At 45.4% G+C, this 288,358-nt stretch overlaps 1 protein-coding gene across 1 annotated transcript; it reads right to left on the reverse strand.

The window, feature by feature from the left end:
• Positions 1 to 32,570: 32,570 nt before the first annotated feature.
• Positions 32,571 to 174,822, reverse strand: GPR83 (G protein-coupled receptor 83). Its single transcript, XM_078655964.1, has 4 exons — positions 174,379 to 174,822; positions 99,237 to 99,362; positions 42,338 to 42,471; positions 32,571 to 33,390 (listed from the first exon to the last, which is right to left on the reverse strand). The coding sequence occupies exons 1-4, from the start codon at positions 174,766 to 174,768 to the stop codon at positions 32,766 to 32,768; spliced, it is 1,275 nt and encodes a 424-aa protein (XP_078512090.1). The 5' UTR covers positions 174,769 to 174,822; the 3' UTR covers positions 32,571 to 32,765.
• Between the last annotated feature and the right edge of the window lie 113,536 nt (positions 174,823 to 288,358).

Consider the following 288,358-nt stretch of genomic DNA (forward strand, 5'->3'; position numbering starts at 1 on the left):
GCTTTAAAGCCTCTCCAGTTTCATACAATGGCCATTTAATCAAAATGCATAGATGTGCTCAGCGACATTTCATGGGAATAACAAATGCTTTCTGTGTATCGCCTTGATCTGCGCGTTTTGAGAGGCGAGCTGGACCTTGGCAGAAATGTCAGCCATCAGTATGAATGGCAAGTGAATCATTCCCTGTCTGCACGCTGTTGGGAACATATCTGCCCTACAAAGAGAGCGCTGAACGCAGTGTAATGCAAATTAAACTGCTCTTTAAAATTGCTTTTCATGCCCGTGGTTCTGCTTCGTTGCATTACAAGGTGTGAAAGGCCTGGAACGGATCTGCACATACCAGCCAAAAGAAAAGAACGTTTTTATGTCCAAGCCCTCCCTTCTGATATTCTGAAGGATGTGGGAGATATCTGAGGCCCAGTTGGGTACTCTTTCCTCGCTGCAGGATGTTATTCATGGGTTCTCATAAAGTTTAACATAATTACTCTCAATACCATTAGTCTGAGTCTTTATTGTATAGTTGGTAAAAACCGTTACAATATAAAATGCAATATTACAATGAAATATTAAAAAGAAAAAATACTTTCTTATACAGTTTTTAAAACAGCCATTAATTAAAATGATAAAAACACGGGTGTTCATAGTGTCCTAATGGTTCAGGAGGTTGATTCTAAATTGGCAAATGCGAATTCAGAGTGCAATTGATTCAGGCTTGTGTTAGCTCTTTTGAGAGTTTTTTTTTTTCAAAATTAATAACATGTTTAATTATTCGACAGATGAATTGTGGATCCACTGAGTCCAACGCTTGTAGAATCGCTGAGCGGCATGTACAAATACCTTTTTCGTTAAATTGTGCGTTTAGTAAGCTCCGGCGATCACTATCCAATGCTGGGCAGATGCAGATCAAGTGGGTGATGCCTTGTAAGGCAGCGCCACATAGGTTACAATCCTTTGGGCCTGGTATCCTCCAGCCTGGTTGGTCAGCATTTGTTGGCAGTTTGCCCATACGTAGATTTAGGTATTTTAGTTTGAGATGTGGTGGAAAAGCAAGCCCTAAGTAGGCTGCAGGTACAGGCTTTTTGTAGGGTTGTGTTATCATCCAAGCATGTGCTCGATGTCTCAGAGTTGTTTTATCATCGAGCAACGAGTGCATGTTAACTGCCTTTTTTACGGTCTGCTTGAATAATGGTACGGGTAGCTTTCTTTTCCACATTGACGCCATCTCAGTGGTTTCAAGGGAGGAGTTTAGGTACTTCGCATACTGGGAATTAGGATTGCTTTGCATAGCTTCCCAAATGGCAGAGTTAATTTCTATTTTGCGGTTCAACCAGATGCTATACCAAAATTTGACAGTCTCATATTTTTTATGCAATATTTGGGACTGCAAGCCAAATTCGAGGCGAACCTGTGCGGGTGATGCGTCACATGGTAAGCTAAATACACGTTTATACACTCTTATTTGGCTTTTGTCTAAGAGCGGTGCACTCCTCCCACTATGTACCCCACTGCCGTATGCTATCGTTGGAAGTAGCTTGGCTTTGATTACTGTTAGGAGGGGAGTGAACAGAGGACCTTTTAGCTGCTTAGCTAAACTGCTATATGTGTGATAAGGCTGTTCCTTTCGTCTCGATAGCGTCAAAGTGCATGGAAAAGGTGAACCGTCTGTCCAGATGTATCCCCAGGTACTTGTAGCTTTCAACTACTTCCAGGTTCTTATTGTCGATTGTAAATACAGTTGTTTGTTACGACGATGTGTTATGATCATGACTTTGGTTCTTTTGCTATTTATTTCCAATAGATTCAGTTTGGTGTATTCAGGCAGTTCTTGCATGAGGCGCTGCAATCCTATTTTCGTCTGACTTAGGAGAACAACGTCATCGGCATAGGATAGATGCGTAAGAGGCAATGTTCCAAGCCGTGGAGGATGGTGCATTGGTCCCATCTAGCCTTGGTGTCAGATCGGCCATGAATAAATTAAACAAATGGGGGGCCAAGACGTAGCCTTGCTTTAATCCTTTACAAGTTCTGATCTTCCGCGTTAGCCGTTGGCCATTATCAATCTTTACCTGCATCCAGGTGTTGGTGTATAGGTTCATTATTGGGTTTAAGATTGTATCCGGGAGGCCCTGCTGCTTTAATTTGGCCCATAGTAATTCTCAGCTAACACGGTCGAAGGCCGCCTTGAAGTCCATGAAACATAAATATAATGCTTGATGCTTTTGCAGGCTTTTTTATTCATCAAGCTTATTGCTATGGCGTTTGCCATGGTATCTATGCCACGGCGAAACCCTGACTGATTTACTGGGATTTTGTTGTTGTCAACGGACCATTTTGTAAGGTCGGTTAACACCAGAGAGGCATAATACTTAGCCTCGGCGTCGATCAGCGCAATCAGGCGGTAGTTTGCTGGTTTTTTTTTATCACCGCCTTTGTATATTGGATTGATGATTGCCCCTCTCCAGGTTTCCGGAATCCGACTGGTGATATTTATCATCCAGAATAGGTTGTTAAAGTTACTGGCCCAATAATGGGGATCTTGCCTGGGGGATGCCATTTGGTCCTGGTGTACTGTCTTGCCTGCTTTTCTTTATTATTTGTAGTATTTCTACTTCCTCATATGGTCGTGGTATGTGGTCTGAGCCTGTCTGTATGTTATGCGAGGTGTTTATCAAATCGATAACAGTTGTCGACTGAATCTCTGCATTTGAAGTTTTATATGCAGAGATTACTGTTGATGACTGTGGTATAATGGGTTTTATTGAGAAGGTATCAATTAGATGCTGTACCCAAACCATTTCTGAAATGCAATTATAGTGTTTGCAGGTCTGTTCAATGAGTTTACTTGCGACCAGAATGCTCTGGAGTCGGATTTGTTTGCATTATATAATATTTTTGTCCAGAAGTTGCTGACCTCATTTTTTTTTTCATTCCAAATTTGTTTCTTGTATAGTTTCTTTATGAAACGTACGTCCTGCCATACCTTGGATTGTGAGCTGTGACCTTGTGCTCTCCTCAAGGACTATCTCAGACGCCTTCTCAAAGAGCGTGTTATCTGGCTAAGATGGATGTTATTCTTTTCATTGTGCCTCGCTTTGACGTTGACTCCTGCCTTCGGTAATTTGTTCACGAAGGTATTTCATGTTTCAACGGTCAGTTCATTTTCCGAGGTGAGCTTTTGCATTAGGTTCTTTGCATCCAAAGCTATTTGCGGTAGTGTAACACTCGTCTACCTTAAGCGTTTCAAATTTATTGTTGTCGTTTCCCCTGCTGGTATTGGGGCTTTTAGATGTTTGGAAGGAGATAATTTGATTTCAATGTGCTGAGCCGAGTGGTCACTATCTGGGGAGCATAGGATTTGAAACTTTTTGATTAGTCCTAGGAGTGGGAGGGAGACTATGGTGTAATCCAGAGTTGTGCTTGAACTAGGACCAATGTAGGTACTATTGGCAGGTCTGTCCTGTTTTATTCTCCCATTTAACACTCGCATACCTTGCTGTTCGAGCTCCCACATCAGCTGCCGACCCACTTTGTCCATTCTCTTTACAGACGGGATCTCCTGTGCTTCTACGGCCCATATTTCATTAGCAGTCATGATGTTATCATCGTCTTCATGGGAGTGTACTAAGTTGGCGTTAAAATCTCCTGTGAGGATTATCTCCCAGGTTGGTTGTTCAAGGCGGAGTCCTGATACAACACCGCTAACTTTTTTGAAAAGCTCGTGTTTTACTTTAGTTTTTGGATGAGCATATATATTAATGAGAATGATAGTCCCTATACCAGCGTGTGGGCCCATTTCCAATTTGATTATTTGCATGTCAGTGGTGGATGCGGATAGTTGGGAGGACTTAATGTTTAATGCTGTAGGAATATAAGCCGACAGACCCCCCTTGGCTCGCCCGTAATGCTGGGTTCGAATAGCACTAACATGATGACCTATTCTGCCTGGGACATCGACTGGGGTGGTTAGCCATGTTTCCTGTAATGCAATTATTTCATAGGTGTCCCAGGACTCCGTTTTTCTTTTGTCACTTAGAATGTCTTTTGCTCCAGCGATATTCCAGGATAGAACTTTTACGGAGCTTTGATCCATTTTGCCAACCTGGGTATTATTTCAATCTTCTCTTGTTCCACGATTTGATCTGAACTGATGTTCAGATTTTGAGTTTTCTGCACCACTGGCGCCTTGCAGTATGGAGTATGTGGATCGTTTTACCAGTGAACTGCTTTCTCTTGCGGCGTGTTTCATTAAGAGAGGGGATGGGTAACCTGTTGTAACTTCTGCTTTCAGAGTGATTCCCCACTCATTGAGTTTTGTGGTTTCATGAAGTATCTCATTGGCAATTTCTGCGTTCCTCCAGGTTGCTAGGGTGCCTTCCTTTGCTGGGTTGTTACCAAGGTTTAGTAGATCATTAGATGTTATGTGATTAAGACTTGGAATTGCGGACATCAAACGTAGGATGTTTCCTCTATTCAGGTAATCTTGTGGGCCTTGCGTTTTATAATTTGGAATGAAAAGTATCATTCCTTTTGTATTAAATTTTTTTTCTTGCATTTGCTCGGAAATGGACGATGCCTGCTCATTTGACCAATATCTCATTGTTTTATTAGGTCGAGCCTGTCCCATTCCGCAGGAATGGATAGGATCGAATTCAAGTGCTCGATCGGCTAGTGAAACCACTGGCGTTTCTTCACAGTGCATGTGAGGTCACGTGGCCACAAAGCGGGTCACGTGACCACACAAGCACGCGCATCTCCCTAATCTGCCTGCCTCCCCTCGCTCGCATTCACGCCCCAGGCTCTCCCACCCCCATCCGGCTTCCCGGCTTCCCTCCTCGCTCGCTCGCATTCACTCCCCAGGCTCTCCCACCCCCATCCGGCTTCCCGGCTTCCCTCCTCGCTCGCTCGCATTCACTCCCCAGGCTCTCCCACCCCCATCCGGCTTCCCGGCTTCCCTCCTCGCTCGCTCGCATTCACTCCCCAGGCTCTGCCACCCCCATCCGGCTTCCCGGCTTCCCTCCTCGCTCGCTCGCATTCACGCCCCAGGCCCGAGGACCTTCGTTTTTTTTTCCGGAGAAATGAAACAAGGCGCTTTTGTCATTTAAGCTTACAACTAAGAGCTGCTCTAAGGATCGAGGCTCGATACCAGCTGCAAAATCTTGCCATCACTCTTATGTCGGACTAACTAAACGATGACACGGTTTACACGGCCACATCCCCAGGCTCTCCCACCCCCATCCGGCTTCCCTCCTCGCTCGCTCGCATTCACTCCCCAGGCTCTGCCACCCCCATCCGGCTTCCCGGCTTCCCTCCTCGCTCGCTTGCATTCACGCCCGAGGACCTTCGTTTTTTTTCCGGAGAAATGAAACAAGGCGCTTTTGTCATTTAAGCTTACAACTAAGAGCTGCTCTAAGGATCGAGGCTCGACACCAGCTGCAAAATCTTGCCATCACTCTTATGTCGGACTAACAAAAGCGATGACACGGTTTACACGGCCACATGGCAGTGTCGCATTGAGATCCATGCACAGCCCATGGGCCTCCCACCAGAGCATGAGAAACCGGCACGTGTCCCTTCGCTCTGACTATACCCGCACCTGCTCCCCATGTAGCGCGCTCTGCCCTGGTAACCCCTGAAACAATGCCACGCTCGGGTGGCTCCCTCGCCATCTTGATTTATTCTATCCTCTCGCAGCTTCCTGTCCAGGCTGCTTTATCTGGGTGGGTAAGGGAAGGGGCTGGTCGGAGCATGTGTCGCCTCAACGCCAGGCAAGCTCCAACAAGGCACAGCCTCAGATGCGAAACAGCACAGAACGTGAATAAATATACATGTCCAGCAGAAGGTATGCACACCGTAATGTAGCCCAGCAAATAATTTATTTTTACAAATATCACTTACTTTAAATCTCGAAGTTTTTCAACCGTAGTTATTTTAATAACACTGTGATGATGAAAAGTTTACCCAACAACGCTTTAAAAACACAAAAATAAATAAATGCTTTTATTTGAAGATGCAATTTACAGATTGACCAAAGTTCTGTAAAACGGATGCACAGCCGACCACACTATCTTACTGGCGCAAATTTAAATCTCTCATCCAACTGTAGCCCTCTCAAAGTACGTGAATGCAAACCACCATAATCTCTATATTTCAAAACAAGCGTATATTGTACGACCCGTACAAATGTGCTTTATACATCAAATAAATCACGTTAGTGCCACTCGGTTGCAGGAAACTGACATTTCAAATAAGTACAGTAAAAAAAAAAAAAATAAATAAATAATTCTCAACTGCAGTACTTAGTAGAAAATAAATATTTCCTGTTTTGAATGAATCCTACAATTTCATATTCACTCTCATTCAGTCAGGTACCGTGAAAGGAAACAATTTCCTTTTATCACTGCTCAACAAAGGATTGCAACTAATTCTATATGAACATAGATCTGAGCAAACACAATCATTGCCCGTTGCAAAGTATTACATGCAGATCTACCCAAGATATCCACTGACAAGATATACAGACCTGCTGCAAAACATAACAAGCATTGGCATAGCCAATAGGTCTCGCTTGTGGGACCTTATAAGTATTTAGTTACAAGGATATTGTGCTGCAAAACAAAATACTTATAAGGTCCCACAAGCGAGACCTATTGGCTATGCCAATGCTTGTTTATTTCTTTGTCATTTGTGTCGTTACGTGAGTTTCTCGCGTTGTACTTGTCGTTTTCCCTCCTGGTGTACTTAAGGGGCTCATTTACTTTTGCAAGTACTTTCGGGTTTTCTCTTTTCAGACCACACAACCCGAGGTTTGTGCGTGTTCGTCAGTAGTTGTCGAATGGATTAGACCTGTCCTTGTTTCTATTTCCAGGCCACCAATAGGTTGTGGGCCATCATGTTCCGTGATTATCTTAACTAATAGTTGATCTTGCTGACTCTTGTCAACTTTTGCTGTAACTTGCCTATGGTTTTTTGTGTCCCTTTTACTGAAAATTGTTGTAGGACTAAACGTTGTATGCAGCACAAGGGATACTTTTTGTTTATTGTTGTCAAATTTGACGGTTGCCTCCCTTGGGTGTCCCTGTTCCCCTGTCACATTCGAACTGTACTTCTGGTCCATTATGGTCCGACCATTATCCTGCTGAGAAGTCCGAGTTATTTGTATTAATTTGTTCCAATTATTTTTGGATTGGCCCGTTGGACTCCCTACTAATCTGTTTGATTGAGTTAGATCGTAGTGAGCACTCTCGAAGCTCAAGTTTGCGCTACTCCTTTCTATGGAGTGGGTCGTGAGTTCGTCGTCATTGCATTCCTCTATGCGTGTTGGTGTGTTTGATCTTGGCATGTGTACTATCCCAATGAAATCTGCTTCCGTAGAGGTGGGCTGATGCTCTTCTTCATTGGTGCTTTGAGGCTGGAGATTTCTTGAATTGTTGGCCGCAGTGGTGAACTGGTGATCACCCTTTTCTGTTTGGATTTCAAGTTTTATTAAGTTTTTGGGAGGGTTGAAAATTGGGTAATTGGCCAGGGACTGCTTATTGGCAGATCTACTGTTTAATTGTTGATTTCTGATGTTTCTTGCACATTTTTTTTGTCGTTTGGTTAATACTGGTGGTTGGGTGTTTGTAATTTTTATCTGCTCCTGTCTTGGTTGGTCTTTTACAGTCAACCGATAAATGTGATCGATCTGATCCGCGGGTTTATCCCCTGGTGATATTCGATCATCAATTGATTCTCCAGTTTTTATTTTTGTTGACTTTTGTTGTGAAAGATTTGAATCTATTATTTGTTGTGAAGTTTCTATAAGGATTTTTTCACTCCTCATTTCTAGTTTGACTATATCGTTATTTCACGTGACTTCATGATGGTCAAGGGTGATGGTGTCTCTATCATCAAGTGTACTGATAGTGCCATGATTTGCACGTTTGCATTCCTGTAAAATGTTTTTGAGTATTGTTGGTAGGTCCCTTAATTTTTCAAGTATGGGGCTACATGTGCAATTTAAGGGCGGGCCGAAGATTGTTCTGGTCCTGAAAGTTTGCGAATGTGTTTGCCATGGTATCAAGTTTTTTGTTTATTTCTGAGATGTGCACGGCGATTAAACTCATGAGATTTATTTGGATATCAAGTTTATCGGACTGCATATTCAGCGTTTTAATTGATGTTTCTAATGTTTTCCCCAGAGCACCGTGCAGTTTTATTATAGATTCCAAGTTTTGATAAGGATCATGCTTTTCTGCTTGTTGGCACTAGTTGGCCTTGTTATTTAGTGTGTTAGCTGTGCATTTTGAGCTTTCCTCGAAGTTTTCCCTTGTCATGTCAACTAGATGTTCCGCATTTAATTCGTTCGAGTGACATGTTTTTCCAGTTGCTTTTGGGAGTGCTGAGTCAGACGATTCCGACACACTCGATATTTCTATTATTGTTGTTTCCTGTCGAGATTCTTGACTTGTTTTTTTTAATGGATCCGTGGGTGCATATTCTTCCTGTTCCGACCCACTTGATATTTCGATTAGCATTTCCTTTACTGGTTCCAGAATCATTTGTTTACTTATATGACTGCCAACTAAGATTTTTTCTTGCACATTATTAGATGAAATTACAAACATATTGAAGGGTCTCGTTTGCTTGAGGTCGATTTCTCTTATATTCTTAATGTGTTTGTCATTGGCTGAAATTGTGCTTTGGGCTTGTAAAATTTCCTTATTATCGAAGGGGGTTTGGGGTTCCAGCCAGGAGTTGCACATCTCGTCCTTTTTATTGAAATCGACCATTACTTGATTTAGACGTGACTCTTGTCTGGGTGTCGAATGATTATTTGGTTTTTCTTTGTACGCTGCATCTATATTACTGATGTTATGCGCCTGGAGTGCTCCCCGCCCCCAGTTGGTCCAAATTTGTGTCGCATATTGACAGTCCTGGAGGTGTGGTTGTCCTTATTGCTCTAATTTGAATTATGCAATTTTCTAGTGGATTTTCGGTAGTACTGTCCATATTCCTATCAGTCGGGCCTTGAAATGTTTTATACTTTGCATGATCTTGCGCCTGGTCATGGCCTCCACTTTCCATGTGCACTTGGGCTTGTGTTTGAATCGTGTGCTTATTGGTCCCCTGGCTTGTTGGCCTGTAAGCCGCTTGGGCTGTTGGCGTACACCTGCCTAGTTCTTCTACTCCAATGCCGTGAGCTGTGCTAATATTAAGATGGGGCGGGGGAGTTGATGCAGCTACCATCTGTGTGATTACTTCACTTGGTGTCAGGGGTTTTTGGAGTCCATTTGGTGTTGCTGGCACTGTGTAGATTGCTGCGGCAGGGTCTTTCAGAAATGAAAATTTGCCAGTATGATTCATTGAGCCAAATATCGAGTAAATTGGTGGTATTAATGAAGTTGTGGGAGAATTAATTGCATTATTCTGGGAGTTATTGATGGCTAGTTTAAGTTTAGATTTCCGTTTCATAGGTTGCGGTGGATTCCTTCGTGTCCTACTCCTCCCCGACCTCATTGTTACAAGGATGATAGACGTGGGCCGCCTCTGCTACCTTTGAAGCTGATTGGACTGAGGTGAGTTTGTACGAATGCTAAATTCTTTATTCTACAGGGCCACTCTGCCACTGCCCTGGGAAGAGCGTCTCCTGAGTACTTCGCTATTGGATAGACCAGTCATCCAATTTAAAACCGTTTGATTTGATTGTTTGGCTTGAGTAGATCTAATGCCACTGTTGCTGCTGGCTGAAGGGCTGGGAGGAGATCATGCTAGCTGTGCTAACTTTTTTTTTTTGGGAGCGGCGGTCAAGTGATCTGGTGATCAGCCGGTCTAGCGGATGAACGATAGTATGATGGGCAAATGGCAAAGGCAGAGGTCGATATGGGTGGATAGGCAAGATGCTAGTAGGCAGTGTTATAGACCAGTTCTCTATCAGCCCATACACATTATCAGGGTCCAGTTCCTAGTGCAGCCCAACCTCTGTAAAATGCCTGACAAATGAGTGGGAGATGCGGGAAACCAACCAAGAGCCGCCACTCAGGGCAATACTATCCTCCAGGCCTCCCAGCGTCTCTGCAGTCTCTTCAGCAGGGGAGCAGGCTCTTCACATCCCCTCTCTGCTGCCTTCCCTGCTCATTCCAGCAACATGCACTGTGTTTGTGGCCTTTTCTCAGGGGTAGAGCGTGTCCTCCAGCGGTGGGGGCAGGGCAGTTTCGCGTGGCTTTCTGCCGCCTCGCCGCACCTCAGGCCCACCTCCTAGCTCCCCAGGGCATCTCACTTAGCCGGCTCCCTGATATGCGGGGCCCTCGCACACTCGTCAGGCCCACAGGTGATATTGCAGCGCGGCGGTACCCCTCCCTCTCCGTCACCGCACCGCCGCCGATCTAGCCGGTCCGGGGGCTCGCAGTCTCTTACCGCCTGAAGCTCCACCGCAGCAGCAAGGTCCCCGGTCCGGCCCCGCAGTCTCTCGCCGTCTCAAGGCCGCCGCAGCGTACCAGCGTACCAGCCGTCACTCCGCCAGCAAGCTCCTCAGCTGGTAGACGTATCCCGTGCCGCTTCCACAGATAGTCGAGCGGTCCCCGCTCTGCACAGGATCAGCAGGCCCCGCAAACAAGGGGCAATCCTCTCTGATCAATGGTCCCCACCGCTCGTACCTTCGCAGCTCAGCGCAGTCTCTCCGTCATTTTGCGCAGGACCAATCAGTCAACACATTAGTCTGAGTCCTTGCTTCCTCATTATAGTCATTACATCATGAGGTGAGTCTGCCTCCAAGATAGGCGCTCTGTTGCCCTTTTTCCTTTTCTAAAATAATAATCCCTGCCTCCACTCTTCAGTTGGTGCATATAAGGACCACCTACCCAGAAGACATACTGCAATGTTGCCAACCCTAGAACGGCCAGGGTCAAAGGTCAAACAGGAGGCAGGGTGGGCATAATGACTGTGACATGGAAGACTGGACTTGCAGTAGTGTAGGTACAGGTAAGTAACAAAGGGGCACATGCATCAAGCATTTTTGCGAATCGGCCCGTTTGCAAATGCAAAAAATGCTTTTCAGATGCAGCAAACCCTATTTTGCAATTTGGTAATCTGTTACCGAATCGCAAAATGGGCTTGCAATTCGCTAACAGGAAGGAGCGTGTTTAGGGCATCCCTTCCTAATACCGAATCGCATCGGTAAGTAGGAATGTTTTGTGACCGAAATGCAGTCGCAAAAATTCGCATTTTATCACCTACTTTAGGCGTTTTTCAAGAGTAGGCAGTGGTCCCACAGGCAGTGGTCCCGGGGGCCACTGCCTACTCTTAAAAAATGAAAAGAAAACTTTTCATTTTTGTTTTTGAAACGCATCCCGTTTTCTTTAAGGAAAACGGGCTCCATTTAAAAAAAAAAAAGATTGCTTTATTTAAAAGCAATCACAGACATGGTGGTCTGCTCAGCCCAGCAGGCCACCATCCATGTGATTTTTGCGATTCCTAGGGGTCGCAAATTGCGACCTACCTAATTAGTATTCATGAGATAGGTAATTTGCGATCCCCTAGGAATCTCAAAAAGTGTTCAACACACTTTCATGCATGCCGTTTTGCAATTGCCTAATTGCGAATCGCAAGGATTTTCAATTAGGATATCGCCAAACGGTTTCTTAATGCATCTGGCCCAAAATAACATATCCTTGTGGCCGAAGGTGTTGTGGAAATCTCACGAGGTGAGAAGTTACATGATTCCAAAAGTTGTGGTCTGAAAACTCCATGAGGTAAATAAGCTTTAGATAATGCTCTTAGCAAATACCCGTATGGCTTTCATGCAGACTGTTACCAACTTTTTATAACATACTTGGGGCAGGAGTTTGAAGTAGCATTGTAAGCCCTGCAAATATACATCCGATTGTTCAGAAACGCCTAATGCAGCAAAGAAATGCTTGGTGCTTGTGAGTGGTGAAACCATTCGCTTGTCCTACCTTTGAAACCTTATGTCAAAACTTTACTATCCAACGGCGTGAGCAGGATTAATTAAGTTCCGGTTACGCATGGGTGAATAATGAGTCAAATTGTACTGTAAATGATTTTTTTAAGAACACTGGCAACACAATGCAAAAGTACTTTTGATTGGTAGATGGAAATATTCTTCTATACCTTTGTTGATTTATGATGCTGGGTTCTATTCTGCGGAGTTTTCCAACTCGTCCCCTAAATTTCATGTTACCTCCTACATTGAAGAAGTCCGAATGCAGATTCATCTAGGAATATGTTTATGGAACACAACTGCCCAAAGCTGCCATCCATCAACAGCGTCCCATCCACCTAACTCCCCTAAGGCATCATTCCATAGCATAGATAGCTCCACATTCTAATAATGAAATCAGATACAAATTGTTGCAGAATTCTAGAAGACAGAATATATCAATATCTAGTCTAAATACATTTAATATAAAGAGCTTTTGTGATGGCAAAGGGGGCACAATTGTGAGGGCTTTGCTTCGTGCTTGCACGACGCAATGTGGTACATTCACGACACAAACCTCCTAATCATATTTATGAAGCCACACAAAGCCACTTTGTGTGGCTTCGAATGGCTTCAGAAATATGGCGTAATGCAGTGCAGCGCAAATCACTGCATTTCATTAGTTTGCACAAGGGAGGCACTCCATCAGGCTCAGCGGTGGGTGTTCAACGCAAATCCCATGGTTTTTTACACATTCCCAGATTACTAAACCTGGGAATGCGCCAAAAATATATGCCTCCCCTGGTGAGATGTAACAAGGAAAAATATCTTTATTTCTGCTCATTTTTTCCTCTTTCCATGTATGCTGCATTTTGCAACACGCAGAGAAAGAGGAAAACACCTCCATGGATTGATTTTGTGTAGGAAGGTGCCCCTGAATCCTGCACAAAAACAAGCCTGCCTACAAAACAGGCACCCTTACACCATGGTGCAAGGGTACCTGCGTTGGCGCTAGGCTGCCGAAACGGTGCCAGTGCAGGGGGAAAGGACAAGAATGCACCACTGCAAGGTGACTTGCTGCGCTGCCCTGCGCCACAAGGGCCTTAAAAATGGCCCTAAGTTCTTTCTTCTCTGCACCCTCTGATTGATCACCTCCAGGTTTGAGTCAGACCAGTAGATGAAACAAAAATAAAACATGTTGAGGGACATGCTCTTCTTTAAACTAACCTACAAAAAGGAACAAGCATTGGAAATGCAATAGGTCTCGCATTTTCTTGAGTTAATGTTATTGGCATTGTAAATGGTGATGTGTTTTTCCGACTGAGGAGGGAGGGAGCAGTAGAGAGACACTGATGTGAGGGGTTTCAGTCTGGAATGCAAACGAGAGGAGTAGAGAAGCTAGAGAGGAGTAGGGAGAAAGACAGGGGTAGAGGTTCAGAAAGAAGTGGGTGAGGCGCTACGGGACAGTTCCTCGTAGGTGCTGGCAAAATGGAGTTCGTATCCTAACAGATTAAAGTTTTTTGATGGGTGGTAGGGCTGGGATAAAGTCGGCTCGCCAGTCCTTGAAAAGCTTTGGGTGTGCAACATGTTTAAATATACAACCAGTTGCGGCTTCTGCAGGTAAGCGCGGTGGGACGGGGCATGGGGAGGGGGTTAGTCGACAGACAACAGAATAGGATTTATTTATTTATTTTATTTTCCCTATTCTGTTGTCTGTCGACTTCTCCCCCATCCCGAGCCCCACCGCGCTTACCTGCAGGATCCGCGACTGTATACAACTGTTCTGATCTACCCACAGATTGTCTTGGTGATGGTCGTGCACATTTTCTGCATCATGCAAACACAAGCCCTGCACGGAGTTGTCGCATACACCAGTTGCAACACATAGTAAAACATGTTTGCATGTAATAAATCACGATTATTCGTAACAACGTTGCGCATGTTGTCAGCCGACTAATACCTAAAGCAGTCTGTAGATGGCTAATACATTAAAATATGATGTTCCCTTACCTGAAGGTGTACTACTACAACTGCTGATACTCTAGTAATGTGTGTATGTGGATTAGTAGCAGATACCTATCAGATCCCTGGTTATTCATGAACAGATAAGTGTACTATGTTGTAAGGATGCACACATGTAATTTGCAATCAGATCATTGGTTATTCAGGTACATGGAAGTGCATCAGTTTGTGAGGATGCAGGTATGCTTGTTCTTGTTTGGCTGTCTGTCTGCACAATCCGGGCTAATTGCGCAACACCACTGTGCACTCTGGGACTTGCAGTTTCAGAGGCACCCTCAGAAGTACCGACTTAAATTAACAAGAACTCATCATACTAAAAAGTCAGACTTGCATAAAAGTGTCATGCAACGCTCGGTTCTACCTGGCAGCTGCAATGGGGAGGGGAGGGAGGAATGACAATGAATCGAGCACATGAAACCAGCTCTCATAAATAGCATTTTTTCCAAAGCAAACGTCAACGTATACCATAGCTTAACTACCGAGGTAGTTCAAAACTGGTCATTAAAATAATTATTTAATACAAACATTGTAATGATCGGTGCTCCTCTACTTTTGTGTCACGCAGCACTCGGATCCATTTGGCAGCTGCTGGATGACAACGAATCGCGCAATGCATTTGCGAACATGAAATTAGCTCCCATAAATAACATTTTGCCTCAAAGCAACACCAACTTACACTGTAGCTCAACTGCCAAGGTCTTCAAAAATTGGTCATCAAAATAACATTGCTTGTAGCAAGCACAAATAAATGAATGCCGTCTCTTATACCTTGCAAAACACCTATACATATGCCTTTAGAATGTTAATAAAAGGAAGTACGCAACTCCATGGAAGCTGAGAGACGCGTGGGTGGAGAGGAGCCAGTGAGAACGTGCGGCGGAGATCAAAGAAAACTCTAGCGACCATATGGAGAGGGAGGGGGTGTTGTGCTTCGTGAGTTTAATGTTTGTGGTAAGAGAGTGAGAGCTGGGCGCGTCGGCGCCACCACATTTGTAGACTGCAACGTCCACGTGCACTTATTGTAAAATGTAGTAATACAAAAAAGAAGCATAAAACACATAGCATCAACAGGCATTTACAACCCCCTACAATTAAAATTCAAATGAAATGACGCCTTTTGGAAACGCTTTCATCCTGTAACGTAACGTGTGTTTTAATGTATATTTTAAGGGCAGAGTAGGAAAGAGACATGCATTAGACAGGCAATGTGGATGAGAAAAACGAAGATCAACGCACGCGAGGAAGAGAGCAATAAAGACACTAAGTGAGGACAATGAGAAATGATAGAGAAATGTAAGTGCACCCACGGGAGAGACTAGGTGGGGCACGACAGACAAAGTGCGATACAGAAAAGAGACATGCATCATACAGAAGGGAAGGGGCAAAAAAGAGATAGAGACAGTAGAAAGAGATGGGCAAAAGGCAGTACAGTGAGAAAACAAAGATAAAATAAGGAAGAGGGAAAGAAAGGATGGAGGCTGACGGGCCAAAAGAAGGAAAGGAAAGAACGAAGGAAGAAAGGGAGCAGGGTGAACAACAGACGGAAGGACATTGAGGAGAAACGTAGCCGCAGACTCTTTGGACATTAGGAAAAGGCACGCTGAAGGGCGAGGGAGGCGAGGGAGGGAGGAGAAATGTGAGAAACGTGTGAAGCAGGGGGCGGGGGTAGCGGATACCTTTGAAGTGAAGCTAAGCTTCACTTCAAAGGCTTGTTGGCACAGTGCACGCTGGGGGATGCCTGTGGGAGAAAGGCTGGTGTCTGTGCACGCGCTTTTTATGGCAATGCACATGCGCATTGAGCGAGCTTTTCACGGGCACTGCATGGAATCGCCCGATCTCGGTAAGCTCTGTTTAAGCCCCTTTATATCTCGCTCCGCTCAATGCGCATGCGCATTGATAGGTCTCGAGACCTACAAATTAATAATGCTAAAACGACTAAACCAGTCTTAACTATACCCATGACCAGGTTTGCCTGCCTATGAGGCAGACAAAAAACACTCTGTGGCATGTTTATGAGGGCTTTGTGTCATGCTTGCAGCATGCAGCGTGGTATGTGCACAATGCAAACATCTAAGTCATATTTTTGAAGCCACTTGGCTTTGAATGGCTTCAAAAATATGGAGTAACAGCTTGGCCCACTGAGCTAAGGAGGAAGCCTAGACAAGAAGCCAACACAAGAGAAGGCTCCTCTTAGAAGTTTTAGTTGGAAGGGCCCTGACAGTGATGTCAGTGAGGTGCGTAGGTGAGGCCCCCAGAAGAGATGTGACCATCTTAAACTGTCCCTGCATGCTGTCCCGGAGGATTGGGATAGGGGTGGAGGGGTGATGTGGCACCCTAGGATTGGCTGGCCAGAGGTTCCTGGCTTCTAGAACTATCCGTCCCATTTAAAAATTCTAGGGAGAGAGAGTGCTTGTTACTGGAACTGGATGGCAGCAACACCCATGGACAACTGGAAGAACAAGTCCCTTGATGTCCTAAGGGACTTACGACTCTACCCACAGTTGACCCAAGGACCAGCGGATATCTCCAAGGTCCAGTGAGGCTGGCCCCCTTATGCCCACTTAGGACGAGCTGGGGGGAAATCTGTACTTCTGCGGCAGAGAGGAGCACCAGAGACAAAGACCAGGAGAAACGCTAGTGTAGGGATGCAGTGGAACCGCTCCCTGCAAACTACACACTGCTATTGAGGCCAGGAGGCCTACTGGAACTGCACCTGGTAGCTTGAGCCTGTGACCAGGAGTAAAATGAGCTCAGGATCATCCAAATAATCCTAATAGGGCCTGGGTTGTGGCCTTTAAAAGGTCGACAACCTTTGGCCTTTTGGAAGATGCTTGCTTGCTTCAAAACCAGGCAAAGTTCAGTTATGTGGTTCCCATGTGTTTGAAGAGTTAATCCACTTAAGTTTATAATTCCTTCTTTCAAGGCATTAGGCATTGCTTTCTGCAAAAACATGTGGACATAATGGTTGTCATCTGGAATATTGAGTACAGGAATATTGTGACACCATACTATCGAAAGGTAAATGCATATAGGGAAGTCTAGATTTACACAGACACACATACACACATATATTTATGTATATATATCATCAAGGTAGATAGATGTGAAATTAGGAATAGAAAAACTCAAGTGTCTTTTTGTGCAACTGCATCTATAAAAGCATGCAGATGCCTGGGCAGGGAAACATACATGTTCTGTATAATGTATGTTTCTTTACATGTACGTGTTTGAAGTCTAGTGTATAAGTGCATTGTTTCTTGGGTTCACTACATGTTTGTTTGTTTTTATGGGTACATGTACAGCTTATAGATAGTTCATCATGTTCATGGGGCTCTTTCTCATTTTAATGTACTATTTTTATGTATCTGTTCTCTATAATGTTTGAATATGTACATTTGATACTGAATGAAAAAACATTTTCTGGAATATATAATTTTTGATAAAAAATATAAAAAGATTAACACTGAGTCTGTGCGGCATGTTATTCAGGATGCATACCGCAATTTTATATATCTAGTGGGGGAAGTGTTTTCATTGTGTATTACTGTGTTTTCCTGGTTTTCTTGTCTCTTAAAGTATTATGTTCAGGGACCCTCTCATGTGTTTCTCTGTTAATCTGGGATGATGAGCCGGACATTCCTGTTTGTTTTGGAACACCTCTGTTATTTATGGGCCTCACTGAGGGTCACTATCGTGAATAGCAGATTCAAAATATAGTCATGTAGTGCAATGATGTACAACCAGTGGGAAACAAGATATTTCCACTGATCTTACATCATAATGGCATGACAAGTGTCTCAGAGAGCCTACCAGTGCAGTTCGGGCTCTGTCCTCTAATGGGCAGCAGAAAGCACAGCATCATGAGGTAAGGTGGTGGAAGTGGATAGCAAGCGGTCTAGTATTTTAAACACAAATTGGGACAGAGAGAAGAGACCATGGGCTAGATGTAGGTAATTTTGATTTATCGATTCGAAAATACAGAATTTTACCGATTCGGTATTTTCGAATCAGTAAATGCTATGTGGGTAATTATTCAGTAAAAAATACCGAATCGTTAAGATTCGGTATTTACCGAATCGGTAATTACCGATTCGGTATTTGCCATTCATTCCTATGGGCCTGGAGGCCAATAGGAATGAATGTCAATTACCGAATCGGTAAATACCGATTCGGTAAAATTGGGAAAAAGTCAAGGGTGGCAGGGTGTCACTTTGACACCCTGTTGCACCCTTGATTAGTGCTTGTGTGCACATATGGCACACATACATGCCCTAAGGGCATGTATGTCTGTCACATGGCACAGGTGTAAATGCACATATTAGCATTTACATAGGAATTTGTTATTTACCACCAACTAACAGTTCGTTGCAAATAAGGAATCCTTTACGCCCAGAAGCACTGTTTGAAGTGCTTCCTACATTTCATGTACTGATTCGGTAAATACCGAATCGGTAAATGATGATACCGAATCGGTAAATACCGATTCGTTATTTACCGAATCGGTAAATGTGCCCCCTACATAGGAGAAGTCTATTACCGGTCGGTAGCGGCAGATTTTGGCCGTTACCGACCGGTAATAGCCTTCCTACATCTGGCCCTTAGGGCTAGATGTAGGTAATTGTAAATTACCGATTCGAAAACACAGAATTTTACCAATTCGGTATTTTCGAATCGGTAATTGCAATGTAGATAATAATTCGGTAAAAAATACCGAATCAGTAAGATTCAGTATTTACCTAATCGGTAAATACCGATGCGATAAAATTGGGAAAAAGTCAAGGGTGGCAGGGTGTCACTTTGACACCCTGCTGCACCCTTGATTAGTGCTTGTGTGCACATGTGGCACACATACATGGCCTAAGGGCATGTATGTCTGTCACATGGCACAGGTGTAAATGCACATATTTGCATTTACACAGGAATTCCTTATTTACCACCAACCAATAGTTGGTGGTAAATAACGAATCCTTAAAGCACAAAAGCACTCTTTAAAGTGCTTCCTACATCTCATTTACAGATTCGGTAAATACCGAATCGGTAAATGATGATTCGGTAAATACTGAATCGGTAAATGATGATTCAGTAAATACCGAATCGGTAAATGATGATTCGATAAATACCGAATCGGTAAATGATGATTCGGTAAATACCGAATGGGTAAATGATGATTCAGTAAATACCGAATCGGTAAATACCGATTCGTTAATTACCAAATCGGTAAATATACCACCTACATAGCAACCGACCGACCGGTAAAAGCCTACCTACATCTGGCCCCATGTTATCTATGGATCTCCAATTACTTATCTGCCCAAGCGTAGCAGCTGAAAGCAGAGGGGGTGATTTTCGGGGCATCATAACATAAAATTAAAGTTGGGTCAAAATTGAATAAAATATGTTTTTCGCCTCAGGGTTCTAAGTTACATCACAGACAACTTTTGATTGGCTCCCATTGTCTATTTGATGTCACCCTGAACCCTTTGTTGAAAAAGATCTCTGTTGTTCACTGTTACCCATCTATAATTGTATATAATTTTATACTTTATGTTCATTTCATTCTAAGGCATTATTCAGGCTTCAATTTGTTTCTTTGCCCATGTTCTATGTGCCAATGCCTCTTTACTTTGCACTGTTCTTGAAAAGACCATGGGCCATATGTGTGAAGCGTTAGTGAATGCATAATCAGTCGCAAACTGGTTACCGTCCACAAAAATTGCGTTTTTGAATGTACAAAAGCCATTTGCCGATGATTTTGTAGCAATGTGAATGAAAAGCGAATGGTTATTTTTGCAACACTAAATAGCGATTCGCAAATAACAAATCGTTAATTGCGAATTACTATCCATATGTTAAACTCAGTCGCAAATAGTGGAAAAACTTAATTTTGCACATGCACATTACCACCAAATCAATCTAGTGGGTAAGTTACTGGTAACTGTGCGCAAACTATAACAAATAGCCCCAGAATGCATCTGCAGCTTCAACAATGCCGGCTCTATATATGATGGCAAGGAGAATGTGCATCTTTTCTGGTTTTCAGAGAAGGAGGAGAAGACAGGAGAGGATTTTCAGCATCAGAATTACTCTATTTGAGAAAACAGAGGAAGAAATATATATATATATATATATATATATATATATATATATATATATATATATATATATATATATATATACAGGTTAAGTAGCGCTGTAATCTTGGAACTCATAGCAGATTTAAAGCCACTGCTTGAGAGTAACCCCTTGCACAGTAATTACATCCCCACCAACGTGCAGGTTTCATGTAGTTTGCACCTCTACACTTCTAGTAGCTACTAAGGTGTTATGTTAATGTGCATTCAGACATATATTTTCCTAGAAATGCACAAGAATTACACAATACCAAAATTGAATTTTATTCCCAATTTTACTCATGTAATTGGATGTATTGATGGAACTTGTGCCTTTCTGCCCTCCATCTGACATTGGGTATTTATTCATAAATTGCGAAAATAGTTATTCCTTAAACATCCAAGTGGTGTGCAATGAAAAACATCTAATCACAGATACTGTGGCACAATATCCAGGGAGCGCCCACTCTTTCATTTTTCGCCATAGTGGCATTTTTACAAGGCTACAAAGAGGAGATTTCAATGATGAATATTTGTTGGGTAGCTATAGATTGAGTAATTTGAAATATACCTTACATGTGACTTAATTCCTCTGTCTCAATCAGTTATGTTTGTTTGTAGGTAGGTGATAGTGAATATGGTTTACATTAATGGAATACAACACCTTATCCATCCCCTACAACACCAAATGAACATCATACAATGTGGGACGCCGAAGAACAAGAGGTGATATAGAACACACTTTTGGACTACGAAAAAGCTCTAAAAGCTGTTTCAGATGTTTTGCATAGGAGTAGTGGTGCCATACAATATCACATTAACCCTTTGCATGCGTCAGATGGCCCACGGCCGTCCGACGCCGCAGTGGGCGTGTGCGTCAGACGGCCGGGAGCCGTCCGATCTGTACACGGGTGGAATTTCACTGCACCGTGGTGAAATCCCAGCCGCGCCCAAGGGGTTAAACATGTTGCAATATTGTAGCAACATGTGCATTTCTGCACAATATAGCCACACAAAAAAAGGTTGGAAGTTACAATGTCAGATTCAGAGTCTAATGACGAGGATGAACAGACCCACCACCTCATTCACATGGTGAATCAAGGCCTTCAGGAGAGTAAGTCAATCAATCAGGATTTATAAAGCACAGCAAATCATCTATGATGGTCTCAAGGTGCTGGAGTTGCTAGCTGATTCACAATGCTCTGTTTATATGAACAGCCAGGCTTGAGTTATTTCCTGAATTGCCGGAGCGAAGTGGCACACTTCAGGTGCAGGGGAAGGTTGTTCCAGGCTTTGGCTGCCAAGTGAGGGAAGGAGCATCATCCGCTGTTGGCTCGTCGGATCTTGGGGGTGTCTGCGAGGAAGAGAAAGGCGGATCACAGGGTTCTGGTCGATTGGTGGAAGGTCATTTGTTTGTTGATATATGCTGGTCCATTGTTGTGCTGCCTTTGTGTGCGTGGGTCACCATCTTGAAATGGCATCTCTTCTGGATTGGGAGCCAGTGTAGCTTCCTGAGGTGCGGGGTGATGTAAGTCTGTCTGGAAAGGTCGAGGTTATGTCTTGTGAGAAAGACGTGCCAACATTACTAATGATTATTTCTCACACATTACTAACCATTATTTCTCACAGAAAGGGCCACGTTTATCATAGGGTTGCGTCACTTTTGCACCATACAATGGGGTGCAAAAGTGATGCAACCCTAAAGATGCAATTTATTAAGCCACACAAGGCCACCTTGGTGCTGGGCTAATCTGCCGCCGGTGCCTGAACCGTGATCCCCAGATTCCGGAGTCAGTCGCCCTAGCCGCTGCGCCACACCTCTTCCGGCATGATTGACTGGGATGTTAGCCCTGGTCAAGCAACAACCACAATCCATGTCAGGATAAGGTACAAGCAGAACACATATTAACCTGTTCTCAGCCCCCTGGTAGCTTGGCTCAGAGCAGTCAGATTTAACTTAGAGGCAATGTGTAAAGTATTTGTGCAACACTTTAAACAGTAACACAGTGAAAACATACCACAAAAAGAGACCGTAGCAGCATTAGAAAAACAGAGTGATTTTTAATAAATTAAACTAGACCAAAACCACATCACTCCAATTACTAGAAATGTGAGACAATCAGTTTGTAAGGTTTCAGGCAAAATAGTGCTGAAAAGCAAAAAACGTCAACTGTGGAGATCTGGTCGAACCAGACAGGGACAAAGTCACAAGTTCAGGCTGTGATGATGGGGGTTGGGCTGGCTACAGGGATCAAGTTAGGCCCTCTGAACAAAGAACCCTAAATACTGGTTGCAGAGCATCGTATGGATCCATGTTGAGGATGAGCTCTCAGCCTAAGCGATGAGTCCGTTCTGAGATGTGGCTAGGCTGCGGTGCGATTACCTGTTGCATCTTCATCGAAGATCCTGTTGAAGGGGTTTTTGATGCAAAGTCCAATGCCGGGGATGCAGTGCGCAGTTGGGGTGGTGTATCAGTTCCAAAGAGATGCGAGGCTGAGATGAGGAGCCCGGTGTCATTGTCGAGGCTGACGTCAACGAGAGATGTGAGGGCCTGCACCGATGATGCAGCAACAGTTCTGACGGTGATGCGGGTTGTCTGGTGATGCAAGTCTTCTCGACTGGTCCCATCCCTGCAACAGTGGAGATGCGTTGGTTCTGTTCGGGGTTGTGCCGAGCAGCAGAGGAGATGTATCGGGTCCGCTGGATCCACAGAAGCTGGTAAGCCCACTTTCAAGGGTCCAGGTCTTGGGTGGCACTACTTGGCAAGTGTTAGAAACTGGGTTAATGGTTGACTGGGGTATGAGCCTCGGTCAAGCAACAACCACAATCCTAGACAAGCAAACTCTAAATTAACCCATACTCACCCTCTGGTAGCGTGGCACAGAGCACTCAGTCTCAACTTGCAAAGTATTTGTGCAACACTTCAAACAGTAAATCGGTGAAAACACCACAGAAAAAGTCACACACCAGGTTAGAATAATAGAACTGCCTTTAATAAATAAGACCAAATGAGAAAAATACAATTAGTAGAACCAGAGATATTGAATTTTAAAGTTTAGGGAGAACTATAACCCCACAAAGTACAAAGCTCCATTGGGGGATATCTGGTCCTTCCAGACTAGTACAAATTCACAAGTTCGGCCAACTGTGATGGAGTGCAGGCCTGCTACAGGGAGCCAGTTATGCTAACTGAACAAAGTACCTTAAATCCTGATTGTGGAGCATTGTGTGTAGTTGCATTAAAGAAATGTTGCACAGGTGAGGCGATGCATCAGTTCCAAGATGCTGTGAGGCTGTGTTGTGAGGACCTGATGCATCAACGTCGAGGATCCGGTCAACGGGGCTTCTAATGTGAAGTCCAGTGTCGAGGATGTGAGGTATAGCTGAGGCGATGTGTCAGTTCTGATGAACGGTGAAGCTGCGATGCAGAGTTTCAGTGTCTTCCTCAAGGCTGCCGTCAACGAGGGATGCGTGGAGCTAGCGCTGGGAAAAGTGTTGCACAGCGGCGGTTCCAAAGGCAATGCGTTGATCCCAAGATGCAGAAGGCAGCAGCAATGCGTATCTTTTGCGATGGGTCCAATCCATACAGCAGAGGCGATTCATCAGTTCTGCTGGTGGATGTGCCGCTCAGCCGAGGAGATGCATCAGTGCTGCAGGGGATGCATTACTCAGCAGAGAATATACATTGGTTCCACTGGAAAGACACCTTAGGCCCTTTTCCAAGAGGCCAGGGTTGGGGTGGCGCCACTGTGCAGAGTAGACTCACAGATGGCAGTGTCCAGGTACGTCCAGCAGAGTGGCATTCCATCAGCAGCACAGCAGTCCTTCTCCCCTAGCAGAGTATCCACAGGTCCATATGCGTACTGTCTTGGTGGTGTCTGAGGTCCAGTATTTATACCTGGTGGTGCCTATGAAGTGGGGGGAACTTCAAAGGCATGCTTTTGAAGTGCAGAGAAGTCCTCCGTTCCTGCCCTGGCTCCAGACTCACTACAGGGGGTATGCAGCCCTTTGTGTGGCGACAGGACACAGCCTATTCAGGTGTAAGTGAGGCTAGGCCCAGCTCCTCCGTCCCATCCTGCCAGTGATGGCCCATCCAGTCACACCTAAGCTCCAATGGTGTGAAGCTGTCTAGGAGGAATACACAAAACCAAACTGCCAACTACACCCAGTCACATGACCAGGGACATGCTTTAGGCACCAAATGGTTAAGGCAAGAAAATGTCAACTTTCAAAAAGTGTTTTTTTCAGAATTGTAAAATAAAATCCAACATTCCATAAGTTAGGATTTTAAATTAGGATTCTAGGGACACAAAACATGAACCAGTCATATCTTCCCATTTGGAAATGACACGTATAAAATGTATTAGGCATCTCCAATGTTATCCTATTGGAGAGATAGGCCTTACCTTGCCCTCTGGGCTGTCCAGGGCCCATGTTAGGGGTGACCTATATGTAATAAAAAAGGAAGGTTTGTGGTTAGAAGAATGTTTATTTTGTCAGGTCGAAATGGCAGTTTGAAACTGCAAACACAGGCTCTGTAAGGGCAGGCCTGAGACATGTTTAAAGAGCTACTTAAGTTGGTGGCACAATCAGTGCTGCAGGGGCGCTAGTAGCATTTAATTTATACGCCCTGGGTACATATAGTACCACTTTACTAGGGATTTATAAGTAAATTAAATATGCCAATGGGTTATAAGCCAATATTACCATGTCTAGAGAAGATAACACATGCACTTTAGTACTAGTAAGCAGTAGTAAAGTGTGCAGAGTTCTAAGGCCAGCAAAAGAAAAGTCAGAAAAAATGGAAGAAGAAGGCAAAAAGTTGGGGGGAAGACCACGCTAAGGCTGACAGGTCTAAGAATAACAAAACTTTATCTCACACTGACATGTAACTGGTGCCTGTGTCTGGTTCAGTTTGTGGTATACATTGATGAGAGACATTGTTTTAGGAGTAGATTCCCGATACACATAAGTGACCTACACTCTTAAGGGGGATAGGACTATATCTAATTCAGTCACTGAGTAGCCTATTAGAGAAATTCTAGGCTTAAATTTTGCTCTTCCTTGGGTTAGGTTTGACATGCTTTGTGGAAGCTTTGATGAGTCACACATGAGAAGATTTCAGGAAAAGACTACTCTGAAGTGTTGCAGAGTATGATGAGACTGATTGGTCCACTTTCCAAGAGTTTCTGATTTTCTAGTCTCGCACCCTTGTTAACTTTTTATTGGGCCATGTTCATTTTATCCAGCAACAGCATTTATGGATCTAGCAAAGAGTCTTTATTCAGCTCAACATAGTTGTATTTAGTTCCAATTGTGTTCATTTTTGGGAAATATTCATTCATTTGTTTAGAATGATTTTTCTCATAGGGTTTGTCCCAATTTGAACTCCACTGATGGTAAGGATTCAATGTCTTATTTGCTTTATTTGAAGATCAGCTGCCATAATATTGTAAGATGCACCAGCATCTTGTGTGTGTGTATTTTGTGCATGTCTCCAAGCCTGTGAGCATATTTACAAGCTCCTATCGTCACCACAACGTCACATTCAGTGACGTTGTGAAGGCGATAGGGGCTTCACCTTATTTACAAAGCAGCGTTAAGCCATTTAACGTGGCTTAACGCTGCCGTGTAAATAATGCACCCTATCAAGCTGTACTCAGCATGAAAGGGGAGGGCAATGGGTATTGCGGTGGGCGTTCCATCGCAACACCCATTGATTTTGACACTGTCCCTAATTTACAAGGGTGGCATAAACAGGAGGCAACGCCAAAATTAAGATCAGAGAAAACCTCCTCTTAAGATGGTGAAACGAGGAGAAATGCTTTATTTCTCCTCGTTTTTGCTGTTTCTATGTGTGCTGCATTGTGCAGTACACATAGAAACAGCAAATTGCCATTGATTGTGTATGTACAGGAAGGTGACTCATCCTGCACATAAACAACCCAGAAAAGAATTACGTTTTAAAACTTCTATGTGTGCTGCATTAAGCAGCACACATAGAAGTTTCGAAATACCATGAATTATTTTTTATATGCAGGAAGGGAGACCTACCTGCTCATGAACAATCATTTCCCCTACCGCAGGCACCCTTGCACTATGGTGCCAGGGTGCCAGTGCTGGTGCTAGGCAGCTGAACTCGGCGCAAGCGCTAGGGGAAATGCAGGGGTGCCCACTACTCTCACCTGAATGAAAGGCATGCCCTACATTCCCAAACCCAAAGGTATTGTGGGCAGCTCTGTCAAGGAGACCTAAAGTCCAACAACAGCCTCTGATGGGCTGAAAGCCTGTCTGGTAAGGATTCAAGAATGCCCAGGCACCGTTATGGGATGAAGGCTATCACCATGGAATCAAAGACACTAAGAACATATTGGGATCGTAAATGCACTATGAGTGGCTGGCTTGCCTGGCATCAGTTGCCACTGACCAGGCATTTAAAGTGGACCTTTAAACTAAGTGGCAACTTCAGCTTTTGACTTCAGTGAAGTTCTGTGCACCAGCTTAGAGAAAGGATTAGCACAGGGGTAGGTATGTTGCTGTACTAGAGTTGAAGCACCTTCTTAGCTACCACTACACATACCTGAATCACTGCAGCCATAGGTAAGTCGGGTTTTCCTCACATTATCTGGCAAGAAATGTAATTTACTACACAGCTGTGAGTTTACTGTGCTATAGCTCCTTCATGTGCATTCAACTCATAAACATTCCATACAGTCATAATACTGAACCCTATCAACGCACCATTCATGTTTAGCTGTATTTGAGTTTCTAAACCTAGATCACCCTCCAGGAGCAGGACTGATTATCCACTCCAGCCCCAGACAGTCAAAGCCAGGTTCCTGAGCTTACAATAGTACCTAGTTCCCTAGGTTTAGGAGACAAATCACAGAACTTGTTACAAGAATTTCTTAGTTGCCACTAGGTTCCCTTGAGAAGTGACCTGATATTACCTCTCTCAATATCCACCTTCCTATGTAAGTCCTAACGTTTGTAAATATTTTTCTGTAGACCTATAAAAATAAAGTAGAAATGTTCCTTTTTGTTCTGCAGTCCTGTGCTGCTTCTTACTCACCTTTACGACAATGTATATGACTTTCCCCTTTTTTCCGTTTTAGAGCACATTGTTTATGAAAAATATATCTATTGTGCCTAAAGAACCATTAGTGGAATTTAATACAAGTGATCCTGAATCACTTTTGAACCCTTCTGTGACTCACAAACTTTGAAAAGGTAGCATAATGAACAATATATTGGGCAAAATATGTTCTTTTGTTTTAAAGTGTTCAAGCAGGTAAAAACTAAACCATGCCGAGTCAAAGTGAAAATCTTTATTGTTCAAATCAAAAACCATCACTGAGTTTCAGCACAATTTCGAAACATATTTTTGTTTGCTTACATCAATATTTACATACAATTTTGTATTTCTTTATAAAAACATAAAAACATTCAGTTGATAAAAAAAACTTTTTTTTAATAAAACAATCATTGACCAGTTCCTAGATAGGTAACATTTCTACTATCAGAAATGTTACGATGCCATAAACTAGATCGTTGAACGTAGATTAATTTGGTAAGTTAACCAAAATTAATCATTTGTTAAACGTTTTTAGAAATTATTGTTGAGAAGACATCTGTTGTGTGGTGGGATGGTGCATGGGCTCATGGAAACACCTAACCATCGGCCTTTGGGAATGCCTCTTGATCGTCAGATGGTACTGACGTTGGCTCCAGTTTTCCTTAAGATCTTCTTTCTTGCTTCCAAGCCATGGCTTTCCCCAATATAACTCTGAATTGCTCTAATCCAACAACTAAGTGAGAAATTAAGCACTGCCACTTGCGTCCCAAACTTTCCTGGGTCCACAAAATGTAGCTAAACTATGGTAGTTTGCATTCATTCATGTATAATGCAAGAGTCTAATTGCCCTTTCACAACATCAGAGGAGGGATGGAAACCATGCTCCAATCAAACAGTAGTTTTGACTAAAGGGCAACCCTGGGGATTTTCAACAACATATTGCTTGGCATGTGTCAAGTGCTAAGTATCTATCATTTCTATACCAGGGGACAATTCAGTCCAAATACGTATCTAAATTTAGAAAGTATTTGCGGCACACATAAATGTGATGACGAATGGTTCTTCAAGCTTTTCCTGTGAACATGGTTCTCTGCATCATTTGTACCGGTGAATGCAAAGGGTGGGCACTGCTACTCATCTGTGTGTACTGGGACCAAATGTTCTTCTCAGTGTTTCACCCAGAGGGACAGAGAACGCGGCAGAAAAAGGAGAAGGAAGGAGGAGAAAGATAGGGAAACAGTGACAAAGAGAGAGAGCAATGATAAAACAGGACCTGCAAAAGTGAGATAAAGAAATGGAGTATAGCCTGCTGAAAAGAGAGTTATCAACTAGGCAGGCGTGGTATTTGGAAAAGTTACATTCAGTAGCAAAGGCCGTGAGCTTTTTGGATCTATGCACTTATTTATTTAGGGCCTCATTTATGAGGTTTTGCCGTAGGGCAGCGAAGCAGGCCTTACTGCTGCGCTGGCATACCACAAAAAAAGGACAGGAATGCGCTGCCCTACGACAAAAGAAAAGAGCAGGAATGCGTGGTATGTACAAGATACGGCGCATTCCTGTCCTTTTCCCCTGCACAGGCGCACAATGGGCTGCTGTGCGCCAACACAGGCACCTTTGCACCATGGTACAAGGGTGCCTACCTTGCGGGGATGATTATTTTTGTACAGGAAGGGAAACCTTTCTGTACAAAAAAAATAATCACTAGAGGCTTTTTCCTCTATCTATGTGTGCTGCAGAATGCACCACACATAGAAAAAGGAAAAACGATTAGAAATAAAGATATTTCTCCTCGTTGTGCCTCCCTTACGCCTCCCCTGGGGAGGCGTAAGCTCTTTGTGCTGCCTCAGTTTACGAATTCTCATAAATCTGGGGCAGCGTCAAAAAGCCATGGATGTTGCTGGGAACGCCCCCAGCAACACCCATTGCACGCCCCTTCAACGCAAAACACTGTGTTAAAGGGACTGATATTTATCAGGCAGCACTAAGCCAAAAAAAGTGGCTTTGTGCTGCCTGATATATATATCACGCAGGCTTCTGCGCCAAAGAACATCCCAAAAAGTGATGTTCTGGAGCTGCAAAGAGTCTCATAAATGAGGCCCTAATTATTTAGTTAGTTATTTATACAACTAAAGCACTGTTAAGACCACTTCCAGATTCCAACTCAGTTTGAGGACGACGTATTCATAGATTTGTACATTAGCCAATTTCCTACTTCCAACTTGTCATATGTGGAGAGGTCTTCAAAGGAGCTAGGCATTGTTTCATACTGATGACTTCAGTGGTGGCTGGTGACTTTTGAAAGTGGCGGGGGCGTAAAAGTTGGGGATGAGTTTTAAGTAGCGGCCAACTACTGTATTTCCATTTACTTTGGCCTTCATAATTTTAAAAACTCTGTACCCCCGTGATGGGGGCCTCAATAGAATCACAATTACAACTGAAATACCTAACCACTGTCCTGTGCGCTCTGTGGAGAGGCCAATGATTGGATGAACATGTATTTTGAACTCCTTTTTGATCCCCTGACAAACCCTGTGAGAAACTCACAGAGACTTCAACCCTCACAGCTTTCAAATGCCCCCAGCCACCTTTGCTCACTGCAGCCTCCTCTCTACAAAGAGGTCCCTGATGGTCATCTGAGCTACGAGCATCCAGGAGCCTGCCTCGCCCAGCTCCTTCTGTGGGGCTGCGGCAGCATCGGAGGCAGCTGAGAAAGTTCTCCACCTTCTCCCTAAGCAAACTCGCACCCCACTGGTGCAGGCCCTTGTTCTACCTCGACTGACAGAATGAGTGCATTTTCCTTAGGGCTACCCCAAGACACTGTCCAGACTATAACAGGCCCAGAGCTGGGCAGCAAATCTGTTAATGAGTAGAAAGAAATTCAATTCAGCATCCTCAGCTCTAATCTGTCCCGCAGCTCCTGACGTAGCAGCATGACACCCAGCTGGGCATTTGATGCCCTTTCTATAAAGCATTTAATCAGCATCATCAGTGAGAGTCTGAGAGAGAATATATTGGAACAAAGATTTCCTGTTTCCACTGCCGGCAGGCCTTCCTCTTCTACCAGGCTACCATAGTCCGATTGGTGAAACAACACCCAGGCTCTGGAAAAGCATCTACCAGGCGCTGGGCCATGAGCAGAAAAGTCTCAAAATTAGAATTAATTGCTTTCACACTCGATTTAAAAATATCTCCATATCTCCGACAGAAACAGTGGAAGAGGTGTGGCGCCGCGGCCAGTGCGACTGACGCTGGAATCTGGGGACCACGGGTTCGATCCCCGGCTCCGGCGGCAGGTTAGCCCAGCACCATGTGACTCTGGGCAATAGCTCGCTTAATCTTCCCGACGGCCCCCAGCGCCTAGAGACCCTTACGGGTGATTGTGCGCTTTACAAATGTGGACTTTACTTTACTTTACAGCCTCAAATCCTAACTTGAAAGCGCCTCAGTATTCCTTTTGTTCACTTCACAGTCCCACCCCCTCGGTGATTGATGTCAAGCAGCCCTGCGTGGATGTCCCGCAATCCAATCAGTCTGAGTCTGATAATTTCCCTGCTGCTTCCCAGTGCTTGGTGAGGTCTTGTAGTGCCAGTACATGCAGAACAAAATAGTGATGACTGGTGAGGATTTAAAGCCCCACCTTAAGTATGGTGACACACGGAGTTGCCCTTGTAACCACTAGAGTATACACGGATTTCAACACATTAACTTGCTAAGCTATTTTATTAGAATTTCATTCCGAACGGAGTGTACAAAGACCTCTGCAGATGACATATACCACTCTCTTACCAGAACCTTAGAAACAGCATCTCCAAGGCGGGTACAATAAAGGGCCGGAAGGGGAAGACAAAAGGAAAGGCTTCTTCCGCTATTTAAAACGGCCCTGTGCAGCCATTGCGGTCTGTGTCCAGCAAGCTCTGTTCCTTCTCCACTTGGAATTAGAGCTAAAGGCCCGTTGTACTGTGGCCACCAGGTTTCTAGGCGCTTGAGAGATTATACCCACTTCAGCTCTCACTCGGCTCGGGGTTCTTAGCTCCCATTTTATCTCTTAATTTCTGTGGCGGCTCTGTATTACTGTAAACTACTGTGCACTTCATTAGTGGCCCCTCCCCAATCCTTTCCATATAAACACACTATTCCACTCTTCAGTAGCCATTAGCTGGACCCATGTTTTTTTTTACTGTAAACCCCGTGTCTTGTACAGCGTCTGTAACTAGAGATACACCAAGTAAAGAGTGCCATGGGTGCCAATCACCATTTCACATCAATTATATACATATAGGCCCATACGTTATGACACCCTTGCTTTACACATCAATCACAAAAAACGTATGCAAAAATCCTCCTCTAAATCCCTTTTTTTTCATGATGAATCACGTATGCCAATTGTATTTTATTTCTCATCTTATGTACATATATATTTCTCTCCTTAAAAGCCAATGGCCCAAAGCGTAAGTACGGTTTTAAAAGGTAAATCCATACCTTTGCGAATTAGTTTGCCGTGGTGCAATGTTGCTAGTGATTTTCGGTCAAGTCCCCAAAATAAAAGAAATGGCATAGTCCCAGATCCTGAACGCTGCAAGCTTTCCACTCACATCATGGCGAGCTTCTGAATCCGTTGCCATCCAATATTAAATAGTTTCTAAGCGGGAAAATAAAGGCTGCAAAATGTATTTATCCTCCTTACAATTTGTCCATTTCCCATGTCTTGATCTTTGAATTATTACCTTTCAAACCTCGGCATAGAATTTTCTTTTTTTACGTCTAATAGAGCAGGGCCGTTGCTGTGAAGAGCACATCAAGGGAACATATACTGTTAGGCTAAATATGAATGGATGACTATGATTTCTAGCAGTCGCGGCGCGCGGGGGGGAGCAAGGGAGAAGGGGAGCGGGGAGTTAAATATAAAAAGGAAAACTTACTTACCTCACAGCGGTCTGCGCCACTTCTGCTCTCCTTGGCGCCTTCAAGTCGGCACTGGAATTTACTGGCAGCCCCTCTCGGCCAATCCTGGCGCAGCCACCAGCGCCAGGATTGGCTTAGGGCACGGTTATTCTTCGCCCGCCGCCTGCCCATTAGGAGACTGAAGGGATCCTAATGGGCATGCGCAAACAAGTGAAAACACAAGTGCGCATGACTGGGCACGGGAAAAAATTCGCCCTCCGTCCCCAATCATGCGCACTTGTGTTGTGCTGCTACCTGTTGCCCCCCACTGGTCTGACAATCATCTCAGTCAACATGACGACAGACTGCCCACCCCCTTCAGACTCTGAAGGGGTGGGCGGTCCGACGTCATGCTGACTGACATGATTGTCAGTTCTCCCTCGGCGTCTTTGAACTTAAGTAAACTGATTCAGTTTACTTGAGTTCAAAGACGCCGAGGGAGCTGCGGGCGGGGGGGCTATGCCCCCACACCCCAATGGACCCACCGCGCCTGGATGACTTAGATATCGAACCAAGTGACCTGGCGTAGTACTTATTGAGCATGGGTGATAATTTACTGAGCACACCAATCAAGAACGGTACAAAAAAAATCACAATGCTGCATTTAAGAGATGGTCTTGCTTCACTTCACCTCTTGTCTTCTTGGCAACAAGTTCAATTGTGAGCCTTTGGTACTATTTGATAGTTCACTGTTACACGTCACTTAGCTCACAGCCACAATTGGTTCCACTGAAGAGAGATCAGTCTTCCCTGATTGAATGTTTGAGGTTGAAGGAAGCGTATTGGAGACTTGAGACCGCTTAAAATGGCCGCTTTCTGGCCAGGCTACTCTGTACGAGGGAACTGTCGAGGGCAGCATATGCTCCGTGGGTCCAGACTGTCTTTTACACATACTGATCAACGATTTCAGTTCAGATCGGAAATTATCATTCAGCCAGCAATAGATGAAGGGATTATAACAGGTGCTGCTCATTGCAAGCCAATGGAAGGCAAAATAAAGAGCATTGTTGGTGCGAATGGTTTGGCTCGACAGAAGGACAACGTAGCAGTTCAGCGGAAACCAGCATACTGCGAAGAGCACGACCACAAGCATCAACATTTTGATGGTTTTTTTCTTCTTCCTTCTCAACACAACATACTGCTCAGTTGTCACATCTCCGATGGCATTGCGCAACCACAGCTTCTTGGCCACTGTTGTGTAGGCAACTGAGATGATTAAAAGAGGCAAAACGTACAGCAAAAAGAATGTTGCCAAGTCGAGGTATTTCCAAAAGAGGTAGGCTGGTTCAGGGAAGTCTGGTAGGCAGAGACTTCGGATATTTTCCTCACTGAAAAGAAAATATGTAATAGTTTAGCAAATATGAGGCCTGTTTAGTATGGAGTAAGTGGTGCTTTTCATGCTACTGTTTGGTTCAGTCTACAAATTATTAATTTAAATGGTACAGAATAACAAAATTGTGGAACAACTCAAAATATATGTCCAACAAAGTCATTCCATAGCAGAGTTCAGGAATATTCTAGAACCTGAGGATCTTTCCTAATTAAATAACTCTGGACCTGTTGTAGAGACGGGTGCCAATTCAGAGTGGATGCAGAACCCATGGCGGTCAGACATTTTGTCGATGGTGTGCTTACGGAAGCTGAGAATCTAGATTTTGTATTACAGCGAAACCCTGAATTATGGCCAAAGAAACATTCTAGAGATCACTGACAGACATCTTGTCGATGGTGTTTTTACAGAAGCTGAAAAGCTGAGAATCTAGATTTTGTATCACAGCGAAACCCTGAATCATGCCCAAAGTCTCATTCTGATGGAATGGAGACTCACTTCTGGCATATCGGCTGCTGCACAAACACAGCAACAATTAACACTGATAAATAAGTGGATTTTATACTTGTGCTGTTCTCTTGCAAGATGTATGAAATTCAAAGGCTTAGAAATTACAAGTCCACACCCTACCCAAATTGTTATTAAAAAATGAAACAACAAATTTAAATACTTTGAAAGTCTAACACTTTCTAAGAGAGTGAAACTTAGCCTGTGCTGATTTTACCCATGAGAACTGATGTCGTCATAATTATAATCAGTAGAATTTCATCAGAATCAACTGATGGATCAAGGATCAGGATCCGCTTTGTTGTAACTGCTGCCACTATTCAGGTGGCATTTAGCTGCTATCTATTAAATGCCGCCTTAGGTGATTCTGTTGTGTGTGAGTTGGGTGCGAGTAGCAGCCCTAACTGGGAATCCATTTTAATCACTTATTTTTCATCTTCGCTGACACTTAGGGGGCCATTAGGATGACGGGCGGACTTTGTCCCCCCACCATCCTGTCGGAAACGGGACCGCCCGCCATGAGGGCGAGGGTCCCGTGGCCAGCATTAGAATGTGCCCGCCACAGTGGCAGGCGCATCCTGCATTCCTACCATGCACTCAGCACCGCCCGCCACAATGGCAGGAAGGCATGCTGTGCACTTCCATGCACAGCATGGCGGGCACCGCGCGGTACCTGACATGCTGTGCATGAAACTGCTGGGGGGTACCATAGGTACCACCCACGTGCACCCCTACCCCCCTGGAGCCAATGGGGGCCCGCATCGGGCCCCCAAAGCAGACTACGCATGCCTTTCCGTGGCGGTATTGCCGCCACGGAAAGGCATCTGAAAAAGCCCATACTAATATGGCTGGCGGTGTCTAATAGACACCGCCACCATATAAACCCTTTTCCGCCCCAGTCGCAAGGCGACCGGGGTGGAAAAGCGGCGGACGGCCATACTAATATAGCGGGGGGTCATTCCGGCATGGATGGCGGGCGGATCGCCCCCGCTAGGCCGGCGGTGTCTATCCTGGCGGGAGCGATCCGCCCGTCATCCTAATGGGCCCCTTACTGTTTTAAATGTGTACAAGTTACTCCTTCTTCCCACGCTGAACTCTTGGTGCCATTGCTTTCCGGTCCACCGCAGCCTCAGTAGCTGTTTGTGCGGAGAAAGCTTTCAGACCCACTTCCGGCGGGGCGGCGGTTAGCTCTCTAGTACACTCGGCCATAAAAGCTGATGCCGGACGCGCAGCGGGCGTGCCGAAGGGTCACCAAAGGCAAGCCCGTCTGCGCCCGTCCGTGCCTGGATGTCGCCAGGACCCCTGGTTCACCATGGGTAAGAGGTAACAGATCCCACCGTTACCATTACTCATCGGCTACCCTTCATCAATTGAGGGTGCTGAATAGCGTAAGAGCCCCACAACAACTCTTATGCTCTAATAGTTTCCCCTCTATTCTAGAGGGCCCAGTAGCTTGTTTCAAATGACATCTTCGAAAAAACAACAAACTAGGGAACCTTACAGGGACTGACCCCTGCCCCATACTTATTAGGAATGGCCTAAAAAGCCTCCTCTGGTATGTAAAGTCACTAGCCAAACATGTGACTGAGATATGGGATCTAATCACCTAGCAGTCTCTGGATATTTGTTTCCAGACGGAAAAGTGGCTGAATCTGTCCAACCTTCCAGGCATCGCGCTAGCTATTCCGGATAACTACAAACTGATTAAACTTGACAGAGGATCACAATTAGGTGGAGGCATTGCCATAGCTTTCAAAAATACAATCAATGTAACATGGATCACAACCAGATCTCTGACTCAATAGAGTTAGGTGTCTTTAAAATAAATCTCTCCGCTACCGACATCTGCAATGGAGCCCTAATCTATCGCCCCCCAGGATCCAAGGCTAATTTCAGCCAACAGCTGATGGAAGAAATAGCCAACCATGTCTTAGGCTCAAATACATTTCTCCTCCTAGGTGCCTTTAACTACCATGGGGAAGACCACACTAATTATGAAGTCACTAAACTATTAGCAGACCTGGAAACACTAGGACTTTTCCAACGAGTCAGAGGCCCCATGCATTTAGCGGGCCATTAACTTGACCTGCTGTTCTCCATTCTAGAATGTAAGGTACCAATTCCCCTCACATGGACAGATCATTTCTTAATCATTTTTCACATTCAGTCCCTTCAACCTTCCATCACAAAGAGTAATAGCAGACCGACACTAAACGCCTACAGACCATGGCATAGACTTACTCCAGAGGCTTTTAGGGAAGCCTTTCAACTCAGACTGCCACAAAGTAATACTGAGGTCACTGATCTGCTGGAGTCCCTCAACACTGCCTTAACCAAAGCCCTAGACGCAACAGTCACCTATAAAAACCATTGCTCCACTAATCAGTGACCATCAGCCCACTGGTTCTCCTCCGAGCTAAAATGAGAAAAATCAAGATATAAGAACCTAGAGAGGTGCTGGGGCAGAAGCAAAAAGCCTCAAGATAAGGATCTTTATAAACAAGCCTTATCTTGTTACCACCACAATATCAAAATTGCAAGGCGTAATTCTATTATCAATCAAATTGAACAGGCTGGCAACTCGCCTAAAGTTCTTTTTATTATAATTCACAACTTTAACACCCCTCGGGCATGTACTCAGCCTTCCTCTGAATCCCAGAACCTCTGTGACTTACTGGCCTATTTGTTTCAGGAGAAAATATTGCACATCATTTCAAAATGTTACCGCCCCCTTTCTCCTGGGGTAGGGATCATAACTTCTGATGTTGATCAGTTAAAGGATATACCTTACATCTTTGGCAGTTTTACGCCTTTCACCCTGGAGGAAATCTGTAGTTCTCTGGCCACAGCCAAGTCAGACTTCACTTTGGACATCTCCCCCCCAAAATAATGTCTCTGCTGTCCAACTCCCTAGCCCCGGAGATCCTAGAGATTTTCAACTGCTCAGTGAAAACAGGCACTATCTCGCCTGAGAGGAAGAAGGCATGTGTACGTCCTACCTTAAAAAAAACACCTTGGACCAAAAATCCCATGCCTATTACCAGGCTATTTCTTTGCTACCTCTTCTAGGCAAACAGCTCGAAAGTCTAATCAATAATCAACTAGTTGCCTACCTAGAAACCAACCAAATCCTAGATTCCTCCCAATCTGGTTTTCGACCAGGCCATAGCACGGAATTGGCGCTCCTGGCCGTGACTGACTCCCTGCGCCTGGAGCTGGAGGCAGGTAACCCAGTAATGCTCATGCTATTACATCTCTCAGCAGCCTTTGATACAGTCTCTCACTAGACGTTGCTGGAAAGGCTGCGAGAGATCGGCACACAAGGCCTTGCACTCAAATGGCTCCACCATTTTCTGAAAGATAGACATCAAACTGTCATCCTGGGCCCATATTCCTCTTGCAAGACAATCCTTGACAAGGGTGTTCCTCAGGGTTCCTGCCTGAGCCCTACTTTGTTCAATGTCTACATGGTTCTCCTTGCCAGGATCGCAGAGTGCTTTGGCTTCAAAATAATCTCATATGCGGATGAAATCCAGCTGATGTTTACATATGACCCTGATCTCACAGCGACAAAAAAGTTTTCACCCTGGGCATGCTAGTCATCTCCGATTGGATGAACAAGAACTATCTCCAATTAACCCCTTCACCGCAGGGGTAATTCCCCGATGGTGCGGGGAGGAGGGGCGCAGCGCCGCGGTGCTCGTGACAAGCCCAGCTCGTCATGAGGCACAGTGGAGCTGTGCTCATGACGAGCTGGGCTGGTCACGACTCCGCCCACTGATTGATTCTCCCGCACAGGCGGGGAATCAAATGCGCGTGGGCGGACCGCGACCGTTATGAAGAGCCCAGCTCGTCATGAGCACAGCTCCACTGTGCCTCATGATGAGCTGGCCTCGTCATAAGTATGGAAGGGGTTAAATGCAGACAAGATGGAGATCATGCTGTTTGGGAAAGCTTCCTCTATTTGGACAGGCGATTGGTGGCCTCAGCAACTGGGCTCCACTCCTGTGCCCAAACAAGCAGTAAAGAATCTTGGTATGAAAATAGACCAAGCTCTAACAATGAAAGAGGACATCTTGTCCACCTCCGGAGTATGCTATCATAACATTCACCATCTGCGCAGAATATTCCCCTACTTTCCAACCTCTGCCTGAAAGACTCTAGTCCAAGCTTTAGTAATAAGCAGGCTAGACTACAGCAATGCCCTTTTAGCGGATGACCTTGGTTGCCAAACTACAGGTAGTTCAAAACACTGCAGCCAGGCTCGTTCTCAATTGCCCTCCGCCATGGCTTCGGCTCCATTGCTGAAGGAAGAAAAGATCCTGTTTTAAGAACTGCTGCCTTAACTATAATTCCCTAAAAGGGAAAGGCCCATTATATCTGCAACAAAAAATTAAAGCATACAAACCTGGCCGTTGCCTAAGATCTTGTGATAAAGTCTTATTGTGTGTTCCTCGCATTTTTTTGACTCACAGCGGGGGAAAGGCTTTTTCCTATCTCTCTCCCTACTACTGGAACGAGCTTCCACTCCATGTTCGCGCATGTCCGAACTACTGTAAATTTAGGAAACTACTCAAATCCCACCTATTCTAAACTCCTTTTTGCCTCAACTGATTCCTGTTTCCGCAACAGAGCCAAGAGGCCCTCGGGTGAATTGTGCGCTATATATCAAATATAAATAACATACCATAAAATAACATGTAATCTGAACATCCTTGATATGCCCAACTCTGGAAACCATGCAGTCATTTGGTGTGCCGAGTGCACGTGGCCCTAAATACAATTAATTGTGTGTAAAGAGAAACAAAATGTACTTTTCATGCATTCGAATTATGAATGGAAATCTAACACTTCTTAACCATTATTTACTACAGAACTTAAAAAAAATTATATGACTAAAGCTTGATGAGTTCGAATGCACTTGCACAAAGTAGGCATACTGTAGTAATACATTGAGTTGCCTAAAGCAGTATCTTCTAAAACGAACTTGAAACTTCCCCCAATTACATACCAAATTTGCAGCTTTAATTATAACGGTAAATCCTGCAGCCTAGGCCAAACTCTCTTTAACAAACCCCCCATAAGAATCCAGGATACTCTATCAAATGCTTCTTTATTAAAAAAAAAATCACAGCTTGATTTCCTTGTCAATGGTTGCTTGACCTAAAAGTGATGTCACTGATTTAGTGCTGCTGCTCTTCTGCCTGTCACAAATGCAAGTTGGTACCCATTCCCAAAGTCAGAGACAAAAGAGGGCACGTAATGTTCTAGTAACTTTCCGTAGATTTCTGCAGCAGTGAAATGGACACATGTAATATGCCTTAATAAGTTATTTATTCATTAATTTTTTAAACAGGAATAAAGGCATCATTCTATGAAGAATGTATTTACTGCCATTTGCATAATGAAGTACAGTACTTAAAGCTGATTTGGTGCTAATTGAGTGATCACGTTGTATAAAACCCATGTCTGTTCAAGCCCAGGGGGTTGTTATTTTTGATATATTTAATAAAACTAAGCAACACAACTTTGTTGTTTGATAAATTACTAATGTGAGAAAGGCAGTCAATAAAGGTGGGCTTATCTTCCGGTTTAGCAGTGGCACAAGTGAGTTTTTGTGACTGACGTCTATATATTAACAGAGATGAGATCTATTGTCTTTATCTTTGCAGAGCTTAACTGGGCATATAATAGACAAAGCGACTCTGCAAATTTACAAATTGCAGTTATGATGTGCCTGAGCAAGTCCTGGACATTTTAACTCCTACTTACAGACGGAGAGCTTCCTTCCCTTACAGATGAAGAGCTAGAATCGTTTCTATTATTTTGTTAATTTCAGTGCAGAGTGCACAGTTTATCATAAATTGTCATGTGGTGTTTTGATAGTTAATAAGCTCTATATTCTGCCCTTCTGCCTTCTATCTCGGATACAATATAAAAAGATTTAGAAGTGTTGTCATTTAGCCCTTGACCTGGTTTGTACCCATTGATCAACTGACCTAGGACTGGCTTCCAAATTGTTGACCGCTCCATATATTGGGCCATCGTATGCCTGTGACACAATACATACATTCCAACACACTGCTTGTGTGTTCTGGTGTTACCTTCCCATCCTAAAGAACTTTTCGAAGAATGTCCAAAGAGTAGTCCAAAGAAGCTGAAACATACCCTCTTCTGTGGCTCCTCTCTGTAGATTCACAATAGACATGGCACAAAGGAATTTCCCTTCTGCCAGAAAGGCTCAAAGCAGACGCTTTTTATTTTTGGAATAATGTGGATCCCAAAACACCCAAAAATCCAAATTGTATTAGAAAGCTCAGATCTTTTCAAAATTTGGTTTTATTTCTGAAAGAAGTGATATGATTGACTCAAGCATATCACTTGATCTTCTTTGGTCCATAAGAATACTCTCTTTTTGTCAGCACATACTACTGCTTTAATTGATGTCACCAATCACTACTAGATTCTGTTTGCTGTACTTGTGCTGCTCCTATTCATTAAGTTAAGGACATCAACTTAATTTTTGGCCTCCACTTTATAGAATTTTCACATTTCAATTTTACTTTTGTGTGTGTACATACTTTATTAATCAACTAATGTTATTTAATTTTCTAAACAGTCATGGATCCTGTGAGTTGACGTTGAGGACCCTTGGTGGTCTCCAGTTCCTAGATTAAGAAGTGCTGCTGTAAAAGACCACTGAAATTGCATTTTAGGGTTTAATATTCACATTGGGTGTCTACTGGTGATGTCATATGAAAATATCAATAACCATGGTACTGCCAGTTCAGGACATTACATTGACATTTTCTGTATGTATTCAAACTGAATGTCAGAAAGCAGGAATCGTGGAAAAAAAGGGAGGCCATATGCTTAAATGTATTAACTACACATACAGTACAGTCAGTCAGTCAAAATACTTTATTGCGATAACTTAATATCATATAAAGACAATGGCAAAAATACAAATTTAAAATGCATATGCAATTAATACATTATTTTAAAAAACAGTTAAAAATACATAAAAATCATACAAGAGATCAACCATATAGTGCAATGTACAAAGTACCTAGATCCCTAGAATACAGCATATCTAAAATGCCACAAATCTAAAACCAAATATACCACCGTTACTAGTCCTATTACAGTCAAAACATTACCTTTTATAAAATTCTATTTATACATTTTATACTATACTGTTGATGTAGGATTTATTCTATTTTTTAACCTAATGTTCCTGCTCCTAATGGCACTCACCAGGAAACTAGCCACATAGAACATAATCCTTGGAGTCCCTAAAAGCTGTAAATAAATAAGAGCAGGTTTTACTTGAATAAATCCTGCCTCCTGTAAAATGGGCACAAGAAACTTTCTCCTCTCCTTAGTGTAATGCCCACAGAACATCACTAAGTGCATAGTGTTTTGTACGGAGAAATGATCACAAGAACATGGTAACACCTTTTCTGGGGTATTCCATACAGGATAAAAACCAAGATTAAAATGTATCAAGTTAAAACAGAACCGTGTTAAAATAAACCTGTGGTAAGGATGAGTCACCGTGTTCAGGTAGCTTTCTGGTCCGACATGTATAGATAATATTATGCTGGCCCTAACACTTGTTTTTTTTTAGCTCCATCTCTTCTCTTTCCAGGGATAAAAGCTCACTCATTGCACGCTTTGTTAATGCAATGTCTATGGGTGTAATAGATTCTATTTCTGAATATAGCTCCGGCCTCCCTATCTTGATGAAGTTTTCCTTAATATACGTCAACCACTTGATGTTATTAGCTCCATCCAAGCACAAACAATCTTTCATTATGATGTGGTTTAGGGGAATTTCCTTATTAAGCCACATCCTCAACCAAGCTACAAGAGGTGCTGTTTTGACCAAATCTGAGATATAGCCTTCCCCAAGTTCCAAATGTGCAGTGTAGGACGGGGTTGACTGTGGAACACCAAGAACGGATCTGAAAAATTTATTTTCCACGATCTGTAGGGGGGCTAAGGCCCTGTAACCCCAAATTGAGCTACCATAAGAAGCAACAGAGATACATTTAGCCTTATAAATTTTCATGATGGCTGCAATAGGCCTACCACACAATTTTTGGAGAATCCCTGGAGAGCTGAAGATGTTCTTGCTAACGAGATAACTCTATTCTTTAACTGAGGGCCCCAGTTACCCTTTTCATCAAAAGTTATCCCCAAGTAAGGGAAAGAAGCTACTCGAACCAGCTTCTCCCGTCCGCAGGAGAAGGTTTTGTGGCAGTTTTTCCTTGCTGCACTGCCCATAAACATAATTTGGGATTTCTTCGCGTTTATTTTTAGATCAAGGGAGCTCATAAAGATTTCAAATGCATCCAAGAGACGTTGGAGCCCCACCCCGGTGCGTGCAAGAAGAACAGTACATACAGTACGTTTTGATCTACTTCAAATTTTACCTGTACTCAAAGGTGAACAATTTTTGGTACATGGCATGGGGGAGAGAAAATCCGGTGGCCATTATCCAGATGACAGCGATATATACCGCTCCTTTTGCTGTGGATATTCGAGGTTTCAAGGGATGCATTATCACCTATAAAAAGGAAGAATGTGCATTGTGTTTGAGTATTTACAGGCATTGAAAAGTGCATTATTATTTGTCTAATATCTAATGTAAAATTAAGAGGCAAAGCACTTCTCATCCGTTCTCATGAACTTCCTACCAAGAGCATATACAATATTTGTGTCCCAATATATATGCTACAATCTTGGATAAATGGTGCAGGGGTCATTAAGTCTAACCTCAAAAGAATTAGAAGGCCATTGCTGCCTAATACAGCGCTGAAGTAACTGCTTCTGTTTCAGATAGCTTGTAGGAAGGGATGGACATCATGGGGCAGATTTACAAAAAACTAACACATATGTACAAATATGTGTTTCCCTGCGCCTCCATACGAAACCCTTGCTCCACCATAAATGCACCGTATTTACAATATGGTGCACCATGGCGCAAGGATTTACAGATGTGTCAGAAATTCTGACGCATCTGTTGACCCAAAAGTGACGCATTGCTGGAGTTGCTCATGAAAGTGACGCAACTCCAGCAATGCGCCACAACAGATTGGTGAGTCCCATTTAAAAAGCATTGCGTCATTCCTAACGCCTGGTCTGAGAACGCGTAGGGATTTTGACGCAGTGAAGGCGTAGAGTGATGCAGTGAAATGTTATCAATTTCACTGTGTCAGTTCTACATGCCTTTTTGCATGGGAACGCCCGCCCTGCATACATCATACATGACGCAGGTATAATGTTATGCAGGACTTTACAACGTGACGCATTTCCCTAGATGCCAATGCTGGCCTTTTAGTCAATAGCACTTTACATTCTGGGATTTATGAGCTCCTACTTACAATGCTAAGAGCAAAGCCACAAGTCCTGGAATGCAACCTCCTGTCAGCTAAAAAGCAAAGATTGGTTGAGGGAGTCACATATGATGCAGTATCACTTGACAATCATGAGTCTGAAGAGATTGCTGCACTGAGATGAATAATACACACTTTCCATATATATCCTAAAAACAAACATTTCCAAATTCTAGAGGTTTAATGGACCCGAGGAAAAAAAATCCCCTCCTTTATTGATAGATCAACTAAACAGCCATACTAATGCAGCGTGCAGAGATAACTAGAGGTAGCAGCATTACACAAAATTATACAATGCACTTCTGTCTCTCACATTTCAGCATACCAACAAGCACTGCATCTTCTAAGATGATTAGTGCATTTGGTGCTCATCAAGCACAATATAAAAACACTTCATACCAAGGCACAAAAGAAAGACCACACTCTTCCTACCCTACACCGTCCAGGATGTTGCTTGCTATCCATGCAGTGAGCATTTCAGTACCTTATACAGGCTAGTGTTATACAAACGCCACAATAAAATGCACATAGTTCTGCATTGCCAATTTCAGAGCAGTGATCACAAGCAGATACATAATTTCTCACTGAAAGCCAGCATTTCCACTAGTCCTATAGAAAAGGGAAACCTTAAGTTCTGTGTCGTTAGAAATCCTCTTTCTAAGAAAACAGACATATTTTTATATTTTTTCCATTCAAGAATCCTTTTACTACTGATTCTTTTTGGCAGTAGTAACTTACACTACTAAATTCGGCTTCACTCCTTATTCAGGGGGTGAAGACAAGGAAGTCTACCCTTTAAAGTACTTTATACCCAGAGTTTGGGAATAGCTAAAAATAGAAAAGTTGCTCAAAAAGTATAAGAGTAAACTACTCCTGTAAATTATTCACAACTGCAAGTTTCCTTTGTGAATAGCCCCATATATTTCCAAATGCTCAGCCTGTAACACTTTGAAAATGAGATGCATAGAAGACTATTTAGTGGCTAGCAGCTCTCTAAAGGAGCAGCCTCTAGCATGAAGGGGTCAAGCAATATGGCAAGACGTTTAGCTTTACACATGCTAAGAAGGAAAAACGTTATAACAAATGGAGGGCCAAAACCGTCAGTCTTGAATACTTTCATAATTCATGATACCGTGAACTTGACAATGTAATGACCTCTTATGAATGTGATAATCGCTGTCTTTATTTTAATGGTTCTGTACGAAAGCTCTCATCCACTCTGGTACCAAGGAGACAAAGGCTAGTTTGGAGCACAGGTTAGAGGGGACACCTTTTCTATGCAAAATTAATATTAGCATTCAAGACTTGAGGCCAGATTAATAATTGTTCATGCAATGCAGCAGAAAAAACAAACTCACTATGCTGCTTTGCACCACACAGTGTGTAGATACATACCTGCTAGGATTGGTCTCCAGCTGCCTTCCCCTCTGCTGGGGCACAAACAGGCTGCCTTATGCAACACACAACCTCTCACCATGCTGTGAGGTGAGTTTGGGCTGTCTATCTCAGTATCTGTACTGAAAGCATACCTTTGCAGTAGATATGCCTATCCCTAGACAAACACAGAAGCAGGGCTTGCTTTAGAGTTCGTGGCGCCATGTACGACAATCTTTGCTGGCGACAAAAATTATTTTTATGTTGAATTGCATGGTTTCTCAGCCACATATTAAATATATACAGAATAAATTAAGAGTATATGAAATAAATGCTCAAACATCATATAAATGGAATAAGAAATTTATGGGGAACAATATTATGACACCATCAATAAAATACAACTTTTATTTTATAGCCTAAAGTAATATACATATTTTGTTTATGTAATTATTTAAAAAAATTAACAGTGGTAATATTTTAAAATATGATCTACAAAATGAAAGAACATTTAACTTTACAGGCTTTCATTATTGCAAATGTCAAGATTAATGTGAATAAGTCCAGCTGTTGTGCAATATCCTGTTCAATGGATAGGATTGCCAGAGATAATAGCCTTTCATCTATTATTGTGGAGCGTAAATAGGTTTTAATTAACTTTTAGTCAGAAAAACCTCACTCTCCACTAGCCACTGTCACTGGCAAAGTTAAAAGTATATGCAAAGCCACCAAAATATTAGGAAAGATATCTTGCATACTCATGTCTTGAAAAAAGTGCAATGCTTCACGCTGAGTATTTTTACCATTAGGGGGAATGTATTAATTCTTCAATTAGGTCTGATGCATTAATATCAGAAGACCTGCCATCTGTAAGGGTTGCTTGTACATCCCTGCAATGACCAGGAAAACCTTTAGGTAGAGATTTCAAATTCAAAAATCCCCAGAACTTTGTATGATCACATAGCTGCTGAAAATGTTCCTTTAAAGATGTTAAAGTTGCATCCACTGTGGGGAGAAACAATTCTTACTTTAATGCCTCCTCTTGGTTTTTACACGTTTCATTTAAACTTTCATAATCAAACATCCTCTTTTTTTTTTACATCTGAGTGTATATTTGAAAGTAGTGTCTGCTTCAAGAGACGTGGCTATTTTTTTTGCTTTTGTCTTTGCTTCTTCATATCCATTCTCTCTATATAAGGACAAAAAGTTTAGAGTGCCCTCTATCGTAGCCATTGTAACATCTACTTTTTCGCTTTGCAATTGTTTGCGAACAATATTCGTTTGTTATAAAATGTCATACCATATATAAAGGGCTATCAGAAATGAGTGGTCCATAAGTTGCTCAGGTAGGCAATGTGCTTTGTGTCGGATACCTGCATCTACTGCATTTGCCTCATGTATTTCTGTTAAAGCCTCATAATTTGTACAGTTTGGGTGCACAACACTTTTACGCTTTTGATGCAGTTTTCCAAACAAGTTACACTTAATGGCTTTAGAGTTAGGAAAGGTACATGATTTAGGAAAATCTTCCATTGTTGTGTTGAAGCAGAAAACAGAGTGTAAGTTCTTTGCAGTGCTCAAAAAATTTAAACAGCTTCTATAGATGCTGCGGCTGCATCCGATATCACTTCAGGGAAGGACAACCACATGGAAGAACAAATACTCCTAAATTCAATCTGAGTATTCTTGCCTGGACACCTATAATGTGACGTTTGATGTTGGCACTGTTATCATAGCTTGACCTCGTAGATCTTGTCAATTTAAACTATGCTCTTTTAGCACTCATAACAACAGTTCTGTTAGTCCTTCACCTGTGGAGACATTCACCTCTTTAAATGCAAAAAAAATGCTCCTTTACAGGTAAGTTCTTTTTTTGTGATATCAGTAAACTGTAGTCAGGGGCAGCTTTTCAGAATGGCTTATGACATGTGTGTAGTCTGATATGACAGAAAAATATCCTGCTGTCTTTGCTCGAAATAGAATTTCATTAAGCACTTGGTTTGCTATAAGATTATTTAAATATATTTGTTTTTCCAAGATAAGGATCAGTATTCTCCTTTGCACAAACACGTCTCGAATGTTCTTAGGTCACAACACTAAACTTGCCAAGAAGTTGTACTAATCCCAAGAAGCTTCCATTATTTGGTGTAAACTGCTTATCAGAGGATGCACTGAAGGCCAAGTTGTAGTTCGATCAAAAAAGAATTACTGACATAAGCCTTTCTAGAACACCGCTCCATTGAATAATTTCTTGGTTTATCATTTGTTGATGTGACACATCCACACCTTTATTTAATCGAAGTCTTACCTCGAACACTAATGTGTCTCTAATCATGAAAACCTACTTTCTAGTGAAGTGTGTGAATTTTCGGATGGAAAGAGATTGCAGCAAAAAAAATGCATAGTCTGACATTTGTGACTAAACCCGCCATTTGCGCTTTATCATTTCGCCCTTGTCCAGTTTCCTCATCTGAAAGATTTTAGAAAAATGAAGTTTATTTTTATTTAACGGAAAATGTTATATCCTACATTTCAGGGGGGTCAAGAAGTTACAATATTATCCACAAATGTATAATTTAATTTGTCTGACCACGGTGCTGGATCAGATGTGTCAGATATGGAGGATGACGAAGTATTGTGCTCAGCTGCCAGTGTAATATTTTGACTATTTAGCATAGCAGCTGACATGTCTTCAATTGCTTTTTCAAATGAAGCAAAAGATTACTTTAATTCAGAATGTGTACAATCCTGATGCTCTGAGGAGGATGATGAGGTATTTTGCTCAGCAGACGGGATACTAACATTATGGATAATTAGCACACTCAAACGATGGCCCATTTCACCCCGCTCCTTCATCACATCTTTTTTAGATGGTCCACCAAACAAATGCCTCCAACTAAAAGGGAAATGTGGAGGGTCTCCTGTGAAGCTGAAGGAGCCGCACTGTGCTTAAGAAAAAGCAAGCCTTTTCGCAAGGCCTCCCGCTACCTGAAGCAATTAAATATGTGGAACTGGTAATCAGCAAATCTAAAGGCTGATTGGGAGCCAGTATAGGCTTTAATTTATGGAGTCGCTTGAAGCTTCATGGTGACAAAATTCTTCTTTTTCAGAAGTAATATAAGGGCGTTACGAGCTGCGTTGTGGAGTGTGTGCTTTTAATGGGCACATAAAAAATATTTGCATTAGGTACCGTCTAATTGTGTATTACTAAAATATCCATTTTGAAAGTACTTGTCTAATGCAGCTTGGTAAATCCAGAGTAATACAAGGCAGTGCTTAATCACTGCCTTGTGTTACTCTGTATTGGGAGGTGTTCCATGGGGAGAGTGTGGGCATTGCCACGCATCCACCCATGGATTTTGAAGCATTCCCAGATTTTTCTAAGAGTACTAAACCTGGAAATGCATCAAAATGCTGCGCCATCCCAACCGAGGTGTAACAAGGAGAAATATGTTTATTTCACCTCGTTATTTCCTCTTAATATGTGTGCTGCATTATGCAGCACATGTAGAAAGGTTAAATGCCTTGGAGGATTGTTTGCTCAACAACAGTCCTGTCTGCAACAGAGGCACCCTTACACCATGGTGCAAGAGTACCTGCATTGGTGCCAGGCAGCACACAGTGCACCAGTGCAGAGAGACAGCAGGAATGTGCCATATATTAGTAAATTCATATTGCTCCTCTCTCCATTTCGCGCGGCTAACAGGGTGTCTTGCTGCATTGCATCAAAAGTTTGCAAAACTTGGCCCTCAATATTTTTAAACATTTTACAGCAGCTTAACTTATGCTGTGTGAATAACAATTTTGAAATAACATTTTCACAGTGCTTTCTGTCGCAGACTAGGCTCCCAAAGCACTATAAATACATCAATCACTATTCCTCACAGCACCAACCAGTCTTCAGTCTTGTGAGACACTTCAGTTACACAAACAGTCTTTGCAGTAATCACATTAACCAACTGTGTATTTGTAAAGCGCACAATCATGCATCTTGGCGCTGAATAACAGATGTTCATTGTTTCCCAACTCAATGGTGCTCATTTTATTGACCTCTGATGGATGAAAGGCCGAGTGGACCTGGTGGGAATTGAGCCTGAGTCCATGAGGTTGAACACAGCTCTCTACAGTAGACGCCTTAGTCCACTGAGACACCAGACCCGGCTGAAGAGTGCATTTCCCATCGATTTGTTTAACTTCAGGGTTTTTTTTTCTTTCAGCTCTGTGCATTATTCTATATGCAGTTACTTGAAGGTGAAGGACCAATCAAACAGTTACAGAATTTTTTACTTTAAGTTATGCCTTTGACTGCTCCCCCAACCTCACCGTCTGCATACCTATTACATTCTCATACTTCTTTTTATGCACCTTTACCCCTGCTTTATCGCTTGGCTAAGTTAGGCAACATATTACTTTACTTCTTTGCTTTATCCCTTTCCAGCAGACCAGTTCTCTAATGCTGTTTCCTATTTCTTGGGTGGTAGGTCACAAAAGGCCCCTTATAGAACTAACAAAAAGAAGGTAAGTGGAGATTTATTGGCACTAGGGTTTATTTCTTTCTTTCTTTCTTTCTTTCTTTCTTTATTTATTCAATAGTTTTATATAGCGCTGGCTAGACCCAGAGGTATCAGAGCGCTTTACATAAGGTTCCACAAAAATTACAATTACAAGATTACATCAGTTCCAATTCACATCAGTTGCTAGACAAACAATTGCAAGAGACATAGAAGACGAGATAATTGAAGTGTAGAGGGAAAGGGGGGAAGGGTAAAGGGATAGGAGGAAGATACGGCAGAGAGACGAAAGGAAAGTCTGTCCAAAGTTCGACATTCATCTACATTATGTTCGCCCTAAAGGCATACATCATGTGCTCACCAGATTCATTGGATACGGCCACAGTTTGTGCATTTTTTTCTACTTGAAGGAACTCTCTTCTTATTGCACTCTTGTGGAAAATATCCCAAAATATACTTATTCAAATCCACATTCCATTAGTAGTGTAGCCAGTGAGCCATAGGCCCCAGTGCAAAGAAAGAAATGGGCCACCTGGTTGCCCTTTGAATGATATACTACAGCAAATATTAAGGGTTCAGTGGGCCCCTGGAGCCTTGCATCACTGCACCTGCTGCACCACTGGAATGTACGCCCTCGCATTCGATTTCTTTAATGAAATCCTAAAGCAGGTGTTGCAGTACACAAACAGAAATATGGGAACTATGGTTGGCATGTTACACAGAGAAAAATATGAGGCATTTGTTCACATTAAAAAATTCTGCAAGGGCCTGAACACATTTCTTAAATAGAAAGTTATACATTATCATTTGTATTATTTTTTTGTTTTTTGAATCTGTTTTATTGGGTTTTCCTACAAGTACAACATTTGAAGACTACTCATGTTGCATATTATGCCGCACGAGCAGCAAGTTAAATGCATAAAGTCTAGTTCCCAAACAACAGGGCCTGAATTAAAATAAAAGTAACAGAAGCATACTACCTAAACTCCAACTAACGCCACCCACAACCTCCCCAACTTCTCTCACCCCATGTCCAATTATATGTCCCCCCACCCCCACAATTCCTCTGGCACCCAGGGAGTATTGTCAGTCGCCATCTATGTATCTGTTGTGGGGTATAGTACCAGGAGTGTACCATCTTTAGGAGAGTGTCTCTTTCCGAACTACTAGTTGCTGAAACCCGTGCCCTAGTATAGATGTCTCTCTAGTCCATGTCGGTTAATTGTTGTCCCACTTCCGCTTCCCAACACTGTTGTGCTGGTGAATGGTTCCTCACGGCAACATAAAAAGATGACGGCTGGTATGCTGAACATTATCATACAATCACCCGCCAATCACAGATCTGGGTTAAATCCATAGTTTTTTTGCTCAGTACTCAACCCCAGTTTGGACCCAGACATATGCAAATCAATCTTGACCCTGCTCCACATGACAATAGTTCAGCTTAACTGCCACACCGGGTCCCCCCCCCCCGGCCTGGAAAAAAAGCAACCTGGGACCGGTATTGGGGTATCACCCCTCATGAGCCAGGCTATCTTGAATCCAATAGGCATAGCGAGCATGGAACAACATCTGGGTATACCATTCCCACTTAGAGGGACTATAGCAACACAAAAGATGATGGACGGTATGCTGAACATTGTCAAACATTCACCCCTAGTCACAGATCTGGATGAAATCCATTGTTTTTTTGGCTCTTGTTGTGTTTGCTATGTTCGCCCTAAGTCGCGAAGGGTTTGCCCAGATGTGGGTCCCTTGCTCGCTGTGCCATTGGATTCAAACTAGCTTGGCTTATGTGGGGTGATACGCCAAAACCAGTCCCAGGATGCTTGTTTCCAGTCCAGGGAGAACCTGGTCTGGTAGTTTGGGCTGTACTGTTCCCATGAGAAGCAGGGTTAACACTGATTTACATATGGGTGGGTGCAAAATGGGGTGGCATCGTGAGTAAAAGAACAATGGATTAAACCCAGATCTCTTGACTGGGAGTGAGTGGTTGAAAGGTTTCAGCGCTCCGTCCATCATCTTGTTGAGTTGGCGAATGGTTCATCATGGTCTGATGTCATAGCAGTTTATAGATATCTGAGAGGATACACTTATTGACCTGTTTCATGGGAGGCCACTGCTTAAAAGGTGTGAAGACCCTACTTGTTGCAATTCTCATTGCAGACTGCATTACCCAGTGCTGAACTTGCCAATAATGTGAATGTTCTCTCTCAGGGAGGCCATAGGTTTTATTAGTTTTTAACTATCTTTTTATTGCACATAAATCAAAATGAATCATAATGGCATTAAGAGCAAGCACCGTAGTGAGAAAAACAGTGGTACACAGTAACACATTCCCATCTGGTCTCTGTAACCACAGAACCACCCAACCAAGGTCATAGTAGTGTTTTAATTTTTCAAAGGCTGTGATTCTGTCTGCTTGAAATAGGTCATCCACCATCTTAAAGTTGCCCTATTGCCAGGACTTGTAGAGAGTGCCTGTAACCGCTAGTACAAAGTGCGGGTTATTTAGTATGGAGGTCAGCGGAGATGGCATCGTCGTTATCCTCGGACAATGGCGATCTTGTCCCACACTTCAAATATTGATCTAACCACAGGAGAGAAATAAACGCTATGTGGCCTGTTTTGTTTGACAGCCAGGGAACTTTGCATATATGAATGCCAGGGACCGCTTGGTCCATCAAGCACCAGTGCTTCTCAGAGGCAAGAAGATGCCGTTCGATCATATATCGGAGGTGTACCACCGTGTAGTATAGCGATAGCAGGGAACTCCCAAACCTCATTCCTCTATTGCCAGGTAGTCCCTGCATCTCGACATGTGGGGTTTCTGGCCCCCCAGATAAATTGATCAATGCATTGCCGTAGTCTCTGTATCATCCCTGGTGGTGGGGAGAGTGGAATCGTTTGCATTAGAGCCACTGGTGCCTTGGATCTGTCAGGATCCGCATGTACAGGGCATTATAGGTGATGGGGACTGGGAAGAACGAATCACCCTATACGCCAATAACAAACTGCTGTATGCTGTGGTTTGCCGCCTTACGGTTGCCAGGCTGCTACACATTTTCCAGTTTTTTGGCAGCTATCCTGGGTATAAAATGATCTGGGATACGTCTCTAATCTTTCCCCTTATAGGAGATATTCGTCCTCTGTCGTCCAGATGTACAGCCCTGACTGTGAAAGTGAAAATTCAATGTTTATGCATCCATATCTCGGGGAATACTGATGAATGTCTGGCTAAAGATTACTCCTGCAGCTTGAAAACATGTGGAGTGATGTGACCCACAAGATGAGACTCTCAGTATCCCTGATGGGTAGAGCTGTCCTCTTTAAGATGACGACCCTACTGTGCTTGCTCTATAATATACAGAACACTCCGTACAAAATACCACTAGGCCTCTTCCAGAAGGTTGACAGTGAGCTGCACAAACTCCTATGGGATGGGGGTAGTTACCAAGACAGAACTATGCAAACTCCAGAGAGGGGTATTTGAGGGGGGCCTGGCAGTCCCAGATATATAGAAATATTATTGGGCAGCTCCGTTGATTAAAGTTAATGACTGGGTGTTCACGTATAGAGGCAAACCCACCTGCCAGGTGGAGCAACAGGCAATGGGAAGTTGTGGCTACACAGAAGCATTGTACCAAAGGAGGCAGGAAGGACAGTGCCAATCCACACACAGACAGTGGTTCGTACGTGGCATGAGGCCACTAGATTTCTGGCCTGGGAGGACAGGCTAACGGAGAGGAGCTCGCTATGGGACAGTGATCTACTATGGGAGTTGGGCAACCTGATGGGATTCCATAAGAGGAGACTCCTGGGCATTGATCACCTTCGGGATATAGGGAGAGGCCAGGCACAGATTACATTTGATGACCTGAGGACAGTGTACCAGATTACTGACACTGATAGGTTTCGATACCTGCAAATGGGACACGCACTGTGGCAACATGTCTTAGAGGGGGAACAACTGCCAGAATACACGCCCTTGAAGGACTGGCTATTGCTTGACCTCCATAACCTATAGGAAGCTCATGAACAACTCACCAGATCCATTGGGAACCGTAAGGAAGGCATGGGAGGCAGATATGTGGCTGCTGGAGGTTGATGACTGGGTGGAGGCAATCCAGAGTCCTTGAGAGATAGCTATTTGTGCCCCCTTCTGTCTGCACCAACTGTGGATCCTACAGATATCCTATTCCTCTAGGAACACTCATGTACCAGCTTGGAAGATTTGACACGGACCTGTGCATTAGAGGCTGTGGCGCAGTAGGGTCCTTTTTCCACATATTATGGGCCTCACCCAAAATTCAACAATACTGGAGAAATTTAGCACAGGTCATGGCCAGAGCCACATGTTTAGATATCCCATTGGAGGCACAGTGGCATATTCTATGTGGGGCGGGGGAGACGGTGTGGTCTAAATATCACAAACTATGTCTGAGGCTGGCGGCGGGTGTTGCGAAAAGAAACATAGCATGGCCTCGGATGCTGATCGTCCTCTAAGGGTGGTAGACTGGATAACCGACCAGGATTGGTGTCAACAAGCCGAGAAGGTGGTCTATCAGAATCAGGGATGCCCAAGGAAATGGCAAAAATTATGAGGCCAATGGGATGCATGTAGAGACCACTGAAAGTACACCCTGGTGGGGGGGGTCACAGACATGTTCATAAAGAGGCTTAGGTAGTATTTTGGTCCATGCTGAGATGTGCCTGTTGTACTGTAGGAAACCTTTGTTATCTAGTTGACTTTAACAGACACTGTAAACATGGTGTATTTCTATTCTCGCACTCAGTCATGATTTTACATGTACAAACCTGGAGATGTGTCCTGAGCAACTGTTTAATAAAAAGATGTTCGAAAAAAACTGTTTAACTGCTTTGCCTTATGTATTGTTCAAGAGGAAAATGTAGCTCGTTAGTGAGATAAATCCTAAGAAAAACCAGGGCTACCTAACAATTACCTACCCAATTGTGTGGTAATTGGAAATAATCTGACTACCAAACACATAATAAATGCCCTTTATGCTTACCTCTATTTTGAGAAGGTTTCTCCTTTAACTGAGTAAGTATGTTTGCCTTTCACTCCATCCCAACTCATCAACTGTCTCATTTCCCTCTGGGTGCCTTAGTATACATAGAGAGCCCTTCTTGGTGACAACAATGCTCAATCGTGGGGCTGGTTCCTTTAAAGTCTCCTTACACTTTCCAAACCCAGACAAGGAATACACAACCTCACAGAGGCAGGCTCAAATGGTTAGGCAAGCAAATACCTACTTTCTAAAAGTGGTATTTGAAAACATAGAATATTAAAATAAACTTCACTACAAGATGTATTTTATTTCTGAGTCCAGGCATACTAAACTCGAATTTCTACCATGTTCTCTGAGTCGGTTAGGATTATAAAATGTCATAATTCTAACAGCCCATTCGGCCCTATGGAGAACAGGTAGCCTTGCAGTAGTGAAAAACGGAAATGGCTGTAATTCACTATTAGGACATGCCACACACATCAGGGCTTGTCCTACCTTATACTTACAATGCACCCTGCCCTTGGGCCTACCATAGGGGTGACTGATATGAAGAAAAGGGAAGGTTTAGAGACTGGCAAGTGGGTGCACTTGACCAGTCAGCATGACAGTACCAGACAGCACGCAGGCTCTGCAATCGCAGACCTTAGACACATTTTACAAGGCTGCTTCTGTGGGTGGCACAACCAGTGCTGCAAGCCCACTAGCAGCTTTTGGATTTACACGCCCTGGGCATACTCAGTGCACTGTACTAGGGTCTGATAAGTAAACCAAATAGTCAATCATGGAACCACTAATCAATACATCAATTTAAAATAGGGAGAGCATATGCACTTTAGCACTGGTCAGCAGTGGTAAAGTGCCCAGAGTCATTAAATAGCCAACAACAACAGGTCAGACAAAATAGAGGAGATAGGCAAAAAGTTCAGGGATGACCCTGCAAAAAGGGCCAAGTCCAACACAACCTCCTTCCAGCCAAAACGCAGAGTAGACCAATCACTACCTTGATGGGCTCCCCTGCTTAGGGCGATAGAACATGGACCTGGCCAGCAACAGCAGGGGCATATTCCAGTTCTACGCCAATCTGAACCCATTTCAATTCCTCTGTCCATACTCTCAGGGTCCACCAAGCTAATCCATGGGGAACCCTTTTCTTCACCTGTGGACACCACCAGTGCAGCCTCTAACCATACCTTGCTCACAGGTATGTCCCAACAGACAGACAGCAAGTCAGAGTGGCCACTGACAGTAGTCAGGGATGAGACCCAGTCCTTATGCATCTTAGGGCTCTCAAACCTCTGTGTCGTCAGAGAGCGGGGGGCAGTAGCCCCAGGTGCTTGGCACCCTTTGTCCACTCTCCCTCCTGTCAGGTCAGGTATGACATCCTGGCACTGACCCACCAGCCATAGGCCTGTACCACGCGGCTGGAGCAGAGACTGGGGAGGGATCTCCCCCACCCGGTCCTCCTCCTTGGGGCTTGGTACCCTCCCACCTAGAGCGGTACCCCCTTTCAGAATTGTTAGGTCACCTGTGGCAGGTGTCCTGTACAATTCGCCCACCAGTTCAGGGGTTCTATCCTGCAACTGGGTTGCCAGGTCAGGGGGGACACCCTGAACATGGCCTTCCAACCCAGGGTCTAGACCCTCGGGCTGCACCGGGGTCAGAGGCAAGGACTCCCTCCCTCTGCACCCCCTTCCAGAGCACTGCGCCCTCCCAACTGGAGAGGTACACCTATAAGACCAACCGGCCAGGACACTGTTTACAGTTGTCCCTCCCTCCAGGTCAGACAACACCTGAACCTGCCTCTCCAACCTAGGGTCTAAACCCTCGGGCTGCACCGGGGTCAGAGGCGGGGCCTCCCTCCCTCTGCACCTCCTTCCAGATGGCTGTACCCTCCCACCTGGAGTGGTACACCAAGAAGAGAGACTGGTAGGGACACTGATTACATATGTCCCTCCCTCCAGGTCAGGTAACCCCTGTACCTGGCTTCCTAACTCAGGGACCAAACCCAGCAGTTGAGCACTTGCCTGGCGCACCAGGACTACCTTGGGAGCACGCATGCCCCCCCTGAGGGTAACACATAAAGCCTGTGTTGTGTGATAGTCTGCCAAGCAGATCTCCCGTCGCCTGTCCATCTGACAGTGCGCGAGGACCCCCCAGGACAGAAGTGGTGTCACCATGGTCATTTATTGGTGACGCAGCCCTTCTGGCCTTCCCCTGACCCACTGGTTCTTCCACTGGGGACACTTTCCCCTCTCGCCCCTCCATCTGGACTTCTGCACCCTCCCAACAGGAGCGGCACTGCCAGACACCAGAACTATTGGAGCTCTGCTTACAGAGGCTCCACGTTCTCTAGACACTTGGAGGTCCTCCTCAAATGGCCCACAAGTACAGCCTAGGCTCCCGACCTGATGTTCCCTTAAGAAACCATCCAGGCCCTGAGACTGGGTTTCGGGTACCTTGGGACAGAATCCACACTCACTCCTCCTCCTCTGAGACAGGACGTGAGCCCCTACACCCCTCCCATTACACTGGGACCTAGCTGGGCTACACGGAACCTCTTCCATTACATACGACTGGAAGTTACCTGAACCACTCTTGTTGGAATCACTCCCCAATGCTTCTTTAGACCCTCTGGAATCCACCAAAAGGTCTGCCTCCAACGTGAGTTCCCTGGGGTCAGAGAACTCACTCTCCAACAGGTGTTGGCATAGCTCTGGAAAACAGGGACTTAAAATATGCTCTCCCACAATTGGATCACACAGCCCCCTACAAGGGTTAACCAAACTATCCTTCACCTCACCATCCAGTGCCTCACACACATACTCCACACCATTCTCCTGAGATTGGCAAGACAGTATCTGACTGTCTCTGTCACACAACCCACACTCTTCTGGGCGGTCTCCACACTCACATACCAGGACTTCAACTTTGGGGGAACCCCTCTCCCTGCACCTCTCATCTAGAGTCAGTAGAGTGTCCCTCCCACTATTAGGACAATGAACCCCTACGCCAGTTACCCTATTCCCTTCAGGGACACTGCGCACTACTGGAGCTACCTCACATCCTTGAACCTCCTGGGGTAGGTTAACCCCTCCAAGTCAGGTGCCTCATCTCTGGGTGTGTGTACCACTCCCTCAACACTAGGAAATTCAATTTGGCTGCTTCCATCTGAGCTGGACTCCACCTCCAACTCAGCAAAGCTCACTTTCTGAGCTACCCAAATTTCTTGTTTCTGGGCTGAGACACTCATGGCCTCAAGCCTCTCGAGCTCCAAATCAAGATTATTCATTATCAAGGCATGCTCAAACTGCATTTTCTTTTCTTCCAGAGCCAGCGTCTTGCTCTCTAGCTTCACTTCTAGAGCCATTTTCTTGCTTTCTAGCTCCAGTTGCCCATTCAATTTGAGCTTGGCCATCTCCATCTCGTGGATCCTGTTTTCTTTCCTGTCTGCCAACTCCTCTGGGGACAGACCTCGGGCAGAAACACTGCTACCCACTCGGGAGGGCGTACCGCTCCTCTCAGGACCCAGTGGCCCACCAAGCTGCCCCTCTGCATCCTCCTCATTCAATAACTCACCAGGGGCATTCCTTGCTTCCACCCAGGCCCTCAGCGCCTTGTGGTATTGCTCCTTTTTTGTGATTCCAGCTACTGAAATTTTAAACGTTTTGCAGAAGCTCTTGAGCTGGGTGTTGGTGTAGCTTTCTAGTTTCTCTTCCTCCCAATCACAGTCAACAGATGCAATGGATGCTGCATTTTCTATTCTGACTGAACCAGGCATGATTTAAAAAAAATGGAGATTTCTGGCAAAAACAAGTATCAGAAGTACGTGGTTGCGTTATGGTCTGCACTCACTAAGTAGTGTTCACCAATCACTGTACATGAGTCACAATTGCAAATTCGGAATCTTTTCCGCTTGACTTCCAATGTTAGAATTGTGGGTCTCTGGTTGGCACAGGTAGGTACTTGTGACAAGCAGGGACCCTCTCCTCTAGTCAGGGCAAGGGAATTACTCTCTCAAAATAACCCCTGCTCACCCTCTAGGTGGCGTGGCGCGAGCAGTCAAGGCTTATTTCAGAGGCGATGTAAGTTAAGCAGTTATGACCACATTCAGTAACCAAGTGACAACACTACAAATGGACACCACACAGGTTTTATATCAAAATAAGTTATACTTTATATAGAGTTACCACAAGACCAATAAACAACAAAAAGTCCACAGTACTATCAAATTTCAAGAGTACAGGTTTAAAAAGCTTAGTTTAAGGTTCTGTGCGAGTCGGTAGCCTTGTCCGGCTACAGCGTTGCTGAAAAGAACACAGAGTCTAACAAATCCAGCGGACCGCGGCGGTCCGGGCCCATTCAAATGTCGACATACTCAGTCACAGTACCTTTTCCTTGAGGCGGCCGGCACGGGTGTGCGAGCCGATTCCGGGGTTCGTCGCGGTGTAGAAAAAGAAATCGTTGCAGGTCACGGTGTCTTTCCAGTCGCAGTGCAGGCTACGGCTCGTTGACGGAGTCTGTGAGCTCAGAGCTTGCGTTGTTCGAGGCGGACGTTGCTCGTTGCGGTGCTTCCAGCTTTACGGTGCGGCGAACGAGCCGGAGTTCGGGAGCTGGTGTCGATCAGTCCGGACAGCGGTGCGAGTCGGGTGGTGAGTCACAAAGCGTGCGAGGCGGTGCCCAACTCCGGTGCGGTCACAGGACTCGAAATCAGCAGCAGTGACCACGTCAGTCAGACCAGTTCGATTCGGTGTAGGGAGGCGTTGCGGTGTCCTTCCAGTCACGGTGCAGGATACGACTCGTTGACGACATTGGGACGGAGTCGGTGAGCGCAGAGCTTGCGTTGTTTGAGGCAGTCGTTGCTCAATGCGGTGCCTACAGGACACCAGGCCGGTCGTGAGAGTCGGTCACAGCTCCCTGCCTCTGTAGCCACTGGAACAGCAGCAATTCACAAAGGCTGATGAAGTCCACTGGTCCTGGGACTTTGGTCAGGGGGGGCAAGCTCTATTCCAAGCCCTTGGAGATTTTTGCACAAGTTGAAAATTAAAGGTAAAGTCCACCAAGTCGTTTCTCCTCCCTTTAGCAGCAAGGCAACCACTGCCGGCCAATCCCCCAAGCAGCACTTCAGCTTGGGAATAGTCTCTCCTCAGTTTCTTCAGGTTCCTTCTCCTCAGCAGAGGTTTTGTCTTGTAAGTCCAGAAGTGATCTAATTACTTGGGATCAGGGTCCCAATACTTATATCCCAAAATCCTTTGTTTTCTGAGGGGAGAGGGGTTTGTGTCCGGTTCACGCCAGTTCTGAAGCACTCTGTTTACCAGACTTCTCCTTTCCTTTCACAGCGCAAGGCAGGAGCATCAGACGCCCCGCAGGAGGTGGAGCCAGCATTGTGGAAGGCAAGTACAGTCCTAGAGCACTTTGTTGACAGTCTTCCTTCTCTTCTTTCAGTGTGCAGGGCAGAGACATCAGACACACCACAGGGGGTGGCCGGCATTGTAGAGGGAAGGCCCAGCCCTATTCAGGTCCCAGGTGCAACTCTTCCCTCCCATCTAGATGCAAATCTCTCTATTCACCACCGGGTAGCCCCAGCCTGTCTCCTGGAATCCCCCAGGCCTGTCACTTTCAAACCCAGACAAGGAATACACAACATCGCAGAGGCAGGCTCAAATGGTTAGGCAAGCAAATACCTACTTTCTAAAAGTGGTATTTGCAAACACAGAATATTAAAATAAACTTCACTACAAGATGTATTTTATTATTTTGAGTCCAGGCATACTAAACTCGAACTTCTACCATGTTCTCTGAGTCGGTTAGGATTATAAAATGTCATAATTCTAACAGCCCATTCTGCCCTATGGAGAACAGGTAGCTTTGTAATAGTGAAAAATGAAAAACTGCCAGAATACACGCCCTTGAAGGACTGGCTATTGCTTGACCTCCATAACCTATAGGAAGCTCATGAACAACTCACCAGATCCATTGGGAACCGTAAGGAAGGCATGGGAGGCAGATATGTGGCTGCTGGAGGTTGATGACTGGGTGGAGGCAATCCAGAGTCCTTGAGAGATAGCTATTTGTGCCCCCTTCTGTCTGCACCAACTGTGGATCCTACAGAGATCCTATTCCTCTAGGAACACTCATGTACCAGCTTGGAAGATTTGACACGGACCTGTGCATTAGAGGCTGTGGCGCAGTAGGGTCCTTTTTCCACATATTATGGGCCTCACCCAAAATTCAACAATACTGGAGAAATTTAGCACAGGTCATGGCCAGAGCCACATGTTTAGATATCCCATTGGAGGCACAGTGGCATATTCTATGTGGGGCGGGGGAGACGGTGTGGTCTAAATATCACAAACTATGTCTGAGGCTGGCGGCGGGTGTTGCGAAAAGAAACATAGCAAGGCCTCGGATGCTGATCGTCCTCTAAGGGTGGTAGACTGGATAACCGACCAGGATTGGTGTCAACAAGCCGAGAGGTGGTCTATCAGAATCAGGGATGCCCAAGGAAATGGCAAAAATTATGAGGCCAATGGGATGCATGTAGAGACCACTGAAAGTACACCCTGGTGGGGGGGGGTCACAGACATGTTCATAAAGAGGCTTAGGTAGTATTTTGGTCCATGCTGAGATGTGCCTGTTGTACTGTAGGAAACCTTTGTTATCTAGTTGACTTTAACAGACACTGTAAACATGGTGTATTTCTATTCTCGCACTCAGTCATGATTTTACATGTACAAACCTGGAGATGTGTCCTGAGCAACTGTTTAATAAAAAGATGTTCGAAAAAAACTGTTTAACTGCTTTGCCTTATGTATTGTTCAAGAGGAAAATGTAGCTCGTTAGTGAGATAAATCCTAAGAAAAACCAGGGCTACCTAACAATTACCTACCCAATTGTGTGGTAATTGGAAATAATCTGACTACCAAACACATAATAAATGCCCTTTATGCTTACCTCTATTTTGAGAAGGTTTCTCCTTTAACTGAGTAAGTATGTTTGCCTTTCACTCCATCCCAACTCATCAACTGTCTCATTTCCCTCTGGGTGCCTTAGTATACATAGAGAGCCCTTCTTGGTGACAACAATGCTCAATCGTGGGGCTGGTTCCTTTAAAGTCTCCTTACACTTTCCAAACCCAGACAAGGAATACACAACCTCACAGAGGCAGGCTCAAATGGTTAGGCAAGCAAATACCTACTTTCTAAAAGTGGTATTTGAAAACATAGAATATTAAAATAAACTTCACTACAAGATGTATTTTATTTCTGAGTCCAGGCATACTAAACTCGAATTTCTACCATGTTCTCTGAGTCGGTTAGGATTATAAAATGTCATAATTCTAACAGCCCATTCGGCCCTATGGAGAACAGGTAGCCTTGCAGTAGTGAAAAACGGAAATGACTGTAATTCACTATTAGGACATGCCACACACATCAGGGCTTGTCCTACCTTATACTTACAATGCACCGTGCCCTTGGGCCTACCATAGGGGTGACTGATATGAAGAAAAGGGAAGGTTTAGGGACTGGCAAGTGGGTGCACTTGCCCAGTCAGCATGACAGTACCAGAGTGCACGCAGGCTCTGCAATGGCAGACCTTAGACACATTTTACAAGGCTGCTTCTGTGGGTGGCACAACCAGTGCTGCAAGCCCACTAGCAGCATTTTGGATTTACAAGCCCTGGGCACACTCAGTGCACTGTACTAGAGTCTGACAAATAAACCAAATAGTCAATAATGGAACCACTAATCAATACATCAATTTACAATAGGGAGAGTATATACACTTTAGCACTAGTCAGCAGTGGTAAAGTGCCCAGAGTCATTAAATAGCCAACAACAGGTCAGACAAAATAGAGGAGGAAGGCAACAAGTTCAGGGGATGACCCTGAAAAAAGGGCCAAGTCCAACAGGTGGAAATTCATTGACCCACACCACCTCTCCCTCTTGCAGCTGTCTTTCCATGAGTTTTCACTGTCCATGAGACTGTATATTCTTAATCTAGAGTCGGTATCTCAGTGGTCGCTGGAATAGCAGCACTCTCATTTGTCTCCCGTCTTGGTTGATGCTTGTCTGATGGAGACTGTGGATCTTCAGACTGGTCTTCCTTTTCTCCTGAAGTTCAGATACCTCAAACATGGGGCAACTCCAGGAATTAGTTGATGTTGGCTTCACTGCTTCCTCTCCGTGTCTTGCCCTCTTGTTATGGGAGGCGTGTATCCACTTTGGCAGACCAGCACACTTGACTGCAGTTTTTGTGACCAGGATCAAATGGGAGGGGCCACTACAGTACTCCTCCCAGCAAAATTTGTGGACGTGTTTCTTGACATGTACCCAGTCGCCAGAGTTCAAACCATGTCGTGGAGACCCTCGGACAGCTGGAGTAATAGCATCAACCTGATGAGAGGCAGAACGTGCCACACCAGATAATCTCTTACAGTTCTTGAGAACCAGGTCATATATGATATTCACAAGAGCGGCTGCTGGGACAGAAGGAATTTGCATAACTCTCCATCTCATGAGGGGACAATGCTGTTCACTCATAGGGGATACTTCAAATACTCATTAGTACCAAAGGAAATATGTTGGGCCATTTGGGTAACATGGAGGCACACGCTTTAGCCAATTTGGCTTTCATCGTTCCATTTAGTCTTTCTCCAATGCCTGATGCCTCGGATCTGTAGCTATGGTGGTATCTCTGGTCAATATCTAAGGCTGTGTACAAAGCAACTGCCTTACTTCACTCGTAAAGTGAGTTCCTTGATCCTATTCAAGATTAATTGACATCCTGAATCGTGGTCTCAACTCCTGCAGCAATAATTTGGCAACTGTTAGGCTGTCACATGTCCTGGTGAGATATGGAAGAGGTGTGGCGCAGCGGCCAGGGCGACTGACGCTAGGGATCACGGTTCGATCCTCGGCTCCGGCAGCAGGGGTCTGCCCAGCACCATGTGACTCTGGGCAAAAGCTCGCTTTATCTTCCCGACGGCCCCCAGCGCCTTGACACCTTCGGGTAATTGCTCGCGCTTTACAAATACCGGACATTTACATGTACAACCCAACGTAAAAACAAACACCCAGTGACATACATTAGTTGGGTACATCGAGGCATCTCCATGAAGCCGATCTGGAGACGGTTGAAGGGACATTCAAACTTCCCAATGTGGCTCATGGTCACCGCAACTCTTTTGCCCACATTCTGTTTCTGGCAGGTCGGCACATTGCTGGCACAAATATTCTGCCATTGATCTGAAATTAAGATTTTACCATTACAATTAGAATCAGAAGGTGGACATCATTCCATCTCTGCCCACCTGTGTTGAACCATGCATGTGCCATACCATTGCAGGCAAGAGAGAATCAGGAAGAACTGACTCTCCTTTGCTGGACACCTAAATGCCACTGACATCCCATTTTTTACCTCAGGGGGAGTTAGTTGCAGTTCCTACAGCTCATTGAATCTATGTACAGTATTCAGTAGCTTGTTGGATACAGCTTCTCCTTCTGCATTACAATGGTTTATCCAAATGGAAGGTGCTGGACTCAAGAGAGCAATATCGGGCAATTTCATCCACATAACGGTTGCCTCTAGTAACTAAATCACTGCCACTCTTGTGTGCAACAGACTTTACAATAGCAATTTCCATTGGCAATTGCAAAGCATCCAACAGGTATGAAACGTTCAATCCCTTCCTGATTGGCATACCAACCCAAGTCAGAAAATCTTGCTGTGACTATAACTGACCAAAGTTGTGCATAACTCTTAAACCATACTGGCTGCCAGTATAAATTGTTACACGTGAGCCTTCCGAGGTGCAGCAGGCTCTGGTAAGGGCAATCGATTCCGCTACTTTTGCAGATTTTACATGGGACAAATACAATGCTTCACCAACTCAGTAAAGACTTTGCCACAAAGAAAAAGAGTAGCCAATAATGCCCAGGAACATTCACATTTCTCTCTGTGTGGTTGAGAACTTCATTTTAAGAACTGTCTCTATGCGTTCAAGACTCAGCCACCTCACTCCCTTTTCTATCAGGACCTCCTTTTGACAGTACTGTAATTTCACGGGAGAGACATTATGCCTGTTATCAACCAAATAGCTGAGTAGAGCAATCATGTCTTGTTTGCAAGCTTCCCTGGACTTCGAGGCGATCAAAAGACCATTGATGTACTGTATTAAAGTGGAACTGCATGGCAGCTGCAGAGACTCTAGATTATTTTGAAGTATCTAATTGAAATAGGATGGGCTTTCAGTATACCCCGGAGGAGCACACCACCACACATGGGTCTTCTCTTGGAAACAGAATGCTGAGAGAAACTGACTTTTCCTGTAAGGGAACTAAGAAGACCGCTTGGCAGCGGTCATGACTGTGAACTACTCAGCCTCTGGTGGAACTTGGGACAATATCAGCAGGGATCAGTACCACGGGATAGCACGGAAAGACAATTTGGTTAATCTTTCCGAGATCTTAGACTATTCTTCACTTTTTGTTTGTGTTCTGTAAGGCCATGATCATGAGTTACATGGACTCCTGACAACTTGCTTTATAATGCCTTATTCTCTCATTCGCTCAATGACTGGAGTGATCCCTGTATCAGTTTCTGGAGTCATTGTTATAAGGGCAAGTCTGTGGAAAAACAGCATTTGGTGGGGGGGGGGGGGATCTTTAGGAGTTTGGCGCCTTTAATCAACCTAATCTCTCTCCCTGTGAAATCCCAGACATTCTCCTTAACTGTCTCTTTCAGATCAACTGGTAGGCCCTTTTTTGTAATAATTGGGTATAACCTGACAACAGGTTTCGGTGACTGCAACTTCAATTCAGTGTTGGCCGCTTGAGTTTCAATTCCAACTCCATCGTACGCCCAAATGATGACCAGTTGAGTTTGCAGAGAAGGTCCCCGTCTAGCAGATTTACAGAACTAGAATAATAAATCACAAACTGATGTTGTTCTCTTACGTCTCCTATTTTTAATGGAACTGAAGCAGTCATTTGGTTAGTATGCTGTTGATTTGTAATACGACTTGAACCTTTTTTCCAGAGAGGCATAGGTTAGGGACCTCAACTGTTCTAACTGGTTAAAGAGTGGCTCCTGTGTCTATTAGGCAAGATACGGGATGTCCATTAGCCTCTCTGTCCATATATGTCCACTCTGTTCCAATTCTAGGACCCACTCAGGCACTGTCATTGGTCTTAGTTGAAATCAGTGGAAGTTTCAAAGATCATGGGCAAGGGGTCATTTTGGGCTAGCATTGGATTTTGGGATATTTTGTGTTTTGGTTAGGAATGTGGAATAATTCCTTGTATCAGAACTTAGGGAGTTTTGGGACTGACATAGGAGGTCTCAGTATTGGAGGAAGCTCTCTGTGTCCTGCTGGACTCACAATTTGGGGTTCAGTCATGATGTGTTCTGAGTTAAAGCAAAATCCCCACTTACAATGCCCCAACTTGTTGCAGATGTGGCATAGGGTAACCTTCTTTAAAGCACTTATACTAGTTCTGGACATATTACAATGACCATTCCCCATTCCTGGGACATGCCACGTGTGGGGCATGGAGACTACCTGCTATGCTATCCAGTGACTGGGGTCTACCTCTGGTCCTTTTGCCCCCATATTCGATGTGCAGTCTGGTCGAACATGTACTTCTCTTTAAGCCCCTTTCGGTGTGCCTCCAAAATGTCACTGCAGTATTTTGAAATACTGTTAGATCTCATCAACAGCTTAGCTCTGCCAACAGAGGACACCTTGGAAGATTTGATTGGTAATCATGGGTATCAGTCCCTGTAAAAAAGAAGCAAGAAACACTGCAATGTTTTCTCCCAACAGTTTGTTCATTCCGCTGTACTCCCTGTGCACCTACATCAATCTCTCAAAGTAAGTGTGCACTGACTCTTTTGACTCTTGAGAGGTTCAGAAAATCTTTGGTCAATTCATCTCCTTTTGGGGAATTTTTTTTTTGGATGCTTTATAACTTTGTCATAAGGGGTTTTGACTATGGGCGAAGGGACATTCATCCCTACCACCCAATGCAGGTCTTGCATTGGCCAATCAACTGCTCTTTTACACTCTGCCCACAGGCCCTTTACGGCCTGCATCTCAAATAATACATCCAAGTCTTCCCACAGAACTTCGGAGAGGGTCACAATATATTCCATCTGCTTGTACCACTTATCTGGATTCTCTCTGTGTTTGGGAATAGAGTTTGTAAAATGGAAAAGGTCAGATTGTGACCATGGAACATGTATGTATGCTCCTCCCTGTACTTCTCACAAAGGATACTCCTTTGCCACCCCTCAATGGCTCCTTCCTTATCTTCCTTTGGACCCTCCTTTTTTTACTTCACTTTGACCTCTCCTTCCTGGACCACAACTCCATAAACGTTTCTGTCTCCCTCCATTCTCTGATATTCTCAATCAATTCTCTTACATGTGTCCCCAACCCTTCAATTTTAACAGTTTAACTCCTTCTCGCTCATCATTATCCGCTCATTCTTCCACAATTTCTTTCCCTGGGTAATATCAATTCCACATTCATCTGCATTGTTTTCCATCCTCGCATGTGTCTCTCTTGCCACTCTCACTACCTCCTTGCTCATATAGAACAGCTCGTTCTCACTGAAATATCATAGTCAATTCCCACATTTCCCTTAACGATTTCTTCAAACTCTGGTTTCAGTTGGGTGACATTAAGTCGCAGTGGGTTCTGTTCTGCTCTAGGCACATTAAATGCTGAAGCAATACTAGTTGTCTGAACTCCCATCCAGCTGGTGGACAAACTCTCTCCCTGTAGAGACCCTAGTGCCATTAGTCAAGGTCCTGGTGCAGGGTCCTGAAGTATGCTTAGGACAGGTTGGCTCAGTAAAGCACTGAGGAGTGCTTCACCCGGAGAAGACGTTGCTGTGTTTGAATAGGACAGTATGCTTACTGCTGAGAGCATTGGGACCTGAACATGGGATGAAAGAGCGTTTTCTGGATACCTCAGGGGTGCACGAGCCTCAATCGGAGGTTCTACAGCTGTCCCTACCTCAGTTACTGTCGGGGCAGAGGAGCTCGGAGCAGTGGGTGCTGCATTGTAAGGGGGTGGTCTTATACTGAGAAGTTTGTCTATATAGGCTTTTTCCTCCTCGCCCTTTACTTATGTGTCTCATTTTGGTTTACCCTTCTCCTCTGGATAGGCTCCACTGGTCTCGATGACTTCCTCCCTCCACTTTCTCTACCTTTTCTCATTCTGCATGCTTCTCCATTCATGAGCCCTACTGATGATTTTTAATTCAAATTTCTTTTTTTTGCTTGCCCTTTGCTCCCAAAGGTTTAGAGCTTCAAATTTTGTGGGCCGGGCGATGATTTTAAGTCGTACATTCTTCTCAAGATCTCTATACAAGGAACATGAAATAACCCGTTTAGTGGAAATCAAAGTTCCTGATCTTTGGATGTGTATCTGTGCAATTGGCTAAGCCACATGTATGTGTGCAACCCTTTCTTTGCTGCCATCTCCCTAGCTGGGGTATCTTCTGGAGGAAGCCTTTCCTCCTTATTCCCGTTTTTGTCCTTCTTTGCTCTGGTGACTTCTAGACTGGAATACGCTAATATCCTGTACCTAGGTTTGCCAACCTTCTCCAGCGCCTACAAGTGGTTAAAAATTCTGCGCCCAGGGCGATTCTTAGACCTAAGACCAGGACGCACATGTGAATCGGGCATCTCTGTTTATTCTAGCAAGTGAGTTAAGCACAGTCTCGGTGAGCATAACCTCAACTCAATTGTGTTTAATGGAAAAATGGAAAAAAACAACTCCCTCAGCAGTGAAAACGAATGTAAGAATTTTTCACTACCAAGACACATAAAAGTTAAAAGTACACGTCAAACTTTTAAAAATACTGAACCCTGCCCTCTGGGCCCTTCAGGGCCTCCCCCAGGGGTGACTTATATGTATTAAAAAGGAAGGTTTAGCCCTGGTGAAAGGTTTACCTTACCAGGTTGAGACTGCAGCTTAGCCTGCACACACAGGCTGCAATGGCAGGCCTGAGGCATGTTTAAGCGGCTACTAAAGTGGGGGCACATTGACTGCTGCAGGCCTACTAGTAGCATTTAATTAATAGGCCCTGGCTACATGTAGTACCACTTTTCTAGGGAATTATAAGTACACTATTTGTGCCAACTGTGTGTAAGCTAATTGTACCATGTTTAAAGGAGACAGAACAAGAACTTTAGCACCGGTTAGCAGTAGTAAAGTGTGCAGAGTCCTAAGGCTAGCAAAAACAAAGTCAGCAAAAACAGGAGGATGGAAGGCAAAAGGTTGGGGGGAAATCACACAAAGGGTGTCAGGTCCAACAGGAACAGATTGCCCCGATATTTGCAGGGGTGGCTCCTCCGTTATGTCTTAGGAGCATAGTCCAACTGGAAAAAAAAAATAATAAAACCAATTTATCATTTTATTTTTCTTGCTGTGCCGATTGCCAGCCTTGGGTTCGGGCAGGGCCACCCTGACAGAGAGTCACTGAGGGTGGAGGAGAATTGTGCACTGTAAGTGCACTCCGGTCTAGCCAGCCATCTTAGGACGGCCAAACCAACTTCCACTTAAATTTCTCCACCCAGCTGTGTTGAATAAGCTGGGTGGAGAAAAGGCACAAACTCCCAGTGTCTGAGGGAGCATTAGTTCAGCCCGGTCAGGAGATCCCAGTGCTGCTCCCCTGCTGGTACTACCAGCAGGAGAGCAGTGCCATGATTGGGCCCCGCACAACGTCAGGAGAGGAGCACCGAGGAGGAGACCACAGCGGCAGCTAATTGCTTTTCATGTATTATTTTCCCCTGTCTACCCCCCAGCATTCATGTTGCCCCACTGCTTTCAGGTTAGAGCAGCCCCCACTGGATATTTGGAAGGGGAGCATAAGGGAAAAGAAGGCTGTGGAAAATATATCACATGACATTCTCAGTTCTACAGCTGGAAGCCTGAGACTAGGCTGCCTTCCAGGCATACGATTGGGAAGTTGGTGAATTGGAAAAAAATGGAATGTACATGCAGGTGAAGGTTTAAATCTATACCTGTACTTCTACATTTTTTGTGTGAATGGGGATATAAATGTATCCGCTAAGTTACAACTCAATGGATGTTCAGCTGATTGGCATTGGCCATTGCTCACTCCTCACATTCTGGGTGAAAATTCTAAATTCATGAAAAGCTGGAAGCGTACTGCAATTACTTCGCCTGCAGGCAAGACTAGATTTGTGAATCACAAAAGGGTGAAAAGAGAAGGACGAGAAAGGCGAAAATCAGTGACTCAGGGAGACAGCAGGAATGAAAAAGAGCCCGCAAGAGAGAGAAAAAGAAGCAGGGAGAGTCTAGTGGTAGATTAAAGAGGCAGGATGTGGAACCAAGACAGCACTGCTTTGGCATTTGGCTCCTAGGACCTTCGATACCGAAGTCTGTGTGCTTCTGAGCAAAACTTTGGGCCCGGGTACTTATTCTTTTACAAATTAAGCACTGCATAAATTACAGCATGTTGTGGTGTAAAGCATACATAATAGAACGTTTCAAATTCATGGTTACTTTACAGTGAGGGTGGGGAGTGATATAAACACATTTATAACTACCATACAGATGCGTGTAAAGATACCTGGGGGATATGTACAAGAACTGCCTATTACTAACGCTAACGCTAGTTAGCAGCAGTTTTCTTAACACGGCTTATCACCAAAAACTATCGCCCTGTTAGCGATGTATTTACAATACGTTGCTACATGGCGATAGTTCCAGGTAGCTGCAGTGAAAACTGCCATTAACACTAGCATGAAGGCAACACAAATTCTGGCGTTAGCGGGCGAAAACTGACGAATGGCCAATTTGCATGCAAAAAACTCATGTTAGTCAGGCTTACATGATTGTTTTTGCCTCTAGAGGCAAAAATAGCATATAAGTCCAGCCCCAATGAAAGAAAGGAAACAAAACCAATGGAATTCAGATTGGAGCAGCCAGGGCCAAGTGCAGCACAGATCAACAACTCCACCAAGCTCCCCAACAGCCAGGATGACCAGTCAGAGTCCCAGGGAAGAGGAAATCCAGGGCTACAATTATGAAAAGAGGCGCATCGCTGGGCAAAACAAGTGATGCATCACTTATCATTGCGCACTCCTTCTAACACCATGGTATCCAAAACCTTGAAAGTGCGGACAGTCCAAAGGCCTCGTTGGGCCTGCGTCTGGGATGGGGAGTGGGATGCGGGTATGCTGTTGAGTTGCAGGCACATGGTGGTAGATATTGAGGTGTTGGCGATCACCCTTACCTGGTGGTGAAGTCTGCCAGGTCGCATGGAGACACGTCGCGGACCTGTGTGAGAAGAACGTTTGGTGGCCCATGGAGTTGTGAACAGTAGAGGCACTCCTGCACACCAACGTTGGGAGGTTTGCATCGCATACCACGCACCACCACTACACCGGGGTGCACAGAGGAGATAACCAATGGTGGGCCACGCCTCTCTGCATCACAGGCCGGAGGATGTTGCGCTGGCCGGACGCTGTGGAGGGTGAGGCCCATGAGCTGCAACTTCACACCTAAGGGGGCCTTGTTGCATCACCTACATCCAGAGGTTCCCCAGCAGACTTGGCATCGACTGCTGTACCCTGGCTTGTGAAATCCCGCCTGGCTGAGGATCCTGTCAGCTGAGTCACAGATTTATAGAGAGTGTAGCGGATTGAGCAACGGTGTCAATGCCCAGGTGAGGAGAAGGTAGGACGCGTAGCGGAGGAGGCCCGGGGGTCAAGTCGGGCACACGCCTAGCACCTGTGGGTGATGCACCCCCAGTGGCGGCTCAACCGCTGTGGCGGAAGAGCGTCGCCTCACTGCTTTAAGCAGTGTGGAAGAGGAAACATAACATGATGATGACTTAGTGATGTACTCATGTTATGTTTCCTTTGCGGGCGGGAGGGTGAATGGGGCTGCACTACCCACAGAGCAGGGCAGGGGCGGAGTGGTATGCCACCTCAAGTGTGCAATGACTGGTGGGCCCTCTCAAGCCGCCCAAAGCAGGTATGCGCACAAATCCCTGTTTGCTACATTACACCCTGCATAGAGAACATCCCCTGGCTAAACACCTCAGCACGCCGCTCAAGAACGATCACAACTCCGCATTGCAGCATTTTGATTGGCTTAGGGGAGGGAGCCTGGCTGCCTGCTACCTGTTCCTGGAAGCAGACTCAGGAGAGCAGGAGTACAGAAGGACCCGGCCTCGAGGTAAGAATTAAAAAAATATATATTTACAAACCCAGCTCCCCCCCACGTCCCCGCCCCCTCCAGGGTCCTTTCCCACGTTTCCCGCCTCCCAGCTGTCCAGTCACCCTCGCAGCACTACATAATGGCAGCCGCTGTGCGGCCATGTGCAGCGGGTGTACCGCTGGTGCGGTAAAGGCAAGCCCACATACATCCGTCCGCCCCTGGACCCCGCACAGCTCCAAGCACCCTTCCTCGCGGACACTCCACCACCACGATGCCAGCACCCTCATCGCCATCAACCCCGGACACACACCGCCTGCCATCTAGCAATACTGTAGAATTCTCTTGCACCCTGCGCCTGTCGAAACTGCAAACACACCTTCTGCGACATCAGTACACCAGCGCCTCCTGCCACCCAGCCGAACACAGCGCAGCCAACCAGCTCAACTGAATCCTCCTCAACGTGCAGTCCCTCCACAAACACGCAACAGTAATCTGGGACCTCCTCTACGCCACCTCTTCTGACATCGCCTTCTTCACGGAAACCTGGATCAACCTCTGCTTTGGACCAGACATCGCCATCACCATCCACGGCGGCTACAAATTCACTCGCATGGACCACCCCTAGAGGCCAGGAGGAGGAATTGCCTTTGTCTGGAAAAGGCACACTCCAACTGACCACACACTCTAATGTCCGGGCGGTGACCATGGAACACCTCCACTACCAGATCTGGACCAACCCCAATACCACCATCTACGGCACCCTCATCTACAGGCCCCTTGAGTCATGAACCCCCATTCATGATGCTATTGTAGACTTCATTGCACCCTAGGCTCTCCCATCCACCGACTAAATCCTACTCGAAGACCTCAAGTTCCACCTGGACAACCCCAGTGACCAGAACACCACCCCCCTCCTGGGGGACCTCGCCAACATCAGACACAAGCAGCTAGTCACCGCAGCAACCCTCAGAGCCTGACACACGTTCAAGCCCATCTTCTCCACCAGGGGGAACTTCAGCTACAGCCTCACCACAGGACTCTCCTGTACCCACCATCATTGTTTACATCACGCCTTCACTTGCCCACGTACACCATCGCCATTATTGCCCCCCCCGTCGGGGCTGGATCAAGGCCACAAAAAACTTCCCGTCAACTCTCTCAGCACAACCACTCCTCCAACGCTTACAGACGCCAACACCGCAGCGCGCAACCTCCACCGATGGATCTCCAACTGCACCAACACCCTGGCACTCCTCAAGAAAAGACCATGCAACAACACTCCAAGAAGTCCAACTGGTTTACTCCCGCCCTCCACTAGTCCAGCCCCACCTGTAGACGCCTCCAGAAGAGATGGAGCCACAACATCAATCAACTCCGCAACACAGTCAGCTGTGCACCATGGCGCAAGGGTGGCTGAGTTGTTGTATGGCAGCCGTTGTGCGCCAACTTAGCCGAAAAAGACAGGGGGGCTTATTCATGAGCCCCTTCTGACAATTTCACACTGCCGGTGCGTCATTTCCATGACGTACTTGCAGCATGATTCTTGACCCACTTTGCACCGTATTTGCAAAGTGACTCATCTAGGCATATGCGTGCCATTGTGAAGCCTTGTGCCACATTATACCTGCATCAGGTATGATGTAAGCAGGGTGAGTGTTTGCATGCAACAAAGCCTCATAGGAGTGGCACAGTGGTATCCATCAGATTTCACTGCGACTATTCTAGGACGTCACTGCGTCAGTACCTTACGCATGCCTAATGGCAGGCATAAGCGTGACGCAGTCCCACAGGGATAGGCTGGCCCAATGCACAGCTGGAGTTGTGCATGCTTGTGACATACCTCCAGTAATGCGTGACTTTGGCGCTGACAGATACATCAGGATTCCAGACATATCTGTCATTAATAGCGACATGGAGCGCTGTACAGTGAATACAGCACATCCATGGTGTCGCAAGAAGGGCGTATTAAAAAATGTTGCAACGCTGTTTTGTCGCAGCGATGCAACACTTTTCATTAATGAGGCCCAGGAATGCGCCCTATCTGACTGATTTTGCGCATTCCTGCCCTGTAGTTTTGTCACAGGGCGGTGCAGCAACGTTCCTTGCAACGCTGTCAAGCACCAAAACCTTCTGAAATGAGGCCCCAAGTGTTTGCACCAATTTTAAGACCAGCTATTTTCTGGTCTTAAAAAACTGCCTCTAACTGCAGTTAGACACATTTTTTTGTTTTTTCACCAAACAAGGAATTCCTTGTAAATATAGCAAAGTGGGTTTAGCGGCAGTTTTTGCACGGGAACACCTACCTTGCATCTAACTTTCGTTAACAGAAGTGGTGATCTTAAAAATGCACATTTTCGCTAGAAAACCTATGCTACTTGAGGTTAGCAACAACTTGAAAATAAGGCGATAAAAAAATAGCCTCTGTAATGTCAAAAAATTGATGTTATGGCAGAGTAAGTCCTTGTGCGTATGCCCCCTCAACTTCAGGTATTTAAAAGAGGAGGTAACTCACTACATGAGTAGGTTAACACTATGTTATGCATGACCCTTCCATCTCACATCAGCATTACACCCTCCCCGGATGGGCAACCGAGCTGAGGGAAGCCTGCCTGAAATTAAATGGAAGACATGCTGGGTTTGGGTGGACAGCCTCAGGTGGAATGTATAAGGGGGCTAATAAAGTGCTCCTTGATGACTTTTAGAGGGCTGTCTTTTAAATAATGTCCAAACACCCACATATTGCCACAGAGGTTCATGTCAGAATTACGGTCGAAATATCGATCTGTGCACATATTGTGACCCTATACTAACTCCCATAATTTAAAAAAAAATGTGAAGATTAGCTATTATAAACTTAGCGGTGATGATATTGTGGAAGTCAATATTATTGTAATAGTTGATCTATGGAAACCATTCACTACTTGCCAATTGGAATTTCTACCTGGGTCAAGTTGTCCTCTGCGCAAAACTTACGTACAGCAAAGTTGCAGACTCAAATCCAATCTTGGCCAACTCAGCCATTCATCTCTCTGACGTAAATGGAATTATGTAACTGAATTCATGTTGTTTGATAGTCAATCCTGTTAGTGCAGTCAATTTAGCACTGAAAAAAGCAACCAATTATGAAAAAAAATAACAATATCTATCAGGATACAGATGTTCGTATTGAGTGCCAACGGCCTCTTGTACAGCGACCCACTCAAACGATTGCGTCATCGCGCCTGAAGGCGCGCGAGGCCCTGTTCTGAAGCTGGGGCTCTCTTCTTGAGAGGGCTTCAGAGCTATTTCCTGCTCCGATGCCTCGAATCTGTAAAGTGGCTTCCCAGCTCCTCCGCACGTTTCTAGATGCGCCAGGCACTTAATTCTTCCTTGGGCAAAAGCACTCATGCGTCTTTGTTTCCTCAGCTAGGGACAGCTGCAAGTCCTTTTTAACAGCACAGTAATGCAGACGATGTCCATCTTATTCTGGAACGAGGCAGGAATGTCTTCTGAGCCATCCGACCTCCGAAGCGCTGGGACGCTTCAGGGTAGCCATCGCGCTCTACAAATCGTCTTTTCATTTCATTTCATTCATTTAATTTCTTTTCATTTCATTTCATTTCATTTTATCCGATCCTGATTGATTGGCATTTATTTACAAGCGCATTATCCTTCCCCTGCTGGAAGCATGGATGGCTACTCTCACCTATAAAGAAGCCTGTTTCTTATTACACGTTGAAAATAGCAGCAGATAGGGTACACCCTTCGTGGGTTGTTTCTAGGTGCAGATGTGTATTTGTCCTACAATATTGCTGAATTTATAAAGACAGGGTCTAATCATTTTTGGCAGTGCTACTTTCCTGGGGCGATGCATAAAGTTGGTTTGCTATTAAGTGCTATAACAACCATTTCTGACAACATATATCTCATGACTTCATAAATCTTGCCGTGTTCTTAGATTCTATTCCAACCAATTTAGCATCAAAGGCAGGAAGAAGTGCTCCTAACATTTTCGTGATAGGGACTTCAGTGTCAAACAGAGATGCGAGTTGAACCCTACATTCATTGCTAATAACTTTTATCTAGATGCCAACCCTCCAGAATAATTAATAGTTACTTGGTTTTATAAACTTAATAAGCTAATGAATGGACTCGGAATTAGCATGCAAGACAACCCGAAAGCCAAACTTGACTTGTTCGATTCATACTTTTCAACAGCCAGTTTAGAGAGGGTTCTGTAGGATGGAGAAAATAATCTCACGTAGCCTGAACTACAATTAAAACGCAACGAGTCTTGAAGGATACAGAATTTAGCTAACATGGATTATGAAAGGATGGCCTGGGATGATTTAGAAGTTGCCTATGGTTATAGGCCCTAGGCCTAAATGCTGCTAAAATAAGTGACACAGACACTGAGAGTATAGTGGTTAACTGGCCACGAGCATGTGTACCCATGCCCTTTTATTTGCAGGGTCATGTCACTCGTGACACCTGTGGTGGATGAGTGTGGGGTGCAAGTGTGTCCAGACCCCGAGAGGGTGGCTGGCAATACAAGTGCCTGCTGAGACACTAGAACATGTCCAGAACGACACTACAATCACTAAGAGTCTGGGCCACTAACAGCCCAGGCCGAAATGGAGTTCCAATTTATCTTAAAAATCTAACTTGGATCTTTAGGCGTCCTAGGAACCCTAGGTTTTGCACGCATTTTGTTTTCCCAAATTCTTGGTGTTCTGTTGTAATCTGAAGGAGTTACCGGGCCAATCCACCCTGCTGTATACCTACTTCCTCAGTTAAGTTGCTTGGAAAGATAATTCTGGTTACGTTCATTCAACCGGGCTGTTAGACTTGGACCTTTTGCAGGGTCATCCCAGAACGTTTTGCCTTCCCCCTGTATTGTTTTGGACTGTTGTTGGTGGTTTTAAGACTCTGGGCACTTGATCACTGCTGTTCAGTGTTAAACTGCATGTGCTCTCTATGGTAAACTTGGAAAGATTTACCGGCACTGGGTACGTGAGATACCACTTTACAAGGGACTGATAGGTAAATTAAATACGCCAAACTGGTGTAGACCAATCTTTCCAAGCCAAACCCTGGGTTTGGTGAAACAAACTATTTTCAAATTGAATAAAGTTTTTGGTGATTGCGATCTGGGCCATGATAAAGGAAATGGGAGTGGCCGAGGTCCATGTCCCCCTGCGTAGGATGGAGTCCACTACCTCCAGTGCCTGGCATGTCTCTACATGTCAGGGTTTGAGGGCAAACACGTACTCACCAACACAAACCCATTCAGGGACAATGTCCAATTGTGGCGATGATACATAGACTTATTTAAACAAAAAGAGAGAGAAAGGGAGTTCTACATATATGTAGGGAGGGTACTCCTGGTCCCCTAGTTAATATTTTAAACAACAAAATGGAGGAGTGTCTCCTTGGTTTCTTCTGCAATAGATTCTTCTGCAGTAGGAAATGGTGGGCCCAACCAATTACAGGATAAAGGTAACCCTTTTAGAAGACCCCTCACTCACCAACCTAGTTGGTGACATGCTTCATCATCGGGGTCCCACCCCGAAGGCCGAGTGCCAACAGGGTGTGCTACGACACCTGACTACAGTGGAGCTGGATATTGCTTTTTTATATGTACAGTGCTGAAGATACAGTGAGTGATATTAAAAAGAAGTCAACACTACTCACTCATGGACTTTATTCCTGAGTGGTTGAACTCCCTGTAAAAGCAAATGTAACACCTATGTCTAATTACGTAGGCTTCGGTGTTAAGAGAAGTATAGTGTATTAAAATAGAGACGTGTGTCATGTGGTTAAAATACAGGTCTACATGTTTCAACCATATTGCAATTGTCTGTTTTCGTCAGGACCAAAAAGACATGGGTGGTGCACACACGCTAAGGCGTGCCCTGCCCTCGATCTGTGAATAATCTGGAACCACAAAATTGTGGACCAATTTAAAATAGTGAAGTAATCTTCTCCCGTGTCTGGGAAGAAAAAAACCTGTAAGGAAAGAAGGGGGTTGGGATCACAAAGACATATAGACAAACGATTGTTGTACATATAACATGTAGAGCGTTCAAATTCATGCTCATAGTGACTGCACATGGATCGCGGTGTCTAAATCACAAGTGCCTGCTGGAAAAAAGGGCGAAAGGTGGATGGGTCACATTCAAACGTGGTCACCCACTGCCTGTATTTCTTAGTGTTATCAGGCAGCTGAGCTCTAGGGACCATCTCAAAATCTCCTAATGAGACAAGGGACATTTCAGCAGGACCCCACCCACCTTGGGCACCCATCTTCTCCCCACCCAGGGCTACATTGGCCATCTGACGGGGTGGTGCACGGGGTGGCACATACTGTCCTTTCTGAGGACACTGGGGATCATACCAACGGTGTCCCACCTGCTTACACTGAAAGCAGGTAACAGCCCCCCTATGAACAGGTTTACCTATTGAGGGTCCTGACTTCTTTTCAGGGGGAGGCTGGGAACCCTTACCCTGGTTCCCTTGGGAATTACTTTGGGGACCTTTTTGGAACTCCCTCTGTTTACCCTTGTCCCCCCCACTCTTCTGCTGGGGACACTGCCCACCTTTGGCGGAGTCTCCCACAAGAGTCTTGTGGACTCTGGTACTGACCCAGCGGTCCGCCTCCTCAGCAAGCTTTCTACGATTAGTCAACTTGCTATCAACAAGGTGCTGGGGTAGCACTGGAAAACAATTAGCAGATAAGTGCTCCCTGGCAATCAAATCATAGAGAGCTGAAAAAGTATCAACATTGCTACCCCTCACCCAACCATCCATGGCTCTGCAAAAGAAAGACACATATTCTACCCAAGTGGTTCCCTCCAGTTTCTTACAATTCCTAAACCTCTGTCTATAGAGCTCTGGAGTTAACCCATACCTTGTCATCAGTGCTTCCTTCATGTGGTTATAAGATATCCTATGCTCTTTGGGCAGGTCTAACAAAGTGTCCCTACGTTCAGTGACAAAGCGGCCCCACAACCCCGCTCCCCAATCCTTCTCAGGGACCCGGTGGGCCAACATTGCTATCTCATAGGCTGCAAACCACTGACCAATAGCTTCACCTTTGTGAAAATCTTTGATGGCATACTTGGGAATATGTACCTTGCCTTCTGAAGGCACAGATGGTGCGCTGCCACCAGAGGAATTGATCTCTAAGCCCTTGGCCTTGATCTCTTACTCCCTCAACATTCTATCATGCTCCATTCTCATTCTCTCTCTTTCCAAAGACAACCTGTTATTCTCTGCTTCCCTCTGATCCTCCATCTTAAGCTTAGCCAACTCCAGCTTCAGTGCTCAATTTCTCTCCCTGTCTTCCAGTTGTCTGGGGGACAGGTCTTTGGAAGAGATGCTGTTGCCAGGTGGGGAAAGCGATACAAAAGGGGATGATGGACGGAGCGTTTGAACAAATCAAACACTCACCCCCAGTCAACAGATCTGGGTTTAATCCATCACCATTCTTTAGTTCACTCAGCCACCCCAGTTCAGACATGGCTATATGCAAATCAGTCTGACCCTGTGCCTCATGGGAACAGTCCAGCCCGAACTGCCAAGCCATGTCTTCCCTGGACCGGAAACAAGCATCCTGGGACCGGTTTCGGATTCATAATCCTCATCAGCCACGCTATCTTGAATCCAGTGGCCAAGTGAACAAGGGACTCACGTCTGAGCATACCCTGCCACACTTAGGGCCATGAGGCACAGGGTCAGAGCTGATTTGCATATAGCCAGTGTCTAACCCAGGGTGGTGTGGAGTGCAAAAAAACGATGGATTTAGGCCCAGATCCTTGTACTGGGGTGAATGTATGACATTGTTCTACATTCTGTCCATCAACTGTGTTTTTTGTAAATTTCACCCCGAGTGTGCTGGGTATGCTCAGACGTGAGTCCCAGGCTCTCCACACCACTGGAGTCAAGCTATCCAGGCTGATGAAGGCTGATAGCCAGAAACAGGTGCTTGGATGCTTGATTCCGGTCTGGGAAAGACATGGCTTGGTAGTTCAGACTGGACTGTTCCCAAGAGGCACAGGGTCAGAGCTGATTTGCATATAGCCAGTGTCTAACCCAGGGTGGTGTGGAGTGCAAAAAAACAATGGATTTAGACCCAGATCCTTGTACTGGGGTGAATGTATGACATTGTTCTACATTCTGTCCATCAACTGTGTTTTTTGCCAGGTGGGGAAGGCACCCCTCCCCTGGCTGGTAATTCTAGCCCATCAATTTGCCCATCTGCATCCCCAACAGGCTCCACAACAAGATCAGGGACATTTCTGGCTTCTACCCAGGCCCTTTTTAGAAATGCCTGGTGTAGCAACTTTCAATTTCCTGCAGAGATACTTGAGCTGTTTCACAGTGTAGGTTTCCAACCTCTATTCCTCAAAATCAAGATCCATAGATGCAACAGATGCTGGTTTACTCATGGTAGTAAGAATTGGGAGTCTTTAGAAAAAATAACAGTTCCAAGGAAAAAGGATTCTATCAAACAAAAAGGATGTGGTCGCGTTTGGTCTGCACTCACTAGTAGTGTAAACCAATTACTGTATATGAAACACAAATGCGAAGTCCGAATCCTCACCGCTGACCAACAATGTTAGATCTGGGGGTCTCTAGTTGGCAATGGTTATCACCTTTGTCCAAATAGGACCCAGTCTCCCTTCCATTTTTGACAGATTGCCTCCTCTGTTTTGACATATTTTTGCTGGTTGTATGTTTTGGGCCCTGTGCCACTGCTAATCAGTGCCACAGTGCAAGTGCTCCCTATGTTAAATTGATATACCGATTGGATTCCATGATTGGCTTATTTGATCTACTGTCAGCCCCTAGTACAGTGCACCATGTGTGCCCAGGGCTTGTAGAGCAAATGCTGCTGGTGGGCTTGCAGCACTGGTTGTGCCACCCACAGAAGCAGCTTGTAAAGTGTGTCTCAGGTCTGCCATTGCAAGGCCTGGGTGTAGTCTGTGACTACCCTGTTGACTTGGCCAAGTGCACCCACTTGCCAGTCCCTAAATCTTCCCTTTGCTTCATATTAGACACCCCTATGGTAGGCCCAAAGGCAGGGTGCATTATAAGTATAAGGTAGGACATGCTTTGATGTGTGTAGCATGTTCTAGTAGTGAATTACAGCCATTTTCTTTTTCACTATTGAAGGCTACCTGTTCTTAAAGACGAGAATGGCAGTGAAGATTGTTACATCCCTACAATCCTAACTGACTCAGGGAACATGGTAGAAATTCGAGTTTAGTATGCCTGAACTCAGAATAATAAAATACATCTTTTAGTAAAGTTTATTTTAATATTCTGTGTTTGCAAATACCACTTTTAGAAAGTAGGTATTTGCTTGCCAAACCATTTGAGCCCGCCTCTGCTGACTTGTGTATTCCTTGTCTGGGAGCTGGAAGCGCGACGCATCGGAAGAAGCGTGTTGCCGCTGCAGCTGAAATCATCGCAACGCCGGAGAAGTGAGAGTTCGTCGCATCTCCCTGGAAGCGTGTGTTCATCGAAGCTGTCTGCTGTCGCATCGCCGGAGAAGCGCGACGCATCGAGAGAGCTGTCATCGCATCACCGGAGAAGTGCATCGCAGGGCCTGTCGCGGCTCCAAAGTACAGAGTCGTCGCAAGGCTGCCAGGGCATCATCGCATCTTCATCGCATCGCCGCATCAAGGGCGCCATCTTCTCGCATCCCAACTGGATCATCGCATCGGCATCGCATCGCATCAAGGCGCCATCTTGCGCACCGCAACAGGTCCAGAATCTACACATCACCTCCGCACCGGTAAGGCTCACGACGAGTCCCCTACTCTGCGCAAGCATTGAGGAAGGACGCAACCATTCCCCTGGGTCACGGAACCGACGCATCTTCCCTTGTGCAAGCCTTTTTGTTCACTTTGCGTGTCGCATCCAAGAACTTTGTGAGAACTTTGTTGCATTTACCATCAACTTGAATTAAGAGACTTTGATCATCTTTCAAGTAACCTTTAGTACAGTATTGTGGATTTTTGTCGTTTGTGGTCTTGTGTTTAAGTCTAAATAAAGAATACCTATTTTTATAAAACCTGTGTTGTGTCCATCTGTAGTGTTATCACTGTATTACTGTGTATATTCACAAATGCTTTACACACTGCCTCTGAGATAAGCCTGTCTGCTCGTGCCAAGCTACCAAGGGGGTGAGCAGGGGTTATTAAGGGGAGTAATCCCCTTGTCCTGACTTAGAAGTAAGGGTCCCTATTTGGACAAAGGTGATAACCATTGCCAACTAGAGACCCCAGATCTAACACCTTCTTAGCCTCACCAACCTTTTTAGCTTCACTTCTAATGACGCATAATGTGTGTGCGGTGTTGCGAGTCGATGGCACCCTTTAGTATTAGTTGTCACTCACGTAGCATGTGCAAAAGTCTTTAAAGCACTTCTGTCTTTTGGCTGTGCCAGACCCTGTGCAATCTGTTGTGGTCACTTTTAACAATCACGTTGACTCATTTGGATATTGCCTTATGTTCTCACCCATGCGACATAATTGCGGGCACTTTTACACAACGTAGTTGCACTGGTTGAACTACGTCCCTCTTGACATCCCAAGATACCTCCCCCATATGTATTATCTAACGCACCATCTTTGGGTGAACCTCTGTACATTGGCTAAAGAGAGTTCCTTCATCCTGCACAGGAACTTTACCTAACCAAGTACGCACTCGTATGGGCACCCCAAATCCCGGATTAACGTCACTTAGAACAAGTACGGGCCACATATATGGCCACCACCAACCATCTTTATCGCCTTCACGCTAGATATAACTAGCGCACGCCCAGACACAGCACTCCCAGTATGAAGCTAGATCACAGTCATAACAGAGACACACCCCCTGTATTACTCAGGTTTTATTTGCCATTGTGTTGTTCTTTCCTTTGCCCCCCTCCTTCCTCCCCCTACAGGTCTTAAGCTACCGCCCAGTATAAGTCTACTAGGGTGTTACTCTTTTTGTCTGGCTACCACCCCATCAATCAGGAGCCAGATATCTAGTAGTGTACCACACTATTTACTTAGGTCCTGATGAAGTGCCATATGACTCGTTAGGAGCAACAGAGGCACGAAACATGTTGATCCTTTCCACAGAGATAGCCCTCTAGGAACATTACATCCACATAGGGCATCCATGTACTTTTAATCAAGCTGGAACTACCTTGAACATTAAAATAGTTTTGATTAGGACTGCTCCAGACTTATTTTAACTTTCACTTTCCATCCACTACCCTTGCCCTCTTATCCGCACACACCATACGGCTTCTCCCAAAAAAGATCTCCGCCAAAGAGTCCCATTTACGGTGAGCCCGTTGGGCATTGTAGCGCCGGCCCGACGAGGAGCAAAGCCCAATGATGAAGCATGACATCCTTCAGGGTGTGTGAGGGTATCACGAAGAAAGACTTGTCTTCCCCGTCCCCCCTAGGAACTGTATACCCCTGTATACCCCTTGTAGCACAGCTTACTTGGAGCCTGTATACAGGACCTGCTTAAATAACGGCTCTCGGTCCCAAACCTCCTCCTTTTTTTGATGCTTAAAATTAAGTGCCAACGCTGAGCACTGGAAAGCACACCCTCAAATTAAGCACTGCTATGCCCTTAAGACTTTCCCTTTTCCTCTGCACTTTCTATACACCGGCACTTTATCGTGTGGTCATCCGTCTCAACTATGGAGCTTTAATGAAGACTCCTTTAGCGATTGCAAGCAAACTTAACTTTTAAATAGTTTTATTCTGGTAACATGCGACCCTTTCTTCCATTTTATCTGCTGCACATTAGCCTTTCAGGTACTATTAAGGTCAATTATCCAAGAGCTCACGCTCTTGCACTTTACCTTGTGTATACTTGAATTAATCAGGACGCTTTATGCTGGAAAAATGCGGCCCTTTATCTGCTGTGCATTAGCTTCTAAGTAGTGTTAAGGTTAATTATCAAAGAGCTCAAGCACTAACATATTACCTTGTGAATACTGAATTATTCAGAACATTTACTGAAGTGACCTTAAGTTTTAGTACGCGCTTATTCTTTTAACTAATTGTGTACTGGTTAATACTGAGTGCTTATATCATGTAATGCTTTTAACTAATTAAAATCTGGATTAATTAACTTAAACATGACCTTTGTCTGTGTGCAACCAAGGTTGGTTGCAGGGCCTAGTCTGTGGACAGTTCCTACGTCCAACCCTCTGAAGAGCAGTCACCTCGCTGTGCGGGCCCTTTAGCTCTGTACAGCAGGGGTTGACCACAAGCAACAGCCTGCGGTAAGGTCTTGTTAATTTGTTTCCTGAGAGTTTACGTATCCTGTCTTGGAGTTAGTGGACCATCGCAAACTTGTATACCTTTGTTGGACATCCTGCAGGGTACACATACTCGGCAGCAGTACAGCTAATCCTGGGGTCCAATAAGCATTTAATGCCCTTTGCCACTGATTTGCACACCATTAACCTGGGGTTTCGGACGTTGACCTGGATTCTCAGACGTATGATGTCAACTGGGACCACAAATGCAGCTTCAGGGTCCAAGAACCCTTGCAACAAAATCAACCATTCAGCATTTGTAAAGCACAAATCTGTCACCCCTAAATCAGCATCTTTTAAACTTTGACATCAGGGCTCCCCCCTTGGAGTCTATCCCAAGAGCGTCTGTGTGCTTCACCTGCCCCTATGGCTCCTTCATGTTTTTTCCAGTAAGGGGGGTCTCAATGTTTTTTATTTAATTTTCAGCCAGCCGTTAGATCCAAGGCCTTAGCTTTGGATTCACAGACCCAAAAAAAGAGTTCACTCATTCAGTCGATTTGGGTGTTTTAATTTTTTTATTTTGATCCAAGGATCATCTTGGGTTCCCAGACGTTCAGCGAATTAACAGTCCAGGAGTCTCAGTTTTTTTATTATCAATTCAATTCAACTCAATCTGAAGCCCACAAAAAGAGCTGCATGACAGATCTGTATGAAACTTGCCGGGCCAAACGAAATGCAATTAACGTTTTTTGGAAAATGTAGTGCAAACGTTGTCAAACAGTGTCAAAGTTACTAAGGAAACTGCTTTTCATTGGAAAGCTAGACCCAACCACAACTACAGAGGTGCTATCACCTCAAACAACTGCAAGAGTAAAGTGCCCCATAAATTATTAAAAGCACCAGCTAGGGAGCCTTGGGTTGTTCCTTGTCTTTAAGTGGAGAATTGCTCCTTTATAAGAAGTACGTTACCGTTTTCCAGCAATGGTACTAAGCAAAAGACCTTGCAAAGTTGTTTAGCCAATGAGCCTTGCTTGCGTTCATTCCCAGCATCTAGACCTTGCTCCCACGTTCCCCACCACCACAGCCTTTGTCAATGAGCAAGTGAGGTTGGCCATGGTGCCTGGCATTCAGCCAGGCACTGCACCCATCCTTCTACCATCGCACCCCTGCCGTTCTGCATAACATACGCATGCAATCAGCCTTTCAAAGAAACCCTTGGTGCAGGCCTTGTAGAAGCCCCTGTACCACTGAAAGACACATGTAACGCATTCAGCAGTGCACAGTACCATCTGAGCGGGAAACAACCTTTACAACGCAGTCATTACATCGCACTACATTTACAACGCAGCCACTACATCGCAACATCCTTTACAACACATGTCACTACAACTCAGTCATTACATTGCATGCCACTACAGCGCATGTCACTACAACGCATGACACTACAGCGCATGTCACTACAACGCAGGCATTACATCGCATGTCATTACAACACATACCATTACAACGCATAGTACCCCTACACTATCCAACACTTACCCTACTGTTACACCCCCTGGAGTTAGAGTAGTAATTTTTACCCCTACATTATCCAAAACTTACCCTACTGTTGCACCCTCTGGAGTTAGAATATACATGTTTACCACTACACTATCCAACACTTACCTTAAATGCAATGTATTGGAATGTGTTGTCAATGTAGTTTTAAAAAATTAGTTGTAATAGCATGCAATGTAAATGTATGCGTTGTAAAGGATGTTGTGATGTAAAACCTGCGTTGTAAAAGCATGCGTTGTAAATGTATGCATTGTAACGTCATACATTCGCGCTCACAGGGCACGGAATGCAACCAAGCCCAGTTCCAGAATAGGTGTATAATGGGCTTGGACAGGTGGACCTTGCACTAACCTAAGTGCCAATAAACCAGCTGTGCATGACCTTCTAGACTCCATAATTCTCACTACTCACTGTGCATGTTGTTTGCCATGCAGAGCTCCACTATTTTAACTTTTAAAAATCTTCAAAGGAACCAAACAAAATAATGGTCAAAGTAAACAGACGTCCGTTTTGATCAATCCTTCGATGTACACCTAACAACTTTTTATTAGGTAATTTTCTACTAAATGGATTTACATCAAATCAAGAAAGGCACTTTTCTGAGTATACTTCTAGTTTTATTCCAATTACGATCTAATTACGATCAACACTATTGCTGTCTACTGTATGTGCAGAAAATTCCGTATTAATGGCTGCTTCTCAAACGTGAATGACTGTTCGTTCATGATTGATACATTATTCAGATGTTATCTATTTGCATGTTTTATGGAGCATGCCCATGTGGATGTTTATGGCTTTAATTGACTAGATTTGATCTATTTGCATGTGTTATGCCGCATGCCCATGTGGATGTTTATGTTTTAATTGACTAGGGCCCAGATGCATCAAGGTAAAATCCGCTCGCAAAGAGGTAGATTCTCAGAATCTGCCCCTTTGTGACCGGTATTTTTGCATTTGGGATGCACCATTCCAAATGCAAAAATCGCAAATTAAGAATTCACTAAATTGCGATTACTTGAACTTAAGAATCTCAAATTGAGATTCTTTAAATGCAATGCATCAAAGTAAAAAAATTAGCGATTTCGCTAATAGGAGTCGCAAATTAACATGAAGTTTAACTTCATGGTAATTTGCAAACACTTTGAAAAATGCACTTTTGTGCATTTTTCAAAGTTTCATGTTGCGCACACACATGCCCTGTGCACAGATACATTTCAGGGGTGCAACAGGGTGTCCTTTGGACACCCCTGCACCCTTGAAAATGCATTCTCAATTTGCGATTCGCTAATTGCGATTCGCAAATTGAGAATGTCTTCCCATTCATTCCTATGGGCCTCTAGGATCAAAGGAATGAATGGGGAGGTATTTCTTAATTGCGACTCGCAATTTGCGAGTCGCAATTAAGGAATTTTAAGAATTCGCTATTTTTTTAGCTAGTTCTTCTTGCATAGCATTTTGCTATTCCTTATTAGCAATTCCTTATTTTTCACTAATAAGGAATCGCAAAAAGGATGCTTGATGCATCTGGGGGTAGGTTCGATCTATTTGCATGTTTTGTGGTGCATGCTCATGTATTTGTTAAGGGCTTTAATCGACTAGATTTGTGATGCATGCCCATGTGGATGTTTATGGTTTTAATTGACTAGATTCGATCTATTTGCATGTTTTGTGGCACATGCCCATGTAGATGTTTATGGTTATAATTGACTAGATTTGATCTATTTGCATGTTTTGTCGCGCATGCCCATGTGGATGTTTATGGTTTTAATTGACTACTATTTGCTGCTATGATATGCAAAGTTTCCTGTGCAAAATAACATTCAAAGCATAATTTTTTTACCCGTTGGGTGCTCATGATGGCTCCCACGACGTCATGAGTCACAGGCAGCGTGTGCTCATGACAGCGTGGAGCCGTCATGCCACTGCCGCTCTGCCCACGCGGGACTAATACCCTACCTGTGCGGGCGAATTAGTGAGTGGGTGGGATCATGACGACACCACGCCGTCATGAGCACACGCCGCCAGCGACTCATGACGGCGTGGAGCCGTCATAAGTACGGAAGCGCCACACACAACCCCTCCCGCGCCACTCCGGAATTCGCGGCGCAGGGAAGGGGTTAAACACATTTTTGTTTCCCCATCCACACATCCAGCCACGTCCAAAACAACTTATGACAAAACGCTGTTACTTGATGCTATTTAGGTGCAAAGTTTTGTGCAATGCTGGTGCCTTAGTTATGATCAAACCAAAAATACCTCTTCAATGGGAACTGCGTGTTAACCATAACTACACAGTAGCTATCGCTTACTATCTAATATACTTGTTATGGCCGTATCTAAACAAGCGTGCATTTCACTGATCTCAGAGGATGATAGGCTGATCTGTTTATATTGGGATTTGAATTTAGGATCTTTGGATTACACGTAGAACTTAGCAGTAGGTACTTAATCATACGATTTATATCAAAACATACACACAGAATTTTAATGCTAAGTTTTAACAAATAAGTGATACAAATAAATGTTTTAGATATAGAAACATATTCAAGACTAAATGACAAGACATATTTCCTAAGCCCAAGACACAAACGATTGCGATCCGCTTCCCCTCAGCAGGTCACCCTGACTCTGGTGCGGTACTTGCTTGCCTTTTTTGAGTCCTTGCCCATTTAGTTTCTTTAACTGCCTGTAGCATTTTGTATTGTGCTGCCTGTATTTATGTTAATTTAGCCTTACTGTTAATTTACCCTACCAATTTACCCTCACTGTTCACTTACTGTTTATTTGTATTTACTGATGCACCGCACCACTTTGCCTGTCTGCACCCGTACGCGTATCAACTGCGCCCAGCACCAGGAACCCTGGCACTTCAGCCACCCACAGATACTCCGCTGCATAGCTCTGTGCCCTGGATGCCGCAACAACAACAACTGCTGCATCACATCTCCTCGAGCAACGGTAGGACCCTTCACTTTCAGCCATTGCCTCCTCACCTGCAACTCTGGACCACCCGCCATCAAGGAAACCATCACCAAACCCACCTCACCAACCACAACTGCCTTGGAACTACTCCACTGCCTCCTGCTCAATGCCTGATCAATTTCCAAGCATGCCACCGAAGTCTGGGACACTATCACCACCCTCACCCAAACATTATCTTTAGCAGAGACACTTGGTTCAACCCCTCCTCCATCCCCCATATCGCCACTGACGCCCAACGGCTACAAGATGAGACACCTTGATCGCACCATCAAACACAGGGGCGGAATCACCATCATCCACAAAGAAAGCATCCGTTGCACCACCACCAAAGACAACACTGCACTAATCATGGAATACCTCAATTCCAACTCCAAACCAATAGCAGGTTGACCATCAGAGTCACCCACGCCTACAGACCCCCAGAACTACGCCCCAGCTTCTATAACGCCATTCTCGAATTCATCGCCCCACTCGCCATTGACTCCAAGCACTACATCTTCCTCGGCAACCTCAACTTCCACCTCGACGACCCCAGACAAACAAACTCCTAGAATGCCTGAGCAACATCGGCCACATCAACCTTACACATTGCGGAGGGCATACGCTTGACACAATCTTCAGTGCCAGCGACAGAGTGAAGTACAGACATGTCACCGAACTCACCTGGACCAACCATGCCTTCGTCCACTTCACCATCACAGGATCCTCACGCACCACCACCAAGCATCCCATCTCAACACCACCCATCCAGACTCTGCAACCAACCTTGAACAGTCCATCAAGAACTTCTCCGCCTGGAGGACCAACTGCGCAAAGAGTCACACCGATCAAGCTTGCCAAGACCAGGAGATTCACCAAACAAGCCAGCTGGTATACACCAGAAATCAAGACCATGACACGCAACTGCAAACGACTAACAGTGGAGCACCAGCAAAGATCCCCCAGTCCAAGCCACCTTCAAATCAGCCCTCAACCAATACCATCATCACCTGAAAGACACAAAAAGATGGCGGATCACATCGAAGCCAGCTCGAACCACAGTAAGGAACCCTTCAACATCATCAGAGAGTTCTCCTACCGGTCAGCCACCGAGAACATGATTCCCCCCTTCCTAGGACCTCTGCAACACCCTGATGGACTAGTTCCACAACAAGATATCCACCATCTACAGAAACTTCGAATACCAACCCACCGACCCCTACAACCTCCTCAAGCTAGCTGACTCCATCCACAACCATCTGCTCACTGCATTGAAATTGTACACCACACAGAGCACTACTAGCATCATAAACTCCATCCACTCTTGAGCACCCACGGACCCCTGCTCGACCACCTTTTCACCGTTGGGAGCAAGGAAATCAGCTGCAAATTCACCTCCATTCCCAATGCATCCATCACCACAGCCACCTTCCCTGATTAATGGAAACAAGCAGAGGTCAGAACGCTTCTCAAGAAACCCTATGCGGACCCCAGCAAACTCAAGAACTAATGCCCCATCTCTCTGCTCCCTTTACCCGACAAAGTCATTGAGAAGGCCATCAACTACCAACTCACCGAACACCTGGTGAGCCACAATCTGCTAGACACCTCCCTAACCTGTTTCCGCATCAACCAAAACACTGAGACAGCCCTGATTGCTGCAACTGATGATATTAAGACCCTCCTCGACCATAGAGTGACAGCATCCCTAATCCTACTTTACACTGTATGCCACCACACCCTTATCAAGAGACTCCACCATATCGGGATCCAGGGGGACGCCCTCAAATGGATTGCATCCTTCCTCACAGGACAAACCCAGAGAATCAGTCTCCCAACCCTTCGGTTTGGTACCCAAGAGCATCATCTGCTACATCCCTCAAGGTTTGCAACGTCCCTTAAGGTTCTTCCCAAAGCACCACTCTGTTTAACACGTTATACATTACACTCCTGGTCAACATCATCAGGACCCAAGGCCTTAGCATCATATCCTTGGCAGACGACACCCAGCTCATCCTCTTTCTTGCAGAAGACCCCTCCACCATCTGGACCAACTTCCACAACTGCATAATGAGCATTGTCGAATGGATGAAGACCAACTGCATGATACCCAGTACGGACAAGACAGAAGTGCTGATTTTTGGGAACAACACCTCCCTATGGAACGACACCTGGTGGCCCCCCGAACCTAGATCCACACTGAGAGACCACACCTGCAACTTAGGCATCATCTTGGATATCAAACTCACCATGAAATGCCAGATCAGTGTAGTCTCCTCCACGTGCTTCCACACCCTTTGCATGCTCTGAAAGATCTTCAGATGTCTCCTCAGCAACACCAGGAAAGCCGTCACTCAAGTCTTAATTACCAGCCGGCTGGACTACGGCAATGCCCTCTATGCAGGACTCACCACCCAACTCCTGAAGAGACTCCAGATAATACAGAACTCAGCCACCAGACTCATACTCAACCTCCCCAAACGGACACACATCACCCCCCACCTCAGGAACCTCCACTGTCTCTCCATCAAGAAAAGGTGCCAATTTAAGATGCTTATACACTGCTACAAGGCCCTCAATGACCAAGAACCCGCATACATCAACCACCGCTTGCACTTCCACCAATCATCCAGACACATGCGCTTCGCGTCCCTTGCCCTCGCTCACTCCCATCATCAACCAAAGTAACAGTGCAGGACGCTCCTTCTCCTATATCCCAGCAGATCCTGGAACGACCTTCCGCTGCACCTCTGAGCATCATCCTCTCTTCCTGAATTCAGAAAAGGACTCAAAACCTGGCTCTTTGACTGATCCCAGAAAAACCCAGTGCCTGGATACCTTCACGTGCGATTAGCCGTGCTCCATAAGTTCGAGTTGATTGACATATTTCCTAGGAAAATGCACAAACTATTTGCTGAAGTCAGGGTGTTCAAGGTGATACCCTGATCATGTAACCTGTGGGCATTGCCCCCCTCTGTGTCCAGTACCCAATGTGTCCAGCAGGCAACAGTGACTAGTCACTGTTGCCTGCTGTACACATTGGGTACTGGACACAGAGGGAGGCAATGCCCACAAGTTACAAAGGGCATGGCCAAATGTCATTCTATATGCCCAATGGCCAGAGAACATGGCCACATAACCTGCCAGTAGACTCTATGTTCCGAACTATGGGGTTCAGGATTGGTTAATGGTCATGCTCTCTGTGCGGGTAGCTCTGAGTACAGCCACAGGCCATACTAATGGGTAATGATTATGCCCAGCAGACAATAGTGGTAGGGGTAGTGAGTAGTGAGTATATATTATATCTCAAATTCTGTCCCTGTTCCAAGAGAGCAACAAAGACAGGAATATTGGGTACAGGACATGGCCTAAAATGATACCTTTTCTCCAATTACTTATAGACATGCCTGGATTTGAGTTGACAGGATTTCCTGGTTTATTTATCTTTACTCTTTTTAAGGTGTGATATAATGCGAAATCTTTGAGACGCTAAACCAAAATGAGTGGGTAAGATGAGCAGTAAGAGTAGGAAAAATGAAAATAGGGATCAGCAACTAAAGTCTAAGGTTTTAGGAATAACCAGGATTTCAGATTTCGGTAGCATGTAAGGAGCGTGACAGCGTCACGAAAAGTTTGAGGTAAGCTGTGTAATACAGACCAGGGCTCCTTACTGAAAATCTTCTGTTCCTTGTAGAAACGGGCCTTAAGTTTGAAGTTCTTGTCAGCGAAGATGAGAGTTCTTACAGAACGGTGAAATGAGATCAGAAATGCAATGTAATTGAAAATGTGGGGAAGCGCCATGTTAGTTAGAATCTGGAAAATTGGTGGTCAGTGGATGATTTCAAGAACTGAGCAGATATGCTCCTGATGACACAAAGAACATCAGCAAAGTTGTTGAGTTTTGCAAGGCATATAGCTTCATGAGAAGATGTAGTTTGATGGGTTCAATGAGTATGCTGCAGCAATCCTGCTGAGAAGGAAGCATGGCATGGATGATGTCAGAAAGTGAGAGGAGATGTTCTGAATCAGGGTTAGGGTAAAGTCAGCCAGTCAAAATCAATGCATTCATTTTGTATATTTTATTTTTGCATTCTAATATTACACACTCACTCAGAACAATATAAAGTAACTGGTATCCATAAGCTAGGGATACTTCAGAAGCCAGTCAGAAAGAAGATAGCAGGAGAGAAACAAATGTGAGACACATTTTTTTTTAAAGTTAAGGACAATAAAGTGTAGAAAAAAGGGGCCAAAGAGTCTAAAGGTATAATATATTTTGATTAGATACATGTTTTAAGATTTTTTCACAAAACCGAAATAGAGATTCTGCAGATGTAGAAGCCACATATTGAACTGTTATGTTGTTACATAATGCAGTTGCCACTCCCAAAAACATTGGCCATGCAGCTTTTTCAAGTACAGCATCTCTTAGTTTAGTTTAGTTAGTTTCAAATGTTAAGTTGTATGTGCTTTTCTACTTTCTGGTACTTACTGCAAGGTGCCTCGTGAAGGTAACCATGAGTTGTAACCAGGTTGGTGCAGATGTGATGTTTTTTAGACTATGAAGGCGATCTTGAACTTTATCATGGCTTCCAAAGGTAGCCAGCGTAGATCTTTGAGAACTGGTCTAATGTGATAGTTTCCTGGCACGTGAAACCAGTCTGGCTGCAGAATGAAGCACATCTTTAATGGGTACCACAGTAGCAGGTGAAAGGTCTAGCAAAAGAGCTTTACATTAGCAGTTCCTAAAGTGACTAATACCTGAACCACAAAGTGGAAGTAAATTGGGAGAGGAGTTGGCATAACAGCTAGGACTGTCGACCTTGGATCTGGGGAACCGGGTTGAGTCTCGGCAATGACGCTGAACATCCTCTGATTCTGAGCAAATCACTTAATCTGCCCGTACCTAACAAAAATGAATGTGTCCTCATGTAACGCAACTGGTGCTAAGTAAGGCGCTCTGATACCTTTGGGTCAAGTTCGCGCTATATAAAAAGTTGGGGGTAAAAAATGTTGACATTTTTTGATTGAGTGTACAACAGCTCTAGCTTTGCCTGCAAGATTTTCAATCTTTGTTGACAATGACCACGGCCCTCCCAGACTTGCAGGTGGAATCTTCGTAGATAAAACACTACGGCATGAGGTCTTCAAAACGCTTTCAAACAAACAAGTAAAACTGATTTCTTTCTCTAAAGTAAAAAAAAAAAAAATCAGGAAAAGAAGCCGCGCTTGGTTGCCAATCAACACAAGTCCAACCAGAAAGCTACCAGGCAGAACGTTCAAAACCTATTTTAAGAAAAGATTAGAACGACTGTGCTTTGGCTCAAGGCACTTTGCTAAAATGTTTGATGCCTGCAGGTTGTGACTATCACAAATCGAATCATTAATGCGTTTTCTTTGCACCTGCACTGTTTTATTAAATGAACGCAGATATTAGCTTTGTTCGGTGTTCATTCAATTTGGCATTGGAACATGCTGAAAAGCAATCATTTTTGGCATGAGGGGCGATTTTGCAACTGTTACAGAGAGATTTATCAAATTTAGAAACAGGACAGAAATGTTACTAAGCAAGTAAAAATCACATGGAAACTCCTCATTTCAAAACTGGCAAGTGACTACTTAAAGAACAATGGGGGGCGCTAAACATACAAGACTCTAACAGGCACATGCATCAACCATTTTGCGAGCACAAATGGTGCGATTCGCAAAAATCGTCCGTTTGCGCCCGCAAAAAGGACATTTGCGATGCATCAAGGTTCAAGGTACTTGCAATTTTGAGAATTCGCAATTAATTGTGATTTCTCAAATTGCGTTTGCATTTAAGGAATCACAATTTGCGATTCCTTAAATGCAATGCAAGGACCACTTTAGAATAGTGATTTCGCTACTAGGGGGCGCAAATTACCATCAAGTTGAACTTGATGGTAATTTGCAAAAAGTTGTAGGTTACACACACACATGCCTGTACGCAACATGTGTGCACAGTGCAATTTCAGGGGTGCAATAGGGTGTCCTTTTGACAACCTTGCACCCTTGAAATTGCATGGGCAGTTTGCGAAACCTATTGGTACTCGCACATTGCGCATGCAATCTTCCGTTTATTCCATTCATTGCGAGTCGCAATAAAGGAATGTTTGGGAATCGCTAATTTTATAGCGATTCCTACATGCATAGGCTTTTGCAATTTCGTAATTGTGATTCCTTAATAATCGCAAGTAAGGAACCTCCAATGGCTCTTCATCAAGAAAAACTGCCAATTTAGGATGCTTATACTCTGCTACAAGGCCCTCATGACCAAGAACCAGCATACATCGCTTGCACTTCCACCAATCATCCAGACACCTACGCTTCGCGTCCCTCGCCCTTGCTCACTCCCAACATCCACCGAAGCAACAGTGAAGGACGCTCTTTCTCCTACATCTTAGCAGATCCTGGAATGACCTTTCGCTGGACCTCCGAGCATCATCCTCTCTTCCTGAATTCAGAAAAGGACTCAAGACCTGGCTGTTTGACTGATCCCAGCAAAAACCCAGCACCTTAATACCTTCAAGTGTGATTAGCCGTGCTCTATAAGTGCGAGTTGATTGACATATTTCCTAGGCAAAGGCACAAACTATTTGACTGAAGTCAGGACATGTTCAAGGTGATACCCTGATCAAGTAACATGTGGGCATTGCCTCCCTCTGTGACCAGTACCCAACGTGTCCAGCAGGCAACACTGACTAGGGTACTGGCAAAAAGGGTATGGCCAAGTGTCATACTGGCAAAAAGGGTATGGCCAAATGTCATTCTATATGCCCAATGGCCAGAGAACATGGCCACATAACCTGTCAGTAGACTCTATGTTCCGGAGTACGGGGCTCACGACTGGTTAATGGTCATAATCTTTGCGCGGGTACCTCTGAGTACAGCCACAGGCAATACATAATGGGTACTGATTATTCCCAGCAGACACTAGTGGTAGGGGTAGTGAGTAGTGAGTATATATTATATCTCAAATGCTATCCCTGTTCCAAGAGAGCAACGAGTACAGGAATATTGTGCACAGGACAGGGCCTAAAATGATACCTTATCTCTAATGATAGACATGCATGTATTTTAGTTGACAGGATGTCCTAGTTTATTTATCTTTACTCTTTTTAAGGTGTGACATCTTGCGAAAGCTTTGAGACACTAGACCAAAATGAGTGGGTAAGATGAGCAGTACGAGTAGGAAAAATGAAAATAAGGATCAGCAACTAAAGTCTAAGGTACTAGGAATAACCAGGATTTCAGATTTCGGTAGCATGTAAGGTGCGGACAGCTTCACGTAAAGTTTGAGGTAAGCTGTGTAATACAGACCAGGGCTCCTTACTGAAAATCTTCTGTTCCTTGTAGAAACGGGCCTTAAGTTTGAAGTTCTTGTCAGCGGAGATGAGAGTTCTTACAGAACGGTGAAATGAGATCAGAAATGCAATGTAATTGAAAATGTGGAGAAGCACCATGTTGGTTAGTATCTGGAAAATTGGTGGTCAGTGGATGATTTCAAGAACTGGGCAGATATGCTCCTGATGACACATAAAGAACATCAGCAAAGTTGCTGAGTTTTGCAAGGCATATAACTTCATGAGAAGATGGAGTTTGATGGGTTCAATGAGTATGCTGCAGGAATCCTTCTTAGAAGGAAGCATGGCATGGATGATGTCAGAAAGTGAGAGGAGATGTTCTGAATCAGGGTTAGGGTAAAGTCAGCCAGTCAAAATCAATGCATTAATTTTGTATATTTTATTTTTGCATTCTAATATTACACACTCACTCAGAACAATATAAAGTAACTGGTATCCATAAGCTAGGGATACTTCAGAAGCCAGTCAGAAAGAGTACTGTAAAGAAGATAGCAGGAGCTGTTAGGGAAGCGACATGTCTGAGGGAATGAGGGAGGTGGGGTTATGGGGGAGTCAAGGGTGGGGGGATGGTTGAGGTGGGGGAGTGTTGAGTTCCTTGTTATCTGAATGGCTGCATAGCTGTGGGCAAGGCCCGTATACTAAGGGGGCACATGACTCAGCTTCTTGGGACCACGTTGCTTGCAGGAAGGACTATGATCTTTACATTAAGAGGGACTAATCTGCTGGCAACGAAGGATAGGGTGTCCCAGACAAACTAGCTGGTTGTGAGGCCTTGCCATACTGTGGTCACAAGATGTCTATTCAAATCTGTTGTTATAATGTCGTCTCTAAGCCGATGTGTATGACACGCTTGAGTGGGTTTTGAAAACTCAATAAAGTTTGTTTAAAAAAATAAATAAAGAAGATAACAGGAGAGAACAAATGTGTGACACATTTTTTTGGGACAGTTAAGGACAATAAAGTGTAGAAAAAAGGGGCCAAAGAGTCTAAAGCTATGATATATTTTGATTAGATACATGTTTTACGTTTTTTTACAAAACCGAAATGGAGATTCTGCAGATCTGGAAGCCACATATTGAACTGTTATGTTGTTACATAATGCAGTTGACACTCCCAAAAACATTGGCCATGCAGCTTTTTCAAGTACAGCATCTCTTAGTTTCAAATGTTAAGTTGTATGTGCTTTTCCACTTTCTGGTACTTACTGTAAGGTGCCTCGTGAAGGTAACCATGAGTTGTAACCAGGTTGGTGCAGATGTGATGTTTTTTAGACTATGAAGGCGATCTTGAACGTTATCACGGCTTCCAAAGGTAGCCAGAGTAGATCTTTGAGAACTGGTCTGATGTGATAGTTTCCTGGCACGTGAAACCAGTCTGGCCGCAGAATGAAGCATATCTTTAATGGGTACCACAGTAGCAGGTGAAAGGTCTAGCAGAAGAGCTTTACATTAACAGTTCCTAAAGTGACTAATACCTGAACCACAAAGTGGAAGTAAATTGGGAGAGGAGTTGGCCTAACAGCTAGGGCTGTCGACCTTGAATCTGGAGAACCGGGTTGAGACTCTGCAATGACGCTGAACATCCTGTGATTCGGGGCAAATCACTTAATCTGCCCGTGCCTAACAAAAAATGAATGTGTCCTCATCTAACGCAACTGGTGCTATGTAAAGTGCTCTGATACCTTTGGGTCAAGTTTGCGCTATATAAAAAATTGGGGGTAAAAAATGTTGTACTTTTTTGATTGAGTGTACAGCAGCTCTAGCTTTGCCTACAAGATTTTCAATCTTTGTTGATAATGACCGCGGCCCTCCGAGACTTGCAAGCGGAATCTTCGTAGAAACAAAACTACGGCACAAGGTCTTCTAAACGCTTTCAAACAAAAAAGAAAAACTGATTTCTTTCTCTAACGTAAAATAAATAAATAAATAAATAAATAAGGAAAAGAAGCCGTGCTTGGCTTCCAATCAACACATCTCCAACCAGAAAGCTACCAGGCAGAATGTTCAAAAGCTATTTTAAGAAAAGATTAGAACTACTGCGCTTCGCCTTGCTCTGGCCTCATGGCCTATTTGCTCAAATGTTTGATGCCTGCAGGTTGTGACTATCACAACTCGAATCATTAATGCGTTTTCTTTGCACCTGCACTGTTTTATTAAATGAACGCAGATATTAGCTTTGTTCGGTGTTCATTCAATTTGGCATTGGAACATGCTGAAAAGCAATCATTTTTGGCATGAGGGGCGATTTTGCAACTGTTACAGTGAGATTTATCAAATTTAGAATCAGGACAGAAATGTTACTAGGCAAGTAAAAATCACATGGAAACTCCTCAATCCAAAAATGGTACGTGACTACTTAAAAGAACAATGGGGGTCGCTAAACATACAAGACTCTAACAGGCACATGCATCAACCATTTTGCAAGCGCAAAACCATTCTGATTTGAAACGTAGGACTTGAGATTGAAGCTAAATATACTAGGTTTTATCTAGAGAGGGATTTAATCGATTTTCAACCAGTCCTAAAGCCTTGCTAAGCAGCTCTTTAAACTATCATGTTGTGAGCAGAGGATAGCTTTAGAATTGTTTATGTTTCATCCATTTATTAGTTAGTGGACAGTCACACCTGTTCCTTCCAGATAGACTCACAAAAGGTCCATTTGTACCTTGAACAGCAGATGAGCCATTATTGAACTCAATATCAAGGAAATCACTTAACTTGACCAAATGTTATAGTTGATGAAGAAGGAAGCAAAGTGTCTCAACACCTCACCACAATGTCCTCATGAGTTACTAGGATAGAATTTCAAAATCAACTTAGTAGATCCAGGAAGATATATAGAAAGGTAGACCCCCCCACTAAAAAATTCTATGAATATTGCTTAGGATTTGTAGTACGGCAGACTCAATGCAACATCCACTGATTCTTTTGCATTGGTAAGCACTTCAAAAGAAGAGGTGCTGGCTAGTATGACCATGAGACTCCTGCATTTTTAATAGTAAAGATGACTTAGTTGAGTAGAGTAGTATTAGGGTACTAGTCTTGAAAGATTTGGAGAGATCCAGGACACAATCAGGAAACAAAAGATTTAGCTAAAATTGGCAGAGAGAGATATCCAACAAAGAAGATAGCATAATAAATCTACACATTTAAGAGCTATCTGTACTCAACAAAAAGGTTGGGATCAATAATAGATAAATACATAAAACAATCCCAAGCTGAAAATCCATTAAACATACCTAATTATAATTAACTATGTAACCAATAAACCCAGCCCCAATAAACTGCTCATAACCTCACAGATGACATCATACTTGACAATAAATTAGGGGATCATCATATGTTAATGTGAAGATAGCAATCATTTTTGAATGACTAACTTTTGAATACCAACTAATGGGATGCATTACATGCATAACAAGTATTCTTCAAGGTGAAAAGTACACATAAACGTTGCATGCCTTCATGTAGGAAGTCTTCTGATATTTCACTGTTATTACACAAAATGAAATAAATACTTGCAAAGGAGCCATTGTGAAAAGTTTCAAGTCTGTAAATAGTTCTACAGATGTACCCCTAAAACACCATTTTAAAGGGCAACCAACTACTAAAGAACTCTCCAGAGCATTTGCCTAATTATAAATGACCACTCACCTGATGTCTGTCCACTGCAATTGCCGTGAGGGTTAAGGCTGATACGTGTAGTGAGCAATACTGAGCAAATCGACTGACATGACACATGCCCTTTCCGAAGATCCATGTGCTGTTCACAAAACGAGCCTGGGGAAGGATTAAAATATTGTTCGATTAAGCATGTCCCAAAAATATGTTCTATACATGTATTGCATGAAACATTATAGATGCATTGCTCGTATGTGTAAATACATATGTCCAGTCAGGACAGTGGTCTTGGAAGAGCACTAAAGAAGTACTTTTTTATAAGTTTATATAAATTTCATTTTAAGTACAACTGAGGAAAGAAATTCAAAAACAATATCCAAACAAAAAGGTCAAACGCATCTTCTTCAATGCATGGATATTTGCACCAAACTCAGTATTCCTGCATGACGTTAACACAGTGCGCAATATATGTGAAGGCATCATAATAGTATACTGTTAACAGTATCATACAGCCAAAGTCTTACTTTAAATATATAATTAATCCACTGCTACATTACTCTACCAGTGACAACATTTCCGTTCCAATATTATCTACAACATCACCAGGTATGAAGCGCTAGGGGAAGGATTTGTGCATGAATATTGGAAATTACCTATCAAGTTCAGGTGCAGGAATGGGGACACAGGCGTTTTCCTCAGTAGTTCAGACTGTGAGAAAGCTTTAAGCAGGTCCTTGATTCGCAAGGACATTTCACTTCACAGGGCTTTTAATGTGTTGGTTGTGAAGTTGTCTTGTTATCTGAAGGGTTCTACGGCTACCGTGATTCGTCCAGTTTTCAAGCTGTTCTCTAATGGGAGCAATTTGATGCTGAATGATCAAGGCTGCTGTGGAATGGAACCAGGCATTGCTTATCTTCTAACAGTTAATTCCATAATTTTTTGTAGCACACAAGTATTGTTTCCACCAGCCCGCGGAGTTAGGGAGGCAATGCTGTGGCCTTTGATAAATATTTACGACGTACACATTGATTCTCTAAGCAAACTGAAAGCCATGATTTTTCAAAAAGATGTGGCGTTAACATCTGCCAAAGAGATGTTTGATCTCCAGGTTGCGAAGTATTCGTCAAAAATAAAGACGCTACTTCATACTAACATCCCACTGCATTTTGTGTAGCTGTTCCACCGTATCTTTAACATGTCTGATACAATGAGAATAGGGCACTTTTTTAAATGTATTGCCTCTGGATTGGTTAGCACCTTTCAGACAGTGCTTGGAGTTATACCATCATTCATACACTCCAGAGAAGAAAGTGTTTTTGGAGGTCTTCCGCATGTCCTGTTACTTGTGCTGTGGATTCTGATTTTAATTATCCTGCTCTGCAATGGACGGCCCAGTTCAACCCGGAATAGTGACAGCACTGGCTGTGTTGCTACGCCATGAGCACATGATACACTTCTTTGGCACACCTCGGCTTCGAGAACTGAATGAGCATTGGTTCTTGTCTTTCAGGCCTGTTTGGCCTTACTGCGTACAACCTGGATTCAGCTGCCTGCAAGGCAGTCATGAACGCATATTGGATTTCTGCCTTGGATCGCATTTGGTTGAGCCATTGGACACTGAGATACTAATGAACCCTTTGAAGGCCCATGGTTACAGTTGGCCCCAGCGTATTCCTTAGCTGCTGAGCACATTCTTTGAGCCACTCCTAGTTAACTGAATACTGGCTCTAGGGAATACTAACAGGATGTAGTCCCTCCTTCGGTGGCTGCTGTGGGAATTGGATGGACCCACCTTTGCTCTATACACCTGTTTCGAGGTGCGCCTCTGGGAACGTCGTCTGCGGTTGCCAGCAACAGCAATGTTATGTCTATCACTTGGAACACATAAACAATTGGCTTTTAAGTTTGGTGGGAATTATTTAGCCTATTTTTGTAAACACAATGAACTATAAACTATGTTTTTCTGTTTTTTTTATAGGCACTGTGGCTTTCTGAGTGCTTGAGGTTTCAAACAGTATAATGACATTTAATGGTTTTTATGAGTATTTTCAAGGGTAGTTTGCTTTTAGATGATTTTAAAAGTGGTTTTAGACATTTTATATGGCCTGCTGTTTTTTTGGATAGCTTTTTTAAATCGACCCTTAATATGAGGAGTGGGTGTTATGTGCCTAAGTTAAGCCCATGTAGCAATGCTGCACATTTACGTACATTGTCCTCTTTTCTACACAAAAACATTATTTCTGTGGCCTTTTGCACATATTCGTGTGCGTGACAATGTTGGATTCGTTTCTGTGTAACTGCTTTGCTCATATATCTGGCTTCACGCAACATTATCATGATGCCTCGAACACTGAGTACAAGGCCTTTACGCGCAAAGTCCAAATGTTGTTCTATCTTCATGCACGGCCGAGAGTACTATCTACATATCCATAACAATGCTAATCTGAGAGTACATCACAAGGATGCTTTTTATTCCGCAGACATTGAAGGGTCCTGCATGCTGAAGCTTCTCCAAGCAGCTGTCTCCGTGGGGAATGTCCAGTACGTGACCAAGAGGGTTCCTATATTTTTTCCCGCCACGTAATGGGGTTTGATCATCCAGAGGGGGGATTCTTGGCTCTACACCTACATACACTCTAAACATACACAGAGTAGGGATTGCACAGTAGGAGTAAACCTGATTACTACCTTGTATTATATGCCTGCATATATATAACAGAGGGAAGTTACATGGTCAAAAAAACGTCTAAGACAACCGCGCAAATGAATGAGATAGACGGGGAAATACAAGAACGGAATATTATCAATTTATCCAAAAGACAACTCACCTCAACGGAAAACCCCATCCTCAACAAGGGCCTCAACTACTGTCCCACCTTGCATATCAACATCACGGAAGTACGAATCGACATATACAAATACACCAGAAAATTGAAATTGGCAAAAATCTACACAGACAAAACACGAAGAGGACAAAAACCAAATAGCATCAGCACTACCGATCAACTTCAGGTGGAAGATTGGAGTGGACTTAATACCCTAATGACAATGGGGGCCACAACCCCATCACAAGAAGAAGAAGCACTGAAAGAAATGGAAGAAATAGAATTGAATGAGGGAGCCAGTGAGAGTGGCCTAAGACTAAAATCGAGATTTAATCCCCAACTACCACCTGGAAATAAGATCGATCTTTTTCATGAACAGGTAGTGGAAGATCTCTACAAATTAACACCAAACAAAAGTCAACATAATTTGAACAATCATCAAGTAGAAACCTTGAAGAGATTAGAACAGGACAAGACGATTGAAATCAAGCCTGCCGATAAAGGCGGAAACATCGTCATAATGGACAAAGCAGACTATGTCACAGAAGCCAAACGCCAGCTGATGGATGAAGAATGTTACATCCAATTGAAGGACGACCCTTCGAAAAAACTTCAGATAATGATTCAAAAGCATCTGACAGACTGGCATACACAAGGCTTAATAGACGACCATGAATTGAAATATCTGGACAACAAAAATCCAACGCTGCCAACCTTCTACCATCTGCCAAAGGTCCACAAAAACAAACAAACACCACCTGGCAGACCCATAGTTTCTGCAAAAAACTCATTATTGGAGCCCATTTCAAATTATATTGACCAATTCTTGGCACCACTTGTAAAAGAACTACCATCATATCTTAAAGACACGAAAGACCTAGTGAAGAAATTAGAAACTGTCAAATGGTCACCAAATTACAAATTGATCACGATGGATGTTGTGTCTCTGTACACAAGTATAGAACACCAAGTGGGAACAGAAGCATGCAGTCACTACCTAGGCAAAAGACATATGAAATACCGGGACCACAATAAAATGCTAAACACCATGATTTCGTGGTGTCTAAATAACAACATCTTCCTGTTTGACAAAAAAATCTACCAACGATCGAGAGGTTGTGCGATGGGTTTTTCCTTTTCACCGAACTACGCCAATTTAACTATGGGGTGGTTTGAACAACACCTGGCATGGCAAACTACCAATTATCAATGGCGTGAAAAAATTGTTCTATGGCTACGCTTCATAGATGTCTTGCTAATAATTTGGAATGGCACAACAGAGGATTATACTTTGACAAACTGAACAACACTGAAACAAATCTAAAGTTCACAAGGGAAATCAGTTCTGAGAGAGGAACCTTTTTAGACACTGAAACCTACATTGCAAATGGGGTCCTGCAAACAACGTTACACAGAAAAGAAATGGCGACAAACGCCATCCTACACGGTGAAAGCTTCCATAACAACAAATTGAAATGGAGTATCCCGTATGGGGAATTTCTGCGATTAAAACGCAACTGCTCAGACAACAGTGAATTTCAACGACACAGCAGAAATGCGACAAACAGGTTCCTGACAAGAGGCTAGCCAAGAAAGGTGGTGGAACAAAGTCTAAATAGAGTGTTACAACAGGATCGGAAAGAAATCCTACATAAAAAGAAAGAAGAAGATCAAAGCAACACAGACAAAATCAGACTGATAACCACACACAGTGCAGAGAACAACAAGCTATCTAAAATTATTCAAAAACATTACCAATCCTCAAAGCAGATCTAACCCTATCGAAAATCATAGGTCACCATCCTAACATAACCTACAGGCGAGCAAGAAATCTAGGGGACCAACTGGTACACAGCCATTTCGAGGAGAAACCCACAAACAACTGGCTACAACATGGAGGTTTCTTTCCGTGCAGGCACTGCAAAGTGTGCAAAATTGCCTTAACAACAAAAGAAATTGAGATCCGCAAAGGCACAAAGTGGAAAATACACCAACACTTAACCTGTAAAAGTGCTTTTGTGATCTATATGGTGGAGTGTCCCTGCCATAAGAAGTACATAGGCAGCACAACATTTGAAGCTAAAAAAAGAATTCTAGAGCACACACGAGCGACAAAAAACAAAGATCGCTCCAATGCAGTTGCAAGACACATGGAACAATTTCACGACAGCCAATTGGAAACCTTAAGATTTTGTGCCTTAGAACAGGTACCACAAAAAGAAAAAGGAGGAGACCGCCTAAAAACACTGAGGAGAAAAGAATCTAAACACATCATTAATTTCAGGACCCTCGAACCAAGAGGACTGAATCTTATGGAAGAACTGTATGTACATATATGAGGGAAGAATCAATAAAAAAAGGAACATGAACTAAATATGGAACGCAGTGCCCAACCCACCAGAGGGGTACATTAAATTGCAAGAGACACTGCGGTATTGCTGGATAATGCAAAAATAACAGATGACGCAAGAACTATCTCACCAGAGAGATACAAGAATATGAATAAACTCACCAAAGAGATGGAAAAAGAAGCGATCCGATAAAGAGCACTCTCCTTCGTAAATCCGGGACAAACTGGTGAAGTTATTGTAGTGGACACTACATTAACCAGAATGCACCCTGGCGTTAACAAAGGAGGCTTCCTGTGTTACATACATAAAAGAAGGACTTAGTCACTAGCTCAACATCCCGTGAGCAAGCTTCGTGAGAGGCGAAATGCGTTGGGTTAAAGTTGGAATAAAGCCACTGTAACAACTTACAAGACGAGTGAGTGCGTTTCATTTTCCCCTTAGGGGATTGGTATATATATATATATATATATATATATATATATATATATACACATATATATATATATATATATATATATATATATATATATATATATATACACACACACTGTCTTAGCACAATGGTGGAACTGTATCTTCTGTTTACTCTTTTGGTGCTCGTAATCACAGCACATGTATTCTATACAAGAATAACATTGATTCAATAAATATATTGAAACGTCCCGCTGTGTATTCTGTGTATATTTTTCTTGAGACCAAGAGTGCACAAGTTCTGATCTGTTACCACGATCCCTGAGGGGTCATGATTCTCATGTTCAGCGGTTGTCAGAAACCATTCGCTCCCTGTTTGGGTTAGGGGAACTTATGGTGGCACTGTGAGCTAGCTGGTCTCTAGGCCAACATATACTACGGTGGTACATGGAATCAGTCAAAGCACCTCACCCAAAGTTTATGATGTCTGCAAACGCGCAGTTCCTACAGATTAGTGGGAACTACATGACATGATTTTATAGAGGTAAGGAAGTAGGAAGGAAAAAGAATGGGCCTAGCCATCTCAAAACAGACACAGGTAGTCAGGATATCTAAACTAAATCAGACAAACTATTCTGTATGATTCCCTTTGTCCATAAGGTATGTTGGTAAATGGGCCCATATGTCTCTCTGGTGTGATGTGAGTGGCAGAGTCGACGTATAGATATCCAGCGTATCATGCCAGTTTTTGAGGTCGGCTATCCATTCTTTCTTGGTAGAAGAGGGTCCTTTAGCCCATGTTATAGCTACTCTGCTTTTGGCAAGAAGGAGAGCAAGTACCACAAGTTTACAAGATAGTGTTGCCCCAGCTATCACAATATAAAGTTTAGTTATCAGCCTTTGGGGAGCAACAGAGGCATATGCCATCCATGTATAGACAAAATAGAGAGTTCAAAATATTATGTGGCCAAAATATAATGTAAAGAATATTGAGGAGAAGAATATCGTAAAGGTACGTTTCTATGGGTTTGCAAAGTTTTACTAAATTTAACTCCACATGTATGTACCTTGATGATATATATACACCATGAAGTGAAACATTGTTTACAACATGGGGATTACATTGCGATGCTATTACATTGCGGTTTTCACAACGCAAGTCATTACAATGACTTGCGCTTGATGGCGCTCTAGGACAAGGAATAGTGTAATTTACTATCCAACACCTTCCTTACAGTATGTAGACTGGAGTTGGAATAGTAAATTATACTACTCCTAAGTCCAGAGCCCTCCAACTCAAGTCGTTTTAATGACTTGCGTTGTAAAAACCGCAATGTAATGTACCGCAATGTAAATGTATGCGTTGTAACGTCATACATCCCACCATGAAGGTATGTATATGTGGAGTTAAGAATAGTAAATCTATACTTATCTTTTTGCACTTACCTTATCGATATTTTAATCCTCAATATGTTTGACATAATAATCTGTCCACACATTATTTTTGTCCTCGATATTCTGTCAGAGATCCTGTACCAGCATGAAATAGGGTGGGTTCCAGGAAGGGAAATTGGGGAAAGATTGTTCAGTGGGTGTTTTAGTCCAAAATCTAGAAAAGATATTAAATGCTGTATTTCTACCTCTCTATTTTAAGAGCTCTGATCATGTTTAAAGAGTAACAAATTGCCCATCAAAGAGGTATTCTAATGTCCAGAGTCCAAATCAGTTATTTGCCCTTGGGCCTGTGATTCATAAGAAACTGAAAGAAAGGGATTGCTAATAGTTGAGAGAAACGGGGAGAACAGTCCCTTCAGACCACTGCAACTACCAATCTATGCCATGCGTTTATGGTGCACGACAGTATTGGAGTGTAAATGAGGCACACAGACCTACATGCCACTATTGTGGTCAGGGGGTAGCCTCCACTATATTACGCTCTATTCATTCGAATGAAGTGAGAACTCAGGATGTATCCAATGGAACATATATTTAGCCTAGGCCGCCATGTAATAATATTTATGTTAGGAGTGGCAACTGTCCCCCCACCTCCCAGACATAAGTTAAAGTAACCCATTAATCCTCTGCTGTCTCAAAAACACTGAGCACAAGGTATTGAAGAAAACCCTAGATGTCGGCAAGGGCCCACTATTAAATAGATAAAGCAGCCGAAATACAAAAACTTTCTCCAGCACAGCACTACATCCTGTTAGAACAAGAGAAACCTGCTCAGAGATCAGCCTGATCTTTGATTTTCCAGATAACTGGATCATTATTCTCCCGAATAACTAATGCCTGGTCATGGGGGCGGAGCTAGCTTGCGACCAAGATGGCCAATTGAGCCGAGAGCTCCGACAATCCGCCACACCATCCGCCTATTATCCTACAGCTGCAATACCTCTAAGCTGCTGAACGAAGACTGACGAGCCCCTGGGGCCCTGAGCCACCGACCGCAGAAGGAACGAGTCGCCTACCTACTTCCTGGATGATGCTGCGACCTGCTGCCAATCCTGGCCCGGCCGCACTCTGGACGTTGGGTCGGCGCGGGGCCTGATACTGCCCGGAGGCCTCCTTTCCCCTCTCCGGCCAAGGAGATGGCACCGGGCAGACGTGGGTGACTCCTCTGCAGCGGCCGCGAACAGACCACTATCCCCCTCCAATTTGGTGACCTGGCCACCCCTGCCCGTGTCCAGGGTGCGACCGTTTGCTGGTGAAGGGGCCGCCTACCCTGAGTTGCTGTCGGAGCAGCCCTGCGTAATCACGAGGGGCGGCGCCGGGGTGAAGGCTGCACACAGACGAGTGTCCGCAGTGCCCCAGTGGTGCGGCCCTCAAGTGTCTGGAGGCCCGCAAAAAGACCCTGCTGAGCCCCGTCAGGGTGCCCTAGCAAAGGGGGCGCCCACTCCATCCTGATCCTGCGGCCTCTCCTGGAGGCCTGCTATTGGGGTGGGATCGGCCCTGTGGTGCTGGGCACTCACGCTATTGTTCGCACACAGCTGGTCCCTTCTGCCTCTGGGGACTGGTGGTAGCCGGGCCGGCTAACTGCAGTGCAGGGCTGATCGACTGGGCGTGAATCTGGAGCCCGGGGCCCTGGGACATGAAGAGGCTGAGCACGCTGGAGTAAGAGCTGCAATTTGAAGCGGTGCTGGTGAGTGAGCCCCGGGGGGATCATCGAGGCTGACTGGGGGACCTTGAGACTTCTCCCCGTTTTGGACTGGCCGCGTGTTGAGACTCCCTAGTCGCTAGTGTTATTGAACGTGACGGAGCACTTCGCCGAGTGTTGTGCGCTGCCCTGTGCCTCTGTTGCCCTGGTGTCTTCTGCGGCTGGCTAGGCCCATGCGTGGAGGGGGATAGAAAGCTGCGGGCTGTTCTACGCCCCCCTCTTCCAACGCAGACACCTGTAGGCTACGACGAGATCATAGCGGCCTGATCGGGTGGGGCACGGCTGATACCGCCAACTACCACGGCTCCTGTGCTGTTTGTTGAGGGAGTGCTGCTTTGACTGCAGAGCGCAAACATTAACCAGATTTGGTGACGAATTGCAGGGAAAAGCGGCTCACGGTGTCAGGTGCTGGTCAGTGGGACCCGGGGATGCCAAGACTGGCTTGGGGGCCCTGCGACATACCCCTATGGTGGCCTAGATCCGTATAGCGACACCCTCCCTGCTGGGGCAGCTGCCTACGACGAGTTGCGTAGTAGAGCTCACCTCGCATCCCTGTGCCGCTTCCTCCCTGGAGACATACAAGGCCAGCTTGATGCATGCTTGAAGAGGGGCAAGGGGCTATACACTACCTGGCTCCCCCGCAGATCCTTGCAGATTGCGTCGAGAAAGTAATGGCCTGGCCAGGTGAGGCGGGGTTGGTGCCCCCAGACAATACTCCTGGTTGTGCTACTGGCTGAGGGATCGCTGAATTGCCCGCGGCGGGCTGGTAGGTACTGGAGAGAGGAAGACGAGGCGAGGCCTGCCATTACTGGCCTGCCCAATGGAACACACATCGTAAGGGTTGCGGGGGGTCGCCATTCAGATTGATCTGCCGCCGCGAAGCTGTAGGAGGCCTACCACGCGGTGGCGAATATCGACCTTGGACGAGACCGATCGACTTTGCGGTCTCTCCTGCAGCTGCTGCGACTGCACTGGGCCGTTCGCCTTGCTGCTGCCCCACCGCCCGAGCTGACACCTGGCTGTGAGGGGGCCTGCACACGTAGGTAGGATGGGGCAAGTAGATAGAACGCAATCAAAACTGTTGTTTGACCTGAAGAGGTTCAAGACTGGTGAATCCTAAACCGAGGACAGAGTTGTGAGCAGGAACAAGTTCTGGACAACCAACGCCAAGATATACGCGGCCTATTGTTGACAATGGAGAAGAACCTGCAGTGCGGGATATCCTCCTTAGGCACCAAGATGGATGCGCTCACGTACAAAATGGATTGCATAGCTGAAAGACTGGAGAAACATGCGGAAAGACTTGAGATGTCGGAGCGCAGGCTGACGGAGGCAGAGGAGGCACAAACGGTCCTTGATACCGAGCACAAACAGTTGGGTAAGGTGCTTCAGATCCTACGGGATAAAACAGAGGACCTAGAGGCTCGCTCCAGGAGCTGTAACCTGCGCATCCACTCCTACGCGGGAACATGGAGCTCTTCATTGAGAAGCTTCTGAAAACACTACTGAGCGACACCTCCTTTTCAGGAATGTTTGTTGTGGAGAGGGCACACCGCTCTCTTGGCCCGAGACCGAAGCCGGGCTCGTCCCCAGACCGATCATAGCGAATGACTAAACTCCAGAGATCGGGATGTTGCCCTTAGGCTTGTCCGTGAGAAACAACCGCTACAATTTGATGGGTCGACAAGCTCACTGTTCCCAGACTTTACAACCAAAGTACAGGAGGCAAGACGCTTGTTTGCCCCCATGAAGGGACAACTTTCTGCCCTTGGAGCCGAATATGCAATGCTGTACCCTGCAAAACTGAGAGTCAACCGGCAGGGGCGTTCACTAATTTTCACCGACCCTAAGGCCTAACAAAAAGCGTTGAAAGACTGTATGAAAGAACAACGATTCCTCCCCCCCCCACCCTTCCCCCCGGAAAGGCAACCCCTGAGTGAGGCATCGGGAGGTGCACTGGACGAGCAGGATTGAACGCTGCATGAGGACTCTAGCTGCTGAGTATAACTAGCTATTACTGGGGTCGGGAGGTTGTTTATGTGGGGACTGTGATTGGGGTGTGATCCATTGAGAATTTATGTCCGGTCCCTCCGATTCCCTCGACTGGTGACAGATTGCCTTACTTACATTGTGAGAGAGGAGAGAGTTAACCCCCAAATTTGGTGGGGATCACCCCGAGACACCTTCCATTGTATGTATTATCATGCATTAGCTTGGGGTGAGGATGGTGATTATGATTGCTTGATATGATATGTTTTTCCTGATATGGGTTACCTCTGAGTTGGTTTTAAAATGTAGGTAGGGGGAAAGGTATCGCAGCCAAGTTGGGGTTGGGCAGGCGTGGGAGGGGACTAGGGAGGGTTTGATTTGTGGAGTTATACTATGCTCACTACTACTGACGGCATTTGCATGCTGCTTTATTGTGGGATTACAATCCCATAGTTTATGCCATCACGTATCTGTTTTTACATGAGCGGGGGGTGGGCTCCTGTTGGGAATGTTTTGGATGTATTCCTTGTTGTATTAAGTTACGCTGTACAGTGTAGGCATGGCACGGTCCTGATACATACACTCATGATATTTCTCAACTACATATTCTTCTATGCCTGACACACCAGTGAAAGTTCGTGAAGGCACTCTTGACTCGCTAGTCTTACTTACCAGGAACGTGCGCGGTCTCATTGACCACCGTAAGGTCCGCAAAATCTTATGCTACTTCTACAGACATAACGTAGACATTGCCCTCCTACAGGAGACTCGCCTTCACCCGGACAGCCCTATTTTGTGCACTAAAGTACCAAATGGGCAATATCCACACTGCGGGCTTTACCTCGCACGCTAGGGGGGGTCATGACGTGGGTGTACCCAATGACATCGGTAACATTGGCACCCCTGAAAACGGACATGGAGGGTAGATTTGTTCTCTCCAAATGCTGTGGGAAGGGACTAGAACTTTTCCTCTTAAATGTCTATGGCCCTAACTATGACCATCCAGATTTCTATACAAACCTGACAATGAGGATCCAACCATATGCCCAAGATCACACCTTGTGGAGAGGAGATTTGAATTTTACCAAACACCCTGCCATGGACAGATCGGACGGCCCAGACAGATGCCCTTCCGCCTCGGCTAGGGTGGTGGGGACGTCACTGCTGAGGTCTGACCTGTGCGACGTATGGCGGCATAGATATCCACGCCAAGGCGGCTACGCGCACTACTCTGCACAACACCTTATCCACACGAGAATAGACTACTGGTTCGCCTCCCGACACCTACTCCAACATGTTTACGCATGTTCGATCCTTCGCCGCACCTACTGTGATCATTCCCCACTATTATTAACACTTGCCGCCCCTAAGAAACGAATCCCCATGTTTTTATGGCGCTTCCCGCCCTACTCCCTCCTTGACACTGTTTTTAAGGAGGAATTAGCCATGTCCATCGGGACGTTCTTTGAAGCAAACGTGGGATCTGTGAACTCCTTCCAAACTGTCTGGGAGGCTTTTAAGGCATACATTAGGGGGTTCATTATTTCCAAACAAGCGGGGGTTCTTAAGTCGATACGTGGTAGACTAGCGACGAATGCACCTCATATAGGCCTTTATCTCTCATGAATGTGGACATGAAAATCTTCGCGAAGTTGCTGGCCAACCGTCTAATCCCACTTGTCACCACTCTGGTGGACCCGGAACAGGCTGATTTCGGACCTAGCCGGAATTTAACCTATAATCTGCGGACTGTATTCGCCGCTATGCAACATACCCGCCCGGAGGTCCCTGCAATCGCTGTCTTTTTGGACATGGAAAAGGCCTTCAACTCTGTCGAGTGGCCTTTCATAAGACAGGTCCTTGGCCAACACTATATTCCACCCCTACGGCCTGCATCCGGATCGGATCTTTGGTCACCGACCCCATACCAATTTGCAGGGGTATGAAACAGGGATGTCCCCTATCCCCAATACTTTACGCCCTGACGGCAGAACCACTAACCTGCGCCCTACTGGAATATCATGGACAGAGGGGCAAACGGTTTCCGAACTACAGACTAATTGTGTCTACATATGCGGACAACATGCTCCTCTATGTTAGAGAACCCGAGACCAACCTCTCCCCGGTTCTACGCGAGGTGGTCCTGTTCGCTCCCTCTCCGACATAAACGTTAACTGGAGCAATTCCACCATGTTTCCCCTTACTGCAGCCACAGTACTCTTTGATCCGGAATATCCTCTACAATGGACTACAGATGCGGTGCGATACTTGGGCGTCCGGCTACATACCGACTCGGAGGTCGTCCTGAGGGAGAATTACAGAGTTGCCATCTCCAAACTTGAGGATGATACTGAAAGATGGATTTGCCTCACATTGTCATTTATGGGCAGGGTGTCTCTTATGAAAAGGATGGTCCTACCCCGCTTTCTCTTCCTCTTCACGAACATTCCCATGGTACTGTCCAAAATATTCTTTCAACGTCTACACTCGTTAATGGTTTGCCTGGCGTGGGCAGGCAAGGAGTCACGTGTGGCCTGGAAAATACTGACGCTGCCGTACTTGATGGGTGGCCTAGGTGCCCCCGATTTAGAACTATACTATAGGGCAGCCCAATGTTCTCACGCATATCACTGATGGATGGTCCCTCTGACATTCCGCACATACGGATTGAAACCAGTGTAGCTGACCCCAGACCCCTACCAGCCCTACTATTCTCACCACGCAATAGACGCACTGGTATATTAGACTGCCTAAACTCGGTCACTCATGCGTTGCACTGTTTGCTGGACGCTCAAGCCGGTAATTTACTATATGCACTACTGGCTCGTCTTGATTGGTGCCACTGGCTGGCGCCATGCAAAGAAAGGAAGTCTTTGTAGCGCTCAGGACACTGAACATCCATACAATAGGGGACCTCTTCGCAGACGACACCGCCCGTCCCTGGGGGGATGTCACTGAGGGGGAGGAGACACAATCGACTCTTGCGCAATTCCAATATCATTGAGTGAGACACGCCCTCAGGGAACTGCTTGGAGACGATATGGCAGAACCCCCGGAGGTCACGGCCCTGACCACTGTTATTAAGGCTAAGTCACCCGGCAAATTGGTGTCTAGGCTATACCGCACAGTGCTATCTGCTAGGGACGGCGAATACACCAAACCACGATTGGCATGGCAGCAGGACCTACAGGTAGAACTGTCGGATGGCAAATGGCTGTACTGCTGCTTAAGCACTAAACGAATATCGCTCAACGTACGTCATAGACTAGTCCACTTTAAATTCCTAAACAGGGTGAATTACACGCCGGAAAGCTTACATTGATTTGGACTTCGCGAGAGCCCACAATGCGAAAGATGCGGGACATTAGTCGCCGATTTCTTGCACATGGCGTGGGACTGCCCGAGGATCGCTGCCGTCTGGGGAGAAGTCTTCGCTGAAGTTTACCGCATTACAGATACGGCGTTATCTCATGATTCGCTTCTCGCTAATCTGGGCTATTCCACACCACTCCCTAAGGCACACAGACGCCTGGTGGACATGGCTTCCTCTTAGCTAAGAGATGCATTGCCCTCTGCTGGCCACGTACACCTACATTAACGCAATGGTCTAGAGACATGCTGTACTGCTACACCCAAACAGAAAATTACAGCGAGTTATTACCACCCAGCAACAGACCCAAACACTTCTGGTCCCTTTATATGACCAAGAGGCCCACACAGACGACCCCTGACCGTGTTGACACTGCCCCCTGTTAGAACTGGCTATTTCTGGTAGGCTAAGGCTGACGAATAAAGGTGATGTGAGCGTGGCGCACAGTTGTGAATTGAAAATGAAGGTTTTAAGAGGTAGACCGATGATTCATCAATTTAAGGTGCTCCTTACAGGTGACGCAACTGTTCAGATGCGTCCTATATGATTATGAGGTTGCGTGCGCTACTGGGGTGTAAGCGCATCCCTGTGATGGGCACTCTTGTGTGGACCAGTGTGTAACAACACAGGAGGTTCCAGAGAAAGTAAAGTTCCAAACTGTGTAGAAAGTTCACAGAATTTTAATTCAAATTTGGATAAGTAAGTTTCATATTGATTTCATATGAAAGGGTTGACAGTTGTTGGTGTCATGAAAGAAGCTTCAAAATGCTCCAATGCATTTCGGACAGATGTCCTTTATCAAGGAGCTTTCAGAAACGTGGTTTAGAGCATGTACTGCTCCAACGGCTGTCTGCATTAGATAGAAATCACACATGTACATTGTGCCAACTGGCACGGGCAATATTCACAAGGGATTATTTACAAGGCAGGGCCACATGGGCCACTGTCAGAATCAGCACTTAGTAGAAATAGCACTTTTAGAACATAAAATATAGGAGATAAAATCACTGTAGCACAAATTAGCAAGTATAGCACACAACCAGTAACTACTGGTAACAGGTAAGTACCACCTACGCAACCCTAACCACCTTAGGAGAATGTCACGCAGGGGACCAGGACCTCACTAGGACCACCTGTACTGGAAAGAACAACCACCTAAGAATAAAATACATTTAGGGGTATCAGCAAGAACACATTACACATGATGCATCAAAACACATTCAGAGGTGCAGGGAAGGAAAACACATGATGCCTAAAACATTCAGAGGTGTAAGGAAAGAAAACACATGATGCATAAAAATAAGTTCAGTGGTGTGAGAACAAGGCACATGATGCACCAAAAACACATTCAGAGGTGCAAGGACAAGGAAGACACATGATGAGGTGCCATGACACAACTCAATAGCTCAAAAACACATGATGCATGAAAACACATTCAGAGGTGAAATAAAACCACACAATTGCGCAAAAACTTACATAAGCCACCACCTGTGGCAGTCCCTAGGCAACTGGCCTGGTTGGGGCTAGGACGCCCTGTGTCCCAATAGTCAGGGTCCTAAATGGTGCAGCTGCCCACTAATTGCTGGGCAGCTGGGAATCAATACTGATGGGGCCACGTGGGAGCCACACAGGCTCTGAACAACTGGTCGCCCCTGAGCCTCTCTGGGCTCCAATCAAAGAAATGCGGCCACGAGCCTCTCTGGGCTCCTAATCAAATGAATGCCGACAAGAGCCTTCTCTCAGGGCTCAAGAACAAATTATAGCCTCACTGGGCGGTGGGGTCCCTCACGGAGGACCCGGGAACACTTGGGGCACCTTGAGCCTCTCGGGGCTCTGAGCAACGGTGGCGCCACTTTGCTGGAGTCCCCCTCCTGGGGACTCAAAAGGACAATGGCCCCTGGAGCCCTCGTGGGCTCGAAATCAGTAAAAATGCCCCTGAAGCCCTCGTGGGCTTCACAACCACAAGGCGCACGAGATCGCGCTACTGGGGGGGGGGGAGGACACCGGCAATGTGTCCCGACGCCCCCTCTCCTCACAGAAACATCCCTGATTCACCGGGACTTCACCTCCGCTTGGCGCTCTCTCCTCCCCCGCCCTCCCCTCTGCAGCGCTACTCACCAGCTGCTTCTCCGGGGCGGGGGGTGCACCAAGCTTCGCCCGGTCCCTTCCTGATCGGCGCGGGGCTCCCTCCTCGCACCGGGAGCCCCGAGGACCATGGCCGCAGTTCAGCTCTCCTCCGCCATCTTCCTCTCGGCCAGGGCTTCCGGCTCGTTGCCTGGGGAAGCCCTCCCGGGCAGCCTATCACGGAGCTTCTCGCCAGTGACAAGGGAGGAGTCTCTGGCGGCTGGGCCAATCCCAGCGCGGCCTTTCTGTGACGTCGGCGGCTGCTTCCTCTCGGCCCGGGGCAGCGGCGGTGATCGCACAGGGACAATAACGAGGGGTGGGCACCCTCGAAATTCAATTAAACTATAGAAGCGAGGTAGGCACTCGCTAGGGCGCCATACACGGGGTAGCAACCTAATTATAAAAAAATAGGCAATAAAGGCGCCGGGTGGGCACCGGCACTCGGGGCACACAGAGGACAGGAGCGCTACCCTACACAGGATAACCACAGCGCTCTGCCAGAAAGTTAAAAGTAAAGCGCTCCCAAGCGCTATAAAAGCATTTGCAGCGCTCCCAGCGCTAGGACAGGAAAAAACAGAGCTCCCAAGCGCTAGATGGACAAATAAGGTTCCAGCAAAGTTCTTCAGGGGATGCAGCAAAGTCCTGGAATCAAGAGTTGGAGAAACCAGCCCATCAGCAAAGAAAAGTCCTCCAATCCCCCCAGGCAAAGCAAGGGGGTCCCAGCACAGGGTCCATCAGGTATCCAGGGGCTGGGCAGGGCCCAGGGATTCCCCTGGGCCCAAGCAGCAGCACGCCCCTGGCAGGATTCAAGTTAGAAACAAGAACATTTTGTAAGGGGACACAGCCCCTTTTTATACTATAAAATCCTTTGTCTAAAGGGTGCAGGCAGTGTGAGAACCAGCTTGAAATGGTTATAGGGAACTCCTTTCAGTGTGAGGGACAGAGGTGACAGTCGCCCAGCGGGAGGTGGAGCCAGCATTGTGGCAGGCAGGCACAGCCTTATTTACTCCCAGGTGCTATCTCCTCCCACCTCTCTAGTTGCAGATGCAGTCATTCAACCAAGGGCTGACTCAGACAACCTCCTGGGGGCTCCCCAGCCCCTGTCACCCTCAAGCCAGACAGTCAATCCACAAGCAGGCCCAGGCACTCCTGGAGCCAGGCGCCAGCCAATCACGTGCCAACAGACTCACTACACATGCACACCCATGTCTAGAAGTGGCACTTCCACACTAGACACACTCATGCCACATACATCATTACGCAGCATTTAATCTCACGAGTTCGCACCTACCAAACTCGACCCTGCACTCCCCACGCATCAGGAACTACCATGGTCACACATATTCCCCATGCATTCCTATGGGAGGGCAGGTCACTCACCACACATAAACAGAGAGCTCACGCACTTTACACTGTACCACAGTGAGAAAGTGCGCCAAGGCCTAAAATCACCAACACCAGGTTCCAGAAACAGGCTAGGAAAAAGCAAAAAGTTTTGGGGTGAACCTGCCAAAACGGGCCAGGTCCAACAGCCCCCAAACGACAACTACTTCTGACGACTCGGAACCCGACACGTAGATAGACCACCTATCTTGGCCTTGACCGTCGACTCCCTTCCAAACCTCCCTACTTGAGTAGCAACGGGATGGACATAGGGCTCTGTTACACTCCACAGATGAACCAATTGAGTGCCTACTGTGTTAGTTACTATAAACCTTTCATTTTACAATGTATACTCGCGATGTATGGTTATAGAAAGACTGCATATAGATGATGTGTGCGGGGCCATGACAATGACTTTGTACCGCTGTATTGCTTTGTTTTTTTCTGCTGTGAAATTGTCAATAAACATATTAATAAAAAATAAAAAAACTAATGCCTGGTCATGGTGGACCATGTTGACCAAATACCTGACCAGATCATCACACCACACCAGGAGGAAGTTTGGTCTCCCCTGCCAGCCATGAGGGGAACATCTGAGATTTGGTCCAGTTGATCTGCAGTTTGTAGAAGATGCCAAATGACACAATCTTCCTCATGAGCGGATTAAGATTGTGAGCTGGCTCTTTAACATAGTACAATTTTATCAGAGTAAAGGGAAGACAAAACTGTCCTGCTATCCATGGGCAGAGATGAGAGTGCTTCTTCTTGAGTATACTGATCAGTGATTCCACATCAAAAGTAAATATTAGCAGCAACAAAGTGCATCCCTCCCATGTCCCCTGCACACCCGGGAAGAGGGCAGACAGGCAACCGCCAATAATTTGCAATCTAGCAGAGGGTTCTGTGTATGATAATGTTATGCAGCCCACCATGCACCTCCTCACCTCTATGCGATTGAGCAAATCAAACATATTGATAATAAGCCAACAGCAATTATTCTGAGCAATGTCTGGGCTGCTCTAGTGAATGTCGGATGCTACTGAAGATCTATCTTTATGCACATCCAAAATAGTTTTGAAATCATCTCCTAATAACACTATGTCATTGCTCAAAGATAAACAATGCCACATTATTCCCTCATAGAAAGTGGGAGTGCCCATGTTTGGCTCATATGTGTTTAAACTGTAAGACGATCAGGTCCAAAAGTGCTTTGAACTATGTAGTAACTGTCCTTAATGTCGGCAAGCGTAGTCATTAGCCTAAAATGTACCCTGTGCTGCATCAGTATTGTCACTCTCTGAAATGAGTGTTATAGGTTGGAAAGTACTTGTGACTACCCCAGTCACTAGCAAAGTGGGATTCTATGTGTTTTTCTAAATGGGTCTCTTGTAAGTATGCAATATCCACACCATGCCTCTTCAGGGTAGTTAGTATTTGCATGGACTTTTTGCTTTGAGACAATAAGGTCCTTTAACATTCCATGTCATTAATTTCATAATGCCTGAGATTCCACAATGGTCTCTGGAGGGATAACGGAGGCAACATGCCAACATTCACCATCAACACTGCCATTTAGGAAACTCCAGAGCATCTCATCACCAGCATTATACATTCCATGTAGGAATATCCTTTGTGCCCCAATGCCTCTAAAAGTCTTTATGATGATGCCATTGACATTAAGTGATAACCACATGTGAACAGCCCTCTCATAATCTAAACCCCAATGAATAATGACCCACCCTAATAATAAATTAAGCTCAACGTATAATTCTAATAAGCCCTCAGTGCAAATCCCACCCAGTGGCTCTAGGGACCAACAAAGTAGAGAAAACGTAAAGAAAAAAAAACAATCAAACCAAACCTTGCCATTCAAAACATAACAGTATAGGATGCCCATCCCTCACAAAAAATGTACATTTTGAACTACCTACCTCCAACTATCTCTGAGTAATACACATCTACAAAGAATTATTAATTACTAACAAAACCACCCAGACACAAAAACAGAAAACATTTCCCAGATGCTCCACCCACCCGCTCCACAAATGTGTCTAATCAGTTCTTCATACAATTTACTCTAGAAGTCGGAGAGTCAATTGTTTCACCAGTTGTTTGTAGGCTCTGCTTCATATCAATCAGTCAGGATCTAATGTCAGGTGCATTCAAGATTTACCCCAGTCCCACTGTCCACTGGTGGGTCACCTCCCTCTGCCAGCTGCCCTCTAGTCACCTTTTTGCCTTTTTTTGATCAGCTTTGCCCAACTTGCCACAAGGTCCTTTCAGTTCTTTCAATATAGCCAAATACAGCACAGTTGGAGGCGCATGGAACTTACACCACTCTAAGAGCGCTGCTCCCAAGTTGCCATGAAAGGTGCTCCTCTGCTAATTTAAGCGCAAGCTCAACATGCATGCTTTAGAGGCACACCAAGCCTGTCTATTGGTGGAGCAGGTGAATTGCTAATAAGCTATCTCTCTTTAATGCAACAAGACAGGACTAATGATGGATGCTATACTGTACATGTCATTAGAAATATGTACACCTGTTACCTTTCAGTATATTGTGGAGTATATTTACCACTATTAATTTTACATATGTAAGGAATTGTGAAGACTGCTGTATAGAATGTACCCTGTCCTTACCTGTTGACACTTGGTGTCATCATTAACTGTTGTAATTCTATTAATAAAACTCTTTAAAAAAAGGCTATCTCTTAGCACTGTCATCACAGCTGAATGTGGCAAGGAAATAGACAGTCCACAATAGAAAATAAAGTCCTGAATTGGCGTGGGCAGTTCTCAGTGGGCACTCTCCCTTGACTTAGGCAGTTAATGCTCTTACGGTGTGATGCAGTGCATGGGGCAGCAGGCGATGAGACCCCCTTTCAAGTGTGCGATACAGCGCATGCACATATGTGCCCAGTGCAATGCGGCTCACAGCTTCAGAGCACCTCAGGCCGCAAAGCTCAGGACCCACAGACCACTGTTTCAGAAGGCCAAATGCACAAGTCCGCAGAGGTATATCAAAATGCTTTAATACATCTCAGCCACTGGGCGCATCCTAGTCCATTATTATTTTGCACAACATGCCACCTCAGTCTGGGCTAAGCCATATGCGAATCAGTCAGTCTTGCTCCAATAGGAATGGTTCAGTTCGAGCTGCCACACCAGGTCCTTTCTAAACTGGAACACAAGCAACCCAAGACCATTTTTGCCTTTACTGGAACTCGTCAGTTGGGTGCAGCTTGGTTCCTGTCCAGACTTTGGTAGCTTGGATATTTTTTGTTTGTCTATCCAAAAACTGGAAACTCCTGGCATTCACATTTTTTCTTGATCTGACTTGAATGAATTGTATTAAATCTGGGACTTCTTTGAGGAATGTTAGAGAGTAGCATCATTTTTCAATATATTAGTGTCATGGTGAAGGGAGTGTTCGGACAAGTTGAGTAGTGTGCTGTTAAATTTTCGTAGGAGCAGCTGTTGGGCTTTTCTATCTCTTGGCATGCAATGAATGTGCCACATCTACCAGCTGGTCTATTTTAATTAGTTTGAAGTTGGGTGTCCACAAGGGGGCATCAGATGTGAACCAAGAGTTTCTGTGATTTATTAGATGGCACTGTTTCCTACTTCATTCATGGTTTGTATTTCTAGCAAGTTCTATTATCGGTTGTGTGGTAGAAGGCCAGTTGTTTGGTAAGTTTGCATTGCCCCCTGAGGCGTTGAGGGATGGAGGGTTTGTGTGCCCTTAGATAGTGCATACAGCTGGACATTCTGTGTGCCTCTTTCTCTGTACACTGAAGTCTGTGGTTGCCTAGAAAAACTGTAAAAATAGGAATTGATCTTGGTGTAGTGAGAGTGCCTGGTACAAGAGGTTGATGCATTCACCTTTTCATTTTGAAGTATGTCTTTCAAGAGGTGGTAGTATGAATAAAATGAACAGATGTGTCTGTGGTCAGCTCTAATCAAGAAAGTGCCTTTATCAAATATACTGATGATAAGGTTTTCTTTGGAGATATTATTTCCTTGGGATTTTCATCTTACATCCCTGAGTATTCTCTGTCTGTCGGTGATTTCGAGGCGGTTATTGTATGTCTGTCTCCAGGTCGATAAAGCGTTCATATAGACAGGGAGGTCAGTTCTATGATTCCTCATACTATGATAGTAAGATTAAACAACCAGTATATCAGACATTACATTTCTGTGCACAAGTTTAATCTTTATTTATATATGAGTCCGTATTAGTTATCTAATTGTACTACACAATATCCATGTTCAGACTACCAAACAGTTTGAATTAATAATGTTAAAATACAGTATATTACTCTTGTGAAATTACATTAGGTCTTTGTTTCCATAAAGGTGAATGTGTTAGGCACTAGCAATCACCTTACAACAAATTAATACTGATTTAAACAGAAACAAGCAACTAACAGATAGTTTCTTCAACATAGGGCAGCTCCTGTTGCAGTATCTGGCATTATAATGTTTTCAAGCTCATGATATGAATATGAACTCTCCAATTTACAGATACTCAAAGTATGTATGTTCTTTTAATTCAGATTTCAATCATATTAGAGGTAGAAGTTCCACTCCAAACTGTCTTTCACGATCTTTTCATATTATACCACACTATTTTCATAATTAGAATTACAATTTGTAATTTCTTCTCCGAATAACATTTGGACCAAGTCTAACATTGCTAACTTAGTACATAGCCTTGACAAAGTACTCTTAAATTTGGAATAAAAAATCCTTCTGCCTTCCGTGCCAGCAAAGTAGTTGGATCGGTCTCGTCTAAAAATTCTTAACCTTAATAGCTTAACTGCTGCTCTTGCACCATCAGGTAAATCAGTGGTATTCACTATTGAACTTGCACTCACATTTATCCAATACACTAACAAGATTGCCAAAGCAGGAAATTTATATTGACATACAGTGAAGAAGATATATCATCTAATCCCTTCCAACTTTACCAAAGTGCCTTAATGATATAAGACGCTGGATGAATTATAGTAGGTTAAAAATTGACTTTGATATAATTGAAACTCTTGTGGTTGGCAAAAAATACCCACCTTGCATTTCTGTTTCGTGGCCTACAGAGCTGGGTACTTTGCTATGAAACAAAATCTTCTGTAAGAAGTCTTGGAGTCAAAATTGATTGTAACATAAAACTCAACCTTCAAGTCTCCTTAGTGGTTTCTTCTTATTCTGTGATTTTAAGCAAGCTCAGATCTATTTGCCTATACTGCCCCTAGATTCCAGAAAAACAATAATAGTGGCCACATTATGCACTCATCTTGATTATCGTAACACACTGTACAGTATCAGTTAATGCTTTATAGAAGAAGAAACCCTCAGGTGGATGTAGCACTCTCTAAATTATCCTAACATATTATATCTCAGTACAATATTACAGGCTCTTGTCATATCCAGATTGGATTATAATAAGTCATTAATAGCTGGAGTTCTCCAATTACACTTGACTCCAATTGAGGCTGTCTTTCATTGACATTGAGAATGGTCCAAACACAAATTCATTTGACTACATCACTCCAATTCTCATTTCCCTCCGCTAGCTTCCAATAGAAGATAGGATATGTTTCAAGCTCTGTGTCTAGACCCACAAGGCCATATATAAAAATTGTCCTCCATATGTAGCAGATCTTTAAGCCATCTCAGGAGAATCCACAGAGCTGAGATACAAAGACTCTCTGATCCTGAAGATTACCAAATTTAAGTCTTCACTAGCAAGAAAACAATAGTTCTCTGGAGCAGCCCTTAATGCATGAAATTCTCTACTATTAACACCAAAGAAAGCTCACTCCACTCACATCTTTTAAGGGACAGCAGCTCAAACACATCTATTGAAACAAGTTAATGACACAAGGCTAGCACATTCCAAAGGAAGGCTACATCAATATAGACAATGTGACTTGATCACCTTTTTGACATTCTGCCTATTTACTTTGCGTGAAACCTTTTGACTAATAGACCTGTATATGTTCTAGTTTATTTAATTGCAAATTCAATCTTCCCTTGTACTAGCTTGGTTGGTTATATAAAGTGCCTCTATAACTCGCTGGTCTTGTTGCGCTATGTAAATACTGGAAATAAATAAAAATAGATAACCAATCATTTAAAGCAAGCTTTCTAGTTTTCATATTACCAGCTTTTATTCTCAGTCCTAAGCTGATTAAAAGCTGGGGTAAAGTGCTTTACTGGTGAAGTAGGTGCCTTAAAGCATTACAATATATTAGGTTTAACCTGATATCCTGGAGATAATATATGCTGCCATGTTGCGCAATAGAAACTGAAAAAGATTGAAACAAAAGGCTCCAATAATGGTTGCAAGGAGAGTACACAACATTGGATAGCTGCAATTAAAAGTTTCTAATTAAGTGATGCAAATTCCTAGGACCAGTTCAAAATCAATATAAGAATCACACCTCAGTAATTTTAGGAACAAGTCTAGTCACTTTTTCGCCTCTACAACCCAATAATAATTATATATCTTTTTTCAAATATTTAGTATTTTAGTTTAGGCGTCTTCGTTCTGCATTCTTTATTTATTAAATAATCTTTTCAGCACCAATAGCATTTCATCAAAAAGCACAAAATTGTCCACAAACTTTAAAAGAGATAATGCTCTAAGCCCAATTTGCTTGAGGCCATTTATAGCTGGTATGTTCCTGGTGCTGGCACCACCTCCGAGGTATTGTTGTGAAATGTCTGAACAATTTTAATAATCCGAGCTCAATAGATAATTTGTTCAATTGGTACCACAGACACTGCCTTCTTATATGATTGAGTGCCATGAAGTAGGCGATCAACTAACAGTATATGTTTCTCATCAATGCTTTCTTTGTTAGTAAAACAGTGACTACTATATTGCCAGTAGTACAGGTTCCAGATATAAAGCTAACTTGATCTAGGGAAGAATATTGTAAATATGTATCCAATTCACCAGATGTTTTAATGCCACTTTAACAAAGAGTTCCCCTCCAAATAAAATAAAGCAATCATTCTATGGTTACTGGGTTAATTGGAATCCAATTGCTTTTTTGCATATTAATGCTACGGCGCTTCCACGGCAAGTGTCAGAGACTTAACCTTCTATCATAACTTCTTTAAAATAGTTCTAGTAATTTCGCCCAACACAAATAAACTAATTTCAGGATGGCAATTCGAAATCCATTGAACCTTAGAAATATTTGCAGACTTGATTTGATTTTCAGTTGTTACTAGAGTTATTTCAGTGGCAAACACAAACTATTAGTGTTACTCATTTGCAAATGGTCTGGAAACACATCTTCCTGACATGGGGCACTACTTTGCTGTCTCCATTCTTGCTCTGATATGGTCCCACCCAGTTCTGATTCAGAATACCAGAACCATTTGTGACTAAAGATCAGAATCTCTTTGAGTCTTTCGTATTCATCACGTTCATCATTTGTTCCAAATTTCAGCTTATAAGGCTTTTCTTAGCCACATTATGCCTCAATGGCTTTCATGGTCGCCTTTTTTTGGGCACTGAGCCTTGGTTTAAGATCATTCGTCCAAGTTTCAAATCTACTTAAATAATGTCAGTCAGTTAAAGTTAAACCATGTACCACCAATAATTGGGGCGAATGGGGGAACAGTTATACAAGTTTTAGGTCGAGCGACCTATCTCAATGCGCATGCGCATTGAGCGGGAGCTCGATATATAGTGGCTTAAACAGAGCTTACCGAGATCAGGCGATTCCCAGGCGATTTCTTGCAGTGCATGTGAAAGCGCGTGCACAATGCCACCAGCCGCTTGCCTCGCATTACCACATCAAAGGCGGCCGCGTCTCAGGCCCCTGCTGCTTCACACCCTCATGCCGCTCTCCCCGCTCCGCCCCCTCCCGCGGTGTCGCATTTCTCCTCCGCCGGCCGTACTTTCACTTTGACGGCCGCAGGCCGTCTCTTGTGTTTCTCCTTTTTTTTCCACATTACTATAAGCTTTTCGTGGTCAATGCTTGTTTTAAACCTCTCGTACTTTCACTTTGACGGCCGCAGGCCGTCTCTCGTGTTTCTCCTTTTTTTTCACATTACTATAAGCTTTTCGCGGTCAATGCTTGTTTTAAACCTCATTGGACTGTTGCATTTTCAAATTGGGAACAAGCGCTGCACACGGTTCATGGAATCCTGCTTAATTTTATTTCATCATTGCGGCCGCATTGGAAGTATTATGGGCCTTTCTTTTATTTTCATCAGTTTTTGGTATTTTTAGCTTGGCTGCGTTTTCAGCACTTCCCACAACTGAACACGTTTTGCTTTATTTGATCAACGTTGATCTCGCTTCACAGCTGCTGCACTCCAACTTCCATTATTGCGGTCGCCATGGAACACTGTGCCTTTTTCCATTTAATTCTGCATGTTGGCAACAAAAAGCGTTCACAAACGTGTATGTAACAAGCAGAACCACTTCAGAGACGTTTTCAACAGTGTAAAATGAAAAAGAAATTTGCGTATTCTTCACGTGGCATACATAGTTTTTGTATTGAACCCGTTTGGGAGTTTCAGCAAAAGTAATACAGTACAAAGGTGGAGTGGAGGTCGAAGACAAAATGTACAACTTTATTATAAACATAAGCTGCGCACTTGATTGAAAGCAATGCTTTTTTGCATCAAAATCGGAATTAACATATTAAACTCAGTGGTAAAGTTTCACTGCTGCTCAATCAGCCAGGATTTTGGTCCCAAATCCCAAGTCTCACAATTCTAAATTCCACAACGCACATTAGATGATAGCATAGAATGTATCTCACTCTCTCTCCCTCCCTCATCACTTCACAGATAAACACACGCGATTTCCATTTTACTAAGTGTACTTAATAATTTTGACCTCATTTATGTGAAACGCATAGTACACACCCATGCTGTCTCTCACTGCTACTTCACCCATCCTCCCCCGTGTCCATCACTCCTCCTCTTTCTAGTCATTACTTGTTTTGTTTGCTGCTAATTGTCTCCAGAACAGTTTCTGTACACGTGTCTGTTCCGTGTATGTCCCTAGACCGATTTAGGCAGATGACTTCCGATTTTCGTAAGCAATACCGGCTTTATTGTGGCCCTGATGTTTTTTCAAAATATAACACTTTCCTGTTTTAAAACTAACGTGTATGTTAATGTAACTTTACTGCTGAAGGGCGCACTGCAGACCCCTCCCGCCTCCCACCACAGCCTGCACCAGCGCCATCGGCAGTGCCTGCAGACCCCTCCCACCACAGCCTGCACCAGCGCCATCGGCAGTGCCTGCATACCCCTCCCGCCTCCCAGCACAGCCTGACCCAGCGCCATCGGCAGTGCCTGCATACCCCTCCCGCCTCCCACCACAGCCTGCCCCAGCGCCATCGGCAGTGCCTGCAGACCCCTCCCGCCTCCCACCACAGCCTGCACCAGCGCCATCGGCAGTGCCTGCAGACCCCTCCCGCCTCCCACCACAGCCTGCCCCAGCGCCATCGGCAGTGCCTGCAGACCCCTCCCGCCTCCCACCACAGCCTGCACCAGCGCCATCGGCAGTGCCTGCAGACCCCTCCCGCATCCCACCACAGCCTGCACCAGCGCCATCGGCAGTGCCTGCAGACCCCTCCCGCCTCCCACCACAGCCTGCACCAGCGCCATCGGCAGTGCCTGCAGACCCCTGCCGCCTCCCACCACAGCCTGCACCAGCGCCATCGGCAGTGCCTGCAGACCCCTCCCGCCTCCCACCACAGCCTGCACCAGCGCCATCGGCAGTGCCTGCAGACCCCTCCCGCCTCCCACCACAGCCTGCCCCAGCGCCATCGGCAGTGCCTGCAGACCCCTCCCGCATCCCACCACAGCCTGCACCAGCGCCATCGGCAGTGCCTGCAGACCCCTCCCGCCTCCCACCACAGCCTGCACCAGCGCCATCGGCAGTGCCTGCATACCCCTCCCGCCTCCCACCACAGCCTGCACCAGCGCCATCGGCAGTGCCTGCATACCCCTCCCGCCTCCCACCACAGCCTGCACCAGCGCCATCGGCAGTGCCGTCAGACCCCTCCCGCCTCCCACCACAGCATGCCCAAGTGCAGCATGAGTTACATACACACGGATGTGGGATGTTCATAACTAAACTGCAACTAACAATCGTTTTCCAGTTTGTTTTAATAACATTATTTTTGTACCTTACAAGTTACGGAATTGGGGGTGTTTTGTTTGGATGCAATCACTAGCGCGCTAATGCTGCTAGAGTTAAAACGTGGGCGCTGAAACTGCATGCAAGCATCACGTTCTCAAGACGAATGGAAATGGAAGCTTGCGGCCGATCCCTGCACCCAGCCCATGTGTTTGAACCACAGCACGGTGTAAAGTGCAACACCCATTATTTTACTCGTTATAGCAAGTACGTAGCTGAATTTGAACAGACTCCTTCTTTTATTAGATGAATACATCTAAGTCGCGTACATACAAAACATGTTGCATTACAAATGCTATAGGTGTCACATTTGCAAAAGTTTAAAGTATTGGCAATGTAAATGACAAAGCTATTAATTTTTCTATTTTCAAGACCAACACATTACAAAAAAATTGTCATTTACAAAACCAATAGCTCCAACTTTTCTAATGCGAGACCTATTGCATTTCCAATGCTTGTTTAATAGGTCATTCTCTTTTAGAGGGTCCCAAAAAATGTCAATCGTTTTTGTCATGATAGTTGTGCCATCAAAACTACATGATAAAGCTGTCTTATCTATTTCGAAAAGAATTGATTTATGTCATGCAGTTGATAACAGCTGAGATTTCGTCAAAATATCGTGATAATGGTTGCATTTTAGAATGCCCTGTTCTAAATATTGTGCTACAAAATTATTTGAGCAAACATATTAATGACCAAAACATTGTGAAGTTAAGTACGTAATGGTAACAAAACATTTACTATTATGAAATCTACATATACACACCTGGAAGAAATTTTTGTAAGGTACATTTATGAGGTGTTAAACACAGTAAACCTATACTTGCGTATGTAGACTTACCTTCTCGATATTTTGGTTGACACAAATTTTGCTAGGATATTTTTGCACCACCATATTTAGTACACAATATTATGGTACCATACAGTTTCAGAATTGATCAGCAGTGGTTGGTGGGGGATAGCTATTTCAGATCTTGATTTTTTTTCAAGAAGTGTAGTACTTTCTTCTTTTCAACGCTACTGTCCTTCTAATACCTTCTTGTAAGCAATGGTCCCGATTCACAAACTTCATTTTTTAGAACGTGAAGTAGTACTATAGTAGCAATATTCATGTACTGCAAAATGCAATATGCAAACTTACGAATACAGACCACCACCACTGCTATTTTTCTGTGGAGAGATCTCAGCTATAACGGAAGATCTCCATACACATGAGTACACTACTTTGTAGTAAATGTGGATTAACCAGAAGTAGTCGTGGGGAAATGGGCCATAGTTACTCAGATAATGAGAGGGGTCAGGGGAAATTTGAGAAAGGGTTTGGGAGGGACATGGTAATACAAAACACACACCCGCAAAAGGGTGAGACCATTACAATTTAAAAAAAGCGAAATATATATCTAAAGTTACTGTAGTCCTAATTGTGTTAAAACAGGTGTAAATGTACCCCAGATATGCCGTGGAGTTGGTCAAGCACCTCAGATAGCCAACCAATGCTACTGCAACACACTTCCAGAGGAAACAGTAGAGGCAGGGAATTAAAATAACACCCCATAGGAGCTCAAGTTTACTTAAGTACATGTGAATCAAATTTGAACTTCAATAATAGTTCATTTCAGAGAATGTCAATTTGTGTTATCGGAAAGTAATATTTGATTACTATATGTAAAGCCATCCCCCTGCCACGCATGGCCTTTGGCCGTGCGCAGTGTGGGTTTGACCACAGGGGCTGGCCTACGACCAGCCCCCGCAGACAGCCAAACCCCCCACTGGTCAGCTGCAGGGCATAGTGGGTAAATCTACAGTGGTTCTGTCGGGGAGAAAACAATTACTTTGCAAATGACAATATATCTTGTTACCAATATTTTATATGACTCACTGCTTAAGCAGTATATGACTCACTGCTTAAGCAATATGCCAGAGAGTAAAAAGTAAAAGTGGGCTAAATCACAGCACGCAACAAGGTGAAAATAATGGAACACAGCGGTACAACAAAAAACTCCAAACTTGTTTGTACAAATTATTATTATTATTTAATATTTTTTAGTACTTCACAAAACATATTGAAAATACATCTTTCAAGGGCTGTCAAGGTGAGGCATAATTGTATAGTGACAAGTGTTTCAAAGTGACAATGGGTGCCCAGTGCTGATGGTGCAGTGCATATATACAAGAGTGAAGATATATACAAATATGTACAAGTTGAAGAATGGTCAAAACAACAAAGCCAATATCGCTGGTTATGGCGGGACCGCTTATTAGTGTGCACCAAGAGATTTGTTAAGACTGAGCCATGTAATATTTTCGATGTTTCGACCCTGATAATGCATTAGTATAGTGTCAAAGCAGGTCTTCTTCAGGGCACAAGACAGCCCAGCAGTGGGAATTATCCCTAGGCACCCCTCGCTGAGTCGAGGCTGCCAGAAAGATCTGCACTTGTCAGGAAGGTTCAGGTAAGTGGAATCTCTGAGATGAGGTAAGTGAAAAACACGCCTTAAAATAACACAGAAAAGTTGTGCCCAATGTCAAGTTGGAAATAAGTCAGGAAACGGAAGATAATTTGAAGTAAATCCAGGCATAAAGTCCTTGGAGTTAAGCCTGGATTTACTTCAAATTCAATAGGATTTCCTGAGGTTCTTCAACTTTGCGTCCATTTTACAAATGAACACAAAACCTTGCAGACCTATAGCTTTTTTTCCATTGGCAGATGATGCAAAGTTTCGTTTTGCTTCCTCAAGGGGGCGCAAAGAAAAAAGGGGGTCCCAAAACACGTTTTTCTCCCAATGCACTTTCAATGGACTTTTTCGTTGGGTGTAGCACCAAAACGGACAGCTAATTTACATGAAATTTAGCAGGATTACACATTATGGTGTGCAGATGATCCTTTGTGGTAGAACAGGTAAGTAGCAGGTATGGCTGGAGTTAATGATTGAGATGGGCGTCAACCTGCCACCCTGAGGGCAGAGACAAGAAGAGGAGGAACAAAAAACGCAGAGCAGCTGCAAAGAAATTATACTTGATATATGGTTATAAAGTGTTCCGAATTCATTTCATTTTTAATGGGGCAACTGTGATTAACTTTGCAGATGCCCTGCCGTGCATGTCCCTGCTGGTCGAGGTCTCCTTTGCCCTGCAGGCACAGGCTACAGCAGTGACATCAGGGCAGAGTCTGTGCAGAATTGCAATGCCATCGATAAGGTTGCCTTTTGGGGCTTTCACAATGGCCCTAGGAGGAATTAATAGCACTCTATTCCTTTCAATGGCTGGAGGCAGGGCAGGTCAATATGAAGAATGAGGTAGTGGGTGGCAACAACTTAATACTCATCACGAAGGGGCGCGCTGTAGGGGGACTTCAACAATGCATGTACGTTCACCTGAAAATGTTATGTTGCTACCTGACTCTTTTAAGAGTGCGCTTCTCTCATCTTGTTTGTCGGAGCTTAAGCCCAAGACAAAAATACAGGTTGTTCCTTTAAAAGCTGCGATTGTCTAAGATTCCGTTATTTTTGGTTTTGCTGTATGTGTTTGACAGGCTTTGGCTAGTTCTGTTTTGAGACTTTAAATAGACTTGCCTTTTCCCATTGCCTCATTCGCTTGCACTGTGTGAAAAAACAGGTAACACGCTGTGGTACAAGCTTGAAAGTAGCATTTCAACAATGTGGCGCCTCACATAGGGAGCTCCTGTTTTGCTAACTGAGAACATGGACTGTTCCTTAGAAAAAGTGTTTTACTGGCCAGCGCAATTTCGCTCTCCTGCCCAAAACTTTTGCTGCTGTAATAAATACCCCCGTGGCAAAAGAAAAGGATTTGTTCCAGTGTATGATAGAAAAGCCAGTCAGATGTGTAAAGCTTGGACGCTTTATTACTAGTTGCTTTAAATCAGCTCACTTACATTGAATCAGCAACAGTGTGTAAGCTGCGTTAAACTATGGCATGAGGTTTAGTGCTGAGGCACACAGGATGATACACACTGACACCCTTAACATTCCTGTTACACTGATTGATTGTTTATAAAAAAACACTGCGATTACTTGGCATGTAAGATGCCTAGACCGGCCTTTATATGTATGTTTGCATGTATGCATGTATGCATAGAAATATGCATACATGAATAGCTTGGTAAGGCCATTCTTGCTGCTCTGCTTCCCCTACCAGCTCTGTTTTCATTCAAGTGAGTTTGACAATAAGGTACTACTGAGATGATCATGTTTCCCTCTTTTTTTCTAAAGTACACATCCTTACCATGCGTAGTTAAAGATGCTCTCACATGTGATAAAGAACATAAATGAAATAAAGTGGCATTGGAGAAATTCAGTATTTGCTTGAATCACATCTTTTGGTCATGCACAGAAGCCATGATTGATTCCAGATTATCTAGTTTCACACTGTGCAATTAAGCCACAAAATGGGTATCTCGTTCTGCCATCAAAAGTTAATGCTTTGGCCTCAATATTTGGAGACTGAGATTAGAGCCGTGGGTGAAAGGCAGAATCCTCATTTTACTTTTGGCAGTTGCACATGGCGTGAACCTTGCCCAAGGGTATAAGAGCGCTTGACAGCATTCACAGACCACATTACACTTTGCCAGGATTCGCAGGACGCTGAGCCGAGACTGTGATTCGAGCCAGATTTCCCATGTTCCATGGGCTGCAGATGTGGCCACTACGTCCCATCGCCTCCGTGAATTAAAGGAAACGGGCACCAAAGCAAGTAATGCCCAGGTGGGTTCTGAAGACATGGCGATGCATGGCACTTCTATTACCAACCTTGGCAAGCACTGAGGATCTCATGGGAAAATAGTTAGAATGAAAGGTAAATTGGTCTGGAGTTCAATATGACTATTGGCAGTAGTAAGGGATCTCTATTACTGGGGTGTGAGCTATGTATAGAGAAGCTTGCTTGTCTGCTTCTGCCCTTTGTCTCTTTAGAGTAGCCAAAAGGCTGAAACAGGTAAAAGAACTGTAAAAAGTACCAGCTGGCACATATACATATTTTCTACTTAGATCCGAATTGTTCTTAAGTCAGTGGATAATTGTATATGTGTGCGGTTATGTCTAGATTAAAAATACTGCACACTGTGCTATTGCTCTATGCATTATGTTGAAGTACAAAGTTTTCCACGACTGACAGGATGCTGTAAAATCCACTTTTTGAATTTGTTTTTTCTAAACTTTTCTGCCCTCTCCCCCACTTTTTCAGTTTGGCCTCTATCACAGCTTTTACCCCAACTCATTTAAAATCCACCAGCTGCCACTGGTCAGTAGGTTAAGTCATTTTAAAGCTATAAGGAATTTTAACTCAATTATATCTGTGGCCACTGTAGTTTCGCAGAATTTCGCAAAAGAACTGAGGTACATATTGATGACAAGGCATTATGTGATTGGCTAATGATGGCCTTTATAAAAGATTAATCTCTTCCATGCTCGTGACAGCCGTGAGCCGTCATGCGTCACGGTGGGCATGTGCGCAGGATGACGCCCAGCCGTACGAATCCCGGCCCACTAATGGAAACACCCGCACAGTGCAGAAATTCCGCGCTCAAGGAAGAGGTTAAGGCGGGCATGTTGCTTTAAGTGCAATTTGCTTTTTTGGAATTTAGATATAGGTAAGTATTAGGTTTTATATTTTTTCAGTAGCAGTTGCTACGGGCAGTAGTGGTAGGGCAGAAGAGGTAAAAAAAGAAAGAAAAAAATAAACTGAAAAAAATTAATTAAACTTACTTGCTGGCCGTTGCTTCCCCTCCATCCATTTCTTCTTCGGTGGAAGCAGGAAGCACCATGGCTTGCAGACTTCCCTAGCCAATCACAACGCTACTGAAAACAGAGCCATAAATGGTCTGAGCACCGTGGTCCGGCGTTCCAATGGTGACTGGGATCCTGGGCATGTTCTCCACCCAGGCTGTGCAACACAGCCAAGTGGAGAACATGCTAAGTGCACATAAGGGTTTGGCTGGCCAAGTCGGCCAGCCATACCGTCATGCGCACTTAGAGAGTGCCCTACACTCCTCCCTCTGCTCTGTTGGCAGTCCTGCCCGCCCCACCCCTACAGAGGAGTACTGAAAAATGTAATTATAATAACATGCTGTTATCATCATTTTGTTTTTTTCCTGTGGGGAGATGCTCCTCCGCCTTAGCTGAAAACTACTTGGCTGCCTTTTACGTTTTGTGAAGACAGCCATTAGTTAATCATATGCTGCCTTCTCATCGTCATGTACCAAGGTATATCGAAGAACAATATATAACTAAGTATTTTGGGAGCTATAACTTCATCACTACTTAAACTAATGACATCTAAAACAAAAAATTACAACATTACATTTGCATCCGTTCACCCACTTTCATGCTACGTCTATTTAAAGCACCACACTCCGTTCTACGCCACTCCGCTCTATGCCACTCCACTCTACGGTGCTGTACTCTACATCACTCCACTATACGCCACTTCACTCTATGCTAATCTACAGTACACCACTCCACTCTACTCTACGCTATTACACGCTATGCCTCTCTATTCTATGCCACTCCGGCATACACCACTCCACTGTAGGCCCCCACTCTATGCCATTCCACTCTATGCTATTCCACTGTACACTCCTCAACTCTAGTCCACTGCACTCTACTCTATTCCACTATATGCACCTCCACGTCACTCCACTGTGCGCTATTCCAATGTATGCTACTACACGCTACCACACTCCACTGTACACCACTTGACTCTACATCGCTCCACTGTGCGCTATTGCACTCTACGCCAATCAACTCTATGCCACTCCAGTCTATGCCACTCCACTGTATGCTATTCCATTGTATGCCACCACAATGTACCACATTCCACTGTACACCACTCCGCTCTCCACGTCACTCCACTTTATGCTATTGCACTCTACGCCACTCAACTGTACACCACTCCAGTCAATGCCACTCCACTTTACGCTACTCCACCCTAAGCTACTCAACTCTACGCTATTTCACTCTATGCCACTCCACTGTACGCCACTCTACTCTATGATATTACAATGTGAATAACTCCACTCTGCACCACTCCACTCTATGCTATTCCACTGTATGCCATTCCATTCTACGCCACTCCAATCTATGCCACTCCACTGTACAGCACTACACGCTACACCATTGCACTCTACTCAGCTTTCATGTACGCTATTCCAGTGTTTAATAAGCTGGGATACACACGGGTGAACTTCTCAGGAGGTACCTGGAGAGCTATAGTAGCTCACAAGCTACTGGTTAGAGATCCTTGGACGCCCCTCATCCATACCACACTTTACTACACTCTATAGAAGTCCACTGTACAACAATGTACGCCTGTCAATGCGAATCTACAGCACTCTGCTTTACTCTTTGCCAAGGTTTGACTCTGTACTCCAGTCTATGACACTCTACCCAACCCTTTCTATGTTGCTCCACCCCACTTTACCATTCTCTACTCTATTTCTGTACTATATTCCACTATACTCCACCACTGTCGTCTACACCACTCCACTGTACACCACTTTAAGCCACTCAACTCTACGACAGTCTACGCCACTCCACTCTACTATACTGCAAAGCACTCTACCCCCTGCCACTCCATTGTAAAACAATTTAATCCACTCTGTGGCGCTCCACTCTATGACACATTCCAACACTCTACAACATGCCAGTTCACTCTACTGTCCCAGGCCCAGCTCTCAAGTGCTGCTGCATCGCTCTCTCCTGCTTTTTGCCTAGTTTTACTGCTCTCTTCTTCCTTACCCCCATTTTTCTAAGAGTGGAAAAGGTATCAGAAGACCAGTGTAACGACACTCTTCTCTCCCAACTCCGAGACTCTACATACGACCCTGAACAAGAGGCTGACAGCTTCTCCCAGTGGATCACAGTCTGTGCCGATGCCATCGTCACCACCATGAGAGCCAGGACCAAAGATCAAAGCAAAATTGCAAGCTGGTTCGCCAAGGAATGGCACTCCACCAAATGAAACTGCTGACAACTTGAAAGGAAGTAGCCCATCAGCAAAAAGACAGAAGACCACACTACCTTCACGGCCACTCTGAACGAGTACCACCGCCTCCGGAAAAAAACAAAGAAGAACGCCCTAGCAGACATCATCAAAGCCAGAGCAAATCACAGCAAAGAACTCTTCACCATCGGGAAGGAATTAACCAATCCTGCAGCCACTAAGAAAAACATCATTCCGTCCCAGGAACTGTGCGACAACCTCGCAGATTTCTTCCACAACAAGATCTCCATCATCTACAAAAACTTCAAACACCAAACCTCAGCCGCAGAAAGCAGCAACCAGCTCACATCCACGGACACAAACCCCAGACACCTTCTCACCCACAGGAAACTCCTCACCGCTCAAGACATTAACTTCATCATGAACCGTGTACACTCGGGAACACCCACGGACCCATGCCCCCACCACATCTTCAACCTCTGGAGCAAAACAATTGGCGACAAGCTCAGGAAGGTCCTGAACACCGCCATCACTGCAGCCTCCTTCCTTGAGGACTGGAAACACGTTGAAGTGAGACCCCTCTTGAAAAAAACATTCACCAACCCAGCCGAAATAAAGAAATACCAGCCCATCTATCTGCTACGCTATCCAGCAAAAGTACTTGAGAAAGCGATCAACCAGCATTTCACCGAACACCTAGGAGAACACAACATCCCTGACCCCACCCAATCTGGATTTCGAGCTAATCCAACCACCGAGACAACCCTGATCACAGCCACAGATGACATCAAAGCCTTCCTGGACAGTGGAGAAACAGCAGCCCTCATCCTCCTGGACCTGTGTTCCACGTCTGACACCATCTCCCACCACATCCTCATCAACAGACCCCACCACATTGGGATTCAAGGAAACGCCTTCAAATGGATCGCCTGGTACCTCACTGGCAGAAACCAAAGGATCTGTCTCCCATGGTTCACCTCAGAGCCCAAGGAGATCCTCTACGGAGTAGCCCAAGGAGATCCTCTGCGGAGTCGCCCAAGGAGATCCTCTGCGGAGTCCCCCAAGGATCCTCGGCCGATCCGCTTCAACAACTACATGACCTCCCATGGCCGGCACCGTCAGATCACATGGACTCAACATCATCTCCTACACTGATGGCACACAGCTCATCCTCTCACTGTCTGACGATCCCTCCACCACTACAGCTAACTTCCACAGATGTATTTTGAACGTTGAGGACTGGATGAATGACAACTGTCTCAAACTCAACACCAAAAAAACGTAGGTCCTCATCTTTGGGAACAACACCTCACCTTGGACCGACGCATGGTGACCCGTGGAGCTCAGCACACACCCCTGCCCTGAATAGACCACGCCCACAACCTCGGCATCATCCTAGATAGCAAACTATCTATGGAGAAGCAAGTAAACACAGTCTCATCTGCCTGTTTTCTCACTCTTCAGATGCTCCGCAAGGTCTTCATGTGCCTCTCTGCAGACACCAGAAGGACTGTCACGCAAGCCTCATCACCAGCAGACTGGACTACAAAGGCACGCTGTACATAGGAATAACCGCACGCCTACTGAAGAGACTGCAGACAATGCAGAACTCAGCGGCACCACTCATGCTCCAACTCCCCAGAAGGACACACATCACACCACATCTCAAGAAACTACACTGGCTCCCGATTCAGAAGAGATGTCAATTCAAAATGCTGACCTACGCCTATAAGACCCTGCACAAAGAAGGACCATCATACATGAACAAACGCCTAACCCTCCACCAACCAACCAAACATCTCTGATCAGCTTCCCTATCCCTTGCAGACACCCCAGGATCCGTTGAGCCAACAGCGAAGGACGCTCCTTCTCGCACCTGGCAGTCAAGGCTTGGAACAACCTCCACCTGCACCTCAGGACTGCACCATCGCTCCAGCATTTCAGCAGAGAACTAAAGACCTGGATATTTGATTTTTTTGCCAATTGTTTTTTTGTAAAGTAGTCGTACACACTCAGAAGGGATTTATGTTGTTTGAGGATGAAAGAATTGAAGCTCCCCAGAGAAACATAAAAAGCATTGCCTGAAGTGAACAATAAAATATTAAAATGTTTTGGAACCAGATAATATTTGGATTGAAATAGGGGGAAAAAGAGTTCCTACGAGTGGAAACAAGTACTGAGAGTCCTCTACCACATATGGTGCGGAGGAAATAAAGAGTTTGCCAATGTCCCAGACAGAAAATTAATTGCCCATTAATAGTATTTGCAAGAGTATTTTAAAATGCACCCTGGTCTGAACGGGAAGGCCGTGACCTTTACTCTGGTGGAATTATTCTACATGACCTAGAGAGGTGCAATAAAACATTTTGGTACCCTTTGTAAAGAGCATTGCCACAGTCTAAATAATGGTTAGGTTACAGTACAATCTTGCTATATTACTCAGTATTTAATGCCTGGCAGAGCTGAGTGGATTGCTTTGTTTACCACCAAGTTTCTTCTGCTAGGGGTCACACCACTTGGCTCTGTCAAGCAGGCTCAACAGCATTTGCATGGCGGTGTACCCCAAGCAAATGTAGCAGACTGTTGGTACAGATGTTTTTTTTTACAAAGACTGCTGCTTGTCTACATCTAAGTTGGTATCTAGTGGAAGTGGGTGGAAAGGGAATAAATAATGAACGAATAAGGTATTTACCCCAAACTGTGTCCCAATGCTAGAATGACATCAAAGTCACTGAGCATGTAGCTTACCCAGAAATATGTGGTTGGACATCCGACTCTTTAGGTGTTTGCAGAAAATAATTACATTTGGCAGGCAGCGAGAGAGGCAAGAGTTCCAGACTTTAGCAGTCAAGTGGGAGAAGGATGGATCACCACAATGAGAGCACCACATATTATGACTGCTCAAGGGATAGCTGAGGTAGAAACAAGGCAGCGCAAGGAGGGTATCCAGAAAAGACCATCTGCAGGAAGATGGAGCCAGTTCTGTAAATGGCAGAAGAAGTAACATGACCCTCTTTGTTACTGTAAATAATGTATATCTGCCAGACTGTGGTAAACTATGTCCAGTTGGATCAACCCATTATGAGCCAGTCTGCTGTATTTGGGAAGATTTGGGGTTGGAGTTTAAGAAGGTCGTAGACCAAGAAAATCAAAATTGTGTTACTGGTTTGTGGCAACTGATTGGGAGCAGGATTTTAGGCAGAGAAAATATGCTTAGTGACTTTATTGACCTGTGGTTTAAGGGGCACTGCTTTATCAAGGATGATGAAGATGTTGCACAAAGCGACAGAAATAACCCAACGTAGCCTACCAGGTGTCTGATACTAACAGCTTCAAGGAACTGAGGCTTATCTAATTAAAGATGGCAGTGATGCATTGTTAAAGAACAAATTGTGAGGCTAACACTTTTTAGGCAAGTGGACAATAAGCTGCATGACATCTGCATAGCAACAGAAGAGCATACTAAATGTTTGAATAAGCCGGAAATACAGGTGAGTACAGCTCAGTGAAGACCTGTATGGACCCCACAGGGCAGGCAGCAAAAGGGGGCTAGAAAAGGGACATAGAGATTGCCTGAGTACAATCAGAATTTTAATCAGGTAGGAGCACTATCTCTAACCCTCACCTCTGCTAGGGACAGAATCAGGAAGAGATGAGAGACAATGACTGAGGATACATCGTCTACAGCAACCACCAACAAGGATTCCACGCCATGATTTGCACATAAATCGTCTTCTGTGGTGTCCAGAAGATTGTTGCATTTCAGAAACCAAGATTCATGTTAATGGCGCTCTCTAAACCTTGGTCTTGAAAGGAAGCAGAGAAATGGAGTAGTTGATGTGGTAGAGGACTCCACTTCAGGCCTCTTGAGAAGAGAAATGACTGTTGTTTGTTTTCATGTCAGAGCATTAGCTGCATGAATTTGCCTGTATGAGAGAAATTAGAGAAAAATGTAATAATCTTCAAGGTGCGCGGATCCTAAGGAGAGCTAAATTTGATGGGCATACAATTGTTCTGTGTGAAAGTAATGGTGAGTCTCCCCAACATCCACAAGGATTTAAGGGAGCTCAGGGAAACATGTGAGGTTATCTATCCAAGATAGGTATCTATTAAACAATGCCGCAGCCTGACCCTCGAATCAGTGCCCCTCAGCATGATATTTTGCCATCCACTAGAAGCACAGAGACTTGTTAGCCCAAGGTGGCTGGCTCCATGCCGGTGATGGTAAGCTGTTGTATTGGCATATTCCCCAAAGTAATAAAGCATTCTCATGGGCAACAAGGACATGGAGACTCATTTAGTGAAATCACACATGAAGTGGGGCACACATAGGGGCTTATTATGATGTTGGTCAGAGTTGCCTCTGACCGACACAGTCTCCGACTCAGGACCGACCGACCAGAGGTCGGTGGTTCTGACCGCCTGATTACGATGGACCATACACTGTTCGGTCAGATTCCCACTGTTCTCTATGGGAAATTGTGTCACGGCCGTAAACCAGCCATAATAAAGGGAGCTATAGAGAAACAGGGGTGTGTGTGTAAAAGCATGCACCTTTTGGCAACCAACCCAATAGGCAATTCACTTTGTTCCGGGGAGAATCAGATGCATAGCAAAATTACAAACAAACAAGGATACAATACAAAAAAGTTTGTATTTAGAGGTAATGTAAGTACATTTTATTTAACTTTCAGATAATAAATCACGGAGCAAACAGGAAGACAATATGCACAAAAATATATACAGTGAACATACAAAACAGGTATGTCTGAAATAATTACATTAATAGGTCCATTCTCTCTACCCCCACAGAAGAGCTCTACACAATGAAATCAACCTAAAAAACTTAGGGCCATATGTATCATCCTCACCATTTGCGATTTCTAAAGAGCGAATTTCAAGGAATCGCTATTTAGAAATCGCAAACGGTATGTATGTGGAAAATTGCTTATTTTTAGCGATTCCCTAACATTCCTAAATTGCGATTAGCAAATTGCTAATCGCAATTTTCCCATTCATTTCTATGGGCCAGGAGGCCCATAGGAATGAAGGGGATATTTGCGATTAGCAATTTGCTAATCGTAAATTGCGAATATTTTCAAGGGTGCAAGGGTGTCACAAGAACACTCTGCTGCACCCCTGAAAATGACATGTGTGGGCATATGGCGCACATACATGCCCTAAGGGCATGTATGAGCGTCATATGCCACCTTTGAATTTTAAATAAATGTATTTTTCAAAAGAATTCGCAACTTACCACCAACTAGAAGTTGGTGGTAATTTGCGAATTCTTATGGGCATTTTTGCATTAATTTTTATTTGATACATTGCATTTAAGGAATCGCTAAATTTGCGATTCCTTAAGTGCAATCGCAAAATAAGGAATTGCAAATTTTGCAATTCCTTATTTTGCTGCCAAAATGTTTTCATACATTCCATTTTGCTAATTAGCATTCGCAAAGGTCGAAACTCTGCGAATTTCGGCCTTTGCGAATGCTAATTTGCTTGATACATATGGCCCTAAAACATGAATATAGACTATCACCCGTCTTACCATTCATACACTCCACACTCTCACAAAAGTCAAATGAAACAGATTATATACAAGAATAAGCCATATGTATAAAAGGCAGAAACCCAAAGAAAATAAAGGGCAATGGTGCATCTAGTAAGTGCTATCAATGGTTTGTCGCCCAATGGTTTCTGTCTTGCACGGTGCCGACGTGCGTTTCGGTGCTGGGCTAGCAAGTAGCCATCACCTTCCTCAGGGCACTGGTGACTTGAGTATCTAGAAAGAGCACTAGGGTAGGGAGAGCCAGGCGGCGGGGTGTATTTTTACAGTCTAAGCCCGGGTACCAAATATACACTACACATGAACAGCAGCTCCTAACAGGCTATAAAGCAAATGAAAAACAATTAGAAACATTCTCCCCTGAGAACAGATAAGGAAGATGCAATAGAATAGATAAGGAAGATGCAATAAAACGGTTTCCAAATACTTCACCTGGAAATAAATGTGCAAAGAAGGAAGCACGTGTTACTAGATTCCAAACACTTCAGAGGTTAGAACCACAAATGCCCCTAAATGGAGCCAGACAAACTAAGAAAGATCCGCACAAGTCGTAAGATCTAAAGAAAGGAGAATTCCTGCATTTCTGGTATAGCTAGCCATGTCAGCATGTAGAGTTCACAGTAGAGTAGGAAAGGTGAAAACAAACAATCGTACAAAGATAGCAGGGGTGCTCGTATAATACATATAGGAAAGTGTGCAACGTAGGTACTAACGGACTTACTTAGGATCCACTAGTAAACCTGTACTCAATGGATTCTCTGCAGACAAAAGGCAGGGCTGAATGCCGATTGTGCATAAATAAATAAAGCTTCAAAGTGGAGATAATCCAGGGCCAAAAAGATCTGAATTAAGGAGGATCTGCAAATATAGAGGCCAAACAGCACATGCACTGTCAAAGGCAATATTGGTCAAAAACAAGAATGACCAGTCATTTCCAAAATGCACAAGCTACCCTCATACACCAACAGATCGGGTGCTTTACCTGGAGGAACATGTCTCCCGAGCAAACACTCTCCTAGGGTCACGTCTTTACTCACCGTAAGAAAAGTCAGAAATCTGCAAAGAGATTGAAAAAGTGTAATGGAACGGGTATCTAGTACAGGAGTGTTACTAAATGGCGGGCTACCTTCCGTAGGAGAACGCTACAGAAGTAACCAGTGCCGCTGGACAACATGGAAATCAGATAAGGGTAGAAAGAGGGCATGACAGGGTAGGAAAAAACAACGCCAAAGGGTAGGCCCAACGGAGTTTATGACCCCCACTGAAAGGGGCTTGTAGTAAAATGGACAGATCCTCTAGGGCTAAGCTAAGGGGGAAAGAACGTGAGGCAAGGAATCTTACCTCAGGAGAAGAGAATAGTCGCTCTGCTGTCCCAACGCTTTAGATAATCCGACCAGGCTTGGTGCAAGAAATAGTCCCAAGGAGCACAGCGTTCTCCTCCAGGAGAAGCAGCAGATTTCAGGCGTCCCGAGCTTCCGTATGTGTAACGGGCCGCCTTGACACGATATCCAAGACGGGAGATGGTTGACTGCCAAATGTCCCTCTATTTATTGGCCCGCGAAGAACAGAGGCAAAGTCCATGGGGGCGGCACACTCTAGCGAGTGCAGTAAGTGCTGAAAAAAGAGGGCAGACTACCAGATGGCGCCGCCTTTTTTGGAATCGTACTCTGCTAGGAATACTAAAAAAAAGAGGACAGATTACCAACTGCGCCACCATCTTGGAGGTAGATAATATAGTGAAAAAAGTGCCCTCATAAAATAAATACTAAAGCGGGAGTCCCAAACTGATCTCAGGTCGGACCAATAGAAAAGGAAAATAATAAGTGAAAGTTAAAAAGCGCGGGAAATCCAGACAGCACCAGCCTAACAGGATGAAAGCCTCCTTGCCCTAAGATCTCAGCAATGGCAGGGAGAAAATAGGCTCGCAAGACAGATAGGGGTCTGTAATAATACTACATAAAGTGAACCAGGGAACTGCAGAAAGTCCCTGAAGAAATAAGATGTAGGCCAAAGGCCAAGATCTCTGGAAGGGTATGAATATATAGAGGGAAAAATACTACCCTCAAACGAATGACAGGAGTGATCCCGGAGGGAGAAGTGGCTGTAAGCAGATGATCAAAAGAACTGTAGGGATCAGATAGCTTGTTCCCAGGGAGTGAGTTTGTTCAATCCTTGCTTCTCAGAATTCAGATAAAAAATCCAAAACACTTCGCTGGTCTTTCGAATTTTGCTATCGTCCCGACCTTTTACAGAGGCAATTTTCTCTAGCACAATCCATTTAAGATCGGTTTCTGTGTGTCCTATTTGTAGCCAATGTTGGACCAGATGGGCTGATGTTTTGGAGGTCGAATATTGGATTTGTGCTCTCCAATCTGCGTTCTAATCTCTCTACCCGTTTCGCCCACGTAAGAGAGATTTCATGGGCAAAAAATGCAGTAAACCACATTCGTGGTCCTGCAATTTGATTAAGTTTGATTAATTTATTCCTGATGTCAATGTGGTCGGCAACAATGGCATTGTCACATGCCTGGCACCTACCGGATCTGTGGTTGCCTTTAATAAGGAGTATTTCCTGTAATAGACTTCTGTAGAAAAGAGTCAGTTTGATCAGGTTTGTCCCTCACTAAGAAATTCCAGAGGTTCTTATTTCGTCGGAAGGCAAAGATGGGTTGGGGAAGTTTCAGAGTGTCATCTCGAAGATTAAGCAAATGCCACTCAGAATAGATGGCTTGTTGTATTGTGTGATTCAGGTAAGAGTGGCAAGTCACACAGACTAATTTATTATCGGTGGAATCAGGTTTAAGTACAAACATAGAGTCTCTATCAAAGTATTTAGCCCTCCTGTAGGAGTCCCGGACAAATCTTTTCGATATCCTTGGGCTACAAATTTGGTTTTAAGTATATCCACATGAATATCAAAGTTATGGATGTTGGTGCAGTTCCTACGCAAGCACAGGAACTGGCTAAAGGGAATCCCGTCCTTTGATGGTAGCTGCTGTAGTGGAGGAGAGTGTTTTTAGCTGTGGGTTTAGTGTAGAGGGACACCGCGATGTGGTGGTCCCTGTGTTTATTTTATTCATTTTTATTTTATTTAAAGCGATTTTATATAGCGTAAACTTTACCCGAAGGTGTCAGAGCGCTTTACATAAGAACCAGTTGCAAAACATAATGACTTGGGATTACATGCGTTACATAGGAGATACAAACAGAAAAAAAATTGCACATGTACAAAATGTAAAGTCACACAAGGAAGAGATACAAACAGAAAGAAAAATTGCAAATGTACAAGTAGTAAAGTCACTCAAGGAAGAGATACAAATGGATATACTCTAGGAGTCACATAGGAATGGTAGAGAGTACAAAGGTCTACTGCATATACTAGTGATTAGAGTCATCTCTATATACATATATATATATACACATAGTAGATTTTCTCAAGTCAAGACCAGGAAAGCAGAGTTCCATTAAGTGGGATCGGAGGGGGGACGCAGTCCCAGCACCAAGGTAGGGTGGGAGGGATACAAGGGTATGGAGAAAAGGCATAACAGAAAAGGGAAGAAACATTTGAGGATCGCCAAGAGGGAAACGAGGGAAAAAGGGTAAAGGACAAGGGAATGGACAAGATGGCGGGTCAGGATCCAGAGAAAAGTGTCTGAGAACAGCAGCAAAATGGCAGCCTGGACAAAAGAAAAAGTAAAGAAGTCCATGAGTGTCGTGGCGGAACAGGCCGCTCTTGGTTACTTGGCTACTTGGTGAAGTCTCCCCCCGTCTGGATGCTGAGGGTGATGTGCCCGTTGGGGCTCAGCCTGTAGGTCTGCACAGAGTTGACCCCCACTTCAGGGTCCTGCGCGCTCTCGGGCGGGAAGTGTGCCCCGGCCACGGACTCGCTGATGTCCAGCCGCATGTCCCCGGCCAGGAAGGCGGGGTCGTTGTCGTTGATGTCCTGCAACTCCACCACGGCTCTGTACAGCTCCAGGGGGTTCTCGGCCACCACCTGCACAGCTCCTCCCGGTCCATCCTCTCGTTCACATACAGCGCCCCGCTCTCCAGATCCACCTCCAGGTAGCGCCGGCCCCCTCCGGCAGGCACAACCCGCAGCCGGCACTCTGCCAGCCCCCGGAACTCCAGGCCCTATCCAAACGTCAAGAAATTCAACTTTCTCTAAACTTCTTTTCGGGGTGAATTTAAGATTCTGGTCGCAGAGGTTGATCCATTCCAAAAATTGGTCCAGATCAACCTCATCACCTTCCCAGATGAAGACGATGTTGTCGTTGATTTGGTGCCATGCTAGTATATTCTCATAAAAGGGGGCAACTCGTTATATATGAAATTCTGCTCGAAGTTGCCCATGTACAGGTTGGCTACACTGGGGGCACAAGCGGACCCCATGCTAACTCCCTTCACCTGTTTGAACAGTTCTCCATTTAAATTCGAAGAAATTCTCACTGAGATCAATGTCCAAGCATTGGATAATGAAGTCAGAGTTAGGTTCCACTTCAAATTGATCAAGATACTGGCGGGCTACTGAAAGTGCCTGTGTTGAGGCACATTCGTATACAATGCCTCAATATCCGTAGTGACCAGAATTTGAGTATTGATGTTAAATGGCATTTTTTCAATTTTAGAGATAAGATGGCCGGTATCTCTGATATAGGATGGTAGCTGGGTCATTATGGGTTTGAGGAAGACAACAATATACTTCGATAGCGGTTCAGTGGCCGATCCTATTGTGGACACTATCGGCTGTAGAGGAGGATCTAGGGGGTTCTTATGGGTTTTTGGTACCCCATAGATCACAGGGATCCAAGTCAAAGCGGGTGTGAGGAGATCTAACTATTTTTTAGTGATCATACCTGCTTGTTCTGCTCTCCTGCATATGTGAAAGATTTTAATTTTGACTTTGTTTTCCGGCTCACCCCTCACTCTTTGACAATGTTCCTGCACTGCAAGCATGTCTCTCATTTTTGTGTTTGTAAATAGAGGAATCAAATGGGACAATTCCACCACCCTCGTCACAGGGTTTGATGGTCAGTTCAGATTTTTTTTTTAAGTTTACTCAGATTCATGACTTCTTGTCCCATCAAATTGGATATAGGAGATGGCATAGATCTAGTGATGTTGTCAATCTTAGAGAGCACAGACTTCTCAAACATTTCCACTTCTGGATGAAGTTGATCCAGACTGGGAATGAATGTGGATGGAAGTTTGAGTCCTGACAGGCTAGAATCTTCGGTGTTATCTTTGTCTAGAAAAAACGTTGTCAGTCCGATCCTCCGGAAGAAGGGCGACAGATCTCTGCCGAGTTCAAATTTGGACAATCTGGAGGTGGGGACAAATGAAAGTCCTCTAGTAAGCAGTCCCACAGTGTTATGATCAAGGTTTTCCTTGCTTAAGTTGAAAATGGGTATATTATTTAGTTGCGCCAATATTGTTGGTGCCTCATTTGTATATATTGCTCCGGTTGTTCCTGCGCTACAAATTGCTCCCTCTGATGGGTCCAATATCTTGGGCGATAGTTCCCTTCTCGACCGTTCCCTAAAAAACGGTTACTAGGTCCTGGTCTATCAAAGTGTCCCCTTCTATTGTTATAAGAGTCCAGATAGGGGGATTGATCGTCTCCTTCTGAGTCTTTGGTATATGAAAAAATGAGTACCTTGCGGTTCATCCACAATTGTTAGTCAGTGTTGGAGTTGGAAGCTCCACTAGCAGTATAATCATTTTCAGTCAGGAAAGGATAGATTCTTTCCTGCGCGAAGAAGCTGATATCCTTACGGAGTTTCTCTGTTTTCCGTTTAAGTAAGTACTCTGAGAAAGAGTCCAGTTCAATGTTTATTTGAGCGATTTTTTCCTTTGCTTCTTCCACTGGGTTGTCAGAATGACCCTCCGGCTTACGTTCCAACCGCCGACATCATAGCCGGACCGCAAGCCGACCGTGTTGGTCAGAAAGCCTCCGACTGCAGTCGGAAAGCTTCCGACTAGCGGTCAGAGGCTTTCCAAGCAACATCATAATCAGCCCCATAGTGTTAAAGGCCCAGTACGTCCTAGCACGCCCATTGGAAAGTGGCACAGAGAATCCTGGATAGAACCAGTGCCCAGTAAGCCTGGCAGAGAACTCACCCTCTTGTGAGTGGGGTGCATACAATTTCTTCCAAGGGGAGACATGGGCTGCCTCTGAGCATACACTGATAAAGGAAGTTTACATCTGGAGGGAGAACCACATTTGGCTTAGTCTGGGCTTAAACCCTACAGGGTCTCATGCAGAGGTCATGAAATCCCTGCCTGTGCAGCCACAGAACCATCAGATTAGCTGTGGCTCAATGTGTGCCTATTGCACCCCCGGTCACCTGCACAGGTGCTTACCATGTCTGTGGAGACCTTCCCATGGAAAATATTTTCAGCTGCTGGGGTCATATTCCCCAACTATTTTTGTCGCACCTGTTGTTGGGACTCAAATGTGCAGCCAAGCCCTGTAGCCTTTCACGCTGTCTGAAGTTTGTAAGTGTGATTTAGCAGGCATGATTTGAGAGTATTCGTGTCTGGCTATTAGTAAAGTCTCAATTATGTGACATAGTATAATGTTCATAAAGAGCTTGATGTTTCCATAAATGCGTGAAAGTATTAAAAGCACACATGTGTAGCATAACAGTGGGAGAAATATTATTCAGATGCTTATATTAAAAATATTTTGCAGGTTGATCATTTTTTCTGAGTTTCTTCCAAAACGCATATGCTGTGGAAGGTCAAGGATGTGTAAGGCATTCTCCTTCACCTTTCTAAAACATTGCAAGAAGTTATTCTCCATGATAAATGAATGGGGCTAGCATGTCCTCTCTCTACAAAACTCATGTATCCCAAGGACGCAATTTACATAGCGTCCATGGCAACAGTTATAAATAACACAATGGGTCCAAATGTACTTTCTAAGCAACACCGATAAATAATGTAAACAACGATATGATTCACTTGGGGATGTATGTAGTAAAATTGCAGGATGTTGTAATATTTTCAGCATATGATAGCAGGGTGGCTGCACAAAGCATGTCACCCACTGGGAAGGACATTTGAAATAATGGCTAAATTACCGATATTATACAGGCTTAGTAAGGCACGTGACCAAAAATTATGATTCTAAGGAAATGTGTTTTTCAAATTGTAAAACTACACTCTCGTTCTCCCCATCACTGCTCTGTGTAGAATATTGTCCTTGAGATGTTTTTCTTATACACAGCTGGCCTCTGAAACACCCCCTGCTGCTTCTAGTGATATATGTGAGCTATATGACATATCCACAACAGGGGGCACTCCTCAGTTCCTTGAGGGGCACGAAGTGCTGTCCATGTACTCATGAATCCCTGGTAAGTAGGTAGCCTACGGCTGCTTCAATGCCTCTTAAAACCAGTAAGGTCCTGAGAACACACTGGGCAAAATGTATGTCATATTATATAAATGTGACATTGTGAAAAAATTAAACAGATTCAACGAGCATGTTTTTTGTCAAAATGTCTGGGGTATACATACCTCTTCCTTCTCTTTCCCAGCAAATTACCTTAGATATTTGACTCGCTCACTGGCAATGTTTTCTCTTTTACTTACTGCCCCCATTATGAGATCAAAAGCAACTCAGAACAGAATTTTGGATTTTTCTTTTCAGATGCCTCCGCCTGCACATCTTGAAGCAGTTTGCTCGCTCCACAATGATCCACACTGCATTTACTGTATTTTATTATGAGAAATAAAAAGGGATTCAGGTTTACAATTTGTGTCTATGTCCCTTAAATGTTTCTTTCACCCACACCTTTTTTTGTTTCACACATCCTTTATTCTGAGGTACAGCAGCGCGTTTCACTTTACGCTCCAAGAGTTGCAGCGCTGTTTCTTCCCCTCACTTACCTCTTTTGGTGTTTATAGTGACGGATCTGACTCGCCTCTAGTTTATTCAGTACTGCCTCTCACCGACTTCCACGCCTTCGCTGGTTACTGCAGCAGCAGCCTGCTCCCCCACCACACACCTTTCTGAGAGTTACAAAAGAGCCTTTTACTCATTCTCCAGCTCACAGCGGTACCTCACTGCCCCCTTTAGTTCAGCTGTGCTTTCATTGTCACATTTTTTTTGCAGATGTATATAGCTCAAACTCGACCCAAAGGTATTGGAGTGCTTTACATGACCACCGGTTACGTTACACAAGGACACATTCATTTTTTGGTAGGCTCGGGAAGATTAACCCCTTGCATGCTGATGACGGCCCCCATCCGTCATGCACTACGGTGCTCGTGTGCTGTTGACGGCTGGGGGCCGTCATGAGCCAGCCCACTCGTGATTTTGATGCACAGGCGCAAAATCGCGGCAGCATACAAGGGGTTAACTTACATTCTTAAAGTTACAGCTGCACCCGGCCTCACATCTGCGGGATATGCTGCAATTCTCCCACACGCTCTTTCTCCCTTCTCTTAGTAACACACATGGGTGGTCCCTATCACTCCTGTACAGCTACGGCAGATCCAAGACCTACTCGCCTTCAGAAGACTCCTCAAGACCTGGCTCTTCAAGCAGTAGCGGCACTCCCTCCCCTCAGCGCCTTGAGACCCTCACGGGTAAGTAGCGCGCTTTACAAGTACTCTGATTGATTGATTACAGCCACCCTCCCCGGATTATACGTACAGCCATATCATGTACTGGTACGTCACTAGTTTTAGGCCTGCCTCGACTTCTATTACCAGATTTGCATTTACATAAACAGCTCTACTTTAACCTCTGACCTTTACACTGTTATCTACATTCCCAAGTACCATAGTTTCCCAGGTCCGCGAGTAGGCAGCTCGTCTAGATAAGGTTTTTGCTTGGCATTCTGATACTTGCAGCCCTGTTTTATGATTCTATTATAAGAGCATATGCCATAATGCAAAGAATTAACAGAAAATGGTACTCAGGCAAACAGCAGGGAAATTTGGGATCTCACATCATCTCGGACATCCTCTAGGCAACTGGTATACTCCTCGCTCAAAATACCTTACCCATAATTACCGCCCACCTCAGACACCTCCTCCACTGCTCGATGCACCTCTGTTTCATGCCCAACTCTTTATGGTATGGTATGGTAATAAATTTCTAAAACATGCGACTCACCAGGAGACATCTCGGCGCTGCCCTAGCGAAACAAGAGGGTAGTATCTGGTAACATTAAGTGAATAGATTAAAACCAGAAGGTTTTCAGTTGTTTCCTAAAAACTACGTATGAGGAACATTTTCACAGGGCAACGGGAAGCTGATTCCAGTACCACGGGAAAAGATACGAAAAAGCTCTCCCACCAGTACGGCTAAGGTGTATTCGGGGAACTTTTAACAGAGCCAAAGAATTGGACCTGAGGTTGAAGCCTGAAACCTGCTTAATTCATTTTTTCTGAAGGTAGGGAGGGCCTTTGCCATTCGCGGCATTGAAAGTAAGACAGCAGATCTTAAAGAAGGATTGCTTCTTAATTGGTAGCCAGTGCAGCTGTTTCAACAAAGGGGCCGAGGGGGAGCCTGGAGGACGATTTAAAATCATCCTAGCCGTGGTATTTTGAATTACTTGGAGTTTAGCGAGCAATGACTCTCCCACTTCCGCCAACAGTGCAATCCCATAATCTAGGAGACTCATCACCTCATTTCCAAATCCCACCACGGTATTCCAGACTGACACCAATTGTTCCGTCTTTCACTCTGTGCTTATCGCCCCTAACCACCATCCCGCTTCTCTCTCTCACACCTCGGTCCTAAAGAATTTTCACTCTCCCGCCACTCTCTCCGAGACTGTGCCCCTCACACTCTGTGCGTAAGCAGCAGTCAGGGCTGCTGATGTGTTTCATTTGCCCGCCCGGGGCCAGTTGGTTGTTATAAACTCACCTTGTGATTACTGTGGGCTTGAATTCCTTAGAAACAGAAAGAGGAGTACCACCAACGTGGAATCACAGATTCCTAATGGGGTGTGTGGTTGTACAAAAGTGAGAAATTCTCCTTTTGTTAAAAAACCCCTCACTCACCACCTAGTGGTGACATGCTTCATCATCGGGGTCCACCCTAATGACCTAGCGCCATCAGGGTGTGCTACAACACCTGTTTACAGTGGAGCAGGTTGTGAGTGAAGGTGCATGAACAAAAATAATAATAAGTGTGTTAAAAATTGTCGTGGTTTAACTTGGGAACAATAAAACTTTATTTTCAAGCAACTGGACAATGTTAAAAACAATGGCGAGATAAGGTGAGGGTGATTATGAACCCGTGTATCTCTATGTGTGTCTGGTCCACACTTATTATTATTTTGTTCATGCACCTTCACTCACAACCTGCTCCACTGTAAACAGGTGTTGTAGCACACCCTGATGGCGCTAGGTCATTAGGGTGGACCCCGATGATGAAGCATGTCACCACTAGGTGGTGAGTGAGGGGTTTTTTAACAAAAGAAGAATTTCTCACTTTTGTACAACCACACACCCCATTAGGAATCTGTGATTCCACGTTGGTGGTACTCCTCTTTCTGTTTCTATCGATATACCCAGCGGTACAGGAGTACTCCCCGTTCACCTAACGTGAACAGAAACCCTTGCTCTCCCTACTGTTTTTTCAGGCTTGAATTCCTTCTCATGAGGAAGCTGCGGCAGCGAGCACGGGAATGAATGAAGTTAGCAATGTTTATGCAAGGTTTTTCGGGCCGGACCGCGACCAGCAGGGCGTTCCTATCCCTGTCCAATCTCCTGTCATGGAGATCAGACGGCTAGATTTACACTAGGCAACCGGTGTGTACAGAGCAGGAGCAGTTGAGCGGGAGCCTCAGGCTGTATCCAGGAGACAGACACAGGGAGTGGGGCGCGAGGATGGGAGGAGAGGCGCTCTTGATGTATTGGGGTCCACTGCGCATTGGTAAAATAGCTGTCAGCAGCGCGTGACACAAACAACCATTGAAAATGCAATAGGACTAGCATTTACGCGAGACCTATTGCATTAGAATCAGAAGAGAGGGTGGGAAGAAGGCACAAACGGGAGTGGGGTGGGGGCTGGTGTGGTCTGAGAAGTCACAACCTGCGGGAGGGGAAGGGGTAATGCAGGGGAAGAAAAATACTGTTGTAAGTAAAGGGGCTGGTAGCCGTGGAAGGATACAAATGATGAATGAGGAGGGACTAACAAGCCTCAAACCAATCGTAAGCGATACATTTAAGAACAAAAGCCGATGGGCAGAGAGTGGGCGGAGCTTCCACGAAGCTTCCACCATACAGTTTATACTGCATGTCTCGCAAATCGATTTTATTTATTTGCAGTTTTATATAGCGCTGGCTAGACCCGGAGGTATCAGAGCGCTTTACATGAGGATGAGTGTTGGACCTGGCCTCGTGGCGTGGTTCCCCCCCCCGTTCCCCAGCTCCCTGTACGCCCAAACTCCCTGCACGACCCCGCCAGCCGACGACCAGCCCCGCGTGCCCCCGGCCTCCTTCCCGGCTCCGAGCGCCCAGAACCTGCATCAACCCACAGGGCCCCCGGCAGCCATTTTCCCTTCCCGATGTCCCTGTCTACCTGGGCCTAGCATGACCCCAGCCCCCGCGAAACCTAGACTCCCAGGCGCACCAGTCCCGGCTGGGTGGTAAAGGGCTCCCCGAGGGAAATAGGAAAAGGAGTTTCGATTGCCCTCCGGACTCCCCTGAGAGATTGGTTTCTCTCACACCTCTGGCCTTCCCCGATGGGCCGGTTTCGATCACACCTCTGGCCTCCCCGAGTGCTGGCTCCAGACCCTGCTGGGCGTCTGGGAATCCCCGGACGCAGCTTCAAAAGGATCAAAGAGCCAACCGCCGGACCTCTCCAACGACCAGCCCCCAAGGCCTGAGACCTCCGCCTGCGAGGGTCCGGACATCAAAGGGCCACTGGACTATATCAAGGCCCGCCCGAGAACTAGCGGGCAGTTGTATCATGGACAAGAAAGCCCTGCTGATCTGATCGCGGCTGACCCTTGAGGAGAACTGAACTCTCTGAGCCCTGCTGACGCTGTCGCGGCTCCTTCTCGTAACACAGAACTGAACCATCGGAGCCCTGCTGACGCTGTCACGGCTCGTCCTCGTAAAGACAGAACTGACACCGCGGAGCCCTGCTGACCTCGTCGCGGCTCGAGCTTGAACTCTAAAGAGATCTTCGTGAAACCTCCAGAGCCCTGCTGACGCTGTCGCGGCTCCTCAAGAACACCTCCGGATCGAGCGCTGCTGACCTCGTCGCGGCTCGAGGAGTACTCTGGTCCGGCTGGACCATCGACGCTACCAACACGACCCGAGTCAACTCGAAGTGAGTGAAGCAGCCAGTACGACCGTCATCTTCCGTATCCCCCGGCTCGAGGATTGAGAGCTGTGCGCAGGGTACGATTCGTACGGGCCTAAAGACTAGGACTGTCCTGCTTCCCCGTTCCCGAATTCCTGAGACTTTCACGATCCCTTGATCACTTGTAAATAAGAGTGCTGATTCCTTTTTACTGTTCATAAAGAACTTATTACCGAAAACCTACGGTGTGGTGTCCGTTCGTAAGTGTGGTGTGAGCTCAGTGTGTACGATCCTAGACCCAAAGTCCTCCCCGGCGGGGACCTCGCGTTAAGACTCGGCATTACTTGTGGGAGAGGTGTGTCCCGGGGTGGTCAGGTGAGCATAACCTGGCCCTCGGAGATCGCCACTTCTAACATTGGTGGCAAGCGGCGGGATAAGAGCCTACGTCTAGGGATCGTACAGTAAACGACTGACACACTACCTGAACGAAGAACAACCATGAGCCTCATTGTAACAAGCGAAAAGACCACTGTTAGACCTGGCACCTTGGCGTGAGTTTCCCTTCCACTTTTTGCTGTTGTGCCTCAAATGTTTTGCTGGTGTCCGCTACTCAGGGCACTGCGCCACAGCCAACCCGTGCCGCAGTGCAAGTGCTCCCTACTGTAAAGTGTACATGTGATTGATGTCCATGATTGGTTCATTGGATTTACTGTTAGTCCCCAGTAAAGGGCACCAGGAGTGCCAGGGCTTGTGAATGCCAATACTGCTAGTGGGCCTGCAGCGCTGGTTGCGCCACCCACAGAAGCAGCCTTAAAATGTGTCTAGGGTCTGCCATTGCAGAACCTACGTGCAGTCTGGTACTGTCATGCTGGCTGGGCAAGTGCACACACTTGCCAGCCCCTAAACCTTCCCTTAACTTCATATTAGTCACCCCTATGGTAGGCCTGAGGGCAGGGTGCATTGTAAGTGTAAGGTAGGAAATGCTCTGATGTATGTGGCATGTCCTAATAGTGAATTACTGCCAAATTCGTTTTTCACTATTGTAAGGCTACCTGTTCCCTTTAGGCCAGATGGGCTGCTGGAATTATTACACTCTATAATCCCAGCATGCTCAGGGAACATGGTAGAAATTAATGTTTAGTATGCCTGAACTCAGAATAATAAAATACTTCTTTTAGTAAAGTTTATTTTAATATCCTGTGTTTGCAAATGCTACTTTTAGAAAGTTAGCATTTGCTTGCCTAACCATTTCAGCCCGCCTCTGCCCTTGTGTGTATCTGACTGTCTGGTGTGTGTGAGTGACAGGGCTGGGAGTTGACAGGTAGTGAATAGCAGGATGACACCTTAGTGGGAGGTGGGAGTTTCCCCTGAATGATGCATCAGGCTGTGCTCTGCCTCCACAATGCTGGCTCCGCCCTCCTGGGGGGCGACTGATGACTCAGCCTGCACCTGGCCCAGGAAGGACCGAAGCTTGTCAACAAAGTGCTCCAAGCTGCCCCTGTCTTCACAATGCTGGCTCCGCCCCCCTGGGGAGCGGCTGATGTGCCTGCCCTCACACTGAATGCAGAAGCAGAAGTACCCACCGCAAGTGCTCAGGGAATGGAGCAGTTATGCAGAGGCCTCCCTGGCCTGTAAGAACAAAAGAAACTGGGTATAAAAGTAGGAGCCCTGCTCCTTGTAAATTAGATCCTGTTTGCGCTACAGAAGAAACTCTGCCCGAAGAGAAGGACCTGGAAGGACTACAAGGAGGAGTGCTGTCTCTGGCCTGTGTCTGGTGCCTTGCTGCAGAAGGAGAGGAAAAGAAGAGACTACAAGAGACTTTTGCTTTTATTGAACTTTGTGCCAAACTCTGCTAAAAGATCTCCAAGGGCTTGCTGTTGAACTTGCCCCCTGACCAGCGCCCCAGGAACAGTGGGCGCTACCCCTCTGAAGAAAGCTGCTGCTGGCGTGTGCTGTGTGTGCCTACAGCGCCGAGTGGAGGAGAAGTGAGAGCGCTGTGCCCTCCGCCACGCTCTCTGCCAATTCGTGCAGCCGTGTCCCTCCCCCGACCACCGTGACTGAGGCCTGATCGTGTGCCAGCTGCAAAGTGAAGACCAGCCCCACGCTGGTCCGAGCGCCGTGACTGTCCGCGCTGAGCCGCGCTCACAAAGGAAAGGGAGGACCTGTCCGGTCCGAGCATCGCCGCCTGTCTGGCCCCCGAGGCACAGGCTGCCCCGCAAAGACCGGCACTGCCAAGATTGTGCCCCTCGTGACTTGGGCGCTGAGACCCCCTTGTCCCCGCAGCTGAGAAGTGACTCGCTGCCGGGCCCCCGCCTGATCTGTGCACCGCGCCTCGTGGAGTGCACCACCCTCAGCCCCGCCTGCTGCAGCTTCCCCCCTTCGGAGCCTGAAGCGAACCTTGCCAGGGGAATCCTGCCCCGTAATCGCACCGCCGTCCCGGGTGCCCTGTGACCTGCAGCTGAATTCCGCAGGCCGCCGCACCCCCCAAGGAAGACAACGCGACGTGGGACAGCTCCCCTTGCAGCCGTCCGCTCCAAGATCGCCAAAGAATTTAAAGGTACTGTGTTTTGCCCCCTTCGCGGTGCGAGCGTCCTGCAACTTGAGCTCGCACCGCGCTGTGTGACTTGGGGCGCCCCGGGAGCCTCGCAGCTGCTGTCTGCCTGATAGCGCGAGTCGCCCCTGAGACAGAGGCTCGCTCTGCTCCTAGCCCCCGAGGCCCCTCCTGATGCTCCCTGTGGCCCGCGGCCCCCTCCCCTCGAGTCGAGCCCCGAAGGGTGACTCATTGCTAGAACAGACCCGGCCGTGCCTTTCGTTGCCCACGCGGGAAGCGTGAGCTTTGGCAGGCCGGGCCCGAACTTCTCCGGGAAGTGAGCGGAGACGGAGAGAAGCGCCTCGAAGCGTTAGAAAAAACACTGAACCTTACCACACCCGGGCAGAAGGCCCAAAAGTATTGCCTTTTAAGACACTGTGACTTTTTACTGAGAGTAACTGGAACCTGCATTTCAAAGTAATCAAAGACTGTATTTACAAGCCTGCTTTTAAACAATATATAAAGAGAATATATTTTTTACAAATACAGTTTGGTGTCATTGTGTGGTGGGTTGGTGGTGAAGGGTGTGATACTGCAAATGTTTAACCCAATGTGCCCCAGAGATTAGCCTAGACTGCTTGCGCCACACTACCTAGAGGGTGAGCAGAGGTTGTTCTTGAAGGTAACCCTTAGCCCTGACGTGGAAGAGAGGGTCCCTGCTTGTCGCCAGTGCTGCACTGCGCCAACCAGAGACTCCCCTTTCCAACATTGGACGCAGCGGTGAGGATAGCGGATTTACATTTGCAGTGTTTTACCTTAGCTACTGACCATTGCACGGTGATTACAGTCCAGTAACTTAGCCACAGACTTGTTTTTAATTTTGCTAAAGATAAGAAGATCCCTAGTGTTGAAATCATGCCTGGCACAAACAGCGTTGATGGGGCAGAATCCGTGGCCTCTGATGTGTTAGAGGTAGAATGGGATGCATCAAAGCTGGATGTCTACACAAGAAAGGAACTGAGGTTTTTCTGCAAGAAACTCAAGGTTCCACACGTGGGGTGCAAGAACAAACCAGAGTTCTACAAGGCCCTGAAAGCCTGGATTGAATCTAGGAAGGCCCCTGAGGATCAGAATACACCTGTGGATCTTGTGAATTTGGAAAGACCAGACAGTGTCCATAGCTTTGGCAGAGGCCTGTCGCCAGAGGAGCTGGCGGACAGAAAGGCAACCAGGGATCATGAAATGAAGCTGGCAGAATTGAATTTAAAGGGCCAACTGGAGCTTGAAAGCAAAAGAATGGCTCTAGAAGAGCGAAAACTCCAAATGGAGCATGAAGTGAAAATGAGGGAGATGAATCTAAAAGAGAAAACCTTGGATCATCCTCCCTCTGGTGGCAGAACAACGCCGGTGCAGGTAGAGTCTAGAGTGCACATCCCCAAAGATGTAGTTAAGGAGTTCTTTAAGGGGGATGACATAGGACAGTGGTTTAGGGCATATGAGGTAGCCATGTTCTCCCACCGGGTCCCTGACAAGGATTGGGGAGCGGGGTTGTGGGGAAGGTTCCTTAGCGAAGGGCGGGACACCCTGCTAGATTTGCCCACTGAAGACCAGAGATCCTATCCCCATATGAAAGAAGCCTTAATGACCAGGTATGGGCTTACCCCTGAAATGTATAGACAGAAGTTCAGGGGGTGTACTAAGCGTCCTGGGAATACATATGTGGAGTATGTGACTTTTTTTGCAGAGCACTGGATGGTTGGGTGAAGGGTAACAAAGTGAATGATTTTCAAGGTCTCTTTGATTTAATTGCATGGGAGCACTTGTCTGATCACTGTTTTCCTGAGTTACGCCAGCACCTGATTGATAGCAAGCTGTCCAACCCGAGGAAGCTTGCTGAGGAGGCGGACCGCTGGCTCAGCACCAGGGTCCACAAGGGTCCAGTGGGAGACTCCGCCAAGGGTGGGCAGGGTCCCCAGCAGAAGAGTGGGGGGGACAAGGGAAAACAGAAAGGGTTCCAGAAAGGCCCCCAAAGTAATCCCCAAGGGGACCAGCAGAAAGGTTCTCAGCCTCCCCCACCCCCAAAGCAGAACGGGGCCCCGACAGGTAGGCCTGTTCCAAAGGGGCCCTTCAATTGTTTCAAATGTGGTGACCTGGGGCACATAGCCAGTGACCCCAAGTGTCGCCTGTTTGGAAAACCAGCACCCACTGGTGCTCCGCCCCGACAAGTGACCAGTGTTCACTTAGGTGAAGAAGTAATGGTCCCAAGGGGTGGAGATCCTGTTCAGATGACCCTAGTCTCATTGGGAGACAGTGAAATGGTCCCTACAAACTACCTGCCCTCTAACACTAAGAAATATGGGCAGGTGGTGACCATCAATGGTAGGAAAGCTGAGGCTCTTAGAGACACAGGAGCCAGTGTGACTGCAGTGAGGCATCACCTGGTGTCTCAAGAGCAGGTTGTACCCCATGCCTACTGTAGGGTTGTCAATGCTGACAATTCAGAGAGTCAGTGTCCGATGGCTCAAGTTCCCTTCGAGTGGGGGGGGGTCTCTGGTACTCTGCAGGTCTGTGTGAGGAAAGCCATGCCTGTTGACTGTTTGCTAGGGAATGACTTGGAGGACTCCCCTTGGGAAAAGGTGGAGAAGACGACTCACCTGAAGATGGTGGGTCTACCTGACTGGGCGTGCGTGACCACCCGGTCAATGGCAGCCAGTAGGGGTGATCAAGAGGTCCTGGGGCCTGAAGGAGAGGCCCAGGAACCGGCCTTAGGGAGAAGGCGCAGGGTGCGCGGGAAACCGGCCCCTGAAGTTCCCACGGTCCAGGAGGAAGCAGACCTTGAGGGGGATGCCCTGGAGCCTACTGGGGAACAGATTGCTGAACTGGGGGACCTGCCTGAGCTGACCCATTGGCAGCAAGAAGGAGGCCCCTCCAGGGAGGAATTCTGCAGGGAGCAGAAAGAATGCCCTTCTCTCGTGGGTATGCGGCAGCAGGCTGCAGACCAGGCCAATGGTGTTCAGGCCAAAACACATTATGTGTACTGGGAGAATGACCTCCTGTATTCAGAGCCTAAGGCTGCTGAACCTGGGTCAGCCCGTGTGCTGGTGGTACCCCAGAAGTTCAGAGCTTTCCTACTGGGACTGGCTCATGATGTGCCTTTAGCAGGACATTTGGGGATGGACACGACCTATGACAGGCTTGTCACCCACTTTTACTGGCCCCAAATGCACAAGAGCTCAGATGCTCATTGTAGGACCTGTCCAACTTGCCAGGCAAGTGGGAAGAGCGGAGGGAAGAACAAGGCTCCCCTCCAACCCTTCCCTGTGGTCAGTACTCCATTCCAATGAGTGGGTATTGACATTGTTGGGCCTCTGGACCCCAAGACAGCCATGGGCAACAGGTTCATCCTGGTCTTGGTGGACCATGCCACCCGGTACCCTGAAGCCATCCCTCTGAGGACAGTGACGGCCCCCGTGGTGGGGCGTGCACTGATGGGAATTTTCTCACGAGTGGGATTCCCTCTAGAGGCGGTGAGCGACAGGGGGACCAACTTCATATCCAAGTATATGAAGTCCCTTTGGCAAGAGTGTGGTGTAACCTACAAGTTCACCACCCCTTACCATCCCCAAGGAAATGGGTTGGTTGAGAGATTCAACCGAACTCTGAAGGGCATGATCATGGGCCTGGAAGGTCCAATGAGGCGTAAGTGGGACGTCCTCTTGCCATGCCTGCTCTTTGCATACCGCGAGGTGCCACAGAAGTCCCTAGGGTTCAGCCCCTTTGAACTGCTGTATGGTCACCCCGTGAGAGGACCACTGAGTTTGGTAAAGGAAGGCTGGGAGCAATCTCCCAGGAAACCTCCCCAGAATGTATATAGTTACATGCTGGCCTTCAGAAACCAGACCAGGCGCTTCAGACAACTTGCTGAGGCAAATCTGGAAGCCAGCCAGGAAGAGATGAAGCGGTGGTACGACCAGAATGCCACTCTGGTAGAGCTTCAGCCTGGACAAGAGGTGTGGGTCTTGGCCCCAGTGGAGCCCTGTGCACTTCAGGATAAGTGGACGGGTCCATTTGAGGTTGTGGAGCGCAAGAGTCCTGTAACCTACTTGGTGGACATGCAGACTCCCAGGAACCCTTTAAGGGTCCTACATGTTAACCGCCTCAAGCCCCACTTGACAAGGTCCGAAGTGGGCATGTTGTTGGCAACTGATGATGGAATGGAAGAGGAGTCTGAGCCTCTTCCTCACCTCTTAGTGGCCTGTGAGAAAGATGGGTCAGTGGATGGAGTTAACCTCTCACCCACCCTGACCCCTGAGCAACAGGAAGACTGCCGCCAATTGCTGGGGCAGTTTCCAGATCTGTTCTCCCTGGTTCCTAGTGTCACGGATTGGTGCGTCCATGATGTGGACACAGGAGACAGCTTACCTGTGAAGCATAAAGCTTACAGAGTAACTGACAGGGTCAGGGCCTGCATCAAGGAGGAGGTCTCCAAGATGCTTGCTCTTAGGGTGGTTGAGTCTTCCAGCAGTCCTTGGTCCAGCCTCGTGGTCTTGGTCCCAAAGGCTGCTGCGCCGGGAGCCACACCTGAACTCTGGTTCTGTGTGGACTACAGAGGACTCAATTCAGTCACCAAGACTGACGCGCACCCTATCCCCAGAGCTGATGAGCTCATTGATCGGCTAGGGGCTGCCCGGTTCCTCAGCACGTTTGATTTAACGTCTGGGTACTGGCAGATCGCCTTGACCGATGGGGCAAAGGAGAGGTCAGCATTCTCTACACCAGATGGGCATTTCCAGTTCCGGGTAATGCCATTTGGAATGAAGAATGCCCCTGCCACCTTTCAGAGGTTGGTCAACCAGGTGTTGGTTGGGCTGGATGAGTTCAGTGCCGCCTACCTGGATGACATCGCAGTGTTCAGTGGTACCTGGCCAGAACACCTGCGACACCTCTGGGAAGTGTTGATAGCGCTGCGCAAGGCAGGCCTCACAATCAAGGCAAGCAAGTACCAGATTGGGCAGGGTTCCGTGGTGTACTTGGGACACCAAGTGGGGAGTGGCAAGGTGGCACCCTTGCAACCCAAAATTGAGACCATCCTGGCTTGGGAACCCCCCAAGACCCAGACTGCAGTGAGAGCCTTCCTGGGGCTCACTGGGTATTACAGGAGGTTTGTCAAGGGCTATGGCACTATTGTGACCCCCTTGACAGAACTGACTTCTAAGAAGCAGCCCAGGAATGTGATTTGGACTGACACTTGTCAGAAGGCTTTTGACACCCTGAAGACTGCCATGTGCACGGCGCCCGTGCTCCTGGCTCCTGATTTCTCCAAGGAATTCATAGTGCAAACAGACGCTTCAGAGCATGGTGTAGGGGCTGTTCTCTCACAGATGACTGAGGAGGGCTGGGACCAACCTGTAGCCTTCATCAGTAGGAGGTTACTTCCACGGGAAAGTAGGTGGAGTGCAATAGAGCGAGAAGCATTTGCTGTGGTCTGGGCGCTGAAGAAGCTAAGACCCTACTTGTTTGGGTCTCACTTCCCCTGGGTTCAGACAGACCACAGGCCCCTCATATGGTTGATGCAAATGAGGGGTGAGAACCCAAAACTGTTGAGGTGGTCCATCTCCCTACAGGGTATGGACGTCACGGTGGAACACCGCCCTGGCACAGATCACACCAATGCTGATGGTCTGTCCAGATTTTTCCGCCTTAATGATCTGGAACTCCCTGTGGAAGGGTAGTTCCCCCCACATTTCAGCTGGAGGGGACACGTGTTAGACCTGGCACCTTGGCGTGAGTTTCCCTTCCACTTTTTGCTGTTGTGCCTCAAATGTTTTGCTGGTGTCCGCTACTCAGGGCACTGCGCCATGGCCAACCCGTGCCGCAGTGCAAGTGCTCCCTACTGTAAAGTGTACATGTGATTGATGTCCATGATCGGTTCATTGGATTTACTGTTAGTCCCCAGTAAAGTGCACCAGGAGTGCCAGGGCTTGTGAATCCCAATACTGCTAGTGGGCCTGCAGCGCTGGTTGCGCCACCCACAGAAGCAGCCTTAAAATGTGTCTAGGGTCTGCCATTGCGGAACCTACGTGCGTCTGGTACTGTCATGCTGGCTGGGCAAGTGCACACACTTGCCAGCCCCTAAACCTTCCCTTAACTTCATATTAGTCACCCCTATGGTAGGCCTGAGGGCAGGGTGCATTGTAAGTGTAAGGTAGGACATGCTCTGATGTATGTGGCATGTCCTAATAGTGAATTACTGCCAAATTCGTTTTTCACTATTGTAAGGCTACCTGTCCCCTTTAGGCCAGATGGGCTGCTGGAATTATTACACTCTATAATCCCAGCACGCTCAGGGAACATGGTAGAAATTAATGTTTAGTATGCCTGAACTCAGAATAATAAAATACTTCTTTTAGTAAAGTTTATTTTAATATCCTGTGTTTGCAAATGCTACTTTTAGAAAGTTAGCATTTGCTTGCCTAACCATTTCAGCCCGCCTCTGCCCTTGTGTGTATCTGACTGTCTGGTGTGTGTGAGTGACAGGGCTGGGAGTTGACAGGTAGTGAATAGCAGGATGACACCTTAGTGGGAGGTGGGAGTTTCCCCTGAATGATGCATCAGGCTGTGCTCTGCCTCCACAATGCTGGCTCCGCCCTCCTGGGGGGCGACTGATGACTCAGCCTGCACCTGGCCCAGGAAGGACCGAAGCTTGTCAACAAAGTGCTCCAAGCTGCCCCTGTCTTCACAATGCTGGCTCCACCCCCCTGGGGAGCGGCTGATGTGCCTGCCCTCACACTGAATGCAGAAGCAGAAGTACCCACCACAAGTGCTCAGGGACTGGAGCAGTTATGCAGAGGCCCCCCTGGCCTGTAAGAACAAAAGAAACTGGGTATAAAAGTAGGAGCCCTGCTCCTTGTAAATTAGATCCTGTTTGCGCTACAGAAGAAACTCTGCCCGAAGAGAAGGACCTGGAAGGACTACAAGGAGGAGTGCTGTCTCTGGCCTGTGTCTGGTGCCTTGCTGCAGAAGGAGAGGAAAAGAAGAGACTACAAGAGACTTTTGCTTTTATTGAACTTTGTGCCAAACTCTGCTAAAAGATCTCCAAGGGCTTGCTGTTGAACTTGCCCCCTGACCAGCGCCCCAGGAACAGTGGGCGCTACCCCTCTGAAGAAAGCTGCTGCTGGCGTGTGCTGTGTGTGCCTACAGCGCCGAGTGGAGGAGAAGTGAGAGCGCTGTGCCCTCCGCCACGCTCTCTGCCAATTCGTGCAGCCGTGTCCCTCCCCCGACCACCGTGACTGTGGCCTGATCGTGTGCCAGCTGCAAAGTGAAGACCAGCCCCACGCTGGTCCGAGCGCCGTGACTGTCCGCGCTGAGCCGCGCTCACAAAGGAAAGGGAGGACCTGTCCGGTTCGAGCATCGCCGCCTGTCTGGCCCCCGAGGCACAGGCTGCCCCGCAAAGACCGGCACTGCCAAGATTGTGCCCCTCGTGACTTGGGCGCTGAGACCCCCTTGTCCCCGCAGCTGAGAAGTGACTCGCTGCCGGGCCCCTGCCTGATCTGTGCACCGCGCCTCGTGGAGTGCACCCCCCTCAGCCCCGCCTGCTGCAGCTTCCCCCCTTCGGAGCCTGAAGCGAACCTTGCCAGGGGAATCCTGCCCCGTAATCGCACCGCCGTCCCGGGTGCCCTGTGACCTGCAGCTGAATTCCGCAGGCCGCCGCACCCCCCAAGGAAGACAACGCGACGTGGGACAGCTCCCCTTGCAGCCGTCCGCTCCAAGATCGCCAAAGAATTTAAAGGTACTGTGTTTTTGCCCCCTTCGCGGTGCGAGCGTCCTGCAACTTGAGCTCGCACCGCGCTGTGTGACTTGGGGCGCCCCGGGAGCCTCGCAGCTGCTGTCTGCCTGATAGCGCGAGTCGCCCCTGAGACAGAGGCTCGCTCTGCTCCTAGCCCCCGAGGCCCCTCCTGACGCTCCCTGTGGCCCGCGGCCCCCTCCCCTCGAGTCGAGCCCCGAAGGGTGACTCATTGCTAGAACAGACCCGGCCGTGCCTTTCGTTGCCCACGCGGGAAGCGTGAGCTTTGGCAGGCCGGGCCCGAACTTCTCCGGGAAGTGAGCGGAGACGGAGAGAAGCTCCTCGAAGCGCTAGAAAAAACACTGAACCTTACCACACCAGGGCAGAAGGCCCAAAAGTATTGCCTTTTAAGACACTGTGACTTTTTACTGAGAGTAACTGGAACCTGCATTTCAAAGTAATCAAAGACTGTATTTGCAAGCCTGCTTTTAAACAATATATAAAGAGAATATATTTTTTACAAATACAGTTTGGTGTCATTGTGTGGTGGGTTGGTGGTGAAGGGTGTGATACTGCAAATGTTTAACCCAATGTGCCCCAGAGATTAGCCTAGACTGCTTGCGCCACACTACCTAGAGGGTGAGCAGAGGTTGTTCTTGAAGGTAACCCTTAGCCCTGACGTGGAAGAGAGGGTCCCTGCTTGTCGCCAGTGCTGCACTGCGCCAACCAGAGACTCCCCTTTCCAACAACCACATTCCAGAAAGACCTTCTGGAAGAGTACACCTACCGAGAGCTGAAGCAATTCTGCAAAGATTTCCATATCGCTACCACTGGGTTAAGTACCAAAGAGGACTTCCAAAAAGCCCTGACAGCATGGGTAGAGGCCGGAGCCCACCTTCCCCCGCCAGAAGGAGACGGTGGAGAGGGAGGGCCACTGACCGAAACCCGCGTTCAAGAGGGTGAGGGAACAGAGTCCCTGACACGGAGTCCCAGCACGGAGAGAGGTCTGTCACCGGAGGAGATGACAGACCGAGAACGCAACCGAAGCCACGAGCTAGAACTGGCATGCCTTAAAATGGAAGGGGAACTCAAGTTGGCTGAGAAAAAACTGGCCATCGAGCAGTTACGGCTGCAAGGAGAACTGGAGGAGAAGAAGCTCCAGCGGGAACACGAAGGCAAGAGACTCCAGCTGGAGCACGAGCGCGGCCTGAAGGAGATTGAACTAAAGGCCCGGAGTGGAGACAACCGAACCTCGGAGAACCGAGAAACCGTTCCCCCGGCGGAACCAAAAGTCCACATCCCCAAAGAAGTGGTAAAGGAATACTACAAGAACGATGATATCCAGCAATGGTTCAAGGCCTACGAAGTTGCCATGACCTCCCACCGAGTCCCTCAGAAGGATTGGGGAGCCGGGTTGTGGGGTCGATTCCTGAGCGAGGGGAGAGACACCCTACTCGATCTACCGTCCTCCGAGCAAACATCCTACAGCCACATGAAAGAGGCCCTCCTCACGAGATATGGGCTCACCCCAGAGATGTATCGACAACGGTTTAGAGACTGCAAGAAGATCCCCGGCACCACATGGGTAGAATATGTGAATTTCTACAGCCGGGCCTTGGAAGGGTGGATCAAGGGCAGCAAGGTGACCACTTTTGAAGGACTCATTGATCTTATCGCCTATGAACACTTATCCTCCAATTGCTTTGTGGAACTGAGGCAGCACCTTCTGGACACCAAGTTGGCCAACCCCGGGAAGCTGGCTGTCGAAGCAGACTGCTGGGTGAGCACCAGAGTCCGCCGGGGGCCCGGGGGAGACTATGGCTGACACGAGCAAGGATCTTCCCGTCAGAGGGGAGGAGGAGATCAGGGTAGACAGAGGGGGTCCCAGGCAGGGCCCCAACGAAGCCCCCCCAGAAACCAGTCCGGAACATCTCCTCCCGCAGCCAGAGCCGGGTTTCCCCCAGCTAGACAGGGACCCAGAATCAGCAACGACTGCTACAGATGCCAGCAGACAGGGCATTATGCCAGTGACCCCCTGTGCCCCATGCTCAGGAAACCCACTGCTGCAGGTCCCCCAGCGCACCAGCTAGCCACAGTAGCCTTAGAAGAGGAAGAGTTCGAGGATCCAGAAGGGCGGGAACCAGCAGCCATGACTTTAGTCTCCCTGGGTGATAGGGAAATGGTCCCCGGAGCCCCCGTGCCAGACAACACGGAGAAGTACCGACAGCAGGTGACCGTCAACGGTCACCGCATAGGGGCGCTCCGAGACACAGGGGCTAGCATTACTGCAGTAATAGGTCACCTAGTCACAGAAAACCAAATTGTACCCCACGCCTCCTGCAGGGTGATCTCAGCAGACAATTCCGTCCGCACCTGCCGGATAGCTCAGGTCCCGTTCGAGTGGGAGGGCGTCTCCGGGGAGTTACGAGTAGCGGTCCGCACCGACATGCCCGTGGACTGCCTACTGGGTAACGACCTGGAGAGCTCCCCGTGGAAGCAGGTAGAGCGAAGAACTCACCTGGAGATGGTAGGCCTGCCCGAGTGGGCCTGCGTGAACACCCGATCCATGACCACCCGACTGTCCACCCCCGAGGGGGTGGAACCCGAGAACCCTCGCCCGGTCACTGACGACCCGGAGGGCAGCGGGCAATCCGAAGTCCCCGAGCTTCCCCCCAGTGAGAGCATTGGCCCCGACGCAGATCCCGTAGGTCCTGTCGTCGAACAGACCCCGAACTTGGGCGACTTTCCTGAGTTAGCCCAGTGGCGCCAGGAAGGAGGACCTTCCCGAGAAGAATTCTGCCTGGAGCAGACCTCCTGTCCTTCCCTGGTTGGGCCGCGGCAGCAGGCCGCCGCCCAAGCCGCAGGTGACCAGTCTGGCTCCCACCTTGTCTATTGGGAAAACGGCCTCTTGTACAGTGAACAGAAGTCCGCCGAGCTAGGGTCAGCCCGGGTGCTGGTGGTACCCCTACGCTTCCGCGGCTTCCTCCTGAACCTGGCCCATGATGTACCCCTGGCGGGACACCTGGGACAGGACAAAACCTACCGCCGCCTGGTCACTCACTTTTACTGGCCCGGCATGCGCTCTGATGTGGAGGCCCACTGCAGGACCTGCCCCACGTGTCAGGCCAGCGAGAAGAGCGGAGGGAGACGCAAGGCCCCCCTCCAACCCTTCCCTGTGGTCAGTACCCCATTTGAACGGGTGGGAATAGATATCGTGGGGCCTCTAGACCCCCGGACCTCCTTAGGCCACTGGTTTATCCTCGTCCTGGTGGACCATGCCACCCGATACCCCGAGGCCATTCCCCTCCGGACGGTGACGGCCCCCGTAGTGGGGCGGGCCCTCATGGGGATCTTCTCCCGGGTGGGATTACCGCGAGAAGTGGTGAGCGATCGAGGGACGAACTTCATCTCCAAGTACATGAAGTCCCTCTGGCAGCAGTGTGGGGTGACGTACAAGTTCACCACCCCATACCACCCCCAAGGTAACGGCCTGGTTGAGCGATTCAACCGGACCCTCAAGGGAATGATCATGGGTCTCGAAGAGCCCCTGAGGCGCATGTGGGACGTCCTCCTTTCCTGTCTCCTATTCGCGTACCGAGAAGTCCCCCAGAAATCCTTGGGGTTTAGCCCATTCGAGCTGCTTAATGGGCACCCCGTCCGGGGGCCCCTCAGCCTGGTCAATAAAGGTTGGGAAACGGCGGCCCCGGAGCCCCCTCCAGATGCGTTTCGATACATTCTGGCCCTCCGAAATCAGACTCGGAAGTTCCGGGAACTGGCCGAGGCAAACCTCGAGGCCAGTCAGGAAGAGATGAAACGCTGGTATGACCAGAATGCCACTCTGCTCGAGTTTCAGCACGGACAGCAGGTCTGGGTGATGGCCCCAGTGGAACCGTGTGCCCTGCAAGACAAGTGGACAGGGCCTTTCAAGGTGGTAGAACGCAAGAGCCAGGTGACATACCTCATAGATGTGCAGTCCCCCAGGAACCCCTTGAGGGTCCTTCACGTGAACCGCCTCAAACCCCACTTTGTGCGGTCCGAGTTGAGTTTGCTCCTCGCCACCGACGACGGAGCGGAAGAGGACACGGAGCCCCTCCCCGACCTCCTGTGTGTGAAAGAAAAAGATGGCTCCGTAGAAGGAGTGAGTCTCTCCTCCTCCCTCACCCCCAAGCAGCGCGAGGACTGTCGCCAGTTACTGGGACAGTTCTCTGACCTTTTCTCTCTCGTCCCCGGCGTCACCAGCTGGTGCGTCCACGACGTGGACACCGGTGACAGCACTCCGGTACGGCACAGAGCCTACCGAGTCCCTGACAGAGTCCGGACCTGCATCAAGGCCGAAGTCTCCAAGATGCTAGCCCTGGGAGTGGTCGAGGCCTCTGACAGCCCATGGGCCAGCCCCGTGGTCCTGATTCCGAAGGCGGCCGCCCCCGGCGCTGTTCCCGAGCTGAGGTTCTGCGTGGACTACCGCGGGCTCAACGCAGTCACCAGAACCGACGCCCACCCCATTCCCTAAGCAGACGAGCTCATTGACCACCTAGGAGCGGCTCGCTATCTCAGCACGTTCGACTTGACCAGCGGATACTGGCAGACCGCCCTCACCGAGGGGGCCAGGGAGAGATCCGCCTTCTCCACTCCGGATGGTCACTACCACTTCCGGGTGATGCCCTTCGGAATGAAAAATGCCCCCGCCACCTTCCAGAGGCTGGTTAACCAGGTACTGGCTGGGTTGGAGGCATTCAGCGCCGCATATCTCGACAATATCGCGGTGTTCAGCTCCCACTGGTCCGAGCACCTCCAACACCTCGGGGAGGTGTTGAGGGCCCTGCAGAGGGCGGGCCTCACCATTAAAGCAAGCAAATGCCAAATCGGACACGGGTCCGTGGTCTACCTGGGGCACCAGGTCGGAAGCGGCCTAGTAGCCCCCCTCCAGCCCAAGATCGATGCGATCGTGGCCTGGGAGGCCCCCACAACCCAGACAGAAGTGCGGGCATTCCTAGGGCTCATGGGGTACTACTGAAGATTCATAAAAGGGTACGGCAGCATCGTGGTCCCCCTCACGAAGTTGACCTCCAAAAATCAGCCGAAGAAAGTTAGCTGGACCCCGCCTGCCAAGAGGTGTTCGAAGCATTGAAAGATGCCATGTGCACGGCCCCTGTACTCCAGGCCCCCAACTACTCCCGAGAGTTCGTGGTCCAAACGGACACGTCCGAACATGGCATCGGAGCGGTCCTGTCCCAGATGAACGAAAAAGGCCTAGACCAGCCAGTGGCATTCATTTGCTCTCGAGGGAGTAGCCTCCGGCTAAGGTGGAGCACCATCGAGCAGGAGGCCTTTGCGGTGGTTTGGGCCCTGAAGAAGCTGAGGCCCTATCTGTTCGGTACTCACTTCCGGGTCCAAACCGACCACCGACCCCTCCGGTGGCTAATGCAAATGAGAGGGGAGAACCCCAAACTGTTGCGATGGTCCATCTCTATCCAGGGGATGGATTTCACTGTTTTATTTATTTATTTATTTATGTATTTGTAGAGCGCCTGAATCAGCCCCGAAGGGGTATCTCCGCGCTTTTGCTTCCGTTGTGGTGTTGTGTTGACAGACAAGGACAATACTGCAGTATGGAAGAGGAATTACTAGGCCTGAGTAAAAAGATATGTTTTTAATTTCTTTCGAAAGGAAAGAAGATTGGTGGTATGTCTCAACTGTGCAGGTAGGGAATTCCACAGAACTGTTGAGCACCAGCCTGGTGTGGCCCATGCCAACGCCGATGGCCTGTCCCGATTCTTCCGCCTCAGTGAAGAGAACCCCCAAGGGGATGGGTAGTTCTCTTCGCCTTTCAGCTGGGGGGGGCGCGTGTTAGACCTGGCCTCGTGTCGTGGTTCCCCCCCCCGTTCCCCAGCTCCCTGTACGCCCAAACTCCCTGCACGACCCCGCAAGCCGACGACCAGCCCCGCATGCCCCCGGCCTCCTTCCCGGCTCCGAGCGCCCAGAACCTGCATCAACCCACAGTGCCCCCGGCAGCCATTTTCCCTTCCCGAGGTCCCTGACTCCCTGGGCCTAGCATGACCCCGGCCCCCGTGAAACCTAGACTCCCAGGCGCACCAGTCCCGGCTGTGGGGTAAAGGGCGCCCCGAGGGAGATAAGACAAGGAGTTTTGATTGCCCTCCGGCCTCCCCTGAGAGATTGGTTTCTCTCACACCTCTGGCCTTCCCCGATGGGCCGGTTTCGATCACACCTCTGGCCTCCCCGAGTGCTGGCTCCAGACCCTGCTGGGCTTCTGGGAATCCCCGGACGCAGCTTCAAAAGGATCAAAGAGCCAACCGCCGGACCTCTCCAACGACCAGCCCCCAAGGCCTGAGACCTCCGCCTGCGAGGGTCCGGACATCAAAGGGCCACTGGACTATATCAAGGCCCACCCGAGAACTAGCGGGCAGTTGTATCATGGACAAGAAAGCCCTGCTGATCTGATCGCGGCTGACCCTTGAGGAAATCTGAACTCTCTGAGCCCTGCTGACGCTGTCGCGGATCCTTCTCGTAACATGGAACTGAACCATCGGAGCCCTGCTGACGCTGTCGCGGCTCGTCCTCGTAAAGACAGAACTGACAGCTCGGAGCCCTGCTGACCTCGTCGCGGCTCGAGCTTGAACTCTAAAGAGATCTTTGTGAAACCTCCAGAGCCCTGCTGACGCTGTCGCGGCTCCTCAAGAACACCTCCGGATCGAGCCCTGCTGACCTCGTCGCGGCTCGAGGAGTACTCTGGTCCGGCTGGACCATCGACACTACCAACACGACCCGAGTCAACTCGAAGTGAGTGAAGCAGCCAGTACGACCGTCATCTTCCGTATCCCCCGGCTCGAGGGTTGAGAGCTGTGCGCAGGGTACGATTCGTACGGGCCTAAAGACTAAGACTGTCCCGCTTCCCCCTTCCCGAATTCCTGAGACTTTCACGATCCCTCGATCGCTTGTAAATAAGAGTGCTGATTCCTTTTTACTGTTCATAAAAAACTTATTACCGAAAACCTACGGTGTGGTGTCCGTTCGTAAGTATGGTGTGAGCTCAGTGTGTACGATCCTAGACCCAAAGTCCTCCCCGGCGGTGTCCTCGCGTTAAGACTCGGCATTACTTGTGGGAGAGGTGGGTCCCGGGGTGGTCGGGTGAGCATAACCTGGACCTCGGGGATCGCCCCTTCTAACATCAGCCAGTTACAGATTACATAATTACTTCAGTTACAAATTCCAAGTATTGACATAGGAGAAAGATAGAGGGAAGAAAGCATAATGGTGAGGCGAGGAAAACAATGTCAGATGTCCGGCTGGGTGGATGACGGCCGAGGGGGTGACCCAGGGCCAAACTCCTCTATGGCTGCATAGCACAGCTTCACCGGGCATCGGCCAAGGTTGTTCGGACTCCGCGGTGAGAACAGACTGTAGAAAAACATGCGATTACACAATAATATGAGTTATATTCGCGTTACATAGCAAAGACAAAACATCTTATGTGGAATGGAAAGTCGAGGGGGGAAAGGTAAACAGGGGAAAAGGAATGCAGATAGCATTGGGAAGACCAGAGGGGAAGAGACTTTAGGGGAAACAAGCAGTCAAAGTGAAAGAAAGACAAAGACCGTGAAGCACCGTTAAAAACAGTGTCCAATGTCCGGCTGGGTAGGTGACGGCCGAGGGGGTGAACCATAGCCAGACTCCTCTATCGCTGCATAGGACAGCTCCATCGGGCATCGACCAAGGTTACTCAGAATCCACGGTGAGAACAGACAGTAGTAAAATATGAGATTGCACAATAACATAAGTTATTTTCGCGTTACATAGCAAAGACAATAGTCTTATGTGGAATGGAAGGTAAAGGGGGAAAGGTAGACAGGGGGAAAGGAATGCAGAGAGCATCATGCAGACCAGAGGGGGGAAGGGACTTCAGGGAAAACAAGCAGTCATAAGGAAACAGGGTGTTACAAGTTACAGAAATATTCACATTCATTACAGAATGATTACATATTCAATACAGGAGTTATTAGTGAACACAAAAATCTGGATCCAAAAAGGCCAGGGAGAGCAGGGAGTTCACGTATTTGCGCTGCAACACTAGGCGAGACCTAAAAAATGAAGATGATACATGAGTGTAGACACAAGATGATGGACAGAGTGCTGAAACTATTTAAACACTCATCCCCAGTCAAGAGATAAGGGTTTAACCCATTGTTTTTTTGCTCACTATGCCACCCCAATTTGGACCCAGCCATATGCAAATCACCCTTGACCCTGCTCCTGATGTGAACAGTGCAGCCCGAACTGCCAGGCCAGGTCCTCACTGGACCGGAAACAAGCATTCTGGGACCAGTTTCTGGGTATCACCTCTCATTGGCCAGGCTAGCTTGAATCCAGTGGCACAGCAAGCAAGGGACCCATGTCTAAGCATACCCTTGGCTACTTAGGGCAAACATAGCAAACACACCAAGATGACGGCCGGAGTGCTGAAACTTATCAACCACTCACCCCCAGTCAAGAGATCTGGGTTTAATCCAGTGGGGGCTTGCCGAGGGAGTGCTGCGGGTCGGGCGAGGGAGGGGCAGGTTAGTGGATACAGACATACGACTAACAGGAGTAAGGTAAGTAATTAAATAAATAAAATAATTTACCTTGCGCTTGCTGCATTGTCAACTCGGCGATGCAGCGTGCACAAGGTAAATTGTTTTATTTTTTTAATTACTTACCTTACTCCTATCGGTCGTATGTCGGATTCCACTACACCCCCACCCTCCCCCGCAGCACTCCCTCGGCGAGCCGCCACTGGTTTAATCCATTGTTCCTTTGCTTACTGTGTGAGTGTCTGCACTTAAAGAATGTGCTTAAGTCCGTGACTTTCTCTAAGGGCTAGGTACCTTATGTAGAAAACCTATCTATCTATGTCTCTATGTTTGTCTGTCTGTCTGTCTATCTTTCTTCAATGGAAAAAACAAGGTTATGATGAAATTATGGTTAGCTGTTGTTACAAAAAAAACGAGCATTCATTTAAAAACCAGAGTTAAATTACAGCTACGTGTGCAAATTAAACTGAAAAATCACTGAAATTCAGAAGCTATGGTTAGATCCATCATGCATCTCACACAGCAGCCATGTACACCATTATTGGCACACCAAATGCAATGTTCATGATTATACACTCTTGATGCGCCAAATGCAACTACAAATGTCAAAAGTAATCTTACAGATGAGATTACACAGCGCATTACCCATTAAACTATGAATGTACTATTACATAGTGGTTTAAATATGCACTATTCATTACATTGTGCTTTTAGAAGTAGTTATTGGTATAAATATTGATCAGTCATAATCCTTCAACTGCGCACAGCAAGGGATCGTGCAGGGACCCAACCGGCCCTGGGCTGCCTCACCCCCACTGAGTATGCCCTTTGGCTTGTCAGCAGGTGCTGGCTCAGGGCCTGGCTACTGGCCAACTATTACTGTGCATGCTCTTTCGGTGGCCACGCAGAGACTGTCCTGATTATATTTTGGGAAGGGGGTGTTAACGGATGCCAGTGTGGGTTCACCAGCACACAATCTCACGGGTGTCGTTGGACCTCCCACAGAGTTTGCAGACCCAGAAACAAAGAGGGAAAGCCTGTGGGAGTGTCCAATCAATCAATCATATCATTTGTAAAGTGCACTACTCACCCGTGAGGGTTTCAAGGCGCTGGGGTGGGGAATGCTGCTACTGCGCGAAAAGCCAGGTCTTGAGGAGTTTTCTGAAGGTCAGCAGGTGTTGGGTCTGCCGTAGGTGGATGGGGAGGGTGTTCCAGGTCTTGGCGGTGAGGTGGGAGAACAATCAACAAAGGTCCACAAGCTTGAGTGGGTTCCTGAACCCTGAGTTAGGGTTTATGAACCCACGAGGGAGTCCAACATGAGCCCAAGAGCCCTTGACTTCATGGGCAAAGAAGCAGGTTTCTTGGACCTTAGAGCCATGTTGGGGTCAATGAACACTGGCTCTGGGTCTACGAACCCAGCAACAAAATGTCCTTACTCTTATTGTAATCTGAGGGGGGTCCCTATAGTCCTCCATCTCCCGAGCCATGGGTGAGGGGATGCTACCCCTGCTGTCCCTTGTGGTTCTCTTACTTCTTTCTTTTCAGGATGCGGGATAGAGCTGCAAGAAGTGGGTGTAACAGATTTTTCTATTGCAGTCAGCCAATGGAAATATTCAGGTCCACAATCTAGGCTTTGGGTTCACTGACCCAAAAAGGACAGCAGCAAAAAATCTTCCTCATCCAATCAGATGTATTTTTTAGTTATTCTGTGGATGATCAGTGAACCCAGGTCCGAGGGCCAGTCACGGATTAATGGTCTAGATATCTGCAATTTCTAACTCTTTTAAGTCCACCCCCAAACATGTTTTAACGCGAGCTTCTCAAAAACTAAATGTTTTTACAACAAACAAAGGAAATTGACTTGCTCAATTAATCTTAGTCTTTCCTGCCGTTCAATGCAGCCGTTTTTTCTACATATGAGAACAAAGAATTGTATGGGAATTAATATGTGAAACTTAACTTTTTGTTCCGTCCTTCTATTCCGTCTCCCTCTTGATGGATCAACACGAAACTTGCTATACCGAACTCAAATCTGATGATTATTTTTGGGGGGAATGTTTGTGCAGATTTGTCGAACAGCGTTGAACGTGTTAAGAAAACAAAAACATTGCCTTTTCAGTGAAACTCTGACCTAACCATAACTACAGCAAAAGTGTATATGCCTGTCTCTGCATATATACATTGCATATATACATTTAGAGAGAAATATAGATAAATAAATGTGATTTATTTAGAACAAAGTTAGCCAGAAAACAAAAGTACTTTACACTACAGGGGGTGTACAGTAGGTAGTGCTAACAAAGGGTAATCCAGGGATCTGGAAAACAGCATCAAGGTTTTTTTTGCAGTTGTTTAAAGCGCGAACTCGACCCGAAGGTATCAGAGGCTTTACATGAGCACCAGTTGCTTTAAAGACGGATACAGTGATTTACAGTAGAGATGGAAAAAGTGCTGGTGTGAGTCTTGCAGAGAGGGCAGGAAACTAAGCATAGTAGCAGAGCTGAAGGTAGGAAAGTGATGGAGTGGGAACTCTCTAGATGTGGTACTTCCACCAGGTGGTTACCCTTCAACCTCTAAAGAGGTGCTGTTGAGGAGATGGGTTTTCAATTTCAGCTCCTTCTGGAAGTGGATAAGGGGTGCAGTTTGGTATGACAAGCATGGAAGCGTGCAAACGTGAACCCTTACCAGAGTGAAGGGGGTGTTGAGGAGAGTTATCAGGATGTCGGCGACGGCCAGGTTGAGGATGAAGAGGCTGGTGGCAGAGTGCATCCGCTTGTTCTTGATCACGACGTGGCACACCAGCATGTTCCCAAACAAGGAGAAGACGATGATGAAGGAGTATGCCACGACCAAGAGGGCTTTCACCATCGGGTTCTGCGACTCCGTCCCGTACCGCTTCCGGTTCACCAGGCTGCTCCAGTCGGCCAGCGTGTAGTTATCCCAGGAAAACAAGCTGGACATATTCGGGACTTTGAAGGGCTCTTGGAAAGTTGTGTTGTTGTAAGGTGAACTCTCGGTACGTTCCAACGCCATGGCCAGGTATGGCAAAGACAACCATACTACACGGGTCACCATTTTCTGAAGCACAACTTTTTTGTTTTATTTTCTTCACTTTTGCCTGAAGAGAAAAATTCCCTCATTCGATGCTGAGCGCCTAGATGCACGAAGACCAGAGGTTGAACTGTCAATTGCCAAACCCCATGGACTATTCTTCATAAACTATCCTGGGAGGCAGGAAGCCGCCCCTCCTTATCACGAGCAGTCACAGTGCTCATATCCCACCCTCGCGCGCCGGAGCAGGATATTGGTGCGCCTGCCCTCGATGGTATCGGCACGCGGCTGCAGCCGGAGCGCTCCGTCGGCCCTCGTCTCGTACGGGGCTGTCATCTTGCAGCCTTTATCAGCACTTTTATATCTCTGGCGCGCGCCGCTTCCACGCGCCGCTCCTAACCAGGAGCCCGCGCGATTGGACACAGGTCTAATCACCTTCCCCCTCCCCCTTCACTCCGACGCTCCTGCTTGTCAGACTTGACATCCACTCTCGGCTTTAATTCAAATGTACCCAGCGCACTCCCAGAAGCAAAACCCGTTCGCTGACCAGAGGAGTGAAGGCAGGAAAGGCGCCTACTTTCTCTGAAGCACGTTTGTATTCAGTGCTGGTCGCTGCCTGGCATTAAACGCTGCTCTTGGGATCGGTTTGTTGTTGCATGTGTTTTTGTTACCTCTGATACGATTTGGGCTCCAGGTTTTATGTATTTTTTTTTTTACAGATTGATATATTTTTTGTATATATTTTTGGCAGTTTTATATAGCTCGAACTGGACCCGAAGGGTTTGGAGCGCTTTACATGAGCACCAGCTAAGTTACACAGGATACACATATTTAGCCAAATCACGGTTTTCTCATCTAACAAGCATTTATAACAACTTTATTTTTGGGAGGGTAAAAAATAATTAGCATTTTTTATGTTTCCAAATGTGTTTAACTGAAAAATGTGCACTCGTGTTTGTTGTCTGTATGTTTTAGTGAGTGACGTAGGCACATATAATATAATACCACGCTCTACTGAAAACATTAGTGTTGTGGTATTGACACTTGTGTACATCTTTAGCTATTTGAGCTTCATTACACATTTCATTCTTTTTAACTGTATTCAGTTAATATGTACAGGTATTGAGCTTGCAGTCCTGACAGCATAGACACACAATTTGTCCATATTTCAGTTTAAAAATACACAAATACAGCCAGGGAAACAAGATTGCTTCCTATCTAACTTTGTAAGTCATAATCAGTAAAAACAAAAAAAACGAGAGCTTTGAATATGATTTATTTATACGCAGTGATCAAACTAGGTCATCTGTCTCAGATTTTAGATGTTAATCATTCATTATTGTTTAATAAAAAGCAGAGTCTGTTCTAAATAGTGTCAGGTACATTGGCAAGTAAAATGTACAATACCATTCAATGCACTCACTGTGAAATATAGCTCCAGGCTGAGCAAGAGGGATATTCAAATAAAAGGACAACAAGCAACAACACATCGGGCTCTATTCACAAAGGTCAAATTACACTTTTAGATTCATCTCAAGTAAATTTACTCTTACGCTTTTGAGTACATTTATTACTTTTGGCTATTCACAATGTACGGGAGTACAGTTACTCAAAAGTGTTGACTTACATGTCCAACTCACTGATACAGGGGGCGAAGTCAGTAAAATAGCAAATATGACTGTAAAGTTACTACTGGCATTGACTTTATGCTCATCAGCATCTGACAGGTAAAACAGTTAACTGGTGATACTGGGTGTTGCTTGAATGGTCAGAAGACAGGGAGCATGAGTCTCAGAAACCAGTAATCCCTGTTAAATTTTATTGGCGGCAGACACACCCACAGATTTGGGACACCTGATATGGTGCCAGTGACCAGTTGGCTACTGACCTGGACAAATTGGCTGTGACTGGGGTTCAAATTGCAATGTCTCTGGAATTGCTTGTTCTACATAGATGCGTCCAACGGTTCCAGAATCAATGCGACTTCTTCCAGCTGATGGCATGGTAACCCCTACCAAGGATTGATTCAGGAGTTCTCACAGCTCCCATTGATGCTTGGTGATGTCTTTGTCCCTCCTTTTCTACAGGTTCCATTGAGGTTTCCTGAACTTAGCCCAGTCCGTAATAAGTGCAACAACTTAGCAACAGCCATTTGCTGCCAACGTCTTTAGTGGTAAAGTCAAATGCTGAAACAAGTACTAGCTGTAGAAACCAGTAAGTAGCCATCTCTAGTATTCTGGCTTAGCCAATCAAGGATGTTCCACCCTTTGAATTGCAGTGTAGACTTCCAAACCTTAAGAGTACACCTCCAGTGTGATCAGTTGGTTGCTCATGCAGCCCAGGCTCTCCCTCCTGGACCAGGTGGATGAGAAATGACTCAATACACAGGTAATTTCACTGGAGGTTGGTGGTCACAAACAGAGTACGGGTACGGGCATGTTAAACTCTGGCATTGGAGCAGTGACTATATCAAAGTGATCTGATGGCTAATTCCCTCCACTCAACAAAGTCAAATCCTTTTGGGAAGGTGGGCAGGTGTTCTGTTGGAGCAGGTTGCAAAGTCCACGAGCGATACTAGCCACCCAGCACATAGGCGACTACGATCATGTGCAACACCCGCAAGTGGAGACAGGTGGACTCCACTACTGACTCGACCAAGCACACTCATGAAACCATACGCACATGTGTAAGGATTCGCCATGGATATCATAAACATCTTGAAGACAAAGACCTCCAGTTGTGGGGGGCTGAACAGACTTCAAAGAAGGGGCGGGTAGTATGTGTACCCCACCAAGGCCAAGGTGAAAAGTCATATGTTCTTTACTAGAATCTTACACTGCTACTCCTGCCAGTCACTCACAATCTGGGTGGAGGTGACAGTGACGGTGACAGCCTAGCTGATGATATCTCACATCCGCTAAAACAGTAGTATTTACAATAAGCTTACATGTTCTCCAGCTTCCCTGAGGGAAAACGTACAGAGCTAGACAGAATATGTACAAAGACATAGCTTCACATGCCATATAGAGGACTTTCCTCTCAACAACAATATAAAACGTTTCTATTTTTATAAATCGTTAGTTTCCCAAAAAGCGATTTTAAAAACAAGGGGGTATATTTCAAAGTAGTTTGAACAATATCTACTGCTGATAGCGGGAGACAACCATTACAACGCGGTCTTTACACCGCGATACCTTTACGACGCGGTCATCATAACGCAAGTCGTTACAACAACTTGCGCTGGATCGTGCTATATACTAAGGAATAGTATGATTTACTATTCCAACACCTTCCCTACTGTTACGTGGGCTGGAGTTGGAATAGTAAATTATACTATTCCTAAATCCAGCGCCTCTAGCGCAAGTCGTTGTAACGACTTGCGTTGTGATGACCGCGTCGTAAAGGTATCACGGTGTAAAGACCGCGTTGTAATGACATACATCCGCTGATAGCATACCTTCTTTTGCCTATATCATTGAAAATTCACTAAGATGTATGGTTCAATATAAGTTAAAAATACATATTTTGTTTCTATGCAATGAAATGCAATTTATTCACATCACTCATTCTCATACAATGTACCAGGACCAACTTTCTTCCTGCTCTAGGGCGAAGCTTCTACTGCACCATAGAATTATTCATTCATTTTCGGAAGAAATGTTATTTCATTCACAATGGTGAACCGAATTGAACATGGTTTATTTATGTCACTTATTTCTAGGCGTGTGGAAAGTGTTGTATGCCGCACCTGACACCTTCTATGCACTTTTGGTGGATGGGGTACAAGGAAAGCATACACGGAAAGACAGACAAGCAATCTTATACAAACGAAAAAGAGGTTTCACAGGAGCTGTCCATTCTAGTAAGTCGATCTCTTTGCAATATACACTTTGAGCATGTTTCGCAAAGATCCTAGACAAAATGTCAAAACCTTTTACCTCCTGGGCTACCTCCCACAATTTAAAGAGCTTTTTTTTTTTTACTTTTAAGGGATTGTCAGAACCCACTGGGGGAGGTAGAGTGCAAAAAATGGGTGTAACCTGCATCTTTAGCAGTGGAGGCTTTTGGGGCCAGATGTAGACAGAGGTTCAGAGTGATCAGTTGTGGCCACCAGGTCAAGTCCTCTACAGTAGCGGATCTTCAGCAGTTGTATTGAACCAATCAAGGTTTTCCTCTTCAGTGATGGAACAGCTTCACTGGCCCTCACATCAGCAGTTCTTGGTGGAAGGCCAGGTAATATGATGGTACTTGCTCTGTAACAGTCTTGTTGTAGCTCACACAAGACCTTTCTGAGCCCACCCTCCTGCAGGACCAGGCACACTCCTTCCCTCTTTCAGCAGGCAGCAAGGCAGGCTTCTAGGTAGACCCTCCAGGATTTAGCAATTTGAAAAAAATCGCTAAATTTGGCAGTTTTGTAAAAAGCCCACAATTATTATAAAAGTGCCCAGGAAATTCAAAATATGCGACCCCTCCTTTTATTGGGCCAGCATTGACCATTAAGCCAAACAAAAGGAGATTTTCAGCAGGTGAGGTGTTTGTTTACACACCTGGCTGTTGCTGCATGGCATACCATTGCCTGGAGGTGCCTGGGGCGAGTCTGATCCTTCGACCACCGCAGAGCCCCTCAGACTTCGGCTATCTTGCAGCGGTGCCAAACCGTGCCTGATACATCCTTTTTTAACAAGATGGCGCCGAGGCCTAACAAGTTAGCATAAGCAAAATGTTCTTGGCTTCAACAGATTATATCAAAATCTTTCAAAGGCAATAGCATCCTAAAACTGTACACATGTGAATTTGAGAGTAGATGACTAGTCTGAGCATTGTATAATGATGCATAATTAATATTAGATTAACCAAAACCTCTACAATAGCTTTTATGAGAAGGCACATTCTGCCCCTCACTCATGGAGCGGTGCAGCCTTACATTAATGTCTCCCAGAGCCCAATGGCCATTCAGCACACAATGGCACCTTCACTTCAGGACAATAAATTGGTCTCATAATTATTTTAGCCTCTCCACCCAGGACCTGATCCAATATTAAAATAATAAAAATGTTAGCGTCAACCTATCACTGTGCAAATTTATACAATCCTTCATGGAGCCAGAATCTGTGCAAATAGAAGGTCTGAATACTGTATTTACTAGAATGTTGAGCTTTCCCCTTTCCGGAATACTAATATTCAATGACGGGGACAATTAGATGTATGGGTTGGAATGTTGCTGGGTTGAATGTGGTAACTAAGCGCCAGCTGGTAAGGGAAGAGCTTAAATTATATAAGCCCCATATTGTATTTTGCACAGAAACTTTCTTGGCTTACAAAGATAGAGGTCTGCTTAAGCAGTTGGGCCTTGAAATAGTTGATTGTACATCTCAGGGCGCTGCAATTAGAGCAGTACCTATTTAAAAATATAAACAGCTAAATTGCAAACTCCTTAAGCTTTCTTACGATCACTGCAGAAGATGGGTAATTTCACAACTGGAAATTTACCATAAAAATACGTATTTTGGGCAGTGTATGTGCCCAGTTCGGATGATCCCACTCTTTTTTAGGTGAACAGTCACAATATCAAATGTTCAATATAAAATTGGCAACATATTGAATTTTAAATATCGAGTGGACATAATATCGAGTCACAAAAATATAGTGGTGCAGAATATCCAAATTCAGGTAAGAAATATTGATCTGCATAATATCGAAGTTAGTAATATCGACAGTCATAATATAGTTGTTAAAAATATCGATTTTTTTATGGTGTTTTAAGTGTTAGTATATGTGTTAAAAGTATGTATTATTTTTGTAATGTATGTTTGCATTTTCTTTTTTTTTTTTAAATATTTTTATTTGAGTTTCCCCACCTCCCATTTTCGTTGTACAGAACACATAAGAAAATTCATTATATTTTAACATGCAGGACTTGTCACAATCATGGAAAAATTGTACAATTAGAACAAACATAAAAAAATATAAATGAAGACAAATCAAGATGTGCAATTTATAATTAAACAGAGGTTTATCACAAATGATTTCCTAATCTACCCTGGATCTCTCTAGCTCCACTTCTGTATATGATCCCAAATCTCATTTCCAAGTTTCTTGCCTTTTCTACCCCTCCTTGCATAAATCGCCTTCTCCAGGTTAAAGGCAGCCAATAGTTTCCTTAACCATTGATGAAAAGTGGGCGGCAATCGATCCAGCCATGCTGTAGCAATACAGAGTCTTAAAACAGCCATAGCCACAAAAATAAAATACTGATAATTAGTCTTACCAAGACTATCCTCTGTTCCTAAAAGTACAAGTGATGGAGTTAGGTTAATTTCTATTGTTAGAGATCTTTTAAGAAATACTTCAATTTCATCTTGGGTTGTCCTTAAGTTTGGACAGGTAGCAAACATATGGACTAGGTCAGCCTGAGTGCTGTCGCATCTTGGACAAGTAATACCAGCTACTGCTCCCCACTGTGCCAACCTAGATGGAGTATAGTACAAAAAGTACAGCGTTTTAAAATGCTGTGCCTGGAGTGATGCTGAGCATAATAATTTCTGCCCTAGTTCCAAAGATCTATGGAAGCTTTCCTTCTCTACACCCACTTTTTGTATCCATTTACCTTCATATTTTTCCAGATCGCCTGGTTGATACTCTATTAATTCGGAGTAGAATCTTTTAATTGTACAATCTACACCAGCCTGTATAGTATCCAGAATTGAGTTTGTTGCAAATCCCGCCGGGCCTCCAGTTTTGGTCAAAATAAAACTTCTAATTTGCAAATATTTAAAATAAGGGGTTAATGTGTAGCCCATATAAGACTTGTAAATTATTAAACTGCATCACCCCATTTACTCCCATCAGATCACCCAATCTGTAAACCCCATGTTTTCCCCAGTCCGAAAACACTGCCCCTGAGAATATATCACCAGGAAAATTAGGCTTGTTACTCAACCTTGTATAAGCATTATATTTGCCTAAACCAATTTTTTTTTTTTTAAATGAAAGCCAAATCTTATAGGCGGCCATAACCGTTTTAAATCTAATTCTCTTGAAGTAACTATACTCTGTATACTTCAACAGAAAATTTTCAGCTTGATCCCCCAATACTAGTGAGTAAATTGCCAGCGTTCCTAGCTCAGAGTATCCTTCAATCTCTGCTCCTCCAAACAAGCCTGCCATGTATTGGAGGCATGCTGCCCAATAATACAAATTTTAATCCGGCAGGGCCCACCCCCCTCGACCCCTCTGCAAAGCCATATATCTAAGCGCCCTTCGAGTCTTCCCATGTGCCCAAACAAATCTGTTTACCATATGTTCCAAGAGTTTAAACCATTTTCCTTCAAATAATAGGGGTATGGCCCTGAATAAATACAAAAACATTGGAAGAAAAATCATTTTGACTATGTTGGTTCTACCTACTATCGAAAAATGTATGTTATTTAGTCTATCTAAATCCTTCTTAGCTTTATTTATTATTGGCAATATATTTAATTCCACAAGGTTGTCTAAATCTGGGGTTATTATTACCCCTAAGTAAACTCCACTTTGGACCACCCGGGAATCAATACATTCTATCTTATTGTTTTTAATAATTTGTGTTTTTGCAGTGTTAAGGGCATATCCTGACACTTCTCCAAATACTTACGCTTCTAGCTCACCCAACTCTATAGCTTCTGTGGGTCTAGGTGTTACAATCGCCACATCATCAGCATAGGCCAGGATTTTGCAGGGGCCCCTACCAGTCTCAACTGGGGAGATGTTATAATTTAGTTCTATACGCCTTATATATGGGTCCATGTAAAGGGCAAATAAAAGCGGGGAGCAAGGGCACCCCTGCCGTGTACCCCTCTTTATCTGGAAAGTTGAAGTATACCCCCCGTTTACTTTTATGCGAGCGGTTGTTCCTACATATAGTACCTGTAAGGCTTTCACCGTTCCCTCCCCAAATCCCACCCTTCTCAAAATTAACCACGGGAAGTCCCAGGAGACCTGGTCAAAAGCTTTTTCAGCATCCAGTAACATCACTGCGAGCGGGTCTCCTGTAACCTCTGCAAAATCAAATAAAGTAATAATCTTTCGTGTATGGTGAGTGGTACCCCTTCCTGGTACAAACTTGTGTTGGTTAATACTAACCAAAGTATCAAATACCTTTGCTATTCTGAGGGCGAGTATCTTTGAGTATACTTTAGTATCTGTATTCATCAAGGTTATTGGCCTATAAGAACCAGGTTGGCTTGACGTCTTACCCTTTTTCAGGATTATAACAATGTCCGCCCCCGCCCAACTGTTTGGGGTTGATATTCCTTCTGTGCTTGCTGCATTGTACTAATGAAATCCTTTTTAATTACATTCCAAAATAGTTTGTAAAATTCGAGCGGGATTTGGTCAGGTCCTGCAGCCTTCCCTGACGGGAGGCTAATTAAGGCAATTAATATTTCTTCTGGTGTAAACAAAGCCTCCAATGTATTAGTTTGTTCTTCTAATAAAGTAACTACCGGTATGTTATGTAAATAGTTGCTTATTTTGATAATATCAGTCAGGCACTCTTGATCATACAGGGAGGTATAAAATTTTCTAAACACTTCTTGAATCCCTTCTGAGTCTGTGACCATTTTTCCTGTATCATCCTGTATCTCTCTTATTTGCCCTATAGAGACATTCTGTCTTGTGCGGATGGCAAGCGTACGGCCAACGGTTTAATTGAATCCATAACATCTTTCTCTGTTTGCTGAATATATTTTCGCAGCCTTGTTAGCTATATCCTCTTCCGCTTCCATCCTTGCTTTTTCTATTCTAATCAATACTTGATCTAATGGGGCTCCTCTAAGCACACTCTGAGTTAATTCCTCCTCTGCCTCTGCCACTGCTTGAACCAGTTCCGCCTCCCTTTGTCTGTCCCCCCTTCGACTTGCTGCACTGAAACTTATTGTCTCCCCTCGAATGGCCGCCTTAAAAGAGTCCCGCATATTCCCTGTTGCCGTACTACCTCTATTAATATCTAGGAAACTCCTGATCCAATTCCTCATATGCATGATATAGGCATCATCCTTTAGTAGGCCTCTCTCAAATGTCCAAGTTCGAACCATGCCCGTGCTTACCCCAATATTTAATGTTAAAATCAGGGGATTGTGATCGGATATTATCTGTGGTAGTCTTTCAATTTTAACTTTAGGTTGCAGGGAGTATGAAATGAAAAAGTAATCTAATCTGGCACAGACTTCATGTGGGGCTGAATAGTAGGTGAAACCCAGCTCAGCAGGTTTTAGGGCCCCCCATACATCCACTAGCGCGTTATTCCTTGTAAGGTTATATAGTGAGCGCCAGACTCTCCTTTTCCTACCGTGATAACCCCCGCCGGAGGTCATACCCACTCCACCTGCCCCATTAATATTGAAGTCCCCAGCCAAGATTACAGTAGAGGACCAGGTGGCTAATTCCAAATCCAAGAAATCCAGAATATCTGGATCATCTTCCGTTGATCCATACACGCAGCCTACAGTAATTCATTTCTCATTCACTTTACACTCTATTAGGACCCATCTCCCCCATTGGTCTTCAAGCTTCCTCCTTACTAAGATATCCCTACGTTTTGCCAATATTGCCACTCCTCTATTCTTAGCCCCTTGCTTAGAATATGCTAGTACGGTGAAGCCCAGTTCTAATAGATAACCTTGCCCCCCTTCTACATGGGTCTCCTGCAGACAAACCAAATCCACATTTAGAGACCTTAACCATGTTGCAACCCTCTGTCTTTTAATTCGGTCATTTAGACCGCAAACATTGACCGTAACTACACGTAAACTCATTAGTGAACATCAAGTGAGTTTCCCGTCAAACTCATACCCGTAATATACAGTATTTCAACAATTATCTCATGCTGGGATACATTCTCCAGATTAAACACATCAGATTTTCTTCTACTGCCCTGCATGCAATAACTCAAACAAAAAACTATGTGCTCTGTACCCCTCTTCCACCCCTTCCACCCTCCCACCCCTCCCTTAGGAGCAAATAGGTCAATCCTGACCTATACGTGACAGCTCTAGCCCCGAGTGTCAGCCGCCCACCTTGCTCCTGTAAAAAAAAAAGAAAATCCATGTCTCTGAGCTACACACCGCTAGTTGTTGCTGCTGCTGCTGTTAACTATTCCTTTTTCTGAACTATGCATTATTATTTCCGGTGTTTGGAGGCCACCATCATAGACTTTGAACCTTCTTTCCTCCCTTTCACCTCATCCAAATATGCCTGCGCTTTGATTTCCGAAAAAGAAAATCTTAACCTGCCCTTTATCTATAACTTTAAGGCGACAAGGGAACATTAAATAGGCCTCACAACCAGCATTTTGAAAAGGAGTTATCATTTGCCTCATGCGCCATCGCCTTTCCACTGTCGCATGACAGAAGTCAGGCCGAGCAAAAAATGTCGTACCATTGTAGGATCGTCTGGCCTCAGGTTTGGCTTTATCCATAATTTCCTGCCTTAATAGAAAGTTTCCTACATAGATCACAATCGCCCTCGGTTTATCTGCTATCTGCTCTCTTCTTTGTACCATAGGGAACCTGTGAGCCATTTGTACCTCACTATCCCAATTCCAGGAGGACAACTCTGGAAAAGCCCCCTTGAGTAAGGTAACAGCAAATGCTCGTACATCCTGTCCCTCTTTTCCTTCCGCGACCCCTAGAAGTCTAACATTGTTCCTTCGCTGTCGATTTTCATAGTCCTCTAGTTTCCAATGGACATCCGACGCCATCTTTTCCTGCTCATTTTTGAACTCGCTCCATTTCCCGACGTCTTCCTCTAGTCTCTCAGTTCTTGCTTCCACTTCTGTGACCCTGGCTTCCATATATGCATAGAGCTTATTCACCTTGCGTAGTGAGCCCTGTATTTTCTGGTTGGCCTGTTTCGCCCTCCGAGACTCACTTCTAGCCTCTCCCTGCATTTGTTTTAAAGTAGCATAGAGCATATCCATGGTGGTTGTTTGCCCAGGGTTGTTATTCTGGGTTTGAGGTAAAGTAGTGCCTCCTTCTTGGTACAACTGGGAGGTTGCTGAATAGTCTCAGTCTAGTTTTTTGGATACTTCTGCATGATTCGGAGTCACATTAATCTTCGTCCGATTGTGTGATCTACTCTTAAGGCTTCTCAGCGGCTTGGCTCTCCGTTTTGTGCATACCTTGTGCGCTACTGCGCTTTCTTGGGATGACACAGATGAATCTGTTCTCCCCTCAGCTTCTGAAGTGTCAGACTGGCTTTCCGTTACAGAGCCAGATGGTGTCTTTTCATCATCCTCCTCCTCCCCCTCTTCATCGTTAACAGAGTAAAAACAGTCATTGCTGGGAGAGCCTGGATCGGGAAGTATACCCCTGGCCTGCTCTCTAGGTTCAGTGCATGCAGATTCTGGGCCACTTCTACCCTCAATTCCATCAGTATCATGATAGTTATCCTTAAGAGATGATACATGTTTTATGCCCGATGGTAATAACATATTAGGCTCCGGGGCCTTCTCCGAAAAAACCTCATTACCCCTAGAGTGATTTGTTACAACCTCAAGTGTTGAAGAGATACATTGTACATCCGTGTGCACATTATAAGTCAATAATAAGGGTGGGGGAGGGATACGGCTATCCACCTCCAGCAGAGATTCTGAACCAACAAGAGTTTCAATTTCAGCATTATGCCCAGTCCATAATAATACAGGTTCGCCCCCAGCCGTGCTCTCCTTACCGCATTGCAAGTCTGCGCAATCTGCTTGCATCACCTGTGTTTGCGAGTGTACAGCGCCATTGCAATTGATGGTCCCAGTGTCTATGCCAGTCATTGTAGTCTGTTGATTTCGTGCAGCGCCTTCGGCCGCAGGGGGATGCACTGTTGGTTTCTGGCTCTCTGAGCTCCGCACCTCGCTCTGAATGGCTGCTGCGTCCTCCACTGCACCGGCTCCGCCATCATGCAGCTCTGGGCTAGGCACTTCCGTCTCTACTGGGTCTCCCATGCTGCCGTCATCTATCCTACGAGCTGCAGGTGAGGCGGAGGTTACCGGTCCTGGCGTCTGGATCGCAAATGATTCCCGGAGGGTAGGTTGTCGTAAATTCCCTTCTTTGGTAGAGATTTCACTGTTCTGTTTTTTAGTAGTTTTTTTGATTGCCGCAGGCTTCTTTTCCTTATCCTTCGACGTAGTGTGTCTCTCAGGAGGAGCATTTTCCATATTCTCCGTGTTCTCCTGTTTTTTATTTCTCCGTTGTTGGGCTGCTGATCTTAAATTAGTCGACATTGTGGCTGAAGTTGAAACCGTGCCCGGGTCACTGAAAATAGCTTTATCCGCTTCTTTTTCCTTATCGTTCTGTGATTTCTGAAGTTGAGGGGCCATAGCTTGCTACTCCACCCCTCTTACCCCCTGATGTGGAGGGTCAGTTCTCAACGTGTTTGGCCGGAGATCGAAGTGTGGTAGCCGCGATGTACTTCTCGCCAACCAAGCAATAATGCGGCGAATTAATTCAAATGACTGAGGCATACTCCGCTTTCCAAGTACTCCATTCGATTTTTTAGCAGCAACCAGTGTACGGTGGCACTCAGAGATAGTGCAAAAACCTTCAGCATAGCAGGAGCAGTAGGAAAGGCGACTGCTCCCTACGGTCTGTCAGCGGCCATCTTACCCCCTGTCAGCCTATGTTTGCATTTTCTTAAAGTAATGAATTTTGTGTTATTTAATTTTTGAGTAATTTAATTCTGTAGCGAGTTGTGGGTTTATAGGCGAATAGGGTGCGAAGTAATTTAATTATAGTATATTAAATATTAATTTTGAGGAATTATCATTATTTTTAATTTAATTTTGCATTTTGGTTCTGTAGCGGGTTGTGGGTTTATAGGGGAAAAGGGTGGGAAGTAATTTAATTGTAATTAAGTAATTATTTATTTTAATTTATTGGTATTGATAATTAATTTATTGTTAATTATTATTAATTGGTAATTCATTTTTATGAATTGGTAATTCATTTTTATTATTTGCTTAATTGATAATTGTATTAATTGTATTAATTTATTATTCCGAGCGGGTTGTGGGTTTATAGTGGAATAGGGTAGAAAGTGATTTAATTGTATTTAAGTAATTATTGAAATTATGTTTGTGTATTGATAAGTAATTTACAGTTAATTAATAATGTGTAATTTGTTTATTACTTATTAATTGTTAATATTGAAAATTAATTTGTTGTTAATTCATTATTAATAGGTACTTAATTTTTTATAACTATTATTTATTGGTATTTCTAATTAATTAATTATTAAATACTTTGTAATTGGTTATTAATTTTTAATGAATTGTTATTCGTATTGATAATTAATTTAAATATATATTTAATTATTAAATCATTACTTTCCTTATTGTTGAACTCAATTAAGGAGGAATAGTAATTTTTACACCAATGCTATCCAACACTTTCCATACTGTTGCACTCTCTGGAGTGGGAATAGTAATTTTTACCCCTACACGATCCAACACTTTCCCTACTGTTGCACTCACTAGAGTGGGAATAGTAATTTTTACCTACCCGCTATCCAGCGCTTTCCCTACTGTTGCAGTCACTGGAGTGGGAATAGAAATTTTTACCCTCCCGCTATCCAACGCTTTCCTTACTGTTGCACTCACTGGAGTGGGAATAGTACATTTTACCCTCCCGCTATCCAACCCTTTCCCTACTGTTGCACTCACTGGAGTGGGAATAGTACATTTTACCCTCCCACTATCCAACACTAAAAATATTGAATATTTTTTAATATTATTAAGTTAACATATATATGTATTAAAAAATAAAAATGCATGTTTAGTTTTTTATTTACATTAATTATTTATTAATTTGAAGGTTATTTAAGTATTTTTAAGTATATTTTACTTAATTATATTCATTATATCATTATTTTATATTACTTTTAAGACATTAAATAAAGTCATTATTTTAAGAAACCTAGGGGGCATATTAGCAAGGGCAATATCGCCGCTTTAGCGGCACTTTTTGCCACTAGAGTGGCGATATTTTCATCGTCCTTTCAACAAGCTGTCGCTAACAGCAGTTAGCGACAGCTTTCAGGCGATACCGACCGGTTTGGGGCCCGCTTTGCATGTCAGCGATATTTATCGCTAAAGACATGCAAAGTGGGCGTACACAAACTGTTAGCGACTGAAAGCAGTCGGTAACACATCTATCGCCTATCAGCAACGGAGGTGAAGCGATGAAAAAAAGTTGTGCTAAGCGTGATTATTGCTAGAATCCAACGCCTGCTAAAAACATGACTTACCTGTTTCTTCGATGGGAGGTGGATTGTCAGGTTAAGTCCCCATTGGCATTAATGTGTGGCATTAATGTGTGAATATTGCTGGATTTCCAGCGATATTCAGGCATTTGGCTGCTATCGCTGGATATATTAGCACAATGGAGATAAACGTTGCTAATAGCATGATTTCGCCATTAACATATCCAGCGATAGGCAGCGATAACAATAAACACTCAGCGCGTTTTGCGATAAATATCGCAATTCCATGCTAATATGCCCCTATGTTATTTACAACGATATTTTGGATTTATTTGTACTTACCTGTTTGTAGCTAGGAAGTCAATATTCTGTCATTCATCGATATTTTGGCATGTCGATATTTTTCTCCTCGATATTCTGTCAGTGACACTCTTTTTAGGTCTCGGCCTATTCCCATTCCGCAGGAATGGAATAGGACGAGTCTATAGCAGTGAAACCAAGACTTAAACTAAGGTCTACCAAAAAGAGGTTTTCCACGAGTGCATGTGCACATGCACGAGCCCGAGCCTTCTGCCTGCCTCCTAGGCAATCTGCTTCTCCGCCCCCCTGGTGTTTCTGGCTTGCTCTTCAAAGGCTCCCCATACCATTTGCTCCTGCCTCCCCGCCCACTGGTTCACACTTCACGGCCGCCAGGCCGTGAGCTCGCATTTCTGCCCAGCAGCTTCAAAGGGATCTTCTTTCCCGCCCACTGCTTCACACTTCACGGCCTGGCGGCCGTGACTCGCATTTCTCCTCCCCCCTCCCCACAGCAATGCCAAGAGCTTGTGTTACAGGTTCCTAGAGGCCTTTCAGATTCCCTATCATTCAGCAGCTTGACTTCAAAGGGATTTCATTTCGCGGCCGCGTTTTTTCTGCCCCTGTTAGGCTCGTTTTTTTTGTGCCTTTGCCATCTTCTTTCATCACATATTCACCATCCTGACAAAATGCATCCACAGGCACAGACATTAATGGGTCACCCTCTTTTCGAACCTTTTATCTCCCTCTTAAAACTGTCCATTTGCTTTCAGCTTAAAGGGATCTCTCTCTCTTATACTCATGACTAACCCCCCTCCTCCCCCCCCTCATCGGAAAGTCAACGGATTGTCAACTATGCTGATTGGTGGAGGGAGAGCTCATATTATACTGGCGTGTTTCTATTGCACGCTTTTCACTGTATTTCTTTCAACAAGTGTCCTGCCCATCCGCCCACCCTCAAGCAGCAGACATCCACAAGCGTCAGACATCCACAAGCGTCAGACATCACCAAGTGTCAGACATCCGCAAGCATCAGACATCCGCAAGCGTCAGACATCCACAAGCGTCAGACATCCACAAGCGTCAGACATCCACAAGCGTCAGACATCCACAAGCGTCAGACATCACCAAGCGTCAGACATCCGCAAGCGTCAGACATCCGCAAGCGTCAGACATCCACAAACATCAGGCATCCACAAACATCAGACATCCACAAGCATCAGACATCCACAAGCATCAGACATCCACAAGCATCAGACATCCACTAGCATCAGACATCCACAAGCATCAGACATCCACAAGCAACAGACATCCACAAGCGTCAGACATCCACAAGCGTCAGACATCCACAAGCGTCAGACATCCACAAGCGTCAGGCATGCACAAGCGTCAGGCATGCACAAGCGTCACGCATCCAAAAGCATCAAGCATCCACAAGCAACAGACATCCACAAGCATCAGACATCCACAAGCGTCAGGCATCCAAAAGCATCAAGCATCCACATGCATCAAACATCCACAAGCAACAGACATCCACAAACATCAGGCATCAGACATCCACAAACATCAGGCATCCACAAGCATCAGACATCCAAAGGCATCAGGCATGCACAAGCGTCAGGCATGCACAAACGTCAGACATCCACAAGCGTCAGACATCCACAAGTGTCACACATCCACAAGTGTCACACATCCACAAGCAACAGACATCCACAAGCAACAGACATCCACAAGCGTCCGGCATCCACAAGCGTCCGGCATCCACAAGCGTCCGGCATCCACAAGCATCAGGCATCCACAAGCGTCAGGCATCCACAAGCGTCAGGCATCCACAAGCGTCAGGCATCCACAAGCGTTAGACATCCACAAGCGTCAGACATCCACAAGCGTCAGACATCCGCAAGCGTCAGACATCCACAAGCGTCAGACATCCGCAAGCGTCAGACATCCACAAGCGTCAGACATCCGCAAGCGTCAGACATCCACAAGCGTCAGACATCACCAAGCGTCAGACATCCGCAAGCGTCAGACATCCGCAAGCGTCAGACATCCGCAAGCGTCAGACATCCGCAGGCGTCAGACATCCGCAAGCGTCAGACATCCGCAAGCGTCAGACATCCGCAAGCATCCGGCGTCAGACATCCACAAGCGTCAGGCATCCACAAGCGTCAGGCATCCACAAGTGTCAGACATCCACAAACATCAGGCATCAGACTTTTATTTAAGTATTAATTATTTAAAAAAATTAAAAACCATTGTTATTTGTAATATCAATACATGTAAGTCACGTAAATACAACACATATTACATTACAAATGCTATAGGTGTCACATTTGCGAAAGTTATAACTATTGGCATGGTAAATGACAAAGCTATTAATTTCGCTATTTTCAAAAACAAAACCTAAATAAAAAATTTGTCATTTACAATACCAATAGCTCAAACTTTCCTAATACGAGACCTATTGCATTGCAAATGCTTGTTTATTTTGGAACTGTTGGATTGGCAGGTACATTTATTATTGTGGGGGATTTTAATTGCACGTTGAATTATGGCATGGATTCTACTAATAGGGTGGCTTTTCTGAGAATGGTAAAGGTCAGAAGCTCAATCCTGGAGATGGCTCGACTTGACTGTTTGTCTGATGTATGGCTGACACTCTATCCTACACTACCTTGGTATACTTATTAATCTGCCCCTCATACGCAATACTCCCAAATAGATTTGGCCTTTGCTAACAGTAACATATTAACAACTGCCAAACTTGAGGCATGTCCCCGGATTACTTCCGCTCACAATCCTATTTTGCTTAGTTTTCAACCGGGGACGGCAGATAGGTCTAAGCGGCCCTTCTCATCTATTAGGCAATTGTTGACAGATAAAGAGTTTATTTTGTTAATCCGAACATCGTTAACTGAGTTTTTACACTCTAATGTGGGATCTGCCTCTCCTTTCATAGTTTGTGATAAGATAAAGGCCTTTGTACAAGGCATCAACCAGCAGTATGTCTAACACCAAATTAAAACTAACGAGAATATTATAAGGGGATCCTGCCAGGCGCTAACACAGTAGAAACGCTGAGGAGATTAGGCTCGGGGGTTTAAATCTAGATCAGCTATATGCCTCACTAATAGATAAATGCTTACTTATCGGCAGGATACTATAAAACAAGGTTGCCGCTGCTTTTAATAAAAATCGACCTGTGCAATATGAATACGGGGATCGGGTGGGGAGAGTATTGGCATATTAGGTGGCAGGTCAGAAATCTAAAGGGCAAATAAAAGCTATAAGGGGAGAAGATGGAACCCTGCATACATTCCCCCACTCAATAATAGAGCAATTCTCCCAATTTTATCGGAGACTTTACCCCCCGTCATGTTTACCTAATAAAACTGAGCTCGATAATTACTTAAAAAGATGTAGCCTTCCATGTTTGAATGAAGAAGAAACTGCCCTTCTTCATAGTGATATTACTAATGAGGAGATTTTGACAGCCTTGGCCGCAGTACCATCGGGTAAGGCTTCTGGGAATGACACCCTGCCAATCGAGTTTTACAAAACCTTCAAGACCCTTATCTTACCATTAATGAGGGAGATCATACATCAGACTGGGATTCGAACCAAGGTGCCTAAATCTTGGAATATGACTAACTTTTTTTTTTTTTGTTTTTTTTTTTGTTAAAGGAGAAACCAGCTGACGACTGCGGGTCATACCACCCTATATCTCCTATTAACTCAGACGATAACATATTTGCTAAAGTATTGGCTAACCGGCTAGCTCCTCTTATGCCTGGCCTAGTCTCCGACCAACAACACGGTATTGTTACAGGTAGAAATACTACGGCTCACGTTAATACAGCTACTACTGCTTTTGACATTGCCAAAAAGATAACACTTAACATAGGGATGGTGCTATTAAACGCAGAGAAAGCCTTTGATGGAGTGGTATGGGACAGCTTATGGGCCACAATAATGACTAATGGGTTGGGCGGTCCATACATTAAATGGGACTGTGCATTATATTTCAACCAGCAGGTCAAACTAATATATAGTAACGTGCACTCTGCCCCTTTTCAGATACACCGTTGCACTTGGCACGGGTGCCCACTTTCCCTATTGCTATTCGCATTGTATAACAAGCCGTTTATTAGATCACTTAATCATAATGTCTACATTGTCCCATTTAGTATTGAATCCCGCAAATTAAAAGTTACAGCCTATGCCGATGACATAGCAGTCTTCTGACCCAGCGATGGCACTTGTCTTAATGCAAGAGGAGGCAGAAAAATGTGACTGCTTTTCAGGCTACAAACTTAATGCTCATAAAACTGAAGTCCTTCTTAATTTTCACCCGGCATACCAATAATAGGTGGCAGTACGACCACAACCTACTTGGGGGTACGTATCTCTTCTCATGCTGAACAGATATGGAGACTTAACTATGAGCCATTGCTGCAGTCTGTCATCCAAAGCCTAAAAAAATGGAATAAACTTTCAATAACTATGATTGGCAGATGTAATATAATCAAAATGACTATCCTGCCCAAGTTTATATATACTTATTCTGCGCTATCCCTTTACGTGTTCCCAATGTAAGCGGGAAGGTGCGATAAATAATTTTTATGGGCCTATAAGCAAGCATGCTGAGCTATTCAATCACTTAAGTTCCCTTATAAACAAGGAGGGCTTCAACTTCCTGACTTTAAATTATATTATTGGGCAGCGTTTACAGGGTGCCTTCAAAGTCTTCTATCCATTAAGAACCACTACTTTTGTTTTTATCCGGCTTTAGGCGTGGATAGTAATATGTTTTTGTATAAGAACAATGATCCAAATTATTACAAAAGAGTTCGATTCAAGACAATCAGAGACATAGTACGTATATGCTATGAAATTTTAAACCATTGCTCGATGTCCTCGAATGATCTATGGTATGACTCTAATTTCCCTCTATGGGATAATCCTATCCTCCTGGAAGTATTTCATGATTCTGTTGCTCGACGTTGGGCAGGGTATGGTATCGAAGGGCTCGGGCAACTGTATGATCTTAATGGCTTCCGAACATTTGCTTGTTTACAATCTACACATAACCTCCTGCAACAATTTTTCTTTAAGTACTTACAGCTAAGAGACTATTTTTTAAGATGACAAATGATTCAAATACCGCATAATTCTGATTTACTGGCATGCTTATCACAAAACAATCACAAATCTGTACAATATATCTGCAACTTTGCCAATATTGGAGGGATGATAGTCAGCGTCTGGCCATTAAAGTGGAGCCAAGCTTTAGGCATAGCAAGTACTCCTGCAGAAATAGCTTCTGCTTTAGATACTTTAGATAGGGCTATTCATTCTACTAGTTTAAAGCTGCAGCAATTTCGCACTATTTGTATGCTGTATTACACTCCTGAAAAGATCGCTAAAGGGTCACAAATGGCACAGGGAGATGAGGCAGACGGGACGCTCTGCCCAAAATACGGATTGGCTGCAGCAAATATTGTACACATGTTTTGCACTTGCCCCAAGCTTGATACTTTCTGGGGGGAAGTCACTCAAATTATTGGTAGTCGATTGGGGTTGGATTTCTCTCCTACTACAAAGGAGATTATGCTAGGTCACAAAGAGGATGATACCCGAGGGATGAGATCTTTCTTTTCCATCACTTTAGTGGCAGCTCGCCTCTGTATTGCAAGAGCATGGATCTCGCCAAATTCCTGAGTGCTGGGCAACCATGAAGGATCTCCATGAGAGGGAGCAAGCATTAGCTATGGCCAGAGGTATGCATTCATTAGAAAAACTGGATCGCATATATGACTGTTTTGTCTAATTTGACACACTAGATTACGATTTAAAATGACCTTTTCTTTTTTTTGCTACCTTTATTGGGATTGCAATGTATATGAATTAACTTGATGCTTTTTAGGTTTTGCCTAGCAATGCGTACGAAGTACGTATGCGCTAGCAAAACCTCTTGAGTTCTATGTCGGGTGATGACCCGCCTCTGTCTACCATTGGCTAGCTCCATAAATGGAGGCTAGCCATTGGGAGACAGAGGCTGTCAATCGCGCTTTCTCTTGAAAACGCGATTCGGGGGCGTTTCTGGTGCTTTTTTTAAGCCCCGCCCCTTTGTCCCGGGCCGCGCTGCGATTGGCTGCCGGCCCGGGACACCCCCGTGACGTCATTCCCCGGGCGCGCCGTGATTGGCTGGCCGGCCCGGGACCTGACTTGTGTTTTTTTTTATTTTGGTCATTGAGGGGTTAAGTCTCTCCTACAAGTCCTGTTTGTCACCTCAGGGGGCCAGTGGAGGAAAGGAGGGCGGCAAATGATCATCAGTGTCTGTGGAAACATTGCACACAAAAAACACACCTTTCAATGTCATGACCGCACCCATGTATATGTGCACACGGTGTCAGTTTGATATAGGGTGGGATAAGTGTATTTATTGAACCCTGTATGCTAACACTAATGAATAACAATAATGAACACAAAGTACCGGCCTTTGGTGTTAGATGGGCCATAGAAGGATGAACTGCACAGTGTGCATTCCTGACTCAAATCCCGGCTCCCCACCTGACCAAATTGTGTGATCTGGGGACCATTGCGTTACTGTTAGTTTTCCGTAACCATCTAGTTTGAGAGCAGACTAATATAATTCAGCTCAGGAGCTGCGCTCTATGAAAACTTCATTTATGCCTGGTTTATATAATACTATAAGGATAACATCTTCTCGGGGATTGGCTCGGCGAGGTGTTTGGGATTCTCACAGGTATGGCGCGCTCCCGGCAACGCGCCTTATAAACTGTGCGTGCTTCCAGGCGCCTCTTGAGCCCGGGGACCCCCGAGGCTGCGTATCCGAGAGGGGTGTCGGCCTCAGACTGACACAGGGCAGGCCTGCTTCACCCCCCCCCACACGCCCGCGTTAATTAGACCCAGCGAGCGCCTCTTAAAAGAAGCCGACAATTAATTTGAGGCGGCGCAGCTGGTTTCACTCTGAATTCACGAAGCTCGAGTTGCGCCGTCAGCTTGTTTCCTTCCCCAGGTACAGGATCCGGGGACTCAAAGCAATTGTGTTTGTTCACGGTGTAACGAAACTCTGCAGAAAGGAGAGCCCTCGAGGCGCTTTACCCGGGTGAGCACAAGAGCACAGATCCTACCAAGCTGTGGTGCCTGTGTGGCCTAGCGCCTCGGTTCGCGCCGGGTACCGCCATAGCGCTTAGAAGTGCTCCTGGGCCGCCTTATGGCTGTTTCTGACCTTTACCTTCTGCTGCTCTCTTGTAATACATATCACAAGGTCAACTCTTTTGGGCGGCCCCATGATGCTGTACGCTAAACTGGGGGTTTCTTCTAGACTAGAAGGTGAGGCTTGAGAAAGGGATAGGCCCAATCCTTTATCCGTACGAGCCTGGTGTGTTATGTCAGGGCATTTGTATAGCGCACTGCCCCATTTGCATGTTTTTGAAGCGCTTTGAGAATCGAGGCACCCTTTACAGGGCGCGAGTCCCTTTCAACAGGAGTCAGAGCGGTCTGTAGATTGTTATTGCATTTATATGATACTTACTATCCCTGACAAGGTGTCGAAGCGCTTTTTCGACCAGTAGCACGCTACTCCGGAACCGATAAAGGATCAGTGGTGAATCAGTATGGTGAAATATGAACGTGATTTGAGTGAGGGATATGTTAGTCAGTTATTTGGATTGGGAAAAATAGTGGAAAAATAGAAGCGGGAAAAAGGTTTGTGTTTAAATAGCGCTTGCTACCCCTGAATAGGTTTTGAAGCACCATAAAGGTTTAGTGTTGAATTATTTTAGTGAAATTTGAAATTAATTTGAGCAGTGGACATGTTAGTCTGTTATTTGGATTGAAAAGGATAGTGGAGGGATAAAAGCAGGAAGCATTTAGATTTTTTCATTTCTTTATGTTGCTTGTGTGAGCATGGAGGTGAGTCATGTTGGAGAGTCGCCGGCAAGTGCCTTTAATTACTCTGGAGTGTACAGGTCTCCATAGCTGGGTTTCAGGTGGTTCTAATAATTCACAGCATCTCTGCGCATAATGTTGTGTATGTTACATGCAACCTCATGGTTCTACTCACAGGCTTTGTATTCTTTTTGTTGTATGAATCAAACCTAACTCTCTGGAGAAAAACAGCAAATCAATCTGTTATCTGCAGGCCTTCAAACATACCCAGTGCCTACGCTACCAGGCCCAGCAGAAATCCAGGTGCCTACACTACCAGGCCCAACACAAACCATTGCCTACACTGTCAGGCCTGCCACAAACCATTGCCTACGCTACCAGACCCAACGCAAACCATTGCCTACACTATCAGGCCTGACACAAACCATTGCCTACGCTACCAGACCCGACGCAAACCATTGCCTACGCTACCAGACCCAACGCAAACCATTGCCTACACTATCAGGCCTGACACAAACCATTGCCTACGCTACCAGACCCGACGCAAACCATTGCCTACACTGTCAGGCCCGACACAAACCATTGCCTACACTACCAGACCCGACACAAACCATTGCCTACACTGTCAGGCCTGACACAAACCATTGCCTACGCTACCAGACCCGACGCAAACAATTGCCTACACTGTCAGGCCTGACACAAACCATTGCCTACGCTACCAGACCCGACGCAAACCATTGCCTACACTACCAGGCCCAACACAAACCATTGCCTACACTGTCAGGCCTTTTTTTAGGACTTGTGCCCTGAGGTAGATTAAAAATGGGTCACTATACCCAGTGCTTAATTTGTAAATAACCAAGTGCCAGGGCCCTCACCAGGTCGCCACATCAGCTTCCACCACCCGCTGCCCCTTCCAGCGCTGCTAATGACCGTACCAACACAACTACCAACCATCGTACTCCTACAAATGTGACAATGCAGACTTTTCTAGTCCCCAAAGCTATAAGAATTGCTTGGCGACATGTTAGCCATGTTTGATTAATATTGAATTAATAAACAACTGTTGCTGTACTAATCTCTAAATTCTCTATACAGCACAACCATGCGGCAGACTCTCATAAGAGCCGATGTTGTCAATTGAGTGCTGGTGCTGAGCACCTTAAACCATGGGCTCCAATTAAGCACTGACTATACACACATTGAAAGTGTACTACGAGGTGGCTGTTCAGTGCAAAATTGTGAACAGTGTTACCCATATTCTACAAACTGGACTAATTTCTTCCCACTGTTTGTAATGATTGCACTCATGGTACTGGTAGGAATTCTGCTCAAGCGTGTTCAAGCTAAATGTACACTTTGGGTATTTGACTAACCCTGGAAATATACAAGTATTGCATATTTTCAGGATTACGCCGGGGATCCTTGATCTCACAAATCTACTCTAAGCTAGAAGTCAACAAATCCATGGGAGTACATTTCTTCCTTTATTTTAGTGTTCATGACTCTGGGCCATATATCTACTTTTGATAGTCCCTTAAAATGGTATTCAACAAATGTCACTGATTAAATTCAAAGAACTATTGTAGAATGGCACGATCCAGAGTTGGCACACAAAGCTGTCAAGTTGGGTCGAGAGATCGTGGAAGATGGGCAGAAGTCTGACCTCCCTCTTAAAGTGATTTAGCAGCAGCAAGACATCCGTGCCCATGTTGTCACCATATTTCCTACATGCTTTTAAATATGGAATATGTTTTGCTCTCATTTTACCCTCAGATAGTCTACTATATTTACCTTGTTTTTGTTTCCAATTCTCTATTTTTTCACATTTATTGTGGGAGACTTTTAATACACAATCCACTACCCTAATGTTAATTTTGAATCGACTCTCATATTGTGACCTATGATTTTTATGTAAGCGTGCCTTTTATCTGAAATTTGCTTATTTCTGCTTTCCCCTGCTCACTTTGGACATTGCTAAAGTTAGATTTTCAAAAGAAGCCCGGCACCCTTCTTTTCCCTGTATTCCTGACCTTAAGATCATATGATGACTCTTTGCTGATGTTGTGACTCTGTAGAGAGTATTGGTGAGGTACCGTTTGTTTGGCTTGCTGTGACCCGAGTTGACTTTTGTAGACCACCCCTTTTTAGGTTTCATAGGGAGTGCATAGTGCAGAGTGCATAGGGAGCGCAGAGTGCATAGGGAGCGCAGAGTGCATAGGGAGCGCAGAGTGCATAGGGAGCGCAGAGTGCATAGGGAGCGCAGAGTGCATAGGGAGCGCAGAGTGCATAGGGAGTAGGGAGTACATAGTGCAGAGTGAGTGCAGAGTGAGTAGGGAGTGCATAGTGCAGAGTGCATAGGGAGTGCATAGGGAGTGCAGAGTGCAGAGTGCATAGGGAGTGCATAGGGAGTGCAGAGTGAGTAGGGAGTGCAGAGTGCAGAGTGCATAGAGAGTGCATAGGGAGTGCAGAGTGAGTAGGGAGTGCAGAGTGCAGAGTGCATAGGGAGTGCATAGGGAGCGCAGAGTGAGTAGGGAGTGCAGAGTGCATAGGGAGTGCATAGGGAGCGCAGAGTGCATAGGGAGCGCAGAGTGCATAGGGAGCGCAGAGTGCATAGGGAGCGCAGAGTGCATAGGGAGCGCAGAGTGCATAGGGAGCGCATAGGGAGTGCAGAGTGCATAGGGAGCGCATAGGGAGCGCAGAGTGCATAGGGAGCGCATAGGGAGCGCAGAGTGCATAGGGAGCGCAGAGTGCAGAGTGCATAGGGAGTGCAGAGTGAGTAGAGAGTGCAGAGTGCATAGGGAGAGCAGAGTGCAGAGTGCATAGGGAGCGCAGAGTGAGTAGAGAGTGCAGAGTGCATAGGGAGTGCAGAGTGCATAGGGAGTGCAGAGTGCGTAGGGAGTGCAGAGTGCATAGGGAGTGCATAGGGAGTGCAGAGTGAGTAGGGAGTGCAGAGTGCAGAGTGCATAGGGAGTGCATAGGGAGCGCAGAGTGCATAGGGAGCGCAGAGTGCATAGGGAGCGCAGAGTGCATAGGGAGTGCATAGGGAGCGCAGAGTGCATAGGGAGCGCAGAGTGCATAGGGAGTGCATAGGGAGCGCAGAGTGCATAGGGAGTGCATAGGGAGCGCAGAGTGCATAGGGAGCGCAGAGTGCATAGGGAGTGCATAGGGAGCGCAGAGTGCATAGGGAGCGCAGAGTGCATAGGGAGCGCAGAGTGCATAGGGAGCGCATAGTGCATAGGGAGTGCAGAGTGAGTAGGGAGTGCAGAGTGCATAGGGAGTGCATAGGGAGTGCAGAGTGAGTAGGGAGTGCAGAGTGCAGAGTGCATAGGGAGTGCATAGGGAGTGCAGAGTGCAGAGTGCATAGGGAGTGCAGAGTGCATAGGGAGTGCAGAGTGCAGAGTGCGTAGGGAGTGCAGAGTGCGTAGGGAGTGCAGAGTGCGTAGGGAGTGCATAGTGCAGAGTGCAGAGTGCATAGGGAGTGCATAGGGAGTGCAGAGTGCAGAGTGCATAGGGAGTGCAGAGTGAGTAGGGAGTGCATAGTGCAGAGTGCATAGGAAGTGCATAGGGAGTGCAGAGTGAGTAGGGAGTGCATAGTGCAGAGTGCATAGGGAGTGCATAGGGAGTGCAGAGTGAGTAGGGAGTGCATAGTGCAGAGTGCATAGGGAGTGCAGAGTGCAGAGTGCAGAGTGCATAGTGCAGAGTGCATAGGGAGTGCGTAGGGAGTGCAGAGTGCGTAGGGAGTGCAGAGTGCGTAGGGAGTGCATAGTGCAGAGTGCATAGGGAGTGCAGAGTGCAGAGTGCATAGGGAGTGCATAGGGAGTGCAGAGTGCAGAGTGCATAGGGAGTGCAGAGTGAGTAGGGAGTGCATAGTGCAGAGTGCATAGGGAGTGCATAGGGAGTGCATAGTGCAGGGTGCATAGGGAGTGCAGAGTGCAGAGTGCATAGGGAGTGCAGAGTGCATAGGGAGTGCAGAGTGCATAGGGAGTGCAGAGTGCAGAGTGCATAGGGAGTGCAGAGTGCAGAGTGCGTAGGGAGTGCAGAGTGCGTAGGGAGTGCATAGTGCAGAGTGCAGAGTGCGTAGGGAGTGCATAGTGCGTAGGGAGTGCATAGTGCAGAGTGCATAGGGAGTGCAGAGTGCAGAGTGCATAGGGAGTGCAGAGTGCAGAGTGCATAGGGAGTGCATAGGGAGTGCAGAGTGCATAGGGAGTGCAGAGTGAGTAGGGAGTGCATAGTGCAGAGTGCATAGGGAGTGCATAGGGAGTGCAGAGTGAGTAGGGAGTGCATAGTGCAGAGTGCATAGGGAGTGCAGAGTGCGGAGTGCAGAGTGCATAGGGAGTGCAGAGTGCATAGGGAGTGCAGAGTGCAGAGTGCATAGGGAGTGCAGAGTGCAGAGTGCATAGGGAGTGCATAGTGCAGAGTGCGTAGGGAGTGCAGAGTGCGTAGGGAGTGCATAGTGCAGAGTGCATAGGGAGTGCAGAGTGCAGAGTGCATAGGGAGTGCATAGGGAGTGCAGAGTGCAGAGTGCATAGGGAGTGCAGAGTGAGTAGGGAGTGCATAGTGCAGAGTGCATAGGGAGTGCATAGGGAGTGCATAGTGCAGAGTGCATAGGGAGTGCATAGTGCAGAGTGCATAGGGAGTGCAGAGTGCATAGGGAGTGCAGAGTGCATAGGGAGTGCATAGTGCATAGGGAGTGCAGAGTGCAGAGTGCATAGGGAGTGCAGAGTGCAGAGTGCATAGGGAGTGCAGAGTGCAGAGTGCATAGGGAGTGCAGAGTGCAGAGTGCATAGGGAGTGCAGAGTGCATAGGGAGTGCAGAGTGCATAGGGAGTGCAGAGTGCAGAGTGCATAGGGAGTGCAGAGTGCAGAGTGCATAGGGAGTGCAGAGTGCAGAGTGCATAGGGAGTGCTAGGGAGTGCTAGATAGTGCAGAGTGACTGCAGAGATTAAGCTAATGGCAATGTAAATGACAATGCCATTTATTTATCTGTTTTCAAAACAAACACATAAATAAAAATGTTGTCATTTACAATGCCAATAACTCTAACTTTTCCAAAGGCGAAACCATTGCATTGTAAATGCTTGTTCCATTTGTACTCTTTGGCAAAAAAAAAAATAATTCAAAATAATTTTGTGCTTTCCCTGCTCTTAACAAACACACACCAAACACATACAAAAACATGTGAAACACGGTATTAACGCAAGCGGCAAACATATATATCCCGTAACCTACCTACATATAAGTGACCTGCTTAATGTCCTTTTAATTAAAAATCTACTCATTGAAGAGTCACTGCATTATTCGTGCCTTTTTAACATTTTCCCATTATTTAATTTTATGAGTTATCTATCTGTTATGTTGTGCCCCTTTCTGTTCCTTAGTATGACAGTCCCAATTATTGGATTTCTTTCAGAACAAAAAGTTGATACACAGAGCCAAAAGTATTTTAATGTGCTGACGATGCATGTTGCTTATGGCCTCTTTTTGTTTAGTAATCTTGTGTGCACAAATTGCATATGATTATTTAGCCTATCAATACATTAAGGTGCTTATTTTATGTGTGGGATCTCTCTATCAAGGTTTCTTTGGGTACATTTTATTATTAACTAACCATTTATAACACGCTACTTTCATTCTGATAGTGTGTTAATATGCTATTACATGTGGTGTGCCCTCTTTAATCTATGTTTTCCTGTGTACATATTGCATATGGTATTTTTGTTGGGGTGAATTACTTAGGCATTTGTTCTGACCAACATGCAAACATCTTTATAGAGAAATACAGTTTTGGTGTTTATTTATTTTGTAAAGAATGTTGCAAAAGTTGCCAAGCGTGCTATAGAAAATATATAAATGTTGCTAGAATGTACAGAACACCTTAGAAAGGCCTCGTGTACTTCATGAAATATTGTACTCTGGAATGGATTGACTGTTATTAACATTGAGTACACCTGAACGAAGGTTGCTGGAGTAGGCATTGCTCGCTTCTGAAAGCTTTTCAATTACACCAATGGCCCTTTTGTTGCCTCCAAGGCTTTCATGCTCACGACTGAAGCGGCGCTTCCACCCACATGTAGAAGCACTCTGCTGGAAAGCACTCACTCTACCTCCATCAATCAAACCAGAGTCCCTCATGTCAGGGCCACCTGTACCACTGCCGCCTGCTTGTGGTCAGAGTGCCCTCATCATCGTTATACTACCGGACTTCATATGTGCTCTCGACATTTAAAACACTAGGGCCAGTTGGCACTTATAACAGTGTAACTTATCTCACTGCCACTTGATTTCAACTTTTCTGGAGGACGCCTCAGCTCTTTCACAGAAACACTCATCAGTGGCACTCAGCTCGCCACAGTGGCATTCATCACATCCCAGTACCACACACAGTGCTACTGGCATCTGAAACGATGCAACTCAAAGGGTCTGGTTTAGATCTCGGTGGATGGGTCACTTTGTCACAACGGTGATGGATATCTGGTCCGCCTAAATATAAATCCCATTATATCCACAGGTAAAGGAGAGAAAACAAACCTCTAGCCCAGTTCCAGGGAAGGTATGTCTAGTGGCCATGCCTCTGCAAGTTAGTAGCAAGAGCCTGGTTTAAGGTGTAGGTTGTTAGCTGATGGTGGTGAGGTTACAGAGCTATGAATAGGCGCTGCTACTTAACCATCATCTCAGTCTAATCCCCTAAAGAGTTTGGGCCTGATTTAGATCTTGGTGGACGGGTTACTCCATCACAACGGTGACGAAGATCCCGTCCACCGAAATATAAATTCCATAGGATATAATGGAATTTATATTTCGGAGGACAACATATCTGTCACCCTTGTGAAGGAGTGGCCTTCCGCCAAGATAGAAATCAGGCACTTTGTTTTTAGAAAAGAAACAATTGTAGAAAAGTTGAGTTTTGTTAGTCTTCACCTTTGATGGTATGATATGTTGTTTACAGATCACCTTCTTAATTCTTCGTTTTTAATTTGTCTCAATAGAAAAGCGTGTTCCTGGGGTGTACAGGAAGTTGTGTCATAAGATTTCTGAGTCGAATTTCTGGCTCTTAAGACTTGAAATAGTAAGCTTCCCTAAATCCATGAAATTAGCTATATTTTGTCTTTTAATGAAGTTCCCAGAGTACCATACAATGTTATTCGTATACTTTTAGGTATCCATGCAGCTAGACTGGAACCGTTAAAGGAGCACAAAAGTTTTGCTATTCAGTCCTACTTGACTCTTCTCCAGTGCTTTCTTACTTGGATCCAGTACATCATTATTCAGTCCGGGCCACGGCAGCTTTAGCTTTCAACACCACCTTCTCAAAGCACTCACTCACCCTCAGTCAGTCAGTACTATACCTTGGCAAATGAGTCAAGCATTCTAATCACTTAAGAGCATGCATCTCAGCCACTTAAATCATCCATCACTCAGCCACTTACAACTCAACTGCTGCATCGACCAGTCATACTTGCAGCATAAGTCGTCAATTGACACCCCACATGTTCACCCACAGGTGCGTGTATTACAGCTCAGCCAATGACATAACTTGAACCACAACTCAGCAATACCACTCACCCACATCTTCACATCAGCAACCACAATGAAAAATTCACCACTCACTCTCAACCACTCTTTTACAATATTAATCGCACACCTCACATTATTTCTCCCCCATTCATCACACCACATTTGCACCCACTAAGCAAAGTACATCATAATTTGACTGTGGACACCATGACTCGTCTACACACATCCTTACATCTTCCTTCACTCTGGGTCTGGCCCATGTGTCCTGGTATTTGACTTAGCTGTTTTTAAGGTCAGACCTGTGAGGCTTGTGGTACGTGGAAAGTATATTCCTTTTGCATGAATTGGCACCTGCAAGTTCTGCATACCTTGAATGTTACTTTGCTGTGTGAGAACAGCCTACAAAAAAGGTAGAAGATCCCTGGATAGACAGACCTACCGTGTAAGGCTAATGTCGGTTAGTCTGCATCTCATAGAAATCAGCAGTAGTCTCTGGTATCAGACTGTCAGCCCTGCAGCAATTTCTGGTTTCAAACTGTAATATCTTAGTTGCACCACTTACCCCATCTACCTATTTCTGCATCTGTGCCTCTGTGTTGTCTAACAGAACATGTGCTTGTATAGGTATTGTCTTTGTCTATATATGCCTCTATATGCATTGTTCTTTGGTTACCCATATGTGTGTTGGTGGTTGGGGCATCCACTTATATAACAAATATACAAACTTTACAACAAAGAAGTCATTCACCTGAAACAGACCAGACCTACTGTCTTAGCCAATATACATATATTTTTTCTAGGGCTATGAAGCTCCATACAACCAGGCAGATCACTCATCTTAAGTCTTAATGTGCCTGGCATCATGTCCTTACTTAATTGTTATTTTACAGTTCCAATGTGGCCATCACCTTTTAGAATGGTAAAAAAACTAATTAACTATGCCAAAAAACATTTCTAGTTGATTGTCGGTGTATGCACTTGTGTGAGCATGCACAGGCAGCTAGATACCTTTCAATGGTTTTACCATAAATATAGCAAAATGTAATCCAAGATGGCTGCATGCAGACGCTCGGGCATCCACCCTGGCATCGTTTGTTGCCATAACTATGAAGCGCATCGCTCCAAGATAGCCACCCATGCATAAGCATGCAGGAGAGCAATCTGGGAATATTTCTTCAATACTTTATCAACCCTTAACAGTGGGGTTTCAACACATTTGCCATTTTGGAATGGTACTGAATAATAACGGCTTTCAAAAGTACTCAAAGATGGCCAACCATGGATATGCATGCTCGGGTGGCCATCTCTGAATGCTTTTGAAATACTTTATGCTCACTAATGGCTGCCATCATTGGCAAGGCCAAACCTGCTGGCTTTGCCAGTGCTTCTCTAAAGATTCATATAGAAACCAACAAACTTCAAAAATATATTTCAGTCATGATGACTGTGTCGGCTATTTAGAGAGAACTGACATGTCATAATACAGAAGAATACAAAATGGCTCCAACACCAGTGTGTGAGTCAAGCTTCAAAACAGACAGTTGTAAGGAGGACACTTCACCCATAACTCGTTAGCTCCTCAGCTACCCATCAACTGCCCGCACAAACCCATCTACTTAGAAGCTCAATAACACCACAAATTACATTTTAATTATGCTACCACCACTACAGGACATTAGCCTATGTCCAATGTCCTCATCCCAGTCATTACAAAGTGAGTGAATGTTACCTCATGACAGGAGCAAAACAACAGGAGGATCCATACATGCTAGCCCTACCCGCTCACTTGGGTGCCATAAAAGGGGTCTGGCACTCCTGGTTCCTCCTGTTTTTTTGTTCCTGTGTGACTGGAGCAAGGACGTAGAAGGTCCCTGCTAAGCTTGGTCCTAGTCGGGCACCGCTGACCTTCCCTTGCTGGTCCAGGTATGCGCCTCCTCTGTGGGAACGGAGTGCCTGAGAGAGGATTGAGGAGCATCCATCTCTTGGAAGGATGGTTTATGTTTTTGTCCCCTTTCTCTTACAATGAGGGACAGTGCTATCAATCCTTCCCTCTGTGTTGGTTGAGGGAATTCTTCCTTGGTTTCACACAGGCTCGGTGGGGATTGGCAAGAATCTAATTTGCTAAAGTGTGTCCTTTCATTTTGAACCAACGTGCCTTTTCTTTCTGTATGTGAGAACACAGGTACACTATTTGTTTTGTTTATTTTGCAAAGAGCAGCATGGCTGTATTTTGAAGCTGGCTATTCCATTCTGATCTTGGTGTAGTGATGTTCCCTCTGGGCCTACTTTGCTTCCTCCCCAGTTTAGCGAATTAGTAATTTTAGGCTGCCTTTGCTTTGTGCAGCCACACATAACACATTTGTTTTCCTGCCATTACTTTAGGAATATGCTGTACATGTTGTTTGTTATTCAGTGATTCTTAGTGGAAGTCAGTCTGTACAATTGTACAAGGTTGCCTGGAATACACAACAACATTGGGGGATAGTCTCAAGAACGCGTGATAAGTATCGCTAAATTAGCTAAACGCAACTTTCAACATCGCAGTCTATCTCTGGAATATTTTGCTGTGTTAACTAAATATTCACAAGACGGCGGTACCATGCGATAGTCTCATGATAATGCGTCAAATGACCGCGTTAAAACCAATGCGACGCTGCAAAAATGCGAAACGCGAACGCAAAAAAAGCTGCGATGAGGCCAATCATGAAACAAAAATCAGCGTAAACCAGTGACAGGCAAGCAATGCACATGTGTCAGGCGGGAAAAATCACCATAAAAGTAGAAAAAAAGACAAACAAAAGCGAAGCACAATGGATGTTGCCTGAGCAAGTATAGAGGAGAACCAGAACCCCAGAAGACCTGCCTGGGATCTCGGGGTCAGGGAAGGCCAAGGAGAAGAAGATTAGGAAGAAGCGCTTCAGTCCCCAGGAAAACAGGATCCTGATAACGGAGGTGGTAGAACACCATCAACAACTGTTCGGCACCTCCACTGTGTCATTGGCAACAAAAAATGGACTATGGCAGTCATTGTGGACAAGGTGAATGCAGTTGGAGTGCTGAAGAGGACAATGGAAGAGGTCAAGAGGCGCTGGAATGATGTCAAGTACAAAACCAAGCTGAAACTCGCCAACAACCGGAAGGCAGCAATGCAGACTGGAGATGGGAATCTAGCGCCACAGGAGGAGCTGGACGATACGGAGGAAATGGTGTCCACACTTATCAGTGGGGAGACGGTGGCAGGAGTTGGGGGACCGGACACTGCTCAACATGACCGGACACAACAGCACCAGGGTGAGTAATGACCAGGGAATTGGGTGACGGAGGAGATTGGCACAATGGCACACATGTACAATTGAGTCGAGCACCTTTGCGGACAAACCAAGCCCCAGCCTCCAACTCCCACCAAGAGACCAATGTACCCAAGTATGCATCATCTCAGCACTGTATAAGCACAGAAGTCAAAGGCACACCACATGAAAGGGATAAGGGGCAGCAAATAAAGAGCGGCAGGGGGCGACTACCCCGAACTGCAGCACACACACATAACATGCTGAGCACATCAACACTGACAACAATGTGGTACAAACCGCAATACATCCACAACAGAACACAGGACACAACTGGTGCCGACTGGGTGTAGACACTGGCCAATCACATTTGGCATTGCAGGGAAATGTGAGTTGACAATGTACAAGTACAAAAACACACACATCATATTGTCGAAATGTTCACTGTCCCCCATCAAACAGGCAGCACCTCCTGTGATGTATTTACTATGGGTACTGTATCGATCCCCCTATTTCTGACCCTTGTCTGGTTAATAATTAACTAGCAGCCATTCAACTGCACAAAAACCCGTTATCTGATTAGCCATACAACGGCACAGAAGCCTGTTATCTGATTAGGTCATAGCGCATGCCATCTCATTAGGCAAGCACTATTTCTTCAGCCCCCTAATAGGCATACGGAGTTCTCAAAACAAATCAAACCTACAGCGACCTGGGAAATCCCCGCAGCCATTGTTTTGATTTAGCCGAGAACTTCAGTAAAGAATGTGCGAACGAGCAGTTCTTATGACATCCTTATTGACGTATTTATGTCCATCCTTACGTCAATCTCGGCACCTTTCAGGTATAAATAATACCGACATTGCCTTAAGCAAACACACGAGGTGGTGACAAGATTGGAGCAGCGAGACTTGCCGAGGAGCCCAGCTGACAGCGAAGCCCACAGACGCTGCCCCTCCTTTCTGACGCGCTGAGAAAGAGACTCTGCCTTTTCTCCTGCCGAGAAATCCAGCTCCGGCGCTTCCAGCCGCCCTTGCAGGCAGCTGGGATATCAAGCCCTGAGATAGAGATACCAGCCCTCCAGCCTTCTAAATCCCAGGTACTGAACTGAATAACCCTTGCAGAGAATTCTTGAAGCAGACCCTTGGCAAAGCAAACTTAACTTAAACTGCTACTTATCTACTCCCGCCCACGTATTAGGCTTAGGTCAGGTACATTGGGGTAGGCGTAGTTAGAAGCACCAGTTGAGTACGATTAGTCAATGTATATATGTATGTATCTATTTTATCCATTTTAAGTATCATATGGCTAAGAAACCATATCAATGCTTTTACAGTATTATTTTATAATTCTGTTTTTACTGTATGCACTCTACTGAACAATAAGTATTGCAATAATAGTGATTCATTTCTCTTGTATGAGAAAAGAGACTGATCAATAAATAACATCTTTTATTGAACACGCCTGTCTCTTCCTTTTCTCTACAATCTGGTGAAACTAAGAATGCACTGAACTGACTGAGTAAAATAAGTTGTCTTTTGTTTTCACACGACTCTAGAGATATACTCTTGATTAGGGGAGAGCAAAGTTGTCATGTTCTATGGTTGTCAGAAACTAAATCCCTTCTTGTCTATCCAGGGAGGTTAAACTCCTCCTTGTCTATTCGAGAAAGTTTCTAGTGAACTCTGAGCTAGCTGGCAAACACTAAAGTTTAAGTCTAATATCGTCAGTAGAAGACCTAGTTAACCTCTGTCCTACGTCTATACTATTGAAGATATTATTCCAATGCGCAGAGCCTATTGGGATAATAGGAACTACACTACATGGCGCCCAACGGTTTGGATAGGCGATAAATCTAACGTAAGACATTAGAGTAAGTCAGTCGTGCTTTTTCACACAGACCCCTTTTTCCCCATAATACTCCAAAGACGTCTGGAGTGGGTGAAAGGTTATATCCGCCAAAATTCGTAGGAGGAGACTCCTAAGTATGGTTCTTGGTTTATTCAACGTTGAAGGATACAATGTTCCAAAATATTGTGCATCTAATCTTTGTTTCCATAGAAACCTGATCTGCAAATAAACAAAATCTTCTTGTCAGTAAAATGTCAGACAATGAAGTAGAAAGAGAGACAGCTAGAATAGCAGCTCAACTCCTAGCGGATGACAATAGTCTCCTACACCAAGACCCGGATGCAATACTCATCCCGGTCAACATAAGAAAATCTATAACTTTAAAACTTATAGAAAATGGGCTGACACCGAGAGGTGGTACAGTCATATTCATAATTGAGGCACACGAATATCGGCAGACAGAGGTATTCTATTCATGGATAAACTTTCCAGCAGCAAACGCTGTAACAAAGGACTTCCACTATTACAAAATAGAGGAACCTCCTAATGAGTACACTCCTTTCGAGGAGGTGGAAATACCACTCAAATACCAAGAGCACCTGCTCTGGTTTAATGGCGCCCTAAAACATAATAATCACATCACCAGGCTCGGTCCACTAGGTAGACCAGGAGCAACGTGGCCGGTCCTAGCCGGATACCCACCACATCCAGACATTGAAGAAATGCCTGCACCAGATCTTTTAGCACAGCTAAAACAATTAATTAAAATACATAGACAATTAGTCCAATATGTAATGCGGACTTCAACAGTCCAACCATCGATTAAAATTCCACAGCTGATCCCTCATCAGGGGAACACAAATAAAATTACACCACAGAACATACAGTCCTGTCTAGGTAAAGTACCCGCAAAACGGGAACAAATTCCATTCTGGTTAGCACAAAAAATCACTCAAATAGAGGCAGTGTTCCCTGATACCACCTCTGTTGAGAAACACAGAATTCTGACTATCTGCCTTCCAATGGGAATCGCACCACATGTGGAGGACTGTGACACTTGGGGTACAGTCTTTGCTTCCATTTACACAAGAACACATGGTGTCCCATCCATGTCAGTAATACCAGATGTGCTGAAACAAATTCAAGATGAATACGGTCCAGAACCTGCTTTAACTCTTGGTATGAAACTACTAAAAGACTTCAAGCAGGTCTCGGCAATATTATTAGCCAATATAAAGGGAGAAGCAGCAAATGTGGCGATCCGCCAGAGGTTGAAAGAGACAAATATAGCAGACCAACCATTTGAAATTGCCAGAATCATAGAAAAATCCTATGAAGAACTAGGAAGAGATAGTTTGGGTGGAATACCTGTAAAACCCCAACTTATTGAAAGTCCTGAGAAGGTGTTTATTAAAAATAATCTAAACAATCAAAAGAAGAGCTGGGATGGAAATAAACAATCCATTCCCAAAGAAAAAAGATTCCAGTCCACAGGAAGGTCTCCTCAGCGGAGAGAAAGATCTCCGGACCAAGGACGCAAGTCTCCCCAAAGGGAGCCCTCTGTGAAAAAATACAACCTTAGAAATAGGGATAATATAAAAAAAACTGATAGATATCAAGATATTGATACACGTCCCTCTCGATCTTTTCAGACTTCCTCGCAGAAATCGGAAAGAAGAGGACGATCAGAACACAGGGAAGAGCACGTCAAGTCCAAAGACAAGGAACCTGCTCATCAAAATAAAAAATTACAGTTTCCAAAAAAGAAGGTAGCCAGTATTAAAGTAATCAAACATGCCGAGAATACTGAGGACACAGCTGAAAAACGGAGAATGGGCTCAGACAATGCTAGACAGCGCAGCAGAAGTGAGCATAGCTCGCAAGATCCTTATGAATCATCTGGAGACAGTGGACACGAATGAATACATTCAGGTGGAAACTGCAGATACCAGAGTTAGCAAACCTCATAAAATATATGAAATAACATTGCGTATAGAGGGGGATAAGACTAGGAAAATAAGGGGTCTCTTTTGGGATAATCTCTCCAAGGGCTATGACATCCTTCTAGCTGAAAGAGACTGGCCACCAGAGTTTGTCAGGGAGTGCCCTCATGGCGAAGAAATAATTATGCCTGCCTTCTCAAATCATATTCCAATTCATAAAAAATATACACTTGCAAGAAAGTGGGCAGTAGCCCAAGCTCCTGCATTATATAAAAACCATGTGGGATGGGATGAGGACTCTCCTCCTCACAAAATCCAGTTAAAATCACAACCTACTGCGCAGAGGCAGTACCCAATTAAGCAAGAAGCTAAAAAACGGGTAAAAGAGATCCTAGATCAGCTTGAATACCAGGGGGTGATTGAAACTTGCACCTCACAAATGAATAATCCTTTGTTTCCTGTCTCCAAACCAGATAATTCATATCGTCTTGTTTTGGACTACAGACACCTTAACTCATGTTGCAAAACCTTTGCAGTACAAAACTCGCATAGTGCTGCACTAATGAATAACATAGTGCGCAAAAAATACAAAACAACATTAGACATCTCTAATGGATTCTTCTGTCAAAATATAGCACCAGAGAGCAGATATTTGACCGCGTTCTCAATAAATGGCGCGCAAAAAAAATTCTGTTGTTTGCCCCAGGGGTTCAAGAACAGCCCAGGATTATTCTCAGCAAGAGTAACAGAGTTACTACAAATATGTGATGATGAAGCATTATCTTATGTCGATGACATCTATCTAACAGATGATGACTTGGATACTCACTTGAAGAGAGTGAACACCATAATACTTGGGTTCGCAGCAGAGGGTTACAAATTCAACTTTAAAAAGTCAAGAATTGCCCATCTAACTGTCCTGTTTTTAGGATATGAACTATCAAGTGAAGGCAAAAGCCTGGCTGACAATTTCCTAGAGAAATGTGCTGTAATCCAAGCACCTAGAACACTAAAAAACTTACAATCAATTCTAGGTTTCCTAAATTTCGGAAGAACTTACATTATAAATTATGCAGAGAGAGTTAAACCTCTCTATGATCTTATAAAACCAGATTTTAAAAGAATCAATTGGACTCAAAAACACACAGAAATTTTGAGATCTTTACAAACAGATATGTTAGTTAAAACAAAATTACAAACACGTGATAACACACGCAACCTTGTGATTCGAGTCATCCCAGGAAGATGCGGATTCACGTACCTAACCTCTAATGAGGGAGAGAAGGTACCAATTGCACACAAATCACATTTGTACACAGAAGCTGAAAAAAGGTTCAGCATTAAGGAAAACATTGTTCATGCGGTTCAAACAGTTGTAGCAAAAGAAAAATACCAAGCCGACGGTAGACAGGTTACAGTCAGAACAGCAGAATCAGCTTTTGAGGCATTAACAACACCATGTAATTTACCGACAACGGCACTGAATCCAGAATGGATACAATGGGTAAATTCTGTTGCAACAGACAAAGTAAAATACTATTTTGACCCGGAAATGAAAGAATTAAAATATCTAGAATATGAGAGAGAATACCCTCTGCCAATCGACATTCTGCCTTTACGACAGTACGCCTGTGTAATATATACAGACGGTCATGTTCAACCCTCAGTTTGGGGAGAGCTGGCTTACAACGCCACATGCGAAATTGTAAAAGACGTGTGGCGCGGTGGTAAATTGAGACCTCTATTTACAAAAACACACTCAGTGGAAAATAATTCAGAACAACAAACTGAAATAATAGCGTTAAAAATGGCGCTAGATAATGCCGATCGCGAATTCCCGACACTTATAGTGTGCGATTCGTATTACTGCGTCAAATCATACAATAACGATTTACAGAAATGGATTCAAAACGGTTACAAAGATGACACAGGTGCAACAATAAAGCAAAAAGTGCTTTGGGAACAAGTAGTTCTTTTACAGAAAGAACTACCAAAAACTCACGTGATACATTCACTGAGTCATCGGCGTGATGGCGTTCACGTTGCAGGGAATTCATTGGCTGAGACAGCCACAGCGGTAGCAACTAAATCGGCTTCCGTAGCTACAAAGAAGCATGCAGTGAAATACATTGACGGTGAAACTGTGCTGGCAGTAAAAACGTCATCAAAAGGCGACTGCTCAGCGCTACCGATCAATTACCCACTCAATTATACATACATAATCGATGCAAACTCAGTCCCTTTTGCTCGAATCCCTGGAGTGGGGGATAGAGTAATTCCAAACACGGACAAGAGAGTCTTGTTAATAGTAGACGCACATATTGGCGAGGGTCTAAGACATCGCACAATTAAAGATTCTCTAGCAGAATTACAAACAACATACCGGTGGCCAGGAATGAGTCTGGACCAACACCTATTCGCGAGGAACTGTCCAAACTGCAACAGAGATCGCAGTGGTGAACGAAACGGTATATTCCCACGGCTTTTTGCTCAATAAGGAATAGGCTACCAACATAAACACACCCAGTATGAATAATGCGTCATATTAACATGTAGAGACTATTTTCACTTATAATGTAGACCCCAACTTTCGGCTGACGTCGGAACTGTTGTACAAAGATTTGCGAGTCTATAATGGCATATACGCTAGAAGCATGTTACGTTCTGACCAAAATCTTTCCTTTAGCTCTAAAACAGCTTATGGGGGGTGCCTGGCCAGAATGAACATTGCATTGCGGGATTCTTCTCACTTCCTTCCTGAGGGAAACGGGATGGTGTAAAGAAAAAACCAAGGCATAAAGCAATCTATAACAGCAAAGGTATTAGGTTCAGGAGCTGGGTGGGTCAAACATTTAATAAGTGTCCAACGTAGTCTAAATAACCTGCCAAGAAATTCTCTGAAAGGACTCAGTCCGTACGAACTATTGTTCGGGACTAGAATGTTGATCCAGGACCTTGATAGTCAGACTTCAGTGGTTAAAGGTAAATGCTTTGATAGCAAAGATCGTTTGGCTATTTTACAGGACTTAAATGAAACAAGAAAAGACCTGAGCAACATAAAATTGAAACAGCAGCCAACAACCACTGAAGAAAAACCACCTGTCCCAGCAAGGCCTGTCTGGATTCCAAAAGTCGGGGATCTGGTCATAGAGAAGATCGCGGTAAAGAAGGAATTTGGGCCTTCTTACAGAAAAGCAATTCCTGTCTTGTCTATCAACGGGACAAGATCAGTAGTACTACCACCCCTTGCTGGTAAAAAGGAGAACCGAGTCATATCCATCGACCTGGTTAAACCACAATCATGTGGCCGATAACAAATAGTAGGCCAAGTGGACTCCCAAGAAGTAGCAGAACACCAAAGCTTGCTACATCCACAGAGGTTCAAACTGAAAGACTGATCACATTTGAAAAATCTACAGTGAAACAACAAGGACTATGCAACAAAGCAATGGAACTTAAACCTCTTAAACCCCAAATCAAAGCTTTTCATCAAGAAACACCAACCTACGATGATGTAACTACAGACTTTTCTAATGAAACAAAGCAAAATCCAAAAGCAAAAAGTAATCCAGAAGCAATTGGAACAATTGACAGAACGGCATCCGGCTACTTCATCAACTTCGATGATTTTTCTGAAGATCCAAGTGAACCGGAAGTACAGCCATCAACAAAAACTTTTAAAGACAAAGCAAAGGAACTTTTTTATCAACTAAAGGGAACCTATCTGATTTCTCCATGGATTGAAATTTGGGTGACATTAGGTGCATTTGTCCTCATACTTTGGCTCATCATGGTACTATGCTTGGGACATTTCATTGAGGGAAAATATGCTAAAATGGACACAGCAAGCCAGAAAATCAACTTGGTCCTTAAACCACACACATCTTCACATGTCGAGAAAAGAGAACTTTCTTCAGTGAACTTCACAGCCAATCCTATACCAGGCGGTGTAGCATGGGACAATACTGATTATGAAATCTATGGCCCGGTTGAAATCCTGAAGTATCTACATCAATTTAAGATCTCGTTAAGTGACTTTGTAAAACCAAGCACATTTGCTGATGATTGGGACTTTGAAAGTATTAATGATATGATGTCTGACCTAGTAATGTCTGCTAAATTTACAGAACATGATTATTTGCAGGGTACGTCTAATTATGATCAAATGTTCTGCTACAACCACTATGGTAACCATTATCTCCATAAATCTGCACAACCTAGAAATGTTTTAAATTATAACCAATGGGAACATTGTGCTACTCCTCCAAAGGGTAGTTCTAAAACATTTTATGATAAATATTCATATTTTTCAGGGTTTAACACAAGTAATGCAGAAACATTTTATTTCAAATTGTCGAATAAGACAGGTATGAAGACCATGCTTACAAACACGAAATTGATATATTCAGATTCATTTTTTGAGCAAATGAATACATTTGGTTTTGATTTCTGGAACAATAACATTGAAGCAAAAACTGTTTGGGGTACAAAAGATTGGCAAGTACAAGGTATAGAATCATTGTTCAGAGCCTGCATGATCCCAGAACAAATTATATTTTTGAATGACACTATTCAACAAACTACCTGTCTTGGCTTAGCCAAAATCAAAGACTTAAACACACCGTCTATTCCAAAGCCAACAACGAACAGTAATAGCTCTATAGATGTTGAGATAGACGTGAACCATATTTTAAACCAAAACAGAACACATCCTGATTGGAAACAATGGTTGATCTGGCCCACAGACACAAATAACTGTCAAGACAGATTCCTGAACAAAATACAGGGGTTCAAATTGACCAGGCCAGACCCTAGATATTCCCAAAGACAACATCCAGGGATAGTAACTACTTACAGTGTGGGCAAGCTCTGCCTTCAATGGCTACAAACATCCACACTGGCAGAAATTAAGCAACATCTAACTTTACTTCAAGAGGGTGCTGACTTGCGTGATTTCACTATGGAACCACGCAAACAGCGTCAAAAACGTTTCATAGCGGCCTCTATATATGCAGCTTACAATGAAGCTTGGAAAGAAACTCAAATTGAGACAGCAGAAAAACTACGGGAAATTGACCGTATTAATTTGGAAAAATCCCTTTCTGTTGTGGACAATGGGTTAATGACTCTGTCCTCCAGAATATATTCACTGGACAGTATTGTGTCTTCAGCAATCGATATAATATCGCAAGACTTACTGATGTTACAACACGGTCAGTCCCAATTGCGTTCTATTGTACAACTTGGCTGGACGTTACAAAATCTGCGTTCAGGCTATGTGCCTTGGCGTTTAATCAACACAACGTCACTGTTTAATATCTTTAACCTTACTGATAAACAAATCAGTTTGGCACAGAAGGGTGCTGACTATACAATTCTGAGCATTGAAAAACTTGAGAGATTACCATTGACAATGTCAGAACGACCTGTCATTGAATGGATAATACATGGGATAATTAATATCCCGATAACAACTTTCCAGTTTCAATACTGCCAAAAATATATACAGGCAGGCCAGTATGAAAGGTTGGGTAAAGGGTACATTAAGTCAACATGGAACTTGCCCTATACACACACATGTGTTAGTAATAAAGGCCAGAATGTGTTTCTTAGTGGCAATAATTGTGCAAGGTCACTAAGCGGTACACTTCTGTGTCAGGGTATTAGTTTGCATGGAGCCTGTGAAGGGACTACAAATAACCTTTCATGTCACCAGCTAGGCACACCTGCAACACAAATAGAACCATTCTTTAGGAGACTCTCGAACGGGAGTTACATTCTAATTGTAGATCGCAGATGTTGCAGTCTGCTGCCCGGAAAACCTTATCTCATAACCGTGACTACGAAGGTCATGTGCTGTGAACGAGTATTGTTCCCAAACGATGCTCGAGACAGGGAGGCAAGGTTATGGCCCAGTTTGAAAATTTCTTCTATTCGAATTGATACTTTAAGCAGAATGAAGACTGTGCTCCTACAGACGCCAACTCGGTTAACGTCATCAAAAGAAACGTATGATCTCCAAGTTGCAAGGACAACTGCAGAGATTCATTCACTGTTATCAACCAATTCCCCCATACATTTCGCAGAAATACTGAGCGAAATCTTAAATATTTCTGATACAAGTGGAATCTCGAGTGTATTTAAGACAGTGTTTTCGGGAGCTTTAACCCCATTCAAAGCCATCCTGGGTATTTTTCCTGATTTTGTCCATTCCATCTTTGGCGGACTTCCTCTCCTTTTGGGACTAGTGGCAGGCATCCTATTTTTGATCCTGTTACTTCGCTATGGCAAACCACGTCACAGACAAGACACCAGCGACAATGGAAGAAACGATCCTAGCCATACGCTACAGGGACCGCATAACTAAAGTCCTTGGAATAGCCCGGCTTAGAGACCTGAACATGACTTGGTTTCTTTCATTTAGACCGATGTGGCAAAGTTGTGTTATGCCTGTATTAAGGTGCTTGCTATGCGGCGAAGAATGCGTGTTGGACACCTGTCTGACACTACAATCGGATGTGCCAATGGACGCAGAGACTTTGTTGGGTCCGGTAACGGCTCATGCATTGTACTGTCCCCAGCGGCTACCAATCCTGATGACGGCATTCGTGGAGACTTCACCACTACGATTGAAGAGTAGTGAAGTACAAGATGAAAGCAGCATCGATCAGGTACGACCTTCTGTCAGCTATGCTGATCGAAACATCAATGAAGGCAATCATGCTCATGAATGCATGTTAATAAATTTTTCCGAGTTAGTGGAACTTTCGCAAGAAGCAGTTGACAGTTTTTTCGAAAGTCTCAACAATATGATGTTTTCACCAGAGCAGAAAGAATGACTTTGAGCAAACTAGCACACGGCGTTCCCTACACCGTGAATTTGGCCTTCAACTTTGAAAATAAAGCAATAAGAAATTTTCTCACCAGTTTTTACGGAGAGCGGGACATTTTTTTCTTTCCATTTCCAAAAATATTTACGATTTTTTGGGACACTTACCTTCTGCTTAAAGTAAAACTATTCTTAGAGGACAACATTTCTATTTTTAGCTACTCTAGAGACATTAGCTACCCTCTAGCATGTTCACAAGTATTTATGATTTTGTGATGAGATGGTCTCGAATTTTCTTCTGTATTAAGAGCCATTTCATGTGTAATTTCCGCATTTCGTTCATGCTGATTTCTAAATATGCGTATTAGATTTTGCATTATTATACTGCTTGAAGTGCATATAGTAACTATACTCATCTTTTCGTGTATTTCGCAGTTCCAATTTTCAAAATGCATTTGATTGTATTTTGGGGTGGTTCGGTATACACATGCACTACTAGTTTTGTTTACTATGCCTAGATTTGTAAATATGGACATAGATTACGTGGAGTGGGTGTGATGTATTTACTATGAGTACTGTATCGATCCCCCTATTTCTGACCCTTGTCTGGTTAATAATTAACTAGCAGCCATTCAACTGCACAAAAACCCGTTATCTAATTAGCCATACAACGGCACAGAAGCCTGTTATCTGATTAGGTCATAGCGCATGCCATCTCATTAGGCAAGCACTATTTCTCCAGCCCCCTAATAGGCATACGGAGTTCTCAAAACAAATCAAACCTACAGCGACCTGGGAAATCCCCGCAGCCATTGTTTTGATTTAGCCCAGAACTTCAGTAAAGAATGTGCGAACGAGCAGTTCTTATGACATCCTTATTGACGTATTTATGTCCATCCTTACGTCAATCTCGGCACCTTTCAGGTATAAATAATACCGACATTGCCTTAAGCAAACACACGAGGTGGTGACAAGATTGGAGCAGCGAGACTTGCCGAGGAGCCCAGCTGACAGCGAAGCCCACAGACGCTGCCCCTCCTTTCTGACGCGCTGAGAAAGAGACGCTGCCTTTTCTCCTGCCGAGAAATCCAGCTCCGACGCTTCCAGCCGCCCTTGCAGGCAGCTGGGATATCAAGCCCTGAGATAGAGATACCAGCCCTCCAGCCTTCTAAATCCCAGGTACTGAACTGAATAACCCCTTGCAGAGAATTCTTGAAGCAGACCCTTAGCAAAGCAAACTTAACTTAAACTGCTACTTATCTACTCCCGCCCACGTATTAGGCTTAGGTCAGGTACATTGGGGTAGGCGTAGTTAGAAGCACCAGTTGAGTACGATTAGTCAATGTATATATGTATGTATCTATTTTATCCATTTTAAGTATCATATGGCTAAGAAACCATATCAATGCTTTTACAGTATTATTTTATAATTCTGTTTTTACTGTATGCACTCTACTGAACAATAAGTATTGCAATAATAGCGATTCATTTCTCTTGTATGAGAAAAGAGACTGATCAATAGATAACATCTTTTATTGAACACGCCAGTCTCTTCCTTTTCTCTACAATCTGGTGAAACTAAGAATGCACTGAACTGACTGAGTAAAATAAGTTGTCTTTTGTTTTCACACGACTCTAGAGATATACTCTTGATTAGGGGAGAGCAAAGTTGTCATGTTCTATGGTTGTCAGAAACTAAATCCCTTCTTGTCTATCCAGGGAGGTTAAACTCCTCCTTGTCTATTCGAGAAAGTTTCTAGTGAACTCTGAGCGAGCTGGCAAACACTAAACTTTAAGTCTAATATCGTCAGTAGAAGACCTAGTTAACCTCTGTCCTACGTCTATACTATTGAAGATATTATTCCAATGCGCAGAGCCTATTGGGATAACAGGAACTACACTACACTCCCAAACAGACACCATGTACACAGTCATGCAGACTGTATGAAAACATGTACAATGCGACAACATACATGTGAACACATTGTTAAACTGCATCTCACCTTCACATTGCAGAGGGACAATCAACAACTCCTGCAGAGCAGGCCGAACCTCTCTTCTCTTATGATGAAGAGGACCACTCTTCGACTCCGACACCCTCCACCAGCTCGTGGACAGCCTCCGCAGCCCACCTCGGGGAGCAGGGCAGCCCAGCTGCTACGAGGAGACCCCCACCCCCTACACAGACCACACAGCAGGCAGCACCCACCACCACGGCTACCTCCCAGGACCCCCACGTACAACACATGGCATTCCAACCCCGTGTGTTGGGGTGCCAAGAGAATCTGGCTGAACAGGTGAGGGTGGGCTTCAACCCCATGGCAGACAGACTAGATACCATACGTGGGTGTCTAAGTCCCATCAGGGACTACTCACAGTCCCTAACGGACACCCACAGTCCGCTCCATGCTCTCCAACAGATCATGGATGACATCGCTGGAGCCCTGACTCAAGGAATAGAACAACTGTCCAGTCAGAGTGGCCCTAGCGATGTCACACAGGAGTTGGGGAACATGAGGAGGTTAATGGAGACCATGGAGCGGGCAAATGCGGAATAGGCGGCTGCCACGGCTGCACACCAGCGAGTGGTAGCTGGGTTCCACAATTACCTCGACCATCCTCATGGCATTGTTGCCACAAGGCCTGGCGCTGATGCATGCTGATGCTACCACTACATCCACATCTCCACCCCTGAAGTGTCAGTGCCACACAGTGCGGCAGTTATACCTCCGGCCCCTGAGGTGTAACTGCCACACAGTGCAGGAGACAGAACACTACCACCCACACGTGAGGCACATGCAACAGCAGAGGACGAAGATGCGGATGAATCTGCCATCATGGTAAGAAGGACGCATTAGCATTCATCTTTGCCATATGGCCTGTTTCTGCTTGGTTCTGCCCTCTGCATCATCACCTTCCACTGTCCCCCGATGCACTCTGTGACACTCACTTTGGACATCGACATGGACTGCCATATGCCGTTTGATCGCCAATGTCACAGCAAACAGACTACGCACTGAACTCTTCCTCTTCCTATGGACTTGTCATTCCCTGAAGGGCTCTGGCTGGCCCTCCACGGGCCAACATCATCATGTGGGGTTTGCATGGCCCTGTACTGCTCCTGATGCAACACTTCACTGAATATGCATTAAACATTCCTGATCATACAGATGTGTCATGTCTATGGTCTTTCAAGTGTGGAAGTATGGATGAATGTAGGCTCAGTGGATTCCTCTTATGTCCATGTGGCTCATGTTGTAGAACTGGGGTCACAGGGTGACACATTGCCGAATGCAGTCAGGGTGCACACCCGTGGCTGTACTGGCATACCCCAAGTCAGCCCACTCTGCTTATGCTCACAGGGGGGATGGCAACGCTACATGTCCCAGGCCTTCCCTATAGAGATCTGCTGGTCACAGGTCTAGTTGTCAGCATGCCACAGCCACTCTCTCACGGCTGGTGTACACCCACATCACACCCATAAAGCACACACGTCACAGGACTTGTGACCCTGACAATAAAAAGGGCCAGGCGCACATGCTCGACGCCATTTCGACTCTCTATCTGGGTGTATCCATGTGGTGTTCATGTAGTCATGAGGGTCTAGGGCCCTGCAACATCACAATCCCCGGCCCGGAGGTGACATGATGGCGGCCGCACCACGATACTCAATCATGCAGGGTCCATGACTTGCAGGGCACAGACTTGGTGGCACCGGGTACATTGCGCCCAGCACAGGCACACCGCCCCAGCACGGTGACTTTCGGTGCACTGAGGTAGGGGCACCTTAAGTGCTGAGAGTGTGTGCAGCCTGCGATGATGCCCCATCCCGGCGGGCCGGACTGCTCAGGATTTGTGTGCCCTGCCAGTGGGCAGCGCAGTCCTACTGCCACATTGGCGTCGCCTCCCGAATCACAGAGTTAGTGGTACCTAAAGGGCTGAGCGGGTGTGCAGCCTGAGATGATGCCAGGTGCACTAGTATGTCCTCTGCCATGGCGAAATCAAGACCCAGAATCAAATGTGAGACCTGGTGGAGCACAGAGCAGGGCTGCATGATGTGGAGGGTGCCATGTTCGTGGGCCCCGGGCTCGGGGCTTGCACCGGCACGTGGCGGGCGCTCATTGCAACACACCAGTGGTGGAAGGGGCGAGCATGCACCGCTGGGTGGCAGGAGGGGGTGGGTTGCAGCTACCTGGGTGCGCAGGGGCAGACATGCTATGATTGTGTGTGCAATTGTTTGTACTCTGCCATTCATGTATCTGGACTCTGTTTCAGATGACAGATCTGTTTCAGATGTGGGACCTGGTGAACTGCACTACATACCGGCACGTGGTTGGAAACATACCGGTGCCAGCAGATGAGCAGTGCGGCCTGGTGGGCAGTATCAGCACTCTCTCTCCCTGTCCTTATCTTCTTTTCTCTGTGTCCCTCTCCCCTCTCTTTCCGTCTTTCTCTCTCTCCCCCTCTCTTTCTGTCTTTCTCTCTATCCCCCTCTATTTCCGTCTTTCTCTCTCTCTCCCTCTCTTTCCGTCTTTCTCTCTCTCCCTCTCTTTCGTCTTTCTCTTTCTCCCTCTCTTTCTCTCTCTCTGTATCTCGCTCCTTCGCTCTCTCTCTCTCCTTTGACACACCTTCTCATCTGGATTTTTGTCTTTCAGGTTGTGACCTATAGAATGTCCAGAGGAGAGCCTCCTTGTGTCTTAATTTCTGTTCTGTGTTCATTTGTTAATTTGAAGGTGAATTTGTGATGCTCATTTTTGTGACGACACATGCATGTCACCAAATGTGATTGTGCGACATCAGGCGGTTTACTTGGTACATGATTCCCTGTAGTTGATGTGGCATAACTTTGACCCAGGTAGGGTGGGATGCCTGGGTAGGGGGGCTCCTGGGGGTCTTGGCGGTGGGTGTTGTGGCCCTGGTGGGGCACCAGCTGTATGATCAGTGGCTCCTTGGCATTTGTTGTACTTCTGGTGTGGCTGTGGGCTTGGCTCCCTTTTCTGGTGCAGGATGTTGTCCGACTTTACACCAGGTCAGAGCAGGTGTTACTTTCCTGCTGCTAATGCGCCTTTTCGCATGTTTCGTGATCTTATCGCCTATCTGGCTGGTCATTGAAAATGTTGCGGAGTGGTGTTGTCACGGCTTTTGACACGGGAACGCCTACTCTGCATCTCATTAGCGATAGTTGCGGGGGTCATCTGTGGCGATGTTTTTGGCGGTTGCTATCGCAGGTAAACTGGTGATATGGGCTGTTAACCCATGTGAATGGGGAGATAAATTTATCACGATTTTGGCTGCGATAAAGTGCTGATAACTCGGCGATAGCTCCTTGAGGATATGCCCCACAGAGTACTGTTTTCTTTTGCCCACATTTTAGACATAACAGGGTAGCCCAGATGCAGCTTTCCAACACAGTAGTTTTATCATATAAATTGTGTCTTGTCCCCTTGTGGACACAGGAGCAATTCCAGCAGAGAGACCTGTCCTGGATATGCAGCCTTGCGTAAACTGAGTTTACACTCATGATGCAGACCATGTAGTAATTCTGATTACGTGGCTTACTTGTATTTGCCTTCTTATCATAGTACATGCTTCATAATAGAATATGATAGTTTCAATAAATGTATTGTAAACTTTATTTGTTTCTTTCTTTTGTTTACTAAGGGAGTGCATGAGTGAGAGACGAAAAGTGTTGATCTGATCCACTGTTGCCTTGGGGTCTAGAGGGTCATGTTCCAGGTTTGCCAAAATCACCTGCTGCTCTGTGAAGGTTATGAGTTCAGGTGAGGCACTGTGAGCTAGCCAGGATTTGGGACAAGAGATACTGACGTTGTAGAGAGACTCAGCCCCTACATTCTGACTTCATGTCGCCCCATGTCATACCAGCAAAATCCCTGTGACAATAGGCAAACATTCCTCTAAAAGGTGACATACTCCAGCCTCGCCATCTTGCTCTTCCCATTTCTCAGGTTGCTCTCCTTCTCTCAAATGCAGCAGGCATGGGAAAGAGGACAGCATTAGGAGGATTGTTCTCCAAACTTTGGTTACATTTAACGATGATTCTTTGGTTTCTTCCCTGAAAAAGAAGGAAGAGGTAGTTCCTGATTTGGCAGTCTCACTTTCTGAGGAGGAGGCTTCTACTTCAACGGATTTAAAGGGCAAATATATATCTAAGGATATGATGGTGATTTGTTGGGACATATTAAGGAGACTATGAACTTCTCTCCTCCTGAAAAGCCAGTAACCTCAGATGATTTCCTCCTGAGGCAATTTCAGAAACCTGCTAATTTGGAATTGTCTATCATTAGTTTGTAGTGGATGTCTTTACGCAAGAATGAAAAGACCCTGATAGGATAAATTTGCCAAGGTTCACGAGTAATCTCTATTCTCTTGAAAACATGAACTCCATATTAGCAGATACTGTGTATGTCTACACAGTAGTGGGAAGTCTGGTTAGCCATTTGTCCATGGCAAAAAAGAACATTCTGAAAGATCTGTATGATAACAAAGTAGACCCGTCATTGAAGGTTTTTTCAGGAATGAATGTAGCCATGCAGGCTGGTATTTAAGGAGCCTATACAGCACAATTCCTCATCACAGATTTCAAGGATCTATCTTCAGCTATTGACAATGAATCAGATTGACTGCACTTGCTAGAATAGATGGAGCATCAGATAGAATTTATATCTGATATTTCTTTTTATGTGTTCAGGTCATTTGCTCCCATAGGGGAAGCTTCCATTGCGCCAAGGAGTAATCTGTATCTTAGAGGTTGTATTCCTGATGCTGTTTCGAGGACAGCTGCACTAAAAACACCCTTTGATGGTTACAGGCTGCTTTGTGTTGAATTAGAGGATGAGCTTCATCAAATGTTCATGGAGAGGAAACATTCATCAGCCTTCTAACATCAATCATTAGGAAGCTCCAATTCCTCAAGATAAGGGTCTTCTTTTCTTCAACCATCTAGCAGACAGCAGAATCAAGATCATTCTGTTAAATCTCAGGGAAGATAATTTTCGTTTAATTCCTATACAAAACAGAAGTAGGATACAGGGGCAAAGAATCAGTATTCCTGACTCTGCGTGGACACGCAACTATTTATCAAGAGTTGGAAGTCGGATTCAGCAACTCTTTTCATTACGGGAACTGATAACAATGGCTCATTTGGTTCTTCAAGTTATCAGATGAGTTTATTAGATAGAGTTCCTCTCAGATCTAACTTGCACTGGGACCATATGCACTCCAATATCTCGAGACCAAGTCAAAAAGATGGCTTAGTTGGAGGGAGTCTCGACTCTTCAGAGAAAAGGAGCCCTTGTTCCAATCCCCAAGGGGGAAATAGACAAAGGTTGTACTTAATAGTACTTCTTGTTCCAGAGTCCTCAGGGTATTATCGTCTGGTCATCAATTTGATGTTTCTCAACAAATTCAATCAGAACATCAAGCTCAAAATGGAGACACTCCAGAGGATTACTCCTCTGATACCAACTGGTCATTTCATCATAAACCTGGATCTCATGGACGCTAACCTTCATATTCCAATTGCAAGAGTCATCAGAAGTATTTAAGGTTTGCGATAAAGCTTCGAAATTGGCAGTTTAAGGTTCTCCCCTTTCCTCAGAAGGCGACCCGAGGATCTTCACTAAAATGATGGCTCCAGTGGTGCCGCACCTTCATCTCCTAGGGATTCCAATCTTCCCCCACCTGGGTGACTGGCTACTCCATGCAGCCACAAGGAGCAGATCCAATGCTTCTGGGAACAGACAAAGACAATAATCTCCAGTGTTGGTTTCCTACTGGACATTCTCAAGGACCAGCTAACTCCCTCCAAGGATCTGTTGTGTTCATTGGAGCTCGGTTCGGAACAGATCTAGGGAGAGAAAAAAGAATCCACATCGTCAATCATTAATTCGCGACCTTTGATCAAGAGATCAGCCCCCTGTAAGGCTGTGATTAGAAGTATAGGGGCTTATGGCGGCGAATGTCCATAAAGCACAGTGGACAAGACTCCACCTGCATCCTCTTCTGTGGCATCTGAACAATCATTGGTCCCACTGATGGCTCAAGGGTGGGGCAACCGGTGCCACCGCATCGGGTGCTAACCTCAGGGGGCGCCGTGTTTGCAAGTTTATGTTGGTTTTAAAACCACCTACTGCCACGTTCCTTGACTCCAGCAATTTCCAGGCAACAATAAAAATGTCGAGATAACTCTGGGGATTAATGTTCTTCCTGGAGAGTAAAGTGTTTTGTCCAGTTGATGTTTTGAAAGCTTGTTGGGGGCATTGACCGGAGCCTCCCTTACCTGTGCAGACCCCTGGACACCACGCTCTCCTGTTTCGCTCTCCCCCGCCACCACACTTGACACCGCGGCCGCCGAGAGGGGGGAGCGTCTCACTAGACATTGCCTACATCTCCCAGCGTCCCCAGCTTGGACTCGGGGACGCCGCCTGCAGCGTCAGTTTCCCACGCCCGGAGGCGCATAAGGACGAGCCGCTCCTCCCGCCTCGCGGGACGCGCGCGGGCGACACCGGGCTGAGCCCGGGCAGAGGGCGGGCCGTCTGTGGCCGTCCCGGGCAGGCTGAGGCAAGGCAGGGCCACAGACTTTGGCTCTTGGACAAGCATTGGTGCTCTCGAGGTAGCCCGCTCCGCTCCCGGTAACTAAGACTATATGTGCGTTACCGTATTTGCACTCTTGTGTGTTTGCCCTTAGGACTGTGTTCCTTTGATTAACATTTTAACTGTATAAGGGAATTGTATATTGTTTCTTATTAAGGCTTTCGGATTTTTAATTTTTTGTCGTGAGTATTTTGACAGAGTCAAGTATGTCTAAAAGTGACACTGGAAACATCCGTCCCGCCCTAGCTACTCTAGACAACTACTTGTTAAAGTAGTAGATAAAATGAATAAAGAGCGGCGACAATCACTGGGTCGGGGGAGCCCCTCTGTTCCTTTACTTAGCACACCCAATTCGCCTATATCTTTGTCGACCTCTTTAGCCGATATCAGCTGCAACCCGGAGCTCCCTGTACTCCCAACTACGGCTACATCTATAGAACCAGAGCCTAACCTGGTCACGCCTGAGTCCCCCCTTGATATAACAGTATCTTGCTCCCCGGCACCAAGAGCCCAGAGGGTATTAAGATCTGGGAGGAACATCAGTAGGATAAATATACCAAAACGGGGGGGGGGGGAACACAACAAAAAAAGGCCGGAGACACTATCCAATAGTGCTATAAGCGACCCAGCAGCTGTTATTAATCACCCCAGGTTAAACTGGCTTCTGAATAGCTAGAAACCTTGATTAGCATTATTGATGCAAAGTTTGATAAAATTATCAAACCTTTAATGGACAAACTGGACTCAATTTCGGGGGAGGTAATGAGGCTGGGAGGTCTTCTGAGTTTGCGTACAGGGTCTAATGTTAGCTTAGAAGCTGGTCCAAGGGTTAATGGTCCCATAATGGAGATTCCAAAGACTCTTAAAGAGGGATCTTGCATAGTTACTGTAGCTGAATCCAACCCCGTGTCTACGGTACCTGTGCCTATGGTGTGTTCAAAGACCCCTATTGCCATAGCTTCTGTGAAGAACCCAGGGCCAGATAAAGAGAAGATTAGGCGACATGGTTATTCGCAACCCAATTTACCGCCAGACTGTGCCCCATATGTGGCAGTTCTGTCCAATGTTCCACCAGTCAGGGAGTTTCGGCCTTATGGTAATGCGGAATCACATGAATCCCTGAAGAATAAAACTGTGGGTTGGCTCAATCGAGAATGTGGTTTTCCAGTAGCGTTGTCCGATCAGATTCTAACTACCACCAGAAGTAATTGGATAGGGAAATCACATAAAAATATTAGTGGCGACTGTGTAATAGTTAATTTTAGAAACCCACATCTTGCCACCACTTCCTTGATAAGAGCTTCCTCCCGCCCACCGAATGATCAGGGAATTTCACTTAGACCTCTGGGGTTTTTCTACAGACATTTATTTATTCAGCCTTCAAATGACTCTGGGGGAAGAAGAGGTAGTGCCTCTAGTATGTCTAGAGGTTTTGAGCTGGTTACCTCTAATCATTACCAACCTCTGAATGGCTTAGATTCCAACAATTGACTGAACTCTGACCTGGTCCCCCTTCCGCCTGAAGTAAAAATTGTACCCTGTGGTGGAGAGTTGGAAGGAAATGATATCGGGCTCCCTGTCATTGAAAGTGTCATTGAAAGTGAGCATTATGATCGCAGTTTGACATGGAGTACAGCGGGTGAACCTGTTGGGTGTATTGAGGGTCTTTACGTAGCAGATAGGCCTAGTGTAATCCACCTTAATCCTAATGATACACTGGATAATCATTGTATTGGTCCAACTATTACGACCGCCGAAACTAGGCAAACACCCATTGGGCCCCCGAGTTGTTTTATCGCCAGTTGGAATGTTGCGGGTTTAATGTCTAAAGAGGATTGCCTGGGGTGGACGGAATTTGTTGATCTTTTTTATATTATTTGCCTCCAGGAAACCTGGTGTAAAAATTTTACCGGTTATAATGGTTTTGCATCTTACCAATTACCCGCTATGGCATCAACCTCAGGTAGAGCCAAGGGAGGGCTTTTGGTTTTGATTTCTGTTAAAATCCCTATAATTGTCAAAAAACATGTCTTAGTGGGGGCTCACTCACAAATGTTATGGTTGTTACAAGAGGAGGGAAGAAATATCCTTCTAATTAATTTTTATAATAACATTTTCGACGGCACCAGGCATTTGGTGATTAATGCCTTAGAGAGTGCCCTGGCTGATATTATAGATGGTTCGAAAGTTATTTTTGAATTTATTTTGGTCGGGGATTTTAATATTGCAGTTTGTCCCCTTTCCCATCAAAGTACGTGTGGGGTTACTAATCGTGTTGGGGATGCCGATCTCCATTTTCCACATAACATGTACGGTGAATCTCTGAACAACCTATTAGCAGCACATGATATGGAAATTATGGAGAATGAGAAGAATGATTTAGGTGAGACTAGCCCCACTTTTACAGGCAGGGGGGCTAATACTGTTATTGATTTTATATGCATGTCCTCTAATCTTATCCCCTGGAGTTCGGCCCCTAGGGTCGTGGATATCATGGTTAGCGACCACAACTGTATTACTATTGAGGCCACACTCTGGAAAGAAAAACCAGTACCTGATTCGGGTGTTATTGTTAATATTAAACCCCATAGGCCCAACGGTACTAGGTTAAGATGGAAAGGGGATAAAGCTGAAATGACGTCTGATTTAATCATAAAAAGCTGCTTGCTAGAAATCATTGCGATCCTCGAGCAAGCTAACGTCACTGTTGATCCTATTGGATATTTTATTAGAATTAATTCCATCATTGATAATAAATTTACTAATACAGCCGGGAGGAAGTCTGACCAACGAAGGGGATGGTTTGACCATGCATGTACTACCGCGCTTAAAGAGCTTAAAGGTGCTCTGGCAGCCAAACCTAGAGTTAGGAGCCAGGTGTCCCAGCTCAGAATGAATTATAAGATAATATTAAAGCGAAGGAAGACGGAGTTACAACATGAGACCTGGGATAAATTGACTCTGGCTGCAGAGTCTAAAAATTGTACACTATTTTGGGCCACTGTTAATTGCCCGTTTCTCAAAGACGAGAAGGTACCAGAATTAACATCTATGGTCAATATGGAAACTTGGATATCCCACTTCTCTAACATCTTTGACTCAGTTAAAGCCCCGGGTAATTGTAAGGACGGTTGGCCCATTGTTCCTTTGGACATTACTCTTACAGAGGTTTTGGACAGCATTAGCGCTAGTAAAGGGGGAAAGGCTCAGGGACCTGATGGGGTGCCCATCGACGTCTATAAGGCAGCCCCCAGGGTATGGGGCCCACTGCTGGTTAAAGTTTTTAATGCAGCGGTTTGTCATGAGATACCCCCAACCTGGGAAGAATCAATTATCATCCCCATATTTAAGAAAGGCGATCAGGGGGATGTGAAAAATTACCGCCCAATTTCCCTGCTGGATTCTTCGGTGAAAATTATGAGTCGGGTACTCATGGTTAGACTGGAAGAATGGGCCGAAACCAATGGGATTCTGGCTAACTGCCAGTTTGGGTTCAGAAAAGGGCGTGGGACAATTGAGCAATGCTTAAATCTGGAACTCTTGATCGGGAAATATACCCAGGCCAAGAAGGGCTCTATCTATCTCTGTTTCGCAGATTTGAGCAGCACTTTCGATATGGTGGACCACGCAATTCTCTGGGCAAAATTGATCAAAATGGGGGCACCCGAGGGTATCATCTTCTTCTTGGCCCGACTCTATGCCAAATTACGTACTAGCGTTAGATATGGCTCTAATGGGGAGTGTACCTCCAAATTTAAGATCGGGAGGGGTTTAAGGCAGGGGTGTGTTTTAGCCCCCTTACTTTTTACACTTTTCATTAATGAAGTGGATTCGGTCCTACAGACAGTAGTGGCAGATGCCCCGAGAGTTAATGATTTTAACGTCCCTGTATTACTCTACGCGGACGATGCCGTGCTGCTGTCTAGGACTCCGATAGGCCTTCAACGCCTGATGGTTGGGTTTTCGCAGTTTATCAAGAGCAGAAAACTTGTGATTAATAAAACCAAAACCTATGTTATGGAGTGTGGGCCAGGACTGAGTAAGTCCCAATCTTATTTTATAGAAGGTCAAAGGGTGCAAATAGTTGATAATTTTTGCTACCTTGGTATCACCTTTTCCAAGAATTGTAGCTGGGCTAGTGAGCATAAGAATGTTAGGACTAAGATGATGAGGAGTGCAAACGGGGTGTTTACCTTTGCCACCAAATTAGGGGACAAACGGATTAAAGACATGCTTAAGATCTTTCAGTCTAGATGTCTCTCCGTTGCCCTCTATGGTGCAGGGGTTTGGGGTTTGGCCCCAGCTGGGAGCCTCCAGGTGGAGGAGAATGTCTTTTTTAAAAGACTTCTGTGTCTGCCAAAATCCACCTCTATCGATTTAGTTTATAGAGAACTCAGAATCCAATATTTAAATGACTTGATTCTTCTGAGACCTCTATTGTTGTGGCGGTCAATCTGGCTGAAAGAAGAGACATCTCTAACCAGAGCTATCATTAATGATTGTCTCACTGTTGACTACCATTTAAAGATCCCTTGGATTAAATATACTATCAACAGCTTTCAGGAGTTCTATGGCCTTAATATCATTACTGATCGATATGGGGCTTCAGACTTTTCTAAGTCTGAAATGAAGAATATCTTTTTGAAATGCAAATCAGAGAGGCGGACCAGTAATGTAGGAGAGTTATCCACCTGTGTATTTTACAGCAATATGAATGAAATAGCGGGCTATCAACCGTATTTGACTCAAGTGACCAGAGTTTCCCACCAGTTTGTTTTAACAAGGTTAAGGATGGGGACTGTGTACCACCTGGTTGCTTTTCCGTCCCTGAATAAACACCCTGTTGGCCCCTGCCCGTGTGACAATATCTCTGTACAAAGCACTATGCACTTTCATCTGCTGTGTCAATTGTATGGGAATTTCCGTAAAACTTTTTTAAAACCTATCTTCGTCAAGTTTGGTGTCAGGACAGTTCATGACTCTATGAAATAGCTTTTTAACTTGCACCATCCTGATGTCTGTTTTTTTACTGCTACTTTCCTGCTTAAAGCAATTAGTGTCAGGAAAAGCAAGAGTTTTTAAATATTTATTCTGTTTCTGCCTATATATTTTGTTTTCTTTTAATTATTGATTGTCTATTCGTAAATGTAATTGTAGTGTAATTGTTATCTGTTTTTTAATCATTATATGTGTGCTTTTATGGACATGTTTTTTTTGTACCGAATAAAGCCTTATGAAATGAATGAATGAAATGACTGATCTAAAATAGCACAGAGGATTAATATATGCCTGCTGCAAAGAATGTGCATTATGCAGATCACAAAGTACATATAATATAAATAGGTCAGTGGGTTACTGCTTAAATCCTTTTGTTACTTGCAGTTTATAAGTCGAAATCCTAAGATAGAACAGTGAATTATTAACTGTCATCAAAGAACAGCATGCACACTGCAAAGTATAGATTAAAGCATAGATTAAAGTTGCAAAAAGGGTTCTTATGGGTAGAAATTGATTCCATTTATTAAAGAGTACCACCAACTATTGTGTTATGTACTAAAGTCTCAGTGTGTACTTCTCCAGACCAAACACTCTTAAAATATACTGCATACCAGTATGTGACTCCCACACATTGTAGTCCTCTGGCTTATGTAACATTTCCTATAAGCTGATTTACACATGTATTATTGATTGTCTCTGTATAATATGTGTGTAATGCAAAGTGCTCTGACACCCTACACTCGTCTGAGTGGCACTATATACCCTATTAAATGCATCTGAAAGATAGTGGTTAATGTAGACTTGATGGGCACTGTTAAAAGGTGGTGGTGAGGGAATCCGTGGTGGAGGTGGTGACCACCTCTACCACTGATGGGGGGGTCAACAAACATTGTCGCACCGGGTGCCACTAGCGCTAAAGCCTACCCTGATTAATCCTATGTGATGGACTCATTAAACAAGATGGTTCCTCTCCCTCCAGAGATCAGGCACAGCCTTCTTTGGTAGTTGGATGCCCAAAAATCTTTCCAAAGAAATGGAGATGCACATGGATTCCAAAGCAGTGCTGACTACGGATGCAAGCTTTCTAGGTTGGAGGTGCCACACTGCTGGACAAGACTTGTAAGTGAAGGTGTTTGTTTCTAGAGACTCAGAAGTCATCAAATTGGACGGAGCTAATGGCAATGTTCCGAACCATGAAATTTTTTTCTTCTTCCAGGGAGAAATATTTTTACAAAGATGGGCATTACGGTTGCAGTAACCTATATAAATCATCAAAGGAGCAAGCATTCCAAGTCTCTCAACCAAATTGCAGTCCAGTTGGGCACTTGGGCAAAACAGAACTTATCAAACCTGTCGCTGTTCACATCAAGGGGATAGACCATGTGTTAGCAGAAAGTTTTCATCTTCCCAGAGATTAACATTATCCACGATAACATTTCAAAGGATATTCAAGCGTTTCAGCAGACCTTATTTGGATTGGAATAAAGACCAGTGCTCAGCTTCCCAAATTCTACTGCAGGTTTCCGGAGGAGGGGACCTGGGGAGTGGACACAATAGTGTTGAAATGGCCAGATTGTTGGTTCTATGCTTTTCCACTCTTCCCATTAATACAGAAGATTCTCTTCAACTTTCAGGAGAAGGGAGATCTGATTCTTGTGCTGCCTTATTGGCCACGGAGATTGTGGTTTCCTCTGCTGAAATCCCTGGCTCTTCTTTGACTGTGGGTACTTCAGTCCCTTAGACTTCAGCTCACTCTGTAGGTTTGGAGATTGAGAAGTCCAATTTCTTGGCAACTGGTCTAAACTCTCCTTTGGTGGAGGTAAAGCAGAACTGCAGAAGTGCTTTAACATTGAAATCATGCCTTGAACACTGGAGGTCTTTTGATTCTTGGTGCACTTCTCATAATCTCTCACCACCTGTTTGTGAATGTTCTGTGTTTTTGTATTTTATTTTGGGTGGCTTTCACTTGAAGTGCTCTCTTTCAACACTGAAGTCTCAATGGTTCACTATTAAAGCTCTTAGAGATTTTTCTGAACCTTCTACTGTGGTGGATTCTTTAATATCTAGACTACTTAAAGGCTTCTCTGTGGTAAGGCCTGGGAGAAATCATCTCTCTCTAGCATGGGATCTCCCTTAAGTTCTGAGGGCTTTATAGACTCATTCTTTCTTTTAAGGTATTTTTTCTGGTGGCTATCACCTGAGCTAGGAAGATTGGTATATTGGGAGCTTCCATGTGGAATACTCCATTTACTCGATTTATGGAAATTCGGGTCATTTTAAAACCTGATCCTACTTTTATTCCTAAAGTTAATTCTGTCTTTCATAAGTTTGAATAAATCATTCTTCCATCTTTCTATCCTTTCCTCTCTACTACAGAAGAACAGTTGTTGAACACACTGGATGTTAAAAGAGCTTTCTGATTTATACTAACAGGTCTCAACAGTACAGCTAATCTGATTCCCTGTATGTGACAGAAAGCGGCTACTTTCACTTTCAGTAGATGGATTAAATCTACCATCTTCCTGTCCTTGTAGGACAACCCAGGATATTTTCTAGTTGAAGGGAGGTGCATGCGGGAAATGGTTGCTCCCTGGGAGGAATTTTAGGCACTATCTATTCAGGAGAAATATAGAGCAGCTAATTAGTCACCTGAGCATAATTTTGCTAACAATTACCACCTCAAAAATATCTCTGATATACATTTGTGTTTGGGAACAGGTGTTTTGAACTCTGCACTATAAGTGGGAGAATGTTGTACTGTATTTGTTTTTCTGAATCCAATAAATTCGGTGTTTTGCATTCTAAAAAAATGTTCCTTTGTTTTCTTAAAGTTTTTTGAAACATCATTAGCTATGGTATACCTCCCTTTGTAATGAGTAGGACAAGGACAAGGGATGTAAGGGTAATGCTCCGGCTACATACGGTACTCTTCATTACTTTGTGGTACCCACATGGGGTGGGGCTAGAGGGCATGGCTCCTCCTGTTTTTTTGCTCCTGTCATGAGATAACATTACCTCACACTGTAATGACTGGAATGAGGATGAGATAAAGTAAGGGTAATGAAGATTACTGGTAAGTAACTGGGGCATCATGGAAACTAAGAAATGGCTGGTGTATTGCCTGATGTAGTGCTAGATGCAGGGCTAGGCTTTAACACAGGCGATCTGGGCCCACGCCCTGGGCGTTGACATTTGCAGGGGCGCAAAGAGCTGTTTGCATGCAGATCATGTAGCAGTCACCCTCTGAATTTACCAAAACAACTGAAAGACTCCCTCAAGACCTATAGTATTTTTATCATGGGAATTATCTCTCAAACACAAGGCATACACAGACCATATCAACACTTATTTCTGAATTTTACTCATTTTATTTCATTTTTCTGTAAAAAACTTTTTTATTTTTTTTGTATCATTTTTTCCAACAGTTATAAAATATGCATTAATTAAAGAAACTCAAAGTGAATTTCATACAAAACAGTAGGTCCATAAATGTATCTCATTGATTGTACAGAATTCATGTATTCTAAGAATAAAAACAATTATACAAAACCAGGTAGAGAGCCACACACACAAACTCATGCATACTTCCTAAACATACATGCCATCAAAAAACAAACATTAGACATCCTAACACATTGTATCTGTTGTCCAGTATGTGACCAAGGTTATTAGATCTAGGAATAAACACAATTGGTCGACGCGTTTCGGTGGAAAAAGCAGCGGTAAGAAGCACCTTCTTCAGGACCAGCCAGAAACAATTCGGTATAGGATCTCTAAACCTGGAATTCAAATCTTTTTAATAAATGTGCAGAAACAGATTCATAGTCATCCTGGGTTGCAACCCAACACAGCACGATCTGAAGTATCTACTGAATGTACAAAATATTAAGGAACACCATATTCAAACTTGTCTTATCAAAGTGCAAAGCAGTTATTTGCTGCAACTAAGGCACAGACAGAGGATCGGGGCAGAGGGCAACTTATTCACTCTCTAGATTGGGCTTGCTCTTCATATATCATGTGGAGGGGACATCACATTCATTGTTGATCTTTGTCGATATACTTTGTATGTCTTGTTCACCGCCTTAGTTCTACGTCCTATGACGATACGAAGTGCGTTTTTTTGTCAACGAAGTTTACTAATCCCCATAACACGTAGCCTCTGCCTCCGACTGCAGTTGATTCCATCCATTCTAATGTGAAACATCTTACATATTTCTGGTCACATTCCATCGTGGAATCAACTGCGGTCGGAGGCAGAGGCTATGTGTTATGGGGATTAGTAAACTTCGTCGACAAAAAAACGCACTTCGTATCGTCATAGGACGTAGAACTAAGGCAGTGAACAAGACATACAAAGTATATCGACAAAGATCAACAATGAATGTGACGTCCCCTCCACATGATATATGAAGAACAAGCTCAATCTAGAGAGTGAATAAGTTGCCCTCTGCCCCAATCCTCTGTCTGTGCCTTAGTTGCAGCAAATAACTGCTTTGCACTTCGATAAGACGAGTTTGAATATGGTGTTCCTCGATATTTTGTACATTCAGTAGATACTTCAGATCGTGCTGTGTTGGGTTGCAACCCAGGATGACTATGAATCTGTTTCTGCACATTTATTAAAAATATTCGAATTCCAGGTTTAGAGATCCTATACCGAATTGTTTCTGGCTGGTCCTGAAGAAGGTGCTTCTTACCGCTGCTTTTTCCACCGAAACGCGTCGACCAATTGTGTTTATTCCTAGATCTAATAACCTTGGTCACATACTGGACAACAGATACAATGTGTTAGGATGTCTAATGTTTGTTTTTTGATGGCATGTATGTTTAGGAAGTATGCATGAGTTTGTGTGTGTGGCTCTCTACCTGGTTTTGTATAATTGTTTTTATTCTTAGAATACATGAATTCTGTACAATCAATGAGATACATTTATGGACCTACTGTTTTGTATGAAATTCACTTTGAGTTTCTTTAATTAATGCATATTTTATAACTGTTGGAAAAAATGATACAAAAAAATGAAAAAAGTTTTTTACAGAAAAATGAAATAAAATGAGTAAAATTCAGAAATAAATGTTGATATGGTCTGTGTATGCCTTGTGTTTGAGAGATAATTCCCATGATAAAAATACTATAGGTCAAGAGGGAGTCTTTCAGTTGTTTTGGTATTTCTTTTCCCCTCTACTCCCTGACCTGAAATTATCCTGAGAGGGGGTCCCCATTCTATCTTATTTACCCTCTGAATTTACTCCATCATTTCATCCAACACTGTTTAATCATGCTTTTTTCTTGTATAGGCTACAGATGCCCCATTGAATTCCTACCGCATTCCCAGCTCCTTAACATTTTCTATTGCATCTCATCTAGAGTTAGGCACTGGCAGGAAGAAGCTGATTTGATGGTGATTCCAGTAAAAAAGGGGAGGAGGAGTGAAGTTTGTGTCATCCGCCAGGGCCTGTCCTGAATACAGTAGCCCCCATCCTCCCCACCCTCGCAAACTTTACCAAGTAGAAGCAGCAAGGAAGAAAATGTTGGACGAGACAGCAGACAGCTGAGGTACAAGAGGTTGGACAGGACAGCAGACAGCCAAGCAGGAAAGTCTCAGTTGGAGCTGCTGAACCTCTATAAAACTAAATTCTAATTTTTGTTTTCTAATGTGAAACATCTTACATATTTCTGGTCACATTGTATATTTCTGGTCACATTGTTGCAAACTACAAAACTGCTGTGTTACTCGATTACTGGTATTTTATTACGTTTTTAAGGGAATGGATGTGGCATTATGGCATTGGAACCAGGAAACCAGATTTGAGTCCCAGTGCATGCTTATTAATTTTATTAAGGGACAGGATGGGGCATTATCGCTCAGGATTCTGGGCACTCACCCATGCTTAAACCCGCATCCGCCTCAGACATTGCCACAGCAATCCTCCTCAGATAGAAATTCACTTACCAAGACCGCACCAACAAGCCGGGAGGAGGAACAGCCATCATCCACAAAGAGACCATACATACTGTGTACCACCACCACGAAAAATACCACCACCCCCATTGAACATCTCAACTTCAAGGTCCACATGGATGACAAGACAACCATCAGAGCCACCCTCACATACTGAAGCCCAGGCCCACGCTCCGGCTTCTGCAACACCATTGCAGATTTCATTGCGTCCCTAGCCTTAGAATCCAAGGACTAAATTTCCCTCAGTGACCTACATTTACACATGGACGACCCCAATGACAAAAATACTGCCCACCTCCTTAACAGTATGAGCAGCCTCAGATTGACCCTGATCATCCACAAACCTACACACACCGCAGGACACACGCTGGACCACATTTTCAGATCCAGCAACCGTGTCAAATTCACCCATGTAACAGAACTCACATGGTCTGATCACTCCATGATCCACATCATCCACTTCAGCATCACAAGCCCCTGCACCACCACCCCCAAAATGACCAACAGCCCCCACCGGAGGCAGAACAAAATCTCACCACCCTACTCAACACCTCTATCACTACCGCAACATTTACCGATCCCTGGAAACACTCCAAAGTCAGAACACTACTCAAAAAAGCCTCTGGAAACCCCAGCAAACTCAAAAACTACCAGCTAATCTCCCTGCTCCCATTCTCCAGGAAGGTACTGGAAAAGATAATCAACAATCAACTCATCCAACACCTGGAGCAAAACTAGCTACTCAACGCCTCCAAATTCAGCTTCTACAGCAATCACAACACAGAAACTGCCCTGATCGCAGCAACACATCTGAACCCTCCTCAACTGAGGAGAAACAGCAGCTTTGTTTCTTTTTTTCCTCTCAGCAGCCTTCAAGACTGTGTCCCACCAGACACTGCGTGCTCAGATGGATCACTTCCTTCTTCACCAGAAGAACCCAGAGGAGCTACCTCCCACCTGTCACCTCTGAACCCAAGATCAACTGTGGTGTCCCCCAGGGCTCATTCCTCAGTCCCACACTCTTCAATGCATATATGACCCCGCTGGCCAACATCGGCAGATACCACAGTCTCAAAATAATTTCCTACGCAGACGGCACCCAAATCATACTCTCACTCAATGACAACCCTAGCACCACCAGAACCAACTTCCACAGATGCATGACAAACGTCACTGACTGGGTGAAGAACAACTGCCTGCAGCTGAACACAGACAAGACAGAAGTACTGATCATTGGCAACAGCAGCAACACATGAAATCACTCCTGGTGGCCATCAGACCTAGGACCCGCACCCACTCCCTCCAACCATGCCAGAAACCTCAGAATCATTATTGACAACAAGCTCACCGAGAAATCACAGATTAATGTCTGCTTTCTCACTCTGTCCATGCTACATAAGATCTCCAAGTGGCTACCCCTATGCACGAGATGCTCCTTGACACAAGCCCTCATATCCAGCCAACTGGACTATGGTAATGCCCTCTATGTAGGAATCACAGCACACCTTCTACAGAGACTTTTTACCATACAGAAAGCCACAGCCAGATTCATCCTGGGCCTTCCCCAATAAACCCACGTCATACCCCAAAACACCTCAGGAAACTCCACTGGCTCCCGTACAGAAGAGATGCCAATTCAAGCTGCTGACACACGCACACACAGGCTCTACAAAACCAAGGACCCACCTACATTAACCACATCATGAACTTCCACCAACCATAGAGAAAACCACATTCTGCTTCCTTTTCATTTGTCCATACTCCCCACATCTACCAAAGCAGAAGTGGAGGACGCTTCTTTCCCAGATCGCAGCCAAGACCTGCAACAGCTTCCCCACACACTTCCGGACCATAACCTCACTTCCGGAATCCCGAATGGACCTCAAGACCTGGCAGTTCTAATAAGTCTCCAGGGCCTGCAAGTGCCTGAATACCCTATCGGGTGATTAGTCACGCTTTCTAATTTCTGATTGATTGATTTAATGAATCTGACTTTGTGTAATGTAACTGGTGCTCATGTAAAGGGGTAAAGTTTGCACTATATAAAAATGATAAAAAAACAAATACACCATTTCGCTTTCCTTTCTAGTACTTGCAGTTTTGTTTCTCCTCAACATAAATATGGGATAAGAAGTACCGGGATGCAAAGACAAAGCAGATTTGCTAAGTTAATCAAGAAAGTGGCTTGCTCTTTGTATATCTTAAGTTACTGGCTACAACTAGGATGAAAAACAGAGAATCAAGGGGTTCTGAATTTGGTTCTGCCCAGGGTTCTATCCGCGCAAAGGCCGGCCCTGGCTAGATGGGTTAATGTGAGGTTTACATTAGGTAACAACTGTATGTGTAGTGATTGTATTGGCTGTGTTAACAAATCTCTCTTTGGAACAAAAAAAAATCTTTTCACAAGCATGGCCATTGCTTCTAGCATCTGGCCTATCATCATCTATGAATGTCGTCAGCAGATATTGGTATTTATATCGAGTGATGCTCTCATCAGTCTTCCTCTACAATGCAGTGTAGACTGTGTGCTAGGAGAGGAGCTCATTTATTGGTTCCCTCATAGATAAATAAGAGAAAGCCACAATGTCGATGCCTATGTGCCAAGCATTGTTCAGTGATGTTCCGCTGACATCTTCAGTGGTATGAATAAAGGATGCGAGTTTGAATCCCAGCTAGGTGGACTACGTCTTCCATCCTTCATAAGTCAATTAACTGAATACTTGGAATCGTTAGACGCCCAGTATGTGGTACAATTTAAAATACTTGACTACTATTTCTCCCATAACAGCATGGTAGAGCTTTGCTTCAGTTCACGTTGTGGCCTAAGTTTCTCCTTTTCCTTTGAGTGTCCTCAGCAAAGCTCTTTTCCACTTCATGGACGGAGGCGTCTCAATTGCACAATAGACGCTAGAAAATTGCTTGCATTCTCGGTAAGATGGTATCTGGAGAAGGATGTACCAGGTAATAATGTCTGACTATGTGGAATCGGAAAAGAAATGGTGACCTATTTACCATGCCTCTGCAGCACTTTTGCGCCGCTGGAGTATTCACTGTTGTGATGCTCTGGAGGTGCAGTGTGCCGGCACATATTTACAAGGCCACGCAAAGGCACCCTGCATGGATTTTCATGGCCTTTTAAATAGGGGAAAAGGCAATGCCTTACTCTGCATGGAAGGGGTATCCAATAGTTGTTGCTGTGGGAGTCCAACGCAACAGACATAGGGGCCGATTATGATGGCAGACTGACCTGAGTCCGTCCGCCACCATAGAGTAGGAGGGACCGTCCGCAGGGGCTGCGGCGGTCCCTCCGTGCAGATTAGGATGTGGCCGCCCGGATCATATCCTACGCTGATGACACCCAGCTCCTTTTTTCTTTTAAAAAGGGAGAGGCTCTTGATGGTGGCATGATCGGGGAGTGTCTGAGTGCGGTCTTCGATTGGTTTCGGCGGCACGGGCTGAAGTGCAACTCCGACAAGCCGGAGTTGCTTTTCTATGGCTGTCCGCCGGACCCTAGTTGGAAGACTTGGTGGCCTCAGGACATGTCTCCGCCCGCTGAGGCATCTGTGAAAGTCAAAAATCTTGGGGTGCAATGCGATGACAGCCTTTCGTTTAGACCTCAAATCATTGGTCTATCGGGGAAATGTTTCGGCATTTTGAAAATGCTTCGGAAGTTTCTCCCCTTGCTGTCTCTGCAGCATAAAAAAATCATCGTGCAGTCTCTGATTGGCTCGCGTTTAGACTATGCAAACGCCTTGTACATCGGGCTGCCGAAATATCTGTTGGCCCGACTACAGACTGTGCAGAATTCGGCTGCAAGAGCCATTTTTGGTCTCCCACGCAGGGCAAATGCCTCGGAACTCCTCAGGCGATTGCACTGGCTGCCCATTGCCAAAAGAATTACCTTTAAGGTGCTGACCTTGCCATTTAAGGCTCTCCATTCTATTGGTCCTAAGTATATGGAGAATCGTTTGGCCTTTTATGTCCCTAGGAGGTCGCTTCGATCGGCCTCGCTGGCCAAAGCTGTCGTCCCTCCGATTAAATTGGCCCGGATCGGAGGGCGTGCCTTTCGATATTTGGTCCCGCGGTGCTGGAACGAGCTTCCTGTATCCTTAAGGAAGTCTAACAACCTTCTTGCTTTTAGAAAGGAGCTGAAGACTTGGCTCTTTTTGGTATAATATTTCTGTTCGGGACTTTAGGGGCGCTGCGTTGTGTTTCTCAGCTGTATGTCTCTTTGCCAAAGCGCCGGGACGCCCTTCGGGGCAGCCGTGCGCTAACTTTTTTAACATAACCGCCAGGGTGGCGGTCACATCCTCAATCTTTAACATTGCGGCGGGTGCAGCTTCAAGCTGCACCCGCCGCAATGTTAAAAATGCATACATTGCATTTGTATGCAGCAAGCGGCAGGCACCGCGCGGTGCCTGCCGATTACTGCATACAAATGCAGGGGGTACCATAGGTACCCCCCATGTGCACCCCCCACCCCTCCCTTCACCCAGGGGACCCACAACGGGCCCCCGCAGTGAAGATCCGTATGCTTTTCCACGGCGGAAAACCCGCCGTGGAAAAGCATTTCTTTTCGGGCATCCTAATTTGGCTGACGGTGTCTAAGAGACACCGTCACCATATTAGTGCTTTTCCGCCGCGGTTGTAAGCCAACCGCGGCGGAAAAGCTGCGGACGGAAACCAGGACCCACCAGCCATCCTAATGTGGCGGTGGGTCTTTGGTGGGTCCGCAGAGGTTTTCCACATCCTCCACGCCGGCGATGGCTTCCGCGGGCCCGGAGGATGCGGAAAATCCTCCATCATAATCGGCCCAATAGTTTTTGACACTGCCCCAGATTTCCAACACAGCATATATCTGGAACATCGCCAAAACTAATGCCCTCGTAAAGCAGGTGTAACAGGGAGGAATGTTTAAATTTCTTCAGTTTTTTCCCAGCGACAGTCCGTGCAAGTAGCAGCGGTGGGGCAGTTTGCTGGGTGAGGGGGATTTCGAGGGACGATGCTGAAGGAAAATTAAATATATAATTAATTTTCCCTCTGCATCATCTCTCGAAATCCCCCCTCACCCAGCCCCACTGCTGCTACCTGCACGGACCACGGCTGTTTTATCCTCTTTCCACATGTTTTGCATTCTGCAGTAAACATAGAACTAGGAAAACACCTCCTTTAATTGTTTTTGTGCAGGAATGACACCCTTGCACCATTGTGAAAGGGTGCCTGTTTTGGCGCTTAGCTGTAGTTTGTGCACTGATGCTAGCAGAAAGGACTCGGATGCGCCATATCTTCTAGATACGGCGCTTTACTGGCCTTTTCTTTTGACGTAGGGCGGCACAAAAAGAAAGCTTACTGCGCTGCCCTGCACCAAAATATTTTAAATATGTCCCATTGTCTCCCAAGGTGAAGAAGGCCTAGTAGGCTTCATCAGCAGAGGTTAAAAGACACTGGAAAAAAAGCGCTGGCAGAAAAGACAGGAATACGCTGTATCTTGTAGATACAGCGCATTTCTGCACTTTTCTTATGATGTAGGAAAGCGCAGCTAGAAGGCTTGCGAGCACTGCCCGACGCCAAAATATTGTAAGTATGCTCCATTGTCCCCAAGGTCAAGAGGTTTAGCAAGCTTCAACAGCAGAGGTTAAAAGCCACTTTAAAGATGGCCGCTATTTCGAAGCTCTCTACAATTCCCTGCATTGTATTCACTTAGAATATTGCGTTCGCATCTGGCCCCCATCTAATTCAAAAGAGATCCATCCATTTGGGAAAATCTATAACTGAGGCTTATACAGCAACAGGCATGCTAAAAAGCAGTGAACATTTGAAAAAACATATTCCGGATGAGGGTGGATTCATGTTCAGGCCGAGCTGATGGCCAGCATTACTGGTCCCCTCGCATCTGTACTGCATGAACCGTTCTTTCAACCCTTGTTTGTTGTTGAGTCACAACTTGTGGGAAGAGGGGGAATGGTGGAGGAGGAGGGAAATGTAATGTGTGGTTGTCACATCAACTTACAGCAAACAGATATTTGTGTAGTAGTGTGCTGTAAGTGTGTTGTTATTTTTAATTATTTATTTATAAAGTTTTATATAGCGCGAACTAGATCCCATAGGATAGCAGAGCACTTTACATTAGGAAGGAAAGGAAGGCCAATAATGCAAATACATCAACAGGTAGGGATAAAAACAAGCATGATCACAGATTACATGACAAATGCCACAAGGAGGTCATATTAAACAATTGTACAAGGGTAGTGTAGGAGGGGCATAATATGTCATAAAGAAACGTAGTAGTAAATGATGGTACAATGGAACTAGGAACAAAATCAGTGGGGAGGAGAGCCTAGCCCACTTATGGAAAGAATTTATTCATAAGGAATCTTTTGATTCCAATTTGAACACAGTTGTTAAGGAGATTCTGCATACTTCCGGTGGTAGAGAGTTCCATATCTTTGGGGCAGCGCCAGCGAAGGCTGTGTGGCAAGTTCTCTTTTTGACTGAAATTTGCAGACACCACTGTGCCTAATGCAGGAATGCACTGTTCACACTTGCTCTAGTGCACTACGTTTATCCAATAACTCTTGAAACATGTAACCAAAGCTTATTGAAACAATTTTTAAAAAAATCAACCAAACCAGTAATACATCCTCTTCCTTATAAAATTTTCAAGACAACAATTCAATCGTGTTGGTCCAATTCATTGCTTTTATGTAATTTCATAAATATGCAATACTTTTTTTTAACCAATGCAGCAATTCAATATCATTGCCAATACATTTGCATATATAACATCAATTCAAAAAGAAAATATGGATGACTTCATCTGTATACTTTCATGGTTTCCCAATGCATTTCGATGCGATTGCATCTTCGTCAGGGGAATTAACTGTATAGGACAAATAACAACGGTCATATATACTTAATAAAAATGATATCATTACTTTTGTCAACAATGAAATCGATTATCTCAAGGCATTTTTCCCAAAAGGTAACTCGATTGTGCCCACACACCCTGCCCTCCCAAGCATACTTATGCAATTCATACTGTGGTTATCCCTATACATGCCATCAGAATCAAACAAGTGCAATCAACATCCGTGTCGACTGAGTGAGAAGCGTGACTAAAAACGTCAATAGATTCAAATAAAAATAAAAATAAAAACGTACCCTCTGAACAACACCTGCTATTTGTGTCCTTATGTACAGATGGAATATCTAGCCTGCAAGTCAAGAGTAAAACTCGTGTAAGTGAACCATCCCGCACAACGAGCCTCCAAATCCATATGATGTAAGTCATTCCTTTACTTACTGCTCTCTGGGTAATCGAGTTGAACCCTCTTTTTGCTCAGGATAAGTGGTTGCAGGAGGAATGTAGTGGCGCTTCTCGAGGCTCTTACACCACAGGATAGTTCAAGTTTTCGTGCCAGGTACCTGGGAGTATTGAAGTGGGTGGCTTTGTGCGTCATAACGGCTATCTTTATCTGAATTCATGCTTCGTAGGGGAGCCGATTTAGTGATTTTAGGACTGGCGATATGTGCTCATTGCGTTTGGAGCCAGTAACCAGTCTATCAGCAGCATTCAGAGATGCTCTTAGTGTAGCCAGGGTGTATTTGGGTATGTGTATCACACAGTTCCGCTGTGTATTCACATCATGTCACCCCCTGTTGCACTGGGTTCTGCCCCTTCAGTGTGCTCTGATGTTTTGCTTTTCTGATTACTCCTTTTTTTCCCTTTTTACTGTAGGTGAGTCTCACTACCGGTGTCTCACCCACAATAATCACATGGTAAACACACTGCGTATCTTTACCACATGTCCATTTTTTAAGGAAAGGTCGCTGCGACGCAGCAAGGGTAAAGGGCACTTGGCTGGCTACACATGAGCATGTGTGCACACATGTACAGGCTGCGCATGGGAGACGCGTGTCGTACACAGCCCGATAACAGTGCACAGGTAGCCTGGCGCAATGGGGACTATGCAGGATTAGGTATTCACCTTGGATGGGAAACAGCATTCACAACGAAATGTTTACTTTGACCTACAATAACCACAGCTTTTTGGCTTTGTGGCGGCAAGGTCCCTGCTTCCACACCCATCCCATGCAACGTCTGTTACAGGCCCAAACTCCCTCCGCTGATGTTATGTGTGGTCTGCGGGCAAGGGTTCAAGTCCCAGATAGTCTGACTCTGTTTTCTCTCTTCTGACGTGGTGCATAGGGTATCATTAATATAGAAGATGTGTTGAAAATGGCAATGTATATGCACATAAGCGGCGTTCATTTGTGTTCACTGTACCCCTTGTTGTAAGCAGAACGGATATCGCTAAACACTGACTGTGTTATCCCGCCAGCATAAACCCATGCACACACGTACACGACAGCCATTTAGGCACCATGGCCTCTCTGCCCGTTTGTTCCCGGCACCCCTCCCCGCGCGCACTGCTCATGCATCAGCCATAAAACCCTCTCCCTCTGCGTGACCCTGCCCTAGAAGTAACCCTCCTGCTTGACCCACACCCCCCCCATTTCCTCCCAAGAACACCCTTCCCCTCAGCTGACGAGCCCCCCCCCCTCCCAACTGCACTTGGCCTTTCGACCCGGTCCCAAGTCCTAAGACCAAGCCTCGTGGATGTACACCCCCCCCTTTTCCTGCCCAGCATAACAAAACCGTGATACATTAGCCGAAGTCCCCGATCTTATCGCCTGCCCAACCTTTGATCTGATCATCCCCTCCTGCCCTCGTGTCCTGTAGGAATGTCCGGCTGAGAGATCACAATCTCTTGTTACATTCAGGAGGGGAGGATGACATCTGAGCGACTGGTATGGGAATAGGCCTGAAGCTGGGATTCCAAGCATGCCTTTTCCTACTTCAAAGCGTCTTTATTGTAATAAGGAATGTTTGTGCATCATAAACATGTGTATAAAAGACAAAGCCTCAGAGAAACTGGTGTGTGGTGGGTTGTGGAGGGCACCAAGAGAGAGCACCTCCTGAAGACACTATGCGAGTGTCTGAAATGACAGGCTCTCCTCATGAGAAATAAAACTCTGTTCTTGTTTTCCTGCTTCCAGCGCCCGTCTCTTTATTTTGTAATTGTTCAAGATGGGAACTAAGAGGCGTCCTGCGCCAGCAGCCTGGGCATCAGGTGCGTTATGGGCTGACTTTTCCACAATTGGCGTCCCAACGCGGGGTCCATCAGCGACATAAGGTCCGGTAAGAGAGGTCCAGACGATGGGGTGAACATCTAAACGATTGGAGTATACCTGCCTTGAGAGGGCCCTCGTCCGGCTGCCGATTGAATGAACTTCACCGATTCCGAACGGACCTCTCTCAAGTGACCTACTGTCCTGACTGGAATCCCACAGGAATGCTGCGGTAAAAACATGGAGAAAGAGAACGATTGGGCGCTGGAAAAGGGAAGGCGAAGAATTGCCCACACGGTCCGGTCCGGGTAAGGTTAAGTAGGACGTCTTTACGTCCGATTGGTAGGATGGCTTTATCCATCTGATTGATTGATTGATTGTACTTGAAGTATTGGTTCTCTTTGAGACATTTTCTATTTGCAAACAGCGATGAATAGGAACGTTCCCCTCTCTTTGCAAATAGTTAAGGATAGGTAATGCAGACGTTTGTCCCCCATTGTAATCCGTCATGCCTATCTTTCTCCCCACTGATTGTTTGTTATCAATTTTTATCGATTATTGCTCTTTGAGATATTCCCTGTCTACAAACAGGGAAGAATAGAAATATTCTGCCCCCTTTGCAGATAGTGAAGGATAGGTAATGCAGATTTTTGTCCCCGTTGTAATCTGTCATGCCTGTTTTTCTCCCCACTGATTGATTGATTGTCTGGACATTTATTGTTCAAGGAATAGTTCTTTTGAGGTATTCTCTGTTTGCAAATAACGTAGAAAAGAAATATTCTGTCTAATCTTTGCAAGTAGTGAAGGGTAGGTAATGCGGACCTTTGTCCCCCGTTGTAATCTCTCGGGCCTATCTACTCCCCACTGATTGGTAAACTAGTTCCACCCGGACCATTTATTAGAGGTAGGTCATCTGGCTCGACCAGAGGGCACCCCTAATAAAAAGGACATATGCAACAATAACGAAGTAATCACCGTATTCTGTTAACAGAAACTTTAGCATGAAACACGCTAGGAAAAAAAGGGAAGAAAGAAATAAGAAAGCAAAATCAGTAGGCCACTGATGAGTTTTTGATTTCGCAACAAATAGGAAAACGTTAGAAATAGCTCACGATAAAACACATGATTTCGCTAGAAATAAGAAACGTTAGAAATAAGCCCGTAATAAGAAACATGAAAATGGTGAGAGAAGCCAAGCTTGACATCGCAACGGCCACGAGGCAACCAGGCTTCGCCACCCCTCACTGCTCCAAACATGTCTGTCCCACCTCCTGCCACGCCCCAATAATGGTAACATGAGATAGATACAAATCAGCAGATACCTACCCCCTTTCTGGAAACTCCCGAAGTGCTACAGGTTCGCGGCTACGCCCATCCGGAAGACGAGATCTTCGGCACGTGTAGGGCGGGTCCTGCTGCCAGCCGTCGGCCGGAGGTCGTCGCATAAGGTGGGCCAGAAGAGGAGCCGAGGCCGACGGGATCCGGGCGTCCCCTCTTCTTTCTTCAATAATGGCTGCGACAACACGGGGGGATGTCTTGCTCATGCCACCGACCCCCCCCCCCTCGCATCTCCAGGTCCAGCCACGGCTTGGTAGAAGCTCCCCGTCCGGCCCTGAAGCGGCGCCTTGCAGGCCACCGGGGGGGGATGTCTTGCCTATGCCTCCGACCCCCCCCCTCTCATCGCCTGGTCCGGCCATCATGAATATTAGCGCCGAGAAAAACGGCGTGGGGTGCGCTGGGAGGGAGAGGCGGCGCGAACGAGCCTCTCCCACCTCCCCAGGTGGAGGCCCCCAGCGGCACCCCCAACGCTCCACTCACCCGACGAGGGTTCGTCCACTCGTAAAATGGCGGTCGACCCTGCAGGAGCGGGCCCGGCGTGAAGAGATGGCCCGGTTGCTTGTTGATTAAGAAATGAGTCCCACAATCAGAAGTGTTCTCCTCGACTTTGAAGATTCTATAAGAGCCACGGGGCCCCCGACCCCCGCAGACACCCCCGATGGGGAATGACTGCCATGATTACCCGCGGAACGATGAAAATGTAGCCGCGAGAAGTCGGCGCTCCCATGCTGGCGACAGCCTCAGTTTGAATGACTAAAATCCTGCAGACTACAGTTCGGATCAGTTCCGGTGAAAACCCAGTATGACCCGGTAGAAAAAATTGTTGCCTCCCTCCCCCTTTGACTGATGGTTCATACCGCCGATCCTTTCTGTTGCCCTTTAACGGAACTTTTGGACTGCCAAAAGAGGCTCTGGGCCAACCACGAGTTGGTGGAGATTTTGACTATCCCTGGATCTGCCTGGCTGCACCCAAAATGGCGCTGGTACAAATGAAACTTTCAACTCCTTGTTGTACCCCGATTGCTCAGCCTTGGTGTCATGAAATATGTATGCAGTTTTTAAACACAATGAATTGATATGGGATGGGTACTGATTATGTGTTCGGACAATGAATTGAAGTGAGATGGGTACTGATTGAACATTCGGACAATGAATTGTTGTTAACTTTTGGCGCATCATGATTATTGAAAGTTCGAATTTCAACACTTATGATACTCGCTCACACTGAAGTTTCGATATGATTTTATTGTACTTGTCGCACTTTTTATTATGAAATCAACGACCACCGACTCCATTAGGTTTTCCACTAATAAGTATCCCCACATGTACAGTTCTGGCCGGCCCACGGGGTTGTAGGCCCGTATTTATGCACCGACATTTTTATTAAAGATTTTTGGAAAAAGCAAACGTAGTTGTCACGCGTAAATTGGTAAGTTTCGAATAAATGACCACTATTTCCGATATAACTAGATTACAGGTGAAATGGCTCAGCTCGACTAGTTAAGGGTTAAAAAGTATAGTACACAGAAATATTGCAAATATGAATGGTCCAGGTTTTTGTTGTATGTGTTTTTCATTTTTGTACAGCCTAAAGCAACCGCTAAAGATCCTGGTATTTAGCCTATACTTTATATGCTACCTGTATCAGGAAAGTTGTTTTAAAAATGCCCCTAAGTCGCCCCGAAGGAGTGCCACCTGACCCCCCCCCTGGTACGAACGACAAACGACCCCGTACTACTGTAGGTTATCCCTTTTCCTCAAAGGAGAGCACGAGCTCGCCCCCCCACGTTGCACCGACTGCCCTTTGTTCTGACCCCCCCCCGCACACGATCCGTAATACCACACTTGGGCGACCTATGCTATCCACAGGCTTCCGATAATCATCTCTCCCACACTAAATGGTCCACCTGGGCTTAAACGCCAAGTTGGCAGGGACTGCGTCCAGTGGAGATAGCCCGAGTATGTAGTAAGTAAAAGCCTTTTTGAGTTTATGCGCGCTGATGTGTTTTTAAAATGCTGCCCCCGCCCCCCTTCTTTTTCCCTCTTTCTGCAGGTCACATCGGAACGTCGATTAAAGTACGAAAAGGAAAATGGTGATCTAGCGGACAAAGAGATGGGAAAAAGGGGTGCGATTATGGTGCTTACACACGACGAGTGAACAATGGCTATTTCTCTCCCTGAACTTAGCGCTTGGGAGGACAGCCTGAAGCGGAAACTACAAAATATGACTTCGCTTGCCACCCCGAATAATACAACCAAGAATGACGTGCACTAATGAATAAAATTCCTACATTTAACTAAATAGGGAAAGTTTAAAGAATATTCCGAGGTGAGGTTTACCCAAGTACCCTCCGCTTGGAGGACTAGGAATGTTGCCAGTGTTTAAAATCTACTACCTCCTTTTCGCACCCTCATAGACATGAAACTCAAAGCTGCCCCATTGTTCTCACAACTGACACCAACTGTTGCCTCAGCCTGGAAACACATTAGCCCGACCAGGTTAGTTCTTGACCAATTGCCAAAGGCGTAAGTGTGTGCAACCAAAGCCACCAGTGGAGGCAGCCGACGATAAAAGAGAAGAAAAAGGTAAAAAGAGCTTAGGATGCTAAGGATGCGCAGCGTACAGGAAGAGATCATTTTGGCCAATAACTGTTCTATGTTTTGTCTTGGATTTTTGTATATAATACCAGTCACTGTTCTATGTTTTGTCTTGGATTTTTGTATATAATACATGTACTGTCTCCCCCGCCTGAGTTTGTGTGCACGTAATGTATGGGTCTACGTCGTCCCTCTGCCTGTGTTTCCGTATTACTTGACCCCTGCTGTTCTGTGTTCTGTGCGCACTAAATGGCCTATTATTGTACACGTCTCTCTCTCTCTCTCTCTCTCTCCATGTCATACGTGTACCGAGTGGTTCGTTTAGAGTGCGGACGACTCTCTCTCTCTCTCTCTCTCTCTCTCTCTCTCTCTCTCTCTCTCTCTCTCTCTCTCTCTCTCTCTCTCTCTCTCTCTCTCTCTCTCTCTCTCTCTCTGAGGGTCCCCCTGTTCCCTCCTCCCTTGTGTGGTAACGTTGTGCCCCACCGGCACACACCTAATTGGGTCTCTTCGAACACAAAGGTGTTCGGCAAAATTGACAGAAACTAAAACGATTGTAACTTGCCATAGTACTACCTCTCCTTTCTGCAAAACGATAGAACCCGAGTTGGTAATGAAAGAAAGGACAGGTAAGACGACTGATGTCCATTAATCTGGCCTTTTATGGGGGGACTATAAAGTCAATGGTCTTCTGTTTTTCAGTTCGTTAGAAATGCAATCCCCAATGCACAGATTGCCTCACCCCTCTGCACTTAAGTGCGGATGTCCAAAGCGTCCTCGCTTCTCCCGATTGACCCCAGCTCCCTGTCCAAAGCGTCCTCGCTTCCCTCGATTGACCCCAGCTCCCTGTCCAAAGTGTCCTCGCTTCTCCCGATTGACCCCAGCTCCATATCAGCTATCCCCGAAGCGTAATTGATGACCTTGATTAACCGTCGCTCCCCAAGAAAAGCATGTTTAACCTCTGCCCCCCTCTAATAATGATAACCCCCTGCTTGCAAGAGTTAGTCGACCCCGAAGGGAAATGTAAGATTGTCAGTACTTGGGTTAAAAAAAGGGTCGAGTCTCCACCTAAGGACTCGATTTCGAGTTTGATATAATACACTGTCGATAGGAGTCCGATTTCTCTCCACGTACGTCACGAATGAACGCCAAATAGGCTTACGAATTCAGTGGAAATGCCCTCCTACATACTCCATAAGTGATGACTTCTGACTGTGACCGATGAGCCTATCCCCCACCTACTTAGGATTGGGGACGGAATTGAGATGTATAAATGTCTTCTCCTGCCAGTTTTCTAAAACTTGTTTTGTACCCATTTAAAGATACAATCACCGGAGGAGAGGAGCTGGACGTGACGCACAGCCTGGCCACAGATCATGAAGCACGTGTGACCTCAACCAAAGGTGGAGTCGCAGAGCAACGAGACGCGGGACGAGGCACCACTCTCAAGCTCGGCAGATGAAGGAATGAAGGGCTGCCTTGAAGCCCTTGATTTGCTGACCCACTCGTGCCTGAAGTCCCCGTCCCTTTTGAGCCCGACTGATGGGCCTGCCTGCTCGTCATCCTTTGCTCCTTTGGTCCCTTGGTGTGTTCAATGATCTGATCCCACTCCGCCCTCTCTTCCCTCGATTATTCAACAACATCACCCTTTTCGCATAACTTTTGACTCAGAAAAGAAGAGCAGCATTTAGATAGAATAAGGTTTTGCCACGGAAGAAGAAAGACACGCAGGTGCCCAGCATGAGGCACCCCTAAGAAGATCAGTTAGGAAACAGGACTGTGATCTAATAGCAGAGGACTGATCGCACCCTGCAACACGTAAGGATGAATCCGAGCTGGACCTATAGCTCCACCGCCGGTGCTCAACAGCGCCAACGAAAGAAGACGGACTCTGTTAAAAAGACATTGTGACGAAGACCCCCCTTCCTGAACTTTCTACCCACCCCTTGACTAATTGCTTGTATCGAACTGAATTCCTCCCTCAACCATTTTTGTATTACTTTCAAAAATGTTTCATCGGTCACTCATGTATTAGTTTTCCAAAAGTCTCTTATAGCACTGACAAGACCCGAAGGTATCAGAGCACTTTTTACTGTATTTTGATGTCACCGGAGAGAACGTCAGAACCTGATTCTATTATGTGTCGGAACCTTTTTCTTGATTGACCCCGACTAAGTATTATGCCGATCTCTAGACTTGTATGAATAACCCAACAAATGTAAAATCATATGTACCGCATTCCGCCAATCGTATCGACTGTATAGAAATGAACTAGCTTATGTAAAAAAGCGGCGACTGTTGAAAATGGCAATGTATATGCACATAAGCGGCGTTCATTTGTGTTCACTGTACCCCTTGTTGTAAGCAGAACGGATATCGCTAAACACTGACTGTGTTATCCCGCCAGCATAAACCCATGCACACACGTACACGACAGCCATTTTAGGCACCATGGCCTCTCTGCCCGTTTGTTCCCGGCACCCCTCCCCGCGCGCACTGCTCATGCATCGGCCATAAAACCCTCTCCCTCTGCGTGACCCTGCCCTAGAAGTAACCCTCCTGCTTGACCCACACACCCCCATTTCCTCCCAAGAACACCCTTCCCCTCAGCTGACGAGCCCCCCCCCTCCCAACTGCACTTGGCCTTTCGACCCGGTCCCAAGTCCTAAGACCAAGCCTCGTGGATGTACACCCCCCCCCTTTTCCTGCCCAGCATAACAAAACCGTGATACACCAGCCGAAGTCCCCGATCTTATCGCCTGCCCAACCTTTGATCTGATCATCCCCTCCTGCCCTCGTGTCCTGTAGGAATGTCCGGCTGAGAGATCACAATCTCTTGTTACATTCAGGAGGGGAGGATGACATCTGAGCGACTGGTATGGGAATAGGCCTGAAGCTGGGATTCCAAGCATGCCTTTTCCTACTTCAAAGCGTCTTTATTGTAATAAGGAATGTTTGTGCATCATAAACATGTGTATAAAAGACGAAGCCTCAGAGAAACTGGTGTGTGGTGGGTTGTGGAGGGCACCAAGAGAGAGCACCTCCTGAAGACACTATGCGAGTGTCTGAAATGACAGGCTCTCCTCATGAGAAATAAAACTCTGTTCTTGTTTTCCTGCTTCCAGCGCCCGTCTCTTTATTTTGTAATTGTTCAAGATGGGAACTAAGAGGCGTCCTGCGCCAGCAGCCTGGGCATCAGGTGCGTTATGGGCTGACTTTTCCACAGATGCTGACGTTTTTTCCCCACATTACTTATCTAACCTTCATTGTGTACGAGATCTGCCATCTTCGTGGTGGTGTTTTTTGAGAATATGTAAAAAAAAAAATCATTTAACACATACTTTTTAATTTTACTAAAAGTGTTTACAACAGTTAATGTTGTTGCAAACAACATTACAAAGTAAAAATATCACATACAAATCTTAATAAAAGAAATCCCAAATAATAGTATGCATGGTGAAAGTGTGCATGCTAGTTGTTCATGTGGTAAGTGTACTTTTAAAGTTAATGGATATACAAGCATGATTAAATATGCGATGTAAAGACCTGCGTGGTAAAACCACAAGTGGTAATGCCATACAACCACCTGGGATAGGCCTTATACGAGTAGAGTACACTAATAACGAAAGCCAGTGTGCTTTTTTACTGTTTTGCCGGTAGTGGTACACCATTATACATATATGGAGGGAACTGCCTTAGAGTGTAGTTTTACTCTCCCTTGGCCTACAGATACCATTGATATCTTGAATTGGAGCATAACCTCTGCAGGACAACCACATTTGTAACTTCCAAAATGATAACTGTACAACTTATGAGTCATTCAGAGTTTCCATACTTTCCTGGCTCAACTCAGGATCAGAGCCCAAGCCTTGTGTCATCCTGCTGTGCCCAGTTAATTTCATTGTCTCCAGTAGCAGGAACAAAGTCCGCACTAAACGAAAGGAGCAGTTAGCAGTACTTCTCCCAGCTCCTAAGGAGGAAAGGGGTGTAAAAGAAGGGGGAGCAGAGTCGCTATAATCGATTGCACTTTATTTGAAATTGGTTAAAAATCCTTTGACAACATCATTATTTGCTTCAAATGTATTGATATATTGTTTTTTTGCTATATTGTTTTTGTCATATTTGTTTCAATTCAGATGTATAAAATGGATTTCAGTCTCATATACCTGTAATGTTTTTGTGGAAAATTTGGTCTACAGACATTGTCAATTAGTTGTATTATTGTGATGAATTTTAACCATTTTTAAATAGAAGTGCAATCGAAAGCAGGTCTTTGTTTGCATGCCTGTATGGGCATTGTCTTCATCTATATATGCCTCTATATGCATTGTCCTTTGGTCTGGTTACCCATATGTGTGTTGTTGGTTAGTACATACAACCATTACAACAAAGAACTAATTCACCTGAAATAACCCAGACCTACTGCCTTAGCCAAAATCTTTTTTTTCTTTAAGGCTATAGAGCTCCATACAGCCAGGTGGATCGCTCATCTTGAGTCTTAATGTGCCTGGCATCATGCCCTTACTTAATTATTATTTAACAGTTCTAATGCGGCCATCACCATTTTAGAAGGATAAAAGAATAATTAGGTTTGCCAAAAATATTCCAAAATTATTGCTTGTGCAGGCACTTGCGTGAGCAGGCAAGAGGTAGCAAGATACCTTTCAATGGTTTTACCATAAATATAACAAAATGTAATCCAAAATGGCCGCCTCTGCATGTACACACTCGGGCATCCATCTTCGAATGGTTTGTTACCATAACTATAAAGTAAATGACTCCAAGATAGCCACCCATGCATGAGCATGCAGGAGAGCAATCTGGGAATGTTTCTGCAATACTCTATCATTCCTTAACGGTGGGCTTTCAACACATTCCATCTTGGAATGGTACAAATTAATAAGGGCTTTCAAAAGTACTCAAGGATGCCCATCCATGGGTATGCATGCACGGGTGGCCATCTCTGAATGCTTTAGAAATACTTTATGTTAACTAATCGCTGCCAGCATTGGCAACACAAGTATTGGCAAGGCCAAACTTACTGGCTTTGCTAATGCTTCTCTATACATTGACATAGAAACCAACAAACTTCAAAAAACATTTTCAGTCATGGTGACTGGTGTCAGCTATTTAGAGAGAACAGACATAAGTCATAATACTGAGGCATGTAAAGATGGCTCCAACACCAGTGTGTGAGTCAAGCTTCCAAACAGATAGTTGTAAGGAGGACACTTCAACCGTAACTAGTTAGCTTCTCAGCTACACATCAACTGACCACACAAACCCAGCATTCTAATTAGACGCTCAATGAAACCACTAATGACATACTAATTATGACAACACCACTGCAGGGCATTACCCTACGTTCCAGTCATTAAAAAGTGACAGAATGTTACCTCATGACAGGAGCAAAAAATAGGAGGATCCATACCTGCTAGCCCCACCTGCTCACTTGGGTGCCATAAAAGGCACTGCTGGGGGCATGTGTACAATGAAATATTGGAACGCAGAGCTGCCCCAAATTTGGCAGCACTGCGCTCCAACACTTCCAAAACGCAGGGATGCGCCATATTTACAACAATACAGTGCAGCCCTTGCGCTGGCGCTAAAGTTAGCTGCCTAGCGCCAACACAAGCAGTGCAAGGATCACTGCTTTGCAGGGAATTATGGTTTATGTGCAGGAAGGTGTCCCTTTCCTGCACATCAACAATCAATAATGGTGATTTGTTACTTCTATGTGTGCTACAGAATGCAGCACACATAGAAGTAGCAAATCCTCATTATTTGATGATTATTTAGGTGCAGAAAGGGACACCTTCCTACACATAAACAATCATTCATGGTGTTTTGCTCTTTCGATGTGCGCTGCAGAATGCAGCACATAGAAATAGAAACGAGAAGAAATAAAAGTATTTCTCTTCATTTCGCCATTCAAGCGCCTGCTCTTTAATGGCATTAGTTTTTGGCAGTTCCTCTGATTTACCCATCGTTGTAAATTTGGGGCAGTGTAAAAAGGCATTGGTTGTTGCTGTGGAATGTCCGCAGCAGAACCCATTGCATGCCTCTTTCGTGCAGATACCTACGTGAAAAGGTACCATATTTACAAAGCAGCGTTAAGCTTAACGTCACTTTGTAATTATGGACCAGGGCATTGCACCACAGGAACATTGTTAAAAGTGACGTTCCTGTGGCATGGTAGGACTTGTGTCATAGGCTGTTTTTGTCCCCTCCATCTGGTTATGAAGACAACAATATCAATCCTTCCCTCGGTGTTGGTTGAGGGAGCTCTTGCTTGGATACGCACATGCTCAGTGTGGATTGAGTTCCACGTATACGTGTTAGCTATAATCTTGTTTGCTAATGCCCATTCCTTTTGAGGCAAGACTGTTTCCCCAGTTCTCTTGGCGACTAGAGGGCCAAGTTTTAGGTTTACCAAAATCCCCTGCTTTTCTGGGAAGGTTAGGAGGTCAGATGAGGCACCAGGATTTGGTCCATAAGATACTGACGTTGGAGAGCAACTCAGTCCCTACATTCTGACTTTCTGCCAGCCCAAGGCACAGTTCTGAAACAAGCAGAATCCCTGTGACAATGGGCAAACATTCCTCTAAAAGACATACACCACCCTCGCCATCTTCCTCTTCTTATTACTCAGGTAGCTCTCCTTCTCCAAAACACAGCAGGCATGGGAATGAGAAAAGGATTAGGAGGATTGTCTTCAAAACTTTGGCCACATTTAAAGATGATTCTTCAGTTTCTTCCCTTAAAAAGATGGCAGAGGTAGTTTCTGATTTGGCAGCCGAAGATTCTGCAGAGTAGGCTTCTACTCCCGCTGATTTAAAGGCATGATGGTGGACTTGTTGGGTCTTATTAAGGAGAAGATGAACTTTTCTCCTCCTGAAAAGCCAGTAACCTCAGATGATTTCCTCCTGAGTCAATTTAAAAAACCTGCTAATCTGGAATTGCCAATTCGTTTGTTTGTAGTGGATGTGGTTAAACAGAGTGCAAAGGGCCTGATAGGATAAATGTGCCGAGGTTCACGAGTAAGCTCTATTCTCTGGAAAACATAGACTTCGTATTAGCAGATACAGTGCATGTAGATACAGTAGTGGAAAGTCTGGTTGGCCATTTGTCCATGGCAGAAGAGAACATTTCTGAAATATCTGTATGATAAAAAGGTAGACTCTGCATTGAAGAAGGTTTTTTCAGGAACCAATGTAGCTATGCAGGCTGGTATTTAAGGACACTATACAGCACAATTCCTTAGCACAGATTTCAAGAATCTATTTTCATCTACTCACGGTGAATCATATTTTCTACACTTACTAGAAGAGATGGAGAGCCAGGTAGATTTTCTTTCTGCTAACTCTTTTGATGTGGTCATGTCAGTCGCTCTCGCAGGGAGAGCTTCCATTGCGGCAAGGAGAAATCTGTGTCTCAGAGGTTTCTCTCACGGATGCTGTGTAGACGACCACTGCACTGAAAACAACTTTTAAAGGTTCCAGGCTATTTGGTGTTGAATTAGTGGATGAGCTCCATGTTCATGGAGAGGAAACATTCATCATCCTTCCAACGTCAATCATTAGGAAGCTCCAATTCTTCAAAATAAAGGTCTTTGTTTTGTCAACCATCTAGCAGACCGCAGAATCAAGATCATTCTGATAAATCTCAGTGAAGATTGTTTCCTTTTAAATCCTACAGAAAACAGAAGCAGGATACAAGAGCGAAGAATCAGCATTCCTGACTCTGCGTGGGCACTTGACTCTTTATCAAGAGCTGGGGGTAGGATTCAGCAATTCCTTTCATAGTGAGAACTGACAACAACATCTCATTGGGTTCCTCAAGCACTCCACTACCTCGAGACCCAGTCAAAAAGATGGCCTAGTTGGAGGGAATCCCGGCTCTTCAGAGAAAAGGAGCCCTTGCTCCAGTCCCTAGGGGCTGAATGGGACAAGGGTTGTACTCAATAGTACTTGTTCCAGAGTCCTCAGGGTTGAGCAATGTTGCAACAGAATCTGGTGAGTGCCCTATCTTCCTCATCTTTGCCGTGCTCCAGGAGGGATGTCTTTGATCCTAAGGCCAGAAGGGAACAACTTTGCAGCAGTGTTCAGAGGGCAAGAGAACTGGAACATTGGCGAACCAGGGCAGCGCAGTTAATATACGCACAGTTACTTGCTGGGAACGTAAACGATAAAGGAACGCAGCCAGTGAATGTAAGCAGCGAGAAACAGTGGGAGAAAGACCAGTGACTCACCTATGTGCTGATGCCCGGTGGAACTACCAGATAGCTAAAGAGGAGATGGGTTATGGACTCCCGTCGTCACCTACCCAGCCGGACCTTGGGCAGATTTCCCCCTCGTCTCTACGTCTTATCTTCCTCCTACCCCTTTACCCTATCCCCTTACCGCTCCTTGCTTCATTCACCTTGTCCCCTATGTTCTTTAAATGCTTTTCTTGATACTTATGTAACTGATGTTAATTGCAACATTATTATTCCTCATATTAAGCACTCTGATTCCTTGGGGTCTCGCCAGTGCTATATAATAACTCCTTAATTAAATACTTTCCCATTTAGTACTCTTTCTCTCTTTTTCTCCTTCCCTAGCTCCTATCCCCTCTCCCCTGAATCTCTCCCCTTGCCTGCTACTCTGCCTAACCCCCTGTCCTTTGTGCCCTTTGACTAAGCACTCCTTCTCCCCTTGTTGGGGAAACATCCAATATTTATACTCTGGAGTCTCAGCAAACCCCCTGAGAGAGTCCACTGCGCCAAGGGAGCCACTCACAGCTGAGGTATGGTATGGCACCCCTTGCCAAAGCACTCCCTCTCCCCTTTTTGGGGAAGGAGCCAGTATGTAGGCCTTGGAGTCTCAGAGACCCCTCTGAGAGAGTCCACTGCGTAAAGGGAGCCTCTCGCAACAGAGATAGGGAAGGGATACCACTTCCCCAGGGATCACAGCTTACTGGACTTTGGACGTTGCTTCGACTCGTCTACCAGTTCGTGTCCCTGCTGCCCTTCCCCTCCTCTTTCCATGCGGTGTCTCTCACCCTCAACTCCTCTTTCCCGCCTTCATTATCTGTATATTTCTCATGCCCCTACCCCCCTCCCCTGAATCTCTCATCTTGGCTGCTTTTCCCCTTTCGTATTTGTGCTTATTGTTTATCTCGACCTTACAAGTAACTATGTTGCCATGCTCTAATAACTGTGTAACCTTTGTAACGATGTAACCTGTAACTATGATCTGATACTCATGTAAAGCGCTCGATACCTCCGGGTCTAGCCAGCGCTATATATAACCTTTAAAATATATATTTTTTATATTATCGTCTGGTCATCAATTTGATGCATCTCAACAAATGTATTCAGAACATCAAGTTCAAAATGTAGATGCTCCAGAGGATTATTCCTCTGATACCAACTGGTCATTTTACTATTAACCTGGATCTCATGGACGCTTACCTGCACTTTCCAATTGCAAAGTCATTAAAACTATTTAAGGTTTGAGATAGAGCATCAAAATTGGCAGTTCCAGGTTCTCCCCTTTGGGCTGAAGGTGGCCAAGGATCTTCACGAAAATGTTGGCTCCAGTGGTGGCGCATCATCATCTCCTAGGGCTTCCTATCTTCCCTACCTGGACGACTGGCTTCTCCATGCAGCAGGAAGTAGCAAATCTGTAAGAAATGGTGGTCTCTGGTTGGCAATGGTGTGCGCGTTTGTCCAAGTATGTACCCTTGCTTCTAGTCAGGGTAAGGGAGTTATGCCCTTAAACAACCCCTGCTCATACCCTTGGTAGCTTGGCATGAGCAGACAGGCTTATCTCAGAGGCAGTGTGTAAAGCATGTATGCACACATACAGTAATACAGTGAAAACACTACAAATGGACACCACACCAGTTTAGAAAAATAAGTAATCTTTACTTAAACCAAATAAGACCAAAACGACATAAATCCACAATACATATACCAATATCGTCAAAAAAAGGTAATTCACACAAATATAGCTTGTAGCAACAAATTACTCCACCTGGAGTTATTATGACGTTGTGACCGATGAAAATCCAAAGTCCGGCAGCGACTGTGAGATGAGCGACGTCGGGCACAAAGTCACACAAACCCCCAAAGAACAGTACAGTGTCAAACGATTAAAGCAAAGATGGTGCACAGTATCGGGGAGGTGATGCCTTGTTGGCACCGGGTGGCATCGGTTCCTTATGACCACAGGGGAGGTGATGCGTCAGTTCCTTACAACCCCAGGGTAGGTGAGGCATCCGTTTCTTACTGGGCTGCGGGGGAGGTGAGGCGTCAATTCCTTACTGCTGTCACAGAGCTGAGGGGTTAGTTCCTTACTGTTGCTGGGAAGGTGATGTCCTGTGGCAGCGAGGAGGTGGTTCCGTACAACAGTGCGGTGTTGATGGGTTCAGGAAGTCACGTCCAGTATCAGCCCTGCAATGATGAAGCACTGGTGTTGATGAAGTCGAGGCTATGATGCGAGTCAGGGTGGTGCATTGTGAGCGTTATGAGCGATGCCCTCAGCTCTGGTGCAGGCAGCGGCCTCAGTGAGGGCATCTGAATTGATACAGTGCGGTGTTGGCAGGCGTCGGGCTGCTGTCCAAGTCAGGGCAGCGCATCGTGCTCTTCATGAGCGGTGCCCATGGCTTCATTGTAGGTCGTGGCATCACTCGCCGGCGTCGGTGTTGCAATTTCCCTCGGTTGCAGCTGAAACAGCAGTTCCAGATGCAGGAGGACAGAGGAAAAATTTCTTTGTGTCCCTTCAGAACTGGAAATAAGCTGTACAACAAGCACTTGGAGATCTTCTTCAAGCAGGATACACAGCACACAGCAAAGTCTTGGTCCTCTCCTTGGCAGAAAGAGCCACTGTAGGCCAACCCCAGACAGCACACAATAAAGGAGCAGTACTTCTCCTTCAATTTTCCCAGCTCGTCTCCTTGGCAGATGTTCCTCTTGAATCCAGAAGTAATCTAAAGTTATGAGGTCTGGGCCCCAAAATGTATTCAGCTTTTTCCATTCTTCTCTGGTGGCAGAGAGGCTCTGTACTCAGTCAAAAACAGTTCTGACCTCCTTGGTTCAGCTTCCCAGCAGAAGGTGGAGACCGCATTGTCTAAAGCAAACCAGGCGTATTCAGGTGCAAGGAAATCTCCTCCCCTCACTCTAAATGCAGCCCAGGTATATTCAGCCCAGCCCTGATTCATCCAGAAAAGGCAGGACACACTAAAACTCCCTTGTGACTGCCTGAAGAGAATGCACCTCCCCAGCTCCTGTCACTCCAAAACCAGACAGTCAATCCACAAACCAGCAGAGGCACACAGGATGGCTAAGAAAGAAAACACCCACTTTCTAAAAGTGGCATTTTCCAACACACAATCACAAAAATAATCTTTACTAAAGGATGCATTTTTATATTCTGAGTCTACAATATACTTGTATATTCAGGCTGGCTAAACTCCATCTTCCTACCATGTCCCAATGGGAAGTTATACTAATAAGATATTATAAATAAACTCCCATTCTTCCATAGTGAATAACAAATAACACTGTAGTTCACTATCAGGACATGTCACACATATCAGTACATAGCCTACCTTTCACATACACTGCACCCTGCCCACAGGGGTACCTTGGGCCTTCCTTAGGGCTGACTCACATGTAATAAAAGCAAAGGTTAGGGCCTGGCAAGTGGGTGCACTTGCCAAGTCTACATGGCAGTAGAAACTGCAGTGGGAGGCTGCTTGTGCATGGGTGGCACAAGCAGTGCTGCAGGCCCTCAGCAGTATTTGACTTACAGGCCCTGGGCACTGACAGTGCACTATACTTAGGGGACTTAGTAGCAAGTCAAACAAGCCAATCATGGAAACACCAATCCATATTCATAATTTACAGAGGAGGCACTTGTACTTTGGCACTGATCAGCAGTGGCAAAGTGCCCAAAGCATCTAGACCAGCAAAAATGAAATCCAGCACACAGGAAAAAATACAGGAGGCAGAGACAAAAAGAAAGGGGAAAACCACGCCTAGGATGCCAGGTCTAACAAGATCCATTGCTTTTGGGAACGAACAAAGACAATCATTTTTTTTTTTTATTATATATTTATTATTTTCCATACAGCACATAATTTTAAACAAAAACGCCGGCATTCCAAGGCCATAGATTGATAAGCGCAAACATAGACATAGTCATGACAGTACTTCATCTCTAAAACATACATGGAAAGAAAAAGAAAGCAAGATATTCTATTTACAAATATTTCCTACACGTCACCAAAGTGCTATTCCAACCCCGCTCTCCAATTAATAACCGGTTCCCAAATTTGAATTCCCAGCTGGCTTCTTTTCCTGCCTTTCCTTGCATAGATAGGTTTTTCTAAATTATATGCTGCTAGTAAATTAGACAACCATATTTGCAGCCCTGGGGGATTCTTATCCAACCAAGCCCTGGCAATGCATAACCTATACACTGCCATGGCAACAAAGATGAAATCTCGGTGTGGGATACCATCCTCGGGAACAACTCCTAACAATATATGTACAGGTCTGAGACTTATCTTAATACTTAGAGAAGCCTCGAAAAATGTCTCTATATCCTTTAAAAGTGTATGAAGCTGTGGGCATAGTGCAAACATATATATTATATCTGCTTCTCCTGAGTTGCACCGCGGGCAGGTAGTGCCTGTAGTCCCACACCATTTCGCTATCCTGGCCGGGGTATAGTAAAGTGAGTAGAGGGTTTTATAGTGTTGCGACTGCAGCGACGCAGAGCATAAAACTGTCCGTCCTAACTCCAATGAGTCCTGAAACCACCCTAATTCACCCTTCAGTTTCTCTGCCCATTTCTCACTATGCTTATCAATATCATCTTGCTTTGTATCCAAGAGACTGGCATAGAAGCTTCGTATCGAGCAATCCCCCCCTAACCTTATTTTCTCTATAATCTCAATTTTGTTAAACCCCACCTGCCCCCGTGCTTACTCCCTAGGTAACTCCTTATCTGTAGGTACTTAAAAAAGTCCTGCCTATCCAATCCGTACCTGTCCCTCAAGTCTGAAAATAATACAAATCCCTCCGAGTTCCTAACATCTCCAATCTGAGCAATTCCCTTCGCCGCCCACCTTTCCATTGTCATATCTCCGAATATCTCTACCGGAAAAGATCTATTTTTAACCAACCTTGTATACCGGTTAAATCTCCCTATGCCCAATTTTTTCATAAAAGCACTCCATACCTTAATACCCGCCTCGACTGTCTTAAACCTGGTTCTTTTATAATACCCATACTCTATACATGTTAAAAAACGGTTTTCCACATCCTCCCCCAGAACAGCAGCATAAATTCTGGAAGAGCAATCTGTTATTCTTTGATCTAATCCCCCCCCTCCTATAAGCCCTTGCATATACTGGATTGCTGCAGCCCAATAATATAATCTGAAATCCGGTGCCCCCCATCCACCTCTTTCTCTCGGTAGTGTCATGAACCTATATGCTCTGCGAGTTTTGTCCTGCTTCCAAATAAATCTATTGAGAATACCTTCCAGTGTGTTGAACCATTTTGCTTCAAAAAAGAGAGGGGTTGCCCTAAAATGATACAAGAATTTGGGCAGTATAAGCATCTTAATTATATTCGTGCATCCCATTACAGAAAGATGGAGGTTATTCAACCGTTCCAAATCCAGTTTTACACTAGCCATCAATGGAGCCATATTGTTCTGCACGACAACTTCAACATCCGCCGATATTGCCACCCCCAAGTATACTGCTGAGGCTACAACTCTTGGGTCCATTCCCCCTTGAACATGCTGATTACAAATTATCTGGGTCTTAGATTTATTCAGACTGTAACCAGAAACCTGGCCAAAATTCTGAGCCTCCATCTCAACCTCCCTAATAGCACCCTCCGGGCTGGATGTTAAAATGGCTACATCGTCTGCATAAGCCAACGTTTTTGCTTCGCAGCCATTCAAACTCAATCTGGGGATCCCTTGGTTACCTTCCAATTTGCGCAAAAAGGGATCTAGATATAGCGCAAATAGAAGAGGAGATGATGGACAGCCTTGTCTAGTTCCTCTTTCTATTTTGACTGCTGCTGAGTACCCTCTATGGACCCTAATTCTAGCCGATGGGTTCTTATATAGAGTCTGCATTGCTTTAATAAACCCTTCACCTATTCCGCTCCACCTTAGGGTACACCATAGGTATTCCCAGGAGACCCTATCGAATGCCTTCTCGGCGTCGAGAAATAGTGCCGCCATAGGGTCTCCCAGAATACCTGCTGCGTCAAACATTGTGATCACCTGCCTGGTGTGTTGTGTGGTCCCTTTGCCCGGTATGAATCCATGTTGTGAACAGATTACTAAGCTCTCGATTATCCCTGCAAGTCTCTTGGCCAACATTTTCGAATAAACTTTAACATCAGCGTTCATGAGGGTGATTGGTCTATAAGAGACAGGCTGATTTGACGGTTTCCCTTTCTTAAGAATCACTACTATATCTGCTCCACCCCAAGAGTCAGGAATTGCTTCTCCCAGTTGTGCTTGCCTCATCATATTAAACATATCTGCGCCTATTACTCCTTGGAATGTTTTATAGAATTCCACCGGCAATTGATCAGGACCGGCGGCTTTACCTGATGGCAAAGTACTTAATGCCCATAGAAATTCCTCTATCTTGAAGGGCGCTTCTAACTCCCCCTTACTTTCCGCAGTGATAAGCGGTGGTGTGACACCCTTTAAGTACCCCTCAATCTCTGGGAGCACTCCCACCCTGCCCGCACGGTATAGGGATGCATAAAACTGCCTAAAGACTTCCCTCACTCCCTCAACCCCTACCACACTATGCCTTAGAGCATCTGTGATCTCCGAGATATCTGTTGCTGCGAGCCTCTGCCTAGTTCGGACCGCCAACAGATGTCCTACCTTTTCGCTAAACTCGTATACTCCTTCCTTCCTAATTAAGTAATTCTCCGCTGCCTTCTTAGATATGTGCTCTGTGGCTGCTGCTTTAAGGGAAACAATTCTAAGTAAGTGTGTTTCTAATGACAACCGCTGTCGGATGGCTATCACCAATTCCTCTTCAGCTTCCATCAGTCTTTTATTTATTTCCTCTATCCTAGCTTTCTCCCTTTTTTGCGCTGAGAGTACATAGCTCATAGTTTCCCCCGGACACTGGCCTTAAATTAATCCCAGACCACCACTGGAGCAGCTGTTCCTCTATTAATATCCAGAAAACTCCTAATCCAACCTTCCATATACTCCCTATATCCCTCGTCCTTGAGCAGAGCTCTCTCGAAGGTCCATTGTCTTTCCTTCCTCCGATCTTGACCTATTACCATAGTTAAAACTAAAGGGCTATGATCAGATACCACACGGGGATGTTTTTCCATCTTTGCTCCCTTCAACAAGGACCCAGAGACCAAAAAATAATCTAATCTGACCAACACTCTGTGGGGAGCAGAATAAAATGTGCTACCATCTCTATTTGGATAGATCTTAAGCCAAGGATCGATCAGAGAATTGTGGATAACCAGATCAGATAATGCTCTATACATTCTCCTTTTCCTACCTGGATAATAACCTCCCACCTGTGTAAATGTACTTTTAGGATCATGTAGATTAAAATCCCCACAGATAACTATTGGCTCTGCCCAATGTGCCAATTCCATATCCAGAGACTGAAGAATCTCAGGGTCATCCTCCGTTGATCCGTAGACCGTAGCGAGGGTAAATTTCTCCCCTTTGAAGGTTAATTCTAGAATCACCCATCGACCACCCTCGTCCTCCTTTTTCCTGATCACAACAACGTCCCCAGTCCTCCCCAATATAGCCACTCCCCTGTTCCTAAAGTCTTGCTTAGAGTTTGCAAGAAGAGCAAATCCCAGTTGTCCCAAAAGATAGCTTTTTGATACCTCAATATGCGCTTCTTGCAAGCATACTAAATCCAACCGCAGAATTTTCAACAGTGCCGCCACCCTTTGTCTTTTATTTACATCGTTTAAGCCACAGACATTTATGGTAGCAATCCTACAACTCATTAAGAAATTACAATCATTTCCCCATGGGCTGAAATCCCTTTCATACCTGATAGTAGCCAACCCCTCATGTTATTTCTCAAGTTAAAACCGTCACTTGATTGCATATATTGTGTTTTCATGACCAAGTGCTGTGTTTGCTGTTTTACTTGTGTACTACTCTGTCCTCCCTTGTGCTGAACCAACCAGTGCAACCCAATTCTTATCAACATTTTCTTCCCCCCTTGACCCCCTAACCCTCCCTGTGCCTCCCTACCCCCCCTTCCTGACCCTCCCCCCTCCCCCCCTTTACGGGCAAATAGGTCAAAGAGACCTATGTGTGGTTGCTACAGTATGTGGAAGTCGCTAACCTCCCTCTCTAACACCCCCCAGAAACCTTGCAATCCCTGTGCTCCCCCTTAGACAATATACCCAAGCCTTGGCATCCTATTTCATATCCTAGGTACTTCAGCCAAGCGCCTCCTTTTTTTTAACCTCCTTTCTGTGACTTTACTTGCTCCAAAAACTTTTGAGCTTTGATTTCTGATCATAACATTTCTACATTCCCTCTTGTAACCACCTTTAGTCTTGCTGGAAATAGCAGGTAAGCCTCAGAGCCCAATGCTTGAAACGGCTTAATAAGCTGCCTCAGCCTCCACCTCCTCTCTACAGTGACATGGCAAAAGTCCGGCCTGGCAAAAAAGGAGGTACCCTCGAATGCTCGTCTGCTATCTGGCCTTGCTTTCTCCATAATCTCTTCTCTAAGGAGATAGTTCCCAACATATATCAAGATTGCTCTGGGAAGGGGTGGTTTACCTGTCTGGCCCCCTCCTCCCCGTCCTTTCCTGATTGCAAAGGGAAACCTATGTGCTCGCTGTATCTCCTTTTCCCACTGCCAGTCTGATTCCGGAAAAGCCCCTCGAAGCAAATTTACAACAAATTGCAGAATGTTCTGACCCTCTATCCCTTCTTCCACGCCCAAGAGGCGAATGTTATTCCGCCGCTGGCAGTTTTCAAACTCCTCCATCTTCCAGAGCATATCGTTGTTCACCTTTTCCTGGTTGATTTTAAACTCCTGCCAAGCTCCCATATCGTCCTCCAATCTTCCTGTTCTCTCTTCAACCTCAGTGACCCTATTTGCCATACCCTCATACAATTTATTGACTTTCTTCGTCGCATGTCTGGCCCTTCGACTTTCGGCCCTGGCCTCCCCTTGGATCTGCTTCAGCGTGTTGGTTATCACATCCAAAGGGGCCTGAAGCTGTGATGAATTAGTCTCCTCGTAAGTCTGAGAGGTGGCCGAGTAGTCCCATACAAGTTTTTTACCCCCTCTGGTAGGAGACCCTGAACACGAGGTCTGTTTTTTCCCTTTGGTCCATCTCTTTTTCTGTGTACTTTCTTTCCCTGATAAACTGGAGTCCGAAAGTGAACCATCGTCCTCCCCCTCTGTCCCAGTCTCACTTGTAGCTGAGACATCCGTATCCTCATTCAAGGAGTAAAAGCAGTCCCCCTCTGCTGAGCCTCCTTCTGCGCCATCCGGCCCCTCCACGTTATTTGGTAGCAAAGTCCTCTTGTTAACCAGGCTGACATTGCTGCCCCACGAGCTCCCTGCCTTCAGCTCAGCCTCAACCTGCATAAGGGCCTCCAGCATATCTGTATTCCCTGCTATACCGGACCCTATAACCTCATTCATGCCCTTATCAGCAAATGCCAATGCTCCTCCAATATGGGTAGTCTTACCCGAGTTCCTGCCAGTCTCAGGGGTCGCGGGAAGCGCCGTTGTCCTGCTTACCCTTGGTGGGCTACCAGCGAGCTCTCCGCCGCTGCTGCCGCCACCACTGCCTCCATGCAATTCTGGGGCCGAGTCTGTGAGCGAGCGTTGCCTAGCAACGACCAAAGCCGCGTCCGCGTCCAGGGTAGCGTCCTCTGCAGCGTCCTCGAGGACGCCTTCAGTTCGGGGAAAACTTTCCTCCAGCCTCTGTCCGCTTTTTGGGGTAAATGCTTCCGTCAGAGTGGGCTGTCGAAGCACAACATCCTTGCCTCGTAACGGCGCTCCCGCCTTCTGTTTCTCTACATCCGAAGGCAATACTGAGGTGGGAGTCCCGTCCTCGAGTTGCTCCCCCCTCACTGGCACTTTACTTCGGGCTTCTGGTTTTTTTCCCTTGATCGCTGGAAACGAAACAGCGGTCTTACGAGTTGCACCCGCTTTCAGGGTCGCTGGTACTGGTGCTGGTGTAACCTCCTTCCTTACGGCATCTGGCGGTTGTTTACCTGCCACACAGTCCGGGAGAGACTTTCCCTTCTCTTTGTCCTTTTCCGACCGCTGTGGTCGCGGAGGCATCCTCCTGAGGTACTTCGCCTCCTGTATAACTCCAAGGATTCCAAAGACCCTTGCCACCTTCAGATACGGGACCCTGAGTCTAAGTCTTTTGGAGATGGCTTTTTTCAAAGCCTCGTAGCAGCGAAGGCTTTCCTGAATCAAGCGCCCGAACATCGATGTGGAGCACACATCCTATTCAGGTAAGAATAGTCAAGGGGGGTGCAGAGGAGAGAGGTCTTGTAGCGACTGCTCACCACAGCCTGTCGGCAGCCATCTTGCCCCCGGCTTTCTCGTCAAATGGCCGAAAGACAATAATTTTCAGTGTTAGTCTCCTACAGGACATTTCCAATTGCCAACTCTTCCTCTTCAGGGATCTGGGGTTCATTGGAGTTCAGTTCCAAATGGGTCTATGAAGAGTTTTTCTTCTAGAAAAAAAGAATCCTATATCATCGATTCTCAACCTTTGCTCAAGAGATCAGGCCCCTAAAAGGTCGTGGTTTGAAGTACAGGGGAATATATGGCGGTGACTGTCCATACTGTACAGTGGACAAGACTCTATCTGCATCTTTTTCTGTGGCATCTGAACAGTCATTGGTCATCTGCAAAGGACTCATGAGACAAGATGGTTCCTCTCTCTCTCTGGTGATCAAGCGCAGCCTTCTTTGATATGTGGATGCCCAAAATCTTTACAAAGGAATGGGAATGCACATGGATTCCCCAGCAGTGCTGACTACGAATGCAAGCAGTCTAGGTTGGGGTGTCACACTGCTGCACAAGAATTGTCAGTGTAGGTGGTTGTTTCTGTAGCCTCAGAAGTCAATGATTTGGAGTGAGTTAACGGCAATTTTCTGAGCCTTTTTTCAACAACTTCTAGGAGGAATATTTTGTTCAAGACGGACATTACGATTGCGTATCATATATAAATCATCAAGGGAGCACTCGTTCCAAGTCTCTCAACCAAGATGCAGCCCAGTTGAGTACTTGGGCAGAACAGAACTTATCAAACAACTTGTCACCTGTTTACATCAGGGGATGCACAGTTTTTTAGCCAACAATCTCAGCAGAAAGTTTTCATATTCCCAGGAATTAACGTTATCCAGGATAAACATTTAAAAGGAAATGCAAGCACTACAGCAGTAACCCTGGGCATAGTTCGCGTAGTAGCGCTACACGTAGCTATGCGAAATGCACTTCGCACTACGCGAGCTACGCGAACTGCGTAGTGCACTGTGCAAAATGCTGCTCGCACTGATTGCACAATGCCGGATGCTTGTCCGCACTGTGCAATCAGTGCAAACCACATCTTGCAGAGTGCAAGCGGTCGTTTTCTGCCGCTCAAGTAGATTTCTACTCGAGCGGCAGCTTTCTCAACGCAGACTGGTAGTTTCTCATTGCGAGCGGTCGCGAGCATACGCGACCACTCACAATGAGAAACCTGACCTCTCCGCGTTGAGAATCTCGCCGGGAGGTTTATTTTTCACGCTCGCGATCAGCAACTTGATATGGCTGATCGCGAACAAGGAAAAAGTCTCGACGAGATGTCATTTTACTCGCTCGCAGTCGCCAACTTGACGTTGAGGACCGTGAGCAAGCAAAAAATGACCACTGCACTATGCTACACTACGCGTGTTTGCACTGTGCTACGTGCAATTCGCGTAGTGCAAAGTAGTGCAAACTTCGCAAACTATGCAAGCGTAGAATAGTACTTTGCCCAGGGTTATTCAGCAGACCTTATCTGGATTTGTTGGCAACACAGACCAGTGCTCAGCTTCCCAAATTCTGCTGCAGGTTTCCAGAGGAGGGAGCGTGGTAGTGGACACATTGGTGTTTAAATGGCCAGATTGTCTCTTCTGTGCTTTTCCACCCTACCCATTAATACGGAAGGTTCTTGTCAACTTTCAGGGGAGAAGACAGATTTGATTTTGGTGATATCTTATTGGCCACAGAGATTGTGTTTTCCTCTGCTGAAATCTCTGGCTCTTCTTAAACTGTGGGCACCTCAGTCCCTTAGACTTCAGGTCACTCTGTCGGTTTGGAAATTGAGAAGTTGGATCTCCTGGCAAAGAGTCTATCCTCTCCTTTGGTGGAGGTAATCCAGAATTCCAGAAGACCTTCCATTTTAAAATCATGTCCAAAACACTGGGGGTCTTTGGATTCTTGTTGCTCTTCTCATAATCTTTCAGTACCTGAATGTTCTGCGGTTTAGTATTTCTTTTTGGATGGCTTTCACTTGAACCTCTATCTCTTTACTCTGAGGTCCAAATGGTTCGCTATTTTGTCTTTTCGAGAATTTTTGGAACCTTCTACTGTGCTGGATTCTATAATTTTGAGACTATTTAAAGGCTTCTCTGTGGTAAGGCCTGAGAGAAATCCTCTCTCTCTAGCATGGGATCTTCTTTAAGTTCTGAGGGCTTTATAGACTCAGCCTTTTGAGCCCTTGGGTGAGGTTGATTAGAAGGTTCTTTCTTTTAAGGTATTTTTCCTGGTAGCTATCAGCTCAGCTAGGAGGATTGGTAAATTGGGAACTTTAACGGGTAATCCTGCAATTATTCTATTTATGGTAGATGGGGTCATTTTAAAACCTGATCCTACTTTCATTCCTAAAGTTAATTCTGTCTTTGTTAGATTTCAATAATTAATTCTTGCATCTTTCTATGCTTCTCCATATACTGCAGAAGTACAATTGTTGAACGCACTGGATGTTGAAAGAGCTTTTTAATGTATACTAATAGGTCTCAACATTACAGGAAATCTGATTTCCTGTTTGTGACTTTCAGACAGGCTGGAAGGGGGAACTAAGCAACGACTTTCACTCTCAGTAAATGAATTAAATCAACCATCTTGCTGGCCTTGTAGGACAATCCTGGGTATCTTCTGGTTCAAGGGAGGTGCACAGGGGGAATGATTGCTCCCTGGGAGAAATTTCAGGTAGTATCAATTCAGGAGATATATAGAGCAGTTTATTAGTCATCTGAGCATCATTTTGCTGAGCATTACCGCGTGAACAATATCTCTGATATGCATTTGTGTTTATGAACAGGTGTTTTGAACTATCCACTATAATTGGGGGATTGTTGTACTCAATTTGATTTTTAGAAACCAGTAAATTCTGGGTCACTGCACGCTACGGAAATGTTCCTTCGTTTTCTTCAAGTTTTGTGAAACAACTTCAGCTATGGTATAACTCACTTTGTAATGACTGGGACGTGGGATGTAGGGGTAATACTCTAGCTACTTACTGGTAATCTTCATTACTTTGTGGCACCTAGGTGGGTGAGTGAGGCTAGCAGGTATGGCTCCTCCTGTTTTTTTCCTCCTGGCCTGAGGTAACATTACCTCACTTTGTAATGACTCGAACGAGATAGATAAGGGTAAGAGCTACTTTATTGGTCACCCCTAGATAAATAGGAGTAAGCCACAATGTTGTTGCCTGTGTACCAAGCAATGTCCGGTGATTTTATGCTCGCTACTAACATCTTCAGTGATATGAATAAAGAATGTGAGTTTGAATCCCAGCTAGCCTGGCTACGACTTCCATCTTTCTTAAGCCAATACATTTAATACAACTAAACTGAATAATGGTGGCATCTATTATTTACAGCAGTTAGAATTGTTAGACTCATGACATGTATGAGGTGCAATATAAAATATTTGACTGCTGTTTCTCCCAGCTTTGCTTCAGTTCTCTTTGTGGCCTGAGTTTCTCATTTGCCTTTAAGTGTCCTCAGCAAACCTCTTTTCCACTTCACAGAGACGTCTCGAAAGCGCATTGGAGGCTGGTAAATTACCTGCATTCTCAGTGATAGGGTATCTGGAAAATAATGTACCTACTAGAGGGGTCTGACTGTGTGGAATCATAAAAGACGTTGGGGTATATTTACAATGCCTCTGCAGCACTTTAGAGCCCCCGGGGCATCACTTTTGTGAGGCTCTTGAGGCATAGCGTGAGCCGGCCCATATTTACAAGGCCACACAAAGCCACCCTGCATGCCTTTTCATGGCATTGTAAATATGGAGTAAGGCAATGCTGTACTCTGTGTGGTAGGGGCGTTCCATGGATGTTGCGGTAGATGTTCCCATGTAACACTCTTACGGGCAGATATACAAGGAAGTGCCACTGCGCGGCAACGCAAGCTCCTTGGTTGCGCCGGGCTGCAGCACTACCAAAGCACAGGAATGCAACATATTTACAATAATATGTCTCATTCCTGTGCTCTCCCCTGCGCTGGCGCACAAACTGCTGCCATGCGCCGGCACCCTTGCACCATGGTGCAAGGATGCCTGCGTCATGGGGAGATTGCTTTTGTGCAGGAAGGCTGCACAAAAACAATCACTACAGGCATTTTTCTCTTTCAATATGTGCTGAGGAATGCAGCACGCATTGAAAGAGGAACAAACGAGGAGATATGAAAACATTTCTCCTCGTTGTGCCTTGCTACACCACCCCTAAGGTGGCGTAGCATTCAGATGCATTTCCAGATTTACCATTCCTCGTAAATCTGGAAATGTGTCTTGTTCCATGGGTGTTGCATGGGAACACCCACAGCATCACCCATGGAACGCCCCTTTCACACAAAGTGCTGCGTGTAAAGGGCCGATATTTAGGAGGGCAGAAAAAAACACGCAGGGTAGCGTTTCCTGTACTTGAAAATATGTAGCAGTAACATGTGCCACCAGTACGTCACAAAAAGTGGCATACTGGTGGCGCAGGGGGCTTGTAAATCTGACCCATGGTTTTTTAAACTGCTCCAGATTTACATCTTAGAAAAAATCTGGGGCAGCACCAAAACTAAAGTCTCCCCAAAGCAGGCAAGGCATAAGGAGGAGAAATGGATATATTTCTCCTAGTCTTTTCTCTATCCATGTTCTCTATCCATGTGTGCTGCATTTTGCAGCACACATAGAACAAGGAAAACATCTCCTTTGTTTTTGTGCAGGAAGGTGTCCCTTCCTTCACAAAAATAATCATGTCAACAACACAGACACCCTTGCACCATGGTGCAAGGGTGCCTGTGTTGGCGGTCAGCTGCAGTTTGTGCACCGGCGCTGGCATAAGAACGAGAATGTGCCATGTCTTTTAGATACAGCACATTCCTACCCTATTGATTTGACGTAGGATAGCGCAGATAGAAGGCTTGTGGCGCTGCCCTACTCCAAAATATACTAAATATGCCCCCTTGTCTCTAAAGGTCTAGAAGGCCAGGCAGGCTTCAGCCGCAAATGTTAAAAGCCACTTGAAAGATGGCCGCTATTTTGAAGAACTCACAATTCCCTGCAATGTATTCACACAGAATATTGCTTTCGCATCTGGCCCCTATCTAATTCAAAAGAAATCCATTAATTTGGAAAAATATATAGCCGAGGCTTCTACAGTAAAAAACATGTTAAAAAGCAGTGAACATTTGAGAAACAGTCCGGATCAGGGTGGATTCATGTTCAGGAAGAGTTGGCGGCCAGCATTACTGGTCCCCTCGCATCTGTGCTGCATGAACTTTTCTTTCAACCCTTGTTTCTTGTTGAGTCACAGCTGAGTCTGCGACTGACTCAGGACCTGCTGACCTTCAGGAGACGTCTCAAGACCTGGCTGTTCGAGCAGTAGCTGCACCCACCCTACGCGCCTTGAGACCCTCACGGGTGAATAGCACGCTCTACAAATGCTTGATTGATTGATTGATTGATTGATGGTGGGGGAAGAAGGAGTTGTGGTGTGTGGTTGTCACATCAACTTACAACGTACAGACATGTGTGTACTAGTGTGCTGTTATATCATGTATATCACACAGTGCTGCTCCATATTCATAGTATATCACCCCCTGTTGCACTGGGTTCTGCCCCTTCAGAACGCTCCAATTTTTTGCTTTTTTGATCATGCAGTTTTTGGGCTTTTTACTGTGGGGGAGTCTCAATTCTGGTGTCTCGCCCAAGGTAATACTATGGCAAATGGACTGCACATGTTTACCACCAGTGTCTGCCTTTTAAGATAATGTCGCTGAAACATAGCAAGGGTAAGCAGCACTTGGCTTGTTTAAACGTGAACAAATGTACGGGCTGCACGTGGGAGACTACTGATGTGCACAGGCCGGTAGCAGTGCACAGGTAGCCTGCCGCAATGGAGACTCTGCAGGATTAGGTATTCACCTGGAATAGGCCTTATAAGGGTAGTGTACGCAATTTTATTTGTTTGTTTTGTTTGAATCTTTTTTTTGTTTTTAAAACAACCAGTAGCATAAACATAGGAGAGGGTTAGTAATTCAGTACTAGTATTTGCTGAAGATATGTTGTTGTTACATGTAAAAACACATGTTAGCGAAGCAAGATGATACGACATATATTTAATCTATAAATGGCCTGTGTCACAATGAGCATACATGGAAGTATGTGTATGGACTACGAGTATGGAGTCCACAAAGTTTAGAAACAGTTTTTTTTAATTCATACATTGCCCTATACAGGGCCCAGTACATGTGTGGCTGGAGTGGATGTAACCAGTGGTGTGTCAACGACAACAGTGTCATCAAAGATAAGGAGTGGGGGTACACAGAAACCGGTGGGATAACTCTGTGCTAAGTACAGGTTTCCTGGCCCACATCGCCCATCCCAGTTTCTAAAAGTAGACCTTGGCATACACATCCCTGATTGTGTGAGGGGCAAGCATAGTGCCACCACTCCTTCTCATGTTTGCGACATGGTGTGTTAGTGAGCTGTGTCTGTCTCACCCATTTCATCTGCAACATTTGGGTGGTCCGAGTCGAGGTGCAGGTCAGTTTGGAAATCAAGTAATATGGTGTCCCAGTTCGCAGCAATAGGAATATTCCGGAGTCCGAGGGTGTCCTCCTGTTGCAAGGCACTGCTTTCAACCTGGGCACATACCTGGAGTGATTGCCTGCAAGATATCAAAGCAGGTGGCACAGGTGACCTCCAGCGCCTGGTAATTGTTTGGCTGTCAGTAGCCTTAAATGAAGAAAGCGAGAAGTGACCATCTGTCCCTTACTCCTATGAAATAGACCCAGGATACACATCTCCCACGTGTGGGATACCGTGGGCCCCATACGAGCAGATAATTGAGTCATTGCATGCTGCCAGTAATTTGTGAGAATTGGGCAAGCCCATAGCATGTGAAGGCGGTCAGCACCCAGAAGGTGGCCTCTGGGGCAGTGGGCGTCTGTGCGGTTAAAGTATCTTGGCTGGGGTTAAATAAGCCCTCTGAGTTATGTAGAATTGGACAAGGCGGAAAAAAAGCCTTTCTGGGGACATGAAACGGATCTTCCATTATAGCAGCCCACTCCTTGTACGAGCCAAATCAGTGTCCCAGTGCCACCTCAGAGATGTGAGTGGGGCCGCAATGTGGTGATGCAAGGAATCTGCAAACTATTTTGCGAGGTGTCTCCCTGTCCCCATGACATGCTGGTATTGAACAGTAAGGTGTGTCAGAGGTTCTCTACACATGTTCCCCCATTTGGCCCCATTTCTGCAATCAACAAGGGGTGCAAGAGGAATTGGCCCGGCAGTATCGTGTCCACCTCCACCAGCATGCCGTAAGGTGTCAGTGCGCCCTCTCAGTAAAGGTCTCCTAAGGTGTGAAGACCCACCTCCAGCCAGGTGGAAAGTTCAGTGGGCGGGGTAGTGTTACCACCCCTAGGTCTGCCCAATAGAGGTAGAGCAGGCGCATACTGGGTGACGTTATGTGTGATATTTAGGCTACGAATAAAGCACTTATAGTTCTGGTGGTCTTCTGTGAGCGCTGAGGTGAAAAAGTCAGAGTATCACTGAGAGAGACCAGGCTGAAAAAACTTGGCAGTGTCCTGGAATTGCAGCCCCACTATCTATTGGGCCGCCCACTGAAACTGTGAGGCAAGGTAGTAATGCTCCATTACTACCAGTAATGAACAGCAAGCCCTCTTCGATCAAGTGCCCTCTTCGATCAAGTGCCACCTTGAAAGGAAGACTTGTTGCAAATAAATTCTCTCAAGGGGATCGGGGGGCAGGATGTATAGTGACAAGTTAATGAAAAAATAGAGTAATCGGGGTAGAACCACCATTTTGAGAAGAGCATTGTGGCCATGGCAGACAGTGGGAGCGTGTGCCAAAACAACATCTGGGATCTGATTGCGGTGATCACTTTCACAAGGTTACCCTCCAGCAGGTCTATAGGTTGATGGTACAGTATGACCCCTAAATACCAAAAAGTAGCAGGATGCCAGACCTTTGTGACACCACTAAGGACAAAGGCTGGGTTGGGTGCGAAGGGGTAAATGGGAACAAATAGGACTTGGCCCAGTTAGCCAGCAGACCTGAAAGAATAGCAAAGTCATTGAGAGTCTGAGCTAGCGTGTCAGGTGCCAATTGTATGTCCCAAACAAACAGGAGAAAGTAATCAGCATATAAGGAAATCATATGTGTTCCGTCCCGCTTTGGGATACCCCACTCTTTTCCATGGTCTCAGATAGCCATGGCAAGTGACTCAATAACTAGGGAGAAGAGCAGTGGGGAAAGCGGGCAGACCTGATAGGTACCCCTGCTTATCGGAATAGGGTCCGAAACCTAAGAGCCTGTCTTAACTCTGGCAGATTGGGTGGTGTAATGCAGCTTAATCTGTTGGAGCAGGCGAGCCCCAACACTGTATTTTGGCAGGATGTCAAACAGAAAACCCCATTCGAGTGAAACAAAGGCCTTCTTGAGGTTCGGTACCAGACACCCAGGGTGAGGCCATCTCTGCGCAGAATATTAGAGACACGGAAGATGCGTCGCAAGTTGAATGAGGAGTTGCGGACTGGTACAAACCCATTCTGATCATTGACATACCCTTTCTTCCTTGGGGGATGGAATTAGGCACAGTAAACAGTGTTTGATCATAGCCTCAAGCTGAATAAGGATGGCACGTGTCAGGCGATCCAGGACCAGGACCACCTCCCAATATTGAGTAAGCTTGTCACAGGCTCATTACATATGGGAAGTCTGCATCCTCCCCCCACTTTGCAGTGAGAACAATAAGCTGTGTGGTTAGAGTAAATTCTACTGAGCCACGTGGGGACCAAGTACATGTAGTGGAGAACATAAAAGGGTGCCAACTTGAACCGCGCATTACAAGACACTTCTTACACCAGGGCGCAGGACCTATTTCACTCAGCATCTGTAAGGGGTACCGGGAAGGTATGCTTCCCAACCCTGCCAGGCACGATATGTGGCCTGCGGACGCTCTGCCCTTATGATGCGTTATATGCGAGACATGAGTCATCCGGAGGAGCTCCAACAGCACGTCCAGCATTTTGGATTCTATTAGTGTAGCCACTGTTCCCTTTCAACTCTGGTCAGGGCCGCAAACTGCAAGAGCTGCCTCAGGCCCACCCTAAACGTTTACTGCACCTCTTAAAATGCTAGCCAACCGTTCTCCGGGTTAAGGTACCCTAGCATCTTGCATCCTACCTCTCTCCACGTATTCAGGGAGACCTCGCGGTCGAGATCTGCAAACTGAGGCAACCACAACAGTTGAAGATTCTAGGAAAAGGGCTGTGTGTGAAATATCCTCCTGACAGCAATCCCCCAGACCTGAGTGACCTGCCAGACCACAAAAGGGCAGGCTCACTAGCAATGTGGATGTCAGGCATTTGGGGTTCCGGCCAATATGCGCTTCACCCAATTATCCTCATAAGAGCAACATATGGCCCCCTGTTGTAGGAGTGAGGACAGATAGTACAGCTCAAGATCAGGGAGACCAAGTCCCCCTCCATGGAGTCAAGCTTGAGGATCGTGAGGCTTATCCTGCTGTGTTTGCCCCACTCCTACCCAGACCAATACCCCCAGGAAACTGCTGAACGTCTTGAAAGTGCATCTCAGGACTCTCAGTGCCCCTTCCAGAGGTGAGCCCCACACTGTTTGCATGATGTGAGTCAGCCAAAGTAAAATTCATAAGGGTGCTACACTGCGGGATTAGTACACATTGATTGTCATGGATTAAACTGGTAGTCACTTCTCATAGGCAGGTGGCCAGGGCCTTGGGCTGCACCTTGGAATCGGCGTTAGTCATGACCAACAGGCGGGAGGATCCCATGAGCTCCAGGCCGCACTCCGGCTTGGGCAGCATGATGATGAGGACTTCCAGCACAGATTTCGGCAGGGTTCCCAACTGTTGGGTCTCCTGGAATACCTCCAAAATCTGCTCCAACAGCAGGTCTGGTAGATTCAGGAGGTAGACTGTCAAGGCCCGGTGATATACATCTGGGCATATTCTTATTGGCCTCCAGAAGTTCCTCTCTAGTGAGGCCTGCATCTAAGACTGATGCCTGTTCCATAGTTAGATTCTGGAGTCACACACTAACCAAACAGTTCTCCCCCGCCACATCTGCCCTGTCATCCGGACATTTATAGAGTGCCCACAGATGATGTTGCAGCTCATCGTTTTTTGCTGCCTGGGTATGCACAATGCCACTCAAATGGCCTCTCAATGTCAGTTACCACTGAGGGCCATTTGTGCAACATATGCCAGGCCAAGAGCCTGCCCGGCTTGTCCCCTTCTCAATCCAGGTACTCTGGATCCCCCATTCCATTGTGAATGAGTGTGTATGGAGATCTAAATTTCCTAAACGACTGGGAAATAACCTAGGGGAGCCAGACATCAATCCTGAAGGCTATTCAGGCGAAAGAATAGAAATAACTGGTTTTAGATCTTTGAATTTTAGATTTAAAAATCGTGAATTTGTTACTAAGCTGTATGTGTCAAAGAAAGGTGTGTGTTAAATTGAATTTGAACAGGGGGAACATGATATTATTCTCAATCCCAATAGTTCTGATCCTGTTATGGTGATTGGGAATTACGATGGCAGTGGAGAAGTCATGTTAAAAAAAATTCCGGATGTTTTCAAAAATTAAATTGGAGAATTGGTCAGTTTTAAACATGAAATCCACCTGAAAGAGAATGCTTGTCCTAAAATACAGAAAGCTACGAATATTCCCATAGTGGTGCGGGATGAAGTAGAAAAAGAGCTTAAAAGTTTAGCTGCTGGGGGCATCATTGAAAACATTGAATTGACTGAATGGGTTTCCCCGATTGTGGTTACCAGACAGTCTAACGGCAACATTAGATCATTAGATTAGATCATTGCCATTGATGCAAGTTCCAAAGGTTTGGGTGCTAAGCACAGAAGCTAACTTGTGGTAGAGAATCTATTATGGTGCATGCATCTAGAGCACTTTCCCCTACAGAAGAAAAATATTCCACTATCGAAAGAGAGACTTTAGCTGTGTCCGGGCATTTGAAAAGGTTAGAGCTTTTGTATGGGGCAATTAGTGTGTAGTCAGAAGTGACCATAAACCTTAAGTACGCCTTCTCACTACTGAGGGAATGATCAGAGTGTCAGAACGCATTGCCAGAATGTCCATGAGACTTCAAGACTTTGTATATAGTGTGGTGTATGTTCCTGGAAGGGATAATGTTACAGCATCTGAATATTTGTTCAGAATGCCCTTACCAGTGAAAGAAGACATCCATAATGATTGGGATGATTTTCAAACTCCTATACTACATGATAAAGGCACCATGCCAATCAAAAAGAAGGTATGGTGCGAGACGTTTCTTAAAGATAAAGTACTACAAAAAGTGGAGGAGTGCATTATAAAAGGTTGGCCTGATAAAAGTTCAATGAGTGCTGATTTTGTTTTGTTTAAATCTTTTTATTAGGGTTTTACATTTTCATAGGTCCCTTGTGGGTCACAGATCAGTCAGCATATACGTGAACATTACTTAACATTTGCAATCATGGTTCGGTGACAACAGATTGGCTCCAGTCTTTTGAATACAGCAGTTGTAGGACGTGTACCCTGAGTTTGCCATTGAGCTGCCTCATCGTAGGATGCCAAGTCTGAGTATGCCTGATCCCTTGGGTGGTATGATAACGGGTCCGGATGGAACTGCTGCCCCTCCGCCAGTGTACTACCCTACTTGAGATGTGCAAGTGTCAGCATTTGTGTAAATGAGTCGGACTCCGAACCGCCAACTTGAACTGAACTAGTAACTATGGGAGGGGATACCTCCTGAGAAAAGAAGAAGAAGGTGGGAGGCGGTGGGGAAAGCGCGGTGGGCGGGGGCGAGTGGTATATGCGCCAGCGCATGGGCTAGCCATCAGCCGGCGGGGGCTGGTTATGCGTATCTCAGGACGGGGGGGAAAAGGGAGGGGAGAGACCCACAGCATCGTCAGGTGATCATATTAGTAGGATTGACTACTCATGGCGCACCAGCCTCCCTCTATGGGCGCTACTCATTCAGTGGTGGGGGCTGTGGGCTGGGGCTTCATGCCGGGTCGCAGGGCGGGGGTTTTGTCAGCTCTGGGGCGTCCTCTGCGGTTGTCTCTTGCTTAAATTGTATTAGAAGATGCGCCCATTCCATAGAGATTGGGTGTTTGCGTGTGCCTTTTACCTCTTCCTCCCTCAGGGTCTCTTCTTCCGCTGCCCCCCACTTGTTCACTGCTCCTATCCGGCCACCTCCGGTGGTCCAGTGGGGGCCCTCCAATGCACGGCTATGTTTCTTTTGGCTAGGAGGATAGTTAGGGATGCAAACCGCCACTGCAGTTTCTCAGACTTCTTTTTCTTGTACATTCCCAGGGCGCATGCCTCCCACGTGGCAATGTGTTGTAGATGGACTAATGTATGCAGTGTGTGGTGTACTTTGTCCCAGTATGGCTGCAGGGACGGACAGTCCCTGAACATATGTTTGCATTTAGTGTCTGACACCGGGGGCATTTGAATTCTGTGTTTGGGTATTATTTCTGCAGCTTGTCGGGTGTAAGATAAGCGCGATGTAGAACATTAAACTGTATCTTTTTGAAGCGGGAGTTCCGGGAACTTTTTTAGGGTATTCCAACGCTTGTGTCCACTCTTTGTCGTGAAGACTCGGCCCACATCGTCCTCCCAAGATTGGCGCAACCTGTCTAGGGAAACCTTAGTTAATTCCCGAATGGCCCTATAGTGCCATGTCACTAGGTGCCTGCCTGCCCCCATCCGCAGTATCGTGTGTAGTACTTGGTGCATTGGGGGTTCACCACCTCGTAGGTCCCAATATGCTCGACCGCTGTCCATCAGTTGCCTATGTGTTAAGAATTGCCCCTGTGGGATGCCGTAGCATTCAACTAGCTGTTCATACGTTTTCAGTTGCCCCTCATGGAACAGAGCTTCCATCTCTGTCATTCCACTGTCAGTCCATGCCTGCAAGTCTCCTTCTGTATAGTATCTTTCCTTCCGGGGGAAGCCCACCAAGGGGAGCAGTGGGGAGTATAATGGTTGCCCCTTCGACAAGTTCAATGAGTGCTGGTGTATGGTGTTTTTGGGAGGTAAGAGATGAATTGTCCTCTGTGGAGGGTGTTATTTGGAGAGGAGATACCTCCCACTGGACTAAGACGCACTAATGTTCTTCATGGACATGAAGGACATAGTGGCATCATTAGAACCAATCAATCTGTTAGAAAAGGGTTTTGGTATCCAGGTCTCGATATTTTTGTTGAGCGTTAAGTAAGGAATTGTGTTATTTGTGCCAATTCTGACAAGTCCCTAAAAACTTTGTGAGCTAACATGAGTGAACATGTTGTTCCAGAGAATCCATGGGACACCATCGCTATGGATATTATGGGTCCTATTGGTCCTAACACCAAGTATATTGTAACTACCATTGACATTTTCTCATAATGGTTGTTATAAATGTTGTATAGAAACTAGATACAGATGCGGTATTGTCTTTTCTTGATTCTATTTTTTCACGGAGGAAGGCTTACAGGTGCATATCATTACGGATAGCAGAGTGTAATTTGTTTCCAACAAAGCAAAAGGTTATTTCAGGAGAGTGGAAATTATACACTGCACCACATATTTGTACGATCCAAGAGAAAATTGTATTATAGAGAGATTTAACAGAGTGCTCAATGGGGCAATACAAATCGCTGGGGTGGGCATTAATAAGTGGGAGATTCAAGTACTCAAAACAGTTTGGATATTTAGAACCACAGTCAACGACATGACTGGGGGTTCTCCTTTTGAAATAGTGAGGGGTAGAGATTACCCAGAATTAAACTTAATCCTGCTAGGTTAGTTCAGTCTACTTCTACACATGTGGATTTAGAGATGGTTAAAGAAAGACTTGTTAAAACACATGCAACCAACTAACAAACATAGGATCTAAATGTCATCCTGTGGTCAGCATTCGATTGATGGTGGAAGTTAAAAAACGGCAGAGGGTAAACAAAGGGGTAAAGTCAATATATGGGTCCTTTTCAAGTCAAAGAACTATTAAAGAATGCTATGAAGATCACTGATGGCAAGGTGTGGAACCTTAGCAGAATAGCTATTCTCCAAGGAGACAGATGTGGTTATGAGGATGAGTGTCCAAGAACCAATGAGATAAGTAATTGTGTGGAAAATGTTTCCGAAGGAGGGATCCTGCAGGATTTTGTTGAGAATGATGGGACACACGAGGATAACATTCAGGATGTTTGCAATAGACCAATAGAAACTCAGTCTAATAGTCCGACAAACAAGCGAGCTAGTAAAAGACCCGGATGGTTGTCTGATTTTGTCCTTAGTCAAGAGCAAATTTCAGAAGTAAATGTATACCATATTATTATTATTTTTTTGTTTTTTTTTGTTTTTTTGTTTTACTAAAGGAGGAAGATGTGTTGTGTATTTACTTTTGATTATATCTTCTCACAGCACGATCCTGGTGTTCCATTCTAGAAGTGAGGGACCCAGGGGGAGCTTGGGGCGAGCCGGTCTCCCCCTGGGTGTTTTCACGCAATGGAGCAAGCCACAGGTGCGGTTAGGTGTGGGTAGTGATGAGGGTGGGATCTAGGGGGAGGTTATATACAGTGGTGTTTTGGGCGGGAAGACACTCGCGGCGGTGGTCATTAGGGTGGTAGTAATTTTTTCTAGCTGACCAAATTAATCAAGTCAGGTAATAATTTGGGTGGTTTATTGGGTAATTTTGCGGCCATAGGCGGGTAGTATGGCGGGTAATGAAGAAATTCGAAAAGCGATAAGGGTTCTTTGTGAGGCAGGTAAGGAGGACTTGCTAAAGTTGGTGTGCCAGGTGAAGCTTGGGTGGGGCTGGAGCGTCCGAGAAGGAAGGCGGCAGGCGGCGTTGCAGTTGCGGTCGCAGCATGCTTGTCGACAGTGGGCAAAACAAGGAATGTGCCTGCGAGCGAGGTAGCAGAGGATAACTTACCGGGTAAGGAGAATGTCCCGGAGGTGCCTTCAGGGCGGCTCGCACTGTCTCTGGTCACAGGGCAGACTCCTCAGGAGGCTCGAGGCGCAGCCCAGATCCAGCACACTACCCCAGCCACTCGTCGGGGGCATTCTGTGGGAGGTGCGGCGAGAGGGAAGGGAGGTGCCAGTTGGGCAGAGCAGGCAGCGATGCTATCCTGTGGTAAAGGGAGGCAGGCCAAGAGCACGACCACTAGGGAGCTCAAGCCTCGAATGCCAACTGAGGCAGACCCCTCCCTCGCAGGGCCGTGCTCAGGATTTATTGTAGCTGACAGGGGAAATATTTTCAATTCACCTGGTCAGGCTTATTTGGTAAAAGCAGAACCAACCTTAAAATGCGTACGCTAGTCCTCAGTGCCTGTAGTACAAATGTCTGGAGGGGAGGAGGGGGACCTGCTATCAGGGGAATTGTTCTCGGCACAGCAGGAATTGATTACGAGGCAGCACTCACGCTGTGGGGCGGTTTTCTTAAAAAATGAGTCAAGGGACAGCGTCATGATTTTAAAATTTCCACGTTGGTCTGAACAGGAAGTTTTTATAGACGCATCAGTAGTGGATGTAAGAATATAGGCAAGACAGCTGAACAATATTTGCTGTTGAGGCAAGGTTTGCGGCCTTATAATGAAGCCTAATTGGGTCAGCAATTTCAGTACATGGGGTGGAAGGGCAAGGTGAACAAATTAATAAAGGCTGTGTTTTTAAGAATGGTAGGCACACAGGCTTAAAAGTGGAGTCTCAAAATATTGGGGATTAGGGTAAAGAATCAGGTGGGCAGTCAGGACAGTGGGTATGGGTAGAACATACAGATAAGGTTTCTGCAGAGGGTATGAGTAGCAAGTTGGGTAAGGAAGGGGGCTTGGGCACAGTGGAGCAGTCAGGTCTGAGCGGCTTGAAAATAAAGGCGTCAGTAAATAAGTTGGCAGAATCGGCTGGCACAAGAGGTTTGCCAACAGAGCAGGAGGCAGCTTTTGTACGTTGGCCCGAAGAAAAAGGAAGATCACAAATTTTCCTTTGGCGTATGATGGCGCCTCAGTGGAGGTTGTATGATGGTGGGGTGGGAGATGGGGAAAAGCCAGGTGTGAGTGAGCCTTGTCTGAGTGGGTATGAAGAACAATTGGACTATGAGGATGATAGCGAGGAATTAGAGGAAGGTGAATTGAGAGATGGGGACTGTTGTGAACATGAAAAAGTTCAAATGCAAAGAGATGGGGATCAAAGGGGTTTGTCAGGACAAACCAGTCTTCATAGTATATTGCAGACATCGAGAGCCGACCGAGCATTTGAGCAAGAAGAAATAAAGACTGGGCAGTATAAAGACGACCCCAAGGAATTTTGCAGGCGTTCATCACAATTGCCCAAAGGTAAGGCATCATGTTGGGCAGCATGGCAAAAATCTGATGGTGTGCAAAAACTTGCAAGATCTATTGGTTTTGGGGGGGGAGTTAGGTAATGATTCTGTCAAAGTCAAACAGATTGAAGTACAGTCTGAGGTTGTGGTTCAGGGTAAAGTTAAAGGGAGAGTGCAAGATGAAGGGAGCAGTAGTAAACAAAGAAAGTGGTTGAGATTTGCAAAAGATGAGCAAGATGAAGAGGAAGAAGATACAAATATTCACAAAAAACTTCCTTATAGGGGTATTAAAATGCCCTTAGTTTCTCACTTATCAGAGAAAACTAAGAATAGAATATGGAGGCATGAGTTTGTTGATGTCTTTAAACTATTACATAGGGATATTCAGGCTAAAGAGTGCTCCAAGGAGGAAGAGTGGGAATTAGCTAAAAGACCTAGGGGCATATTATCAAGAAAGGCAATATAATTATTGCCGCTTTAGCGGCAGGAAACTACAGCTAAAGCGGCGATAATGGCCTTGATTATATGCCCTTGTGAATTCCCATATCATACCGAGTCGCAATTAAGGCATTCTAAGAAATCGCTATTTTTTAAGTGATGTCTTGATGTATTCCATTTTGCTATTCCTTAATAGCGAATCAGTATTTTTCGCTATCAAGGAATCGCAAATTGGGTTGTTGATGCATCTGGGGGCTAGTCTTATTTATGGAGTTCAAAATCATCCTCCGGAACAAACTTGAATCTGTATCCAAACAAACTGCATCAAAATAAGACACCTTTGCCGGAGGTTTTAGAAGTCAGAAGGTTCCTAACATTGCAAGATTTCTGGAACAGCTTCCCTGGATCACTATTACGACTCTCTGGCCCTTAAGGACACCACTTAGAGGCCCAGACTCATACTAGCAGAGGGCACCAGCAGGGTCCAGTCCAGGTTCTGTTCGTACAGGTCACTTCAGGGAAAGGCCTCTTGCAGCTTTTTGAATCCCAGTACCCACACTGTAGGTCAGCCAACCGGGCAACTGCTGGCAGGCTAATGCAAGTTAGTCTCCAGGAGTTTCAGGCACAGAACAGGTACGTCTAAAAGTTATTTTTCCTACATATTTATTAAAAATCTAACTTCATCAAAGACTTGGACTTTTAATAAACATGAAAAATAGACTCTGAATGAATTAAAGGTTAGAATCTGTATGTTGACATTTTCTAGGCTCAAGTTATAGCACAGTCAGCAGCTGAATCCTGTTGGAGCTATTCATTAATTTATTTTTCACGTGTTTCACTGTAAAATAGAAGGCCTATATCACCCTAACTTGTGGGCAACAAGTTGTACTGAAGCGTGGATTATTAATATTTAAAAGAAGGGTTTCCCGCCTATCAGAAAGGGTTATTGTGACAGGTTTGACCGCGGGTTTTTAGGAAGCTGCAGTCAGGCTACACAGGATAGGCCCAAAGGTATATTTTTCCAGGCCAAACCTGTGGATGCACAATAGGTTCTGCAGCCCACAGGTGGTAGTTAACTCCCAGGCCCTGGGTGCATTTTCTACACTATATACCAGGGATGCTTAGGTAAGTTAAATATGTCAATCAAGGAAAAGCCAATGTAACCAAATTTAAAGGGGGAGCATAGGCACTTTAATCCTCTTTTCCGGGGATAAAGTGCACAGAGGTCTAAGTCCAGCAAAAATAGGGTACAGAAAGAGGCAAAAGAAATCTAGGGTTACCATGCAGAAAAGGTGGATTTGCTATAATAGTCACATGGTACTGCTGAACTTTTGAGGATAAGGCCCAATCCCAATTCGAAGTTTCCTGTGATTTAAGTACCTTAGGTTTTGCACTACTTCTTGCCTGCTAAGCACCCTGAAGTACAATTAACACAAATCATCAAACCATCAGGAAAGCAAATATATAACATGAAGCAATGCCACCAACTTGCAGTAAGTGCATCACTTGTGCAAAAAAAAGGGCACAACTTAAAACCCTATAATCAAGTTAACTAATCCCATAGATGTGGAGCAGAAAGTAATGCTAAATGTATTTAAGAAAGAAAAAGGCATGTGTGAGGGCAGTCCAACTGCATGTCAAAAAAGTACTGGCTTTGCCAATAAGTCTGGTGGTGTTGGCTGCACCTACTGGCTTTGCCAATGCTTATTTCCCTTGCTAGAATTTACTGTAACTTTACCATTTCAAGATCGCT

This window comes from Lissotriton helveticus, chromosome 8, assembly GCF_964261635.1.
Source record: "Lissotriton helveticus chromosome 8, aLisHel1.1, whole genome shotgun sequence".
Lineage (NCBI taxonomy): Eukaryota > Metazoa > Chordata > Amphibia > Caudata > Salamandridae > Lissotriton > Lissotriton helveticus.

Bases quoted from the DNA above. Each gene is read 5' to 3' on its own strand.
- GPR83 (XM_078655964.1), bottom strand. From the start codon at position 174,768: ATGGTGACCCGTGTAGTATGGTTGTCTTTGCCATACCTGGCCATGGCG. The intron at 99,363-174,378 runs GTAAGGGTTCAC...ATCCTTCCCCAG, and splicing joins TCAACACCCCCTTCACTCTG to GCTCGTTTTGTGAACAGCAC. The intron at 42,472-99,236 runs GTGAGTGGTCAT...TCCTTTTTATAG, and splicing joins TTGCAGTGGACAGACATCAG to GTGATAATGCATCCCTTGAA.